This window comes from Perognathus longimembris, chromosome 25 (assembly GCF_023159225.1).
Source record: "Perognathus longimembris pacificus isolate PPM17 chromosome 25, ASM2315922v1, whole genome shotgun sequence".
Taxonomy (NCBI): domain Eukaryota; kingdom Metazoa; phylum Chordata; class Mammalia; order Rodentia; family Heteromyidae; genus Perognathus; species Perognathus longimembris.
In genome coordinates this window covers 4,634,577-4,888,536 of record NC_063185.1, presented here as the reverse complement: position 1 = coordinate 4,888,536, position 253,960 = coordinate 4,634,577, and the positions used below count along the sequence as shown (strand labels likewise).

Here is a 253,960-nt window from a genome sequence, read left to right as displayed (position 1 = left end):
CCTGCCCGTGATCCTCAGATCTCAATCTCCTGAACAGCTAGAATTACAAGCATGAGCCACTGGTGCCTGGCTAGCCTAGATGATTTTAATTGATGATTCATGCAGGCCTCTCCTGCCCTCCTCTCACAGAATGAAGAGGCTAGCTAGAAGTTATCTCACTTTAACTCTCTGTGAAAGAAGGCCACAGCCAGCCCACCCCACCCCTCACGCCCGCACACCAATCCCACAAACTGTTCTGAATGCACTTTTGCTACTATCCATCCAATAGAGTGCCTCCCTTTGAATATAGGTGGGCCCATAGTCTCCACTCAGTTAAAAGAATGTGACCCTGTATAACTTCTGAGGCAACACAGCATCCTAATCTTTTGCTGGAGGATTTGCATTGAAGCCCCAAACCACAACCTATGCAGACAACTGTCCAGCAACAGCCTTGCTACTATGAAGCTCAATCTAACTTGCCCAGAGAAGCCCTGATAGTGCCTACATGCCAAATTTACTCCAGTGCCTAGTGTCTTTTTTTTTTTTTTCTTGAAGACTGTGGGGCTTAAACTCAGAGCCTAGGCTGTCCCTAAATTCTTTTCCTCAAGGCTAGTACTCTACTACTTTAAGCCAGGGTTCCACTTCCAGTTTTTGAGTGATTAATTGGAGATAAGAGTCTCCCAGGGGGGCTGGGGATATAGCCTAGTGGCAAGAGTGCCTGCCTCGGATACACGAGGCCCTAGGTTCGATTCCCCAGCACCACATATACAGAAAACGGCCAGAAGCGGCGCTGTGGCTCAAGTGGCAGAGTGCTAGCCTTGAGCGGGAAGAAGCCAGGGACAGTGCTCAGGCCCGGAGTCCAAGGCCCAGGACTGGCCAAAAAAAAAAAGAGTCTCCCAGGGGCTTTTCTGCCAGCACTGGCTGGCTTTGAACTGTGATCCTCAGATCTCAGCCTCCTGAATAGCTAGGATTACAAGTGTCAACCACCAGCACCCAGTGTCTTAAAACAGGAGCCACTATTTCACACTAGCTGTATGAGTCAGGAATTCACGAGTGGCTTCGTGAGGTGGCTCTGGCTCAGCAATTCCATGCGGTTGCAATCAAGCTAGCTGGGAGCACACACAAGCAGCTGCATACCCCCAGAAACTGCAACATAAGCACTGTAGCCCTTCTATGAAAAACTCCCTCGGTTTAACAGGGAAGATGAGACTAAACCAGAAGATTACAGAAGATGGTCCAAACATACGAGGTAACAACTGAAGGACTTTAGGTACTTTGGGGAATAACAGTCTAAGTTATGCAGTACTGACATTGCAAATGGTGTATGGTCAGTAAACAGGTGACAAAAGAATCCAACTAAAAAACAGTTCAAAGCAGCACATGAAAAACCCCATGGATATCATTTAAGAGAATAAATGGCATGAGAAGGATGTGAGGAAACAGCAGTGAACACATTACTATAGGATTCCTCCTCATACTAGGGTAAGAGCAGTTTGGTCCTCAAAATGAGAAGAGAAACTAAAGAGAAAAAGAGATGCTGTTATAAGAAATGGAAGACAAAGCCAGGCACTGGTAGCTCAGGCTTTGTAATTGTAACAACTCAGGAGCTGAGATCTGAAGATCATGGTTCAAAGCCAGGGTAACAAAGTCAAAGACTCTCCCTGCAATGAACCACCAAAAAGCTACAAACAGAGCTCGGGCTCAAATGGCAGAGCACCAGCCTTGAACAAAAATGCCAAGCAAGGGAGCCCATAGCTCTGAGTTCCAGCCCTAGTACTGGGCACAAAATGAGGAAGGAAAAGTAAATATAAAAAAGAGAGTCCCAGGCTGGGAATATGGCCCAGTGCTCGCTTCATATGCATGAAGCCATGGGTTCGATTTCTCAGTACCACATATATAGAAAAAGCCGCAAGTGGCGCTATGGCTCATGTAATAGAGTGCTAGCCTTGAGCAAAAAGAAGTCAGGGACAGCAGTGCTCAGGCCCTGAGTTTAAGCCCCAGAACTGACCGAAAAAAAAAAAAGAGTCCCTAAACAATTTAAATATTTTATTTTATTTTTTTATTTTTTTGGCCAGTCCTGGGGCTTGGACTCAGGGCCTGAGCACTGTCCCTGGCTTCTTTTTGCTCAAGGCTAGCACTCTGCCACTTGAGCCACAGCGCCCCTTCTGGCCATTTTCTGTTTATGTGGTGCTGGGGAATCGAACCCAGGGCCTCATGTATATGAAGCAAGCGCTCTTGCCACTAGGCCATATCCCCAGCCCAATTTAAATATTTTAAAAACCAAGGAAGGGGGTTAGGAATATGGCCTAGTGGTAGAGTGTTTGCCTTGTATACATGAAGCCCTAGGTTCGATTCTTCAGCACCACATATATAGAAAAGGCCAGAAGTGGAGCTGTGGAGCACTCAAGCTGGCAGAGTGCTGGCCTTGAGCAAAAAGAAGCCAGGGACAGTGCTAAGGCCCTGGAGTTCAAGCCCCAGTACTGGCAAAAAAAGAAAAAAAAAAAAAAAGGAATAAGAGACAAAGGACGACAGTAGGCCATACATCTTTTTTTACAACTTGAAATTTCTCTGTCATGAAGTTCTCAACATTAAAAAAAACACTGCATTGGAGGCCTTGCTCAAGTGACAGACACAAACCAGAACGAGAGAGCCCACTGAGAACATGAAGTTGTGAGATCTAGCCCCAGTACTATCTCAATAAAGTATGAGCCAAGTGTATTTGAATTGTTAAGCCAGAGAGGTCATGCTGAAATTCAGCTTTAGTAGACTATTAGCCTACAATATGTGTCTTTAATAATGGAAATAAAACACATTTGTAAGGATCTGAACTTATAAATACTTAACTATTTAGGGGAGGGGGGGTATACGGTGCTAAAACTCCAGGAAAAATACACAACAATCATAGAAGTTTACTATGAACTATTTTCTTACTCCAAAAATATGTTAAAAATAAAGTAAACTAGCGGACACTGCTAGCTAGCTCACACCAACAATCCTAGGTACTCAGGAGGCTGAGATCACGGTTCAATGCCAGCCAGGGAGAGAGTATGAGAGACTTTTTTTTTCCTTTATTGTCAAAGTGAAGTAAAGAGGGGTTACAGTTTGAGAGACTCTTATATCCAATAAACTACCCAGAAAAAGCTGGAAGTGGCTCTGTGGCTCAAGTGGTAGAGTGCTAGCCTTGAGCAGAGAGAGACTCAGGGATGGTGCCCAGGCCCTTAGTTCAAGCCCCAGGACCAGCAAAAACGTGTGTGTGTGTGTGTAGTAAACAGATGACTGGTTTTAAAGTAATGACTTTATTAATAAATATACATCCATATGATGATGTAGATACAAATCATGAACACTACTCCATTCCCATACACATAATTGCACACGAGTAGCTCAGGTTCATGGACATTAAAACATACACAGTATCTATTCAGACTTTTTACAGCAGAGGACAACGTGCTTATTAGCAGTTAACTGGTCATTATTTTCTTTATAATTAGCTCTGGAAAAAGGAAACTGAAAACAGAACCAAGTAGTCTGATTAAATCACACACTTGTTTTACTATAAGCATTTGAAATTTCCAAAAATGTATACATGGTACATGAGAACTGACATGTCTACTTGGTAAGGACAGGGAAAGGCAAAGGAAATATTGCCATACCTCCCAGAGTGGAAGAGCAAAAATCTTTGTTACAATGAAAACAAACAGATAATAGCTTCTAAACTTCTTATGTCCAAGGAAAAAAAATTGTTTTGAACAACTGCTGTGAATTCTTGTATTTGATGATAAAGGGACTGCAAAATCTCCCTGCATATAAATAGTGACTGTCAGAGTAGCATTTATCATCAATATCCCCTGAATTGCTCTCTTAAAGCTTCTTACAATATAAAGAAGTTTACTTTTTAACTCACACACTGTGATAATTCTTACGCTGGGTGAATCACCCTTTACCTAATAAATGGATTCATATGTGGTTTTCTTTTTGTCTCCCTTAACTCAAAAAAACTACTGCCTCATGGAAATACACATGCAAATTCACACCAACATCAGCTTGGAATGAGTACATATTATTTTGACAGACATTTCTCTTAAAAAGTAAATAAAAATCATGAATTTTCAGTCTAATTGAAACACAGGTTTAAAAAATGCCCCCAATATTAAAAATTAAACCAGATACTGTTTTTGCCAATACACTGTGCCAGTAATTTTTTAGTATCCAGTTCAAAACTCCAAAGATAGTATCAAAACCATCCCATATTAAAGATTACTCAAGGTTATATCTGTCAAAAAGTGGAAATTTATCCATATTAGCTCCTTATTGGTTATAGTAATAGTAATAAATAAGGCATGTCAAAGTATTTTTAAAAGAAAAAAAAAGCAAACTTACTTGAGTAGAAGATCATTTCTGACCGACAGTTTTAATATATAACAGTGAAACCTATTTTGTGAAAAACAGAATTACACAGTATAAAATTAGCAATTTACCTTTCAAGGAAGAATGGAGGGAGGAAAAGGCCAGTTTTCCTCCACTGATTATAGTAAAGTATAGGCAACTGTTTAACATGCTATTTCAGTGTTTATCATGACAAGACACAGTGTTACAAAAGATGCACATTGTAGTCTTTAGATTATGTAGAAGTAGAACTATTTTATACTTTAAGACTTCATGTAATCACTTAGATGTCTTTCTCTTCAGCATGGCACCAGTAAACTGTTCACAAGGAAACAAGGAAGTGGAATCAGGAGATGCGCAGCAGTGTAGGGGTCTAATATTTCAGTAACTGCTCACATGAACAGTAAATCCAGATTTTTAAACGATGTTATCCATTCCCAACTGTAGCCATTCGTTCCTTTTTCCTGGGACAGCTTCTGATAATAAACACTATTATGAACACGCCTCCTTTAGTTGATTTCGTCATCTCATTAACAAGTATACAAAATCCATCATACAACAGTACACCTGTGTTAACTTCTGACACACAGCACAGCACCAGAGTAGATGTGCTGAAGGATTGGGGAGTGGAATGAACATAGGAAAGGATAGAGCGTGTGTTTAACAGAATCAGGAATGAAAATAGGCTGGAAGAGCAATGTTAAATGGACTTACTGTAAAACACAATGTGCAACCCAATTCCTGACAGTGGTGTAAATTAGTCTCCATAGAACATTGAATTAAACACCTGTCTAAGGAACTAGCTTGAAAGACCACTGCTAAGCAGCCAAGTACTGCACATTAGCTTGAAAAATAGCTCAAGGACAGACACAGAAGGAAAGTGAACAGACAAATGCATGAGTAAAAATGCAACATTTGTATGTGCCAGAAGTTATATTGTTCTGAGAAAATTATTACAAGTTTTATATTCTAAGCTTCTGCAAGAAGAAATTCTTGTGTAGCAATTTAGCTGCCAGAATGTTACAACCGGTTATGTAGTCATCCCACATTGCTCTATGGTTTGTGCAAAGCTGTTGTGTTGAGGTCACTGTCTTTTAAGATGCCAGTGCACACAGTCCCCACATACAATACAACCCCTCTTACTGTAAAGAGCAGCATAAAGTCCAGCTCATTGTGTCAGGCATCGCTGGAACACCTGAAGGCTTGCTGCTTTTTTCCTGATAAGAAAGTATGAAATATGACATCCATTTTCAATCAAGAGTCTGCATGAACTAAGAGCAAGCCCATCCAACACAATATGTGCCCTTTTATATTTTTAGTTATTTTTTAAAGCTTTTGGATTCTGCAAAGCTACAGTTTAATCTCAATGGCATTTAAAATTACAACCAATACAAATATTCTAACTTTAAAGTTCAGTGGAATTTTTTCAAATCTGAAGTTTATCATTTTAATTTAGAACAAACTCAAAATGTGTATTAACAAGGACTACATTAAAAAGGAGGGAAGAGCCAGGCTCCAGTGGCTCACACCTGTAATCTTAGCTACTCTGGAGACTGAGATCTGAGGATCCCAGTTTAATGCCACCCAGGGCAGGAAAGTCAATGAGACTCTTTATCTCCTATTAACCATCCAAAAAGCTGAAAGTGGAGCTATAACTCAAGCGATAGAGTGCTAGCCTTGAGGGAAAAAAAAAAAAATAGCTCAGCACCTAGGCCCTGAGTTCAAGCCCCAGGACTAGCACGCGCGCACACACACACACAGATTAGAGAAACTTCCCTCTGTCCTTAACTCTATCTGCATGCCCCATACTTTATTCTGCTTCTTCTCTTGCTTCTAAAGCAAACATTATTGGGGAAAATAAATTGCTTTCGGATGGAAGTGGTCTCAATGGAGCCAGAGTAAGATCTTTAATCACATTAACCAGTATTTTTTTTTTTTTACACATTTCATGCATAGATGGGATTCCTATACTTCTGAGTGTCTGGGCTCTGATGGTCAGGAAATTGCATTCTGTTATACTAGTTTTATAGTCTACCACTCAGTTTGTGTCCTTTGGTAGATAGAAACCTGAAAACACAGTTAAGTGCTAATGCAACAGGTCAATTCTCAGGAAAAGATAAAACAACATTCCAAATAAATGAAAAACATCAATACATGTTTTTAAATATAAAACTTTAAAACTAAGTGTATAGGAAAGGCAAAATAGAGTGACTATAGCTATGTGAAGACTTTAAGAATGTCTCATTTCCTACTAAATATGCTATTCTCAGAATGCACTGCATTTCACCAAAAAATGTTGTGTGCTGTTTTCATAAAATAGTTTTTTGTAAATATGAATTATTTGTAGTGTTTGGTATATATGCTCTTAGACAATTAAAAAATACAACTTATCATTGCTAAAAGCAAATATGAAGTGTTCTTTTAGGAATAATGGTTAAATCAACTAATACAACGTACATCAATAAATTAGAAGCTGCTTAAACTTAGAATACACACACATACACACACGCACTCACACAAAAGTTTTAAATTTCAAACCATACAAATAGCTATGTCCTGTCTCAAGAAAGTAAATGTTAGAGTTACACAGCCATCACCTCAAGAAATCCAAAATCACTACAATACCCTTTTGCTCCAGCAGCTAAAAAAGCCTTAAGATACTATGTCTACTATACTGTAGGCTTGCTTCAAACTAGTAGGTGCAATGGTTTCAGGTGTTTAGCACACAATGCATCGGCCCAAGAGCTGTGAGGAAACCTAAGATGCAACCCTAACTCTGAAGAAAGAGCAGATGATGAAGGGTTGTCTTGTTGAACCTATGTACAAATACAACGCCACACTGCTCATGCCCTGAGTGCATTTGTCAGCTAGTGGCAGCTTCTGAGCAACAGCGGGAGGAAATCAAATAGAGAAACATAACTGTAAAGAAAGCCCAGGCCATGAATTTATGCATGTCAAAATGAAACCAAGAAGCTTTGGGATTCTTCACCCTCTCCTCCTGAGCCAAGCCCTCCTCTCCTCATTCACTCATTGGGCGGTTTGACCTCGCTGCTGGTTTCCTCTACCCCATGAACTGCTCTACCATGCATCATCGGGTAAGGAAAAGCAGCAGTGCCGCAGCCATAACCTAGATCAGCAAGACGAGATAGAGCTTTAATGCTACCTGGAGGTCTCCCTGGGCTGACTTTGTATCCTGCTGCCTTAGTTGTACCCAAAGGTCTGCCTGGACTTGTCTTAAATCCAGCTGCTTTGGTCGTTCCCAGGGGTCTGCCTGTGCTGGTCCGGTATCCTGCTGATTTGGTGGTTCCTGAAGGCCGGCCACGCTTACCAGATCGATTGAGATTTTTCTTTTTCTTTAGTTCGTCTTTTATCTCTATGCTTCTGCCACTTGTAGTCTGCAAATGTGTTTCATTTAATGGGTCTTGCCTCTGACAAACCATTGGTTTGTGGCTGACTGTGTGGCTGTATTTGCTCTGCTGGGAGGCATATATGTCAAACTGATCAGCCGTTCTCATGGCATCTTCACTGAGGCAGGAAGGTTTGCCAGGCCCACAGAATACTGGATTACTGCTGGCAACAGGATGCATCATTTTCTACCAAAAATAAAGACAAATATGCATAAGTATACACAAATATATACTTTTATGACAGCATTCTTCAGGAAGAAAGTCTTCTAACAACTAGGCAGATTACATAAAATTAGGCCAATAGGTATGACTCCAAATTGTTTATAAACAAAAACACAAACCAAATCCCTCTGTACATCACTTGTATAATAACAATTTTAAAAATATGTTTCTAAAAAACACCACCACCAGGGCTGGGGATATGGCCTAGTGGCAAGAGTACTTGCCTTATATGCATGAAGCCCTGGGTTCAATTCCCCAGCACCACATATATAGAAAATGGCCAGAAGTGGCGCTGTGGCTCAAGTGGCAGAGTGCTAGCCTTGAGCAAAAAGAAGCCAGGGACAGTGCTCAGGCTCAGGCCCTGAGTCCAAGCCCCAGGACTGGCAAAAAAAAAAAAAAAAAAAAAAAAACACCACAAACCAGCAGATTCAAGGGTCTCTTGTTTTCTCAGTTTAATTATGGGTAGGGAAAAACATAATATTACTCAAATGTAAAACTAATTTAGTGACCATAATCTTCTCTGATTAGAAAATAGCTTAAGTAGCCGGGCACTGGTGGCACACACCTGTAATCCTAGCTACTCAGGAGGGTAAGATCTGAGAATCACAGTTAGAAGCCAACCCAGGCAGAAAACTCTGTGAGACTCTCATCTCCAAATAAAATACTCAAAAAAGCCAGAAGTGGAGTCATAGCTCAAGTGATAGAGCTATCACTTGAGCAAAAGAAGCTCAGGGATAGTGCCTAGACTGGAGCTCAAGGCACAGGACAGGCATGGAGAAAATGAATGTTAATTTTGCAGACTTTTTTCCTTTTAAATCATTAAACTCCAAAAGGATAACAATAAGAACAAGAACTCTCATTGTCATGATTCTTTTTTCCCGCTTATATACAATTTCTTAGACTGTCTCCATTTGCCTTCTGTATTTCTCGCACATTTACATACACTTCTAACCAGTTTCCACAAAACAGAAACTCCATCATTACTGCAATGCATTATTTATACAGAACCCTGAGTTTATGTTACACTTTACAAAAGCCAGAATGTGCCAAGCAAAGAACACAATCTCTTGCCCAAAGATGCCGACTCCCTTCAAATACTCTTTCCAAATAGAAGGTAATATCAACATGGGCAAAGATTCCTATTACCTAAAATGAGTGAACACCTAAATACTAATGACATACTACAAAACATGATAACAACCATACTAATTAATATTCCTTCCTTCCTTCCTTCCTTCCTTCCTTCCTTCCTTCCTTCCTTCCTTCCTTCCTTCCTTTCTTCCTTCCGTTCCTTTTGTTTGGTGCTGTCCTGGATACTGTCCCTTAGTTTTTTCACTCAAGTCTGGCACTCTAGCATTTGAGCCACAGCTTCACTTCCATCTGCTTGGCAGTTAACTGAAGATAAGAATCTCATGGACTTCCCCTCCTGAGCTTCTTTGAACAGTGATCCTGAGATCTTACCCTACCTGATTACAGGCATGAACCACTGGTGTCCAGTAGTTCTTTTTGCTGCTTGTAAATGAGTTTATAAATTTAGAAAGCAGCGGGGCTGGGGATATGGCCTAGTGGCAAGAGTGCTTGCCTCGTATACATGAGGCCCTGGGTTCAATTCCCCAGCACCACATATACAGAAAACGGCCAGAAGTGGCGCTGTGGCTCAAGTGGCAGAGTGCTAGCCTTAAGCAAAAAGAAGCCAGGGACAGTGCTCAGGCCCTGAGTCCAAGCCCCAGGACTGGCAAAAAAAGAAAAACTAAGTTATTAATAATCACTTCACTAACTGTGATCCTAATTTCGACAAAAAAAAGACACACACAAAATAAGCTCCAAACATAACAGTAGCCTAAAGTTAGTTTCTGAGCATTTCTATTTGCAAGCAATACATTTGGCACTTTACATATTATCTAATTTCAGCCTTGATACATACCTAAAAGAATGCCATGCTATTAGCTCTTTGATACATGTGATTTATTTCTACACTAGCAGAAACTAACTAGGCCCGCTCTAATTTAATAGGAGAATCTAAACTTGTTTCAGAGAAAGACACTGACTTTTAACAACTTACCAGCCAGGCACTGGTGACTCACACCTGTAATCCTAGCTACTCAGAAGGCTGAGATCTGAGGATTGTGGTTTGAAGCCAGCCTGGGCAGGAAAGTCTGTGAGATTCCTGTCTACAATAAACTATTCAGAAAAAGCCAGAAATGGCACTGTGGCTCAAGTGGTAGAGTGCTAACTTTGAGCAAAAGAACCTCAGGAACAATTTCCAGGCAGAGTTCAAGCCCCAGGACCAAAACAACAACAAAAATTCCTAAAAAACTTGCCAGGGCCAGAAACTAGGAAATGGCAAAGCCAAATATGACTACAGGTAATCTGAATTCAGAACTAACAATTTACAATGCACTGTACACCTATACCAGGGATAACCATGTGGGCGTTTGTATAGTATACCGAACACCTGTATCGGGGATAACACTGTACTATACACATATACCAGGGAAAGAAACTGAAGACACCAGGAAGTGGAAGGACCTCCCATGTTCATGGACTGGCAGAATAGCATGAAAATGGCACTGTCTACAGTGGTCATACTGTCTATAAACTCAATGCAATACCCATCAAGATTCCAATGTCAACTGGATGTCACTGGCTCAGTTAGAACTGAGTAGCTCTAACTACTCAGGACTGAAGATCACAGTACAAAGCCAGTCCAAGTCCATGAGACTCTTATTTCCAATTAACTACCAAAAAAAAAAAAAAAAAACCAAAAGCCAGAAATGGAGCTGCAGCTCAAGTGGCACCAACCTTGGGCACAACAGCTCAGAGTCAGTGCCTAGGTCCTGAGTTCAAGTCCTAGGACCAGCACAAGAAAATAAAAAGGCATAGTTGAGTGTTGTGTGGCTCATGCCTGAAACCTCAGCATGCAGTTCAAGGAAGGAGGACCAAGAGTTGGAAGCCAGCCTGGGCTACAGAGCAAGACCCAATATCAAAAAGTAAATAAAACAAAGGCACCCATTTCCAATTCCTTTAACCTCCAGAAATTTATGCTTTGGGTTTGCACTGAATTTTTAGGTTAACTTACTCTTGGCACTGTTCATATTTATTGAGGCCCAACTCTATGTAAGACACTATTCTAAGCAATAGGACACAAAATGGACAAGAATAAAGTTGTGTAGGCCAACAGGCAGACAAGACTTATATAGAACAAGCCCAGACTGTGGGCATTCTACAGGCTTCACATTTCCCCTCCATGACAAGCAGAGTATCCTGCTTATTCAGTAATGGATTAACAGAAGAAACAGGTAATTTTCTGTGACAATTACTATGTAAACAGGTAATACAAGGAAACTAATAAACCTTTCCTACTTTCAACCTTTTGTTGTGTTTGTGCCAGTCAGTACAGGGCCTTGCACTCTAGCTTAGCTTTTCATTCAAGTCTAGTGTTCTAAGGCGTGAGCTACATCTCCACTTCTGGCTTTTACTAATTGAGATGAGTCTCTCAGGTGTGACTACCAGGCTAGCATCAAACCTTGATCCTTATATCTCAGCCATCTGAGTAGCTGCAATTATAAGCAAAAGCCACCAACATTTGGCTTTCCAGTTCTAAAATAGGAAATAGGCACTATTAGACCCGTAGGTACATTATTATCCTATATTTATATGCATTATTTATTTTTCAGTATTTACATAATACATAAGCATTAACACTGTGCTTTATAATGCTTCCTCTACATCTCCAGGGGTTGCCAGCTATTTATTTTTTTCTACGTAGCCCAGATTGACTTCTCTCATCAGCCTTGCTAATAGCTGCAATTATAGGCATGTGCCACCACACTCAGCTACAAAGCTCACTGGAAGTATTTAGGCCAAATTTCTTAAGGATGTTAGAATGTAGCCAGGCACCAGTGGCTCAAGGTTTGAAGCTAGCCTGGCAGGCAAACCTGAGGGAATCATCTCAATAACAACTTAGGAAGCTGAGAGCTAATAATCACAATTTCAAGCCAGCCTGAGCAGGAAAGTTTGAGTTTCTTATCTCCAATTAACCAGGAAAAAGCTGGAAGGGGAGCTATAGTTTTTTGGTTTTTTTTTTTTTTTTTGGCCAGTCCTGGGCCTTGGACTCAGGGCCTGAGCACTGTCCCTGGCTTCTTTTTGCTTAAGGCTAGCACTCTGCCACTTGAGCCACAGCGCCGCTTCTGGCCGTTTTCTGTATGTGTGGTGCTGGGGAATCAAACCTAGGGCCTCGTGTATCCGAGGCAGGCACTCTTGCCACTAGGCTATATCCCCAGGCCCTAGGGAGCTATAGTTTAAACTTCATTCTTGAGCGAATAAGCTAAGGAACAGTGCATAGGACCTGAATTCAAGCCCCAATACCAACACATACACACAAAATTATCTTTTAAGTTAGGTAACAGTGCTACCTGTAATTTTAATTATTGAGGAGGCTGAGATCTGAAGATTGTGGTTCAAAGCAAGCCAAGGTAGAAAAGCCCATGATACTCTTATCTCCAATTAACCACCAAAAACCAGAAGTGGAGCTGATGCTCAAGGGGTAGAGCACCATTCTTGAATGACAAAGAAGGAAGCGTACCCTGGTATCAACAGGGTCCTAGTACATCAAGCCTTATAGCATGTGCCTGCCACACACACACACACACACACACACACACACACACACACACCAAGAACTCAAAAGTGTTGAGTTCAAACCTTGCACACAAAAAAAATAATAATCCTTTAAAATGGCTAACTGTAGCCAGGCCCGATGGTACAAGCTACCCAGAGACATGAGGATTACAGTTTAAGTCCAGCCTAGACAAAACTTAACTCCACCCCTCCAACTCAGGAAACAAGGACATGGTGCAGCAGTTCTGTAATTCGGCTCTCCAGACATGTAGTTAATAGGTGATGTTGGTGCCATCTAAGCAAAAATCAAAACAAACAAAAAACCAAACTAGCCCAAAAGTAAAGCTGAAAAAGACTGGGAGTTGTATATGGCACAAGTGGTAGAGCACCTGTTTAGAAAGGTGGAGACAGAGTTCAACCCTCAGTACCACAATCACTAAAAGCTGAAAGTAGTTTACTAAAAATTTCCATATATTTTTAAATGTGTGGTGTGTGTCTGTGTATCTGGGGCTTGAACTTAGGGTGTAGGTGTTGTCCCTGAGCTTTTGTGCTCAAGGATAGTAGCTCTAGCACTGGAGCCACAGCTCCCCTTCCAGCTGGTTTTGGTGCTTAACTGGAGATGAGTCTCACCGTCTTGACTGCCCTGGTTGGCTTCAAACAGTACTCCTCAGATCTCAGCCTCCTGAATAGCCAGGATTACAGGTGTGAGCCGCCGGAGCTGTGCTATTTTTAAGTTTTAAAGCAAATATTAAAAGTTGCCCTCCCTGTAAGTTGTTTTAATTGTGCGCGTGAAGTTCTGAAGTCTTTTCAGTGTGCTGTTCTTTATGCAGTAATTTGTTTCTCCTCATCTTTTAGTTAATTTCTGTTTAGCAGTAGTGAAGTTTGGACTGGTTTCCTAATGCTAGGCAGGCGCTCTACCACTTGAGTCAAGCACCCAGCCCTCTCTCCTCTTCGTTTTTCTTTTTGGTTGTGGGGCTTGAACTCTGTCGCTACCTCTGAGCTCTAAAGCTCAAGGCTGGTGCTCTACCACATGAGCCACAGCGCCACTTCCGGTTTTCTGGAAGTTAATTGTCGGTAAGAGTCTCACGGACTTTCCTGCCCCAGCTGGCTTTGAGAGCTGGCTGGGAGCCGTGATCCTCAGATCTCGGCCTCCTGATTAGCCAGGATTACAGGCGTGAGCCACCAGGGGCGCGGCTCTTCCCTTATCTTGACTATCATCACTGCCAAGAGAAAGAACTACTTTTAGTAACTTCTCTCAGGAAGCCCGTGAACCTAAGGAAAACCTCTGAGAAACTCAAGCGCCAAGCATCGCTCAGTTCGCAGAGTCCCATCAAGACACTGGCCGAAACGACTGTGTATTACACGATATCACAATGCTCAATTATTAAGTGTCCGATGGCGACCCACCTGAATCTCTCTGCAAGTCTAGCTAGCCCAGGCCACCGAAGTTCGGACTGCAGACGGAACAAAAATAACGGCTTCCTTTGTCTGGCGGCCCCAGCTGTGCCTCCAGCCCCCGCCCCGCTTCCTCATAACCTAAGACTTTCCCAAAGCTCCATTACCTGCGGTGCGGCGGAAAAGCCGCTGGCGCCCCACGGGCAGCAGCAAGTTTGCAGAAGCAGCGCGCGCTCACGCCGGGGAGGAGGCGCACGCTCCCGCCCCGCGCCGAGACCCGGACCCGCCCGCGCCGAGCCCGTCGGCCCCCAGACCCGAGCCCCGGCGAGGAAACCAGCAGCAGATATAAAAAAGAAAAGGAGTCCTCCTCCATGATGGCCGGCCCCGGGCACCGCGCTGTCCCCGGCCAGCAGGCGGGATCCGCGCCACCCCCCCCCACACCCCCCACCCCTTCCTCGTGCCCGGGCCCCGGCCTCACAGCCTCCCCACCGGGCGCCGACGCAGCCACCCCGCCCCGGCCCGCCCCGGCGGCCCCGCGCGCGCCCACCTCGGCCGCTCGTCGCCCGGCCCCTCAGCGCGTCCAGCGGCGGCCCATCGGCTGGGAAGCCCCGGTACGGCCGCCTCCGCTCGGGGGGTAACCGCTCAGAGCAGAAGGGCAGGAAGCGGAGGGCGGCGGCGAGGCCCACGCCGGTGTCCAGCTCCGGTCGCAGTCACGGCGCGTCCGCCGGGCCTGGCCGCAGGAGGAAGAGACCAGCGCGGCCCGTAGGGGCGAGAAGCGGCGTGCGCGAGCTCGCGAGGGCCGCGCACGCACACGCACGCATGTCCCACTCATCGCGAGATCGCGTCACGCCCACGGGACCAGTTCCCGCGCTTTGGTGGCAGCTGCGCCTGCGCGGCCTTTGCCGAGACTCGGGTCCTGCAGTGTAGTCTATCCGCAGATCCGTCCCCGCCTCCCCCTAGGCTTGAGATGTTGGAAACTGTTCACCCCATTTCTCAGAATACCGATTTAATAATGGAGTCGAGACTTGAACTCTGCGATCTTGTTTACAAAAGCATTATTCATGATCTAGGCGATTTTCAACATAAAGGGGCCCAAGCGCCCCTCTGGTTCATGGTTGGTTGTGAAACTGGTTTCAGGATCCAGACCCAAATTCCCCAGACTCCACATGTCTGGTCCGGTCACTCGCCCCTCACTTAATAAAGAGCAATTAATGGTGAGGACAGAGAAAGGTGTACTGAACAGCCTGGGAAGACAGCACTTCCGTTCTTCTGCTTTAGACACAAGAATTGAGACAGGGAGGAAAAGGTGTGCAGTTATGCGGCCCCAGTGGTCAACCTGTTGTGAGGGAAGACGGTTATTCTCATCTCCTGAGGGGCAACCTAGTGCCCATCAGATGATCTCTACTGATCCGGTTGTAAGCCTTACCGTTATAGGCAATCACCCTCATTTGGAAGGGAGAAGGGAGGCATTGTCTTTAAAGGCTCTATTGTTTTGTTCTAGGAATGTATAACATCTATTTGATGGCTTTTTCTTTATTGTCAAAGTGTGATACAGAGGGGTTACAGATTCATATGGAAGGCAGTGAGTACATTTCCTGTTGTACTTGTTACCTCTTCCCTCATTTCCTCCCTTCCCCCTTCTCTCCCCCCAAGAGTTGTGCAGTTGGTTTACACCAAATGGTTTTGTAAGTGTTGCTTTCTGAATGGTTTGTCTTTTTGTTCTTTGTCTCTGGATTTTGGTATCCCCTCTCCCTCCCTCAGTTCTATTACCCGAATAAACAGTATCCAGGGTACTTGGATGTAATACAGTAGTAGCGAGGGTACATCCACAGGAAGGGAGTACAAGAGAAGCAAAACTGGGACTGGGGATATGGCCTAGTGGCAAGAGTGCTTGCCTCGTATACATGAAGCCCTGGGTTCGATTCCCCAGCACCACATACATAGAAAACGGCCAGAAGTGGTGCTGTGGTTCAAGTGGCAGAGTGCTAGCCTTGAGCAAAAAGAAGCCAGGGACAGTGCTCAGGCCCTGAGTCCAAGGCCCAGGACTGGCAAAAAAAAAAAAAAAAAGAGAGAGAGAGAGAGAAGCAAAACTAAACAAGCCACTCAAACAGACAAGGAGAGAAAAAAAGTAATGACAAGTTCACATGCCATGTTGAGAATAATTACAACAGTGGTATAACTCTTGTTTCCGTAACGTGTTCATTTCACTTGGCATCTTCTTATGTGGCCATATGGGTGTAGCTATTGGGGTATTTTGGTCTTCTATCATGACTGGCCTAATCCTATACTAGCTATTCCCTATGAGGGACACCATAGGGTTTATGTTTCTTTGGGTCTGGGTCACTTCACTTAGTATGATTTTTTCCAAAACAATCAAAGAACCAACAGCCCTCTCAACAAATGGGCTAAAGACCTAAAAAGAGACTTCTCTGAAGAGGAAATAAGAATAGCCAAGAGTCACATGATAAAGTGCTCTACATCACTAGCCATAAAAGAAATACAAATCAAAACAACACTGAGATTCCACCTCACCCCAGTAAGAATGTCTATTATCAGGAAATCTAATAACAACAAATGCTGGAGAGGATGTGGCCAAAAGGGAACTCTACTACATTGTTGGGGGGAATGCAAACTTGTTCAACCCCTCTGGAAAGTAGTGTGGAGGTTCCTAAGAAGGTTAAACATAGAGCCCCCCTATGACCCAGCAGCCCCACTTTTGGGCATCTACCCAAAAGACTACAAGCAAGACCACACTAAAGCCACGAGCACAACTATGTTCACCGCAGCACAACTGGTCATCGCTAAAACATGGAACCAACCTAGATGCCCCTCAGTAGATGAGTGGATCAGGAAAATGTGGTACATATACACAATGGAATTCTATGCCTCCATCAGAAGGAATGACATTGCCTCATTCATAAGGAAATGGAAGGACTTGGAAAAAATCATACTAAGTGACCCAGAATCAAAGAATCATAAACCCTATGGTGTCCCTCTGTTTCTTAGTAGTTTTAGTCCCTTGTCACAAAGATGTAATTCAGTCCTATCCTCCTGGAACCCAAAGGTGATCACAAAGTAACTGGGGAAAGGACTTAATACAAAATGAGGCAGGTATCGATACCCAAGCTTCCTTCCCCCTTTTAGTTACTATGTGAGCCTAAGTAAGGAGTCAGTGCTGTTCAACTAAAAGGTGGTGTTTTTGCTGGTCCTGGGGCTTGAACTCAAGGCTTGTGCATTGTTCATGAGCCTTTCTGCTCAGGGATAATACTCTACCACTTGAGCCACAGTCCCTTTTCTGACTTTTTGCTGGTCAAACTGGAGACAAGGGTCTCATGGACTTTCCTCCCTGTGTTGGATTCAAATCAACCTTCAGATTGCAGCCTCCTGAATAGCTAGGATTAAAAACAAGCTACCATTGGCACCAGGCAGAATATTTTTTAAGCACTTGTTATAATTAGGTTGAAATTTTCTACCTGCAAATGAGAATTATTCAAATATAATTTGGATTCTGAGGACTCAAGACCTAAGTTCATGTACTAAAAAGCCTTGCTGTGGGACACCCAAGTTAAAATGTTTTATATCTTATGTCTTCTTCAGTCACCGTTCTCGTTCTGCAGGAGCCAGTCACAGGTCTAAACTCCATTTTGTTCCTCTGACAAACAAGTCCACTCATACCCAACAAGTATCAATTGGCTTCACTTAGCTTTCTTGAAGCAATCCTGAAATAAAGATCCTGAGACCAAGGCCCGACCAAGATTACTTGCTGTCAGTTTTATAAATCCCTTCCCTTTTCTCTATGCAGAAACCCAACCCATTCCTTGTTCCCACTTTCTTTAAAATTTCAAAGGTCCTATCAGCTCCTGGGAGACATATCTAGGATTGCTGAACCTCTTCATCTGTTCTTCCCTATGTGTCTACATTAATTAAAACTCCTTTCCTACCCAAATTACTGCTCCTGTCTGACTGGCAGGCATATTGGGAGAAGTGGCCATGCCTAGTCCCTTAAGACTGAGCTGGGTCTCATGCTCTAAACTCCATTAACAACTCCAGCTTCCAGGAATGGAATGCATGTAACAGCAATTTGTTTAAACTGTTCATTTTAAGAATTACTAAGATTTCTGGTTATTATGCACCAGATATAAATCCACTTGGCAGAAAGGGTTAAATTCTGCAGTCCTTCCTCCTATAAATGTCAAGATGTCAAAGGGGAGGTTCCCAGAAGTACTACAGATAATGACTGACAAGACACTTTACTAAGCAATGGGAAGGTGCAAGGGATTGCTTGTCCAACCCCATGCAATTAGGACTCAGAGGAGATAACACAGGATTGAGCTCTACTGTGAGCATGACCCTCTGGCCAAGAAACAGACAAACCCATTCATTCACCCTCCTGATAGCCAGCAATTCAACATCAGCCATATGGTCTGTCAATACATGCTCAGCCTCCAATAGATACTCTGGAACCAAGGCTCATGTGTGCATCACTGGCTGAGATGGCAGGATTCTTTGACAGAGAGCATTTAATAACACCATTTAAAATATTATCTCTATAAAATACTAGGGGGAAAAAAACCTGATTGTGCTGGGCTCTGGTGACTCATGCCTGTAATCCTAGCTACTCAGGAAGCTGAGATGTGAGGATCACATTTCAAAGACAGCCCAGGCAGGAGTCTGTGAGATTCTTATATCCAATTCACCACCAGAAAACCAGAAGTGGGCAAGCGCTAGCCTTGAATGAAAAAAGCTCAGGGAAAGTGTTCAGACCCCAAGTTCTAGCCTAACAACCGACACCCCCCTCCCAAAAAAAAAACACCTGATTATGCAAGCACTGCTCATATGTAAAAGTGAAATGTCAAAGAAACTATCAGTGTGAGTAACTTACCTTCTTCCCCCAAAATAAACACATTTTCTCTTCTTTCTTGACTTCTTCCTCTCTCTTCCTTCTTTGGAGGGTTTGACAGGTCCTTTGCCTTGGAAGTCATGACTCCAGCCCTTTTTGCTTGTCTAATTTTCCTAATAAGACCTTGTTTTTTTCCTAAGCTGGCTTAAACAACAATCCTATTTACACCTCCCAGAGCTGGGATGACAGAGGCATATTACTACACCCAGCTTTTACTGGTTGAGACACAATCTTGCAAACATTTTCCCCGGGTTGATTGAAACTGCAATCCTCAGGATCTCAGCCTTCCAAGTAGATAGGATTATAGGTATGAGCCACTATACCCAGCTGAGAAAATCCTAATTTTTAAATTCTTCCCTGCCTCATCCAAGCAATTGACTATGTTGTCAGACTACAGTTAAATGAATGACACTCTTGCAACAGTCTTTTAAACTAACTGGGATTTCAGGGGTTCACAAGCATGCCTGGCTTGCTATCTCACTTTTTTGGGAGAGAGGGACTGGGTCTCACTATATAACCCAAGCTGGCCTAGAATTCACCATCTAGCCCACCTATATTTGGACCCTCCAGCCTTCTGCCTCATCTTCAAAACTGCTGGAATTATACCAACACAACAGGCAGCTTTTTCTTACTCTTGAAGTGAATTGTGTGGGTGCATCACAGCACACCTAACACATCATGACTACTCAACATCTACAACTCAACTATTACCTGAAACGGCATTTGTACAGGAAAACACTTTTTGGATGTGCCTGGACATTGTCACTTAGCATTTTTGCTCAGAGCCAGCATTCTAACTCGAGTATATGTCTACTTCCGGCTTTTTGGTAGTTATTGGAGACAGAGTCTCACAAAGTTTCCTGCCCAAACTGACTTCAAACTGTGATCCTCAGATTTCAGGCTCTTGAGTAGATAGGATTACAAGCCTAAGCCACCATCATCTAGTTAAAAATATTCCATTCTTTAAAATTCCAGACCTAGGGTTTTTAAAGACATCATAATAATATATGAGTAACTCTGGTTCCCCCAACAGGTTAAACTTTCCTTTTTACTAAGTGGTTCTTGTCCCCCTCTACAAAAAAGCAGGACTTTTTAAGAAGTTTGAATTTCCTCTTGACAGCTTGTGTTTCAAAAGCAGGGACGCGGGGCTGGGAATATGTTGCCTAATGGCAACAGTGCTTAACTTGTAAACACAGAGCCATGGGTTCGATTCCTCAGCACCACATATATAGAAAACGGCCAGAAGTGGCGCTGTGGCTCAAATGGCAGAGTGCTAGCCTTGAGCAAAGAGAAGCCAGGGACAGTGCTCAGGCTCTGAATCCAAGGCCCAAGACTGACCAAAAAAAGCAGGGACTCTTTGTATGTAGATGCTATATATGGAAGAAGCTAAAAAAAAAAAGAAAAAGAAAAATAACCCAAAGTAAATTCCTGCACAGGCCCTGAATCCAATCCCTAGTAATTAGGGGGCTCGTGAGGGAGTTGATTCTTCATCGTGAAGTGATGTCATTTGGCATTAGGCACTCATACATCCCAGTTATGTACTGCACCTACAAAACCACAGGAATTATCCAGGAACCAGGGGTTCACACCTGTAATGGGGAAGCTGGGATCTAAGGATCACAGTTCAAAGCCACACTGGGCAAGAAAGTCTATGAGACTCCCATCTCCAACTGACCACCAGAAAACCAAAAGTGGTGCTGTAGTTCAAGTTGTAGAGCACTAGCCTTGAACAAAAAAAAAAAAAAAAAAACAGCACACAGGCCCTGAGTTCAAGCCTCACAAGTGGCCAAAAAAAAAGAAAAGAAATCACCCACCAGATTTTGTGAGGAATGTTTGTTAATACTTCATCATATTGCTACTTGGATTTATACCTGAGGAAACTATAGACTGACATCGAAAACAATGGTAAATGTCAACATATATGGGAACTGTGACCTGGTAATGGAAAGTTAGCTGCTTTTACACCGACAGAGCTGGCTTATGAGAGCAGACATTTCATCAAGCAGTAGTTAAGAAGCTCTTGCTAAGCCAGGAGCTCCTGCCTGTAATTCCAGCTACTCAGGAGGCTGAGATCTGAAGATCTTGGTTCAAAGCCAGCCCAGGCAGGAAAGGCCATGAGACTTTTTTTTTTTGGGGGGGGGGGCAGTCCTAGGGCTTGGACTCAGGGCCTGAGCACTGTCCCTGGTTTCTTTTTGCTCAAGGCTAGCACTCTGCCACTTGAGCCACAGCACCACTTCTGGCTGTTTTCTGTATATATGTGGTGCTGAGGAATTGAACCCAGGGCCTCATGTATACGAGTCAAACACTCTTGCCACTAGGCCATATCCCCAGCCCCGGCCATGAGACTCTTATCTCCAACTAACCACAAGAAAACTGGAAGTGGCACTGTGGCTCACACTAGCCTTGTGCTGAAGAGCTCAAGGACAGCGCCCAAGCCCAGAATTCAAGTCCCATGACTAACCCCTCCCCCCCCCCCAAAAAAAAAGATCTTGTTATATTCAGGTCACATGTTCCATTGCAGATACTGGTCTTTAAGGTTCTCTGATGGTTACCACTATCACACAATAAATACTCTGTACCAAAATGTAAAGAACTGGTGGCTCCAGACTTGGATCAATTGACTGACTGGGACAGGATTTCACTATGTTAGCCAGGCTGGTTTTTAACTCATGGGTTCAGGCAACCCTTCCTCAACCCTGCCTCCCAAGAAGATGGACTACAGGAGAACACCTGCTACATGGAAGAGTATTGTACTGGGCAGAAACACCACTCAGAATCCTGACCTACTCTAAGAACTTCTTTCTTTTTTGTTAGTCATGGGGCTTGAACCTGAGGCCCAGGCACTGTCCCTGAGTTGTTTTTTTTTTTGTTGGAGATTAGTTAGTGCTCTACACTTTGAGCCACAGTGCCACTTCCATTTTCCTGGCAGTTAATTGGAAATAAGAATTTCATGGACTTTCCTGACCGGACTGGCTTTGAACCATGATTCTCAGATCTCAGCATCCTGAATAGCTAGCTAGGACTACAGGTGTGAACTCGGAGCCTGGGTGCTGTCCCTGGGCTTTTTTTCACTCAGGCTAGAGCTTTGCCACTCTGAGCCACAACACCTCTTCCAATTTACTGGTGGCTAACTGGGGTAAGAGTCTCACAAATTTTCCTACCCAGGCTGGCATCAAGACATGATCCTCAGATCTCAGCCTCCTGAGTAATTTAGGATTGCTGTCATAAGCTACCAACGCCCAGCAATTTGTTTTGTGTTGTTGTTGTTTGGAGGCCAGTCCTGGGGCTTGAACTCAGGGTCTGGGCACTATCCCTGAGCTTGTTTTGCTCAAGGCTAGCACTCTACCACTTGAGCCACAGCACCATTCCTGGCTTTTTCTGTTTATGTGGTACTAAGAAATCAAAGCCAGGGCTTCACGCATGCTAGGGAAGCACTCTACTACTACGCCACATTCCCATCCCCCCTGCAAATTTTTAAAAGATATATAGAGAACAGTTTTTCATTTAACTGTCTACAAATATAAACAAAGCTATAGAAACTCTAGAAAGCAGTTGACCAAAGATAATTTTAGAAAAATGTAGATTGAATTAACTTTATTTTATGAAGAATTTAGAAAACATGAGCAAATCATTGATACTGTACTTAAAAAAAACAAGTAAAGTCTATACATCATTCAAATAGAAACCAGTATGACATTTTTAAAAATGTACTAACAGCAATGTTTCACCTTAGACAAAATACCATTGGCAGCTCATCACAATTCGACATACACATGAAGGAAATGCAAGAATAATCTAAATCTCTGGATCTCCAAGTAACCCAGTGAGCTGGAAGCAGCACCATTGTCACACCCATGTGGGACTGCCACCCATCCTATCAAAGAAAACAGACTCAACTCTTGGTGAGTGAGATAAGTAAATAAACCAGGGTAAAAACAAAAGATTCCACCACTGGAACTGGAGTACATGGTTTGTTCTGCTGTTGCATGTGTTTTGCCTGCTTCCTGGTCAATCATGTATATGGATGTTTGAGGATGCTAAGGGTATGTCCTACTTATAGTTCACTTTTCCACTATAGTAACTTTATATTGAATAATGACTAGTAGTCCCTTGTCACTTTAACTGTAACATTAAAACGATCATTTTGATAACTAGAGAATTCTTTACTTCATTTTTAAAAAACTAACTGAAGGATATTTCAAGAACTTTTCCTCTCAATTTAGTAAACCTATCTAATTGGGTCCTGCCCTCCCTCCCACATACAGTATATACAGTAATAGCCACTTAAACATTCAGGAATCAGATCTTGAGAGCCCTAAGATATAGTTGATTTCTTGTGTATTAAATTGCACTGAGAGATGATAGTCTGAAACTTGGGTACTCGTATATTTTGTTACTATTTATTTTTTGATAGTACTAGAGTTTAAACTCAGAACTACTCCTGAGCCACATCTCTAACCATCCCCACAAAATGTTTTATGATTTTGTTTTCCAGGACAGAATCTCACTTTGTAGCCCAGGTGGACTTGAATTCATAATCCTCCTGCAAAAGCCTCCTCATGCTGGGATTACAGGCTTGCAGCATTACACCTCATTTTCAAGTGTGTGTGTGTGTGTGTGTGTGCGCACACGCATGTTACACATGCGTACACACGAGTACTAGGGCTTGAACTCAGGGCCTGTGCTGTTGCTTGGCTGGCCTGCTCACACCTCGCATTCTATTACTTGAGCCATGCCTCCAATCTGGCATTTTACTGGTTAATCATAGATGGAATCTTTCAGACTTTTCTGCCTAGCCTCACTTCAAAGCATCATTCTTCAGATCTCAGCCTCTTGAGTAGCTAGGATTACAGGTAAGAACCACTAGCATACAACTAATTTTTATGTTCTTTTTGGTGACATTGGGGCTTGAACCTAGGGCATCAACTTTGCTAGGTAAGTACTACTACTTGAACCTTACCCTCAGCCAAACAAATTAAGAAAAAAGATTCATAGCATAAACAACCCTGAAGGAAAAATCAGATTAAAAGTAGTAGGGTGTTTGTATACATATCATATGTACAGATATCTAAACAAACACTTCCAGTGAGAAAAGGAAATCATTTAATACTTACAGGCTACAGTCACTTTTCTTCTAAAGAAGATGAAAAAATAATTAATACCTAAGGATAGAGCCAGAGGTTTTAAGGAGAACTTGAAAACAGTTAAATACTAAAATTCTTTGCAGCGTAAAGGAATGGAGGGAAAAAAATCTTTAATTTTACCCAAACCAAAAGTAGACCAACTATTGTCAATTAAAGATGATAAAATGAAAAGAAAAACTCAGCCTAATTTGTAAAATTTCTATTACAAAATTCTCAAATCCAGCCCATATGTTCCGAGAATTAATATTTAAGTTCAAGGTTAAGTGAACAGTATAGAACGAAGAATTTTACCTTTTCTCAGGAGATGATCACAATTTCTTTGAAAGTGGATAATGGAGTAGCCCCTTAGTGACTCAGAGACTTTATTACTTTCAATACAAAGTCTAAATGTATCCATTTTTAAACCAGGGGAATAGTATCCAAATGTTTAAAATATTAGTATTTAAGTTTTACATTAAAGGACATGATTGCACTCTGAAAACAGGCTGATTTAGATATAACTATTGGGGGGTACTTACTGTCAGAAGATTTCTTTAGCAAATACTGGTTTCTTGTATTTAAAAAATCAGCAAGACAGAATTTTAAAAGTCTTAATTTACAATATATTGTAAACTTCAGACAACGGCCACACGTATCACAGAATAGGATAGGTAAAAAATATTTACTAGATGTTCATAAGACTTTATATCTTCCTTTATTTGTTGGTTGGTATGAATTTTGCTGTGACAGAAAACAAAAGATACACGGTCAGAAAACAAGCAAAACAAGAAAGCATTAAGATTACTTCCTTACTATTGTCATTAATTAACATTACGACATCTGACATAGTTCCCACATAGTGAGAACGTTTCATTGGCTAATCATTTCTCTCTCTGTTCAGTGCTCCTGGCCAACTATGTTCTGAATCAACTTCATGGGGCAGAACCTACAAGCATAAGTTTGTTTTTTTTCTATTGCTCCTATACTTCTATTACTCCTAAGTCAAACAATCTTAAGTCCTTGACTTAAAGGCTACTTTGCTCTTGTGAGTCTTTTTAAAAAATAATAATAATAATCTCATTTCCACTCCATGATGATTCTGAAAGTAGAATTCTAGAAAACTATCAAATACACATTTTTTTAAAAAGAAAGGAAGATTTCTCTTCAAAGTACCTTCATCCCAATTCATCTGTTGGAGGGAGAACTTAAGAACTTCAACTAGCACAGAAGATTCAAGGATATTTCTGCCTCCTTTGGAAAGCCTGTCTGGAAGAGCTAGTTTTTCCAAAACCAAATTAACTTGTTGCCTAAGTTTAAAAACACTGACAGGGCTGAGGGAACAGCTCAAGTGGCGGAGCACTTGCCTAGCATGTATAAGGGCCTGGGTTTAATCCTCATTAAGGCATATAAATAAGTAAAAATAAACTAATAATAAAAACTCGAGGAAGCCTATGTGTTGGTAAAGACTGGGATAACTGGATTTTTTTTCCTTTTACTTCAATTTAATGTCATAAAGAAGGTTTTTATATACAATAAATCAGTGTGCACTGTAACCGTTTACATTAAAAAGTCAATAGTTTATCTAAAATGTTTTTTGGGGTTTTTTTGCCAGTCCTGGACCTTGAACTCAGGGCCTGAGCACTGTCCCTGGCTTCCTTTTGCTCAAGGCTAGCACTCTGCCACTTGAGCCACAGCACCACTTCTGGCCATTTTCTATATTTGTGGTGCTGAGGAATCGAACCTAGGACTTCTTGTATATGAGGCAAGCACTCTTGCCACTAGGCCATATTCCCAGCCCTATCTAAAATGTTAATCTGGCTGCATAGCACATTTAACATTTCCCAGATGAAAAGAGAAAACAATGCATTCATCATCACTTTGGACTATTTTGAATTTTGAAAGTGATAACTGGAATTTTTATAAACTGCAATGAGTATCAATTGGTTTAAAACTCTTTTGGAAAATTAAAAGTTAACCTAGGGCTGGGATAGTAGCTTAGTGGTAGAGTGCTTGCCTAGCATGTATGAAGCCCTGGGTTCGATTCCACAGTACCACACACACAGAAAGGCTGGAAGTGGCACTGTAGCTCAAGTGGTAGAGTGGAAACTTGAGCAAAAGAAGCACAGGGACAGTGGCCAGGCCCTGAGTTCAGGACCCAGGACTGGCAAAAAAAAAAAAAAAAAAAGTTAACCTATACATATTTTATAAATAATTCCACTCCTAGGTATATATCCAAGAAAAAACAGTGATGTGTAGTAAAAGGACATGGAAGAATACTAGAAATCATTATATATAAAAGCCAAAATCTGGGGCTGGGAATATGGCCTAGTGGTAAAGTGTTCATCTCATATACACGAAGCCCTGGGCTCGATTCCTCAGCACCACATATATAGAAAAAGCCAGAAGTGGCGCTGTGGCTCAAGTGGTAGAGTGCTAGCCTTGAGCAAAAAGAAGCCAGGGACAGTGCTCAAGCCCTGAGTTCAAGCCCCAGGACTGGCAAAAAAACAAAACCAACCTACCAAACAAACAACAACCAAAAAAAAACCACAAAAGCCAAAATCTAGAATAACATGGTTATTCTAGATCAAAGACCAGTATGTGTATTACTTGTATTCACACACTAAATATTACACAATCATGAAAATGAATGGATTACTGCTACCTGCAACAACAAAGATTGATCTCTTTAAAATGATGTTGAGATACAAAAACAAAAGTAGCATGTAAGTTCACTTATATGGAGTTCAAAAACAGACAAAACTAATCTATGATTTTGAATCACACATTTTTTTTGCATTTGATAGATCAGTAGTGACAAGAAGGGTGGTGATGTTCTCTATTTTCTTGATCTGAACAGTGATTACATGGATATCTGTCTCCTTAATGATCTATGCACACACATGTCTGCGTTTAATTAAAGTTCAATTAAAAAAAAAATCAGTCCTTGAGGTTTGTACTCACCAGTCGGATCAGTTCTTCTTTTATGAGCCTGGTGATTTCTGCCTTTGCTTTCTGCACAGCCAGTTCATTGGCACCTGGTGAATGAGTAGAAAATAGTTAATTACTAGAATTACACTGGATGTTTATCCATGTCATGGAGGTCTAGGAATAAACACTGTAGGTAACTTTTAGAAAAACACCGCCTGCCAAAAAAAAAATACCAAAGAAACTGTTCACTGCTCACTGTTCACTGAGAATATCACCCATATTAACAAAGGACTGTTTATTATTTTCGAGTTTCAAATGTGACCAGTGGAACTTGTGTGACTGAGTCTTAACAGTCCTGGTGATGTCAGGCCAAAGGTATGGAGTCCAGTGAAAGACTATCTGCCTAGCAAGCGCCAGGCCCTAAATTCAAACCCTATGAGCACAGGCATACAAGTAGTTCTGGTATATTGATTAAAAAGAGCAAAGAAAAGATTAGCAATCTGTCCATAAGAGAGTAGGAAAGGGCTAAATGGAAATACAACTTCTTTGATTTATTTTACTTTACAAGTATTTATTAAATATTTATTGTGTTTTCTTAAGTCTGAAAGTATGTGAAAAAGACACCATGTGAATATGCTAAAGATGAATGGAAGAGTGTCCAAGTTTTTGAGGGAAGCTGACAAAAAGAGGATACTGCAAAAAGGAACCATATGTGCAATGGTACAGGATTAATAAAAGAATGTTTGGTCAAGTGTAGTGGTTCACAACTGCAATCCCAGCCCATGCAAATGAGGCAGAAGGATAGCAAGTTTGAGGCCATCCTGGATTACTTGGGGAGATTATCTCAAAAAAACAAAACACCAAAAGGAAAACATGCTTAATTACTGAAGAGTAGGTAGGAGAAAGGTAGCATGGCTAAGGAAAAAAGTATAAAAGAACAGATTGCTAACAGGACAAGGTAGGCTGGAAACATACATGTCATTATTAATTCCAGAAACACTAAGCACCTACCAGGTATGATATACTATGAGAGATTTTTTTTTTTTTTTGGCAAGTTTTTGGGCTTGAACTCAGGGCCTGGGCGCTGTACCTAAGCCTCTCTGTGCTCAAGGCTAGCACTCTACCACTTGAGCCACAGCGTACTTTCAACTTTTTCTGAGTAGTTTAGTCAAGGTAAGTGTTTCACAGAGTTTCCTGTCTGGGCTGGCATGGAACTATAATCCTCAGATGGCAGCCAGGTCCTGAGTAGCTAGGTTTACAGGCATGAGCCACTGGTGTCTGGCTGAGAGATTTTCTCTTTTATTCATTTATTTTTTTGTCAGTCATGGGGCTTGAACTCTGGGCCTGGGTACTGTCCCTGAGCTCTTCAGCTCAAGACTAGCACTCTACCACTTGAGCCACAGTACCACTTCTGGTTTTCTGGTGGTTAGTTGGAAATCCGACTTTCCTGACCGGGTTGGCTTTGAACCATGATCTGATGAGATCCTCAAGATCTCAGACTCTTAAGTAGCTAGGATTACAGGCAGGAGCCACCGGCGCCTGGCCTGGCTGAGAGATTTTAATACATAAGGAATTTATACTCTTTAAGATTGCATAGACCAGACAGACACCAGTGGCTCACTCCTGCAATCCTATTCAGGAAACTGTGATCTGAGGATTGCAGTTCAAAGCCAGTCTCAGCAGGAAAGTTCCTGACTCTTATCTCCAATAAACTACTCAGAAAAAGCCAGGCACTGTGTCTTAAAAGAGTGCTACCCTTGGGCACAAAGAGACTCAGGAACAGTGCCCAGGCTGTGAGTTCAAGCCTAAGGATCGGCAAAAAGATAGCACAGACCTTTAGAAAAGAAAACTTATAAAACCATTACAAGAGAAGCAGTTTACCAGGTATCTAGCTAGCTAGCTGTGTCTTATTTTCCTATCATTTATCCAGCTCTTATTTGTCATTTCTATATGTACATATTATCTATCATCCTATCTGTGGTTCAAGAGGAAAAAACCCAGAGTCTCACACATGCTAGACAAGCATTCTACCATTAAGCAACACCTCCAGCAGTAAACAAATTTCAAAAATCACATTTAAGATGCTTCCCATGGACTCTCCATGTAGGGTAATTGTTTCCCCTTGGTGTACGCACAGTACTGTATTCACAATATCACAAAAACATATTTCTGGGGTCAAATCAACACTTTTGCTGATGGGAAATGTTAATCAAAAATTTCAGAGATGAGGATTTGGGAACCAAAGATAGGCAGAGTGGGATGTGAGGTTGAGGGCAACAAGAGGCAGTGTGTAAGTACAGTTATGCTACATGAGGCACACTCATAAGAGGAAAGGAGCTGGACCAAAGTAGACAAGAGACTGAAATGTCAGAGAATAACAGGAAGCTGGGTTGCACTTGCAGAGAGCTAGAACTGAATCAATATTTACATACAAATATAAACTAATGAGGAAAAGAACTGACAAGAAATGAGGGAAATTTTCCTCCTCACTAGAGGTGACTAACCTTTTCAGTGAGGGAGAAGGGGAGATAACTACTTGCTTGATTGACTTGAGTGACTGACAAAGGGGAAGAAAGAAGGAAGATGAGCAGGCAGAAACAGCTTAGCAGGAAGGAAAAGACTGAGGGCATGGCTATGAAATCATAACAATATATTTTAATTCTAAACTTCCATCAACAACTGTCAAAAACATTTAAAGGTATGTAGGGAAGTTGAGTGTTGGAAGAAAAGTGGATAAAAGGAAAGAGGGCAAATACAAGAGACTATTCAGTCTGGAAATTACAGGCAAGTAAACACAACTGAAAATGAAAATTGGTAGGAAAATACGCTGCTAGACAAGAGTTGGTATAAAACTGCCAGGTGGAATGGTTCATAAACATTTAGCTGCTTAGGAGGTAGAAACTGGAGAATCGCCATTCAAGGATAACCTGGGCATACAAGTTGGTAAGGCTCCATCTCTCTCATGGCTGATGAATTGATGCCATGCCTATCTCCACTACAGGGGAAGCACAATGGCTGGGCTCAGTGTCACTAGCTACCATCACACTCAGTGACCAGAAACACAAGTAAGAAGACCCAGGCATAAAGCAAGGTTCTACCTAGAAAATAACCGAGGCAAAAGGGGCTGGAGGCACTGCTCAAGTGGTAGAGCACCTACCTAGAAAGCATGAGACCTTGAGATTTGATATCACAAAAAAAATGTTAAGATCCTTGATATTTGTACTATTTTAAAATGAAGAAAAGCCATACTCTCACATAACCCTTCTTTAGCGAGAGCTTGACCATTTGAACCAGCTTAACTTTTTGACTAATGTAATTTCTTTACGTAATAGGTTACACATGTTTCTAGGTAGTCATGAAAAAGGGGCATTTCCCTTCGTTGGTCCTAAAATAACTCTGGCTGCTTTTGGATTCTCCACTAGTAAAAAGAGAGGGCCACAGAACAAGCTATATAAATTATACAGGCTGCCTTAGGCATGTAAGTCCTTCCTGTTCTCCTTCCCTCTGCCTGGTGGGAGGCCTGGAGTACTGAGCCACACAGATCCTTCCAGGAGCCAGGCAGTTGGGGTCCCTTCAATTACAGAACTAGAAACAGATGACATTGGGCTCCTTCCACACTAGCAAGACCTGCTTTCATCCTGTTAGTATTCAGCTGAACCGGATGGGATTCTAAAATTAAACAATCCCTTAAAGAATCCCATCTCCCAAAATTCTATAGTCTTTCTCTCATTTTAATTATCATCTCTAGCTCTTAGAAGTGTTATGTCTTCAGAATACTTCTCCTTAAGGCTTGTTTTCAACAAGTTAACCTTTTACGGAGGGGGAAGGGGAAGGCTTGCTTGGATTACTATAAAAGCTACATGCTGTTCCCTAAGAGCAACTGACAGTGGAGGAAAGTAATCAGCAACATGGTCTGTGGAAGGAAACTGGACAAGTGCCTTACTGCATGTCACCGGGTGACACACATGTGGTCTCACAGTTGTATAGAAACTTCATATGAACTTTGACATATGAGTAAGTACTATCCCACACAGCATTAAATTCCAAAAAGATCCTTTTTCAAAGGAAAGAATTGTCTCTCATTTACCTCTACATGTAGACTCTTAAAATATAGATTTTGCTTAATATAGCTAGGATAGTCAAGCAGAGAACTAAAGTCTAGCTCTATGTATAGCCACAGTTTTATCACCATATTCTTTTGCACATCTTGTATCCTCATTCTATATAGTCTAATGAACACAGCAGCAAAGAAATATACAGTTAATGAGCAGAACGATGCTAATTTTCTCTGGAGATTCAGGTGCCAGCCACCCCCACTGAAATACATAGTAAGGACGTATGATATAGAAACAGAGGGCTTCAAACTGAACCAAGAAGAAATAAATCAACTAAATAAACCAATAACTTACGGTGAGATACAGGAGGTAATCAAGAACCTCCCTACTAAGAAAAGCCCAAGCCCAGATGGATTCACCAACGAATTCTACAAAACCTTTAGTGAGGAGCTAATTCCAATACTCCTCAAACTCTTCTGCGAAATAGAAATGGAGGGAGAAATCCCAAACTCATTCTACGAAGCTAATATCATACTCATTCCCAAACCAGGCAAAGACCCAACAAAAAAAGAGAACTACAGACCAATATCACTAATGAACACAGATGCAAAGCTCCTCAATAAAATATTAGCTAACAGGATCCAGAAACTGATCAAGAATATCATACATCATGACCAAGTAGGCTTCATCCCTCAGTCACAAGGATGGTTCAACATCCGTAAATCAATCAACGTAATTCACCACATAAACAGAACTAAAATCAAGAATCACATTGTTATCTCAGTCGATGCCCAAAAAGCCTTTGACAAAATACAACATCCATACCTATTAAAAGCTTTGGAGAGGGGCTGGGGATATGGCCTAGTGGCAAGAGTGCTTGCCTCGTATACATGAGGCCCTGGGTTCAATTCCCCAGCACCACATATACAGAAAACGGCCAGAAGTGGCGCTGTGGCTCAAGTGGCAGAGTGCTAGCCTTGAGCAAAAAAAAGAAGCCAGGGACAGTGCTCAGGCCCTGAGTCCAAGCCCCAGGACTGGCCAAAAAATAAATAAAGAAATAAAGAAGGAGAAAAAAAAAAGCTTTGGAGAGAACAGGAATAGATGGAACATTCCTCAAAACAATAAAAGCCATATACAACAGACCAACTGCTAATATCATATTAAATGGAGAGAAACTTAAATCATTCCCCCTAAACTCAGGAACAAGACAAGGATGCCCACTCTCCCCACTTCTGTTCAACATAGTGCTGGAATCCCTAGCCATAGCAATAAGGCAAGAGGAGGACATCAAAGGGATCCACGTCGGCAAGGAAGAAATCAAGTTATCCCTATTCGCAGACGACATGATCTTATATCTGAAGGACCCAAAAAACTCAGTACCCAAACTCCTACACCTAATAAACCAATTTGGCAAAGTAGCAGGATACAAAATCAATCCACAAAAGTCAGCAGCTTTTCTGTACACCAGCAATAGACAAACAGAAAAGGAAATTATGGAAACAATTCCATTTACAGTAGCCATAAAAAGAATAAAGTACCTAGGGATCAACTTAACCAAGGACGTGACGGACCTATTCAATGAAAACTACAAAAATCTAATAAGGGAAATCAAAGAAGACACAAGGAGATGGAAAGACCTCCCATGCTCATGGGTAGGCAGAATCAATATAGTGAAAATGGCCATATTGCCCAAATTGTTATACAAATTCAATGCAATACCTATCAAAATCCCAGCCACATTCTTCACTGAAATAGAGAAACCAATCCATAAATTCATATGGAACAGCAAAAAACCTAGAATAGCCAAAGCAATTCTAGGCAAAAAAAATAGTGCAGGAGGTATTACCATACCAGACTTCAAGCTCTACTACAAGGCCATCATAACAAAAACAGCATGGTATTGGTATAAAAACAGATCGGAAAACCAGTGGATTAGAATTGAAGACCCAGAAATAAAACCACACTCTTACAGCCAACTGATATTCGACAAAGGAGCTAAAGACATACAATGGAATAAACATAGCCTCTTCAACTACTGGTGCTGGGAGAACTGGGCAGCCATATGCAGAAAACTCAAAGTAGACCCAAGCCTATCACCATGCACCAAGATCAACTCAAAATGGATCAAGAACCTCAATATCAGACCTGAATCCTTGAATCTACTGAAGGACAGAGTAGGAAAGACACTAGAACTTATAGGCACAGGAAGGAACTTCCTGAATAGAGTCCCAGGGGCACAACAAATAGGGGAAAGACTCAACAAATGGGACTACTACAAATTAAAAAGTTTCTGCACAGCTAAGGTCATAGCCACCAACATAGAAAGACAGCCAACAATATGGGAAAGGATATTTACCAGCACAGCAACAGACAAAGGCCTGATATCTGTCATCTACAGAGAACTCAAAAAACTAAGCCCCTCCAAGCCCAATAAACCTATTAGGAAATGGGCAAAAGAGCTAAAGAGAGACTTCACAAGAGAAGATATAAAAATGGCAAAGAAACACATGAGGAAATGCTCAACATCCCTGCTAGTAAAGGAAATGCAAATAAAAACAACCCTGAGATACCACCTCACCCCAGTTAGAATGGCCTATACTCTGAACTCAGGAAACAACAAATGCTGGAGGGGCTGTGGGGAAAGAGGAACCCTTCTCCATTGTTGGTGGGAGTGCAAATTAGTACAACCACTTTGGAGAACAGTATGGAGGTTTCTCAAAAAGCTCAATATAGACCTACCCTATGACCCAGCCATACTACTCCCTAGGCATCTATCCTAAACAGCAAACCCCAAGATATCAAAAGGACATTTGTACTTCCATGTTTATCGCGGCACAATTCACAATAGCCAAAATTTGGAAACAACCCAGATGCCCCTCCACAGACGAATGGATCCAAAAAATATGGTACTTATACACAATGGAATACTACACAGCGATTAGGAATGGTGAAATATTGTTATTCGCAGGGAAATGGTCAGAACTCGAACAAATAATGTTGAGTGAGACAAGCCTAGAACACAGAAAACAAAGGGGCATGATCTCCCTGATATATGACTGTTAACAAAGGGAGACGGAGAGACAGTAGAGACCAAGTCTGTGAACACTGTATATGTGCTTGATACATTGTATATTGCATATGGGTCTACCTGACCTAGACAAGGGATGGAAAAACAGGTTATAAGATATCACAAGAAATGTACACACTGCCCTACTATGTAACTGCACCCTCTTTGCACAACACCTTGTAAAAAAATTTATGTTCAATTAATAATAATAATTTTAAAAAAAAGAAACAGAGGGCTTGGGTGCTCAGTGGTTGAGTGCCAGCTAAGTATGCAAAAACCTCTGGGTTTGTTTGCCTGAACTGCCTCCCTAAAATAGAAAACAAAACAAAAATAAACAAGCTGGGCACTGGTGGCTCATGCCTATAATCCTAGCAACTCAGGAGGCTGAGATATGAGGAACACAGTTCAAAGCCAACACAGGAAGGAAAGTCTGTGAGACTCTTTATCTCCAATAAACTAGTCAGGAAAAGCTGGAAGTGGTCCTGTGGCTCAAGTGCTAGAGTGCTAGCCTTGAACACAAAGAAGCTTAGGGACAGCACCCAGGCCCCAAATTCAAGCCCCAGGATTAGCAAATGTATACATACAACAGAAAAAAAATACTGAGTCACTAACAGACCAAAATTCTTTCAGGATGTATGAAAGGATCCCATCTTAAAACTTGACTTGAGGGCTGGGAATATGATCTAGTGGTCAAGTACTTGCCTCATATACATGAAGCCCCAGGTTCAATTCCTCAGCACCACATATATTAAAAAAAAGCCAGAAGTGGCACTGTGGCTCAAGTGGCAGAGTGCTAGCCTTGAGCAAAAAGAAGCCAGGGACAGTGCTCAGGCCCTGAGTCCAAGCCCCAGGACTGGCCAAAAAAAAAAAAAAAAGAAGCCAGGGACAGTGCTCAAGCCCTGAGTTCAAGCCTCAAGACTGGCAAAAAGGAAAGAAAAAAAAAAACTTGACTTGAGGCCAGGCACCAGTGGCTCACACACCTTATAATCCTAGCCACTCAGGACCCTGCTGTGAAGCTAGCCAGCAGGAAAGATACTTATCTCCAATTACTCAACAAAAGCCATAAGTGGAGCTGTAACTCAAGTGGTAGAGCACTAGCCTTGAGCACAAAAACCTTAGGGACAAGCCCAGGCCCAGAGTTCAAGCCCCAGGACTGGCCAAAAAAAACCAAAATCCTGACTTGAGACAGGTATCAGTTTCTTAGACACAAATGTAAACAGCAACAACAAAAAAGCAATTTGCTTAGTTCTAAACGCAGATCCTTGGAGCACATTTAAAAATATTTCTAAGACAGGGTTGGGATATGACTCACTGGTATAGTGTCTGCCTAGAAAGAATGAAGCCCTGGGTTCGATCCTAGGTACTGATAAAAATAAATTCAGCAACAGTAATGGCAAAACACATGGAAGACAGGGACCACATGGGGGGGTTTCCCATCACAATCCACCACTGATTAAAAAACTGTAATACTGACAACAAAAATGGCACAGCAGGAAACTCCACAAAACAGGGAATAAATGTGCAATACCTGTCAAAAACTAACTTTTACTGAGCTAGGGGGAAAAAAAAAAGAACACAAATTTTGAGGCAACCAGGCAAACACTCAAGAAAAAAACAAACAAAAAACACAACCAGACAAATCTCAGTAAGAGCTTTCCATTGTTTTACCCTGACTCTTCCCCTCCAACTTCACTCACAGCCTTAAGATAGCCTACACTCCATGTACCAGGAAGAACATATATTTAGGTCTAAGAGCTAAGTCAAAATAAAAATATGAGAGAGGCCAGACACTGCTGGCTCTCATCTGTAATCCCAGCTATTCAAGCTATTCAGGAAGCTGAGATCTGAGGGTCCTGGTTTAAAACCAGCCCAGGCAGACAAAACAGTGAAATGCTTATCTCTGAATAATCAAAAAAATACCAGAAGCAGAGTTATGTCTCAAGAGGAGAGCATTAGCTGAGAGCAAAAAAGCCATACAAGAGAACAAAGCCTTGAGTTCAAACCCCAGTATGAACACCAAAAAAAAGGGGGGGAGGGCTGGGAATATGGCCTAGTGGCAATAGTGCTTGCCTCGCATACATGAAGCCCTGGTTCAATTCCCCAGCACCACATATATAGGAAATGGCCAGAAGTGGCGCTGTGGCTCAAGTGGCAGAGTGCTAGCCTTGAGCAAAAAGAAGCCAGGGACAGTGCTCAGGCCACTAGTCCAAGGCCCAGGACTTGCAAAAAAAAAAAAAAAAAAAAAAGACAGAAATTACATTATCTATATCCTTTAGGTTAAGTTCACTTATTGTCAAAGATATGAATGAACTTCACTGGACATAATTTCAGAGGCCAGATCTGCTTAAGCATTCATTAAATGGACTACTAGAGTTGATTTAGTATCTAAGCTAAACTTTGGCCAGACTATTTCACTTAATAGGTGAAGCACAGTTGGGCTGGACCTTAAAATTCATACTTTCAGAGTGATTTTCAAATGTAAGTCCCACAAACAGGCCCCACCATTTTGTATATTTACTGAACTGCTAAATATAGAACCTATGCTTTTTTTCAAGGTATTGCTTATTTTTGGTCATTCCTAGAATGGCCTTCACACTCACTCGGTACCTATTACATCCACCATCAACTGATTCGACTCAAGCCTGAAACAGAACAAGAGTGCGTACTTTCGATTGCCAGGTAAATTTTCCGCTCTCCTTCCTTGGGCTCCTTGCCAGGAGGGAAATATGTGCCTCGGATTGTGATTGCAGCTTCAGAATATTCACTGATTCTCTGTAGAGCTTCCTTAGAGGTGACTTTCCACCGAGCAGTCTAAAAGAGGATGGGAGAAAAAAATCACTTCATAAAATAAACAAGCGTGCTGACAAAGGGGCTGGCTTACTGTATTAAGTCAATATTAAGAGCATAATTAGCACATACCTACATTGTCAGTTCATTTAGATCTTAATAATATATCTAGAACATATTCATAAATACTGAATTTGTTAACTTTCCTATATAGGTTAAAAAAAAAATGAAGCGGGCTGGGGATATAGACTAGTGGCAAGAGTGCCTGCCTCGGATACACGAGGCCCTAGGTTCGATTCCCCAGCACCACATATGCAGAAAACGGCCAGAAGCGGCGCTGTGGCTCAAGTGGCAGAGTGCTAGCCTTGAGCGGGAAGAAGCCAGGGACAGTGCTCAGGCCCTGAGTCCAAGGCCCAGGACTGGCCAAAAAAAAAAAAAAAAAAATGAAGCAGTTAGCCAGGTGTTGGTGACTCGTGCCTATAATCCTAGCTACTCAGGAGGCTAGGATCTGAGGATCACAGTTCAAAGGCCATCTTGGACAGGAAAGTCCATGAAACTCTTATCTCCAACTAACCAACAAAAAGCCAAAAGTGGAGCTGAGATAGAACACTAGTTTTAAGGAAGAAAAAAGGGACAATGCCCAGGCCCTGAGTTTAATGCCCAGGAAAGGCAGATACACACAAAAAAAGCAGCAGCTAAGGCTCATGTAGACTAGGGGTGTGGCTTTTGACTGGCAAGCAAAAAGCCCTAAATTGAGCCCATATTACTGCCAAAAAAACTAAAATAAAAATAATATGTTTATGGATGAGCATGTAACTCAGTGGTAAAGCCTGGCCTCCCATCAAGCCTTAGTTTGACCCTCAGCATTGCAAAAGTAAATAAATAAGCACAATTAACTGTTCCTATGTTTTAAAGAAACTATTTTTGTTCCCAAAGAAACAACAGGTTTTAGCTGAGTGCTGGCGGCTCACATCTATAATCCAGCTACTGAGGAGGCTGACATCTGAGGATCGAGGTTCAAAGTCAGCCCAGGCAGGAAAGTCCATGAGACTCTTATCTCCAATGAACAACCAAAACGCCAGAAGTGGTGATGTGGCTCAAAGTGGTAACTAGCCTTAAGCAAAAGAGCTCAGGGACAGTGCCCAAGCCCTGAGTTCAAGCCCCATGATCAAAAAAATAAAAGAGTTTAAATCTGTTACTTGCCTGTGGGAAGTCATTGATCTCTAATTCTTCCTCATATCTCTTAAAAGATTCATTCTGTCCTCCATCCTGCCGCTCTTCTTCTTGTTTCTCCAAAGGCACATAATTGAGCTTGGCATTGATCTTCTCAGCAAGTTGCTCTGCGATGGTTTTTGCGGACACAGTGGGAGCCAGGATGGTGCCACCTCTGAGGATTGCATTGGTGGCCTGTTGCATCACATCCTGTAGTTAAAGATTGACAGTCAAATCTCAAATGAAAGCAGAGATAGGGCCAAGGACCTAACCACAGATTATTCACGCATTCTATTTACTTAATTATGTTTAAATGAAAAGCCTCTTTCCAATGTAGAGATTACACACTTCTACAATGTATAATTTAGCAGTATATGTTTGTATTTAATAGTTCAATAGATCTTTATTCTAAATAAAAAAACTGAAGAACATTCAAATAACCTATTAAATATTCTACCAGAGCACTGATACACCCTTGACTATCTCTTGCTATCATGTACAGTGCAGTATTTCTAAAGCCATTTATATAGTTTGTGACTCCCAGAAGTTTCCTCTAAATTAAAATCTCTGTACGACTGATTTTACTGCCCAACCCAACAATCAATAAAATATAGTAAATGACTTACTCAAAATCTTCAAATTACTGTTGAAATTACAAAGCCATTCTTTAAGGATGCTATGAAAATTCACTCTTAGTTAAAAGTTAATAGAAAAGCTTTCACAAAAAAGACATGCCATGTAAAGCAGTTAAAGAACATAATGCTCCAATGTTTAACACATTAATTTGAGTAAGAACCAAGTGTCCATCCATCTAGGAAACTGGCTCTGTGCTCAATAACTGACCAATAAGAGCAGATTATGAAAACCAAAGAGAATTTCCTCTTCAGATTTTGGTAAGACAAATCAGAGTACAGTACAGGCTGAATTACCTATTATTCATAAATTGGGAACACAAAGTACTTCAGATTTTACTCTGCTGAGCTTTAGAGTATTTGTATAGGGTTTTACTGACTGGATATCTTTAATAGAAAATCCCAAATGCTATAAAATCTTGAACCTTTTGAGTATCACACACCAATCACAACATTTCAGACTTCATAGTATTTTAGATTTTCATGTTCGGAATGCTTAGCTGCCCTATAAGAACTATCTATGGCTATCCCACCTACAAAGCATTCCAGAAGAGGCATGCAGCCCTCAGCAAACAACACTAGTGCAAGAATCAAAGAATCCCCAAAACTTGTTGACTTAGGCATAATATAATTCAGGGGAAAATTAGAAGTTATGACTGAGACGTGGAACAAATTACTTAATACCTGAGACTCGATGCCCAAATTCTTCTGAGCATTGATTCTAAGAGCCAGTCTCTTAGCGATTTCCAGTTTCTCAGCATTTCCTGCAGTTGGAGCAGGAACACTGGATGTGCCAGGAGCAGCCATATCTTTAACTCTCTTCTTTGAATTAAACATGCTTTCTATTTGTTCATCAATCTAGAAAAATCAAGGATTAGTAAAACTGAAGTATAATTATTAACTTATTGTCTACAAAAATAAGAAATTACTCCACCAGAAGACTAGAATCAGCAGATAGTTATATGTATGTAAATTAAACTGTGTGCTCATGCCTATAATCTTCCTTTCTCAGGAGGCTGATATATGAGGATCAGTTCAAAGCCAGCCCAAGCAGGTAAGTCTGTAAGACTCTTATCTCCAATTAACCACCAGAAAATTGGAAGTGGCATTGTAGCTTCAAGTGGTAGAGCACTAGCCTTGTGCAAAAAAAGCTGAGGGACAGAGCCCAGGCCCCAAGTTCAAGGCCAATGACCAATCCAAAAAAAATTGTTTTTTCTGTGAGACTCAGACTTCCAATTAACCACCAAAAAGCCAGAAGTAGAGCTTTGGCTCAAGTGCTAGAGCAGTCTTTAGCTAAAAATAAAAAGCTCAGGGACAGAACCCAGGCCCAAAGCAAGTCCCAGTAACAACCCAAGGTATGCAAGCAAATAAAATAAAACTCCTAGATAAGGGATCTGAGAAGAGTCTTAAAAACTCTCAATGTAAAAATGACTTGCGTGTCCTATAAATTTAAGAACAAGTTGTAAAGATTTGAACTTGTGATTTTCAGTTCATGTATACTTGCCCCAAATTGTAGTATTTGGAGTCATGTGCATTGCATGTTGGATGAGCCAGGGAAAGTATTAGATTAACAAATAAGTATTTTATGTGTATGTAGTGGTTGCTTTGTACTGAGAGAAAACTTAAAACTTTGAGGTTTAATTAAATAGTAAACTGATTTTATTTGGGAGAAACAGGGAAAAAGGTACACTTAATCTATAGCAGGTTTTTTTCCCAGCTTTTACCCCTAAATTATCATTTCAGAATGTTTAGACATACTGCATATTGTGTTGGTTTGTTTCCCCTGATATTATGGTTTATTCTTTAATGCCTTTTACATTGGACATATAGCTATGCTTTTAGGATTTTGTTGCTATCTTGCCAAAATAAGTGTTACTGTGTTTTAAGCTTGATTTCCCTCCCCCGCTCCCCCCCAAAAAAAGTCTCAGCAAAAGTTGAAATCATACTTCTCAGTCAAACTCTGTATTTCGGTGTGTGACTTGGGATATTTTTTACTTCACATTGACCATGTCTGGACACCTGAGAAGTCTGGGTGGTGGGTAGTGGGATAGCTTACCTAGGTACTGGAAAACCCATGCAGGCTCTTAGACATAACTAGAAGAATTTTTTTTTTTTACTTTTTTTTTTTTGGCCAGTCCTGGGGCTTGGACTCAGGGCCTGAGCACTGTTCTTGGCTTCTTTTTGCTGAAGGCTAGCACTCCGCCACTTGAGCCACAGCGCCACTTCTGGCCATTTTCTGTATGTGTGGTGCTGGGGAATTGAACCCAGGGCCTCATGTATACGAGGCAAGCACTCTTGCCACTAGGCCATATCCCCAGCCCCTAGAAGAATTCTTTATTAGCTGATGTTAACTCATTTGATAAGCGTTCTAACTATACCATCTTAAAGGTAAAAACTTACCACAAAAAGTACATTCTGAGACTTTTGAAGGGTCCATGTGTTTAATTTTGTGTTAGGCACTGGCTCATATTATTCACTTATTCCTTTGTCTCCCATCTCACAGATTGAGACTTAATAGTAAATGTATATAAAATTTTTTCACATTGAAATTATACAAACATTTGATAAAAAAATAAAAACCTTGTTAGCTTGATACTTAACAGGAATTAAAACCTAGCAATCTTGTTGGAGAAAGAATTATCTTCATCTGCCTTGAGATAGTCTGTGGAGAGCTTGGAGCAGGAACCATATATAAACCCAGAGAGAATATGCTATGGCACAGCAAAAAAGGAAGTTTTGCAAACTCACATACCTCTAGGCTTGAAATTCTTTGCAGCAGGGCCTGTTTGCTATAGGAAGGGGTTTGGGGTTCAACTAGTGTTAAGTCTGGTGCCAAATTTCAGTGGAAATTCAAATTCACACAATCGGGATTTTATTTAGAGGTTCTCCTAATAAAGTAATCCTTCGTTTTGCTCTATTGTCTTAAAATTTCTGTTTCAAACAGCTACATTACTTGATTAAAACAATGTTAAAATGGAAAAAAAAACTCTCAATGTGCTAGAAACATGGTATCTGATAAGAATATACTGAAAAATACCAGTTTGATCCTTCACCTGTAAAACAACCACATAATGAAATACGTAGCCATACAGTTAGTGTGAATTTACTAAATGGAAAGACTTTTTATACACTGTTGTAAAAAAATTGCAAACTAGTAAACACATACATGAATGAACCTATGAGCACATTCACACACATAAAAATGCTGGAATCAGTATACAACAAGGTTTCCCATGACCATGTCAACAACCCTGTAGACAAGACCTGCAGTAAAGAAAGAATGGACGGAAGTCGGATACACTTACATCAACCGCAGCATCCTCATCGTCTGAATCCTGCAGACCAAGAGCTGCTTTCTGCAACTTCTTCCTCTCATTCGCCAAAGCTTGTTCTGTTTCATCAAACTTGAATCCCTTACCAGAGAACCCACTACTCTTTTTAATTATTTTTCCTTCCTTTCAAGGAAAAATAAAAAAGAAAAACATTAATTTCAGAGTAAAAATACAGTATTTTTAAGGGAGCATATGCCAATGTAACAAAAAAAAAATACTTCCCCTTGAATACAATAAAAATACAAGAGCTCGGGGGCTGGGGATATGGCCTAGTGGCAAGAGTGCCTGCCTCATATACATGAGGCCCTGGGTTCGATTCCCCAGCACCACATATACAAAAAATGGTCAGAAGTGGCGCTGTGGCTCAAGTGGCAGAGCGCTAGCCTTGAGCAAAAAGAAGCCAGGGACAGTGCTCAGGCCCTGAGTCCAAGCCCCAGGACTGGCCAAAAAAAAAAAAAAAATACAAGAGCTCTATGTAATTTCACAAAATATTAAGTCCAAGCATAAAAGAAGACCCTAAATATTCAAGTATAAAGAGTGACATTGATGAATTTTGAATGAAAGAAACAAGCATTTAAAAACTCACAGCTTTCTGCTGATCTTTGAAATCACTCCAAAGTTTCTCTAGATCAGGAGGCACTACAGTCCCAGATAGTTCAAGAGCTTTAATTATGTCACCAGCATAGCGAGCTTGGTCTTCTGTGATAAACGTATATGCATAGCCCTAATGAATAAGGAAAATGTGGAACTGTCAGACACCAAGATAAATTCAACTTACAATCAGAGCCTAAAATATAAACCAGGTAATAAAGTCTCTACAATGGGGCTGGGGATATGGCCTAGTGGCAAGAGAGCTTGCCTCGTATACATGAGGCCCTGGGTTCGATTACCCAGCACCACATATACAGAAAACGGCCAGAAGTGGCACTGTGGCTCAAGTGGCAGAGTGCTAGCCTTGAGCAAAAGGAAGCCAGGGACAGTGCTTAGGCCCTGAGTCCAAGGCCCAGGACTGGCCAAAAAATAAATAAAATAAATAAATAAATAAATAAATATAAAGTCTCTACAATGGATGTTATTGCTAAAGAATTATGCTTCAAGTAATTCCAAGAAAAATATGTTTAATATTTAAAACGAGGGGGGCTGGGGCTGGAGCTGTGGCAGAGCACTTGCTGAGTATGTGCCAGTACCCTGGATTCAACCTCCAGCACTGCAAAATAGGACTTACATCATCGTGTGCATAAATACTGTCTTTTTGCTTATCTGTGGGACACTGGGATCTATACTGAGGGCCTTAACACTTGCTAAGTAGGCACTCTACCATTTGAGCCCCCATTTTTTTTCTTTCCAAGTATTTTTCTCTAGGATCAACCTCCATCAGTGATCCTCCTACATAAGGCTTCCCACATGGTTGGGACCATAGGTTCACACCAGAATGCCCAGCTCATTCATTCATTCAGCTCACTCATTTATATAGTAAATATTGGGGGTGGGGTGAACTCAGGACCTACCACTTGCTAAGGCAGGTTCTCTACTCCTCGAGCCATACCTCTAGCCTACTGGTTTATTGACTGAGATGGGGGTGGTCTCATTGAATTTTTGCCAGGGACAGGCTGGAACTGAAATCCTCCCAATCTCTACCTTCTCAAAGCTACTAATAACCAATGTGAGCCACTGTGAGTGGCTTTTATTGGTTTCTTCTTTCTCTTTTTAGCTTGCATCTCACATTACATATTCACTTCTTAGCATGTACCTTTGGGTATTTTTTCTTTAAGATTAAAAAATAACATGGGGGGGCTGGGGATATAGCCTAGTGGCAAGAGTGCCTGCCTCGGATACATGAGGCCCTAGGTTCGATTCCCCAGCACCACATATACAGAAAACGGCCAGAAGCGGCGCTGTGGCTCAAGTGGCAGAGTGCTAGCCTTGAGCGGGAAGAAGCCAGGGACAGTGCTCAGGCCCTGAGTCCAAGGCCCAGGACTGGCCAAAAAAAATAACATGGGGCTGGGGATATGGCCTAGTGGCAAGAGTGCTTGCCTCGTATACATGAGGCCCTGGGTTCAATTCCCCAGCACCACATATACAGAAAATGGCCAGAAGTGGCACTGTGGCTCAAGTGACAGAGTGCTAGCCTTGAGCAAAAAGAAGCCAGGGACAGTGCTCAGGCCCTGAGTTCAAGCCCAGGACTGGCCAAAAAATAAAAAAAATAATAACATATTGGGGCTAGGAATGTGGCTTAGTGGTAGAGTGCTTGCCTAGCATGCATGAAGCCCTGGGTTCAATTCTTCAGCACCACATAAACAGAAAAAGCCGGAAGTGGCACTGTGGCTCAAGAGGTAGAGTGCTAGCCTTGAGCACAGAGAAGCTCAAGGACAGTGCCCAGGCAGGCCCTGAGTCCAAGCCCAGCACTGGCAAAAATAAAATAAAATAAAATAATAATAATGTGTGGCCAGGCACTGGTAGCTCATGCCTATAATCCTGGCTACTCTGAAGGCTGAGATCTGAGGATTGTAATTCAAAGTCAGCATGGGCAGGAAAGTCTGTGAGACTCCTATCTCCAATTAACCACCAGAAAACCAAAAGTGGCACTGTGGCTCAAGTGGTAGAGCACTAGTCTTGAGCTGAAGAGCTCAAGGGCAGTGCCCAGGCCCAGAGTCAAGCCCACAACCCACAAAAATAATAATGCACGCATGCACATGTATTTAGTCACATACACAAATAAGCTGTTGGGCTGGGAATATGGCCTAGTGGTAAAAGTGCTTGCCTTGTATACACAAGTAAGCTGTTTATGTTTATATTTGCATTTGCAACTATTTTGCAAGAGTGAGCTTCATCAACTTCCTGGGATTTCCCTAGATGTCAGACTTTCACACACCGCAGTAACTTAGGATACAGTTAAGAGAGATGCAGTGAAAGCACAATGGTAAAAAAAACACACTCAGATATCTGACTTTACAAAACACCCTACCTGTAACAATAAACTGTTTTAAGTTTCAAAACATGGCTTAAGAGTTTTCTTCAGTAATATCTAGATAGTCACCACATTTGACCCTTACATATATAGCCTGAGGCCACACAGTGCATGCTATCCATGAGCTAAAAATATTTACATTTTTATATGGTTAAAAACCCACACAGGCTGAGAATATGGCCTAGCGGTAGATTGCTTGCCTTGCATATATGAAGCCCTGGGTTCGATTCCTGGGCACATAAACAGAAAAAGCTGGAAGTGGTGCTGCGGCTCAGGACGTAGAGGGCTAGCCTTGAGCAAATGAAGCTCAGAGACAATGCTCAGGCCCAGAGTGCAAGCCCCAGAAATGGCAAAATCAAAGTGGATTAATATGTATCTCAAAAGGAAGTTATAAGGATGAAACGTGATACATGTAATCAAAAACAGAACAGTGGATGCCAGACAACAAGTACACTATAAATGTAAACTATTACTAGTAATATATTATGCAATACATAAAATCAGAAAAAAACAAAGATATTAATATTAGTATCTCTTAACAGCAGAATTTTCTGCTGCCTTCAATAAATTACTGGCTAGGCATGAAGATCAGGGGCAAAGTACGAGTCTAGCAAGTGCAAGGCCCTTAGTTCCATCCCCAGCACAGCCAAAACTAACAACAAGAAAGAATGACTTTGCCTCTTAGCTGGTGTAGTCCCAGGACTTTGACAGGCAGAGACAGGAAGTTCACTTAAGACCCAGAGTTGAGGCTAGGCTGGGGAGTACAGCAAGATTTTGCCTCCAAACACAAACATTAAAAAAAAAAAAGAAAGACTTAGAGCTAGAGTTACCAGAATAACTGAGTCAAAAAGACCAGTGCAGTGTGTGTGTGTGTGTGTGTGTGTGTGAGAGAGAGAGAGAGAGAGAAAGACAAAGAGAGAGAGAGAGACAAAGAGAGAGACAGAAAGAGAAACTAACACCATCCATTCCCTATGCCTCGTTGGTTAAGAATTTTCAAAATACAGCCTTAACTATATTATATATTAATCTATTCACAAAAGTAGATCAAAAGAAACACATCTATATCAATATATTAAAGGAAAAAATTATTTTAAAATTTCTTTTACTTTGTTGCCTGCTCTCCCAGTCCGTCCTGCTCTGTGCACATAATCCTCATAATGGTTGGGGCAACTGTAATTGACCACAAGAATCAGATGTTTCACATCCAGACCTCGGGCAGCAACAGAAGTGGCTACAAGAAGCTTGCAGGTTCCATTCTTAAAGTCATTTATGATGCTATCTCTGTCATATTGATCGATCCCTGTGAGTAAATTAAAGATACTTGTTAGAATTTTTCATTTCCTCTAACAGAAAAAAAATCTAAACATAGAATAAAAAACTCACACTTTCAAGTTTTGCAATCTAGCAAAATAAAAGGCTAAAATTGCTGAGGCCCCAATTTCAGAATCACCAATTTAAACCTGTTTCAAGAACAAAGAGTGGGGTAAAAAGGCAAGAACCTTCAACCCACATTAAAAGGACTTAGGGGCTGAGAATGTAGCTTTAGTGGTAGAGTGCCTGCCTAGCATGCAGGAAGCCTTGAGTCTGATTCCTCAGCACCATATAAACACAAAAAGCAGGAAGTGGTGCTGTGGCTCAAGAGGTAGAGTGCTTAGCCTTGAGCAAAAAGAAGCCAGGAACAATGCTCAGGCCCTGAGTCCAAGCCTCAGAACTGGCAAAAATAAAAATAAAAAGGACTCAGGGCTGAGAATATGGCCTAGTGGCAAGAGTGCTTGCCTCCCATACATGAAGCCCTGGATTCAATTCCCCAGCACCACATATATAGAAAATGGCCAGAAGTGGCGCTGTGGCTCAAGTGGCAGAGTGGTAGCCTTGATCAAAAAGAAGCCAGAGACAGTGCTCAGGCCCTGAGTCCAAGCTCCAGGACTGGCCGCCCCACCCCCCCCCCCACCAAAAAAGGAAAAAAAAGCCCTCAGCCCCTTCTTTCCTTCTTGTTATTTTAAAGTGCTGATACTCACTGAGAAATGCAAAATACCAGGTCCCTCCCTAGATTACTGAATCAGAATCTACATTTAACAAGATTCTTAAATGACTACCACATATACAGAACAGTCTGAGGAGCACTACTTTAAAAATATCTAATGGGGGGCTGGGCGTATGGCCTAGTGGCAAGAGTGCCTGCCTCATATACATGAGGCCCTGGGTTCGATTCCCCAGCACCACATATATGGAAAACGCCAGAAGGGGCACTGTGGCTCAGGTGGCAGAGTGCTAGCCTTGAGCAAGAAGAGGCCAGGGACAGTGCTCAGGCCCTGAGTCCAAGGTCCAGGACTGGCAAAAAAAAAAAAAAAAACCTAATTGGATCTCTCAAAGAATGTAACCCAAGAGTCTCAGGATAAGTAACAAAGCAGTACACATACAGCATACCAAAATGTTAGATCACAAAAAGCCCAGGTATCTCTGCTAGTACAGAATGGAATAGGATAAATTCACAAGCCTAAAAATGCATGTTTACAACAGATTTAACATACACACAGAAGAATCATTAGCACCTCCTTTCCTTCCTTCCTTCCTTTCTTTCTTGTGGTGCTGGAGACCAGACCCAGGGCCCTGTGCATGCTGGACCAACCCAGCCTAAACATCTAAGTACTTATTAATATTCACTTGTTTCCTAATTTTAAACATACCCTTCACAGACTGATATTTAAATAAATTACTTAAATCTATGACAAAAAACTGGGACCTAATATTAGACCAAAATTTTTCATAGGAAAAATTGATGAAACCAATATCAATATACATTTATACGTGAAAGTTAAAAATAACAAAACTTAGCCAGGTGTTGATGGCTCATGTTGGTAATCCTAGATACTCAGGAGGCTGAGATCTGACCATCTCAGTTCAAGGTCAGCCTAGGCAGAAAAATCTGTGAGACACTTTTTTATTTTTTTGGTCGTTGTGGAACTTGAACTCTGAGCCTGGGTGCCTGCCCATCTGTGAGACCCTTATCTAATTAACTAGCAAAAAATGTGAAGGTGGAGGTTTGGTTCAAGTGGCAGAGCACTGGCCTTAAGCAAAAACAACTAAGGGACTAGGCCCAGGCCCTGAGTTCAAGCACCAGCACTGAAAAAAAAAAAAAAAGAAAGAAAGAAAAAAATGTGTGTGTGTGTGTGTGTGTGTGTGTGTCAAAGTACCTATATCAACAATGACCAAGGACGAGTATGTATATGCACGCACATGTGTTTGTGCCAGTAATGAGGGCCACCTTGCACTCTTGCTCCATTGAATGAAAAACAGAATGAACCAATTGTTCAGAACACAGGAGAGTTCACGTCAAGTTCATGAAAGGCATTTCATGTGAGAAAGAAATTAAACCTTACCTCCATGAAGAGACATGCAAGGATAAGATGCTCTCATTAAATCCTTCAGAAGACCATCAGCATGTTCCTGCTTATCCACAAATATAATGACAGATCCTGATTCTTGATAATGACCTAGAAGCTCAAGTAACTTCAAGAATTTCTTTTCTTCTTCAATCACAATCTGAAAGTGCCAAATTGCATCAAGGTAATGAGTAAAAAATACAAATGTGTCCCTTGACCAGAAATATTTCAATTGTGAATAAATAAAAGATAATGTCCTAATTTTGGAACGGCAGGGCTGGGAATATGGCCTAGTTGCAAGAGTGCTTGCCTCATATACATGAAGCCCTAGGTTCGATTCCTCAGTACCACATATACAGAAAAAGCAAGAAGTGGAGCTGTGGCTCAAGTTGACAGAATGCTAGCCTTGAGCAAAAAGAAACCAGGGACAGTGCTCAGGCCCTGAGTTCAAGCCCCAGGACTGGCAAAAAACAAACTAACTAATTTTGGAAGGGCAAGAAAAATGTCTTTTTTTTTTGCCAGTCACAGGGCTCAAACTCAGGGCCTGGGCTCTGTCCCTGAGCCTCTCTGTGTTCAAGGCTAGTGCTCTACCACTTGAACCACAGGCTACTTCCGGCTTTTCTGAATAGTTTATTGGGCGCTTGTGGCTCATGTCTATAATCCTAGCTACTCAGGAGGCTAAGATCTGATCAAGGTTCAAAACAAACCCAGGCAGGAAAGGCTGTGAGACTCTTATCTCCAATTTACCTCCAGAAAACTGGAAGTGGTGCTGTGGCTCAAGCCTTGAACAAAAGAGCTCAGGGACAGCTCCCAGACCCTGAGTTCAAGCACCACAACCAACAGAGAAAAAAGTTTCTTTCCATCCTGGGCTAGCTTTGAACCATGAGCCTTAGATCTCAGCCTCCTGAGTAATTAGGATTACAGGTATGAGCCACCAATCCCCAGTTAATTTTTTTTTTTAATGATAAGCCAACTATTAGGAAAAAAACTGCAAACTTTCAGAGAATGAAACATTATAAAAGTGGACAAATGAACATTGGTCCATTAATTTCATATGGGAGTATCCAAAGATTATGACCAATGTGTACCTTTTTTGTCAGCATCCCAATTCTGGTGGGACAAACACCTAAAGAGCATTTTAAATCCTGTTAGTTCCACTGACAACACATCCAGTGTAGCTGGCAATATTCTGAACACTGTGGTTGGTACACACTTACTTAATTTTAGAAATTATCTACCCAGATCACAAACACTGATACCACAAGGATCACTTCTACTGCCTTACCACCCCAGCAATTTCCCTAAAGTACTCACCACTTGTTGTTCCACATCCGAACAAACCACACTTCGACCCCCAACCTGTACTTCAATGGGTTTACTCAGTATTCTGCGGGCCAAGGCCTCCATAGCCCTGGGAAAAGTAGCTGAAAACATAACTGTCTGTCGATCAGGACGGACATTGTCCACAATGCGCATGACCTAAGAAAACAATCGAGATCCACGTAGTTGTCTCCCAAACTTACGCCATGTTAAAATTAAGTAGAAGGAATTTTTGAGAATAACTACTTCAGTTACTTTAATCTTGTTACCATAGAATATCAGGACTTACTTTATACCCCTAGTTCACTATCAAGAAATGACAACTCGGGCTGGGGATATGGCCTAGTGGCAAGAGTGCTTGCCTCGTATATATGAGGCCCTGGGTTCAATTCCCCAGCACCACATATACAGAAAATGGCCAGAAGTGGCGCTGTGGCTCAAGTGGCAGAGTGCTAGCCTTGAGCAAAAAGAAGCCAGGGATGGTGCTCAGGCCCTGAGTCCAAGCCCCAGGACTGGCCAAAAAAAAAAAAAAAATGACAACTCCACTGTATATGATTTTGGTACACTGGATATTGTATATATGCTTATCTGAGCTAGGGAAGGGAAAGAAAAATGAGGGAGGGTGTAACAAATATGACAAGAAATGTACTACCTCAGTATGTAACTGTAACCCCCCCCTTTTTTTACAGTTTCATACATTAGGCCATGGGTACATTTCTTTTACTATTTGTTACCTCCTCCCTCATCCCCCCTCCCCCTTCCCCTTTCCCTCTTTCCCCCCTCCCCTTCCCCTCCCCCTCCCCCTTTCCCTCTCCCCCCATGAGTTATTCAGTTGGTTTACACCAAATGGTTTTGGCCACTTCTGGCCTTTTCTATATATGTGGTGCTGAGGAATTGAACCCAGGGCCTCATGTATACAAGGCAAGCACTCTTGCCACTAGGCCATATTCCCAGCCCCAACTGTAATGCCTCTGTACATCACCTTGACAATAAAATTTAATTTAAAAAAAAGACAACTCCACAAATATAGGCCCAAAGTCAAGATGCCATCTTTTACTAACCTGTCACTCATTTCATAGTCCATCAACAAGCTTAGTAGTTTCTGTCTTCAAACTTTACCTAGGATACAACTGTCTACTTCTAACACTGCTTACTTTCCTTTACTCAACACATTTTTATTGGGCACTCACTACAAGCCAGCCACTGTTAAGTATAAAAAGGGGGGGCTATGAATATGGCCTAGTGGTAGAGCACCTGCCTCATATACATGAAGCCCTGGGTTCAATTCCTCAGCACCACATACAGAGAAAAAGCCATAAGTGGTGCTGCGGCTAAAGTGGTAAAGTGCTAGCCTTGAGCAAAAAGAAGCCAGGGACAATGCTCATGCCCTGAGTTCAAGCCCCAGGACTAGCAAAAACAAGCAAAAAAAAAGGAAAAGGGTGACTGTGGAAAGGCAGTAGAGTTGGAAGCATCAGGAATCTGTCTGAAATAGCAGATTCTGCCTGATGTAACTATTTTGGAACCCTGGAACCTATTACAACTACTAGAGGAAGGAGTAGAAGGTAAACTGTGTTTACTTCCACCAATTTGAGCCATTAGCACAGCAGCAACGACCCATGTGGTGCCATCTGTCCTGCCACAGCAGGGAAAACAGCATATGTTCCAATAGCAGGCTGCAAAAGCCTGCTTCAAAGAGCCAGGGTAGGCAAACTGAACCATGAATGACCTGTACTGTCATACTGTCTACTACTTCTCATCACTGAGGTGCAGACAGAGACAGGGTCACTGTGTTTGTAATCCATCTCAAAACTGCTATAAAGACACAGTTGAACTAGCTTCCAAAAGTTAAATAGCAGTGCCTCTGTTTTGTTCTCTTTTTGGGGAACAAGTCATTAAAGACCAGAACATTAAAAAAATAATAATAGTAACTAGATAGCTGGGCATCAGTAGCTCACACCTGTAATCCTAGCTACTCAAGAAGCTGAGATTTGAGGATCATAGTTTAAAGCCAGCCCAGAAAGGAAAGTCCTTGAGACTCTTATATCCAATAAGCTACTCAAAAAAAACAGCATGAGGTGCAGCTGTTGCTGAAGAGAAAAAGAAAAAAAAAAAGCTCAGGGATTGCACCCAGGCCCCGAGTTCAAGCCCCAGAGCCAGCACCAAAAATAAAAATAAATAACAGACACCGATCAAGCAATAGAATACCTGCCTATAAGCATAAAGCTGAATTCAAACCCCAGTACCACTAAAAACAAAACAAAAAACTGAGCCAAGTGCCAGTGGCTCATGCCTATAACTCTAGCTCCTGAGGAAGTTAAAATATGAGGATCACAGTTCAAAGCCAGCCCAGCAGGAAAGTCCATGAGACATACCTCCAACAACCAAGAATTAACTAGCAAAAAGCCAAGCTAGACTCATGGTGGCTCAAGGAAGTAGAAATATGGCTCAAGTGGTGGATGACTAACTACCCTTGATCAAAAAAGCCAAGCAACAACACAATTTTCTGACTTCAAGCTCTAGTAACACCCCCCCCCCAAAAAAAAAAAACCTGCCACCGAGGTGTTGTATAAACCCCAGTGATGTGAGAGGCTGAGGCAGGAGGATAACTTGACTCCAAAGTTGGAGGCCAGCTTTAAAAACAGTGAGACCCCCACCTCCAAATTCATAATAAAAAGGAGAAATAAGGGAGCAATTTCTCATGGAAAAAGCATTGTTAATATTTTCATGGTGCTACTTTAAGTATTCTGATGCTGCAACAAAGGAATCCTAGTGCACTCTCCCAGTGCATTTGATTGTAAACATACTTCTTTAAAGACCATGAGTTTGCAGACAAGTTAGGCTTCACTGCAAAGCAAGGCCATATAGTGAGACCCTGTCCCAAGAAACAATTAAACAAAACAAAATCTTAAGAAATGTATTGCTTACCTGCGGTTCAAAGCCCATGTCAAACATTCTATCTGCTTCATCTAAAACAACGTACGTCACTCTTCGAAGATTCGTGACCCGACCTAAGATGAGAAGAAAAAAAAAAAAAAAAGACAAAAAAAAACCCTAAAAATCAAACACAATTCATTTTGACTACCAAGAACTTTAAAATACCGTAAGGGAACTAAAATGCCTGACTGGTAACCACAGGGGTAGGTTAGGTATCTTTAAGCAGTGAAAAGAAATTTTGGTCTACAATATCTTAATCTAGTGGCAATACTGACAATGGGTACATGAGGCCCTTTATTGTGTCAAACTCGTCTCTTGCATACCATCATAGGGCCTGAAGAACCTGTAAAATTCAGAAAACAGCCCTCTCCAAAACACATCATAAAACTAAGACTGAGATGAAGCATCGAGCCACATCAGCCATTATCTGACAGCATCACCTAGAAAAAAACATATTAGAGATTACAGCGTATGTGTGGAAAGCAGTTCCAGCACTAAACTACTTCCGACGCAGAAAATGTCTCTCTGATATTACTTCCTAGCATACTTCCATAAAGTTCCTTAGAAGTTCCTTAAGTAGTATGTCAAACCATTCAATATATTAGGTAACTAACAGAGTACACAAAAACTTCACAATGTCAAATGCATTATAAGTAAGCACATTTTCTGTGCAAACATACACATTTAAGTGCTCCCATTGATTTAAATAAATATTTCCAGCTTCTTAATCAGTGAAAACTTAAATATAGAAAAACGCTTTCTAATGGATTAATATAAGCATTGGTATACATGTTGAATCAATCACCTGGCAAAAATTTGTACAAAGTAAGTTATTAAACCAAAAGGAAAAAGGTAACATTAATTATGAATTTCAGGAGATTTAATCAATGAAGCATCGAGAAAAAAACAAGGGATTATATTTAACCAGCATTCATCCCAAACATTCTTTGTAATAACCAAGCACAATCACTTAGCAAACAACTTCAGTATTACTTTGCCAGCTTCTTGAAGAATTAGATTTCAATCTATACAGAAATTCAAGCACAATGCCATTTAAGAACATGCATTACTCTATTTTTAATAGTCTGTTACTTATATATTGGATACTGCAATGAAAACTTTCTTAAAAGCATTTTTCTAAAAAAAAAAAAAAGAAAGAAAGAAAAAGAAAGAAAAGAAATGAGCCAAAATGAGTACTTCCTAACAGCTAAGTATTCCACACTAACATGTGCAGCCCCATTAGCTTTGCAAGGTCGGGAACAGCATTAAATTGACCTACCTTTGATGGTTTAAGTCTCGGAAGCCCAGTTCTATAAATCTTGAAGGGCCTTTCTCCACAGAAGTTAAATAATGTCAACAGTTTAGTAACAGTTTTCATAGGAATCATTGAACAAAGCATAACATTTGAGCTAAAAACATGCAGTATTTACCAAAGACAAAATTTCTTGAAGCTGCAATACCTTAATTTATCTAGTATTGTAAAATATTAGCTCATGAGGAGAAAGATTCTAAATTTTACAATAAAGAAAAGAGTAGGCAAGGGATATAGCTCAGTGGTAGAGTGCTTACCTGGGCCTTGAATTCTGTATCTAGCACCAAGGGGGGGAGGAAAGACTAGAACACCGCCCTTGAAAAAACAAGCTAAGCAAAAATCAAAAAAAAAAAACCATGCTAAAAAGATCAAACAGCATTAACTCTGAAAAGAAATTGTCAATTGAATTGCAAAGCAATTAATGCTTTTGACAATAAACTTGTTACAATACAAATCTTAAGATATTACAGCTTTAAGAAGAAATCTTTGTTGGTTTCTTGCATCTGCTTTAACAAAAAAAAAAAAATGTATAAGAGGACAAAAATAAAAGAGGACAAAAAAATTACCCGACTTACCACTGTTAGCTGCTAGCATGTCAATCATTCGACCAGGTGTGCAAACAATAATTTCAGCACCTCTTTTCAGCTCAGCAATCTAATAAAAAAGATGAAACTTTATAGTCTATTCACCAGAAACGCTTCAACAGATTTAAACATAGTACATGTGGCCCTTGCAAGGCTCCATCAGGCAAAATGAAGTGTAAGGAGAAGGCGTCAAGCCCCTGCTCAGTTCTGTGGAATGCCACAGCACCACTACTAGAATAAATAACAGCAGCACCACCACATGGAGCCATAGAGGAAACCAAAGAAACTGGTTACCAAACTTAACTGGCCACCGTCCCACCAAACTGAGAAAGGAAGGTGAGAGTAGTAAAATGTTATATAGAGAAATCAATGCTTTGCCGATTTAGGGTTGTAACCATTAGTACTCATGAAATCGACTTCACAGATGATCACAACCAATATTTCTTAAATGAAACACAATGAAAAATACCATAGTGCTCTAGAGATAAAACTTTTATCTGACCTCTACATAAATAATATGCAGGTATGTAATATGTAGGTACATAGCAGGATATTCTGTAAACATATTGTTTGGCTTTGTTGGTTTTCTTAATTTTAAAAACTGATCACTTGCCGGGCACTGGGGGCTCATGCCAGGAGTCCTAGCTACTCAGGAGGTTGAGATCTGAGGACACTGTTTCAAAGCTTGTCCAAGCAACAAAGTCCATGAAACTCTCATCTCCAATTAAGCTCCCTTAAAAAAGCCAGAGGTAGAGCTATAGCTCAAGGGGTTGAGGGCCAGCCTTGAAAAAAGCTAAAGGAAAGCATACAAGCCCTAAATTCAAACCCCAGGACCAGCACCCAAAATAAATAAATAAATAAAACCAAGGTTTATTTAAATAATTCTTGTTGAAATCACTAAAGAATAAAGAGGAAACTTTGGGGCTGGGGATATGGCCTAGTGGCAAGAGTGCCTGCCTCGGATACACGAGGCCCTAGGTTCGATTCCCCAGCACCACATATACAGAAAACGGCCAGAAGCGGCGCTGTGGCTCAAGTGGCAGAGTGCTAGCCTTGAGCGGGAAGAAGCCAGGGACAGTGCTCAGGCCCTGAGTCCAAGGCCCAGGACTGGCAAAATAAATAAATAAATAAATAAATAAAGAGGAAACTTTATTATATATAGCTGTATTATGCATTGCAACCTTTTAAGGGCCTGAGCATGCATTAAAGACAATAAACACAGGACTGGGAACCAGAGTTAGGCTTGGTTAAACTCCAGCTCTTATTAACCTAATTGGTTAATTTTATGCATCTTTCTGAACATTTTCTCATTTACAAAATGGAAAAAAGCCAGGTGACAATGGCTCAATCCTGTAATCCTAGCTACTCAGGATTCTGAGATCTGAGGATTACAATTTGGAGTCAGCTCAGGCAGAAAAAAACCCAAGAAACTCCATCTCCAATTAACAACAAAAATGCTGGACTGGAGAGGTAGCTCAAGAAGTAGAGAGGGAGGGCTGGGAATATGCCCTAGTGGCAAGAGTGCTTGCCTCGTATACATGAAGCCCTGGGTTCGATTCCTCAGCACCACATATATAGAAAATGGCCAGAAGTGACGCTGTGGCTTAAGTGGCAGAGTGCTAGCCTTGAGCAAAAAAGAAGCCAGGGACAGTGCTCAGGCCCTGAGTTCACGACCTAGGACTGGCCAAAAAAAAAAAAAAAAGAAGTAGAGAGGGGGGAGATCCTTGTGCTTTAAGTCTCCCAAGTGCTAGAATTATAGGCACAACCAGTACTTTTTTTTTTTTTTTTGGCCAGTCCTGGGGCTTGATCTCAGGGCTTGGGCACTGTCTCTGAGTTTCTTTTGCTCAAGGCTAGTACTCTACCACTTGAGCCACAGTGCTACCTCCAGCTTTATGTTTATGTGGTACTGAGGAATCGAACCCAGGGCTTCATGCATGCCAGGCAAGCACTCTACCATCAAGCCAGCCTTAATTTCTTGAAATTATTTTCACACCTAATATGGCTTGGCAATAGTTACCTTTGTAAAATAGGAAAATGAAAAATTGCTTCTCTACTTAATCAATTTGAAAAAAGCTAGAAAAATGGGATGCTTGTTCTGTAATTACCTGCTCACTGATTCCTGTTCCTCCATAAACACAGACCACTCTAAGTCCTAAAGTCTTGGAGAACTTCTTACATTCCTTAGTAATTTGTAAAGCCAGTTCTCGAGTTGGAGTCATGATGACAGCTGAAAAGATAAATATGTCAAAAGTCTAACCATCAAAATTCTCAAGAGTTATTGCTTTAAAATGTTAACATTAACCTTTGCAATTATGTTTGGATTTTTTTCTCTTAAACATAACTGAAAAATTCTATTTCAAAAGCTTTTTAACAGCAGATTGTGGTGAGAGGCATGCTCCAGGAAAATAAACCAGGGTTAAACGACACACTCAACACTCAGAAAGAATACTTAACAGTGCTCAACTGCAAATCTCATAACAAAGAAAATCAAGGGACTCACTGTGCTGCAGAAGCCATACCACTGCTTCCCGGAACAACCTTGGGCTGAGGGACACAGACACACTGTGCCCTGCATTTCCAAGAAGAGCTGAACAAAGTTCCAAAACCCTACTCAAATTCGCAGATGATCTCTGCCAACATGAATCAAGAAATCTGAATCTGAACACCTAATCCTGCATGAAATGCTGGCATAATAGCCTTAAAAGGCTAAAAACAGCCTAGGGGAAGAATCCATTTCCCTGTTTTTATGTTGAGTTTATAAATCTAACAATATTGGACTGAGAACAACCTCAACATAAAAAAAAAAATAGTAATAACAAAAAAAATCAGATAGATGCATGAGGGGGTCTACCTGCCAGGTCAGAGTATAAAAACTGAGCTGGGTCAGGAGAAGCTGTTTTTTGTGCTTCTGAGATGTCACTCCAGAGGTCTGAAAATTGTCACTCCACCTGCTGGTAAGGGGAAATCAGCCCCAAAGTGCCAAATTGATCAAGGAAATGTATAAATGCATCTTTAGTGTCAGATCTTTAGTCTCAGATCTTTCTGATTAACTAAGCCAAGTAGATCTTGAAAAAATAATATAGTGAGAAGAATTGTACCTATTGGTCCCTCTCCTTCTTCTAATGACCTCTGATCCATGATGTGTCTGAACATGGGCAAGAGAAAAGCAATGGTCTTTCCACTTCCTGTCTTGGCAATGCCAATCAAATCTCGTCCAGACATTATAGCAGGAATTGCTTGGGTCTGAATTGGTGTTGGCTTTTCATAGCCATGCCTTAAAAGAAATAAAAGAAAGACAAGGTAAGAACTGAAATCTCTGAACCTCTCAGAGTACCATAAAAACAAACACTTCCAAAATGTGACATAACCACAGAATAAAATATTATCTGGCAATACAAGGACGTACTAAGAGTATAATAAAAGCACTGCCATTATACCAAGTAAAAAGAAATTCAATTTTTGCACAATACCTTGTCAAAAAAATTTGTGTTCAATTAATAAGTAAATTAAATTAAAAAAAAAAAAGAAATTCAAGCCAGGGTGCTGGTGGCTCATGCCTATAATATCAGCTACTCAGAAGTGTAGATAGAAAACCTTCAAGGACTCCATCTCCCTTTCACTAGCAAAAACTCAAGCTGATGGCATAGCCCAAGTGGCATTGTGCCTGCAATGAACAAAAAAGCTGAGCAAGAGCTGGAGGGCCTTAGTTCCAGTCGCCATATCAGCGCACGCATGCACGCATGCATACCTAGACACACGTATAGAATCAGAAAAAGAATGTACATATTGTACAATCCCACTTATATGATGTGCCCAGTAGAGTCAACCCTGTAGAGATTTGACTAATAGACATAGGTTTCTTTTTGTAATCTGAAAATGTTCTAAAATTAGATGGCTGCACAACTCCACAAACATACCATTAAATTGCATACTTGATATGGTAAACAAACTATATGTTTAAATTACATCTAAATAAAGCCATTTAAGGAAAAAATAGAAAGACCAGGAAGAGTGACTTAGTCCAATCATAGATTGCTTCCCTATTAAAGCCTTAGATTGGATCACCAACATCACAAGAAAAAAAATTCTTAAAAAGAAGTTTTGTGTTTTGTGTAACCCAGAGAAGTATCTGTGTAAAATGTAATTTTGAATAGGAAGACAGGGGAAAATATGGACAACCACTTACTTTTTCAGGGAATTTAAGATCTTCATGGAAATCCCACACTGGACCCAGGATTTAATTGGTTTGGGGCAACCTTTTCCTTTAACTGTAATGCCTTCCATTTCCAATCGAAATACATTCACCTCTACAAAACAAAACTTAGATTTAAAACTCTTAAATAGTGTTCTGCTGGTTACTCCTATATTCTTTATTTTTTGTGGTCCTATCAGAGATAACTTCACAGGAGAACTCTAGAATAAAGCATCAAGTAGCTCAGAGACATTAAGAACAATAGTGTTCCAATCAACAGAGAATACCTAGCATCCCTCTTTTTTTAATTGCTGTGAGAGTAGAAGTAATTGACAAATTGTTATAAATGACTGACAAGTAATGCAACCACTTATTCTAGCATGAGTTCTGCAAATTACCTTTATTCAACTAACACCCAGGTGGACAGTGGTTAACTCTGAAATACCAGTAAAGGGCTATATGACAAATGCTTCACATCCCACTTCAATCATAAAACACCAACTACATGAGCTAATTATTTTTTGTTCGTTTATGTGGTAATGAGGAATTGAACCCAGGGCCTCATGCATGCTAGGCAAGTATTCTACCACCAAGCCACATTCCTAGCCTTATTTTTTTTTTAATACTTGATAAAGCATTCCCTAATCATAGGCCTCTCCATACTTTCCCCAGGCAAAGTAAAATATATCCTATTCTGATTCCACTATAACCAGTAAAGGAATAAGACAAATTTACCTTCTTGGGACATTTTTGCTAGTTCTGGAACTTCAACATAAAAGTTTTTCCTGAATGGCTCATATTCAATTTTTCCATGATCAACTGGTTCCAGAAGTTTTCTCTGTTTTGTCTGATAACCTGTAAGGGCCGTCTGAAGATCAACTTCTTCCTCTTCTGAAGAATACTTGAGTGAAAAAAGAAAAAGCAAAAAATTTTATTTCCACTATGGGAAGCAATAGTCTCAAACGTTCAAATACCTAGAAACAACTCTTCAGCATATTTTTCAAAACATTTTAAATAGACTATTTGACCCAAAATTTATTTGCTACTCTAAGATTCAAAATCCTATAATTTAAAAATCCCCTAGGATGCCCATGATTCTGAACAGAAACACATCATCAGCTCCTAAGAACTTAAATTTCTTTTTTCTCTGCCTTTACCAGTAAAAAGCTAAAATAATTCTGATAGTATAAAATTTTGCTGCTGTTCTCACTATATAAATCTTCATAAAACATGCTCAAGGAAAGGAATTTAATTCATTCTGACACATTTCTCCATTGGTCTTGAGAGTAGGGAAGAGAAGGATGAGGATGAGAAGGAGATGATGATGAAAACAATATGGGCATAAGCAAGCGATTTAAGAGGCCAGAAAGGTCGACCAGCAAGATACATAGCTCTAATACTTTTCTGCACTATTACACGTAGAAAGGGCCTCCAAATAGCACTGTGCAAAACTAAAATGTCATCTCCATGAATACTCTGTAGTACACACTTGTTGGTTGAGTAGTATTGTGAACAAAGTGAAGATTAACAATCACCTCCATGGCATCCTGGTCATTCTCCATCAATTCACCTTTCTTCTTATCTGAATCGGCAACTGCTTTTTTGGTTGTTACAACAGTGACCACTTTTGTGACTGTTGGCCCAGACTTCTAAAATTAAAAGAAAAAAAATGGAAGAGAATATAAAATATTTTGCCAAAGTGAAACAAAAATTAGATGAAAAAAATGAAGCACAATATTGGGAGCACCATATTGTCTCAATTTATAACTAAACCTAACTCAAAAAAAGACTTAGAAAAAAATCAGCCAGGCATCAGTGATTTGTGTCTCTAACTAGCTACTAGGAGGCTGGGATCTGAAGATGGTAGTTTGACACTAGCCCAGGCAGGAAAAGTTGAAGAAGAGATTCTTATCTCTATCAAAAAGCCAAAAGTGGAGCTGTGGCTCAAGTGGCAAAGTGTCAGCCTTGAGCTGAAAAAGGGAGACTGCTCAGGCCCTGAGTTCAAGCCCCAGGACCAGCACACACACACACTGAGTTAAGAGAAAAACAAAAAACATTAACTTCATATAAATGCCATCAATACAAAGCAATGACAAATTCAAGCTGAGAAACAACAGAAATCTTTAAAATAAAAGAAAAGGCCCTACCTTTTCATTCCCTCCCCCACCTTTCACACTTCTCATGTTGAATTTTTTTACTTCCTCTTTCACTTCTTCCATGTAAGCATCTAATGGATCTAACTCCTCATCCTCCATCTCAGTGCCTTCCTTTTCAGCTTCAGCGGGATCATCTTCATCATCTAAAACAACAGAACATACTTCCTCTGTACAGATACTTTAAGAGTAAATACCCTACACAGACCACACACTGCCCAGACAGCTCCCTTCCAATTACTCCAGCCCAGCTGGGCTACAGCTCAAGTGCTTCTATTTGGAAGTTTTTACATTTTCAAAATTTATGTTTAACTGTGGAATAACAATGAGACAAGAAATGCTAAAGAGTGGGGACAGGACATGTGATAGAGGTGTGAGGTTGATTGAAATTCAACCACTGGCCTGGCTCAATCTACTTTCTCTTTTCTTTTTTTTTTTTTCTTGCTAGTCCTGGTACTTGGACTCAGGGCCTGAGCACTGTCCCTGGCTCCTTTTTGATCAAGGCTACCACTCTGCCACTTAAGCCACAGTGCCTCTTCTGGCCTTTTCTATATATGTGGTGCTGAGGAATCGAACCCAGGGCTTCATATACACAAGGCAAGCACTCTACCACTAGGTCATATTCTCAGCCCTACTTTTTTTCTTTTTAAGTAACTAATACACACTTCTGTTTAAATAATTATTTTCACACAAAAAATTAAATTTTTTCTACAAAATCCCACTATCTTCACCTTTACTAAAAGTTCACAAGTCAAAATGAAAGTAGCCAGGTGCTGGTAGCTCACACCTGTAATCCTAACTACTCAAGAGGCTGAGATATGAGGATTGCAGTTCAAAGCCAGCCTGGCAGAAAAATCCCCATTAAGACTCTTTATCTCCAATTAGCCACTCAAAAAACACAAGTAGGACTGTGGCTCAAATGGTAGAGCACTAGTCTTGAGCACAATGAGGGACAGAACTCAGGCTGAGTTCAAGGGCCACAACTGAAAAAAAAAAAACCACATGAAAGCCAAACAGTGAGCCACCTGAGACATGGCTCAGTGGTAGATGCCAGCTCTGTGGCAAGACCCCAGCACCATAATAAACATAAAAAGACTGGGAATGTGGCTTAGGAGTAGAGCCATAAGTGGCACTGTGGCTCAAGTTGTAGAGTGCTAGCCTTGAGCAAAAAAGAAGCTCAGGGACAGTGCCCAGGCCCTGAGTTCAAGCCCAGGACTGACAAAAAAAAAAAGCAAAGAGGGAAATGTTTTTTACTAAATTTTATTTGTTTTGGGGTTTTTTTTTTTGCCAGTCCTGGGCCTTGGACTCAGGGCCTGAGCACTGTCCCTGGCCTCTTCTTGCTCAAGGCTAGCACTCTGCCACTTGAGCCACAGCGCCATTTCTGGCTGTTTTCTATATATGTGGTGCTGGGGAATCGAACCCAGGGCTTCATGTATACAAGGCAAGCACTCTTGCCACTAAGCCATATCCCCAGCCCTTTTTACTAAATTTTAAAAAATCAGAAATTTAAAATCATGCTCTTCATTACTTTCCTTACCAGCACAACCAGCACAAACACACTGATGGTAAAAAAGTGCAGAGCTGTATACAAAGTTTATAAGCACTTTACCACCTGCTCTTTTAAAAGTAAAATCAGTGATTCTCACTAGTCTTCAACTGACACATTACCAGCAACACCAAAGGACATGCTTCCTATTTACTCTGCGGCTGAGATACAGATGACCAGTTTGAGGCCATCCCATGCAAATCAAAGTTTTTGAGACCTCTTCTCACATAATGCAGAAGGCCCTGGCCCATAGAAAAGGAAAAAGGTTAAAATGGGAAATACTACATTAAATATATATATATATATATACATATACACATACACACTCCATACTAAAAAACCCTCCCCAAATCCCAAGATAAAGTAGTACTAATAACTTTAGAATATTCTACATGAACTGTTATATGTTGTCAGGCTAACAAAGATACCATCATCATCTTCTAAACTCCACTTTTTCCCTTGTTTCATCTCTTCGATCTCCTTTTTAAGTTCCCCGATGTTTTCCATGGCCTTTTTCCGCTGTTCTTCTCTCCATTTTTCAACTCTTTCCTTTCGCTTTCTCATTTCTTCTTCCAGCTTATTCTGGTCAAAATTCTTGGGGAAGGAAGAGGAGGACATAGAAAGACATGAAAAAATAAAATAAATATTGTCAATTTTACTCCCAACATACCAAATAAGTTCTCCAATGTGTAAGCAGAAAAAAATAAGTGAATATACAAATTCTTAAATGTAAAACATAGTTCCTTTTTTTTTTTTGGTTGGTTGTAGCACTTGAACTCAGGGCCTGGGCACTGTCCCTGAGCCTCTCTGTGCTCAAGGCTAGCGCTCTACCACTGGAACCAGAGTGCCACTTCCCATTTTTGAGTGGTTAATTGAAAGTAAGAGTCGCATGGGACTTTTCTGCCTGGGCTGGCTCCAAACAGTGATCCTGAGAACTCAGCCTCCGAAGTGGCTAGGATTATAGGCTTGAGCCACCAGCACCCAGCATTTATTCCAGTTTTTAATCCTCCATAAACAGCATTTTTATATTATAAATTAGAATGTTTTTATTTTGGTCAGTTAAGGGGCCTGAACTCAGGACCCAGGCCCTATCACTGAGCTCTTTTGCTCAAAGATAGAACTCTAGCACTTGAACTACATACTCAGTTTTCTGGTGGTTAATTGGAGTTAAGAGTCTCACTGACTTTGCTGCCTGGACTGGCTTTGAACTGAGATTCCTAGATCTCAGCCTCTTGAGTGGCTAGGATTACAGGCCTGAACCACTGACACCAGCTCTATGACAAATTAGTTGGTAAATGAAAGCTATAAATCCACATGATTGGGGTTATGTTTGTTTTTCTTTTAGGCTTTAGGTCATTTTTGTAGAAGAAGCCATTCTGGAGCCTTCCTTGAGATTATCCATAGACAAAGCCAGAAGTGGCACTGTGGTTTAAGTGGTAGAATACTAGTAGCCTTGTGCAAAAAGAAGCCAGGGACAGTGCTCAGTCCCTTAGTTCAAGCCCCAGGACTCGCAAAATAAATAAATAAAATGAAATAAAATCAGCCATGCACCTGTGTCTATGAGAAGCTGAGACTGGGAAGGTCTCAGATCCAGCCTAGCCTAGACAGAAAAGTCCTAGTTTCTCAGTAGGCTGAGAACTAAGGATCATAGTTTGAAGACAGCCTGGGCAAAAAAGTCCCCATGAGACTCAGGAGGCAACAACATGAGGTCCACAGCTCAAAGCTAGCCTTTGAGAAAGTCCCATCACCCAGAAGCTCAAAGTGGAAGCCAGGCACCCGTGGGTCACTCAGAAGGCTGAGACCTAAGGATCACAGTCCAAAGCCAGCCCAGGCAATAAAGTCTTATCTCCAATTAACCAACAAAAAACTGAAAGTGGCACTGTGGTTTAAAGTGGTAGAATGCTAGCCTTGAGTGAAAGAGCTTGGATACAGCACTTAAGCCCTGAGTTCAAGCCCCAGGACCAACAACAACAAAAATCAGTTACTGCCTGTTAAATTTTTGTGCCGCTCTATTGGTAAGAATGCAATGAAACAGACGCATGTAGTACACGTATATAGTAAAATCTTAACTTAAAATTTACACGGGTTTTTTGTAGGTCAGTTTGGTAACATTAAAGTTTGATCACATTTTCTAAGTAAAAAATGTGTGTAAATATACAACTGTTTTCATAAAAAAAAAAAAAAAGCTGGAGATATGGCCTAGTGACAAGAGTGCTTGCCTCGTATACAACAGTTTTCAGTAAAAAAACTGACTAGTGGGCTGGGAATGTGGCTTAGCAGTAGAGTGCTTGCCTAGCATGCATGAAGCCCTGGGTTCAATTCCTCAGTACCACATACACAGAAAAGGCCAGAAGTGGCACTGTGGTTCAAGTGGTAGAGTACTAGCCTTGCAAAAGAAGCTCAGGGACAGTGCCCAAGCCCTGAGTTCAAGCCCCAGGACTGGCAAAAAAAAAAAAAAACCACACACACAAAAAAAACCTGACTTGTAAAGACTATGATATTGCCATTTATTTTATATATGCTGTTTACACAGCACATATCATTAAACAAATAATTTACTATAACAGAAACCAGACAGCTATGTTAAGTAAGTAAACATACACCAGCATCTTTTTCCTTTTCATCCTCCTTGTCATCTTTTTTCTTCTCTTTCGAACTCTCTCCACCTTCTGTTTTCTCTTTGGATCTAGACCTACAAAAACAGAGACATAGAAATCACCCATTTGTTCATGAAAATACTTTCAGGGCCGGGAGTTTGACCTTGTGGTAGAGTGCTTGCCTAGCATGCACGAAGCCCTGCGTTCCATTCCTCAGCACCACATATACAGAAAAAGCAGGAAGTGGTACTGTGGCTCAAGAGGTAGAGTGCTAGCCTTGAGCAAAAAGAAGGCAGGGATAGTGCTCAGGCCCTGAATCCCAAGGCCCAGGACTGGCAAAAAAATAAAAACAAGTCTATACCAGCACAGAAAAAAAGAAAAAAAACACATACCGAATGTTGCTTACATCTCAAGAAACATACACATTTAACTTACCAATCCTAAATAGCAACTCAGCAATGTATATGAGTCTAGAAAGTCATCTGTCAACACATACTAGAAATATAATGTAAAAAAACAATTTCAAAAGAAGAAACACTGAAACTGGAGGTATGGCTCAGTGGTAGTTCTTGCATATATGCAGAAAGTCTAGGGTTCCATACCCAACATTGCCATAAAAATTAATTAATTCCTGGGCTGGGAATATGGCCTAGTGGTAAAGTGCTCGCCTCATATACATGAAGCCCTAGGTTCAATTCCTCAGCACTACATGTATAGAAAAAGCCGGAAGTGGTGCTGTGACTCAACAGGTAGAGTGCTATCCTCGAGCAAAAAGAAGCCAGTGACAGTGCTCAGGCCCTGAGTCAAAGCCCCAGGACTAGCAAAAAAAAAAATTTAATTAATTCCCATAAAGATATCTACCAAATCCACTTGTCAGTACTAGTGGTGCATATTAAATAAGAGTGCAATGCATTCCACCAACAGTTCACACAGTAAAGCCAAATTCAGTAATTCTTATATGGACAAATTTAAAGCATGGGATGTGGGGAACACATAGGGGAGGTAGCTCTCACCCCGCACAAGGGTCCATCTATAACATTACCTGTTTTCAGCTTTCTTGCTTTTATTGCCAGGACTGGAGGACCGAGATCGCCGACCCCGGCTTCTGCTTCTTGACCGTCTCCTATCTCGGCTTCTAGATCTTCTTCTTTCTCGGCTTCTGTCTCTCTCTCTACTTCTGGAACGCCTGAAAGGGGCACATGTTTCATTGAGATCTGAGGATTGAAGCTAGCCCAAGCAGTAAAGTCAGTGAGACTCCTATCTCCACTTAACCACCAAAAATTATGCAATAGTACTGTGCCTCAAAGTGGTAAGAGTACTAGCCTTGAGACTAGCCTTGAGCATAAAAAAAGCTCAGGGATAGTGTGCAGGCCGTAAGTTCAAGCCCTAGCACCAGCACAAAAAAAATTTGAGTCTCTTCATAAGCTAATCATTCTGGGTCTCATGGAAAAATGGGAATAAAACAGAGAATCCAGTAAACACACACACACACACACACACACACACACACACTTTTGGAGAACTACAAATTAGCTGACAACACTCAATTGATCGCTGTTTCTTCAGACTCATCTTACCTCAGACGCTTCCTGTCCCTGTCCCTTGACCGAGATCTTCGTTTATCCCTGCTCCGAGACCTCTCTCTCCTTCTATCTCTATCTCTGCTTCTAGACCGTCTGTCATCTCCACGTTTACTTCTTTTGTCTGAGGGCGAACGACTTCTAGATCGACTTCCAGAGCGACCTCGTGATGCTGATCGTTTTCGATAGTGGCTAGAATCATGTTAATACAAAGATTAAATTTAGTGTGTAGATAAATACTTGTCAGTGTGACTGAACCGAGTCACCTTAGGTGAGGAAAGCACACTGAGACTATCCAAGAGTGAAAGTGACTGCAAAGATGACTACATCTCAACGACCCAGACCTAAAGCATGGATTCATTCCTTGATAAGATCCACAGTACAAGGCATTCTGGGGAGGTGTAAAAAGTAGGAGGTAGGGCCTAAATGAAGATTGGTTACTGGGGGATCTCTTTGGAGGCTGTATCTTTCCTGGTCCCAGACTCTCGCTGCTTCCTGGCTGACATGAAGTAAATGTTTTTGCTCCAGCACCCCCCTCCCCACCAGTCATGATAGCCTGATATCTCTGAGTAACAAGTAAGTAAATTTATCCTCCTTTAAATTGTTTCTGGGGCTGGGAATGTGGCTTAGTGGTAGAGTGCTTGCCTAGCATGCATGAAACCCTGGGTTCAATTCCTCAGCACCACATAAACAGAAAAAGCCAGAAATGGTGCTATGGCCCAAGAAGTAAGAGTGCTAGCCTTGAGTAAAAAAAGGAGAGGGACAGTACTCAGGCCCTGAGTTCAAGCCCCAGGACTGGCCAAAAAAAAAAAGCTATAAACTGGATAAGACCACTAGAGAATAGCACTACTGAACATCCTTCTAGTGCCTCAAAATCAGACCAAAAGTTGTTACCTTTCCCTCCCCAAACTATTTATCACCTCCCAATGGGCTTGAAACTAATCATCAATACTGTTCTTTAGCTCATTCTACACAACCAGTAAAACACTAATCTTCACCAATTGTACCTTTGTAATTCCTTTCATACTATACCACCTCTAGGTTTCCACAGTCCACATCAGACCTATCTGCTTTGGACATTTTTGACTCTGGGTCTCCCTTTTCCCCTTTAATGTCTTAGCTGCTAGGGTAACTTTCCCAAAGTACAACTCAAATTCTACTACATGACTCTTATACAATTATCATCAAAGACAGTTTTCTGCAAAATTCAATCAACAACCCACACTTTCTGAGCCCCTTTCAGGCCCTAAAATCCTTCCACTTCACTCCTTCATGAAAACTGTATATGTAGGCAAACTGGACTCTAGAGCTGTTTCTCTAACATTTGCTTTTCCCCACCTCTGGTCATTTCATTGTTCCCTCAAAAAAGCACCAGCCAAGCATGGCACAAAGCCATGGGAGAGACTAAAGAAATGGAATGAACCTTCTTGTGGAAGACCTTGAAGGCTGACTTGGAAACAACAGGAATCAATGGAGACCAATGTCTGGGGAGAGCAGCAATCTTATCTTTATTTCAGAAGTGTCATTTAGACCCCAGTAAGAGGTACCTAATGATTAGAAAGAATAGCAATTTGAGAAATGTGTAGGAGTTTGGACAATAAATGATGGGGGTTTCATTTAAGTCAGGAAGGGGGAGAATGAGTGCAGAATCTAAGTGGAAGTCCACAGTAACAGAGAAGAGTAAAATAATGATCTTCAGATTTTTGGTCTAGTGGACAGATAAGAGTGCCTTTAGGGTAATTTAAAAGACCTTCACAGAAAATTTCAATAATTAAGGAAAAATTCTTTATCCAGAGGATGCTTACATGATTTGTATGTTTGCTAAACTTCATCAGGGTCTACTATTATCTTACACTAAGTTCATTCCCAAGAACCATTATACCTCAATAAAGTCTGTTACAATTTTTTTTTTTTTTTTTGGTTAGTCATGGGGCTTGAACTCTGGGCCTGGGTGCTGTCCCTCTCAGCTCTTCAGCTCAAGGACAGCATTCTACCACTTGAGCTACAGTGCCACTTCCAGTTTTCTGAGGGTTAATCAGAGATAAAGAATTTCACAGGGCTGGGAATGTGGCATAGTGGTAGAGTGCTTGCCTAGAATGCATGAATCCAAACAGATAAAGCCAGGAATAACACAGCGGCTCAAGAGATAGAGTGCTAGCCTCAAGCAAAAAGAAGCCAGGGACAGTGCTCAGGCCCTGAGTCCAAGCCCCAGGACTGGCCAAAAAAAAAAAAAATCTCAAGGACTGTCCTGCCTTGGCTGGCTTTGAACTGCGATCCTGGGATCTCAGCCTCCTGAGAAGCTAGGATTACAGGCGTGAGCCACTGGCAGCTGACTGTTCGTATTTTAAACAAAGCAAAAAGTTGGGTGCCAGAGCTTCAGGCCTATAATCCTAGCTACTCAGACATCTGAGGCTAGGGGCTGGGAATATGGCCTAATGGCAAGATTGCTTGCTTGCCTCGTATACATGAAGCCCTGGGTTCGATTCCTCAGCACCACATATATAAAAAAGGCCCGAAGTGTCACTGTGGCATAAGTGGCAGAGTGCTAGCCTTGAGCAAAAAGAAGCCAGGGACAATGCTCAGGCCCTGAGTCCAAGCCCCAAGACTGGAGAGAGAGAGAGAGAGAGAGAGAGAGAGAGAGAGAGAGAGAGAGAGAGAGAGAGAGAGAGAGAGAGAGAGAAAGAGAGAGAGAGATCTGAGGCTAAAAATTCAGAGCCAGCCCCCAAAGACAAATCCTGGAGAGTCCACTTAACCAGCAAAAAGCTAGAGATGGAGATGTGGCTCAACTAGTAGAATGCCCATCTTAAGCAAAAAATCACAAGGCCCTGTGGTCAAGCCCCAGAACTAGCACAAAAATAATAGTAATAAATGATAATAAAGCAAAATCTTAACTGTCCCTTGAAAGTATCTCAAAATATCTTTTAGACACCACTAAATACATTTTTAAGATAGGAAATCGCAAAGTCTGTTCCCAGTTATCAAACTAAAGTTTTGAAGAAACTTTATCATTCCAAAAAGGCCTCCATTGCAGTTTTAAAAAGATAGAAAGCATGTTGAAAATAAACCATACGACCTGTGGGTGGGGATGGGAAGGAAAAACTGGAAGAAACCAAGGGAAGGGATGACACTGTCCAAAAAGAAATGTACCTGACTTATGTAACTGTAATCCGCTTGTATATCACCTTTATGTTAACAATTTAATTGCTTTGGTTTTTTTAAGATAGAAAGCAGGTAACCAAGAGATAGACCTATTTGTGAAGTAAATGACTGCTCATCAAATATTTATTGTAGTCCAATAAAGGCCAAGTAGGGTGCGGCGCTGTTTAGGTTTAAAAAAAAAAGAAAAAAAAAAGTCTACGCAAAGCCGGGTGCTGCTGGCTCACTCCTGTAATCCCAGCTACTCAAGAGGCTGAGATCTGAGAATCGTGGTCAAAGTCAGGAAGGGCAGAAAAGCTCGTGAGACTCAACTCCAATCAACCTGTAAAAAGCCAGAAGGGAGCGAGCTGTGGATCGAATGATCTAGTCCTGAACAAAAAAATAAAAAAAGCTCAAAGACAGCAGCGCCCAAGTCCTGAGTTCAAACCCCACGACTGACATGAAATAAAATTTAAAGAAAAAGGAAAAATCTGCTTCACAGTGTTTCGTTATACTTGGGAAGGACCACAAGTGCGCCAAAAAGTGAAATCAGAGCCTGGAGCTGAGAAACGCTGCAAACGCCAGGAAGGAAGAGATAGTCAGGGAGGGCTTCCAGGCGATGACGGGAGATCAAGGCGGGGACTCTGGCGCTGGCCTCCGGGGAGGAGGCGCTGGCGGTGCCCGGTGGTCACAGGGAGGGCCCTGGCGGTCCCGTAACGTCCCGGAGCTTTGCTCCCGCCGCCGCCGCCGCAAGGGCGCGAACGGCAGAGGCTATGGGGAAGGGACGTCGGGGCGCCAAGTCCGGGCGTCGGGTGCGTCGCCGGTCACACTGAGGGGCCGTTCCCCTCCGGGCGTCCCAGGCGGCCACCTGCGGACAGACCCGCTGCACGTGGGGCCGGGCCCGGCCCGCCGCCGCCTCAACTCCCGCCTCCCCTCCTACCCGCTGACTTCCCGCCGGACTCACCGCGACTCCCGACCCATGATGCCAGTACCCGGGGGCAGAGCACACGAACTGCAGGACGAACGCGGGAACAGCCGCGCTGCCGAGGGCGCCGAGCGACACCGGCCCTAAGACGCCTCGGATGCCACAGAGGAGGCCGCCATAGCGGAGACCGCCGTCCCAGCGCGGCCAACGAAAACAGGAAGTGCCGGTGCCGGCCGCCCGCCCGCCCACCGGAAGCCGGAAACATACGACCGGAAGCCGTCACCTCCCTACAGCGTCGCCTATCGGCCGGAGTCCGCGCTGCCTCACCGCAGCGCAGTCACCGAGCAGCGCTGCCTATTGGTAGGAGGCCACGTTGCATCCCCGCGGCGCTGTGGAGGCCGCGCATAAAAAGGGAAGCCAAGACCGAGCAAAGGCCAGTAGGAGGCTGACTGGCTGGTACCAAGGAGGGCATGTCAGCCTGGTTTTCCCTGCAAGAATCTCTGCTACAGCGGCCTGTCGCTGCTGTCCCAGAGCAGGAGCTCATATCTTCCTTAATCTGCACTAAATCACACTACCTACCTAGACTTCTCTGCTCACGTACTCTAATCGGGTGTGCATTACCTCGTGCCAGGCACACGCCAGCTCCTGAGGAGAGTGCTTAGTCTAGTAGGGGACTCAAAGCGGGCAGATGGCCTTCCCTTGAGGAGAATCCACACTGGAGAGGGCCCAGCTCCCACAGAGGGAAGTCATCTTGCATCTTTAAGGCAGCAGTCCACCCAGGTAGGAAAGACCATGAGATTCTTATCTCCAATAAACCACCAAAAAGCCAGACATGGATCTGTGGTTCAAGTGGTAGGACACAAGCCTTACACAAAAAAGCTCAGGGACAGTGGCCAGGCTCTGAGTTCAAGCCCCAAGACCAGCATGTGGGCACACACACACACACACACACACACACACACTGAGGAGTTAACCTGGCAATGACCACAAAGAGCTAAAAGTAACTGTTCTCAACTTGGCCTGCACAGGGAAGGCTCAGGGAGAAAAATACAGATGCTGTAATTTCTCTCAGGATCTCCTTTCACTACCATGAAACTTAAAGCCTTGCAGTGATTGTAAAATACAGTCAGGATTGAGAGTGCTCTCCTGCAATATGCATGCCATAACGCAACACTCATTTGTACCTCTTAGTTTTTCCAAAAATAAAGGCTAGTGCTATACAACGTGGGCCACAGCTTCACTTCTGGCTTTTTTTTTTTTTGTCAGCTGTGGGGCTTGAACACTGTTCCCTGAGCTCTTCAGTGCAAGGCTAGTGCTCTACCACTTGAGCCACAGCACCATTTCCAGTTTTCTGGTGGTTAATTGGAGATAAAAGTCTCAGGGCTTTTCCTGCCTGAACTGGCTTTGAAATGAGATCCTGAGAATTCAGCCTCCTGAATAGGTAGTATTATAGGCATGAGCCACTGGCACCTGGCAGACTTCTGGCTTTTTTGGTGGTAATTAGTAATCAGAGACTCATGGACTTTCCTGCTTTGGCTGGCTTTCAAACATAATCCTCGGATCTCAACATCCTGAGTAGCTAGGGTTACAGGCTGAGCCACTGCAGTCCATCTGTCTAGTTTTAATACATGTACATTTTTAAACACTAAAAAAAACTATATGATTTTATGTTATTCAACACATTGAAGGAAATAACTAAGGAGATACCAAATAGAGGGGAAATATGGCACCGATAGAAACTGATATGGATCATTTCTTCAACATATAAATTTGGCTATGCGGGGCTGGGAGTATGGCCTAGTGGCAAGAGTGCTTGCCTTCTACACATGAAGCTCACAGTTCGATTCCCCAGCACCACATATATGGAAAACGGCCAGAGGGGGCGCTGTGGCTCAAGTGGCAGAGTGCTAGCCTTGAGCAAGAAGAGGCCAGGGACAGTGCTCAGGCCCTGAGTGAGTCCAAGGCCCAGGACTGGCCAAAAAAAAAAAAAAAAATGGCTATGCTCTCTGATTACTAAAACTTTGTCATTAAATGAGACTTTTCTTGAGAATAAGAGTGGTGAACATGCAATTCAAGACAACTGGTATACCCAGGACTTTAGGGAGGAATGACAACTCTAAACATGCATTAGTTATGAAATTGGGAAATGTGTTTGCTGGTGATCTGAATCCCAAATCAAAAGAATAGACTTACTGGGTCAATGGCTCAACAGCTGTCATCCTAGCTACCTAGGAGGCCGATAGGGAGGGTCATGGTGTGAGGCCAGGCCAAGGGAGAGGGAATAATTAGCACTCTTCTCAACCAATAGCTAGATGAGGTTGCAGGAGCCTAGCTACATAGGACACTGAGATCAGGACTAGCCTGGGCTGAAAAGTACACAAGATTCCATTGCAAAGGAAAGCTGGGTGAGGTGGGATGCACCTGCCAGCTACAGTAGGAAGTGATTCACATCAAAGCATACACCAGGTAGGAAGTATGGAAAAAGAACTAAAGGGCCCATGGCTCAGACCTGTAATCCTATGTACTCAGGAGGCTAAGATCTGAGGATCACAGTTTGAAGCCAACCCAGGCAGAAAAGTCACCCCTAAGAAACTCATCTCCAATTAACCACTCAAAAACCAGAAGTGGAGTTGTGGGTCAAATTGGTAGAGTGCTAGCCTTCAGCAAAAGAGCTCGGGGACAGCACCCAGGTCCTGAGTTCAAGCCCCACAATCAACCAAAAATAAACAGTGTTTTTGACAGATTAACCAAATAGACCATACAAAAATCTGTAAGAATTTAACAAGCCATGTGACACTTCAGTTTTATCCTGTTTTCATTGTTGTTGTTATTTTGTTGGTCCTGGAGCTTGAACTTGGAGCCTGGGCACTGTCCTTGATCTCTTTTGCTCAAAGCTAGCACTCTACTATTTAAGCCACTGCACCATTTCTGGTTTTCTGGTGGTTCATTTGAGTTAAGAGTCTCATGGATTTTTCTGCCTGGGGTAGCTTTAAGCCAAGATCCTCAGATCTCAATCTCCTGAGTAGCTAGGATGACAGGTATGAGCCACCAGTACCCAGCTACTATCCTGTTATAAATGTAGCTTAATGGAAGAGCACTTCTCTACCTACACAGGAACCTACATACATTAGATATCAGCAGAGAAAAAAAATGCAAACAATATCCCATATTGTGACATATGAAAAAAGAGAAAATTTCCAATTCTAAGTGTGGAAAACAGTAGATTAAAAACTTCATAAATACATTGTAACTTCACATGCATTATCCCCCCCGCTCCCCCCACCCTTTCCTAGCCACCTCCACCCCAGGGTTCTGGGAATTCAACACAGGCCTCATGCATGCTACTGACCTATACTATCAGCCCACCTGTATGAATGTTAACCATTTCTTCCATTAAATATTTAAATAAAAACTAAGATACTATGCTGGGCATTTGTAATCCTAGCTACTCAGGAGACTGAGATCTGAGGATTACTGTTTGAAGCCAGCCAAGGCAGGAAAGTCTGTGAGACTCCTATCTCCAATGAACCACCAGAAAGTGGCGCTGTGGCTCAAGTGGCAGAGCACTAGCCTTGAACTGAAGAGCTCAGAGACAGAGCCCCAGGCCCAGAGTTCAAGCCCCAAAACAATTTTTAAAAAAACTAAGATAATAACACCCAAAAAAAAGGGGCTGGGGATATGGCCTAGTGGCAAGAGAGCTTGCCTTGTATACATAAGGCCATGGGTACAATTCCCCAGCACCACATATACAGAAAACGGCCAGAAGTGGCGCTGTAGCTCAAGTGGCAGAGTGCTAGCCTTGAGCAAAAGGAAGCCAGAGACAGTGCTCAGGCCCTGAGTCCAAGGACCTGGACTGGCCAAAAAAAAAAAGACAAATAACATATGTAGCCCTTATGTGAAAATGAACAGGCTTAAAATCAGACAGTTCAATTTCTTTCATTTTATTTTTAAAATGGTTTTCATTTCTCAAGGCAGAACAACACAAATACAAGAAGCAGTCCTTAGGGCTGGCTGATACCTTGCATATCTGCTCCCCTAAAAGCTCATGTCCAAAAGAGGAATTACAAATCTGAGAAGTCAGGGGAAAGGTTTAGACTAGGGATTCTAATTAAATAAGAGAAATCAGTAATGACATTGTTATTCTATTCTTCATATCAGTACTAACTCAAACTCACCCCTTTGAAATCAGGGAATCAGTCCTAGAGACCCTAAACAAATGGTTTTACAATTCCTGTAAAGAGAATTAAAGGTGTAAACCAATTTGCTTCCTTTAGAGGCATAGCAATAGGGAAGATTCATTGTGTTTTGTTTTGAGAGCTTCCCCCCTATGGGCCTCAGGGTACTTCAGAGCCCCAGTAACCAAGCAATTCATGACAAAAGATGAATGTAAAGAAGTAGACACAGAGATCTGTGAAGACCTCTCCCATTTTGCTGTAGGTATCCATAGATCGATTTATCACTTCAGCAGGAATTCCAGATAACAGAAGGGCAGCAGTTAGTACAGTGGTCTTTATCTTCTTTTCACCCTGCAGAGAGAAAAAGTCAAATGAATTGTTCAGCTCTCAGAAGACTATACAAGCCCTATTTAAAACATGATCAAGGAGCTGGGGATATGGCCTAGTGGCAAGAGTGCTTGCCTCGTATACATGAAGCCCTGGGTTCGATTCCCCAGCACCACATATACAGAAAATGGCCAGAAGTGGCGCTGTGACTCAAGTGGCAGAGTGCTAGCCTTGAGCAAAAAAAGAAGCCAGGGACAATGAGCCAAAAAAAAAAATAAAAAAAAAGGTTTTTACCTCCAATTAACTACCAGAAAATCAGGAAGTGGCCCTGTAACTCAAAGTGAGAGAGTGCTACCCTTGAGCAAAAAAGAGAGAGGAGACAAGTGTCCCAAGGACACTGTCAAGCCTCAGGACAAGAAAAAAATAAAAAAAGGCCAGTCCCTAGTGACTCACACCTGTAACTCCTAGCTACACAGGAGGCTGAGATCCAAAATCAATGTTCAAAGCCAGTCTGGACAGGAAAGTCCATGAGACTCTTATCTCCAATTTACTACAAACAGCTGGAAGTGGAGCTGTGGCTCCTCTGAGCACAAAAGCTCAGAAATAGCTCACAAGCCCAGAGTTCAAGCCCCAGGACCTGCACAAAAACAAATATGATCAGCCCAGTATACACACAAAGTCACATACAAATATGATCAAAAAGCAAACAGACAATGGGCCATTTTTTCAAGGAAAATGTAAACAAAAACTTGATCCCATGCTGTGTATAGTAGTATACTCCCAAAACCCTAGCATTCTGGAGGCTGAGGCAGGAGGATCATGAATTCCAGACCAACTGGGCTACCTACTCTACTCTCACTCGATCATACAAGTAAGGTTACCACTTTTTGTTTGTCTTACTTTTTGTTTTTTGACAGCATCTCACTATACAACCAAGCTGGCCTTGAACTTCTAATCTTTCTGCCTCTCCTTTCTGAGGGATTAATACCTTGCCTGGCCAACAAATAGAATTCTTTTTTTTTAAGTTTCTATTCTTAGAATTAGCTAGTCAAATCAATCTAAATATAAAATGAGTTAGGAAAGAATTTTCATTTACCTTGGGAAAATATTTGTACAGTCCCATGTACGCAAGTTGCAAAGTAAGAAATGGAGCAAATATGGACTGTGAAAACAGAAGACAGGATTAAAATTTTCCAACAGAATCATTCAAGTCACAATGTGCCAGCCTAACAAAAGCTACAAAATTTCAAGTGAGACACTACAGGAAAATGCTTAATTTAGCAGCTGAAAGTGAAGAAAGGGAAGAGTTGGCAATCCCTAACCATAAAACACGTTTCTCAGGTCAACAATTCTTTCAATGTCCCCAAGATGTTTGTTCCATAAAAACTTACCTTATTTTTTATTTAGGGGAGGATTTATTTTAATTTTATTGTCAAGATGATGTATAGACATATGTAAGGTAGTGAGTACATTTCTTGTCAAACTTGTTACTCCCTCCCTCATTTTTCTCCCACCTTCCCTCCTCCCCAATCCCTCCCCCTTTGGGAGGATTCTAGTATGGTTATTGTTGTTTAGCACAGGATCTTACTACCTAGCCAAGGCTGGCCTTGAACTCATGACCTCCTCTGCTGCTTCCTGAGTGCTGGGATTACAGGTGTACTACCGTATTCATACAAAACCTCTCTTTTAAATCAGGTGATAGATGTGTGTAATACATCATGCAGTGACATTCCTCTCCAACCTAGAGGGCTCTGACAACCTCAAGCACACATAAAGGCCCAGGACTCATTTGGGGAAAGACTTAACTCGTATAGCTGCTCTCATAGGCCCTCAAATGATAAGCTGCTCTACTACTGATAAAATGGGTTGTTGCCAAGAGCTGTGGCTCCTGACTGTAAGCCTAGTTACTGAGGAGGCTGAGATCTGAGGACCACAATTCAAAGCCAGCCCGGGCAGGAAAGACTGTGAGGGTCTTATCTCCAATGAACCACCAGAAAACCAGATGTAGTGCTGTGGCTCAAGTGGTAGAGCACTAGCCTTGAACTGAAGAGCTCAGGGACAGTGTCCAAGCCCTGAATTCAATACCTAGGACTGGCACATGCTCACACAAGCACGCACACACAGTCTTGTCAAGGTATAGACTCTAGACTCTACCTCAAGAAACATGTAAAGCAAAAAGGGCGACACGTATGGCAAGTGCAAGACCCTGAGTTCAAACTTGACAGGAGACTTCAAATACTACAAGTACAAAAATAAATAAAAATTAAAATAGGGCTGGGGATATGGCCTAGTGGCAAGAGTGCTTGCCTTGTATATATGAGGCCCTGGGTTCGATTCCCCAGCACCACATATACAGAAAACAGCCAGAATGGCGCTGTGGCTCAAGTGGCAGAGTGCTAGCCTTGAGCAAAAAGAAGCCAGGGACAGTGCTCAGGCCCTGAGTTCAAGGCCCAGGACTGGCCAAAAAAATAATAAAAATTAAAAATTAAAATATCATTCTACTTAATGATATAAACATCAACTCTCTGGAAAATTTTATGTGTGCCCAGCACAAGGTTGGTATTTTTTCCTTTTTTGGGGGTGGGGGGGGGCTTGAACTCAGGGCTTGAGCACTGTCCCAGGCTTCTTTTCACTCAAGGCAAACACTCTACCACTTGAACTACAGCACCACTTCTGGCTTTTTCTGTATATGTGGTACTGAGGAATCGAACTCAGGGCTTCATGCATGCAAGGCAAGCACTCTACTGCTAAGCCACATTCCTAGCCTGGTTAGTATTCGTAAAATGTCTACTTTGAAGAGCAAAACAGCCAACCGTGGGCTATGCTTTTCTGCACTCTTCCAAATAATGTGAAACAGCAGGACCATGTTGTGGCACAGCAAACAGATGATGCAGCCGCATTGTAAAATGCTGTAAAACCTTTCAGAAGCTGTGTTTTCAGGCTTCAAACTATGTGAAAAAAAAAATATATTAGCCAGGCACTGGTGGCTCACGCTTGTAATCCTAGTGACTCAGGAAGCTAAGATCTGAGGTCCGCAGTTCAAAGCCAACCTGGGCAGGAAGTCTGTGAGACTCCAATTAACCACCAGAAAGCTAGAAGTGGAGCTGCGGCTCAAAGTGATAAGAGTGCTAGCCTTGAGTGAAAGAACTCAAGGACAGTGTCCAGGCCCTGAGTTCAAGCCCCACTACAGACTAGAAAAAAAGAAAAGTATAAGTATATATAAATGTATAAATATATAATGTCACTTAGTTGCTGAGTGACATTGGGCAAATGACTTAGCCTCTCTGAGTCATCACTCCCTTATAGGTTCAAGTGATACCTAGTTCATCAGGATGGGCATTAAATGAATAGATATAAGCAAAGCCCTTAAACAGTAGCTACATATATAGCAAGACATTAGTAGTAGTAGTAGCAAGACATCATTAGTAGTAGTAGGCTTGCATTCTATAACTATGATGAATCATCAAGTTGATAAACGTCCAAGAGAGCTGGTAGATATTAATATCTGCAATAAATTCTATGGATTAAAAGTACCTGTTAGTATAAACAATTTGTATTTTCCAAGTAAGTGTAACAGGTAACCGCTCTTTTCTTACCAAATATTTGCAAACAAAAGCTCTGACCCCAAGGGCAAGAAGAGCACAGCCCACCAATCTAAATATTCGGAAAGAGTCAAATTCCTCTGTGGTGTTTCCATCCTCTTGATGAGGCTTTTCGCTGATTAGCTGTTTCCGAAGCTTCATGACTTCTTCGAATCTGGACAGGTACTGTTCCAGGCCATGGTGGGAAGCCCGCTGGACAGTGTCTCCTGTCACATCCCCTCTGTTCCGCTGGGGGAGTTCACGATTGGCATCATTACTGCACTCAGGGGGTTTAATGAATGAGTCCAATTTTTCTCCCATCTGGGCACCCTTAGCTTCCATAATAAGACCGTGCTCATCAGTTGCTCCTGAACCGACCGAATCACCCAGCACTATTCGCTTTGAAACCGAAGGAATGCTGAGGGAGTTCAATTTGTCACTGTCCTGCTGCTTTGATTTTGCTTGAGTGTCTTCTTCTAAGGAAAAATAAATAAATAAATAAATGCAAACAGAGCTCTTGTACACTTGTATATTATATACTCACAAACATCTCACTGTGTGTGTGTGTGTGTGTGTGTGTGTGTGTGAACTCAGGGCCCAGGTGCTATCCCTAAGCTCTTTTGCTCAAAGCTAGTGCTCTACTGTGTAAGCCACAGCTCCACTTCTGGCTTCTTTTGATGGTTTATTGGCGATAAGAGTCTCACAGACTTTCCTGCCTGGCCTGATTTGGAACCATAATCCTCACATCTTAGTCTCCTGAGTAGCTAGAATTACAGGCGTAAGCCACTGGCACCCGGCTTCATCTTACATATTAATATTTAAAAATCTGCAACTAGAACATGGCAGTATCTTGCATAAAATAGCAACAACAAAAAATAAAACCTGGGACTACACCCTCCAAATAAAGCACCCCAAAAAAGTATTCTCACAGAAGAAATAATCCAAACTTAATGAGTAGGTGCTAAGAGTAATGAGCAGACTGGGAAAGATATTAGGGATGAGCAATCATCAGGAAAATAGCGTTTCACAAATACATTCCAGCAGTATGATTTCACTTTTTGCACTAGCTTATTTGATTGAAAATGTAAACACATTAAAGCTTTTTAAGAACCAGCATTTTAGAATTAAATTCCTGAATCTGGACCTCACAGTACATAGGGTGTGGCATAGCTGCCATAGTTTATGTAGTCAGGCTGCCATTAATAGGCACTTAGGCAGTTTTTGGATGTTGTAGAGTTTAAAAAATAAAAATAAAATAACAAACAGCCAGGCACCAGTAGCTCACACGTTATCCTAGCTACTCAGGAGGCTGAGATCTGAGGATTATGGTTTAAAGCCAGTCTAGGTAGCAAAGTGTGAGGCTCCTAGCTCCAATTAACCACCAAAAGCCAGAAGTGGAGCTGTGGCTCAAGTGGAAGAGCACTAGCCTTGAGCAAACAATCTCAGGGACAGCGCCCTGGCCCACAGTTCAGACCCCAGGACCAGCGAGCGCGCGCGCGCACACACATACACACACACACACACACACACACACACTTCACTCATCCTTCAACTATGTATCTACGTATCGATCCCTCTCTGTATCTATCATCTATCTAGTATCTATCCTTGTGGAAGATCCACAGGTCTCAGGGTTGCGGCGGCCTCGGGCACACCCAGCTAGGGGTTCCCGATCCACCTAGGACGGGGTGGCCGGCTCTTCAGGGAAGACAAGTGGTGTAGACGGACAGAGTGAGAAGGTAAAAGGCAAGAGGTGGACTCCCAAGGAAGGTGATGGGAAGAAATGCGTTTGGAACTAAGGAAAGAAAATCAATCTCCTTGAGGGCTCAGGGGCCCAGTAAGTCGGAGGATGGAAGTCGGTGTCTGCTCCCGCAGACACCAGGCCGACACGGGGAGGAGGGGCCCGGGGGCCGGGCAACGCTCGGGACCGGGGCGGGGGCGACCTCGGGGCGAGGTTCCGGGAAAGAAGGAGGGACGTGCTGGGGGGGAGGCTGGGGTCCGCGGGGCATCACGGAGGGGGGCGGGAGAGGCCAGAAGAGGGGTCAGGGAGGCCAAGGGTCAGGTGTCGAGGTCAAAGGTCGGAGGAGGGGCGAGGGACGAATGACCCCGGGGAAAGCCGAAGCTCTCACCCGAAGCGCTCCCGGGCCGGTGGAAGCCCATGATCCGGTTGATGCGCTGCTCGGAGTTCATGAGCAGCTTTCTCCGCCGCAGCTCCGCCCGACGCTGGGAAGCCGACAGGCCTGAGCCTGCGGGGACCCCAGGCCTGTCCCCGCCGTTGGAGGCCACAGTCACCGGCTCCATCCTCCTCTCCACAATCGGGAAAAGGCGGCGGTGGCTGTGGCGGTGGCGACGCTGATGACGTAAGGCCCGGGCGCCGAGCGCGCGTCCTCATCCACGGTAGCCACGCCCCCCAGGCTGAGCGTCGAGAGCGCGCGCCACTCCCGGAGCGTGGCGCGCGCTCCTGGCTCTGTCCGCCATCATTGATGAGGGCAGCGCTGCACACCTGTTCCCTCCCTACCCGGATTGGTTCTCACTGTTCCGATCTTATGATGCAGGGTCTCCTCTGCCGTCCTCTTGGAAGTGAAAAATATCGATCTCATCCCTAACGAGTGGTAAAACGATGCCAGTTAGGAGGGTTCATCGTGTATTGGTGCCAGGAAGTAAAATGGAGATCGCGGCGACAGGCGCTGGCCTTCCGTAATTTCGGCGGCTTCGGTTATTGGCCAAGGGAAGTACGTCACTGCGCGGCGACGCTTTTTAGGGCGCTTGGAGCTAGGGACTCGGTGTCGCCGTTGGCTCCCAGGCTGACTTGCAACTCCCGTTGAGTCCGCGGGTTTTCCCAGGCTTTCTTTGCATTCTTGCTCTAAGGAGATTTTCCCAGTGGATCCTTCCCTAACCCTTCTATCTAAATTGAAAACACGATTCCTTTCCCTTATTTTTGTCCGTGCTATTTTCTTGCCTCTAGGTTAAACGCAAGCTCCATGGAAGCAAGCCCTGTGTTTTTGTTCATGGCTGCCATTCCTAGAAGAACACGGGTTAACCACGGGTCTGAAGAAAACCAGGCCAGGAAAGGAACATGTAGCCTCAAGTGCACAGAACTAAAATGGTGGCCTGCCATAAAATGGCATTACTTTGGTTAGAATTAAAGACTGTCCTCCCTGTGCCCGGCCCCACCCTTCCCTCCACTCCACATTTGATGGCCGCTCCCTGAGCCCAGGAGGGAATTTAAAGGGTTGCCTCCTCATGTACAGGGCTGAGCCAATGAACCACTGTGTCACAGCAATAAAAGATGCTTACAACACAAAACACCAGAGTCCAAGGCTCACCATCTTAAGATTCTGGGATTTCGTGGGGATAGCTCTGTATCTTAGAGTGTTTTTCAGACTTGATGTTGAAAAGTAAAGACAAGTATTGTTAGTGGCTCAGGCTTGTAATCCTAGCTACTCAGGAGGCTGAGATTGTTGTGCCAAGTCGCGAGACCATCACCAAGAAGACCACCGAGACACAGACATTCCAAAATGCAATAGCAAGGCAAGACTTTATTCAAATGGGGCCACGGTCCGGGCCTTGTCCTACCCACTGGCACAGCGGACGTTAGAAGGCAGCCTCGAGCTATGATTACACAGGGTTTATAAAGGCAAAAAACAAAGTTACAACAATCAGGTGTTCAAGCAGGCAAGACTAGGACACAGGTACAAATCTGATTGGCTCAGGGTTCGAGGCACCCCAGGGGTGGTCAGAGTTAAGCATTCCCAGCGGTTAGAGTTCTAGACCAACTGGGCCCTAATGGGCTTATCCTGGGTCTGCTCACAGGGCCTGCTTATCTCAGGTTCAAGTGGTAAAGCGGGGTTCACGTGGTAAAGTGGGGCCTGACTTCAAAGTCTGGCACTTCATTTCCTCCTTTTTCTTTTTGGTACCTTGGGAGCCAATCATGGCTCCATTCTGTCCATTTCAATGGCTTGCATGTCTAGGGGATGATATAGAGATAAGGCATGGGCCAATAGGGCCCAAAGTAGTAACCAAAGGGCCTGTTACCATTTCTCACAAGTACAGTCTCTGTACCTCTGTTTTGCATGCCTCTAGTTTATCCTGCCTCATCTTCCCAAAAACAACTCTGGTCCCTCGGTTTTAAAGGGGGGCTGATGGGTGAAGATCATCCATCTTCTGTAACTTCTTCAGGCTGACTCAGGGGCGTTGACCTTACCTAGTCTACTTTACCAAGAGACTGCAGGATTACTGCAAACTGAAAATTAACTTTCAGCTATACAGACTTACCATTAGCTGTATAGTGTTTAGTATCCAAATGTAAGCAACAAAATAATACATAAACTTCTCAGCTGTGCTCTAAGGGTTGGGTAGCTATACCCATATTCCTGAGCAAGCCCAAAACTACCTAAAATAAGGGAGTGAGCTGCCAAAATAATATCAACATTAGCCTGGGTAGCAAGGAAAGAAGACAAAAAGAAAATTATAACAATATTCAGTCTAACTTTCTTTTCTTGAGACGAAGGCGAAGCGGCTGAGTCAGGTGCTTGGAGACCTCCCATCCACCATGGTAGTTGTCGTCCAGGGCAAAAGGGTCAGCTGGCCTGCAGTGGGACAATGGATCCAAGTGGCGATGCCGTCTACCTTAAGGGCGGTGGTGGTAGTCAGTAGCACCACATAGGGTCCCTTCCACCCTGGTTCTAAGGATTTGGGGTTATGCCTCCGGACAAACACCCAATCCCCTGGTCTGAATAAATGGGGGGGTAGGGACAGAAGTGGAATCATATAATGCCTTAAGTTGGGGCCACATTTTCCTGTGCACTAGCTGCAAATAATCAAGTTTACACAAAAATTCAGTATCATCCAAATCAGCAAGCAATTCAGTCTGAAGGCTAGGGATAATGGGTGGGGGGTACCCATACATTATTTCAAAAGGAGTAAAGCCAAGCTGATAGGGAGAATTTCTTACTCTAAGCAGAGCAAAAGGAAGGAGTGACACCCAGTCTGCGCCAGTCTCTAAGGCCAATTTAGTTAAGGTCTCTTTTAGAGTCCGATTCATTCTCTCTACCTGTCCTGAACTCTGGGGTCTATAAGCACAATGCAATTTCCAATCCGTCCCCAGTGCAGCAGCTATTCCCTGACTTACTTTTGAGATGAAGGCCGGTCCGTTGTCCAACCCATTGGTGGATGGGAAGACATACCTGGGTAGGATTTCTTCCAGGATCTTCTTAGCCACTACATTCACGGTCTCATGCTTTGTTGGATAGGCTTCAACCCATCCTGAAAAGGTGTCTACAAAAACTAGCAAATATTTGTATCCAAATTTTCCAGTTTTAAATCTACTTCCCAATACACACCTGGCCTATCCCCACAGAGGCGAGCTCCTTTAGTAATCTGTTGATTGGGGGCATTGGTAAGCTGACAGGCCTTGCAATTTTTTTTTTTTTTTTTTGGCCAGTCCTGGGCCTTGGACTCAGGGCCTGAGCACTGTCCCTGGCTTATTTTTGCTCAAGGCAAGCACTCTGCCACTTGAGCCACAGCATCACTTCTGGCCATTTTCTATATATGTGGTGCTGGGGAATTGAACCCAGGGCTTCATGTATACGAGGCAAGCGCTCTTGCCGCTAGGCCATATCCCCAGCCCAGGCCTTGAAATTTTTAACAATATCTTCAATAAGTTGATCTCCTTGTCTAATTCTCACTTTGGAGTGTTGGAACATGTCCTGCATTTTTCAGGTTCCCATGTGAGAAGCTCAGTGGATTCTCTTAAGGATCCCCTTACCCAGCCCTTATTGGCAAGATAAGTTTCCCTTCACAAGTTTTCCACCAGTCATTGTTTCCTTCTCCGTTCGGGGTTTTGTGGGCCATGGGATTTTTCTTTATCCACTCCAAGTCTTCTTGGGAATACTGGGGCATAGGAGGCAAAGCTCGTGGCCCTGGATCTACTAAAGTCTGTTCCCAGGAAATCTGACTTGTCTGGCTGACTTAGGCACAGGGATTTTCAGCACAGTCTACGTGCATCTGACAGCCAATGCTTGCTCTCTTTTAATATGAAGCCCAGATGGGTGACTTCAGGTTTACAAATTTGTGCCTTTTAACATTCTAGTTTGTAAAAGCTTTTTCCTGACTGGCTGGGGCACTGATCTCTGATGACCTTTGCAGGCCTTTAACAGATCTCAATAAGGACACAATCTCACGTCTACAAGCTTTCTTTCCTGAACAGATGTATCAGCTTAAAATTCTCACTGCCAGTCAGAGCTTTGAGTAGATGCGGGGGGTTGGGATTTTAAACTCTCCTCTCATTTGACAAACTTACCCTTACTACCCACTATTACAGATGACTGGCAAGTTCCTGCCCAGTAGACAGACATGGGCATTGGGAAGGCATGCTTATGAACTATTCTTCTAGGACTTCCCGGCTTTGATTAACTTTTGAAAGGCCAAACAGGAGTGACTCTAGGATCTGACACCGTCTCTGCCATCCAAGCAGTGGCTTACTGCCTCTGGATGCTCTATCACTTTTGTCCCAGGAGTGACTTTACTTGGACTCGGGGCCTGAGCGCTGTCCCCCAGCTCTCCAGCTCAAGACTAGCACCCTACCACTTTGAGCTCCACACAACTCTGTTCCCAGCACTCTGCTGGCTGATTAGAGACAAGTCTCTCACAGGGACCTTTCTTTGCCCGGACTGGCTTCGAACCGCAGATTTCAGATCAGTGAGTCTTACAAGGGGCCACTTTACTCCAATTAAAAGCAACAAGGTGGTCCACACAGAAGTAGGTTTTTTTTTTTTTTGGCCAGTCCTGGGCCTTGGACTCAGGGCCTGAGCACCATCCCTGGCTTCTTCCCGCTCAAGGTTAGTACTCTGCCACCTGAGCCACAGCGCCCCTTCTGGCCATTTTCCATATATGTGGTGCTGGGGAATCGAACCAAGAGCTTCATGTGTAGGAGGCAAGCACTCTTGCCACTAGGCCATATTCCCAGCCCAGAAGTAGTTTTTAAGCATGCTCTCTTACCTGGAACTTATTAAGGGCCAGTATTAGATCTTGACAAACTTGTAGGAATCACCTGTGCTTCTCTGTGGGCCTGCTGGAAACTGTTACAAAAAACCTACAAAGAAGCTGGAATGGCAATTAAACATTTGGTAGCCATAATTCTCCTTTTCTCACTTTGCAATAATCATTTAGGACAATTTTCCATAGCCTTTTTACTAACCTCTGCTTTAACACTAGCAACACTTTAGCTTTTATCTGCATTGGAAAAACTGAAGCTCACAGGCATTCTGAAACCAGGTGCTGCCCTTTGCCTATGGGCTGCTTGTTTCAAAAGAGCCTCTTTTTTTTCTTCAGTCCCAGTTACTGCATGGCATGAAGACCTTTGAATTTTTCCTTAATGCAAGAATTACAATTAGAAATACTTATCCATTCAGCTTTCCAATATATTAGTGAGAAACATTGGCCCATTTTGCCATTTCTTCCTACATACATAGAGTTAATGAGAGTTTACTTCTATCCCCATTAGTTTTGTATATATATATATATATATATATATCCTTTTAAATCCAAATTTCTGACACTTAGCTCTGATTTTTTTTTTAATTTTAATTAAAGAACCCTGAAAAATCCTTTTTTAACTCTAGTTCCTCTTTAAAATAATGCAATAATACCTTTAAAGCATTTGGTAATGCCCAAACTTGATGACCATTTGAATTTAAACTTAAACTTAGTTTTGCATCATACTGCAGTCTTTTTTTTTTTTTTTTTTTTTTTTGGTCAGTCCTGGGCCTTGGACTCAGGGCCTGAGCACCATCCCTGGCTTCTTCCTGCTCAAGGCTAGCACTCTGCCACCTAAGCCACAGCGCCCCTGCTGGCCGTTTTCCATATATGTGGTGCTGGGGAATCAAACCGAGAGCTTCATGTGTAGAAGGCAAGCGCTCTTGCCACTAGGCCATATTCCCAGCCCCCATACTGCAGTCTTGAACATGTTTACACTCACACATGCACACACCACACACACATACATTTTCAAAAGATCTTAAAGCGCGCTGAATAAGCATCGGCTGTACATTTTAAGACAAAAACCTTTAACAAATGATTTTAGCATTCTCCAGCCTCATTTTCCAGGGCTTGATAGTTTTAGTAAAACATTTTAGCACACCAAACAATTTTCTGCTTAAGAAGGCTGGGTGGGGGGTCCCCCTAGAGTTCTTTTTTGTGGACACTCTCACTGATTGACTGATTGTGGGCTGTCACCTGTACATCTTTCCAGTGAGCTAAAGTCAAGTCCAGGGGAGTGGAAGGAACGTTCCCCATCATCCGTTGGTCAGTCAGGCACAGCGCAAGAAAGAAACACACAAAAATAATCACAGGCACAAAGACCAGACAACACTTACAGACTTAGGGAGCCGCGGCTTACAGGTTTGACTGTGTCTCTCCTGCCCCTGTGAGGGGGCAGACCACACAGTCTCAATGTGTCTCTCCTGCCCCTGTGAGGGGGCAGACCACACAGTCTTGAGGCTCTCTCTCTCCTGTTCCTGTGTAGGAGGGGACCAGACAACCCCGAATATAGAGTGGACTGGACAGGCACCCGTTAGAAGGGCCTCCCGGTCAAGTCCTTCAGGTTCAGGGTGGTAGTGGGAAGCCTGAGCCCCCTGTGGAGGGCTTAAGGTATTCCCCAAGTCCTCCAGGACTGCCCATAGAGCGTGTCCACTCCGGCTGGTCCTTCACTACCTACAGGTTCAGATTCAGGCAGCTGGCCAAAACAGAAAACAAAACTACAAATCACACAGACACAGACACAGACACACAGAATGAACAGCGCTATTTTCTTACCTTCGGAGTCTGGGGTCTTGGGGGTCTCTGGGGCCATCCCGGATGAAGCCCCATATGTTGTGCCAAGTTGCGAGACCATCACCAAGAAGACCACCGAGACTCAGACATTCCAAAATGCAACAGCAAGGCAAGACTTTATTCAAACGGGGCCGCGGCCCGGGCCTTGTCCTACCCACCGACACAGCGGACGTTAGGAGGCAGCCTTGAGCTATGATTACACAGGGCTTATAAAGGCAAAAAACAAAGTTACAACAATCAGGTGTTCAAGCAGGCAAGATTAGGACACAGGTACAAATCTGATTGGCTCAGGGTTCGAGGTACCCCAGGGGTGGTCAGAGTTAAGCATTCCCAGCGGTTAGAGTTCTAGACCAACTGGGCCCTAATGGGCTTATCCTGGGTCTGCTCACAGGGCCTGCTTATCTCATGTGGTAAAGTGGGGTTCATGTGGTAAAGTGGGGCCTGACTTCAAAGTCTGGCACTTCAAGATTTGAGGATGGCAGTTGGAAGCCAGCCCAGGCAGAAAAGTCCCCATGAGACTCTTATCTCCAACCCTACAACTGACAAAAAAAAAAAAAAAATGCTGAGATGCTGAGATTACAGTTCAAAAACAGCCTGGGAAGGAAAGTCCATAGTCCTTTTTTTATTATTATTGCCAGTCCTGAAGCTTGAACTCAGGGCCTGAGCACTGTCCCTGAGCTGCTGCTGATTCTCCTCCCCCCTCCCTCCCTCCCCTCCGCCCCCTCCTCCTCCTCCTCCTTCTTCCTCTTCTTCTTTGGCCAGTCATGGGGCTTGAACTCAGGGCCTGAGCACTTTTTGCTCAAGGCTACAACTCTACCCCTTGAGCCACAGAAACACTTCCAGATTTTTCTGCTTATATGGTGCTGAGGAATCGAACCCAGGGCTTCGTTCATGCTAGGTAAGCACTCTACTGCTAAGCCATATTCCCAGCCCTCCATGGGACTCTTATCTCCAATTCATCAGGAAAAGGCTGGAAGTGGAGGTCTGGCCCCAGTGGTAGAACACTAGCCTTGAGAAAAGAAACTAGTAGCCCAGGCCTTGAGTTCAAGCCCCAGGAAGAGCACACACAAATACAAAAGTCTGCACATGTTCAATACTAATGAAAATGTCCCCAAATACCTATCACTCAGGACTGAGGTGCAGAGCAGACAGATGGGGGAGGAGGAGAGTCTTAACTCATTTGAGCACCTACTAAATTTATTAGGTACTTCATAGCTACAATCATGTAATTTACCTTTACAAAGGAAGGGAAAGTAAGTTTGTTACATAGTAACACAGGGCCAGATTTCTCAGACTCAGGGTTTAGCATCATTTCTGGCATGTCTCCACTAGATGGCAGTAGCATCCCCTCTATTACAATACCAGACATGGCTTCAGATATTGCCAAGAGTCCCCAACTAGAGAAGATACAGCAGGATCCTCAGCAGGTAGCTGAAGTGCTTTTCTGGGGGACTAAAAGGAGGATTCCTCTAAGGAAAGTCATGCCGATGATCTTCTATCTTCTAGAAGGTGAAGGTAAAGAGCACTTCAGGGAAATCCCTTCTTTCAGTAAATTGTGAGTATGGGGTGTGGAGGTGTATGTGTACCAGTCCTGGGGCTTCAACTCAGGGCCTGGGCACTGTCCCTAAGATTTTTTGCTCAAAGGTAGCTCTCTACCACTTTGAGGCACAAGTGCAATTCCAACATGTTTGTTTTGTTTTGTTGGTCAGTCATGGGGCTTGATCTCAGGGCCTGAGTCTCTGAGCTCTTTTGCTCAAGGCTAGTGCTTTATCACTTGAGCCACAGCAATTTCCTGCCTAGGCTGGCTTCAAACTGCAATCCTCAGATCTCAGCCTCCTGAGTAGCTAGGATTGCAGGTGTGAGCCATCGACACCCAGCTTGGGAACCTAACTCACAACACACCAAAGCCCATCCATGCCATATCCAAATAATAGTAAGCACTTTCAGCTTGGTAACTGCTTGGAACTGAGTTTTCACACCTGACCTCCTGCCCTATAGATGCTAAGCATTTCTGAGTTGCTCCAGGCTTGTCCTGGGAAAGGGTGATTGCCAAGGAATACCTACCAGTGGACCTGTGATCTGGGCTCTACTCCAGGGAGTTCCTGGCGAGAAGGAAATTGCCATTTGGAGAATGGCTCATCTACTCTGCACTCTGCTCATTAGGAAGTGGGAAATGAGCCGCCCAGAACAGGTGCTGCTTCCTCGGGGGTTGTTCTGACAAAGGGAACTGGTGCAAATGAGCTTAAATGAGGCAGATTAAAGGCTGGCAGGTAGCATGGCAGCTACTGGCAGGCAGAAAACAGACAGAAATGAACCTGGAGATTTAGAACCAATGCCCATACGTCAAGTCCAGCCACTTACCCCTATCCCACAAATAGACACAGGAAGGGCAGAGAATGGGGATTCATTACGTGGCATGGGTAACCAGAGAAAGACAGCATTTGGGTAAATCAGCCATCTTTAGGGTACATCTAGAAGTTGGTTTTGGGTGTTTTTCTTTTTTTCCATCCTACTTCATGTTCTCTAAATTTCCTAGACTCAATTTTGTGTCGCTTATTAATGTGTGTGTACACCACACGAATGTGTGTTGGTCCTCAGGACCTTGGCACTGTCCTTGATCTTTTGTGCTCAAGGCAAGCGCTCTACCACTTGAGCCACAGCTCCACTTTCCACTTTAGGGTGTTAACTGGAGATAAGATTCTCCCAGACTTTTCCTGCCATGACTACCTTTGAACCATGAACCTCAGATCTCATCCTCCTGAGTAGCTAGGATTACAGATGTGAGCCACCAACACCTGGCTCTGTTTGTTCTTTCTATGTGGGCACTGGAGTTTGAACTCAGGGGCCCGGCCCTTTCTAGGCAGGTGTTCTACCACTTGAGCTATACCCCAGAATTTATTTCTAGCATCTCCTGTGATGCTTAAGTTTCCATCTGCTTTTTGCCCATATGTTCTTGTGTGTTTTCTACTTTTTCCATACCAGCTCTTAGCATATTAGTCATAGTTATTTTAAATTTCCTGATAATTCCAAAATTGGTATCATAACTGAACTTAGTTCTGACGTTTGCTTTCCTTCTTCAGTCTGTTTTCTTCTTTGCTTCTCAGCATTCTTTTTTCTTCTCCTTTTTTTCAAGTGCCAGGCCTATATAGGCTTGAACTTAGGGCCTGGGTATTGTCCCTGGGCTGTTTTGCTCAAGGCCAGTGCTCTACCACTTGAGGAACAATCCCACTTCCAACTTTTCTGGTGTTTATATATATATTAAATAAACATGCTAGAACATGTTTTTTTTTGTTTTTGTTTTTTTTTCGGCCAGTCCTGGGCCTTGGACGCAGGGCCTGAGCACTGTCCCTGGCTTCTTTTTGCTCAAGGCTAGCACTCTGCCACTTGAGCCACAGTGCCACTTCTGGCCATTTTCTGTATATGTGGTGCTGAGGAATTGAACCCAGGGCCTCACGTATATGAGGCAAGCACTCTTGCCACTAGGCCATATCCCCAGCCCCACATGTTTATTTTTGTTTTTTATTTTTGTTTTTGTTTCTGTGGCACTGAGGAATTAAACCCAGGGCTTTGTGTGTGCTAGACAAGCACTCTACCACTAAGCCACATTCCCAGCCCCCTAGGGCATATTTTTAAATGCTTGCTTCCCCATTCCCTTTGCCAAAATCAGGAGGGGAATTTGTCTTGAATCTTTTATCACAAGCACACACTCAACCTCTATCGTTTGTCAAAACTATCATTTAAATATGGCTGAGGATGTGACTCCCGCATGGGGTTGGAGAGTTTGCCCTTCCAGCACATTTTCCAGTGGATCAAGGTAAATCATTGCTTTGAAATCTAGTTTTGTTCTGTTTCATCTTGTTTTCTTGCCTCAGTTGTAAGCAAAGGAACATTGATTTCCAAACTTTGTATATTGTTGCCTGGACCAGACATTGCTCCCCAATCCCAGCTTTCAACACTCTCAAGGCATGGAGGCTGGGATGGCAAAATGGCTGTGTACATCCATTTGGCCTCTGGCAGAACAATCTGCAGGAAAGCCAATTCTTTGTGAAGGTCTACAGGCACAACTGGTTCTGGCCCTTCCTGGTCAGGAGCCAAGAGTTCTACAGTCTCTGGGGGTTCCACAGTTCTCTCCATTTCCATGCTTTCCAATTTTATTTTTGGAGTAGGACCCCCCTTTTCAGAGTCCATCCTACAGTCCATCCTTAGTCTTACCTTCAAAAATAATGACGCTGTCAGGGGCAGGTGGCTCACACCTATAATCCTAGCTACTCAGGAGGCTGAGATCTGAGGATTGTGGTTCAAAGGCAGCCTGGGCAGAAAAGCCCCCAAGACTCTTATCTCCAATTAACTACCAAAAAAAAAAAAAAAAAGCTGGGAGCTGGGAATGTGGCCTAGTGGTAGAGTGCTTGCCTTGCATGCATGAAGCCCTGGGTTTGAGTCCTCAGCACCACATATATAGAAAAGGCCAAAAGTGGCGCTGTGGCTCAAGTGGTAGAGTGTTCTGTGAGCAAAAAAAGAAGCAAGGGACAGTGCTCAGGCCCTGAGTTCAAGCCCTGGGATTGGCAAAAAAAAAAAAAAAAAGCTGGAAGTAGAGCTCTGGGTGACATGATAGAACACTAGCCTTGAGCAAAAACCTGAGACAGCACCGAGGCCCTGAGTTCAAGCCTCAGGACTGGCCAAAACACAAGACCAAAACAAACAGCTTTTAGGTAGAGGCTTCTGTAAGTAATGAAATGTGGAGAATGTTGCTTGTGACACAAGCTCAATAAGCAGTAGTTGTCATAACAACACCATGGTTGCGAAGATCACAGCAAATCCCATATTCTGGTGTTTTATCCATACCCAAGCCAGCAAGGCAGGGAGGAAGTCAGCCCTCTACTCCTTCCCCTGGCCTGCCATGGTTCAGCCCTTTACTATTTTGTTGATAGAGGTCCCGTCCCAATGCGGGGTGGTGGTGGTGGTGGTGGTGGTGGTGGTGGTGGTGGTGTGTGTCTGTGTGTTGGTCCCAGGCCTTGAATAGCAAGCTTAGGCACTCTCCCTGAGCTTTTGTGCTCAAGCTACAACTTCACTTCTGGCTTTCTGGTGGTTGATTAGGGATAAAGATTCTCATGGACTTTCCTGACTAGGCTTGGCTTTAAACCAGGGTCCTCAGATCTCAGTCTCCTGAGTCACTAGGATTAGAGATGTGAGCCACTGGGGCGTGCCTGATGATGGGGCTTTCTCCTGTTTATCTTGTTTCCCTAGTGTAGGTAGAAAAGAAGAATGCCCCTTCATTAAGTCTTCCCAAATGTCAGGTAGAAAGGCAATGGCATCCATGTTCACCCAGAAGCAGTTCAGGAGTTACTGCGTGTCCCGTGAGGGCAGGAGCCTGGCCCCTCACTGTCATAAACCTGCTTATTCCTCCCTACGCAGGTGAGGTCAAATCACCTAGCAATGTTTTTTGTTCATTTTTTTCCTGCCTTGGCTGTCTTCAAACCATAATCCTCAGATCTCAGCCTCCTGAGTAGCTAGGATTACAGATGTGAGCCACCATTGCCCTGCGGTTTTACTCTTCTAAACTCTGCACTTCAGGTGTCCAAGGGTTTCAATCACCTCTGGCTTTGGTCTCAATACTGTGACCGTGAAACATTTAAAGGAGCGCCATGCCTTGTAGAGCTCTCACCTTCACTCAGCCCAGGCTTCTGTCCTTTGCCTCTCTCAACCAGGGTCTTTGGAGATGGCTGGAAATCTCCCCTCAAGCTGTGAAAACACTACAGGAATTCGCCTTTTCTATCTTCTTTCTCCATCTCAGAAACATGGTCTTTCTTCTTCAGGCCTCAACCTGAGGCCTGGCAGCCTGCCCCTGGCTAGCCTAACTCCAGGATGTGTTTGGGTCTTGGTGAGGCAGGACAAAGCACAGCTTCCAGTCAGAACTCCACTCACAAGGCGGTCAGACTGCCCAGTGGGCACCTGGATGCCTTGGGGAGGGGGCAGGGCAGTGGCTCAGCGACCTTGTGCCTGTGGTGTCTATTCCCACTCGGACCTGCTATATCCAACCTATTCCTCCCCTCTCCTTGCCAGTTGTCTTTTGTTTGCCCCCCCTTCTCCCCTCAGCCAAAGGAGAGAAACCAGTGGTCTGCATAACACCTGTTAAGCCTGCTACCATTGTTGTCAAAGTTTCCATGAGTTGCTATCATTTAAAAAAAAAAAAAAGTGGGGGGGGAGGGTTGGGAATATGGCCTAGTGGCAAGAGTGCTTGCCTGGTGTACATGAAGCCCTGGGTTCGACTCCCCAGCACCACATATAGAGAAAATGGCCAGAGGTGGCATTGTGGCTCAAGCAGCAGAGTGCTAACCTTGAGCAAAAAGAAGCCAGGACAGTGCTCAGGCCCTGATTCCAAGGTCCAGAACTGGCAAAACAACAAAAACAAAATAAACTAGCCAAAAAAAAGAAAAAGAAAAAGAAAACAAAACACACAAACCCCAAAAAACCTGGAAGTGGACCCATGGCTCAAGTGGTAGAGTTCTAGCCTTGAGCAAAAGAAGCTCAGATACAGCACCTGAGTGCAAGCCCCAAGACCAGCACCAAATAAATAAATGAGAACACTTAAAAATCCAGCATTCTTATTTCTTTTGCAAAATCAGAACATCTAGTGATAGCCAGCCCACAGTCCTGTGTGGTGACCCCCAGGATCTGCTGGTCAGCTGCTCCTTTCTGTGGGGCTTGTAAGCTTCTCACACCGCCAGCTCTCAGCCACATGTCTGAACTGTCACTGCATGTCCTGTTCAAGGCTCCCCAGTGCCGATGGGCCTTGACGTGTGAAGGCAGGCAGGAAGGCCGGTGGACACGGCCAAGCCTAAGTCCCTTTCCAGCCTCCCTCTGGTCACTGTCCACTGCCAGCAGTATCCCCAGCACACCAGGTGTCTGTCATGACTGTAGTCTGCCTCTGTGGGCAGGCCGGGCATCTGTAAATTCAGAGCTCTTTCTTCAGGCCATTCAACATCCTTCTGGGCCTAGCTGGGCCCACGGCCTGAGGTTTGCTCCTGAGCCTGAGCAGCAGTGTGGTCTATAGGCGGGCACTTTCCTACCATCTAGCCAATCAGCCAAACGTACACCAAGGAGTGGCAGCCTTGTCACAGTCCAATATGATGTTGAGAACAGTGCAGGGGGCCCCGCCCACCGACAGGGCGGTGCGGGAGTCCACCCGGTACTTCACAGTGCTCAGGCCCCCTTCGCGGTCCACCTTGAATTGCTCCTGGAAAGAAAGCCAGGAGCATGGGCTCAGGATTCACGATGCTGCCTGCTGTCTATTCACCTCGTGTGACTCTTGTCAATGGAGGTGCTGTGATCACCCCCACTAAGAGAGGAGGACCCCAAAGCCCAGCAGAATCAAGTCTCTGGGCTGAGGCTGTGCCCCACTGGTGGGCAAGAGAGCAGGTGCTTCTGCGAAGGGCAGGGGACCCTGCTCCAGGTCTCACTGGGGTTCTCCCTGCCCCCACCCTGCAGCCTGCGTGGACCCTGAGGCCTGCACTGACCCGCGGTGCCCAGAGTGCACATGGCAGCCACCAAGAGCAGGCAGTGCTCATCCACTGACCTGGGCCCAGCTGGGCGGCCGGGGCCATGGGGGCCCAAGAAGGACTTGGTGACATGAGCGGGCCTGTTGCTCCCCCACATCACCACCTAGGCAGCCCTGGTGGGGAGAGCAGCCAGCACCTGTTTTTGAGCTGCAATGCGCTTCTGGTCCCTCTTCCGCCAGGCTGGGTCATGCAGATGGTGAAACGTCTTGTACCCCGTTGTGATTCCCGAGGGGCGGAAAAGCTACGAAGACCAAAGGAAGTGGTGGTCAGGATGCCCTCTTGGGGCCTCCTCGGCCTCACCACTAGGCTCTTCTGAGGTTCCTCTCCCTGCCTGAAGGCCAAAGGCAGGGGTGTAGATGCGAATCCTGAAGAAGAGGAGCTTGAGGCTGAGGGGAAAACACTGCAGATGGGGTCAGGGGGAGGAGTTAGAGCCAGAGAGGACATTGCCAAACCCCAACTTTGCAGGTAGTACGATGGTTTAAGAGGTGGCGGGGCCCTTGGGTAAGACTTACCTGAAGTCCAGCTCCTTTGATGCGCCGGTAGAATTCATCATCCTCACGGCCCCAGCCCCAGAAGCGGTTGGACATCCCATTGCACTGACAGAGAGAGATAGGTGGCATCCGTCACCCACCCACTCCTCCCACAGCTGCCGCTTGTGAGAATGCCACATGAGTGGGACAAGCCAGGCTGCCCTTTCCTCCTGGCTGTTCCCAGTGAACCACGAGGTGCTTGCAAGTCTGGGGGACCTTGAAATTGTGACAATTCCCATCTCAAAAACGCCAATGGCTCACACCTGTCATCCTAGCTACTCAGGAGGTTGAGATCTGAGGTTCCTGGTTCAAAGCCAGCCCAGGCAGGAAAATCCATGACACCCTTACCCCTAATTAACCAAAGCCAGAAGTGGAACTATAGCTGAAGTGATAGAGCACTAGCCTGGAGCATAAAAGCTCATGGACAGTGCCCAGAAGCTGAGTAAAGCCCTAGGACTAGCAGAAGAAAAAAAAAAGTGAGTGGCCACAGGGACCTCCCTGAGGGACAGGGAGAAAAAGTACCCATTGATACTGGCTTCTGCCTTCCTCTCTGCTCTCATTTGTGCTAATGTGGCTCTGCCCTGGGCTCTCCTGTGCAAGAGTGAGAGGGCCGGCTGGGCTCTGGGACAATTTCTGCTTTTGCATGTGCCTCAATGGCTCTTATCCATAAAGGAGCTTTGTCCTCTATAAAACAGAATAGGAGCTCTGGGCCTAGGCCACTTCATACCTCTAAGCTTCAAGTAACTGACTTAGGGGGAGACCCATCAGGAGCCGGTAGGCTTCGTTCTAGGACTCCTGTATGGATAGTTGGGGAAGGAAGACTCCATCTTCCCCTGGACTGGGACTGAGTTATGCTGGCTGGAGCTGTGATGACCTCTTTGTAGAATTGCACATCTGAAAATCAAGGTGCAAGGTACACCTGAGGCTATGCCTTCCCCCATTTCTACTTCGCAATTTTTGTGTGTGTGTTCCAGTCCTGGAACTTGAACTCAAGGCCTGAGTGCTGTCTCTGAGCTTTTGCTCCAGGCTAGCACTCTACCACTTGAGCCACAACTCCACTTCCAGCTTTTGGGGGTTTAATAGGAGACGGAGTGTCTCATGGACTTTTCCTGCCTGGGCTGGCTTTGAACCACAATCCTCAAGATCTCAACCTCCTGAGTGGTACTTACAGGCATGAGCCAGGAGCATCGGACTCACATCCCATTCTGCAGCTTGTGGGCAGCTGAGTCCTGCCAACTTGCTCAGTCCTGCCCCCTTGCTCAGTCCTGCCCCTCTCTCCTGTCTCTGTGTGCTGTTGGGTTCCCAGGTAGGCAGGGTGGGACTTCATCTGCTAGGTCCCTGGTGGGGCTGCTCTGTCCTGCCAGCTGCCTTCCCTGGGCCTGGGGAGCAGCCTGCTCTGAGCAGCACAGGGCGGGCTGGGCCTCACCAGCTGGTAGTGCTGTTTGGAAAGCAGCAGGATGCCCCCAACGTAGGTCTTGTAGTGGTAGAGCGGGTGGAGCTCCGGGGAAGCCACGTGGAAGGGGCCCGCCTCAGGGAAGCCATAGTCCAGCTCCTCATTGAGAGGGAGCAGATCCACGTCGTGCATGGCTATGTAGTCCGTGCTGTTGCTGCTCTCCAGGAAACCCACGTTGATAAGTGCTGCCCGGTTGAACCTGTGCAGGGTAGGTGAAGCTCAATAAAGGGCAACGAGTCTGTTCACCACCAGGGTGTGCCCGCAGCCCCACGCGATGGCTTCTACATGGGGGCCAGAGGAGCAGGCCAGTAATCCTAGCATCTCAGGAAGCTGAGATCGGAGGATTGTGGTTCAAAGCCAGCCTGAGTAGGAAAATCCAATGAGCCATCCCCCCAAAAAACTGAAGTGGAGCCATGGCTCAAATGGGAGAGTACCCAGCCTTCATTGAAAACTCTAAAAGGACAGAACTCAGACCCCAAGTTCAAGCACACACATAGACACCCTAAAGTTGTTTCTTTGCCCATACTGGGGGGCTCGATGGCCCCCCAACCCAGCACTGACTTCACTGCACAGGGCCCTTCCCTCCCACTTGCCAAACAAGGGTCTATGAAGAGCCTACTATGTGCCAGAAAAAGCGAAGAGCTGCACCGGATGATGTGTGAGAAAACAAAGCCCTGCCCTCAGCCTAAAACCATCAGGCAGGGTGCGGAGGTGAAACTGCCAGGGGCAGGGGAGCTGTTCTCTTAGCCAGCACTGTCAGGGTTTAGGTGAACACTAAACTGGAAAACTCAAGGGCCCTCCCTTTCCCAACTCCCCCAGCCATCACCAGCAAGAACCATCAGCACTTCCTCCATGGCGCTTCTCTGACTCCTCTCTCATGATGGCTCCATGGCCTCCAATGACCATGGTGACCACTCAACCAGTATCCACACTTCACCCATTATCTTGATAGAATGTGTGTGTGTGCGCGTGTGCACACGTGCATGTGTTGGTACTAGTGCTTGAACTCAGGACTTGGGCACTGTCAATGAGCTTTACTCAAGGGTAGCGCTCTACCACTTGAGCCACAGCTCCACTTCTGGATTTTTGGCAGTTAATGAGAGATATGAGTCTCACAGACTTTCCTGCTTGAGTTGGCTTTGAACTGAGCTCCTCAGATCTCTGCCTCCTTGAGTCTCAAGGATGACAGGTATGAGCTACTGGCACCTGGGTATTCTGGTATCATTTTTTTTTTTTTTTTTTTGCCAGTCCTGGGCCTTGGACTCAGGGCCTGAGCACTGTCCCTGGCTTCTTCCCGCTCAAGGCTAGCACTCTGCCACTTGAGCCACAGCGCCGCTTCTGGCCGTTTTCTGTATATGTGGTGCTGGGGAATCGAACCTAGGGCCTCGTGTATCTGAGGCAGGCACTCTTGCCACTAGGCTATATCCCCAGCCCCTTCTGGTATCATTTAATCCACACAGAGAAGCCAAAGAAATCTTTCTAGAATGGAAAGCAGATCAGATCCCACCCCAAAGACAAGACTCGCATCATCCCCACCCACCTCCCTGTCTTCCCCTGCCCAATGACCTGGCTCTGAGCGCTGGGGGCTGGTGCAGGGACTAAGGGCCTGGCTCTGGGCACTGGGGGCCGGTGCAGGGACGGTCCCTACCGGAGGTGATCCACCTGGTTGAGCACGTAGATGTGGTGCTGGATCTTCTTCCTGCTCAGGAAGCGGTGCATGTGGGGCACGAACACCAGCAGCTCCTCAAAGCGTTCACGGAAGGGTACAAGCACAGCCAGGCGGTGGGGACCCCAGGATGCATCTTCTTCCCAGTGCTCAAGGGGTGGTTCTGGAGGACAGGCCCGGGGTGGCGCCAGAGTCTCCTGCCCTTGTCCCTTGGCTGGCTGGGCCACATCACCAGAGCAGCTGAGCTGCAGCCAGAGCAGGGAGAAGAAGCCCAGGAAAAGACAGGCAACGAAGAGGTGGAAGACAGAGCATTTCCGGGGAAATCCACCAGGAAGCAACCTGGACCTGGGGTGAGGGCAGGGATGGGGTCCAGTCAGAAGATCATGGCCAAGTTGGGGTCTTCTAACAGCCCACCTCTCTGGCATCCCCACACATAGGACACCCGGGACTAGGCCGCCCCAAGCACTTGGCAATTAGTGTGCAGCAACTTTGTTTTCTCTCATGCTACCACCATCCATCAGACTCCTACGTATGCCCCTCTCCCCTTTCCCTTCTCCCCTCTCTCATCTCCTCTTCACTCTTTCTCTTCTACTGCCATTCCTGGGGGCTTAAATTCAGGGCCTGAGCACTGTCCCTGAGTTCTTTTGCTCAAGACTAGCATTCTACCACTTAAACCACAGCCCCACTTCTGGCTTTTTGATGGTTAACTGAAAATAAAGAGTCCCAAAGACTTTCCTACCCAGGCTGGCTTTGAATTGCAGTCCTCAGATCTCAGCCTCCTGTGTAGCTAGGATGACAGGCTTAAGCCACCAGCACCTAGCTGAGGCTGTTTTGCTTCTAACTGAATCCTGCTCAGACAATGAGCTGCTCAGAGGACCGGGTTGAGGCTTCTTGCATCTTGTACTTGCCCCTCCTTGAAACAGAGGCTCAATGTCTTGAACCAATGGCAGGAGCCCCACTCTAGAGAAATGTCACCTACTACCTTCCAGACTTGTTCCCCAGGAGGCTGACACACGCAACAACCTTGACTTCATTGTATTCCTAGGCTAACTAGAAAATCTCCTCAAGACAGGGGTGTGTGCTAGCATAGGCTCCAGGTCAAACAATCAATATTCACTCTGGGAAGCTCAGACCTGCCCCTAAAGCAATGCTAAGCCCAAACGAGCAGTGACAATTTGCTGGGTCATCTCAAACCTTCAGTTTCAGAGGTAGCCCATGAGACCAGGGATGAGAGACAGAAGAAGAGAAAAAGAAGACACCAGTACAAGGTGTAGCAGCCAGGCTCATTTCAGAAACTAGACAAACTACTGAATACCTTATATACTGGGGCAATGCTGCTCTTTAGACTACCAAGTATGAGAAACAGGTTAAGGACCAGGCATGGTGGTACATGCTTGTAATCCCAACACTTTGGAGGCTAAGGCAAGAGGACTGAGTGTTTGAAGATAGCTTGAGCTATACAGCTTCAAAAATAGAGAAAGAAACAAGTTGGGCACTGGTGGTTCATGACTGTTATCTTCTTAGGAGGCTGAGAATCACGGTTCAAAGCCAGCCCAGTTAACCACCAAAAAACCAGAAGTGGACCTGTGGCTCTAAGTGGCAGAGCACTATCCTTGAGCAAAAGAGTTCAGGGACAATGCCCAGGCCTCTGAGTTTAAGCCCCACAACCAACAAAAACAAGAGGAAGAAAGAAACAAGTGGAATTCTTTTTCTCCTTCTCTGGAAGTTCCTGAATGTGTGGGAAAAGGATCTAGAAAAGCTTTCTCTATAATCATCTATGAGGCAGAGATTTGCTACCAGGTCTTATAGACTCTTCTTCCTAAGTGCCCAAGTGACCTTTATTTACGCACTTGCTCCTTGCCCCACTCTGACCACTTCAATATTACAGAGGATCCTCCTCTCTCTACCAGAAGGAAAGCCAGACTCTTGGTCCTGATGCTTAAAGCCCTCTGTGTCTTCATCAAATATTTCGGTTCTTACAACCATTCCCTCGCCCTGGGAAGCCAGGACTTCTCCCCTTCCACATTTCCCCCTATGGTAGCCCTTCTCACCCAGGCTGTTCCAACTGCCTGACATGCCCTGCTTTATTTGACCTGCCTGGAAGGCCCCCACTGGTCCTTCAGAGCCACACTCCAAAGCCACAGCTACCACTGTCCCCCTCCCTCTCACCATGTTCCCTCCTTTGTGTTTCCGTGCCATCTGGCACTTCCTCTTTAAAGCACTTACTTGAGATGGCCCATGTGACCCTGCCTCTCAGACCATGTCAGACTCCCATTTTTGGCCCCAGCCCAGGTCAGACAACAAAGGGGTGTGTGGAGTCAGTAAAAGGAAGTGTTAAAGCAGGCCAGGCATGCTTTAAGCCACACACTAAAGCCAGACCATGCCTATACCTTGCTCTAGAGATACAACTGCCACTTTAGAAGCCAGCAGCCCTGAAGCCAGGCCCAGGTTTCCATACAGAGCTGAGAGGTGGTGACACTCTCACAGGGCTTGACTTACCCCCTATGGTCCTGTGGTGGTGGCTTTCGCTGGGGGAGGGCGGAGCCCAGTTCTGCAAGTGGCCTAGGAAGGCTGGGACCTCTACAGACTCTCTCTCGAGCTCTGGGCACTTTCTGGGGGCAGGGTAGAGAATGGGATGACAGACCCAGGGTAACATCCCTCCTTCAGGGGAAGAAACACTGACCATTATCTAGGGTACGGATAGCCAAGGACTGTCCAATCTAATGCTTTTCCCCCCTGCTGTTCCTTCCAACCTGCTTGCCCTTCCAATCAGTGTATATCTCCACATATCACTCTCATCCTGTGCTCTCTGTAAAGGCCTACACTACTGGGTCTCAATCCTTCGGGACAGTGGACACTAAAAACAACTGTTCTTGGTGCCACCTGGCGGCATGCTTCCAGACTGCAGTCCCAGATGCTCTCAAAAACTCTGGCTACTATGACTCAGTGGGAGCAATCTAGAGGGTTTTCTGGCCTTCAGCAATCACTGCCCACGGCTAGTAAGAAGCAGCTTCAACTCTAAGCAGGCAGTACTCAATTACTACACTAACCTGCACTTACTGCATGGATCTTTGTATTCCTACATGAAAACCATAGATGGGCATCAGGACATTCTTTTCTGAGAATCCAGTTATCCAAAAGAATCAGAAGGGCTGGGAATGTGGCTTAGCAGTAGAGTGCTTGCCTAGCATGCATGAAGCCCTGGGTTTGATTCCTCAGAACCACATAAACAGAAAAAGCCAGGAATGGCACTGTGGCTCAAGTGGTAGAGTGCGAGCCTTGAGGAAAAGAAGCTTCAGAGACAGGGCCCAAGCCTTGAGTTCAAGCCCCAGGACTGGCAAAAAATAAAAAGTAAAAAAAAAATTAGGACATGGCAATCTCCATTTCCTTTCTGTTCTTCTCTCATACAAACTTTAATGGTACTAACAAGGTTTGAAGGCTCAGGTTTGGCTACTGCACCTCAAAACTGCAAAGGCAACTGGAAGATGACTGTTACCTCCTCTGGGCCAGGCATAGTGCCAGAGGTCTTACAGATGTAATCTTTTTTTTTTTTAAATTTTGTCAGTCTTGAGGTCTGACTCCATCTCCATTTCTACCTTCCTCCCTTTTTTGGCTCTACAACTTAAGCCACATCTCCAGAGATAAGAGTCTCTTAAGATTTGTCAGCTCCTCCCGCTCCAAACCAACAATTCTTAGATCTCAGCCTCTTGAATAGCTAGAATTACAGGCATACGCCACTGGAGATATTTACCTTTGCATTTCTTTCTTTCTTGTTCTTTTTTGTGGTCAATTGTAGGGCTTGAACTTTGGGCCTTGGTGCTGTCCCTGAGCTCTTCAGCTCAAGGCTAGTGCTCTACCACTTGAGCCATAGCTTCACTTCCGGTTTTCCTGCCTGGGCTGGCTTTGGACTGGGATCCTCAGATCTCAGTCTCCTGATTACAGGATTACAGGCTTGAGCCACCAGGGCCGCCCAGCTTTTGTCTTTGCATCCCAGAATCCCAGAATCTTAAGATGTAAAACCAACTTAAGAGATAAAATAAATGACGTGCACTCACTGGGCTAAAGAACTACTATCATGTGACCTCTAGGTAGAGTTTGGACCCTGAAAACATCTCAAAACTGAAGTGTGGGTGTCCTCCCAAACCTAGGCATTAAAAGATTTTTTCCTTTATATTCCAGTACTGGGGGCTTGAACTCGGGGACTGGGCACGGTCTCTTAGCTTTCTTCGATCAATGCTGGTGCACTACCACTCCATTTCCAGCTTTTTGCTGGTTAACTGTAGATAAGCCTCTCTCTGGTTTTCCTTCCCGAGCTGGCTTCAAACCATCATCCTCAGATTTCAGTCTCCTGAGTAGCTAGGATTACTGGCGTGAGCCACCAGCGCCCAGCCTTCCCTCATTCTTCCCTAGCAGAAAACATTCTTACCTCAGGCCTGGCTCACTCCTATACCCACACAACAGGCCCCAGGGAAAGGGCAGCTCCACAGGAAATGAACTAATGGGTGTTTATGGAAGGTGGGGTACAAGCTAGATGGTGGTGGACAACCAGACGGGGCAGGGGCATAGGAAGCTTCGGTCTGGTGTGTTTTTTGGGGTCAGAGGCTAAGTAGGAAAAGCGTACTCTAAGGAAAAAGGTACAGGGTTCGAGGACACCTGGTTGTGACGAGGGGGTGGGAGAACTGAGACGAGAGAAACTGAGATCTGCGCGAAAAAGGAGCAAAACAGACTCAAAAAAATAAAAAATAAAAAGACGGCAATGAGAAGCACAGAGACACAAAAGAAGGTCCGGGGGGAAAGGATGGGGTAACCCCGGTGGAGACCGACGGCTGTTCCCCACGGAGCAACAGTGACCGACCAGGGCCTGCGGAGACGGCGACGCGGCCGCCAGGGGCTCCCGCCCTCCACGGGGTGGCCGGCGGAGGAGCTGCCCGAGAGGAGCGGGCCCGGGCCGGCCGCCGCCGCCGCTCACCTGCCGTCCTCCCAGGGCAGCTGCGCCGCTTTCCTCCGCGACGGGAACATCGTGGGGGCCTCGGCGGCGGCGCATGAGGCCCGAGCTGCAGCCCGGCGGGCCCGGCCTCCGGGGCCTACGCGGCGTCCCCGCCTCCCGCTGCCCGCCCCGCCCTCTGGTCCGTCGGCCTTCGGGTCCGCCCTCAGGTCCGTCGGTCCTGCGGTCCGGCCACGCCGCGCAGCCGCCGACGCCAAGGTTCCGCGTGCGGAGGGGCACGTAGGCGCTCCGGCCGCCGCGGCGCCGAGTTCCCACGGCCACCAAGAGTCGGGGTGGGGCTGGATGTGGACTCGCAGCCCTCTGGGGACGATGGCATCGTTCTCCCCTTCCCGGGGACCGTCAGGGAGGCGCGGCTCCCCCGCCGTCGGCCCAGGCGGTGCATTCTTCCTCCACATTCGATCTGGAACGCCCGGACCCACACGGCTTAGAGCTAGTGCTGGGGTCGGAGTTAAGAGCCCAGTTCTTTAGATGGGTTGGGTTTGAAATCTGGTTCTACAATTGGACTAGTGTGTGGTGAGGATGAGGATCAGAGGAGAAAATGCAAACAGCGCCCAACACAGTCACTGCTATGTCAATGACAGCTGGACACATTTTTGGAATTGGGAGGTGAAAACAGAAGACGGCAATGACTGTTCCATCTCTGCCCTCTCATCTTGGAAATTTAGCCATTTCCTTACCCTGCCCTGACCCTCCAGCCAGCCTTCCACCTGGGAAAAGTGGCAGACTTATTAACTTATTTTTGCTCTTTCAGGCAAAGTTTTAGTTTCTTAACAGATATCTAACATCTACCAAGTTCTACTTTGTGCCAGTCATTGTTCTAAATTTTTCTACCTTTTTTAATTTTTTTCCCCAAAAACAGTGAACTGAGGCACTCAGATGCCAAATCATTCCCAGTAGCTTTCCCTTAAACTCTGAAGCACACAACCCACCCCTTCTCCATCTTGTTGACTCTTCCAGGTTGTCACCTCCTAAATCAAAATCTAGCACAACCATCTGACGCCTGCCAAGACCAGACAGGAAAGGCCACAGATGGAAGCAAGGATGTGAGACCATGTTATCTGGGGGAGCTGAAGCCACCTAAAAGGGAGAGGCAACGGATAAAAGTCCCACTGGTATCAGATCTTACTACCTTATGAAACTATATTTCACATAAAAATCCAAATCAACTCATTTTGAGATGTGGCATCTGACTAGGTGCTGGTGAGCACATACCTCTCTAATTCTAGCTGTTCAGGAGGCTGAGATCTGAGGAGCATGGTTCAAAACCAGCCCAGGCAGAAAAGTCCATGTTATCTCCAATTAACCACTAAAAAAAGCCGGAAGTGAAGCTGTGACTCAAGTGATAGAATGCTAGCCTTGGGTAACAAAGACAGCACCCAGGGACTGAGTTCAAACCCCAGAACCAACACAAAAAAAAAAATCCTTCCCCCATGGTCCTTGCAGAAGTCGCTCAATTAAGGATACTAATGAAGAGGTAAAGTAAACCCCATTTTCAGGCAGCCCCCGTTTTGTTGTCTGTTTAAACTATGAGTAACCCAGGCCACCAATTATCCCGGCTAGCAGGACAAGCTTATTAGGGCCCAGCAGGTCTAGAACTCTAACCACCCCCAGAATGCCTCAAGCCCTGAGCCAATCAGATTTGTACCCGTGTCCTAATCTTGCTTTCTTGAACACCTGATTGCTGTAACTTTGTTTTTTGTCTTGCTTGAACACCTGATGGCTGTAACTTTGTTTTTTGCCTTTATAAGCCTTGAGCAATCACAGCTCGGGGCTTCCTCCTAACCTCCGCTGTGTCGGTGGGTAGGACGAGGCCCGAGTTGCAGCTTGCCTGAATAAAGCCTTGCTTTTGCATTTTGGAACATCTGAGTCTCGGTGGCCATCTTTGTGGTCTTCTCGGGACCTGGCATAACACTAATATGCTGTTTCCACCAGACCAGACCAGGAACTCTTTCTTTTTGTTGTTGTTGCCAGTCGTGGGGCTTGAACTCAGGGCCTGTGCACTGTGTCCCTGAGCTTCTTTTGCTCAAGGCTAGCAGTCTACCACTTGGGTCACAGTCCACTTCTGGCTTTTTCTCTTTACATGGTACTGAGGAATGGAACCCAGGGCTCCATGCATGCTAGGCAAGCACTCTACCACTAAGCCACATTCCAAGCCCCAGGAACTCTGCTTTCCACATGTGTAACACTCCTCCTCGCTGGAATGCCAACCACATCCTTTTGCAGCACCTATGAAAATTTTGCCCATCTATTCTGGAAAGGTAGGGAAGTTGGCAGAGAAGATCAGAGTCCCCTTGAGTCCTCACCTCACAATTTGCTGTCTGGATGGTCTAAGACAAATTCACTATCCCCTGCTATAAGAAGGCACTGAGAGGCTGAGAATGTGGCTTAGTGGTAGAGTGCTTGCCTAGCATGCATGAAGCCCTGAGTTCAATTCTTCAGCACCACATACACAGAAGAAGCTGGAAATGGCGCTGTGGCTCAAGTGGTAGAGCACTAGCCTTGAGCACAGAGAGGTTCAAGGACAGTGCCCAGGCCCTGAGTTCAAGCCACAGGAATGGGGGGAAAGGAACAAAGAAAAAAAAGAAGGCAGCATTGAGAAGATGCAGGGGATGCAGTTCCTAGGTGAGGATCTGTAGTGGAATGTCAAGTATTTTGCCCACTGGAAGAACTGCCATTCTCTGAAGTACCACACAGTGTCATGCCCACGGAAAGGAACTTTACACTGGACAAATCAGTTTTTTCTTTTTAATTGGGAAACCAATGTAACAAACTTAGACTCATTGAAAATGAAATCAGTAACTAAGACTGCAGGCCCCATCCCCAGCCAGCACCACGGCCTCTGTTTGGCCTGACCCCAGTTCCTCAAGCCCCAGAAACCAGGGTCAACCTTGGGGCCCCTTCCCTGCACTGCAACCCCCTCCACCCTCCCCTTACCTGACACACATACTCTGGATCAGCAGGCAGGGTCTGGGTCAAAGGAGAGAATCGCGAGGTTCCTAGGGCTGCAAGGAACCACAGCCACATGCCACCCTGCTTGAAATCCCATATTAGCAAAGGAAGACAGAAAAAAATTTTGGTTTGCTCACCCACCCACTCCCCCCCAACATCCACCCCAGATGGCCGGCAGCCTTATATCCCCTAATCAGTAACAGTGAGACTCTAAGGTGCCAATGGGGCTCCTAGTGGTGTCACCAAATCAAGAGATTACTGCAAAAGCTTCAGAGGGCAGGGGAAGGAGAGGGCTGGTGCTTGCCCCTCCCCCACCTGTTCAGCCACTGCTCTCAGCTTGTGTGTGTGTAGGGGGGGGGGTCCTTGAAGCCCCTCTCCCCATCAGATCGTCTATGGCTGAGAATCAGTCCTCCTGCCAGAGAAGAATCAGTTCCAGGAGGTCCTTTTTCTCCCAAGCCTGGGAAGGAAGATGATCTGTGAGGCCTGGGACAGCTACACCAGCTTCTTGGCTTCAAAGAAGCTCTTGAGGTGCCGCATCTGCCAGACACCAATGGCCACGAGGATGAGGGTCTGCAGAATGGACCACCACAGGACCCGCTGGTTTGTGCTCTCACTGGTTTGCCGGAAGCGCTCTTCTCTCCACTGTGAGGGAGAATAGCAAGTGTGAGTTGGCCGGGATTCAGGCTGCTGGGCTCCCAGTCACACAGATGCCCTAGCCCTGGCCAGGCTGCTCTGCTCAGATTCCAGCCAAGTGTCTGCAAAGATGACCTGGGCACAGTCTTCCTCCTCAACAGCCAGATGATATCACCACTGGTCAGCGCTGCCCTGGAGCACTCAGAAGAGGGCTGGCATTAAGCCCTTGTCCATGTTCTAAGATCATGGGCATGGGGTGCCAACTGGTGGCTTGGAGCCTTACCTTTACCTTTAGCTCTTCTTGAATTCCCACCCCACCTGAGAGTCTAATGAATCTGCAATATACCTCTTGGCTGAGGCTGGGGGCAGCGTCCAGGAAGAAGCACTCCCCACTACCCACCTCGCCTGAGTACTCACCCGCTGATAGTTCTGTTCTTTTTGGATCTGTTCTACTTGTTCCACCAGCTGTCGCACTCGTAACTGTAACTCACTCAGCTTGTCTTTAGCAGCAATTTCTGCATAGTCGTTGGCATGTTCTCCCACCTGGATGTCTAGGTGAACTCTCTGGGGACAAGAAAAGGGAGTCATAAGAATCAGGTAGCCATGTTTCATCTCCCTGCTAAAGACTGACAGGTAATTTTTCCACTTCCTTTCATGTGCTCACTTAGGCAATAGATTGAGGCCTCCTCAGTATCCAGCCCTATGGGGCCCTGGGCAAATAAGCAGGGACAAGACTGGTTGACATTCTGCCTGATGCACATACACTGCTCTCTAGTCTGTGGGTTCCACACCCACCATACTCAACCAACTGCAAACCAAACATATGTGTGTACATATATACATACATGTATATATGTATATATATACATATACACACGTATATATTCATGAATACGCATTTATATATAAAGTCCTGTGTCTGTATTGAACATATACAGAAAACTTTTGGTCATCACTCCCTAAACACTGCAGTACAACTACTTACACAGCTTTTACATGTTATTAGGATTATAAGTCATCTAGAGATGACCTGGAAAATACATGGCAGGAATGTATTGATCATATGAAAATACTCTACCACTGTACCTGAGAAACTTGGGCATCTAGAGTGTGATACCTGGGGGGAATCCTGGAACTTTTCCAAAGATCTCAGTCATTGTGCCTGGGATGTTCACTGGAAATTCAGTGGTCTTAGAAGGTACAACATCCAGTATATTTACCTCATGCCACAGGACCAATAGTCCCCAGTCCTGACCTGGAGAGAGAGGTCGAAGGCTTCAAGTTTCACATGGGTCCACTTACCAGCATGCCTCCAGCAAAGAGGGAGAACTTGGTGGAATTGGAGTGAAGACAGATCTGGTGCTCACCAGGGGTGTGAGAGGTGAAGGTGAACCGGCCCTCAGAGCCATACTGCCGTGCCAGGATAACCTGGAGACAGGAGAGAGGCATCACCCAATATTACTGTGGGATGCTTAAGGGTCTAAGTACCACAAAAGTTGACAGAAGAGCCTTAGGTACCTCACAACACTAGAAAATACAAACTTACAAAAATGCTAATGCTTCATGAGAACTCTTAGGAGCAGAAATGAGGCTGACAAGTGACCACTCTCAGGAAGGGCTTTCAACTTTTTTGATGTGATTTATTTCAGAAATGAGATAAGGGGCTGGGGATATGGCCTAGTGGTAGAGTCCTTGCCTCACATACATGAAGCCCTGGGTTCGATTCCTCAGCACCGCATATATATATATAGAAAAAGCCAGAAGGAGCGCTGTGGCTCAAGTGGAAGATCGCTAGCCTTGAGCAAAAAGCCAGGGACAGTGCTCAGGCCCTGAGTCCACACCACAGGACTGGCAAAAAAAAAAAAAAAGGAAATGAGATGGGTGGCTCCCAGAGGCTGAGACCTGAGGATAGAGGTTAAAGCCATTTGGGATAGAAAAATCAGTGACACTCTTAGCTCCCACTAGCAGAAAGCTAGAACGGGAGTCTGGAGCTCCACCCCATCCATGATGAAAAGGTGGCAGAAGGTGAGAGCAAAGGCTTTTGTGTTTCCTTTTACTATCTTTATTTGTTAAAAACATAAGCTACTCATTCTTTTCGGGAAGTGGTCTGATTTGCCACACCACAGCTTTCGAGTTGGCTAGAAAAACTATAGATTTCCACCTCAATTAATCAACCCATTATAGTATTATACCCAGGGATATGGTTTAGGGAAAGTAACTGCCTCGGTTGGAGTCGTCCCCTAGCAGTGGGCGGGAGGCCGGGAGGAGCCAGCAACACGTTTGGCCTGCACTGAAAATCCGGAATCACCCCACACTACCACAGACAAGAGTGTTTGGCACTTCCGCAGACACGGCGGAAGTACCGAGGCTCGCTGGCGACGCGCTCAGCCGGGCCGAGGCCGGGCTCACCTTGTCCTCGGGGTCCTTCACCTCCACGAACATGCCGAGACCCGGGGTGGCCGGCTGATACTCCTCGCGTTGCTTGTCGTATAGCTGCGTCCGGTAGTTCCCTAGGGCGAGGCAGGAGGAAGCTCGGATCAGAGGTAGCTCTGGTTGCCCGGCGGGCGGACACAGAACGGAGAGCCGGTTCTCCCGACTCCCGAGAGCCGCCAGCCCCGCGCCCCCACCCGGGACCCCCGATCCCCGTCCGTCCCGAACTCTACCCTTCGCCTGCGTACCTATGACCATGGTTTCGTCCGGAATCTCCTCGATAAAGCACTTCTTCTCCGTCTCCCCGATGTGGAAGTACAGTGCGTTCCCGCGGGCCGCAAACCAGAGCAGCAGCGTGAGGGCCCGCATCAGTTTGCCCAGCCCAGTGCTCGGTCGGGTCTCGGCGACCCGCACACCTTCCTCGGCAGCCATCTTGCCCCCTCCACCTGCCCGCGCATGAGCAGCCGGCCGAGCCACGTAGCCCAGTCGCCGCCGCCGCCGCTGTGCCTGCCGGGAACACGAGTTCTAGCGGGTGGACTACAAATCCCAAGATACCCCGCGGCCACGCGCGTCAGTACCTGATTGGGGCCCGACTTCCATCTGGCACCAAACTGGGGGCCATTGAAATGGGAAGTGTCTTTCCTTTGTCAGATAGCCGGCCACTGAGGGTGGGTTGCCAGATTGGTGAAACTGAGGCAGAATGTCTGAGGTGGCAGAGTAGTCTGGACATCTCTCAGAATAGCATCTCCCATTCATGGTTACCAGTGTTTCCTTTTGGCAGGACCAATCAATGTTGGCTAATCAGGCCTCGTTTTTTTGCACTGGTTCTTTTGGAGATAGTCTTCCTTCTCTCTCTGACACTTGGCAATCCTCTTATTTTTCTGGTTCTCAGGGTAGCTGGGGTGACACCACACCCAGATGCTTCTATTGGGATAGATTTTTCTGCCCAGGCTGGCCTCAAAATAAGATCCTCCCAATCTCAATCTCCCAAGTAGCTAGGATTACATGTGAGCCACCACCAACACTGGGCAGCAGACAGTTTAAGACCAAACAAAACCCTCTAATAACCGTGTGGCACAGATTCAAAGAGCCAAGGCTTTCTTTTACCATTTAATTGTTCCCCAAATCCATACACTTGTAAATCTATTCTCCCAAGAAGGCCACAGACGTCAGCATGTACTACTCCACTCTCAGATCGCCACCATAGCAGTTTGTTTCTGACTGAGGTCCAGTGCCCCAGTAGCCCCATTCAAAACATTTTGGATGTCGACATATGGTCTAATATCGACATTACATTTAAAGCCCTAGGCGAACTTTCTTGGGCGTGGCCATGTGGCTACTGTATATGTTCTTGATACATTGTATATTGTATATATGTCTACCTGACCTAGAGAAGAGATAGAAAAACAGGGTGTAAGATATCACAAGAAATGTACACACTGCCCTACTATGTAACTGTACCCTTTTTGCACAACACCTTGTCAAAAAATTTGTGTTCAATTAATAAATAAATAAATAAATTTCTACCAAAAAAAAAAAAACATTTTGGAGCTTGAGGTAGTCAATCTAGACTTGGACAACTCAGCATATGCATAGAATCAGGAGGAGTCTGGGTCTGCCTGTCTTCACTTTCCTGAATTTAATTCAAATTGGAGTGTGTTTTGGCAATTCATGGGAATTCATGCTTTATGGTTTTTGATCATAAAGAAAGGAGACTTAGGAGCTGGGAATGTGGCCTAATGATAGAGTGCTTGCCTCGCATACATGAAGCCCTGGGTTTGAGTCCTCAGCACCATATATATAGAAAAAAGCCAGAAGTGGCGCTGTGGCTCAAGTGGTAGAGTACTAGCCTTGAGCAAAAAGAAGCCAAGGACAGTGCTCAGGCCCTGCATCCAATCCCCAGGACTGGCAAAAAAGAAAGAAAGAAAGAAAGAAAGAAGACTTAGAGGTTGGAGGTATGGCTCAGATGGTAGAGCACTAACCAATGAGCAAAAGAGCAGGTACTGAGTTTGAGTACTGGTTCTGGACCTACAAAAAAAGAAAGAAAAGAAGAAAGGAGATGGAGGCCTTTTCTTCTTCCTCCACCGCCTCCTCCTCCTTCTCTCCTCCTCCTCCTCCACCTCCTCCTCCTCCTCCTCCTCCAACAACAACTTCTTCTTCTTCTTCTTCTTCTTCTTCTTCTTCTTCTTCTTCTTCTTCTTCTTCATTTTTGATCCTCTTTGTTTTCATTTGGCCCTAAGATGGGAAGTTTAATAGAAATGTCTTATTTTGGCCTTCAACCGGAAAATTTTTCCTTTTTTTTGGCCAGTCCTGGGCCTTGGACTCAGGGCCTGAGCACCATCCCTAGCTTCTTCTTGCTCAAGGCTAGCACTCTGCCACCTGAGCCACAGCGCCCCTTCTGGCCGTTTTACATATATGTGGTGCTGGGGAATCGAACCAAGAGCTTCATGTGTAGGAGGCAAGCACTCTTGCCACTAGGCCATATTCCCAGCCCTCCTTCCCTTTTTTTATTTTGTGCTGGTCCTGGGGTTTGAACTCAGGGATTCAGCACTACCTTTGAGCTTTTGTGCTCAAGGCTAGCACTCTACCTCTTTGAGCCACAGCTCCATTCTAGTTTCTGAGTGGTTGGTTGGAGATGAGAGTCTCACAGGGATTCTGGTTGGGCTGACTTTGAACGGTGATCTTCAGCTGTCAGCCTCCTGAGTAGCTAGGATTACAGGCATGAGCCACTGGTGCCTGGCTTCAACCCTTTTACTTTTTATAAAATAAAATAAGCATTGAAAAATTTTATTTCATCATCCCTTTAGTTTGTAGTTATTTGGTTTCTAAGTGACTTGTTTATTTATTTATTGCTAGTATTGAACCTTGAGCCTTGAGCTCTCTAAAGCAACCTGGTTCTTTTTTTTTTTTTCCCCAATCCTGGGGCTTGAACTCAGGGCTTGGGCGTTGTCCTTGAGCTTCTTTTGCTCAAGGCTAGCACTCTACCACTTGAGCCACAGTGCCACTTCTGGTTTTCTGGTGGTTAGTTGGAGATAAGAATCTCACAGCCTTTCCTGCCCAGGCTGGCTTTGGACCATGATCCTCCTCAGCCTCCTCAGTAGCTAGGATGACAGGCGTGAGCCACCAGCACCTGGCTTTCTAAACTTTTACTATTGAGAGATTGATTTAAATACAGGTATAATAAGTAATGCAGGAAAAAAGGAAAGAAAGAATGCAGAGAGGCCAGGCATTGGTGGCTCACTCCTGTCATCCTAGCTACTCAGAAGTTTGAGACCAGCCCAGCCATGAGATGATGATGATGGTGATGATGGTGGTGGTGGTGATGATGATGATTAGTGGTGATCGTGAGGGTTGAACTCAGGGCCAAGGCCCTGTCTCTGAGCCTCCTTGTGCTCAAGGCTAGCATTCTACCACTTGAGTCACAGTGCCACTTCTGGCTTTTGAATGGTTAATTGGAGATAAGAGACCCACAGGGACTTTTCTGCCGGGGCTGGCCTTGAATTGGGATCCTCAGATCTCAGCCTCCTGAATAGCTAGGATTACAGGTGTGAACCAGAGGCACCTAGCTGAAAGTAGAGTTGTGGCTCAGGTGCAGTATTGGCAAGAAAAACAGCAAAGAGGACTGGGAATGTGGCTTAGCAGTAGAGTGCTTGCCTAGCATGCATGAAGCCCTGGGTTCGATTCCTCAGCATCACATACTCAGAAAAAGCTGGAAGTGGCACTATGGCTCAAGTGGTAGAGTGTTAGCCTTGAGCAAAAGAAGGGCAGAGACAGTGCTCAGGCCCTGAGTTCAAGTCCCAGGACTGGCAAAAAGGAAGAGGAGGAGGAAGAGGAGGAGGAGGAGGAGGAGGAGGAGGAGGGAGGAGGAGGAGGAGGGAGGAGGAGGAAACAAAGAGGAGATACTACAGGGGCTGGGGATATAGCCTAGTGGCAAGAGTGCCTGCCTCGGATACACGAGGCCCTAGGTTCGATTCCCCAGCACCACATATACAGAAAACGGCCAGAAGCGGCGCTGTGGCTCAAGTGGCAGAGTGCTAGCCTTGAGCAGGAAGAAGCCAGGGACAGTGCTCAGGCCCTGAGTCCAAGGCCCAGGACTGGCCAAAAAAAAAAAAAAAAGGAGATACTACAGAGATCCAGGGTTCCCATTGCCAGGTATTCCCCAATGATAAGATCCTCAGATTGATACATCCTCAGATTGATACAATGTAGACAGACTGTTTCCAATCATCAAGAATACATATGTTGTTCTTTTGTAGCCATGCCTGCTTTCTTATGCCCCACCTCAATGCCCCACCTCTATGCACCCCCTCTTAACTCCAGGCAGCCTTCCGTGTTCTCCTTTCCAAGTGTTGTCCTTTCAACCATGTTGCATAAATGGAAAAGCTATAATATGTAACCTTAAGGATTAGGGTTTTTTCCCCATCCAGTAGATCTTTAGATTTATTCTGGGTGTTTCTTGCATCAATAGTTGGTTTTTGCTGTTGTTTGGTTTTTGTTTTGTTTTGTTTCATTTGTTAGTTGCTGGTCCTGAGGCTTGAACTCAGGGTCTGGGAGCTGTTTTGGGATGGGGTCGGGGGTGTTCAAGACTGCTGTTCTGGGCTGGGAATGTGGCTCAAGTGGTACAGTTCTAGCCTTGAGCAAAAAGAAGCCAGGGACAGTGCCCAGGCCATGAGTTCAAACCCCAGGACTGGCAAAGAAAAAAAAATAGGCTACTGTTCTACCAATTGAGCCACAGCTCAGATCTCAGCCTCCTAAGTAGCTAGAATTACAGGCTTAAACCACCAGCCTCCTGCTAACAGTTCCTTTTTCTTTTTTTGTAGTTGTTGTTGTTGTTAATGGTAAGTAGCAACTTTGTACAAAGTGCATAGAAGTGTAATTTTGTAACAGCAACTAGTAAAGGGTATGAGGCCAGAGCTATTAAAGGAGCAATTTTTGTTGTTGTTATTAGAGATATAAAGTGTAACAATTTCTAATTACAGTGTGATAACTTTAGAATGTTAAATGTAATTCTCATGGTAACCAGAGGAAATAGCTGATAAATACACAGAAAAGGAAATGAGGAAGCCATTTAAAGCTTTCACAATAATAGTAATAATAATAATAAAAACTAAGCCTGTTGGCTCATATCTAAGGTTGTAGCTACTTAGGAGGCTGAGATTTGAGAATAGATCTCCTCAGATGTCAGCCTCCTGAATAGCTCAGTATATAGGCATGACCTACCAGCACCTGGTCAGTTGTCTTTTTAACACTACAATTAAATATCTGAGGAATAACTACACAAACATTATGAAATGATAACCTCTATAAAACACCTGAATAGCAAAAATAATTTTTTTTCATGTCAGACGGGTAATGTTCCCATAACACGGTTGAGAGGGAGGCATATATCACGCAAGTGTGTGAGAACCCAGTCATCACACTTATGAACTGGAAAAGGATCAATAAAATTATTTTTTATAAAAAGTAATTAAACAAGCAGGCACTGGTGGCTCACTCCTGTAATCCTGCTAACTCAGGAAGCTGAGATCTCAGGATCACAATTCAAAGCCAGCCTAGGCAGAAATGTCTGTGAGACTCTTACCTCCAATTAACCACCAAAGCGGCTCAAAGCGGTAGCCTTGAGTAAAAAAGCTCAGGGACAGTGCGCAGGGCCTGAGTTCAAAGCCCCATGACCAACAAAAATAAATAAAATATATACAGATAAGTACAAACATTTGTATTTCTATGAATTATTAAACACAGGCTCCACTTGTGTAACCAACACCAGATGTCCTAAATTTGTTTAATAGAGCCACTGTCCCAACATCTATTTTTAGATCTAATATCAGTTATTTGAAACCCAGTTGTATCTTGTCACCTTTGGCATAATTAGAATATCTCCTCCCTGGTTGCTGGTGATACAGTTTGCTTATTCCCCATCCCTCTGATCCAAACTGCAATATCTCCCATGATAAAAGCTGCCAGTCAGTTCTCTCATAGCTTGCAGCTGTCTTGGTAGGAATAAACAGAACACAGGGTCAGATAAGAGCCATGAAGGCATCTGCCAGAATAAACAAGTTCCTGAGAAGGACAACTGGTCAGGACATGGGCACTTGGTATAAAGTCTTGTGCCAAGATATGGCAGTATCCCATGAAAGACACACTGTAGATGCCTCTCCTGACTTCCTTCAGGGTGAGGCTCAAATTACTGCCACTCTGCAGAGGGTGAGCTCCATACCAAATGAGAGGAAAGCCTGACACCACATCAAAAGAGTGTGGTAGGAGCTGAGTGCTGGTGGCTTATGCCTGTAATCCCAGCTACTCAAGGGGCTGAGATCTGAGGATTGTGGTTTGAAGCCAACCTGGGCAGACAAAACCAAGAAAGTTTATGCCCAATTCATCACCAAAATGCTAGAAAATGAGCTGTGGCTCAAGTGTTGGAGTGCAAACTTTGAGTGATAACGCTAAGGAAGAGCCTTGATTTTAAGTCCTTTCATTACAGGCCCTAAGCATTTGCTATTTTTGTCCATTTAGAGGATTCTTGTGGGAATCTGACCACTGGTACATGGAATAGTGCAGAACATAGTGAAGTGTGTATGAACATCTGAAATAAATACAGCAATTGAAAGCTGGGAGCTGGTGGCTTATGCCTATAATCATAACTACTCAGGAAGCTTATATGTGAGGGCCTTGGTTCAAAGCCATCCTCAGCAGGAAAATCTATGAGACACTTATCTCCAATTAACCAGAAAAAAGCTGGAAGTGGAGCTGTACCTCAAATAGTAAAGGGCCAGCCTTGAGTGGAAAGCTGAGTATCTAGACTCTGAGTCAATCTCAAAAAAAGCAAACAAGAAAAAAAGAACGAAAACAAACAAACAAACAGCTGGGTACTGGTGGCACACACCTGTAATCCTAGTTACTCAGGAAGCTGAGATCTGAGGATGGTAGGTCAAAGCCAGCAGGGCTGGAAAGTCTGTGAGACTCATCTCCAATGAACCACCAGAAAACCAGTTTGGCGCTGTGGATCAAAGTGGTAGAGCACTAACCTTGAGCAAAAGAGCTTAGGGACAGCGATCAGACTCTGAGTTCAAGCCCTACGATCCACAAAAACAGAAAAGACAAGAAAAAAAGAACAAAAAGAATGGGCTGGGGATATAGCCTAGTGGCAAGAGTGCCTGCCTCGGATACACGAGGCCCTAGGTTCGATTCCCCAGCACCACATATACAGAAAACGGCCAGAAGCGGCGCTGTGGCTCAAGTGGCAGAGTGCTAGCCTTGAGCGGGAAGAAGCCAGGGACAGTGCTCAGGCCCTGAGTCCAAGGCCCACGACTGGCCAAAAAAAAAAAAAAAAAAAAAGAATGAATGTTAAAAAAAATTCACGATAACTTTTTAGGAACATAGAGAAAATTGACATATGACACAGACGCTCAATTTCATTTGTACATGTTTCACAGAACTATTGGTTCACAAAGACAAATATATTGAGCACCTCAACAACAGCAATAGCAGAAACAACAACAACACAGAGTTGTTTACGGTAGTTTATAGAACTATAACTACAATTCAGGACCAAGGACAGCAACTTCCTCTCAACTCATGTCATGACTTTTGACTTTGGTCTGCAATCTAGTGAAGAACTTCCAGGTGAAATCCTAACCCTCAAAAATGAATGGAAGCTTGTTTTAAACAACCATTCTAAAGTCGCTCTCTCTATATCTATATCTATATATGTATATATATCTTGATGTATTAAGAGTGTGACAGGGTCTTGCTGTATAGCCCAAATTTGCAATCCTCCTGCCTCAGCCTCCTGAGTGCTAGGGTTATAGGAATGCAGCACCACACTTGGCTCCATGCCAGGCCAAAGCTTTTGACTTGTGAATATGTGAATCTGTCCTTGCTGCTTTAATAGAAATCATTTCCAGGGCTGGACATATGGCTCAAGTCCTTGCCTACCAAGTGTGAGGCCCTAAATTGAGACACTTAAACCACCCCCCAAAAATCATTTCCACTGATGGACTTGTTTTTTTTTTTTTTTTTTTTACAATTTTAATGGGTTTATTCTGCTATTTTGCATACACATATATAATGTACTCGCTTTTTTCTTTGAGGGTCTCACTGGGTGGCCTCTTAAATCCTGGGATCAAATAATCCACCTGCTTCAGTCTCTCGAGTATCTGGGACTATGGGTATGTGCCACTATATCTGTTTGCTTGTTTGTTTCCTAGTACTGGAGCTGAAGTGGGAGGTACAGCTCAAGTGGTAGAGCTGCTAGTCTTGAGTGAAACGGCTGAGAGCTTGACCCCTGTAAAATCTTTTTTATGTGTTTGTACATGCGTGTGTACTAGGGCTTGAACTCAGGCCCTGGGTGCGGTCCCTTAGCTTTTTTATTGTTTTATTTTATTTTTGCTTCAGGCTGCTGCTCTACCACTTTGACTACAGCTCCACTTCCAACTTTTTGCTGGCTAATTGGAAATAAGAGTCTCGTGTGGTCTTCCTACCCACGCTGGCTTTGAACCTCCATCCTCAGATCTCAGCCTCCTGAATAGCTAGGGTTACAGGCATGAGCCACGGGCACCGGCTATTACTGTCATTATTATCTCTTTTAATGTCTTTTGTGTACCTGTCAAAATCCTCTCCTGCACATGAATCATTTTTGGAAACACTAACGTAGTCCGTGCCTCGGATACCACCGGGTCACCCAAACTGGATTGCATTATGGATGTGTCAACCTTTACCACCAGACCGACCCCTGGCACCCAGAAGATCCCTTGCTGACTTTCGCCTCGGGCCGCTGGAGGACGTCGAGCCTCCTTTCCCGGCCCTTCTGCCTCCATGACCTTTCTCACTACTGGGTTGCACAAAGAGATGGGTCCCTACCTGCTTCCAGGTTGCTACTGGGAGGTGCTAGGGGTTGTGTCAAAGTACTCTAGCGGAAAGAGACTCACTCACCCGGTTCACAGGCTTTTATTAAGCTCCTAGGACCGCGGCCACAGCATTCCACACGCTCCTCTGGGAGGTCGCAGCCCTTCCAGACCCAGGAGTGTCGGGTAGGGCGTCTCCCCACCGAGCTGGCGCCCTCCCCACACCCAGGACTCTCAGGGAAATGCCCTCATGAAAAATGGCGCCGACAGCTTCCGAGGCTAGTGCGTCGGCGCGGACTCCGCGTGCCCTTTGACCTGCTGGCAGCGGGCAGAGGGGCGCCGGGCGCCGCCATATTGGCTGTTGTCCTGTAAGGGGAGCGGCGGCGGCGGCAGCGGCGGCGGCGCGAGTGAAGCGAGTGAAGCGGGACCGGGAGCGGCGAGTGCGGTCGGCGGCATGACTCGGAGGCGGAGTAGGCCTAGCGGCGGGGCGAGCCGGCGCGAGAGGGCGCGGACCGCGGGGCTGCAAAAGCCCCAGGCGCCCGAACCCCAGCCGCCGCCGAGCTTGGACGCGGGCGCGGGCGCTGGGCCCCCCGAGGCGCCGATGGAGCCGGATCGCGACGGGCCCCGGGAGGAGGACGAGCTCAAGCCGGCGCCCGGCACGCAGGTAGGAGTGAGCGAGGCAGCTCCGCCAGCCCGGGCGCCCTCCCATCCCTGGAGCGGGGCGGGGCTGGGCAGGGATCGTCCAGTTCGGCCCGGGACGGAGCTGGAGCCCCAGAGGCCGGGACCGAGGCCTTCACCCCGGCCGGCGGGCGGAGGCCGGAGCTCCCTCCACGTCCGAGGCTAGCCCACCTCCCCGACGCCAGGCCGGGGAGTCCGGATGCCAGGCTGGGGGAGCCCGGAGCGCCCTCCACGTCCGAGGCTCCCCGATGCCAGGCTGGGGATGCCCGGAGCGCCCTCCACCCCCGAGATAGCCCACCTCCCCGATTACAGGCAGGGGCAAAAGCCCATCGCGGCTGGCCATCCACCCAATGGGACTGGGCTTTGGTTCTGGGGCCACGGCTCAGATCCCTACCTTCCGCCTTGTTTGGACCCCATCTGGTACCCCACCCACAGAGGCACAGAAGCCTCCAGTTCTCTCCAGCCCCCGGGAGCCGCTTGCCCCCCCACCTCCCCGTGCTGCCATGTCCCAGGCGTTTGTCTCCTGGGACTTAGTCCTCTCCCAGCCACGCAGAGCAGTTGGAGCTGACAGGCAGCTCCCTCCCATTCCCTCCCCCCACCCCCCAAAAAAGAAACAACCCTGTTTGTTAGGGGTCCTCCACGGAGAAGGAAACTCAGACAAACTTGCTCTAAATTTTCCCTGTCCACTCTCGACCCACAAGGCGCCTCCCTTCCCCCCTCATTCCCCCAGATCCCTGGTTTGGCGAATCCTGCTGTGAGTGAGCAGTAGAATTCTAGAAAGCTTCCAGCTTGCCACCTGGAAGAAGGTCACTTTCTTTTGAGCGAAAGGAAATCTTAGGAGGTACCCCTGCCAGTGTTCGCTGAGAGGCGGGGGTGGCACGAGCCACAGTTGCTCTGGGAGGGTTGTGGCCCCCCCGGGGTTGGGTGGCTCGCCCTAAGATTACTCTGACAAAAGAGTTTTGAGTTGGTTTTTTGGCTGAGCCTGCCCAGGAAGGCAGGCCCCTGCAGGAGTCTTGGAGGGTCGGAGGCAGCGCCCGGATGAGGATGAGGCGTGGCGGAAGATGCGTTTGGCTCTGCAGACACTGCAACGGGCAGCAGGGGACTCTGGGAGGCTGGTGCAGCCTGAAGGCATGGCTCTTGACAGCCTTCTAGTAGAATCTCTGGAATTGTGCATGTGAGTGGGGATGCTATTTGGGGTGTCATTCCCGGAAAGCCTTTCCTGACCTCCCCCAAGTTGGGCCTGGTACCCCCTCTGTGCCCACAGCCCTCTGTGCTTCCCTACAGTAGCTCCCCCCCTCTTTCTGTGATGAAATGTCATGTTGATCTGTGTGTTCCCCTGCACTGGACTGTGAACTGCACAGGGACCCAGACTGTGTCGCCTAGCGGGTCCTCCACACTTAGCCAGATTGAGCTGAGCTAAGTAGGTGTAAGAGAATGAGTCAGGCCACTTTTGGTGCTGATCTCCTTTGTGTTTCAGAGGACAATACATTTTTTTTTAATTAATGAAAATGTTACTGCTTGTGTCAGTAGACCTACCTTCACCCCTACCTCCCATCCTATAGGCTGACAGTAATTCTAGAAGTGACTCTCTAGGCTGACCCTCATCCCTGTCAGGTCTGGCTTCCTCCTCCCTCCCCAATCTACTTGGATCTCCCCTGGGAGCACTATTTTTGCGTGTGTATGTGCCAGTCCTGGGGCTTGAACTCAGGACCTGGGCTCTATCCATGAGCTGCTTTTGCTCAAGGCTAGCACTCTACCACTTGAGCCCCAGTACCACTTCCAGCTTTTTCTGCTTATGTGATACTGAAGAACCAAACTCAGGGCTTCATGCATGCTAGTCAAGCAAATACTGGTCCCCCTGTGGGCACTATAAATCCTACAGGGACAGGAGGTGAAAGGGGAGAAATACAACTATCTGATCTACTATCTCCTTCCCATTCTGACCTTACAATACTTAAGGGTTCCTGTGTGCCAAAAAGCTTCCCTGGTGTCTTCAATTGAATTTTGAGAACACAACTTTCATGAGAGTTACTGCCTTCACTAACTCCTCTGCTCCACAGCTTGACCTACCAATTCATTTATTCACACTAGGCACTTGACATGCCTTACTAGTGCATTCTCTGTTCTCTCTTTCTCTTTTTTTTCTCTCTCTCTCTCTCCCTCCCTCGCCCTCTCCCTCGCTCTCTCCCTCTCCTCCCTCTCTCCCTCAGCACTGGAGTTTGAGCTCAGAGCTTCTGACTTGCTAGGTAGAAGCTCTGCCACTGAGCCATGCCCCCAGTAGACAGGCCTTCTAATCTTCCCACCTTCTCTGTATTTCTCCTATCTATCAGGAATATACCGAGTTAACTATTAAACTCTGAGAGTGCCAGCAGAAACATGGCAGTCACCATCATACCCCTATGCCTGGTGGTTAACAAATGTTCCTGAAAATCTGAAGGATATAAAGCTGGTTAGTCTGCTTTTCAGACGAACAAACAGAAATACTTAGAATACTTATAGTAATTAATATTTTCCCAAGTTATTCCCATTACAGATATGAAACAAAAAAAGACTCATATATTGTGGGAAGTTTGTAACTAGCCACAAAACGAAAACTCTCTTCTAATTATACTCTACTTGTTTGCTGGAGTAGAGACTGGATTTGAGAATCAGGCTTTTGTGCCCTTATAAGAAGTTCCTGGTGACAGAGTAGGGGTTCGTCATTGCTCTGCCAGTGGAGAGGATCTCTTGTTCCCACTGCCAATTGGCTCTTACAGACATAGATCAGATAAAAGAGGTGAAACTTTGTGTCATATGTCTACCTAAAGCAAAAGAGGCGAATGAGACTTTCAGTCTACATTCTTGTTCTGAGATGTTCTGTTTCTGTTTTTATCTTAATGTGTGCCAATATCTTAAAAAGAAAAAAACACAAAAGGTTTGCCACAGATCTATATTTGTGCTTCTTCAGTCTCTAAAGAAGCAGGGCCAGTGGCTCATGCCTGTAATTCTAGCTATTTAGGAGACTGAGATCTGAGGATCGCAGTTCAAAGCCAGCTCAGGCAGGAAAGTCCATGAGACTCTTAACTCCAGTTAACTACAAGAAAACTGGAAGTGGTAGAGTGCCAACCTTGATCTGAAGAGCTCAGGGACAGCACCCAGGCCCAGAGTTTGTCTCACAACCGACATTTAAAAAAAAAAAAAAGAAAGAAAAAAGAACTCTATAAAGATCTGGTGACATTAGGCCTCCATCTCCACAAGGTAATCTCTGAGTAGCAGCTGCCGCTTTTAGATAGAGTGTGCTCCTTATGCCCTGAAGTTTTGGTTTTGTCTAGGCCCATTCCATCATTTGCATCACTTGTACACATTTAAAAGTGGGACCCAAAATCCTAGTTCTAGGCCACGAAACCTTGTGTTTTTGCTAGAACCCCAAATCTCTTTTACTTGAAGAGGAAAAAAAAAAATATAAACTTAATAGCAGTGGAAGGAAGCTCTGGGAACAGTATTGACTGACTTGAATTAAATACCCAGGGCTGCCTTCTGCTCTGTGCCTCTTTCCCTTTTAACCAGCAGCCTTCCAAGAGAACGCAAAGCAACCTGCACAGCATCTTGTACATAGAGAGTCTTCTGAGGTGACCTGAGCCGAGCTGGGTGGCCAGACAAAGCCTTCCCTGCCAGCTCTCCTAAACTGCTTTGCTGGCAAGCCAGGTGTGCACTCTGCCCCAGGAGACTGGCCAGAATGTAAAGGTGGGGAAGCATGAGCTCATCCTATCCCTCCCTAGCTCCTGTTTCTCTCATCTCTTCAGCACCCCCTGGGACTGCCCAGTTTAGTTTAAAGGGACTCTAGAGACCTGTTTCTTTCACTGCTCAGAATAAATCTGTTCCCTTAAGGAACGGGAGCAGATAATCAATCAGTTTCTTTAGTAAAAACTTTTTATTACATTTAATTCACTGGAGCAAGCTTCAAAATCACCTCTGAGCCAGGCCTTTGTTAGGGATGCACAGAGGAACCAGGTGGTCCCTTTCCTCAGGGATCTCTTAGAGTCCCTGCCTACCCAGGTACTACTTCTACTTCCCCAGGCACCACTCTCACACCCAGCAGGAGGAAGTGATTATGAGGGCAGCTCTACTATGGTTCTTTGTGAAGCAGGAGAGATTCACTATGTAAAAAGGCCAAGAGTCCTTGAAGATAAGATTTATGTGTTCAGGGTTTAAAAATTTTAATTTCCTTGTAGTGTCCCAGAGGACAGGCTTAATGTCTGATATTAGATGAATGAATTAGGATCCTAATACTTTTGCCTACTGTGCCTAGAATTTTTGAAAGCAGGGAGTGTTTCAATTAAGTTGTCTTTGAGTTGTGTAATGTGTGTGGTCTTTACATACTTCATACATAGCTGTTAAACAAAATGATCATTGAAAAGCTAGTTTTCTACCACTTTGCTCCTACCTGCCACCCTTACTGGGCCAGGTTGGCAGACATCCATGTATTCATTTAGCCCAGCTATGGCACAGATGCTATGGTGCCCAGTCATCTTCACGCCTGGCACTTATTCTACAGACACTAACTGACCCTTTTTCTGTGCCAGGCCCTGGACTAGCTGTAAGGGCGGAAGTGAATGAGACATGCTTCCTAGCCACAAGGAATTCATGGTCTAACAAATGTGTATGTAGTAATTACAGTGGTGCCAGAAGAAAGCATAGCATCATATCTGAATAAAGGTGTAAATGTTACTTTCTTTGGTTTTTAAATTAGCAGTTAGTTGTACAGGGAGAGTTTCATTGTGACATTTCCACATGTATGCAGTGTATCCTGAGTAGCCTTCTCCCTGTCACTCTCTGCTACTCCCCTTTCTTTAAGCAATCTCAACAGGTTTCATTGTTCTGTCAAATCCTACATTTTGATCAGTAGCTTTTAGATGTGTTTCAGCTTCTTGCTTTGTTTTCTCCTGAAAAATACCAGTGAGTTCAAGCTCATATGACATTAGGTCTCAGCAAGTTCTGTCCATCAAGCACTTAGCACAAGCAGGTGCTTAGTGCTCAGAATGCCAGCACGTTGTAATACAGAGAAGACTGGGTCAGAAAAGGCTTCTCAGAGCCTGGTCTCCAAGGTCGAGCAGTTCTCCTTCAGGAAAGCAAGGTGAGAGGAAGTGGGCTAAGAAAGGAAGCGCTATACAAAGAGCCAGAAACAAGATGGACTCAGTTGGAGAGCAGAAGAAATCAGACTGCAAAGGCTAGCCGGCTCTTGTTCCACCATACCGAGTGGTTGGGTAGTGATGAATCAATGGAAGACTTGAAGTGGGAAGGTGAATGTGATGTGTGTTGGTAAATCCTCTGGTAGCCCGTAAGGAAATAGACTTAGTGGGAAAGGCAGCTGTGATGGCTCCATCTCACAGCACCCTCTCCCCAGTTGACTAATCATCTGATCCCCTGCATTTTGCTGGACCACATCCCAGACCTACAGAACTATGGTTTCCAGGTCTGGAGCCCAGGAATCCCATGTTGTTGGATTACCCTAGGTGACCGAATGTGGCTGGGTCTGCTGAATTGAAGAGGCCTAGGGTTTTGTTCAAAGAATGAGGCTACTGGGCTGGGAATATGGCCTGGTGGCAAGGGTGCTTGCCTCCTACACATGAAGCTCTCAGTTTGATTCCCCAGCACCACATATATGGAAAACGGCCAGAAGGGGCACTGTGGCTCAGGTGGCAGAGTGCTAGCCTTGAGCGGGAAGAAGCCAGGGATTGTGCTCAGGCCCTGAGTCCAAGGCCCAAGACTGGCCAAAAAAAAAAAAGAAAAAGAATGAGGCTACTCAGGGAGGAATTTTTCCATAAGCAGGACTAGGAACAATTTTTGAAAAGTGAGGAGAGGTAGCCAGGAATATCGCTTAGTTATAGAGCACTGTCTAGCACGTGTGAGGTCTCGGTTTTATCCAACCTTTTTCCTCCCTGGACCAAAAAAAATGAAGCCTTCCACCACTTCTCTGGTTGTTGCCTAGTTAATAATATTCAACCACTAACTTTCTATTGCAGGGGGCAGGGAACCTCTCACAAGAGGTCATTGGTACAGATGGGACACACAGGCTTATATGCTTCTCTGAGGCTATTGCCTAGATTGCTAGTTTTCTACAGTCCTTGAATATTATAAATATCCAATGGCCCTGGGCAAAACAAAGGAAAAGTTCCCTATCCCTATCATGCTTACCCGTGTCTATACTTGAATTCAGTGGCTCTTGGGGACCTGGGTCTTGTTCTTGGAAAGTTCACAATATCATCGAGAAGACAAATTTTAAACACTAGAGTATATGTGATAGCAGATATTTTAGGGAAACACAAAAAGCAAACCCAGTTTATTCTGTCTGGATTTATGAGGATGTGAACCTCCAGAACTGAACCTCAAGAGGAGAAAGAGACAAGCCAGCAGGAAAGGAATGTTTAGTGTTCTTTCATGGCAGGATATGCAAAAGCAGAAAAGGACCAACGAAAGGCATGTCCCAGCAAGGGGTCCGAGAGTGTCTGCCCTGCTACCCTCACCCTCCAAACTAAGTGGCTTCCAGCTGAGTAGTGAGAGGAAACTTGCTTTTATTTCCACATATCCCCTCTATTCCCAGTTGGCTCCCTTTTGATTCTCCTCTCCTTGTGACACAAGATCTCTGCTCGGAAAAGTGATATAGGGAACCTAAGGCAGAAAGAAGAGGCTGGAGAAATTGTCAGCCCTGAAGGTTCTTTTTAGGAAATGATAGCCATGTGATATAATGTAGACTTGGGGGTTCTAAGAGGCCTTGAAGGTCACTTGTCTGGTCCTCTGTCCTGTGCTTCAAATGATAAATTTGGTTTGGGCAAGTCTCACTTAGTAAGTTTCCCTGTCATTTCTTCCAGGGCAGAAGAGGAAAGAAACTAACGGGTATTGAGCACCTACTGTGTGCCAGGCCCAGGCCAGGTACTTTATATAATTTATTTCCTTCTGTCCTCACAACTCTGTGAAGTATGGTGTTATTCCCATTTCATAAATTGAGGAACCTGAGGTTCAAAACATTGAGTGATCATTCCAAGATCATACTGAAAATGACAGAACAAGAATTTGAGCTCACAACTGTTTCTCTGAAGTTCATGCTTCTTTTTTTTCCCCTCATGAGAAACCTGTGCTATGGTTATAATAGAAGAGCACAGTTAGCCCAAGGTTCCAAGTAAATGAGCAGCTTGGGCCTTTTTTGTGACTACTTGCACCTAACATGCAGGTTCAATGGATGGGTTAGGTCTGCAGTGGCAGAGGGTCACTAGGGTCAGCCAGCCTCACTGCCCTGTCCTTGACTCAGCTTGTACCGCCACAGAAGATTCTCTGCCAACTGGTCTTAGGCTGTGAAGCAGTTGTCTACTTTCTGAAAGGACCAGGGAGTTTGGGTAGAAGTTTCAGGCCACTGAGGTGTAATTGAGCCCTGAAGAGTTCATGCAGTTCTGGATGTCAGCATTGTTCCCGTGTGAGACTCTTTGCTCTGATCACCTTCTTATAGCTGCAGTGACACAGCCAGGCCTTCTGTCTGGCATGTTGGGAAAGGAGCTGGTTTGGCTGTGTTCTAAAGTATGTCCTTTCTGTGGAGAAGCTGAGACGTGAGCCAGAAGGGCTTTAAGTGTTCATTTACTCAATGAATGCCTGCTATGTGACAGGCCCAAGCCACACCTTGATTCCTGGGAGTATGTAAATGGCCAAGATCTATTCTTCGACCCCAGAGACCTCCCATCCTACCAGGGACTTGGGGACAGACAACGATTACATCTGTACACTGCGTGATAGCGCCCACAGTCCAGCAAAAGCTTCCTTGACCTTTGACTATGGTCTTCAGTGATGATGGTTGGCATGAATGAGGTCAGAGCTGTGAGTACTTGTTGAATGAGGGAATGGGTAGATGAATGGAGGAGTGAGTGGTGATTACTCGCCTGGCGAGTTTTTCTAGGCTGAGGAAAAGAGAATTCGCAAAGAGAATTTTAGTTCGTGCTGTTGTCCTGTGCTTCAGTGGTGACAGGGAGGCTCTTGGAGTTCAGAGCCTCAAGAAGAGAATGCTCTCTTGGGTCATTTCAGAATAGAATTTGGAACCTATTGCAGGGCAGGTGGTTGGATACAGCATGTGTCTTGGGGAAATCCAGTGCAAACACACAAGCTCTTGGGACTGGAAGGAACCCCTGTGAGGAATGAGGCTAGGTTGAGTGTTGGAAATTTCATCCAAGGTAGTCCTTGGCATCTGCCTGGTCTGGTGACCAGGAATATTCCCCAACATGTGCCAAATTGTGGACAGAAAGGCCAAGGTGGAAAATTGAGTCACACTCAAAGACCTGTACAGATCTGGTGCAAACTATCATTATGAATAGCCACTGTGTTCTCATGGGCACCCACTGTGTGACTGGCTGGCACTCCTAGAGGCTCTACATCAGCGATCTCCAAAATGTTTGAGGCCCAAGACAGTCCCCAAATTATTAAGAACCTCAAAGTTTTTGTTTCTGTTGATTGAATCTACTGATTTTTTTTTTTTTTTTTTTTTGCCAGTCCTGGGCCTTGGACTCAGGGCCTGAGCACTGTCCCTGGCTTCTTTTTGCTCAAGGCTAGCACTCTACCACTTGAGCCACAGCGCCACTTCTGGCCGTTTTCTGCATATGTGGTGCTGGGGAATCATATATACGAGGCAAACACTCTTGCCACTAGGCCATATTCCCAGCCCCGAATCTACTGATTTTTACCAAACTAAGTATTAAAATTGAGAAAGTATAAGTTCATTTACGGCAACACAGACTAGAAGGTAACAGTGATAGAGCAATTGCTTAGTATGCAACAGGCTCTGTGTTCAGTTTCAGGAAGGAAGTATGGATGGAAGAGAAGAAAAACACATCATGTGTTAGTATAAAAGTTTTATTTATTCATTTATTTTTGTGTTGGTTCTTGGGCTTGAACTCAGGGCCTGGTCATTGCCTCTGAGTTTTTGTGCTCAAAGCTAGTGCTCTACCCCTTTGAGTCACAGAGCTATTTCAAACTTTTTGTTTGTTTTGTTTTGTATTTTTTTGCCAGTCCTAGGGCTTGAACTCAGGGCCTGAGCACTGTCCCTGGCTTCTTTTTGCTCAAGGCTAGCACTCTACCACTTGAGCCACAGCGCCACTTCTGGCTTTTTCTATATATGTATTGCTGAGGAATTGAACCCAAGGTTTCATGTATACAAGGTAAATACTTTACCACTAGCCCATATTCCCAGCCCTATTTCCAACTTTTTGGTAGTTGGAAATAAGCATATCATAAACTTTCTTGCTCAAGCTGGCAGCCTTTGAGTAGTTAGGATTACAGGTATGAGCCACCAATGCTCAGCAAAAGTTTTGTTAAAATTTTTTTCCGGGCTAGGAATAGTGGTAGAGTGCTTTCCTTGTATACATGAAGCCCTGGGTTCAATTCCTCAGCACCACATAAATAGAAAAGGCCAGAAGTGGCGCTGTCGCTCAAGAGGTAGAGTGCTAACCTTGAGGAAAAAGAAGCCAGGGACAGTGCTCAGGCCCTGAGCCCAAGCCCCAGGACTAGCCAAAAAACAAAACAAAACAAAACTTTTTTTTAGTTTTGCAAGCTGCTTTCATAAAATTAACCTGAATTCTCATCTGCTTCTGTAGTCAGTGGTTACAATATGTTTTGGTAGAAGTACATAAAAGCAATCCAGCCTCACACAGATTTGTAGTTGGAAAAGCAGGAAGCATTTTAATGAGTGTAGATATTCTTCCCAAAATAGGACTTGAGAACATCATTGATGAAGTCTTCATTCTTACATTAAAATCCATTGTCCATCTAGCCCTTTGAGTGGATCTTTTGCCAATGTATAATTCTGTTACATTTTTCTTTGGTCGTTTGGAAAATAGATTCTCCTAAATATTTTCCTTCTACACTTATAAATACCAAAGTTTAGTATTTACAGTCAAGTTCATGGTGATGGATACAATTTTTCCAAATTCTAACCTTTTTTCTGGAAAGCTTGATTTTTGCATTAGTCACAAATAATCTCAGTTGTTTGCTTGAAGTGACTGACTTACTGTGTCCTTTTGTTCATTTTTGGGAATATCTGCCACTACCTAGTATTCAGTGCCCTGAATAATAACTCATTCGTTTCAGTAAAAATGGTGCCACTACCTAGTATTCAGTACCCTGAATAACAACTCAGTCATTCCTTCCAGTAAAAATGGTGCTTGGTTTAAAAAAAAAAAAAAAGAGGTGACTTTCCTTTTAATGTTGTAATTTACCCAGAAAGAATTGGATTGCCCTCACTTCATGCTTCTCAGGCTGAGGTAAAAAAAAATCTTGGGCCTGGTCACATAAAGAAGAAAAGACACTGGTTTTCTAGTTTCTGTGCTTGTCCTGGGGCTTGAACTCAGGACCTGGGTGCTGTCCCTGAGCTTATTTTTGCTGAAGGCTAGACTTCTCACTTGAGCCACAGCTCTACTTTTGGCTTTTTTGGTAGTTAACTGGAGATCAGTGTTTCATGGACTTTCCTGCCTGGGCTGGCTACGAAGCATGATCCACAGATGTTGGCCTCCTGAGTAGAGGATTATAAGCATGAATCACCAGTGCCCAGCTGATCCACTGATTTTATTTTATTTTTGCCAGTCCTAGGGTTTGTTTTTTTGGTTTTTTTTTCTTTCTTTTTTTTTTTTTGGCCAGTCCTGGGCCTTGAACTCAGGGCCTGAGCACTGTCCCTGGCTTCTTTTTGTTCAAGGCTAGCACTCTGCCACTTGAGCCACAGCGCCACTTCTAGCCGTTTTCTGTGTATGTGGTGCTGAGGAATCAAACCCAGAACTTCATGCATGCTAGGCAAGCCACATTCCTAGCCCCCATACACTGTTTTTGGCTACAAACTGTAGTGTCCTGAATCCAAGCAACTTCAATTTGGACTTCACCTGGCTCCTTGGCTACTTTTGGGGATGAGCATGCCACTACTTGGATCCTCTGCTGATATTGCCACTCTTCTTTGAAGATGCTGGCTGCATCTTCAATATCTTGGAATCTTTTTGAGCAGATCCCAAATCAACATAACCCCTAGAACTTTTTTCTCTTCTTTCTCCATCTTTTGCTTAAGACTAAACCTGTGACTTCAGAGGTTCTGAAACTTAATCTGAAGTGAGCAGGCACAATTTGTTGTTGCCTATGGCTGCTGGGCATAAGAATAAGAATCAGTTCTGTCAGCCTTTGAGATGAAGAAAAAAATTGCTGAATGTTCTCACTTATTTGATGAACATTTACTGACTGTGTTCTTTGTGTGTGAATACTCTGCCAGGTGTTCAGAAATACAGCAGAGAACAATGAGTTGAAAGCCTGGGTTGACTAACTCTTCAATGCATGAGAGCCCATAATTGTCAGAGATTGGAAAATGGCAAGACATTGCAGTTAGGAGTTGGAGGTGGGGCTCTGCTGGTGGAGCACTAGCCAGTGAGTGAAAGCAGCAGGTATGAAGTTTGAGTTCTGGTCTTGGACCAGAAAAGAAAAGAGATTGCAGTAATAGAGAACTCTGATCCTGGAGTCTCTTTCTTCCAAGCCACAAATCTGGAGGAACAGTGCTTTACCAACTAAATATAGCATCACCAGGGCTTAGTATTCTCACCACCCTCTGGCAATTAAGCAAAGATGAAAATGTCAGAAAGAAAACCAGGTGTGGTGCTGTGTAATCCCAGCATTCAGGAGGCTGAGACAGAAGGATTGCAACTTTGACACCAGCTTGGGCTACTGAGACTCAATCTAAAAAAAGGGTGGGGGGGGGCGGGAGAAAAGCAAAGCAAAGGATGAAGCACGGGCTATGGTGCACACACTGAGAATCCCAGCTGCTTAGAAGGCAGATATAGAACCAAGATTTGAGGGCAGCTCAGCCAAAAGTTAATGAGACCCTGTCAAAAATAACCAGGCTGGGCACTGGTGGTTCATGCCTGTAATTCTAGCTACTCAGGAGGCTGAGATCTGAGGATTGTGGAGGCAGGAAAGCCTCCAATTAACCATCAGAAAACTGGAAGTAGAATTGTGGCTTAAAGTGGTAGAGCCTTGAGAAAAAGAGTTTAGGGATAGTACCCACAACCTACAAAAGCCGCATGCTGGGTTCTGATGGCTTACTTGTGTGGCTGAGATCTGGGGATCAAGGTTCAGAGTTCAAAGTTCAAAGTCAGTCCAGTCAAACAAGAGAGACTTGTATCTCCAAGTAATCAGGAAAAAGTCAAGTGGAGGCATGCCTCAGTGGGAGAGTGCTTGCTGTGAGTGAAAAAGCCTAAGTTCAAGCCACAGTACCAGCACACACACAGCCAGACACGTTTGTTTGTTTTTTAAAGTATGTCTATAATTCCAGCTACTCAGGAGGTAGAGGTAGGAGGATCTTGGTCTGAGGCCAGACCTAGCAAAAGTGCTAGACCCTTATCTGGGAAACAAACTAAAAACAAAAATGTTTGAAGATGTGGTTCAACTATGTCCTAAGTTCAATCACCAGTACCAACAACAGAAAAGCCAGAATGCTGGTTGCTCATGCCTATAATCCTAGCTACTCAGGAGGCTGGGACCTAAGGGTCATGGTTAAAAGTCAGCATGAGCAGGAAAGTTTGTGAGACTCCCATCTCCAATTAACTACCAAAAAGCTAAAAGTGGAGCTGTGGCTCAAGTGGTAGAGCATTAGCTTTGAGAAAAAAAAACAAAACAAAAAACACCTCCAAGCCTTAAGTTCAAGGCGCAGGACTGTTAGTTAGGAAGGAAGGAATGAATGAAGGAAGGGAGAAAAGAGGAGAGCATGGAAGAGGGAGGGACGGGAAAAAGGTAGGGGAAAGATAGACGAGGGAGAAAAGTTTCCTGCTATACAGCACATTGAATCTGGAGGAAGCATCAAGATCTAGGGGTTAAGATATAAGTTTTAAGGGTGCTTCCTGAATGAGCATGAAAAAAAGAGTTATGTTTAAAACTCAAAGAAGATAGTGGATAAGCCCATGTCCAGTGTAGATTTGTTATGGGTGTAGCAGCCCATCAGGCCTAGATAAGAGATTGATCACCTTCTCCCAGATGTATTAAGCTTGAGAGCTTTGTCTCTATTGTCACTAGTCCTCTGGGCAACTTTGTGCAGTGGAGATAGTACTACTGCTTCACTTACAGCTTAAGTTGCTTTGTAAGTCTTACTCTCTCTACCCTGGAAAATAGGTGTACTATAAAGTGATTTTCATTGGGTAGCACATCACTTATTTTGTGTACCAGTTTGGCTCATTATTTCCATTAACTGAAGGATATTGCATCATCCCTAAAGAATGTAGCCGTCCCCTTTTCCACTATAGCAATTGGAACCATGCAGGGGCAAGTACAGTGGGGAGATGAGGGTTTTTCTCCATAAGGAGCAGTAATTTCAAGTACACCAAGCTGTCTCTACCCTCCATGTTGCCATGGGGGCATCCCAAATCCACTTTAGCGACCATATGCCCAGCTGAGCCTGTGCCTGAGCCAGGCTTTGTGCTTCCTAGAGGATCCAGACTGGAATAAGACCTGGTGCCTGTGCCTAGTAGAAGGAACAGAAGAATAGATAAATAATTGAGATGGAAGGTACAAATGCTGTGACCAAGGCCCAGTGTGCTTGGTGAATATAGGAGAGTGAAGGTGAATTGGAACAGAGTCTCTCTAGGAATGCCTAGAGAAGTCTTTGTTTATGCTGGGCCTTTAGCCCCATTCAGCTGAGGTATGGAAGTAGAGAATACAACCATTTGACTTCATGGAATTGAGGGCAAAGATTGAGGTATCCAACAAGTCACCATGCATTCATTACCTGTGAAAGATTCTTGTGTTCTTATAAAACACTGATCATTTATTGTTTCCCTTTGTTCCTGTTCATGTTAATTAGTGTCATGCCAACCAAAATATTATATGCCTAGCACTGGATTGATGCTTTATTGAATTTAACTTGACCCTACAAATTAGGACTTGATCCATTTTATAGATGAGTAAACAGGGTAAGTCAAACTTGACTGGTACCATACAAATGATAAATTACAGTAGCCTAGGATAAATAGAACCTGGCCAGTACCATTCAGTTTTAAATGGTGGTAGCCCAGAGTTAATATCCAAGCCAAGTGTACCCGAGTGCTTCCCAAGTACTTTCATACTAAGTACAATCACATTGGTCAGACACTTACTAATTGTATGTTTGTTTGTGTGTGTGTGTACATGTACGTGTACATGCGTGCATGCACTGTTCCTGGGGCTTGAACTCAGGGCCTGGGCACTGTTCTTGAGCTTTTGTGCTCAAGGCCAGTGCTCTACCACTTTGAGCTACAGCATAATTTCCAGATTTTTGATAGTTAATTGGAGGTAATCATTTTGTGGACCTTCTTGCTCTGGTTGGCTCTGAACTCAATCCTCAGGTCTCAGCCTCCTGAGTAGCTAGGTGTGAGCCACTGATCGCCTGGCTTGTATGTTTTCTTTATCTTTTGCCAGTCCTGGGGCTTGCACTTAGGGCCTGAGCACTGTCCCTGGCTTCTTTTTGCTCAAGGCAAGCACTCTACTACTTGAGCCACAGCGCTACTTCTGGCTTTTTCTGTTTAGGTAGTGCTGAGGAATCAAAACCAGGGCTTCATGCATGCTAGGCAAGCACTCTACCACTGAGCCACATTCCCAGCCCATATATTTGTTTTTAAAAGAAAACAAAAGCAGTTTTGTACAATGCTTTATGCATTATTCAATTCAATACGTGTGTATATATATATATATAAAATATCATTCATGCAAGATATTCATCCTATGTAATGACTTGAGAACCCAAGAAACACACAACTATTGTGGTAAAATTTGTATCTTTGAGTTTGCCTTAATAGTGTTACTCTCATAGTTGGAAAGAGACTTTTAGTGGCCTCCCGTCCTCCATTGAGAGCCAATATCGCACTTTACAGCTATGGAAAATTTCCTGAATACAGTTCTGGAAAAGGCCTCCTTTGCTTTCGTGACTGTGAACACCATCTTTGTCTGCCTCCTACCCTTCTGTGAGATGCTCGCCACAGTGGCTTCCTCTTGCACTTTATATGAACTGCCTTGTTTAATAAGACATTCCCTTGGCAGGACCTGTATCTGTGGTACTCTTGTTCAAATACTGAGTACTACCCCAAAATCTTTTATTATATTCATAGTTACACTATTGAGTTTCTTTTTTCTTTTTGTTTAGGAACTGGGGAGACCCAGATCAATGTCATTGTAACATTGGAGATTCAAGGATAGCCTGATGCCAGCTCTCTGTGGAGTTGATTTCACAAAGCAGATGATGGCACCTGCTACAAACATATATTACCCAGTGAGGGTTAACTTGGGAAGATTACAGGAGTTGGCTGTTGCAGAACAGACTGCCCAAGGAACTAGTGGCTTAAAACCATTTGCTATTCCTTGAGAATGCTGCCTGATCTGGGCAGGCCTTTTTTTTTTTTTTTTTTTTTTAAATCTCAGCTGGGCCCCCTCAGATATCTCTGATCAGCTGGCCAATTAGCCCGCCTGGCCATGCCTTCATGGCATGGCAGAGGCACAAGAGTGAGCAAGCCCAGCTATGCGAGGAAACAAGGGAAATGTATACACTGTTTTCAAGCTTATGCCTGCAGCACATCTACTAAAATTCTGTTGGCCAAAGAGTGATAAGATCATGCGCAGGGCCAGTGGGAGGGGACTACAGAATTGTAGGAGAAGCCAGTAATTAGGGGGCATTAAATACAAATATGATTAGTTTCCCAGTCAGGACCCCTCAGTCTAAAAGAAAGCCTTCAGACTTATATTTCTGGGTTTTATTTGTCCTAGGAGGGAAATAAACAGAACAAGTACTGACAGCATGCACAGGGCTAGGCACTTCACCTGCTTTTGCAGCAACCCTCACAACAGCTCTGCAAGGTAGGTAGGTACCTCCATCAAAGTTAAATAACTTGCTCAAGGTCATCTGGCTGGTAGTGGTCAAGCAGAGATTAGAATTCATGACTACACCATTCCTACTGCCTCTGAAGAGCCTGGTGCACCTTTCCACCAATTTTCAATTGAATTGATGTGTATATATGTATATATGTAAATATGTAATATAGAAAAATCCAGAACTGGTGCTGTGGCTCAAGTGGTAGAGTGCTAGCCTTGAGCAAAAAGAAGCCAGGGACAGTGCTCAGACCCTGAGTTCAAGCCCCAGAACTGGCTAAAAACTAAAATTAAAAAAAAATATATATATATATATATAGAGAGAGAGAGAGAGAGAGTGCGTGTGCGTATGTTGGGTGGCTCATACCTGTATTCCTAGCTGGTCAGATGGCTGAGATCTGAGAATTGTGGTTCAAAGCAGTTCAAAGATTGCAGGGGCAGGAAAGTCCATGAGTTGAAGCAGTTTGAAGCTTGCAGGGGCAGGAAAGTCCATGAGAGTCTTATCTACAACAAACCACTTAGGAGAACAAAAAACAAAAAAACTAGAAGTGGTGCTGTGGCTCAAGTGGTAGAGTGCTAGTGTTGAGCAAAAGAAGTTAGGAGACAGTGCCAAGGCCCTGAGTCAAGCCCTACAGGGAGGGGGAAATAAATAAATACACACACACATACTCTCTCTCTCTCTCTCTCTTATTATTTCTCTGAGCTTCTTCTAAACATTTCTGTAATTTTACAGGAACTATGCAGCTCTCTATAAAACCCACACATTCTCCAAAACTCTCCATTGACTCAGGCATCCTTTCCTCCCACAGGGGCTTGACCTTTCCAAGACATGCCAGACAGGAAAGAGCCATCTTGTCTTTTTCCTTTGAGGCCTGGGGATATGTGTGCATTAGGATATCTGAGCATGAGCTTTGGAGTCAGACTCAATAAGGTTCAGCCACTCGCCAGCTCTGTAACCTTGAGCAACTCATTTAACATTTTGAAATCTTTCTTCATCTAAAGATAAAGAAAAATGGAAGTAAGAACACCTTGTTTTGCAGAGCTGTTACAAGGACTCAAACTAAATTGTGTTTATAAAGTGCCTAACCTAGTGCCTGGCACATAATAAGTGTTCCTAACACCATTGGCATTTCTCTAAGGAGAACCTTTTCCCCCCCTGGGAAACCCCGTGTCTGTCTGTTGAACAGGTTCCCCCCACCTCCAGCCAGTCTGTGCAGACTTGCTGCCTGCTGTGTCATCGAGAACGAAAAGGCTGGGAAGAAGGGCCTTCACAAAACGGACTGGTGTTGCAAGGTGAAAAGCTGCCCCCTGATTTCATGCCAAAGCTCGTCAAGAACCTCCTAGGCGAGATGCCTCTGTGGGTCTGCCAGAGTTGCCGGAAGAGCATGGAAGAAGATGAAAGGCAGACAGGTCGAGAACATGCCGTGGCGGTAGGTAACCGCTGGTGAGGGGTCCCTCCGTGCACGGCTGCGTGGACCCAGCTTTTGCAGCTTTGGTTCCAATGAGGGGAAGAAGAAACCCCTCAGCACAAGATGGGGCCCTCCTCGTAGGTACCCATAGACTGCCATCCTGCCCCCCTGTGACCTGGCCACCTGCAAGTCTGTGACTGTTTGAAAGGCAACCAGTATCAGCCAGAGAGCAAAGGTGAAGAGTTGGAAATGTACTCCAGTCAGAAGGCATCTAATAGCTGGGAGCTCGGAAGTCTGCCGTCCCATGAATTGTGGCGAGGCCCTCATTCCCCTGCAGAGACTCTTGCCAAGGACTGTTTTGTTTATTTAGTGCCCAACCTAGGCACTGTCCCTTCACTCTTTTGCTTAAGGTTGGCACTCCTTATCACTTGAACCACAGTGCCACTTTTGGCTTTTTGGAGGTTAATTGGAAATAAGAGTCTCACAGACTTTTCCTGCCTGGGTTGGCTTGGAACTTTGATCCTCAGATCTCAGCCTCCAGAGTAGCTAGGATTATAGGCATGAGCCACTGATGTCAACCCCAGAATCATTTTACCTTCAAGACTCTTGGTTTAAAGACACTGTTCTTGTTATTCCCACTCCCCAGAGGCCCACATTCACAGGCAGGCTCTGCCTTAGTGGAGGCCCTTTCTGTATGTCCATGTAAATAACTGAGTTCACCACAACCTCTTCCTGCACAGGCCTGACTCTTGCTGAACTTCAGCTTGAGTTGTTCCATTTGTGCTTTGGCAATACCACAAGAGCCTGGAGGAGAGGGCGCACTTTGGGGGTAAACTGAGGCAGCAAAGGGTCAGGTTCACTATTTGACGAGTCTTTTTCTTCCTCCTTTCCAGATCTCCTTGTCACATACATCTTGCAAGTCACAGTCTTGTGGGGGTGACTCTCATTCTTCCTCGTCCTCCTCTTCATCATCCTCATCTTCCTCCTCCTCCTGCCATGGGAACTCAGGGGATTGGGATCCCAGCTCGTTCCTGTCGGCACATAAGCTCTCAGGGCTGTGGAACTCCCCGCACTCAGCTGGGGCTATACCAGGCAGCTCACTTGGGAGTCCCGCCATCCCCGGTGAGTCTCTAAGCTTCTGAGACAGGTGACTTCTCAATGTAGGGAGCTGTATAGCAGGGAAGCCTATATGTTGACTCTCAGTGAAACAACTTCCCTGAACTGTGAAGTTAAGTAGTGCTTATAGGGAAAAGTTTGCCTAGACTTCTTTGGCTATCATAGTGGGAGGACCCATAGGGAAGGAAGTAGGACTTAGGTCACTAACACTTGCTCTACAGCATGATGGACAACCTCAGGCCCCTGTCTCATTTTCTCCACCTGAGGGATGATAAAGCACTAAATCTACCTCCACAAGAGACTGGCAATGCCAGCTTGCCATGGTTATTAGAGAGCTGGAAGCTATTGAAGCCTTTTTTGGACTCTAGGCTGTTCCTCAGAGACCCAGAGAAAAATCCCTTGAGTTATCAATTTATGCCATGAATATGATTTACTGTCATAACTCTAAATGGAGAGGCAGAGTTTTTCAAAATGATTTTGGCCCCAGAATTAGATGAGTTGAGCAATCTGTAATTCCAGCTACTTTGGTCCATGAGCCAGAGAGTCATCAGAACCATTTCCCAGTTCCCCTCTGAAATCTTGGGCTTTCTGAGAGTCAAGTATCTACTGGCTTCGGGTCTATGTGTCCCAGAAGCAGAGCCGTGGCCTGCTACAGCGACTGTCCCAGGCCTGAGACCTGCCTGTGAACAATCAGGTCCTCGGCCGATACAGAGAACAGAGAACATGTACATTTGCTCTTTGTGCTATCGCAGAGGCATATGGCCCTACTTGGGGCCAGCATTCCCAGTGTCTTAGGCCTGGGCTCCTCAAACCTGTCCAGCTAAGCTGCTGCCTGCAGTGATTCCAGGGCTGAATCTGTGTACTCCAGTCACACTAAGCAAAACCCTATGGTAGGGAGCCCATGGGCTTCTCAGGTTTGACCTCTCTCTTTCCACTCCACCCACAGGTGAGGCTTTTCCCATCTCGGAGCACCACCAGCATTCAGACCTCACTGCTCCCCCTAACAGTCCCACCGGCCACCCCCCACAGCCAGCATCTCTGATCCCTTCTCATCCTGGCTCCTTTGGCTCACCACCCCACCCGCACCTGCTCCCCAACACCCCAGTGACATCTTTCCCTGCCCAGGCTTCAGAGTGCCCTGTGTCTGCTGCCACTGCCCCCCACACCCCAGGGCCATGTCAAAGCCCCCACTTACCTTCCACCAGCATGCCCCTCCTGAAGATGCCTCCACCATTCTCGGGGTGCAGCCACCCCTGCAGCGGGCACTGCAGTGGGCACTGCAGCGGGCCTCTCCTCCCACCACCGAGCTCTCAGCCACTCCCTAGCACTCACAGGTAAGTGAAAGGTGTGGAAGGCACCAGGCCACTACAACTTAGGAGTTTTGGAAAATGTTGACAATGGTACCTTTGGGGTAAAAGTTAAAAAGTAGATTGGGCTAGGATGAAGTTTAATGGTAGAGCACATATTTAGCATGTACAGGGACTTTGGTTCAATCTCTAGCACCAAAAACTAGGTAAAGGATTACATTTTTCTCTTAACCACCTAAGCCACACCTCCAGCTTTTTTTTTTTTTTTTTTTTTTTTTTTTTTGCCAGTCCTAGGCCTTTGGACTCAGGGCCTGAGCACTGTCCCTGGCTTCTTTTTGCTCAAGGCTAGCACTCTGCCACTTGAGCCACAGCGCCACCTCTGGCCATTTTCTATATATGTGGTGCTGGGGAATTGAACCCAGGGCTTCATGTATATGAGGCAAGCACTCTTGCCACTAGGCCATATTCCCAGCCCCACCTCCAGCTTTTTTTGATTAATGGGAGATAGGAGTCTTAAGGACTTTCTTGCCCCTGCTGTGCTGTCCTCAAACTGCGATCCTCAGATCTTAGCCTCCTAATTAGCTAGAATTTACAGGTGTGAGCCACCAGGGCCTGGATTGTGGTCTAGTTATTTTTTTAGGCAGATTCTGTGTATAAATGACATACTTCAATCTATATTTGATCAATTTTCTATGTGTGTATAGCAATTCTTTTGTTTTGAGGTAGTCTTGCTATTAAGCCTAAGTGGTCATGAATGATCCTCCTACCTTAGCCTCCTGAGTGCTAAGGTTGCAGGTAATCCCTACCTTCCTCTCCTATCCTTGCCAACTGCTTTAGAAATTATCTTTAAACACATTGTGATCATCTCCCCAGCAAAAACGTGTCAAAAATTTTTTCAGTGGCTGTGAAACATCTACCATATAGCTCTGTCCTAATTTATTTATTTTCTCCCACCTCTGGACATTTAGTCATATCCAGATATTGTGTGTGTGTGTGTGTGTGTGTGTGTGTGTGTGTGTGTCTTTGTGTGTCTTTGTGTGTCTTTGTGTGTCTGTGTCTATCTCTCTGTATGCCAGTCCTGGGGCTTCTTTTGTCCCAGGTTAGCACTCTACTACTTGAGCCACAGCCCACTTCCAGCTTCTTTTGCTGAGTAGATTATTGGCGATAAGAGTCACATGAACTTTTTTGCCCAGTTTGGCTTTGAACTTTGATTCTCAGATTTCAGCCTCCTGAGTAGTTAGGATTACAGGTATGAGCCACTGGTGCCCACTTTTTTTTTGGGCCCGTCCTAGGCTTTGGACTCAGGGCCTGAGCACTGTCCCTTAGCTTCTTTATGCTCAAGGCTGCCACAGTGCCACTTGTGGCTGTTTTCTGTATATGTGGTGCTGGGGAATTGAACGCAGGGCTTCATGTATATGAGGCAAGCACTCTTGCCAATAGGCCATATTCCCAGCCCCTGGTGCCCACATTTTTAACCAAGAGAAATATGGCCACAGTAAGAATATTAAGTCTGTTTGTCATTTAGGAGATTTCTAGAAGTAACTATGGGCTAAGAAAGGCTATGTTAGTGTATATTTGGAAGTAAATTCATCGGAGAAGACGTGCTTTTCTAACTCAGATCTAGGATTATTAGGCATCTGTTTTCCCCATTTGAAACCCCCCTACTCAGCAGCCACTGCTCCTGGGCATTTTCCTCTCATCAGTCTTTCACATGGTGTTGATGGCATCTGCTCAAAATTGTGTCTTCTAGTTTTCACCTCACACTGCCTCACCAGCATACTGTGTTCCTGTGTAGTGTTCTTAGACCTCTACATTCAAAACTGGAGAATATTAACTGTAGTTCTCCAATTGTAACACTGTAGTCCTCTAGTTGTAACATTATAAATAATGTCCCTAAAAATGTCTTAGCCTAAAGCATTTTTCCCTCTTTTGTATTTTTCTCTTTGGAATAGACTCCTCAAAATGAAAACATTCTCAATTAAAGAGTGTTTGGGTTTTGGGGTGGTTTGTTTTTTTTTTCATCGTTTCGTGAGGGGCTTCTTGTAAAACTTTTTTTTTTTTTTTTCCCTAACCAAGTGGGGTGGTAATCCCAGCACTCAAAAGCACACAGGCAGGAAGATCAAGAGTTTGAGGCTATCTTGAACTGCATATAGCTAATCCAAGGCCAGCCTGGGTGACATAGCAGGATCCTGTCCCCAAAAAAGCCAAGGGCTGGGGATGTAGATTAATGGTAGAACACTTAGCTAGTGTGTGCAAGGTCCTGATTTCAGTCCTTAGCACTGGAAAAGAGAGCAAGAGAAGAGAAGAAGAGAGAAAAGGCTGTTTCCCAAAGATCTCTCCAAATTTATTTATCTTGCAATAATGAGGCTGGGTATTTTAAATTTTCTGAAAGTAGGTTTGCTAATGTAATAGTTAAGGAATGGATGATTGGAATAAGCTTCTGTAAGTTTCTCTCTCTCTCTCATTTTCTCTTTGTGGGGCTTGAACACTGGGTCTGGGCACTGTGTTTTGTTTTGTTTTGTTGGTAGTCTTGGGGCTTGGACTCAGGACCTGAGCACTGTCCCTGGCTTCTTTTTGCTCAAGACTAGCGCTCTGCCACTTGAGTCAAAGTGTCACTTCCAGCTTTCTCTGTTTATGTGCTCTCTGTGCATGCTACTTAAGCACTGTACCACTAAGCTACATTCCCAGCCCCTCTCTGTTTTTTTTAATGGGAAAGATGTTTTGTCTTTTAGTTGTACACAAGGATTTCAAGTCAACATGCTGTTTGTGTGTACACTGCATGGTGATCAGTGTCACTCCTTCCATCATTGTACTCCCACTCCATCTCTTCCATCCCTAGCTATCCCTTCAAGTTTCCTTCTTCCATTTCCACATGTGAAGTATTATGGCCATATTCAAGTATATGACTGTATTTGAATATTATGACTATTCACCCACCATTCCTCTTTCCATTCATTCACACACCCGCAACCCCATTTTCCTCAGACAAGACATGTTTCAGTTTCCTGGTGTTCATTTTGTTGAACTGTCAGTTAATCGTTCAAAGGAGTTAAACCATGGGAATCCACCCCTGTGTATGAACATATTTTATTCAATATGATCATCCATTTCTTTTCTTTTTACTTTCTTTTTTGGTTGTGTGGCTTGAACTTGGCCTATGTGCTGTCACTGAGCTCTACAGTTGAAGGCCAGCACTTTACCACTTTGGATCCATAGTACCACTTCTGGTTTTCTGATGGTTAATTGGAGATAAGAGTTTCATACACTTTTCTGCCTGGGCTGGGTTTGAACTGTGATCCTCAGATCTCAGCCCCCTGAGTAGGTAGGATTACAAGTATGAATCACCAGTACCCGGCCCATTTCTTTTTCATTTATTTATTTATTTATTTATTTATTTATCTATCTATCTATCTATTTATTTATTTATTTATTTTGCTTGAACTCAGGGCCTGAGCACTATCCCTGGCTTCTTTTTGCTTAAGGCTACCACTCTGCCACTTGAGCCACAGTACCCCTTCTGGCATTTTCAATATATGTGGTGCTGAGGAATTGAATCCAGGGCTTCCTGTATACGAGGCAAGCACTCTACCATTAGGCCATATTCTCAGTCTCCATTTCATTTTTTGAAACCCTGCCATGTCCTTTCTGTCCTTTGTAGCAGAAGAGGGGTGACATTGGCCTGCCCTGAGAACTCGGTCTACACATGGCCTCTTATTCCTGTGTTCCTCCACCCAAGCCTCAGCCCCATCTTGCAGCAGCCCTTCAGCTGCTGCTGGCCCCTAGGGCTCTAGTTCTTTCCAGCTCCAGTTCTGGGACCTGTCAGCCTGTGTCTCATATACTGAGAAAACCCCTAGTGCTTTCTAGAATCCAGAGGTAGGACAGTGAAAGGGAGAGAGCTAGAGCTCTGCATGCAGACACAGGCTGGCATCCTGCACCTGTTGACCAAGCTGGGTTCCTCAGTCTCTACCACTGCAAAACAGGGAGGAAAACACCTATTTTTGCAGGACTTGTACTTGCTGAGTACGGAACTGGCACAGGAACTGGCACTCTTACAGTCTCTGGGCCATGAGACATACTGGATCTGTTTATTTATTTACAGTTAGGGTCAGCCTAGGCTGGTTGTGAACTCTCAATCTCCCACCTTGCTTCTAAGTCCTGGAATCACAGGCTTTTTGCTGACTCGTATTTGTTTGTTTGTTTCTCAATTTAGAACCCCTGGTTAAGGATGTTCTACCTGCTGGTACTGAAGCCTCACTCAGGTCATTAGGACCTTAGAAAGTAGACGCAAACACTGTCCTCATTAATATCACCTGCTTGTGTCCCAGGGGCACCGTCAGCCTGCTGATGTGTTTGGACACCTACTTACTAAGCAACTGTTGTGTTCAAGATTGTCTAAGTACAGTGACCCCCCCAAATAGAAGTGGTTCAGCCTCTGTCCTTGGAGGGTACAATCTAGTGATGAATGGCAAACAGACCATTAACTCATGAGGTGTCTATACAATGCTCTACTACTATTAGTAGGTACTGGGAAAGGAGTCATAAGAAACCTTTAAGAGGGGGCCCTGAGGGGATGGGGAGGTTGTTGCCCTGGGTGTTGTGAGAGGCGCTGGTGGGGGGTGGGGGAATGCTTCCACGGGCTCCTGAGCACTCACCCTCACCTCTGGGCCTGGGTCTTCTTCCCCTACAGCAGGGACCCCGGGTGCAAGGGGCACAAATTTGCACACAGTGGCCTAGCTTGCCAGCTGCCCCAGCCGTGTGAGGCAGATGAGGGGCTGGGTGAGGAAGAGGATAGCAGCTCCGAGCGAAGCTCCTGCACCTCGTCCTCTACCCACCAGAGAGATGGAAAGTTCTGCGACTGCTGCTACTGTGAGTTCTTCGGCCACAATGCGGTGAGTGAGCCTCTCCGGGCCAGCGCGGGCTGGGGACCAGCCCAGGTGAGCCAAGAAGCCCCACACTCCCCCCAGAGACCCCTCACTCCTGCCGATCGCCACTGCTGGGCCCTGAGAGCCCTCACACCTGCGTCCGCTTGCTCGAGCCTCACGGCTCCTTTGTAAGATCTGGGGATTTAAACGTTTTGCTGCCTTTGCTCTTCTCGTGGTTTCTCTTCAGATTGACTTTTTCTCCTTAGGCAAAAGGAAAGGAAGTGGCAGAGAGAAAGCTATGGTTCTGATGAGTATGTATACGTGTGTAATCCCAGAGAAGTGAACACCTGTGCGTGATGAAGGCAGAGTGGAAGCACAAAGGCTCTCAGGTCCCCAAGTGTGACAGCCAGCCAAGGGACAGGCCGTGAGCAGACGGCGCCAGGAAGGAGGCTCAGATCAGAGTACTTGCTGCCTCTGGACAGGGGAAAAGCAATTCAGAAGTCTCCTAAGGTGAAGAGGAAAGAAAGGGCTGCTGGTCAGGGCAGAGCAGTAGAGGATAGGAGAAATGGAAGTCGTTTGTTCCTCGTCACCTTTGAGCTAGGCATTATTATCCTCATTTTAGAGATGACAAAATTGAGGCTCACAAAGCCTCGGTGACTCGCCCAAGGTCATACAGCTTCTGAGTGACGAAAGCCAGACTCAAACCGGCTTCCCTGGCTCCCCGGTCCGTGTTCACCCAGCCATGCCCTGTACCCCCATTCCTTTCACTCACAGCGGCCTCAGCTTGAGCCTGCTGAGGGTGAGGCCATTTGGCCTTGGCTGAGGTAGAGAGAATGGCTGTCCGGCTCCTCGCCACATCGTGGTGCCAGCGGGTGGGAGTGCTGCAGGCCTCCCAGCCTCGGGTGTAATGTCAGCGCCTCCCCCTCCCCCAGCCACCCGCTGCCCCGACGAGTCGGAATTATACCGAGATCCGGGAGAAGCTCCGCTCGAGGCTGACCAGGCGGAAAGAGGAGCTGCCCATGAAGGGGGGCGCCCTGGGCGGGATCCCTGGGGAGCCCGCCGTGGACCACCGAGATGTGGATGAGCTGCTGGAATTCATCAACAGCACGGAGCCCAAAGTCCCCAACAGCGCCAGGGCCGCCAAGCGGGCCCGGCACAAGCTGAAAAAGAAGGTGGGTGTGGGGGGGAGCTCAGCTCTACCGCCTCTCCTCCCTGAGGAACCCCGAGCCCTGAGCCGTCTGGGGCATGGATGGTGATGGCTGCCAAAAGGCCTTGCGGTGTCTCACTGCTGTGGGAAGGTCTGGATGAGTTTGGGAGGCAGCAGGGGCAGGGAACCTGGGGCAAGTCATTGGAGGAAAAGTCTCTGAGCCTCAAGCTACTTGCTGGACTCCTCCAAACCTGGGACTTGAGTCAGCACATACTTCTACAAGCCCTGGGAGCCAGAGTGTGATGCACTTAAGTCCTCACCTGGGAGAAGCTGAATCCAGTGAGGAGACTGGCACAGCAATGGACAAGCCCATTAGCACGTGTGGAGTCCCAGGCTGAGGGGAGCCCCATGAGTTGACTTTACAAGAGGCCGGCTCAAAGTGAGTTGTGGGGTGTAAGGACAGATCGACCAGGTGGGTGCTGCTGGCAGCAGGCATAGTGTGCCCCACAGCAGCTTGAAAAAGGCAAAGATGAAAACAGCAGAGGTAGGATGGACAGTGGGAACAAGGGACAGACAGCATGAGGCAAGGGGGAGCTCAAGTTTGATACCTCAGGCAGGAAGTGATGTGAGCCAAGGGAGACCTGGTTGAGGGAGGGCTGCAGCAGAAGAGTGACATGCAGAGAGCACAAGTGACAGGCATGGGGGAGCTGATGGCAAGGCAGGGCGATGGAAGCAGGGACATCTCCTGGGTGATGGCAAGGAAGATGGTGGTACCTTTGACTGAGCAGAAGACTGGATACAGTCGGGGCACGGTGACTCGGAGGTTCCCATGAGATGAGCAAGTGGAGATGGAGGTGCGGGACTAGGAGTTACCAGCGCAGAGATGTAATTGAAGCCATGGGAATGAAGCAGTCCTCAGCACTGAGGATTGAACCCAGGCAGCCTTGCTGGATGGGCCCCAAGGGCTAGAGCGCTCGTCCCTGCGGCTTCATTACCTCTTCGCCTGCCTACCCCCAACTACGTCTGCACAGTGCCACACTCAGGAGCCCAGCATCTGAAGAGATTTGGGGTTGACAGCCAGCTAGTTCCAGTTTCTGGATGGTCAAACAGCCCTAGTGATCCCGAAGGCAAGAAGTGATTCTCCATCTCTTTCCAGCCCGGAGGACAACCAGGATCCTTCTGCAGCCTGAAGTAGTGAGCCAGAGTCAGCCCTTTCTTGCTCTTATCCAGGGTTGCCATCCAGAGGTGTTTGCTCATTGTGCCTTGGTGGTCTCTGGCCTCTTGGGATGGTACTGCTTAGCTAAGTCCCCAGAGAGCACTCTCAGCAGTTCACAGCCCTCCTCCTTTACCTGTCATGCTGCCCTCTTGTCTCTTCTTGACAGGCTCTCACTCCAAGCTTAGCTCACACGTTTCCAGTGAAGCATCCTCAGGCAATTCTGCCATACTCCAGCCACACCCTGCATCTCTCTCTAGATTTTTCTTCCTCGTTCCAAGGCTCTCTGCATAGCCACTGTGTGCCAGGCCTACCCTAGATGCTCAGACTAACCAAGCAGACCTTCCTTGCCACATACAGACCTGGAGCTACATGCAGGAACAGCACACAAGAGCAGTCACAGTGTTAGGTCAGTCATAGTTAGTGTCATTATCTTTTTTTTTTTTTTTTTAATCAGTCATGGGGCTTGAACTCAGGGACTAGGCATTGTCCCTAAGCTCTTTTGCTCAAAGCTAATGTTCTACCACTGTGAGCCACAGCACTACTTCTGACTGTTGAGTGGTTAATTGGAGATAAGAGTCTCATGGGGACTTTTCTGCCTGGGCTGGCTTCAAACTGTGATCTTCAGATCTCAGCCTCCTGATTAGCTAGGATGACAAGCATGAAGCACTGGTGCCCAGCTGTTTTCTGTTTAGATAGTAGCCCCCTGCACCTCCTGAGCTTACCTGCAGTTGCCTGTCCACCCAAACCCAGCTTCCAGTAGCCATGTAGTAACAGGTCACCCCAGGAGAGGGGTAAAGTTTTAAGTGTGCTACTGCTCCTGCTCTCGTTTCCAGCCATCACTCTTGCCTTTGTGTCCTAACTCCTGATCCATTGAGGCTATACCCTGGCCATTCCTCTTTGCATACTAAATACTGCCATCTACCCTTTTCTCTTCCCAGGGTGATCCAGCACTCGCTTATTTAAATTGAGTATTGATATAAGAACAAGCAAAAATGGATCCATCATTCAGTCACTGTCTTACCACCTTTCTCAGTTCCTTGCCCTGTTACTTTTCTTTCATACCTACACTGCAAAACAAAAAAAAAAAAAAACAGCCCCAGGTGCCCTGAGGGCGCCTCTCCCCTCCTGTAGCTGGAGTATAACATGGCTGGGTCAAGCTGAGCACCCTGTGGGGTGTTTGTCCACTTTCCTGAGCTCCCGTGTTGCTTGGGTAGCTCCTTATCACACACATTCATATGACCCTTTGGTCAGACCTCTGTTCTCCAACTTCAGGGTCTTCTCCAGATCCCCTTATTTTTTCCTATTTCAATGAGGAAAGGCCCTAATCACCCCACCTGTACATCGTTCCTCATCTTGTCACACAAGAAGGTGAGAAGGGCCCAGAGGAGCTGAGGTCTGTGTGACAGTTCCCATCGCATGCCAACTGTCCTACCTGCTCCATTTCAGCAGCGGACAGTTCTTGTAATCTGTCCTACCCCCAGTCCATTTGCTCACATCACAGCTACAGTCCTTGTCAGCCTTCCACATTCTTCTCCATCCCATCCAGAGAATACTATCCTGTTCTCATTGTGTTTGTATACTCAGTGATGACCCTTGTCATTACTTTGTGGGTTATTTCTTTTCCAGCTTGTCTTTGGCTCCTCTACCCTCAGCCAAGCAGGGCCAGAAATAAGGGCAGTGGGACCACCATCTTCTCGAGATTTCTCACCTGTCTCTAACCTCTTTCTGTCTCCTTTGTGATCTCCTGTGATCACCCTCTTTAAGGAAAGGAAGATGTAGGTAGTATTTTCTCCCTGCATTTCACCCTAGTGCCTAACCCTGCCGCTGAGCTCCTCTTCGGGGACTCCCCTCAGGTACCTCTGACTCACCATAGCTAAAACTAAGTTCATTATCTTCCTCCAAAAAGGCCTGCCTTTTCTTCTCCATTGGTTTGTCTAGTCAGGGGCACCGCCGTCTGCCCTGCTGCCTGCCCCAGTCCCCGGGTACCGTCCTGGGGGGGTGCATCATGGTGACCCAGAACAGCGGGCCTGGGAATCGGACCTCAATTTGAAGCTTGGCTCTGCCACACTTGCTGTATGACCTTCGGCAAATCACTTCGCCTCCAAGCCTCAGTTTCTGCATCCATAAAATGAGAATAACAGGAACCAACGTCATAGATGGTTGTGAGAATGGAATAACACATGGGAAGCCTGGCAGAGCGCCTGGCACCTGGGAACGCTCAGTCCATGGAGACTTCTAAAGCAGCCATAGTGATTGGCAGTATTCTCAGGACGGGCTTCATTCTCTTCCCACCCAAAACAAAAGTCCTGACTGTAGTACTTCCTTTGGGAAACAGTGCAAGCTAGGCTACCTCTCCACCTACTGCTTATACTTCAAAAGGCTTCAGTGGCTCAGCGTCAGCTCAGGCCCAAACCCACACTCTTCAGGATCCATCCACTGTTAGCTTGCCAGACTCTCTCTGCCTCCCCTTTCCTACCTGCCTTCCCCTGCCCCCACCCCACCCCAGCCAGGCTGTAAGGAATGCTTTCCATTCTCAGATGGTATGCCTTCCCCCTTCCCAGCCTTTACACCTGTACTTCCTGTGGCCTCTCCCTTCTCCAGGATCACTCCACCTGCCTGTACGAGTGCTCCCTCCTTCCTGGGTAGCACTCTCTCTGTTACTCTGAATTAAACACCCTGTTTTCATGGCTGCCTCCTCAACAAACAAAAGCCAGGGAGACAAGAGACTGTGGCTCATGCCGTGCAGCACTCCCAGAACACAGCCCCCTACCTCACAGTCAATAAATAGGCAGTGGAAGGTTGGCAAACAAAATTGAACACCATGAGCACTTCTTTTTTTATTTATTTTGTTGTTGTTGGTCATGGGGCTTGAACTCTGGGCCTGGGTGCTGTCCCTGAGCTCTTTAGCTCAAGGCTGGCGCTCTACCACTTGAGCCACAGTGCCACTTCTGGTTTTCTGGTGGTTCATTGGCGATAAGAGTTTCACAGAGTTTCCTGCCTAGGCTAGCTTTGAACCTCGATTCTCAAATCTCGGCCTCCTGAGCAGCTAGGATTACAGGTGTGAGCCACTGGTACCCAACTGACACTTCTATTATTAGTGGGTTGTCCTGACTTTGCCACTTAGCAGCCAAGTATTCTTGACCCTGTTCCATACTCTCCCTAAAGGCAAGCAAGGTTCCTCATCTGTCGTATAGCAAGGACTGGAACAAATTACAGAGGGAGCCAGGCTCTTGGTATGGAACAAATGTGGTTTCTGTACATTCTCCTTTCTTGGCTCTCAGTGTATATGGTGTGACAGTACTCACTTAGAGTGTGTGTGTGTGTGTGTGTGTGTGTGTGTGTGTGTGCAGAGAGAGAGAGAGACAGTCCTTAGATGCTGCCCCTGAGCTTTTGTGCTCAAAGCTAGTGTACTACCACTTGAGCCACAGCTCCACTTCCAGCTTTTTTGGTGGTCAATGGGAAGTAAATCTTTACAGATTTTCCTGCTAGGGCTGGATTTGAACTGTTATCCTCAGATCTCAGGCTCCTGAGAAGCTAGGATTATATGTGTGAGCCACTGGTGCCCAGCATCCCTTAGACTTTGTGATTGAGCAGTGAACTGTGGGACTCCCTTACCCCACCCCATGTATAATAGGCACAAAGCCAGGCTGGTGCGGGTGAAGGCCTATCCCCACTGCCTCCAGCACCCTCCTCCCATGCTGGCAGTGCTCCAGGCCATGCTGCTGCTTACGTGAGTCCCCACCTTGGCACAGCCTTGGCACTGGGGAAAGGGAGCTTGGAATGGAACCTCCTGGCTGTCCTCAGAGCACACTTGTGAGGTACAGGTGCTCTTTTTCCCTAAGTTATAAACTGGGAAGTTAAGGTTCAAAGAGAATAAGTGATTTGTCCAAAATCCCCCCAAAAATAGTCATGAAACTAGTGTTCCAAAGAGACAATAGAATAAATACCTGCCCTCTTTAAGTGGACTCTGAAGTGGGGGCAAGAGGTGTCTTCTCTTTTCCCCCTCCATTTCCAAGTAGACCCAAAATAGGTGATCTGATGCTGTTCTAACACCAAGATTTCTAGCATTTGTCTCCTGTTACAACGGTGGGGTGACCCAGCCATAGACTAAGTTGCATTCTCATGCAGGAGTATAAAAGCTGATTGGCTGGCATGGTCAGGCCATAGAGCCTCCTTGAGCTCAGAGATTGTGTTGTTGTTTCTGAGGGTCACATTTTTAAGTGAGGACTTGATTGCCTGAAGTCTATTTAAAGGCAGGGGCCCCGCTGAAGGACCCAGCCACTGCATGGGGAGGTTGTGTGTATTTGTGTGTATCTTACCTACTGTGAGAGTCTTTTCCAGAAGACAGTCTCATTTGGCCTTTCTCCTGCACCACAGTGTTAGAAAGACTGCTTCTTCAGCAGCCAGATTCTTCGACCCCATTTTTATCTTTTTTTTTTTTTTTTGCCAGTCCTGGGACTTGAACTCAGGGCCTGAGCACTATCCTTGGGCTTCTTCTGCTCAAGGCTAGCACTCTACCACTTGGGCCACAGCATCACTTCTGGCTTTTTCTGTTTACGTGGTACTGACGAATCGAACCCAGGGTTTCATGCATACTAGGCAAGCACTCTATCACTAAGCCACATTCCCAGCCCCCCATTTTTATCTTCACTCCAAAATCATTGTCCCCATTTTGTAGCTGAGTCCACTGGGTGCCAGCTGAGACCCAGGGATTTGCTCAAGCTCTCACTCCACGTTTGTAAGGCAAATGCTGTCCCTTTGAGTCCTGACGTTAGCCCTTAGACTTTAGGACTCATGTAGGCTCTAGATAAACAAGATATGAAAACCTTAGCCACTGGGGGCATTCTTGCACTCAACCCCCCAAGATTGGAACTTGTCTGAGTGCAGTTCACCTTCATTCTTGCTGGGTGGGGAAGCAATCCAAGGTGATAAAGCTGCCTTCAGCAAATGATTGGCAGAGCCAGGCCCTGGGCTGATGGGTCAGGCATCACATTAAGCCCAGCAGTTGGCAGACCCCTGCTGACACTGCTTCTTGTATTAGCAGGAAAAAGAGAAGGCCCGGTTGGCAGCAGAAAGTCTGAAGCAGGCGAATCGTGTTTCTGGGAGCCAGGAGCCAAGGCCTGCCAAAGAGAGGCTCTTAGAGTGGCCTGATCGGGAGCTGGACCGGGTCAACAGCTTCCTGAGCAGCCGCCTGCAGGAGATGAAGAGCACTGTGAAGGACTCTCTCTGTGCCAGCTTCAGCGTGTGTGAGCTCAGCATGGACAGCAGTGGCTTCATCAAGGAGGGGGCCGAGGAGTCCCAGCCCCCAAATCCAGTCCCCTCAGACCTCAATGGCTCCTCAGACCAGCAGCCTGACATCAACCTTGACCTGTCCCCCTTGACTCTGGGATCCTCCCAGAACCACACGTTACAAGCTCCAGGCAAGCCAGCCCCACCATGGGCAGAAATGAGAGGCCCCCACCCACCATGGACAGAGGTGAGGGGCCCCCCACCTGGTATTGTCCCTGAGAATGGCCTGGTGAGGAGACTCAACACCGTGCCCAACCTGTCCCGGGTGATCTGGGTCAAGACGCCCAAGCCAGGCAACCCCAGCTCTGAGGAGCCCAGTTCCAAGGAGGCCCCCAGTAGCAAACAGGAACTGTTGGAGCCTGTAGCCACTGTAGGGAAGCCAAAGAAGGGCAAGAGACAGGGCAGTCAGGCCAAGAAGAGTGAGGTGAGCCCAGCCCCCCCGCCTCCAGCCAACCTAGAGGCTCCTAGTGCCAAGAGCCAAGTGCCTGGCCTCAAGCAGCTGGCCAGGGCCTCAGAGCCTCTCAAAGGGGGCAGCTGTGCCGACACTGCAGAGGGCAGCCGGGGCCGGTCAGGACCAGGTTGGGCAGACGGCCCCAAAGCTGCGAAGGAGAAGGGCAGCTCCTGGCAGAACTGGCCCAGTGAGGCCAAGGCACGGCCTCCAGAGCAGGAGTCTGTGCTCCCCTCAGGCCCAGCAAGGCCTCAGAGTTTGCCCCAGGGCAAGGGCCGCAGCAGGAGGAGCCGCCACAAACAGGAGAAGTCCGCTTCCTCGCTGGGTGAGTGCACCAGGAGCCGAGTGGCTGACCCCTCACCCCAACCCGGCCACGGGGTGGAGGGCAGCGCTGCCCCAAGCATGACCCCATAGGCCTGGCTGCAGGCACTGAGCCCTCCTGGCTGTGTCTTCCTAGACGACGTGTTCCTGCCCAAGGACATGGATGGGGCGGAGATGGATGAGACTGACCGGGAGGTGGAGTACTTCAAGAGGTAGGTGTGGCCTCCTGCCCTCCACTTCCTGAGGGAGCACATGCCCAGGTCTCGAGTCTCAGAAGAGTCTGCTCCTCTGCCCCCACCCCTTGGTGGAAGGCTCACCGTCCCTCCAGACCCTGTCATCTGGCCCTTCTGCTGGAGCCCACAGAGCCCCTGAGCAGGGGGTAACCATGTATGGGGAGAAGGACGCATCAGAGCCCAAGAACCAGGCCTTTCCCGGCTTGGTCCACTTGTAACATTGTCTGCTCTGCATGGTTTGGGCTCTGGGAACAGTGTAGACTGGAAGAGATCCAGGAATCCACAGCCTAGTGACCAGTTCCACTGGAGTGTGCGGACATGATGGGATGGTGTGGTAGGAGGCTTGATGGGTGCTTCCAAGCCAAGCTGTGGGGCAGGGGCAGGCCAGGAGGCCTTCCTGGAAGAGGGGATACCAAGAGGAAATCTAAAGACTCAGTCGGAGCTGGCCAGATAAAGTTGAGGTGTTTGTGTATAAAGGGCCAAGGGTGAAAGAACCACAACATATTTAGGGGAATAGAAACCAGTCCAGTCCAGTGCAAGAAGATGGAGGGAGCTTGTAGTTCAGGGCAGCCTCACTGTCTTCCTGCACTTTTCCCTCTTGCCAAGCCAGCAAAGTCACCCCTCTTACCGGACCCCAACACCTGGGAGTCACTGGCTGTGCAGAGCCAGCCGACTTCTCAGCAGCATACACCATATTGACCAGGGGGTTTGGTTTGGAAGGAGGGGACCTCTCACTGTGCTTCTCCCGTGGCTCCCAAACCCTATAGATTCTGTTTGGATTCTGCAAAGCAAACCCGTCAGAAAGTTGCTGTGAACTGGACCAACTTCAGCCTCAAGAAGACCACGCCCAGCACAGCGCAGTGAGGTAGAGACCTCTGTCGTCTGTCGCTCCTCCCTGGACAGGCCCTCCCTAGGCCCTGTTGCCTGTGCTCCTCAAGGATCTTCCTGGACTGCCATCCCGGGTGGTCACCACCAGCTCAGCTGCTCAACCAGCTGCCCCCTAAGCCTAGATGATCAGGCCTTGAGCTTAGCAGGGTTCCCCAAGACAGATGCCCAGGGTACCTCTCATAGGAGCAATTTGAGAAACGAGCTCTGACTCTGGGAATGTGGCTTAGCGGTAGTGTGCTTGCCTAGCATGAATGAAGCCCTGAGTTGGATTCCTCAGTACCACATAAACAGAAAAGGCTGGATATGGTGCTGTGGTTTAATTGGTAGAGTGCTAGCCTTGAGCACAGGGAGGCTCATGGATAGAGCCCAGGCTCAGAGTTCAAGCCCCAGGACTGGCAATCAATCGATGAGTAACAAAAAATAAAAAAAGAAAAGAAACAAGCCCTGAGGGTTCAGTGAGGAAACAGATGAGCTAGAGCCAAGGCCTTGATAAGCCATTTAAACCTGGAGGTGCTCCCCGAACAGTACTCCCTTCACTGAACTGAAAGCCAAACCGTCTCATGGAACTGGAGACCGGTACCCACCTGCAAAGGACCTTGTGTCCACTAATGGCATATTGGAGGATGTTTGTGGACTGAGAACTTTAGTGCAGAAGGGAAGGGTGAGAAGCAGACAGGTTTTAGTGCTGGGCAGCAACCTTGGGACCAGGCCTTTTCAGGCTAGCAACTGCACAGCTCCTGCAGGCAATGAGGCTGAGACAGGTGGGCCTGGAAAGTCCTCTTACACCACCATTCTCTTTGGAGAGCCCCTCTGGACTAAAGTTGTGGACTTAATAGAGCTCAAGCTCCTCGTGGTGCTTTTATCCCTCCCCCAGGTTGGGACTCTCTTCAGACTCCCCCAGCTATCCTCTGCTCTCAGTAGCAGAACTCTGATCCTTGTCAGACCAAGATGTCCATACCACAGGAGCATCTTCCAGGACCAAGGTGCCCTTCTGCCTCTCATCTACCTCCACAGGAACCAGCAGTAGCAGAGACCCCACTCACCTTATCTTCCGTGCCTACTAAGAGAAAGGGGGTCACCTCTTCTTCCACAGCCCAATTCCATCGTCACCTGGGAAACTAAATCCAGCCACTTGGCTGATACCTTCCTCCCTCCTACATGCTGTCCTTTGACTCTCCTCACTGTCCACCAAGGCAGGGCCAGGAGCCCCAGCAGACGAGTAAGCACTGCTGAGTCCCTGGAGCCGAGGCAGGGGTTTGAATGCAGGGCCTGCCTCCTCCTCCACCCGCCAGTGGGAAAGCAGACATCAGTGCTGGGCACATATTCAGCCCTGATCTGCAAGGCTGTGCTGCTGCATAAGGACCCTGAGCTCTTCAAGGATTGTCCCACATTGCTCTAGAACCCCAGGACTGGGCTCTGTCCCCTAGTAGAGCCTTTACTTACTCTTGGATTACTGGGGGTTGAACCCAGGCCCTTGTACTTGCTACGCAAGCATTCTACCCCTTGAGCCATCTACAGTGTTCACCCTCAGCTTCTTCTAGATTTGATGTAGTGAATCCACTCCATGTTTTTGGGCCAGAAGCTGCCTGTTCACACCTCCACAGGAACCCATGGGGAGGCTGGGACACAGGCCTCCTCTCTCACCATGATCCTGCTTTTTTCTTCTCTCTGCCCAGGCTGAGCTTCTGCAAGTCATTTTGAGGCCTCAAGTACAAGCTGAAAGTCTCCAGTTTCTCCCTCTATGTGCCCTGCCCACCTGCCCTGACCCTCCCTGCTCCCACTGTCCCGGACCAACCAAAAGCTGAACGGATGCCATGCTGTGCTGGGTCCCCAGGACCTCAGCAGAGCTGCTTCCTGGTGCTACGCAGCCTCCACACTCAGATCCCAGGGACAGGGCTGGCCTGAGGGCCAGGGGTTGAGGGTACTGCTGGCCCAACACTGCTCTCTTTGTGTTTGTTTTTTTTTGTTTGTTTTGTTTTTTTGTTATTTTTTTTTCAATTCTTTACTTTTGATACTGTGAACATCTTTCATGCTGAAAGATAAAAGCAACATTTGGACACAGAGTTGGTGTGTTGGTGATTTGCTGCCTGGGTAGGGACTGGAAGGGATGTGCTCAAGCACAAGCCCTGCCCAAATCATGAACCTTAGGGAACAGGTACTGTGTGTCAGCGCAGATTGCATTCAAACTTTAGGCCTTCTCAAAGCAATCTTAAGTGGGACTCTTAACCCATTTTACAGATGAGAAACTAAGGAGAGAGTCTAGTGACTCAAGTCTGCTCAACTAGGGCTTAACAGGCTCACATGACACTGACATTTGTGTTTCGTTCCTCTCTTACTGGCAAAACTTGTGTATGAGCCTAAAGCAGATTTTAACCAGCTTTGTGTGTTTCCCCTTTGCAAGATGGGTGAGAGGTGGTTTAGCCTGTCACCTCTGGGCATGTAGATGTGGGAAGGGGTCTAGAAGTCCTAAAGCCTTTACAGATCATACACCTGTATCTTGCCAAATTGAGGCTTCTCAACCTGACGTGATGAGGGCAGTTGGAAGCAAATTCAGTTTCTTAAGTAAGATATGATGTCTCAGTTGGGAGTGTACCTGAATACTTGAGAGTAAAACGGTGACAAATATGTCAGTGAGCCCAAGCAATTGACCTCCCTGACTTGATGCAGGTTTGTAAATTCCAGTAGGGATACTGTAAGTTTACCAAAAAATATGCCTGCTATGCACTTAAGTCTCAACTCCCAAATTAGTTTTCTGTACACTTTATTTGGTTGGTTGTGGGGCTTGAACCCAGTACCCGGGCACTGTCCCTGAACCTTTTCCGCTCAAGGCTGGCACTCTGAGCACCACTTCCAGTTTTCTGGTGGTTCATTGGAAAGAAGACTCTCACGGACTTCCCTGCCCGGATAGAGCTCAGCCTCCTGAGTACTTGGATTACAAGTACTTGGTGTGAACTACCAGCGCTCAGTGTTGTGCTTTTATTTTTTTTCTTCAGTACGAGGCGTTGAAACTGAACCACTTGAGTCATACTCCCAAGCTCTATTGGCTTTCGTTGTTTTTCTTGCCTCTAGAAGGCTCCAATTCATTGGGTTTACTCACTCCTTTGCAAGCACTGGGCCCGGGCTCCCTTCCCAGCCTTAGTTCTGGCAACACACACACACCAGCTGTGTCGCTACCACCACCAGCTGTGTGTGGCAATCTCTTGTTTCCTGAAGAACTTCAGCACACACACAAACAGCCCTTTGTCTCTGCCACTTTCCCTCCGCCTCCTTCCCTGCGCTGCGATCCCCACGCTGCCGCTGCAGCTCGGACCCACTGTCTCCCCCAACCATTCTGAGTTCTAGTATAATAATAGCTTTGCAGTCGCCATTGGCATAGGGGCCGGGCCTCCGTCTTTTAAAAACTCAGCATTTGGGGATTTCGGCAGTCTGTCGAGTCATTTGTTCTACGAGCCCCACCCTACCCCGCTATCCGCCGGTACCAAGGGGGTGGAGACGCCCTCGGAATCCCAGCTCCCGGCCCCGGGAGGGCGGGGCAGCCGCCACTGGGAGCAGCCGCGCACCGACTCGCACGCAGAAATGCCGCTTCGGGGGAAGTTTGTCCCTCGGCGCGACCCGGCGCTCCGCGTTGTTGCTAAGCGCCGACGCCCATTTCTTCTCATCTGATTGGTTCTCGTCTAGGGACGGGGCGTGTCCTCCGGAGCGCGCATGCGTGCTCAAAGGATGGAGGAGTCGGAACCCGAGCGCAAGGTGGGAGAGAGGCCGGGGCCCGCGCGCGTCGAGAGTAGGGAGTGGGTCGCGGGCCGGAGTTGGAGGCCCGTGTGTGGGGAGCAGGGAGCGGGTCGCGGGCCCGAATCGGAGGCCCGTGTGTGGGGAGCAGGGAGCGGGTCACGGGCCCGAGTCGGAGGCCCGTGTGTGGGGAGCAGTGTAGAAGGTTGTGGGCCTGACTTGGGAGTATCCACAGCGGGCCCGCCCTGACGAGGCCACTACCGGAGGGAGCCGCTCCGAAGATGAGGACGGGGACGACGAAGAGTACGTGCCCTATGTGCCGCTGCGACAGCGCCGGCAGCTCCTGGTGAGGGGCACTGGTGGGAGGGGAGCAGGGTAAGACCATCGGATCCACTTGCAGCCCTGATGGGAGGGGAGCGGGTTAGGACTGTCGGGTCTCTAGGGTGGTGGGTGACCCTGGCCTTCGAGGGGAGCGATCCGAGGTGATGTAGTACACGGCAGCTTGTACACCTTGGGGCACATGAGCCCCCGCCCCTCCCGGGATGTCCCCTCTTTTCCTCTTGTCTCCGGCTTTGCCCTGAGAGGAACTGGTGGAACTCCAGCTTCAGAAGCTGCTGCAACGCAGACGCAAAGGAGCTGCAGAGGAGGAGCAGCAGGACAGTGGCAGCGAGCCCCGGGGAGATGAAGACGACATCCCACTGGGCCCTCAGTCCAATGTCAGCCTCCTGGATCAGCACCAGCACCTCAAAGAGAAGGCTGAAGGTGGGCTGGGGCAGCACTGCCTGGCAGGGCCAGAGGAGAGCAGCTAAGCCTGGCCGCTTGTGTTGGTATCTCTGTCATCCTTGACTTCCTTTCTCAGCCCGCAAGGAGTCTGCAAAGGAGAAGCAGCTTAAGGAAGAGGAGAAGATTCTGGAGAGTGTAGCGGAAGGCCGAGGTATTGTGCCAGTCAGGGCAAAGGGGAGTCAGACTCAGTTACCTCCCCTCTAGCCTTAGGCATGCATGTTATATTTGGAGGGGTCTTACCTACTGGGAAGCAAGAGCCAACCCTGAGCAATGTCTTGTCTCCTCAGCCCTGATGTCAGTGAAGGAGATGGCCAAGGGCATCACATACGATGACCCTATCAAAACCAGGTACATCTTTGCAGTCTATGCAGTTCCCCTTAGCTAGGATGGTGTGTGGCAGAACCTGGCAGAGATACCGAGGCGTGCTGTGCTCAGATCCTGTATTGACCATGACTGTTGACCCTCAGTTGGACTCCCCCCCGTTATGTCCTGAACATGTCTGAAGAGAGGCATGAACGAGTACGGAAGAAGTACCATATCCTGGTGGAGGGAGATGGTATCCCACCACCCATCAAGAGCTTCAAGGAAATGAAGTTTCCTGCAGGTACATAAGAACAGAGAGGCCATGCTGTGTGTGCAGTACTGGGGCCTGAACTTGGAGCCAGGGTTTCTCCCTTACCTTTTCACTCAAGGCCAATGCTCTACCACTTGAGCCACACCTCTGCTTCTTGTTCCATTTAATTTGAGATAAAAGTGATGGACATTTCTGCCTGGGCCGACTTCAAAATTTGAATATCTGATCCAAGTCTTCTAAGTACCTGGGCTTACAGGCATGAACCACCAGTGCCTAGCCACCATCTCTACTTTTATAACCAAGCCTCTTTGTGAGTCTGCTCCAGCCCCACTGAGCCCGACAATGGGGATGGAGAGATGTAAGAAGGCACTTCTTTCAAGTTATTTCTCAGATGTCTCACTTTAATGTTTCAAAGATTTGGTAGGTGATATTGGGCTTAGACCTGGGTGGGAATCCTGGCTCCAGGAAGCCAGTGGACATTGACAAAGAAATGTCTCTCCCTTACTTTGTGAGCAGTGAGGAAGTGCTCATTTTACCTGCTCTAGGAACGCCCAGTGAAGCCCCTATAATTTTTCACAGCAATTCTTCGAGGCCTGAAGAAGAAAGGCATCCTTCACCCAACACCCATTCAGATCCAGGGCATACCCACCATGTGAGTGCACACTGTGGACTTGGGGTTCCAGAGGAAGGAAGTGGGGGGGGGCAGTGTTGGACTGGAGAAGTAGCCACTGTCTTCTGCCAGGCCCAGCTGCAATCTGTCCTCTCTCTTAAACAGTCTGTCGGGCCGGGACATGATTGGCATTGCCTTCACTGGGTCAGGCAAGACACTGGTGTTTACCCTGCCTGTCATCATGTTTTGCCTGGAACAAGAGAAGCGGTTGCCTTTCTCCAAGCGTGAGGGGCCCTACGGACTCATCATCTGCCCTTCGGTAAGATAGACACGGGGGTTGGAGGCAGGTGAAGAGACTGCAGCCGACTTCGGGTACCAACCTCATCCCTGTGCCTGCAGCGGGAGCTGGCTCGGCAGACACATGGCATCCTAGAGTATTACTGTCGCCTGCTGCAAGAGGATAGCTCGCCACTCCTGCGCTGTGCGCTCTGCATCGGAGGCATGTCTGTCAAAGAGCAAATGGAGACCATCCGACAGTGAGTACAGGCGCTCCTGCCCCCAAAGCTTCCTCAGAGTCTCCAGAGCAGCAGAGGGACCCTTTAGTTCAGCTACTGCACAGGCCCTCCTGGCGGCCCCTGAGAGACCCAGAACCTAAGGGGAGGAGGTGGTTTGGAGTGGGACAGGGGATATTGTGGGAATATATGGAGTGCCTGGAAGTATCTGAGAGGGAAGAAGACCGGGGCAACTTTACAGGGAAGGTACAGGCGAGAGCCTGCAACATCCAGAAAAGCCAGACTTGTTCAGTGTGGCTAGCCCAATGATGCTAAGGCACTGGGACAGACCGGATGCCAGTGGCACCCGTTCATGTCCTTTCCACACAGTACAATTCCCAGCAGACATTGCCCAATGCCCTGGATTATATCTTCGGCTCTGAGGTGGGCAAGACTCTGCCCCTGTTTCAGAGGCATTCCCAGGCTCAGGGAAGATGAAGTTGATGTACCAGGAACGAGAACCCAGCAAGACCTATGAAGGAACTGAGAACCTGGGGTTGTCTTCTTCAGAGGCTCACACAGCAGACCCCCTCCAGAGGGACAAGAGATACCACCAGAAGGGTGTGGCCCTTCTGAGAGAGGCATGCCCTACCTAGGGCAGGATGAGGGGAGTAATGAGGAGACAAGAAAGAATTAGTCAGGCACCCTCGCACCTGTGATCCTAGCTACTCAGGAGGCTGAGATCTGAGAATCATGGTTCAAAGCCAGCCCAGGCTGATCAATGAGACTCTTATCTCCAGTGAACTACCAAAGAACTGAAAGTGAAATGGTGGCTCAAGTGGTAGAGTAGTAGCCTTAATCAAGTCCCAATACCAATATAAAAACAACAAAAAAGAATTTTTAGAGCAGAGCAAAAGATGGAGTGTGGCCTCTCATTTTGCCTATGTGACAGGCTTTTTCTTTGTCCCTTAGCGGTGTGCACATGATGGTGGCCACCCCTGGGCGCCTCATGGATTTGCTACAGAAGAAAATGGTCAGCCTAGATATCTGTCGCTACCTGGCCCTGGATGAGGCCGACCGCATGATTGACATGGGCTTTGAGGGAGACATCCGCACCATCTTCTCCTACTTCAAGGTGCCCGACCTCGGCATTCCTGCTCCCTTCCCCAAGCCCATGAGTGTTCTGTCCAACTACAGTGCCCCCTTCTCCACTGCTGCTTCAGGATCTCAGCCTCCTCAGCCCCTGTCCCATGAATGCCCTCCGCCCAACCCTTCACACCCTCTACCCTGTGACCCACCATTCCTCCAGGGCCAGCGGCAGACTCTACTCTTCAGTGCCACCATGCCGAAGAAGATACAGAACTTTGCCAAGAGTGCCCTGGTGAAACCTGTCACCATCAATGTGGGGCGTGCCGGAGCCGCCAGCCTGGATGTCATCCAGGTAGGCAAATCTGTGATGCTCCCCCAAAACTGATGGGAGCAACAAAAAAAAAAATTCACCCTGGGGCTGGGAATATGGCCCAGTGGTAGAGTGCTTGCCTGGTATACATGAAGCCCTGGGTTCGATTCCTCAGCACCACATATGTAGGAAAAGAAGTGGCACTGTGGCTCAAGTGGTAAGAGTGCCAGCCTTGAGCAAAAAGAAGTTCAGGGACAGTGCTTAAGCCCTGAGTCCCAAGCCCTAGGAGTGGGAGTGGAGGAGGGGAATCAACCTTATGTGGCCAGGAAGTTCCACTGAACCCCCCTAGCCTTTAGCCATGGCCATTCTTAGGGTGCTCAGCCTTTGGTGGCAAGAAGCTGCTAGCCAGGTGCCTGTGGCTCACGCCTGTCATCCTAGTTACTCAGAAGGCTGAGTTCTGAGATTCATGGTTTGAAGCCAGCCTGGGCAGGAAAGTCCCTGAGACTTTTATCTCCAATAAACTATTCAGAAAAAGCCTGCAGTGGCACTGTGACTCAAGTGGTAGAGCGCTAGCCCTGCACACAGAGAGACTCAGGGACAGAGCCCAGGCTCTGAGTTCAAGCCCCAGGACCAGCAAAAAGAGAGACTGTTGGTCGCCTGTCTTATATTAGAGGCCCAGCCTGTTGTGGTAGGGCCATGACTGGATTGCCTAAGGCCAGGATCACCTGATCTGGTTCCTTTGGTGGCAGGAGGTGGAATACGTGAAGGAAGAGGCCAAGATGGTGTACCTGCTTGAGTGCCTGCAGAAGACACCCCCGCCTGTGAGTACGGGTAGGCTGGCTGGTGCCATGTGCCAGCATGAGAAGAGGGTGGTACAGAGAAGCTAGCAGTCGCTGTCTGACTGGACTGATGCTTTCCTGGGCAGGTGCTCATCTTTGCAGAGAAGAAAGCAGATGTGGATGCCATCCACGAATACCTGCTGCTCAAAGGGGTTGAGGCTGTGGCCATCCACGGAGGCAAAGGTCAGGGTGGTGCACACATTGGCATGGGCCCCACTAGCATGGCAGCCCCTTGCCTTCCTCCCCCCACCCCCCCAGCGTGCCCCACTGCTTCCAAAACTCCTACCATCATCCTGACAACTTCTGCCTGACCTTCCCTAGACCAGGAAGAACGAACCAAGGCAATCGAGGCCTTCCGGGAGGGCAAGAAAGATGTCCTAGTGGCCACAGATGTGGCTTCCAAGGGCCTGGACTTCCCTGCCATCCAGCACGTCATTAATTACGACATGCCTGAGGAAATTGAGAACTACGGTGGGGAGCTTGGGGTGCTGGGGTGGGGGGGGATGGGGGGGGCAACATGCAAGAAGAAGCAGGCAAGCCTGCCAGTGGCTGGGCAGCGAGCCAGAGCTGGTTCCTCTCTCTCTGTCTCCAGTGCACCGGATTGGCCGCACTGGGCGCTCAGGAAATACCGGCATCGCCACCACCTTCATCAACAAGGCCTGTGGTGAGTCCATGGCCAGAGCCACCTTGTGTACATGTGGCCTCCCAGGGTGAGGCCTGACCTTCCCCTCCTCCCCTCCAGATGAGTCGGTGCTCATGGACCTAAAGGCCTTGCTGCTGGAAGCCAAGCAGAAGGTGCCGCCTGTGTTGCAAGTCCTGCACTGCGGGGATGAGTCCATGCTGGACATTGGAGGTAAATGGCGGGTGGGAGTACCAGTGGGGTGGGGGGAGGGGAAGGGGCGTGAATGGAGAGCCAGAGCACCAGTGTCCAGAGGCAGGCTGGAACAGTGTGAAATGCAGCCATTCTTTCATAACACTGGGACTTCATAATAGAGGGCCTTGATCTCGCCCTGTGACCTTACTCCTGTCCCCCCATAGGAGAGCGTGGCTGTGCCTTCTGTGGGGGCCTGGGCCATCGCATCACTGACTGCCCCAAGCTGGAAGCTATGCAGACCAAGCAAGTCAGCAACATTGGCCGCAAGGATTACCTGGCCCACAGCTCCATGGACTTCTGAGGTGTCTCTCTCCTCTCCTCTCCATGAGGCCGCAGTCTCAGGACTGCACCACACACACACATACCCCAGCCTGCTGGACAGCCACCATCCTTGGCCCAGCTGGCCTGGGCATTCCTTGCACCCCCAGAATAACTATTTTTGTTTCCCCTCCCTGTCCTCTAGTTGCTATTAAAGCACAAGCCCCACCCTGCCTCTGTGTTTATCGCCTTCTGCCTTGGGTTCTGGGTTTGGCTGCTTGGTGACCCAGCCTGCTGGAACATGACTATAGAAAGAGCTGCCTATCCAGTGCCCTTTCCCAGGGGCTCAGAGCACCTCCTCATGTGCCCTGCTAAAGGTATAGGAAGCTAGACTTAAGGAGGGACCACAGTGGGGGGCTAAGGGGAAATGGTTGGGTGTCTGTCTCTCTTCGGGTGGAGCTCTGGGACTTGTAGAGCCCCTTGGGAGGCCTCTTCCTGCCCCAGGTTCCTGCCCACTGCCCCTCTGTGCCTATTCCCAGCTCCTTTCATGGAAGAGGTGGCAGATGCCACAAGATTCCCACCCCCCCCAGCCCCTCTATGTGCCCAGTTCAGGCTGGGCTTCCAGGACTTGGGGAGCCCCAGGTAAGCGGGAGGCTCAGATATGAATCCAGGGGCTGGGGACATGGCCTAGTGGAAAGAGTGCTTGTCTCGTATACATGAGGCCCTGGGTTCAATTCCCCAGCACCACATATATAGAAAATGGCCAGGAGTGGCGCTGTGGCTCAAGTGGTAGGGTGCTAGCCTTGAGCAAAAAGAAGCCAGGGACAGTGCTCAGGCCCTGAGTCCAAGCCCCAGGACTGGCCAAAAAAACAAACAAACAGATATGAGTCCAGTGACCATCACAAGACTGCCGGCAGATCAAGATTTCAGCACCTGGGGCTGGGGATATGGCCTAGTGGCAAGAGTGTTCTCCTTGTATACATGAAGCTCTGGGTTCATGTACCACATATATGGAAAATGGCCAGAAGTGGCACTGTGGCTCAAGTGACAGAGTGCTTGCTAGCCTTGAGCAAAAAGAAGCCAGGGACAGTGCTCAGGCCCTTAGTCCAAGGCCCACGACTGGCAAAAAAAAAGATTTCAGCACCTGGCCAGGCACTGGTGCTTTTGCCTCTGAGGATCCTCATTCATTTCTCAAGCAGGAAAGCATGAGACTCATCTCTAATTAATCACCAAAAAGCCAGAAGTGGAACTAGCCAATAAATAAAGCACTGGCATTGAGCATTAAAGCTCAGGGACTGTGCCCAGGCCTCTGAGTTCAAACCCCAGGAACAGAATCTGGCAAGAGGTGGGCAGAGAAGTGCCAGGGAAGCCCATGGCTCAGTTCCTCACATGCCTATCCCAGCAGGACAGCCGTTGCCCAAGCCATGTGTGTCACTGTGTGGCCTTGGGCAGGTTGCTTAACTTTTCTAAGCCTCAATTTCCTCATCATTGAAAAGGCAAGGAGGATGCAGAGGACCGAGAAGATGAGGTGATGTGGGGGGGGGGGGCCTTCAGGGGCTCAGGGCCCCTTGGACCTCAGTGGGCACTAAGCCAAGGTCAGGCCCCTCATGGGTGGCCCCAGGTGCACCTCAGGCTGGTTAGTGAGGCTCCACAGAGGTGTCAGTGATGAGTACCAGCATTTCCCACAATCAGTACAGTGGCCCCCAACACTGGCCTCTAGCAAAGCAAGGAGTTAAAAGAGAGCCCTCAACAGGAAGCAAGGGTTTATAAACACATGTGGCCTCTGGGGCGCCCACTGGGGACCTGCCGCCCACATACACGTGGTAGTGGCCCGTTGGGGGCTGTGAATCTCACATGAATGGCTGCCTGATGTGCATCAGCATCTAGGAGTGGTCAGGGAAGGCTTCTCAGAGGAAGTGTCAACCCTCCCCCTAGCCCCCCGGCTGATCAACACTGAGGTAAGGGGGCCCCGGGAGAAGCTGATGCTTGGGGAAATTACTGAGGACACAGAGGCCAGAACACAGGCCAAGAGACCGAGGCTAGACCCCAGATGAAAAAGATGCGATTGAGGCTGGGAATATGGCCTAGTGGGAAGAGAGCTTGCCTCATATACATGAAGCCCTGGGTTCGATTCCCCAGCACCACATGTGTAGGAAATGGCCTGAAGTGGCACTGTGGCTCAAGTGGCAGAGTGCTATCCTTGAGCAAAAGGAAGCCAGGGACAGTGCTCAGGCCCTGAGTTCAAGGCCCAGGACTGGCAAAAGAACTACTGATTTGGGGGCTGAGAATATGGCCTAGTGGTGAAGTGCTCACCTCGTATACATGAAGCCCTGGGTTCAATTTCTCAGCACCACATATATAGAAAAAAGCTGGCAGTGGAGCTGTGGCTCAAGAGGTAGAGTGGTAGCCTTGAGCAAAAAGAAGCCAGGGACAGTGCTCAGGCCCTGAGTCCACGCCCCAGGACTGGCAACAAAAACAAAACAAAACAAAAAAGATGGGATTGATTTGGTGGAGACAGCCAGGCTTGACATAAGGTGGAGTTGGGGGGCCACGTACATCCTATTTTAGATGATACCTAGTGTGTGCAAGGCCCTGAGTTTAATCCCCCAGGATTGCTAGCAAGCTTAATGGCACAAACCCAGGGGACTCATGAGGTGGAGGACCAGATTGCCTGGCCAGAGGAGGGTCTGGGGGCAGGGCGGCACAACAGCACAACTAAGATTATGGGGCACAACGATTCAAGGCGGGGGTGGGGGGGGACTGCTCAGAGCTTATGACTCAAGACAGCCAGCCTGTGGTCAAATGCTCATGTCCAGCTGACTTGGTGCAGATGAAGAGATTTGCTCTCCTCGGGAGACTCCAACCAACCAGGTAGGTGCGTTGGCGCTTTGAGCTGGCCAGGACTCCAAAGAAGAACTATGTCCTGTCCCCGATCCTTTAACTGAAGCCTGTGCTGTGCTCCCCTCCCCCACCCTCTGTGGATGAAGGGAGGGGGAAGTGGCCAGAAGGGGAAGTGGGAGAAGTTCCTTCCCAACCTGCCACCACTCACCCCTCTTCTTACTTAGGTCTTCGGAACAGCTGAGCCCATGGAGTCACAGGAGACCCCTGTCAAAGATGGCATCCTCTACCAACAGCAGGTCAAGTTTGGCAAGGTGGGGTTTCCTGGCTGCCAGGCAGCCGCCAAGGGCCAGCGGGAGGCAGAGAAAGCAACCTCTGCCCCGGCACTACCCAGCCTACCCACTGGGACGCTGGGAGGACTGTGAAGGAGTCTGGGTCAGGGGGTGGGTAGGTGTAGGGGGGTCGGGGGGTGGAGTCCAGCAATTCAGGAGCAGAAAAGAGCAGGTTCTGTCTGGGCCTGAAAGGATTGGGGTTAAAAACAAGCTTTTGTAAGACCTGGTCTCCTTTAGAGATGTGGAAACTAAGATCAAGGAAGGGTCTAAGAATTACAACCTCTGCTAAGAAGCACTAGTGGCTCACACATGTAATGTTTAGCTACTCAGGAGGCGAGACCTGGAGGATCATGGTTTGAGGCCAGCAGAAAAGTCCACAAGACTCCATGAACCAGCACAAATGCTTGACTGGAAGTGTGGCTTACATGGTAGAGCAGCAGCCTTGAACAAGCAAGCAAGCAGAGGGAGAGCTACAAGCCAGACAGAGCCTTCTGTCTTCTGATCCATGTGATAGGGGCACAGAGACACCCCCCCCCCAAGAGGGCCAGGGGTGGACCAGTACCCTCAAGGCAGGCAGGGCCCCTGGGTCTGTCATGGGCTGGGAGGAGGTGGGGAATTCACCTGTCCCTGAGCAGTAGCAAAGGCTTTTCACTCTCATAACAAGGCTGCGGCGGCTGCCCAGGGGGATAAAACTGCCTGTTTCCTTTATTAGAGGCAATTTGCATGTTTCCTTCCTTGCCTGCAAGAGGCAGAGCTTCATTCCTACTCACCCCACTAAGTGTCCTTCTTTTAGGGGGGTAGGGGGGATCCAACATATTGTCAGATGGGTCACTCCAACACTAGAAACATAGCCTGGCACTGGTGGCTCACACCTGTAATCCAAGCTACTCAGGATCAAGGTTTGAAGCCAGCCTGGACAGGAAAGTCCCTGAAACTCTTATCTAAAAACTGGAAGTGGAACTCTGCTTCAAAGTGGCTGAGTGCTAACTTTGAGCAAAAAAAAAAACACAAAAAACTCAGAGATAGCACCCAGGCCCTGGGTTCAAGCCCCACAACCAACCAAAAGAAAAAGAGGCTAAGATCTGAGGATCATGGTTTGAAGCCAGCCGGCCTGGGCAAAGAAAGTCCATGAGACTCTTAGCTCCAGGGAACCACCAAAAAAGTCGAAAGTAGAGGTCTAGCTCAAAAGTTAGAGCACCAGACTGGGCAGGAAAGCCAAACAAGAGTAGGAGAGGCCCTGAGTTCAAGCCCTAGTACTGACACCAAGAAAAAGGGAGGAAAAAGGATATATACATATTTGCATAGATTATACGTAGAGATTTCAGGAGTCTTCATGGCCCTTTTGAAGACTAGGATGCTGGCTTTTCTGAGATCACAAGAAATTGTAGTGTGGTATTTGAACCTGGAGCTGACTGGCAGCAGACACAGACATTTTCCTCCCTGCCTGGCCCAGCTGTGGTACCCTAAGGACTTGGATGGATCAGTTTCTTGACAGCTTGTGCTGGCCTACGTGACCCGAACAATCCGCCACCCATGGGTCTCCCTGTCCCCCCACAGAAGTCCTGGCGGAAGGTGTGGGCCCTGCTGTATGCAGGAGGCCCGTCTGGCGTGGCACGGCTGGAGAGCTGGGACATGCGCGATGGCGGACCAGCGAGTGACAGACCTGCAGGGACTGGGCGGCGCGGGGAACGCAAGGTCATCCGCCTGGCTGACTGCGTATCTGTGCTGCCTGCGGACCACGAGAGCTGCCCCCGGGACACTGGTGCCTTCCTGCTCACCACCACGGAGCGAAGCCACCTGCTGGCTGCCCAGCACCGCCAGTCATGGATGGGGCCCATTTGCCAGCTGGCCTTCCCAGTGAGTGCAGTGGGAAAAGGGTGGGGGTGGGGGCAGGCCTGGGAGTGACATCACCCCATGCATGTTCACTCACATCCTGTCACTTGCTGAATGTTGCCAACCACCTGCGAGGCTGGGAAACCGCCCAGAAAGTCATAGGACAAATCCCACAGGGCTGCGCATGCTAGAGAGGAAATGAAACCCAGGAATGAGACTGGAGGGAATAGGCAGATATTAGTCAAAAGGAGGCCTCTCTGAGGAAGGGACCATGGGCCTGAGTCCTGAATGACACACACAGGAACCCACTAGGGCACTGGGAATGAGGCTTGGTGGCAGAGTGCTTGCCTAGCATGCATAAAGCCCTGGGTTCCATTCCTCAGTACCAAATAAACAGGAAAAAGCCACAAGTGGAGCTGTGGCTCAAGTGGTAGAGTGCTAACTTTGAGCAGAAGTTCAGAGACAGTGCTCAGGTCCTGAGTTCAAGCCCCAGGACAAGTTAAAAAAAAAAAGTCTGAGAAAAATAGATCCCAGCCACTAAGGACCCAGGGACAGAGAAAAGTATGATGTGTTCAAACACCAGAAAAACCAGCCCAGCCCAGGGGCTCATGCCTGTATTCCCAGCTGTTCAGTAGGATCTTTGGATTACTGTTTGATGCCAGCCTGGGACAGGAAAGTGAAACTATGCTGGAAGAAGTATAGTTTAAGTGGTAGAGAGCTGGCCTTAAGGATAAAAGCTCAGGGAGAGTGTGAAGCCCTGATTTCAAGCCCCAGTACTAAGAAAAAGAGAGAAAGAGGAAGTAGGGAGGGAGGGAGGGAGGGAGGGAGGGAGGAATAGCTTGGCCAACGAGCAAGAAAACAGTGCAGGAGAGGAATGTGCAGAAGGCCCTGAAGTTGAGGGATCTGGTAGGAGCCAGCTGAGACCGCCCTAGGCCGTGGGTGGAGTGGGGAATTTTATTCTGAGTCAGAGGAGAAGCCTTTGGAGTGTTTAAAGCTAGATGCTGATGGTTGTAAAAATCTCTCAGGGTCTATGATGGATCAAACAAGTTTGGTGGTTCCTCAAAACGATAAACTACCATAGGACCCAGCGATTCAACTGCTTGGTTTATACCCCGAAGAATCCAAACCCATGTTCACATGACGCCTGGACATTAACTGCTATTGACAGTTACCAAACTGTTCATATCTACCGCCGATGAATGGATAACCAAAACACAATCTCCTCCATACACACTCAGCCGTAAAAAAGCAAGGCATCACAGACACGTTGTTACATGGATGAACCTTGAACATGTCTGTTGTAGAAGAAGCCACACACAGGAAGGTTCTTGTGTGATTCTGTTTGTGTGAGACAAATCCATAAAAATAGAAGCAGAGGGCTTGGGAATGTGGCTCAGTGGTAGAGTATTTGCCTGGCATGCATGATTCCTCAGTACCACATAAACAAAAAGCTAGAAGTGGCGCTGTGGCTTAAGTGGTGAGTGCTAGCCTTGAGCAAAAGAAGCTCAGGGACAGTGTCCAGGCCCTGAGATCAAGCCCCAGGACTGGCAAAAAAAAAAAAAAAAAAGAGGCAGATTAGTTGTGGCCACAGCTATAAGAGAGGGTAAAAATGGGAAGTGCTGATGGACACAGAGTTTCCATTTGGGGTGATAAGCAAGATCTGGAACTAGGTAGTGGTGATTGCCGTATTGCCTCTTCAACACACACACACACACACACACACTGAATTGTACTGTCAGACACCAGCAGGCACTGCTCTCTCCAAAGCCCATCCCCCTGGAGATCGCTGCTCCATCATGCCTACAAGGGGACCCCCAGAATCCAGAAGGTGCCAGGCTCGGAGGTGCCTGGAGTGCTGGCCCCGTGGGACTGGTCCAGAATGGGGAGCTGGTATAGTCTAACCTCTGACTTGAACCTGACCGCTAACCTCAAGCCTGTTCCCTAGGGCACAGGAGGGTGTTCATCCAGGCCAGCAGAGGCTCAGTCTCCCCCGCAGGGCATTGTTCCCATGGAAGACAACGCCATCTACTCTTCCTGGCAGGAAGGTGAGTCCGGGGATAAGAGGTAGGCCCAGACAGCCTCTATCCCAACCCTCAGAATCAAGATCTATGGGGGCTGACGGGGTACCCTCCCTGCCTGCCTGCAGGGGGTGAGTTTCCAGTAGTTGTACAAAGGAATGAGAGTGCTGTGCGCTGCCAGCTGAAGGGGCCCTACCTCCTGGTGCTGGGCCCTGATGCCATCCAGCTGAGAGACACATCCAGCTCCCAGGCCCTCTACACCTGGCCCTACCACTTCTTACGAAAGTTTGGCTCTGACAAGGTGAGATGCTGGACCAACCCCCTTTACCTCCCTTGCAGGCCCCTGCGGGCAGGGGACCCCCTCAAGTACTGACCCTCAGCCCGGTACTGGTGGCTCACACTTGTAATCTCAACTACTCAGGAAGCTGAGATCAGACGATCATGGTTGAGACAGCGCCCAGGCCCTGAGTTCAAGCCCCAGGACTGGCCAAATAATAAAAAGTACTGACCTAGCCTTGTATTGCCTGTCTGCAGGATGTGTTCTCCTTCGAGGCTGGCCGGCGCTGTGTGTCAGGCGAGGGCCTCTTTGCCTTCTGCAGCCCACAAGCCCCTGACATGTGTGGAACTGTGGCCGCTGCCATCGCCCGCCAGCAGGCACGGCTGCAAGTGCTGGCAATGCCCTGTCAGCCCTGTCCTCTGGCTCGGGCCCTCTCCCTGCCCTCCCTGGACCCCCCTGGAGAGCTTCGGGACATACCACTGGGTGGGCCCCAACAACCCACCTCCAGGAGGGCACCTATGGCTGAACCTGGGCCCCAGAGCCTGCCGCTCCTGCTGGGCCCCACACTTGAAGAGCCAGCCTCCTGCCTCTATGCCTCGGTGTCTAAGCGGAGCAGTGGGCCTCCAGCCTCTGCTGAGCACCTCTATGAGAACCTGGGCAGCCCGGGGTTGCCTCTGGGGGCTCCCAAGCCTCAAGAAGGCTCTCCTGCTAGCCACAGCCCCTTGGCCAGCCCCATCTATCATAATAGTGAAGATCTAAGCTGGCCTGGCCCAGCCCAGGACAGCAGCCTGGAGGCGCAGTACCGGCGGCTGCTAGAACTGGAGCTGGATGAGGCCGAGAGTGGGGGCCGTCCTGAGACTCAGGTGGGTTTCAGGGCCAAGCTGGTGACCCTGCTGAGCCGGGAACGGAAGAAAGGCCCTGTCCCCTGTGATCGGCCCTGAAAGCAAGGCCCGTCACGTGACAGACAACAGGACCACTGCAGGGCTGTCCCCCTGGGTGAACATCTGCCGGGCAGGCAGCCCAGGAGTGGGGGAGGAGGGGGGAGGGACCTGTATTCTCGCCTTCCTCGCCAGAATGCCTAGATGTACAGTGTACAGATTTTCTCCTAATAAAGCCTTCCGTTTCCCTCTTGAATCTGCCTGTGGTCACTTTAGCTCCTAGCAGTACCATTCAGGATCCTTACAGACACAGATGACCTGGGCCTGACTCCAGCCATTCGTGGCTTCAGTCCATGGGAGCAGGGGGGCAGGGTCTAGGCAGTCTGGTCACCATGTTGGGTCTCTGTACAGCAGGAATGGCACACAAGCAGAGAGCGGCAAGAGGCATGCTGCTGGCAGAGGGCTCCCAGCAGGTGGTAGTCAAAGTCCTGAGGGAGCAATGGGAAGACCAAACCTAAGGGACCAAAATTGTGGGGCAGGCAGGAGACCCAAACTGGGGTCACAGAGGGTCAGGGAAGTGATGGGAAAGGTGAAAAGGTTTGAAAGATATGCACATCATGCCTGTCATTCCAACTACTCAAGAGGCTGAGATCTGAGGAACAGGGTTTGAAGCCAGCCTGGGCAGGAAAAGTCCATGAGACTCTTATCTCCAATGAATCACTCTAAAAAGCCAGAAGGGAAGCTGGAGTTGTGGCTCAAGTGGTAGAATGGTAGTTTTGAGAAAAAGGAGCTCAGGGATAGTGCCCAGACCCAGAGTTCAAGCCCCAGTACACACACACACACACACACACACACACACACACACACACACACACAGATCATTAATTTTATTTCCGCTACCCACATTTTTTTGTAGAACCAGAATTTTGGCTTCATGCTTGCTAAGTAGGGGCACTACCACTTGAGCCTTGCCCCCAGCCCCACATTTTTTGGTGCCAGTACTAGGGCTTAAATTCAAGGCCTGGGCTCTGCCCCTTAGCTTTGTCAAACCACAGCTGGTGCCCTCCTACTAGAGCCACAGCTCCATCTCCAGTTTTTGGTTAATTGGAGGTAGGAGTCTCACAGACTTTTCTGCCTGAGTTGGCTTTGAACCATGATCCTTACATCTCAGCCTCCTGACTAGGATTAGAGGCATGAGCCACCAGCACCTAAATACAGGTACTTGCTATATAGCCCAGGCTGGTCTAGAATTCTTGAGCCTCATGCATGAGCCTCCCAAGTCCTGAGATTAGTCATGTAACCAACACTTTCTGTTTGCCCACACTTTGGGCACATCCCAAACCTTGTCTCTATGACAGTAATGTACCAATCTTGGTTTCTAGTGCCGTCTGGCCATCTCCTCTTCTCATACTTCACTTCTGCTAGCATAGCCTACACTTCTTCTCCCATTCGACTGACCTACAGTGAATCCTCGCTGTCCTCTAGGCCTTGGTCCACTTCATTTCTGTCCCCCACAATGTGACTTCAATGTAGCGTTACCTCTCTGTGCGTATGTGCCAGTACTGGGCTTGAACTCAGGACCTCACACTTTCTCAGGTTTTTCAATCAAGGATGGTATTCTCCACTTTGGGTTTTCTGCTGGATTCTTGGAAATAAGAGTCTCATAGACTTCCCTGCTCAGGCTGGACAGAAAATACAATCCTCAGATCTCAGATCCTCAGACATCAGCCTCCAGAGTAGCTAGGATCACAGGTGGGAGCCATGGTGCTCAGCTGTAATTTCACGTGTTAAGATTCCCTCCCTTGACCTCACACTCCCCTTCAGCCACACATACCCCCCATTTCCATGTTCTGCTTTGTGAGGAAACTCCTCAAAAGAGTTGATTACTCTCGTTTCCTCTTTCTCACCCCTCAATCTTCCTTTAACTGTCTTCCCTTTCTCCACTACTCCATTACATGGCCTAACTTATTACAGTCACACCAACTGCCTTACTCCTCAAAATAAAAGTATCCTGGAGTGTTGGGAAGCTGGCTTAGTGGTAGAGTGCTTACATAGCATGCATGAAACCACGGGCTCCATTTCACATAAACAGAAAAAGCCGGAAGTGGTTCTGTGGCTGAAATGGTAGAGTGCTAGCCTTGAGCAAAAAGAAGCTCAGGGACAGAGCTCAGGCCCTGAGTTCAAGCCCCAGGACTGGCAAAAAAAATAAAATAAATTCTGAACTCTCTCGGCTTTTTAGCAACATCCTAGCATCCTATACTTTCTTCCTTTCCCTCCCTCCCTCCCCTTTTTTCTTTCTTCCTTCCTTCTTTCCTTCCTCCCTCCCTCCCTCCCTCCCTCCCTTCCTCCCTCCCTTCCTTCCTTCCTTCCTTCCTTCCTTCCTTCCTTCCTTCCTTCCTTCCTTCCTTCCTTCCTCTTTCTCATCCCTCCCCTCTCTTTCTTTCCTTCCTTCCTTCCTTCTCTTTCCCCTTGTATTGTTCCCCTGGATGCAGTTTTTTTTTTTTTTTTGCCAGTCCTGGGCCTTGGACTCAGGGCCTGAGCACTGTCCCTGGCTTCTTCCCGCTCAAGGCTAGCATTCTGCCACTTGAGCCACAGCACCACTTCTGGCCATTTTCTGTATATGTGGTGCTGGGGAATCGAACCCAGGGCCTCGTGTATCCGAGGCAGGCACTCTTGCCACTAGGCCATATCCCCAGCCCCTGGATGCAGTTTTAATAAGGTAAAAAAAAAATTCTTAATGTAGCTAAGTGCCAACGGTGGTTCATGCCTGTAACCCTAGCTACTCGGGAACATCTGTGAGGCTCTTCTGTTCAATTAACTGCCTTAAGCTGGAAGTGGGGCTGTAGTTCAAGTGGTAGAGCGCTAGCCTTGAGCAAAAATCTCAGGGACAGTGCCCAGGCCCTGAGTTTAAGCCCCACAAAAAAAGAAAGAAAGAAAAAAGAGAGAAAGAAAAAAAAAAAGCAGCCAGGCGTTGGTGGTTCACACTACTCAGGAAGCTGAAATGTGAGGATCACAGCTCAAAACCAGCCCAGGCAGGAAAGTCTGTGAGCTTATTATCTCCAATTAACCACCAAAAAACTGGAAATGGCTCTATGGCTGAAAGAGGTAGAGTAGAGCGCTACCCTGAGCAAAAAGAGCTCAGGGACAGCATCTAGGGCCCCAGTTTAAACCCCATGACTGACAAAAAGAAAAAAAAATAAGAAAGAAATAAAATGGAGTAAAGGAAGCCTCTTTGTCTCATAGTGAATTTTGCCCTTGGAAATCTCCAGGGCTCTAGAGACTCCCCCGGGGAGCTTCTGGAGCCCTGGCCGCTAGGGGGCGCTGTGCCCCAGTCCAGGCCCTGTTCTTCCCCCAAGGACTGCCTGGCTGGGACCACTGGCTGCCCCACCCAGACCTAGCCCCTCACTGGCCCAGGGAAGGGATCCACGGTGTCACTTCTGTTGTTCACTGGCTGTTTCATTTTGCAATTGTTTCTTCCTTTCTCTGTTCCTTCACATCCGGCATGTTCAGGGCCCACAGAGGAGACAATCTTCTGCTCTTATGGAATGATAGAGGAACAATACAAGGACCTGTAATCTCAGCTACTTGGTAGGATCATAATTTGAGGTCAGCCCAAGCAAAGAGAGAGACCTCATCTCCACCAAAGTTAAAACTGGGCCTGTTGGTCTGAACCTGTCACCCTAGCTCCAGGGTAAGCAGAGGTGGGAAAATCATGGTGCAGGCTGGCCTAGACAAACATAAAAGACCACCTGAATACTAGCTAAAGCAGAAAGGGTTCAAGGGTTAGTGGTGCCTGCTTTAGCAAATGTGAACTCCTAAGTTCAAGCCCCAGTACAGAAAGGGGGGGGGGAGAGAAACTGTGTTGTTTAGGGGGATGAGGGGAAACAGAGAGGGAAAAGAAAGATGAAGAGTAAATAATTTCAGCCAGGTTCTAGTAGCCCATGCCTGAAATTCTAGCTACTCAGGAAGCTGAGATCTAAGGATCATGGTTCAAAGCCTGCTCAGGCAGGACCATCTGTGAGGCTCTTATCTCCAATTAGCCATCAGAAAACCAGAAGTGATGCTGTGGCTTAAAGTGGTAGAGCTCTATCCTTGACCAAAAGAGCTCAGAGATAACAACCAGGCCCTGAGTTCAAGTCCCACAACTGACAAAAAAAAGTAAATATTTTCAACAGTGTATGAGAATAGCATAGGAGGGCTGAGAATATGGCCTAGTGCTAGAGTGCTTGCCTCATATACATGAAGCCCTGGGTTCGATTCCTCAGCACCACATATATATAGAAAAAGCCGGAAGTGGCACTGTGGCTCAAGTGGTAGAGTGCTAGCTAGCCTTGAGCAAAAAGAAGCCAGGGATAGTGCTCAGGCCCTGAGTTCAAGCCCCAGGACTGGCAAAAAACAAAACAAAATAAAACCCCTCTTGATCTATCCTTTTTTTTTTTCAGGCTTGATTCACTTTATTGTTCTTGTATAAAAATCCTATGTTGTAGCCACAGCTGGAGCCTGGGTCCTCTGCACGGAGACTCTGGTGTGGGTTTTCACAAGATGGTCAGTGAATTCCTGATAAGGAGATTTGGTGAACACGGTCTCTTTCCAGAGATCAGGGGTCAGGTAACCGTAGGTCTTGGAGATGGCATCAAAAGTGGCCTTGGCAAAGTTGCCCAAAGTAGCAGTACAGCCCCTGGCTGGGATGTAGCAGTCATCAATACCAGCCATCATCAACAGCTTCTTGGGGACAGGAGCTGAAACAATCCCAGTTCCTCTGGGGGCGGGGATGAAGAGTACCAGCACAGATCCACAGCGGCCTGTCACCTTGCACGGGACGGTGTGAGGCTTGCCAATCTTGTTCCCCAAGTAGCCTCTCCGCACAGGGACAATGGAGAGCTTCGCCAAGATGATGGCTCCTTGGATGGCAGTGGCAACCTCCTTGGGCACTTAACACCCAAACCCACATGGCCATTGTAGTCACCAATGGCTACAAATGCCTTGAACCTGGTGTGTTGGCCAGCTTGGGTTTGCTTCTGCAGGGGCATGATCTTCAACACCTCATCCTTGAGGGACGCCCCCAGGAAAAAGTCAATAATCTCAGACTCCTTGATGGGCAGGGAGAAAAGGTAGATTTCCTCCAAAGACTTGATCTTCATGTCCTTAACCAGGCGGCCTAGTTTGGTGACGGGGATCCATTCCTTGTCTTCGGCCTTGCCTCCACGAGCCCCGCGGCCACGACCCCGGCCTCTGCCACGGCCACGACCTCGACCCCGAAGGCCGCTACCGAAGCCTCCTCGGAAGCCGCCACTGCCTCTCAAAGCCTGGGCCTCCAGGGCCTCCGGGCCCTCCCGCTGCACCGGCGTCATCCGGCATTTGGTGTTTTCCCGAGAAGAAGCAGCTTGATCTATCCTTATATTACACAAAAATCAGAAAGTAGCACAGGAATCTAAGGAATCGCAATGAAAGCTGCTAATAAATAGAGGGTTGGAGGCAGGGAGAGAGAAGGCAATAGAGTGGATTATTCATGTGCACACACACGCACATGCACTCACGCATGTATAACAGAACTGAGCTTAAACTCATGGCCTTTGCTCAAGGCTGGGGCTCTACCACTTGAAACACACCTCTACTTCTGGCTTTTTTTCTAATTGAAGAGACTTTTTTCCTGCCCAGGATGGCTTTGAACTATGATCCTCAGAGTAGCTAGGATTAGGGCGTGAACTACTAGCACCCATCTGGAATACATTGCTTACATGCTTGAAAAGATTACAATGAAATTTGTACAAATAATTTGTGCTAATATTTTTTTCTTAAAAATTAAAATAGGAGGGGCTGGGGATATAGCCTAGTGGCAAGAGTGCCTGCCTCGGATACACGAGGCCCTAGGTTCGATTCCCCAGCACCACATATACAGAAAACGGCCAGAAGCGGCGCTGTGGCTCAAGTGGCAGAGTGCTAGCCTTGAGCGGGAAGAAGCCAGGGACAGTGCTCAGGCCCTGAGTCCAAGGCCCAGGACTGGCCAAAAAAAAAAAAAAAAAAAATTAAAATAGGAGGGCTGGGGATATGGCCTAGTGGCAAGAGAGCTTGCCTCGTATACATGAGGCCCTGGGTTCGATTCCCCAGCACCACATATACAGAAAATGGCCAGAAGTGGCGCTGTGGCTCAAGTGGCAGAGTGCTAGCCTTGAGCTAAAAGGAACCCAGGGACAGTGCTCCGGCCCTGAGTCCAAGGCCCAGGACTGGCCAAAAACAAAAACAAAAAAAATTAAAAAATAAAAAAAAAATTAAAATAGGAGGGCTGGGTATGTGGCTTAGTGGTAGTAGGGCTTGCCTAGCATGCATGAAACCCTGGGTTTGATTCCACAGTACCACATAAACAGAAAAAGCAGGAAGTGGCGCTGTGGCTTAAATGGTAGAGTGCTAGCCTTGAGCAAAAAGAAGCCAGGGACAGTGCTCAGGCCCTGAGTTCAAGCCCCAGGACTGGCAAAATAAAATAAAATAGGAGTGAGCCTGTAATCCTACCTACTCAGGAAGAAGAGATCTGAGGATCTTGGTTCAAAGCATCACCAGTTAACCATCAAAAGCCAGACATGGAGTTGGGACTCAAGTGGTAGAGTACCAGCCTTGAGCAAAAGCAGCTCAGGGACAGCACCCAGGCCCTGAGATCAAGCCCCAGGACTGGCACCAAAACAAATAAGTACAATGTATAATGTCAGTAGGTGCTATGAAGAAAATAATGAAACTGGATCAGAAACTGGTATGAAATACAGATGAGTGTTGGGATTGCTGGTGATCAGGGAAGGAAGAGTGTCTGACAAAAATGAGAAAGCCTTCTGCTAAGCTTTTGCACTTAAGGCTGGCACTCTACCACTTGAGGCACAGCGCCACTTCTGGCCTTTTTGGAGTAGTTAATTGGAGATAAGAGTCTCACAGACTTTCCTGCCCGGGTTGGCTTTGAACTGTGATTCTCAGATCTCAGCCTCCTGAGTGGCTAGGATTATAGGCATGAGCAACTAGTGGAGATGTGCAGAGGCCCTGGGGAAGGAATATCTTGTCATATTGGAGGAAGAGTGAAGTGTCCGGAGTGAGTCAAATGAAGCATGCAAGTAGTGGGAGGTTGACCCAGTTTCTTAAATGTTGTGTCGTCTTAAGGAATTTAGTTTTATTTTAAGTTCAGTATGAGCCCACTGGAATGCTAAAATTGAAGTGTGATTTCTGCTTTAAAAATATCATGGTTGGGAGCTGGGTGCTAATGGCTCCTTGCCTATAATCCCAAATTACTCAGGAGGCTGAGATCTGACTATCACAGTTTGAAGCCAGGCAGGGCAGGAAAGTCTGTGAGACTCTTACCTCCAATGAACCACTCAAAAGCCAGAAGTGAGATGTGGTTCTAGTAGTAGAATCCCTGCCTTGAGCAAAAAAAGCTAAGTGACAGCACCCAGGCCCAGAGTTCAAGTGCCAGTATTGGTATACACACACACATACACAAAAGGGTATCAACTGCTATAGGAATTTGAGTAATGGGGGTGTGTGTGGAATGATGGTGGACAGGGGAGAATATCAGAGACCATGTCCTAGAAAGAGCTGGAAGGGTGGAACCACCTAGTGAGAGGATGGTGGGTGGGTACCTGGTCACTCACCCGCACAAACAAACTCATATGTTCCCCTCTGCCATAGCAGCCATAGCAGAGGCTGGAGAGGAAAATGGGACTCTGAGCTCACCCCCTACAGGAGCCCCCATCCATCCCCACTGAAGAGTTGTCTGCTCTGGAGTGGGTCCATTCGGACAGTGTATTCTGGGGGCTGCTGGAGTGCGGATCAGGGAGGCAGTGGGGCCTTGGCCCACGTTGTCAGGCTCAACACACAGCCAACTCTATTGGCTCTTGTTCATTTGTTTTGTTTGTTTTTCTACTTTCAGTAAGAGTGTTTTGCAGCCCAGCCCTGGTGGCTCACGCCTGTCATCCTAGCTATTCAGGAGGCTGAGATCTGAGGATGGAGATTTGAAGCCAGTGTGGGAAGGAAAGTCCACGAGACTCTTACCTCCAATGAACCATCCCAAAACCAAAAATGGCTCTGTAGCTTAATGTGGTAGAGCACTAGCCTTGAGTGAAAAAGCTCAAGGACAGCACTCAGACCCTGAGTTCAAGCCCCATAACATTCACAACCAACAACACAACGAGTGTTTTTGTAATCCTAATTTTGTTTTCCGTTCTATTACTGAGGCTTAAACTCAGGGCCTAGTGCTTTCTCTTGACTTTGTCACTCAGGGCTGGCACTTTACTACTTGAGCTACACGTCTACTTCCAGCTATTTTGCTGGTTAATTGGATGTGAGTCTCACAGATTTTCCTGACCCAGGATGGCTTTGAACCTGGATCCTCGGATCTCAGCTGCCTGAGCAGCTAGTTTTATAGGTGTGAGCCACCAGCTGCGGAGCAACTTTTTTTTTTTTTAAACATTTTCTTGGTTGGTATGGCTGCTGGGGGTTGAATTGGAGCCTCCCACATGTTAAACTGGCCCTCTACCACCAAGCTACACACCTAGCCCCTGGAAACAATCCTGCCACCCTTTCCCACTCACTCCAGCCAGAATGGCTCCTGTCATACTTGACCCTTACAGAAGAGTATTATTGTCCCATTTTTCCAAGGTGGGTTTCAAAGTCTGGGTATCTAAAGGTCTGCTTTCCAAAGGCTGTTTTTGTTTGTTTTTGCCAGTTGTGGGGCTTGAATACCGGTCCCTGAGTTCCTTTTGCTCAAAGCTCGCACTCTACCACTTGAGCCTCAGCGCCACTCCTGGCTTTCTCTGTTTATGTGGTACTGAGGAATCGAACCCAGGGCTTCATGCATGCTAGGCGAGCACTACTACCACTAAGCCATCTTCCCTGCCCACAAAGGCTGTTTTCTTCCACTCCGCCAGTGGGAGGCGCCAGGGGTTGGGTGAGCCTCGAGAAGGGCGCTGTCAGCACGAGCCACAGCTCTGGCCCCGCCCCGCCCTGCCCCGGACCCGCCCTTCTCTGGACGACTGGGTAGGGGGCAGCGCCTAACAACTCAAAGACATATGGGATTTTGTGATTGGGTAAGACGGGAGCGTGGGCGGGGCTTCCCGGCGTCCAAGCGGCCGCCCGAGGGCGTGGTCTCTGATGGGCGTGGTCGTTTGGCCACGCCCCTCCCGCGGACTCATAGCGGGCGGCGGCGGCGGAGGCGGGGTCAGAGCTCGGGCGGAGGATCTCAGCGCGGCGCCTCGGAGCCCGCCGCGGAACGGCGGCCCGGCGGGGCAGAGCAGGTACCTGCGCGCGCGCGGGGTGTCGGGCTGGCCTGTGCTCGCAGCCACGGAGGAAACCGAGGGGTCGCGGCCCGCGCCGCGCTTCCTCCCGTCCCCGCCCCCGCCTTTCCGCCGCGAAGCCAGTCGTGGCGGGGCTGGTCGGCGCCTGCGCCGCTTCCTGTGGCCGGGACCTGTGGCCACGCTGGGGGGGGGGGACCCGACCCGGGGGGCTAGGGGGAAACTGAGTCACGCCGGAGTGGGGAACAGTCCTGCGTGTGTGGCACTACGCCCGCGGGGTTGCACGATGGGTCTCCGTGGTGGCCGCGCTGTGGGGTCCCGGCCCCCAGCGCCCTCAGCCCGGGGCAGCGCCCGCGGGGCCCGCCCGACGCTCCGCAGCTCCCCCCCCCCCCCGCTCCCCGGCTCCCCGCAGCCCCGCCGGGCCCCGGAACGGTCGGGCCCCTGCTCCGGACCCGCTCTGGCCGCCGCCTTACCCTCCCATCCCCCTCGCCGAGCCCCCGGAGCTCCCTCCGCCGGCTCGCGGCAGTGTCAGCTTACACGCCTTATATAGTCCGAGCGGCTCCAGCCGCGGCCTGCCTGCCGGGACCTGGGGGTGGGGAGGCGAGGGCTGGCCCCTGACTCACCCCGCCGCCCCGGGCTCCGGGCTGGACCAGGGAGAAAGCCGTGCTAGGTTAGTCCCGTTGCCCACCCCTAGTTGAGAAGAACCTGGAGTCTAAATGAGGTTCTTCGCCCCCACCCCCCGCCCTGCTCCTCACAGCCTCCCCACCCAGGAGTAGAGGGTGGTGGCTGCCGTTGTCTTTACAAATGAGGTGTGCCCGCCAACAGTCCAGCCAAGCCTGACAAGATAGCCGTGTCTTGGCTGTGCACAGTGCCTACCCGTGCCTATTTTGGCACCTTGTCCAAGCTACTGGCCGACCAGAGCTGAACCTGCCCGCCTGTCTGTCATAGTGCCCACTTCTCTTCTCCCTCTTCTCTCAGGAGCAGATACCATGGATTCCTTCAAGGTGGTCCTGGAAGGCCCAGCACCTTGGGGCTTTCGGCTACAAGGGGGCAAAGACTTCAATGTGCCTCTCTCCATCTCCCGGGTGAGCCTAGATTGAGCACTGGACTCCACAGGGGTCATTGGGTGCTCAGGTTTCTTAGTGGGTGATTGGGGGAAATCAGAGCAGGAACAATTGGGAGGGGGGTGTCAAAAAGCGGGAAGTGCCTGACTCTAGCCTGTAATCCTAGCTACACAGGGGGCTGAGATCTAAGGATCACAATCGAAAGCCAGCCTGCCAGCCTCTGCAGGAAGGCCCATGAGATTCTTATCTTCAGTAAACTACCAAAAACACTGGAAGTGGAGCTTTGGCTCAAGTGATAGAGCATTAAGTCCTCTCCCCCAGTATCCACCAACTATGGACACATTTCTGGGTGTATATCCCTTCTGGCTTTTTTTGAGGGGTGCCAGTCCTTGGGCTTGGACTCCCCAAACTTCTCTACATTCAGTGTACTCAGTGCCCTCCCACCGATCTCCTGTGGCCTCTACTGAGGGCCAATGACAGGCCCTTTCAGCGGGATGGGAGCCCATGACCTCTAGGCTCCCATGCCTGACTCTATGTGAGTAGTATGGAGCCAAGCCCCAGGCAGGGGCACTTTGACACACGATCTTACTTTAACTTCACTACCCAAGGAATAGCAGTTGTCATGTTTTTCCAAGTGAGACATGTCCATGGCAGAGCACGGATCTGGACTGAGGCACAAACTGGCCTCACTTTCTGTGTTTAAGAAGGGGGTCTCCTCTGGTAGCTCATACCTGTAATCCTAGCTACTCAGGAGTTGGAGATCTGAGGATTACAGTCAGAAGCTGGCCTGGGCAGAAAAGTCCAGCAAAAGGCCAGAAGTGGAGGGGGTAGCACAAGCAATAGAGCACCAGCCATGAGTGGAAAAGCTAAATGAAAACATGAGGCCCTAACCCAGTGCTTGTGGCTCACACCTGTAATCCTAGCAACTTAGAAGGCTGAGACCTGGAGGATTTCAGTTCAAAGCCAATCGAGGCAGGAAAGTCTTTTAAGACCTATCCCAATTAGCCAGCAAAATGCTGGACTGGTGGTATGGCCCAAGTGATGGAGTTCACCAGCCACTGAGCAAGAAGGCTGAGCGAGAGCTCTAGGTCCTGAGTTTAAGCCCCACCGCAGGTACAAGAAAGGAAGGAAAGGAAGAATCCCCATCCACTTGTCCCATTCACAGTATAATGGTAAGGCTAGGCTATATGGCTGGCAGTCCAATTCCTGAGCAGCCCTCCTGTGTGGAGGCGGTTGGGGGGGGTAGGACTGGCCCCTCCCTGTGGCTGGGGGGATTGCCTTATAAGCCCAAGAATGCAGCCCTTGTGGAATAGCCAACAGTAGCTAGCGTCTACATCACCTAAAAGGGTTGGCCTAGGCCTGGACCCCTGAACCCTACTGGTGGGCCTCCTACCTGGTCATCAACAGTGGAGTCCACTCCTGGGACTCAGAACAGACTGCTGCTCAGAGTGGGTGAGGCCAGCCTGGGCTTGGTGTCTCCCACTGTGGCTTGGGGGTCAGAAAGGGGCCGGAACTTCCTGCCCTTATGTCTGCCTGCCCAGAAGGGCCCACCCAGCTACCCTGTGGGCAGGCAGCTATTGGCAGGAAGCCCAGAGGGGGCCAGAGGGTTGTCCAGGCGAGCCTTCCCAGGGCAGAGTCAGTCTGTGGGAGTTATGGTAGGCAGGGCAGGCAGGCAGGCAGCACTTTTCCCAGGGGTTCTTCTAGAGGGTTATTCTGGAAACCTGCCCTATCCGCAGGATAAAGATGGTGGTCCCCTTCCTACACATAGACCCCTCCAAACACAAGCCCATACTCCCATCCTGATGACCCTCTCTGGAAAAGTACTGGCCTTTCCCGGGGTCTCCACTTCCTGTTCACAGAGGACATGGTCTCTCAGGTATGGCCTCTTGGGGGCACTCTGGGTTCCCTAGTCAGCAGTCCTCCAGTGGGTGCCCCCCACCCCCACAGCTCAGCCTTGCCCTGGTGTTGGATCTAGGCCTAGATGGGTGGATGGGTGGGGTGGTCTTTCTGAGCTGGGCCAGCCCCCTACCCCTCCCCTGACCCCACAGTGGAGAGAGAAGGGAGGGGTTAGGGCTGGCTGTAGGCCCAGGCCTGGGAGATGAGGTAATGTCTGGGACTAGGGGGCTGGGCTGCTCTGCAGAGTCCTCAGACTGACTCACTCCCACCCCTACGCTGTCCAGCCCCCTGACTTTTCCCCTTCTTAATCCCTGCGTCTCCTCTGGCCTCAATTCCTCCCTGCACTCATCTCTCCCAGAATGTTCTCTTTCCTCCACCTCTGACCTCTGCCCTTCCCCCTCAAGTGCTTCTTGCCTTCCTTACTTCAGAAAAGAAAAAGTTCCCCGCCCCCCCCCCCGCCTTCATGTTCTAGGAGCCAGCTTTTCCCCACCCCAAGACCCTCACCAGGAGAATACCCCCCCTCCCCAATACCTGGCCCATGAAGGCAAGGAGTGGCTGAACCAGGTTTCCCTTCTGACTCATTGTGACCCTAAGCAAGTCACTTCCCTTCCCACCAGGGTATCACTTCCCTATGCCAACCTTAAGGATTTAGGTTGAACCATAGGTGAGATAGGGGATCCATACCCTCAGACCCAGCCAGAGAGCCAGGAATGTTTATTTCTTCCAGACAGACTCTTGCTATGTAGCCCCAGCCTTCCTAGTGCTGGGCTTGCAGTGTGTGTCCCCACACCAGCTTGCAGGTGTCTTTCTAAGCATGCTGGCCCCTCAGATGGTATCCCCCACTCAGCAAGAGGACCTAAAGTGGTAGAGCCTTTCAGCCAGGGTCAGAGCTGGCCAACTTGAGGCAGTGTATAAGAATTGAGTCTTCAAGCCAGTCATCTTGACTACTCAGGAGGCTGAGATCTGAGGATCATGGTGTGAAGGGAATCTGGGCAAAGTCTGTGAGACTTATCCACAATGAACCCCAAAAACCCCAAAGAGGAGCTTGGCTCCAGTGGTAGAATTCTAGCCTTAGGCAGGAAAGGGTAAGTAAGGGACAACACTCAAGTCCTGAGTTAGGCTTCAAATCTGACGAGGGGAGGGGGCTGGGGGAGAATTCTGGCTGGGTGTCAGCTTACACTTGTAATCCTAGCTATTTAGGAGGCTGAGATCTTAGGATCACAGTTCGAAGTCAGTCCAGGCAGGAAAGTCTGTGAGACTCTTACCTCTAATGAACCACCAGAAAACCAGAAGTGGCAGTGTGGCTCAAAGTGGTAGAGCGCTAGCCTTGAGCAAAAAAGGTCAGGGACGGTGTCCAGGCCCTGAGTTCAAGTCCTACATTTGACCAATAAACAACTGTTTTCCTGTGTATAAAAAGTATGATCTGGTGGGCTGAAAATGTGGCTTAGTAGTAGAGTGCTTGTCTAGCATGCATTAAGCTCTGGGTTTGATTCCTCAGTACCACATACACAGAAAAAGCCAGAAGTGGTGCTGTGTATCAAGTGGTAGAGTGCTAGCCTTAAGCAAAAAGAAGCCAGAGACAGTGTTCAGGCCCCAGAGCTGGCAAAAACCACAACAACAACAAAAAAAAAAAACGGGTATGATCTCTCAGACTTCCACAGGCTTGTTGCAGGATTCAGTGGAAGTACTAGGTGCTCAGTCAAATAAGCCCTTTACCATTTGTTCTGTGTCAGGGAAGGGAATTCTACACCCTCGTTCTACTTTTTTTCTAAGTTCACTAAACATGAAACAGAGCCATCAAAACCAGCTCTCTTTTTTATCCTAATGCTGGCTTCTGTTCCCTCCGCTCCCTGGGAGCTCTGCCTCACATCTCTCTCCTCCCTCTCTTCTCCCTGTCTCAGTACAGTCTATACATCAGCCAATCTGAGGCGTCTCCTGGGTCTTGGGCAGCCTTCCAAGTTCCACTACCACCTGTGAAGTATAAAATTAAGTAAATTAAACCTGTGCAATGCAGTGCCAGGTCCCCTGCCAGAAAGGTGGGCTGGCTGTGGACAGCCACCTGCCTGCGCTGTGGGGACTGGACTAGAACTGCCCAGGTGGGTTTGTCAAGGTCACCTCTGTAAGTCCTGGGAAGTAGGCTTGGCAACTTCTAATAGACAGCGAGTCTTGTCCCTTCACCAGACACAGACTGTCCGACCAGGGTAGCAGGCACCTTCTACCAAGGCCCACACTTTCCCAGCATCACCAGCTGTTGGTGGTCACCAGGCCTCCAAGCTTACACTGTCTTCTCCTTTGTCACATAAATCAGGGATTCCCAACTCAGCCCAAAAGATTAGGGTGATACTTGTTTTTTTTTTTTTTTTTTTGTGTGTGTGTGTGTGTGTGTGTGTGTGTGTGTGTGTGTGTGTGCCAGTATTGGGACTCTTGCTTCACTTTTTTGCGCAAGTCTGGTGCTTTACCATTTGAGCCACACCTCCTCTTTGGACGTTTTGCTAGTTAGTTGGAGATTACAGTGTCTTGGATTTGTCTCCCTGGGCTGTTTTTGCATCATGATCCTCAAGGTCTCAGCCTCCTGAGTAGCTAAGGATGACAGGCGTGAGCCACCAGCACCCAGTAACACCTTGTGCCCCATTCAGGGCAGTGTGCACAGGGGACCTGGCAATGCCAGGGCCTGTTCCTGGCTCTAAATGCAGACCCTGGGGAAGGGCCCTTGAACAGGATGCTGGTCAATGAGCACACCAGCATGGCCAGGGAGACTGCCAATGCACAGGCCAGAGGGTGGAACAGCCCAGGCAGGCAGCCAATTGGGACCTTGGAAGGCCATAGTCATAGCCCAGAGGTTGGAGGTTTAGCCTGAGAGTGGTGGTTGGTGTCACTCCAGAATTGGCTGGTACAAAGGGTCACACAGGTGAATCAATAGCTGCTCAAAAGAATGTGCAGCTTGAGTAAGCTCTGCCACCTCCAAGGTCACCTTTTATTCCCCCCTGTGCTGGTCCTAGGGCTTGAACTCAGGGCCTTGAGTGCTGTCCTTGAGCTTCTTTGCTCAAAGCTAGCATTCTATCACTTGAGCCCCAGCTCCATTTCTGGCTTTTTGATGCTTTGTTGGAGAAAAGAGTCTCAAGGATATTCCTGTCTAGGGCTGACTTTGAACTCTGATCAATCCTCAGATCTCAGCCTCCTAAATAGCTACTGATGTCCAGAAAAAAATGTTGATGAAAGAGGGCTTGAGATCCAGAAACAGGGCTGCTGACCACAGGTTGGCCGACACAGGCAGTCCTGGGCCCTCTGTGACCTCCCCCCTCCCCCATCTCTCCACAGCTCACCCCTGGAGGCAAAGCTGCCCAAGCTGGCGTGGCTGTCGGTGACTGGGTTTTGAGCATTGATGGGGAAAATGCAGGGAGCCTCACACACATTGAAGCCCAGAACAAGATCCGTGCCTGCGGGGAGCACCTCAGCCTGGGTCTCAGCAGGTGGGGGTTCTGGCTGGCCGTCTGGGTGGGTGAGTGCCTGTGCCCGGCCAGCCCATGATCCCTCCTTTCACTTCTCTTCTAGGGCCCAGCCAGCTCAGGGCAAGCCGCAGAAGGTAGGCCGTTGTTCTTCCAGAGGGCGGCCAGTGAGATACCTGGCCTAGCCACTGGGAGGGGTAGAGGAGAGGGGCATGCAGTGCAGATGCCAGGAGGACAGGGGCGTGCAGGGCAGATGTGTGGAGGGCAGGGGTGTGCAGGGCAGATGTGTGGAGGGCAGGTGCATGCAGGCCAGATGCCAGGAGGGCAGGGGCGTGCAGGGCAGATGCCAGGAGGGCAGGGGCGTGCAGGGCAGATGCCAGGAGGGCAGGGGCGTGCAGGGCAGATGCCAGGAGGGCAGGGGCGTGCAGGGCAAATGTGTGGAGGGCAGGGGCATGCAGGGCAGATGTGTGTAGGGCAGGGGCGTGCAGGGCAGATGCCAGGAGGGCAGGGGCGCAGGGCAGATGCCAGAAGGGCAGGGGCGCAGGGCAGATGCCAGGAGGGCAGGGCAGGGCAGGGCTGCCGCACGGTCCACACGCCTGCCTGCCTGCCTGCCTGCCTGCCTGTCTTATGTTCGTCTGCATCCATGGCCTGCGCTCTGGGCTCTACTCGTGCCACGCCTGTCCTCCCCATCGTCCTTCCCGTGGTCCCCTGGAACAGGGCCCCCCTTCCCGAGAGCCCCTGCCACCTGTGCCCCTCGGGGGGCGCCCCACCTCTTCCCGAGCCCCGCCCCGCCTGCCCGGCTCTGTCTCTGCCCAGGCCCCGGCCCCCGCCGCGGACCCCCCGCGGTACACGTTCGCGCCCACCACCTCCCTCAACAAGACGGCCCGGCCCTTCGGGGCGCCCCTGCCCGCCGACAGCACCCCGCTGCAGAACGGGTACGTCCGCCCCCGACGTCCCCTGGGCCCCCGCCGCCGCCCCCCAATGTGCCTCCGTCCCCCATGTGCCCCCATCCCTGCCATTATCCCCTACCACCGCCCCCATGTGCCCTGTCCCCGCCACCATCCCCTGCCACCGCCCCCCATGTGCTCCCATCCCCCGCCGCGGCCCCCATGCGCCACCGTCACCCGCCACCGCTCGCTGTGCCGCCCCACGGGGACCGTGCGGCAGCGCCCCCTGCAGGCCAGGCGGGCTGCAGGCGCTCCACCCCTTGGTGGCCAGACTTCCTAGGGGGCTCTAGCCTAAGCAGTGGGTGGGGTGGGGTGGGGTGCTGGGCCAGATGAACCCCTCTCCATGCTGCCTTACTCCCAGCTGCTCTGACCCCTCCCCATCTCTCTTCCTCTCCCTGTGTCTGTCTGTCCCTTTATCTGTCCGTCTGTCTTATCTCCTCCACAGGTGCAGCCCCCTGACAAGTCAGTGAGCCCCCTCTGCCTGTCCCTTCTCTTCCTTCCTTGGGGCACTCCGGGTGGTGGCCCCTCCTGCCCAGCAGGCCCTTGGTCTCACCTTCCCCTCATAACCCATGCACACCCATTTGTGGGGAGGGTACCCTATCCTGGGTGGAAGGTTCAGAGCCGCTCCCTCCCCACAGACAACCCCTCCGCCCATCCATGCCGGATGCCAGCAAGCAGCGGCTGATGGAGAACACGGAGGACTGGCGGCCGCGGCCAGGGACAGGCCAGTCGCGATCTTTCCGCATCCTTGCCCACCTCACAGGCACCGAGTTCAGTAAGTGCCAGCCTGAGGCAGGTTGGACACATCCAGGCCCCAGCTCAGGCTTGACCCCTCGCTGCTAGGGTCAAGGTTCAGGTGACCCTCATTTCTCTGGGTCATTATTTCTTCTACCTTCCTAGTGCAAGACCCGGATGAGGAACACCAGAAGAAATCGAGGTAAAAAGCTGGGAGTCAGCGTCTCCCTCCCACCTCCCGCCTCTTCTGATCCGGTCACCACTCCTGTGTCTCCCCTGGGCGGGATTCTGTTTCCTTCCTTCCTTTTTTCCTTTCTTCTGTCCATCTTCCCTCCCTCCCTCCCTTCCATCTCTTCCTTCCACTTTCTCCTCCTCCTCTCTCTGCCCCTCAGGGAAAAGTATGTTCTGGAACTACAGAGCCCACGCTACACTCGCCTCCGGGACTGGCATCACCAGCGCTCTGCCCACGTGCTCAACGTGCAGTCGTAGCCAGGCCTCTCCAGCCCGCTGCCTTCTCTGCCTGTCTCTGTCCTTCCTGCCCCGGGCACCCCCCTCGGTGCCTCCAGCTTCTGCCTACCTCACCCACCCCTTCCTGCCCCTGATCTGAACCTCCTGCCGGCTGGGCCCCAGCAGCCCAGCTGGCTGGCCCAGGGCCTCCTGGCTTCATCTGACATTGCCTTCCCTCTTCACCCTGTGGTACTGCCGTCTGCCAGGTCTGCATTGCTGCTTTGGGCATGGAAATAAATATTCTTAGCTCTGCTTTCTCTGCCTCTGTCTTCTGTCCTTGTGGGCCTGGTTCCCATTTTGGGGGTGGAGGGGTTTGTGATGTGTGGGCCCTGCCAGCCTGTGGGGGGGGGGTCCTAGTCCCTAAGCAATGAACACCCTATGTAGTAGCTCCCTGGTATCAGGGGACCCCCCAAGAGTTGCTTCTCAGCTTTATGCCATAGATCAGTGTGGGGGAATCTGGCCAGAAGCAGCCACCGCCTCCCACCCTACGCTGGAGGGTCCCAGAGTGTAGCCATCAACTCTCATGTACCCCAGCCATCTTTTATGGGGGCAGCAGAACCCAGATTGGGGGGCAAGGCCATGCCAAGGCCTTGAATGGCAGATCTTGCAGCCAGGTGCCCAGGACAGAAGCCCCAGCCCCAACCTCAGCTACACCCCAGGAACCCTGGCCTGGTAAGAGGGGGCATGGGCCTGGGGAAGGGTGGGAAGTTTCCAGGGACTTGGTGACGGGCTCTTCTGAGGTGCCCCAGGCTCTACCCTCTATCCTTTGGGGTCCCCTGGGCACCCTCTGGAGCCACTCTTCTCGGCCCTGGCAGGCCCTCCTGCCCCCAGCCCCACCAGCCGCCCACCATGGGCAGTGGACCCGGCATTTGCTGAACGATATGCCCCGGACAAAACAAGTACGGTGCTGACCCGGCACAGCCAGCCAGCCACGCCCACGCCTCTCCAGAACCGCACTTCCATCGTGCAGGCTGCCACCGGAGGGGGCAGCACCAATGGCAAGACGCCTGTGTGCCACCAGTGCCACAAGGTCATCCGGTGGGTGGCCCTGTTCCTTTCCTGCCCTGGCCTCTCCTGTTCCAAAGCCTGACTCTGGCCTGTCTGCCCTCCCTTGCTTCACCCGCTAACTGATGAAGGATTCGGTTCCTAGCCTGGTGTTCAGATCCCCACCCTGGAGCAGTGCTTTCCTGGGAAATGCAGAAAGGTGCCCGTGACACCCTCTAGGTGCCCCCTGGACTCACCACTCTGGGCAAAAAGGGACCTGCGCCCCCCCCCCCCCCAGCCCTGTTGCTCCTCTCCTTAGTCTCTACCTACCCCCTGCTCTTGAGCACATAGGCCAGTGGCTCCTCCCTCTGTGCCCTTCTCCTGGGGTCACAGTCCCTCCTGTTGGTGTGTCAGGTTCTAGAATCTTCCTATTTGGAGTTCTGGCCCTGGTCTGCCCTTATTTCCCATTAGCTCTTACTTGGTTTTGTTGGTTTTATTTATTTTTGTGCCAGTCCTGGGGCATGAACTCAGGGCCTGGGCACTGTCCTGGAGTTTTGGGGTTTTTTTTGTGTGTGTGTTGTTATTGAAGGCAAAAACCACAGCTCCACTTCTGGCTTTTAGTGGTTCATTGGAGATAAGAGTTTTATGGACTTTCCTGCATGGGCTGGCTTCAAACTGAGATCCTTAGATCACAACTTCCTGAGTAACTAGTATTACAGTTGTGAGCTCCAGGATTCAGGCATGTTTTTGGTTGTTGTTTTTTTGTTGTGGTTTTTTGTTTTGTTTTGTTTTTTCTTCAGTACCAGGGCATAAATTCAATGGGGTCCTGAACTGGGAGTCCTGTGCTTGTTTGTTTTTTTTTGTTCAAGGATGATATTCTGCCACTTGAGCCATACTTCCACTTTCAGCTTTTTGCTGGTTAATTGGAGATAAGAATCACAGACTTTCCTACCTGAGCTGCCTTCAAACCACAGCCCTCAGATCTCAGCTAGGATTTACAGACATGGGCCACCAGCTCCCTGCCATGCCCCTGAGCTTTTTTGCCCAAGGCTAATGCCTCAGCCTCCTTGACTAGCTAAGGTCACAGGCTTGAGCCACCCAGCACCTGGCTTCTCATCATTAGCTTTTACGCAGAAACTCTGCAAAGTACCCAGTCCTTCTGATGTAACTTTATATAGTAAAATGCCTACTCCTCCCCAGTCCAGGTGGAACAGACAAACAGGACAGGTTGGGCACAGGGTCTGCTCAGGGGCTCGTTAGCCATAGGCCAGGACACCAGTTACTCAGAGGTGTCTTATTAGACTGAAGCCATCAGCTCGTGCCCTGCTGATCTCTCCTACCGTAAGACAGGGACCGCACTGGCTCCTTTCAGGCTTCTTCATTCTCACTGATTTTGAACAAGTCGCTTCCCAAGCCTGTCTTCTGCTCTGTTTAGAAGAATGAACTAACCCGCCTGGAAGCCCCTAGTCCATTTGCATATATTCCCTTGCCCCACCCCACATCATTTGCATGGGTCCCATCACCCTGCCTACTTCCTTTGCCAGATTCCTCAACCCGCCTCCATGCCTCCCTGCAGGGGTCGATACCTAGTGGCACTCGGCCATGCATACCACCCCGAGGAATTTTGTGTGCAGCCAGTGTGGGAAGGTCCTGGAGGAAGGTGGCTTCTTCGAAGAGAAAGGGGCCATCTTTTGTCCCCCCTGCTATGATGTGCGCTACGCGCCCAGCTGTGCCAAATGCAAAAAGAAAATCACAGGCGTGAGTGGGTCTGATGGGTGGGCAGGGGAGGTAAATTCCCACTCTGAGGGTAGCAGTGTTACTGGGTGATTGCCTGTCTGCACACATGCAGCCTAGAAAGGCTGAGAACATGGTACAGAATGGAGCACTTGCCTAGTAGGCACAAGGCTCTGGGTCCAACCCCAGGACAGAGGGAAGGAAATGGAGGGGAGAGGAGAGGGAAAGGAACCAGGCTAACCAAGCATGTATGTGTGTAGTCCTAGCATGCACAGGCTGAAGGATTTTGAGTTCAAAGCAAGTCTGCATTATAAAGACCCTGTTTCAAAAAACAACAACAAAGGCCAGGCAGCTGTATTCACGATACTCAGGAGGACTGGGGTTTAAACTCATAACCTGGGTGCTATCTGACTTTTTCACTCAAGGCTAGTGCTGTACCACTTGCACCACAGCTCCACTTTTGGCTTTTTTTGGTGGTTAACTAGAGATGAATGTCAAGAACTTTCTTGCCCAGGCCAATTCTGAATCTCGATCCTCAGGTCTCAGCCCCCTCCTGGGAAGTTAGAGTGACAGGCGTGAGCCACCAGCACCTTGCCATAGCATAAGATACTGTTTGGAAAAAAAGAAATCAGTACATGTTCAGTGCAGGTTCAGTATTTCTTCCCTTCCATTTTTTTTCTGGTATCAGGGCTTGAACTCAGGGCTTTGAGCTCTCTCTTGCTCAACTTTTTCACTCACAACTGGTGCTCTACCACTTGATACACACTTCCAGTCCAGCATTGTGCTGGTTAAGTAGACTTTTGAAGAAATGGAGTCTCTTGAGCAGTGGGAATCTCATATCTCAGCCTCCTGAATAGCCAGGATTACAGGTATGGGCCACTGTTGCCCAGCTTCCTCAATTTTTTTTTTTTTTTTTTTTTTTTGCTGGTCCTGGGGCTTGAACTCAGCGCCTGGGCGCTGTCCCTGAGCCTCTCTGTGCTCAAGGCTAACGCTGTACTACTTGAGCCACAGCACCACTTCTAGCTTTTTCTGTTTATGTGATACTGAGGATTGGAACCCAGGGCTTCATGCATGCTAGACAAGCACTCTACCCCTAAGCCACATTCCCAGCCCTCAATTTTTTTGAACCATGGTTGTCTGAGTCACTGGGGCTGATCTCCCGGATACTGAGAGCCAATTGTACATTAGCTCTCCAGCCTCAGTGATGGAGGGTGGCAGGCGTGATGGGCTTGTGAAAAGCTGGTGAGAGATTAGTCTAGCATCCACTGCTGCTAAATGCATGAGCTCTGGAAGATACCTTGTCAGGCTTTGAGCACACAGGACTCACTATTGAGTAGCAAAGAGAGATATACAGACTTGAAAGCATGTGATACAAAAATCCTGCTTTTAGCCAGGCAATGGTAGCTCACGCCTGTCATCCTAGCTTCTCAGGAAGCTGAGCTCTGAGGATCAGGGTTCAAAGCCAGCCTGGACAGAAAAGTCCTTGAGAGAGTCTACTCTCTAGTTAGCCACACACAAAAAAAAGCTGGAAATGGAGATTTTTTTCAAGTCTTAGAGTGCCAGCCTTGAGACAAAAAGCTCAGAGACAATGCCCAGGTCCTGAGTTTGACTGGCTGGCGCACACACACACACACACACACACACACACACACACACAAATCCTGCTCTTCCCTCAGATGCTAAATGCAGAGTAGGTTGACCAGGGTTACTCAGAGCTGGGCTTCAAGGTTCATGAAGAGTTTAGAGCAGGGCTGGGGGTGTAGTTCAGAACACCTGCTTCTAAGCGCTAAGCCCTGACTTCAAACCCCAGTACTGCCAAAAAAAGGAGCTTAGAGCATCCTCACCCACTTATTCTACTAATGTGGATGGTACATCAGGTGATGTATTTCATGCTGATGACACACCGAACAAGACAGATGTGGGCCCTGCCGCTCAGGGGCTCACCCTGGGGGAGGGGACCTTGCAAGGTATCATGGGCAGATAGCTCTTCCCCCCCCCCCCCCGTCCCTCCTTCCCTCCTTCTCTCCCTCCCTCCCTCCCTCCCTCCCTTCCTCCCTCCCTCCCTCCCTCCCTCCCTCCCTCCCTCCCTCCCTCCCTCCCTCCCTCTTTCCTTCCCTCACTTCCTCCCTTCCTTCCTCTTTCTTTCTCTCTCTCTCTCTTTCTTGCCAGCTCTGGAGCTTGAACTCAGGGTCTGGGCACTTTTTGCTCAAAGCTAGCACTCTACCACTGAGTCACAGTGCCACTTCCAGCTTTTTCTGTTTATGTGGTATCAAGGAATCGAACCCAGGGCTTCATGATGCTAGGCAAGCACTCTACTGCTAAGCCACATTCTTAGCCCCCTCCCTCCCTCCCTCCTTCCCTCTCTCCTTCCCTCCCTCCCTCCCTCCCTTCTTTCCTTCCTTCCTTCCTTCTTTCCTTCCTTGTGCTGGTTCTGGGGCTTGAACTCAGGACTCAGGTTCTGTCCTTTAACTTTTTTACTCAAGGCTGCCATTTGAACCACACCTTCATTTCCAGCTTTTTAGTGGAGTCTCACAGACTTACCCAGGCTGGCTTTGAACCTGCAATCCTCAGATCCCCATTTCCTCTTGAGTAGCTAGGATTACTGGCATGAGTCACTGGTGGCTGGCTTGGGACCCTTTTTACCTCATTCCTTCCTCGCCTGGGACTCACCTATCACTTTTCAGGAACATCTTTCCTGGCATCTACCCTCTCCAGCCCCAGGTCAGGCTAGCCGCGCCACCCCCCTCCCCCGCCCAGTTTGCTTGTAACACAGCAGCCTTTTATTTTTGTTCTTGTCCTGAGGCTTGAACTCACAGCCTAGGTGCTGTCCCTGAGCTCTTTTGCTCAAGGCTAGCGTTCTACCATTTGAGCCACAACACCACTTCTGGCTTTTTTGGGTGCTTAATTGGGAGAAGAGTCTCATGGGCTTTCTTGCGGGGCTGGCTTGGAACCATGATCCTCAGAACTCAGCCTCCTGAGTAGTCAGGATTGTAGGTGTGAGCCACCAGTGCCTTGCTCTCCCCACTTTTGTCCTGCCTCACTTCTCCAGGTGTGAAGTGCACAGGCTGAGAGCAGGGCTGATTGTGTTAAGCATTGTGACCTGTACGCGGAAGGTGATCAGTAAACACTTGCCAAGTGGATGGAAGTGGCTTCTAAGACCAAATTAAACACGGCAGGCGCTCACCTGGAGAAAGCTCTGGCAGAGGGAAAAGCTGTGTTACAAGCTGTGAGAAGGGGTCTGGATCTGGGCACAGAGGTCAGTCTGGCCCCAGAAAGCATCGTTAGGGGCAGACTGGAGTTTACTGGGGTCCAGGCCGGGTAGTAGTGATGCCAGAGGCAGACGTAACACATCCTAGGAAGAAGTAGAAATGGAACACTGGAGCCAAGTGCCCACCTGTCATCCTAACTACTCAGGAGACTGAGATCTGAGGACCTACTTTCAAAGCCACCCTGGGCAGGAAAGTCTATGAGACTCTTTGTCTCTATGTTGTTTTTGTTTGTTTGTTTGTTTGTTTTTGCCAGTCCTGGGGCTTGAATTCAGGACCTGGGCACTGTCCCTGGCTTCTTTTTGCTCAAGGCTAGCATTCTGCCACTTGAGTCACAGCTCCACCTCTGGCCGTTTTCTGTATATGTGGTACTGGGGAATTGAACCCAGGGCTTTATGTATAAGAGGCAAGCACTCTTGCCACTAGGCCATATCCCCAGCCCCTCAGCCTGACTCTTTAATTAACCAAAAAGGCCTGAGTTCAAGCCTCAGTACCAGCGCGCATGTTCATGCGTACACACACACACACACACACACACACACACACATACACACAATCACTAGCCCACAGCCCTGAAGAGCTCCTTCTCCCACCAGCTAAAAGCCCTGTTTTCTTCTTTGTTCTGGGCTCCCTAAAACAAGGCTGCACCTTGTAGTTGGAGGAGCCAGCCAAACGTAGACACAAAATCCATTCCTGCCCTCTGCAGGCCAACCCACTTGTTCAGGGCCTCTCTTGAGGAGATAACAGGAGCTCCTAACCCATGAGGTTTCTAGGTACTACAAGATGCCATACAGCCAGGCTCATGCTTGTCATCCCAGCTACTCAGAGGGCTGAGAGCTGAGGATCACAGTTCAAAGCCAGCCAGTGCTGGAAATTCTGTGAGATACTTGTTTCCAATAATCAACCAAAAAGCTAGGCCTGGTGGGTCTGTGGGTCCCAAGGATGCCCCCAGCTCATCTATGAGCCTTTGCTTCCTCTCATCACGTGGGGAGCTAAGTTAGTTCCACACAAATTTAGTTAGGGCTCAGAATAGTGATCCTCCGATCTCAGCCTCTGCATTACAGGTATTAATCACCAGTGCCCCGCTTGTCCCTGAGCTTTCTTTCTCAAGGCTAGCAATCTATCACTTGAGCCACAGCCTTTTTGGTGGTTCATTAGAGATAAGAATCTCATGGACAACAGGTGCTGGCTCACATCTGTAATTCAAGCTACTCAGGAGGCTGAGATCAGAGAGTCATGATTCAAAACCAGCCCAGGCAGGAAAGTCATGAGACTCTTATTTCCAATTAACCACTCAAAAACCGGAAGTGGCGCTGTGGCTCAAGTGGTAGAGCGATAGCCTTGATCTAAACAGCTCAGGGCCAATACCCAGGCCCAGGATTCAAACCCCACAACCAAAAAAGAGTCTCATGGACTACATGGGCTGGCTTTGAACCCTGATCCTCAGATTTCTGCCTTCTGAGTAGCTAGGATTACAGGCCTCAACCCGTGAACCACTGATGTCTGGCTTGTGGGTGTAATTTTTACCATGAGAAGGACAAGGGCCCAGTGTCAGCCTTCCTGTGCTCTGGAGGGAGGAACGGAGCCTGACTCAGTGTCTGTGGCTTCCAGGAGATCATGCACGCCCTGAAGATGACCTGGCACGTGCATTGCTTCACCTGTGCCGCCTGCAAGACCCCCATCCGCAACAGGGCCTTCTACATGGAGGAAGGGGCACCCTACTGCGAGCGAGGTACGGGGTGGCCTAGGGTGGTCAGAGAAGTGCAGGCTATGGGGCTCACCCTGGTAAAGCCAGGCTTCTTTCGTGTCTGCCTCTATCCCCAGACTATGAGAAGATGTTTGGCACCAAATGCAGAGGCTGTGACTTCAAGATTGATGCGGGAGATCGCTTCCTGGAGGCCCTGGGCTTCAGCTGGCATGACACATGCTTTGTGTGTGCGGTAAGGGCCCCGCCTGCCCCACCCCCACCCCACCCTATCCTAGGGCACTTGTGTGCCCCCTCTCAGTCTCCTGCTGTTGTCCCCTATGTGACTGGACCTTTGCTCTCCTCAGATATGTCAGATCAACCTGGAAGGAAAGACCTTCTACTCCAAGAAGGACAAGCCCCTGTGCAAAAGCCATGCTTTCTCTCACGTGTGAACCCCACCCTCTGTGGCCACCTAGCCAGAGGGGGGAGGGGCCTGGGGCCCAACAGCCTCCATGCCCCCCAGTACCGGTGGGCAGGGCCGGCCATGGTGGCCCCATCCCCAACTCCTGGACCCCATCCCGTCCCCTTCACCTCCCCCCACACATCCTCCCCACCCGCACACACACAGGGTGCTGCCACACCAGCCCTGTCCACTCCAGTGCCACAATAAACTTGTATCCAGCTGTGCGACGTGGGCCTTCTCTTGAGTATCAGGAATGAGGAGCAGTGGGTGTTCAAGTGTTTGTGTTTTTGTATTTTGTTATGGGGCTTGAACTCAGGGCCTAGGCTCTGTGCCTGAGCTCTTTTGCATAAGGCTAATGCTCTACCACAGCGCCACTTCCAGTTTTCTGGTGGTTCACTGGAGATAAGAGTCCCATGGACTTTTCTGCCTGGCTGACTCTGAACCGTGATCCTCAGATCTCAGCCTCCTAAGGAGCTAGGAAGACAGGTGTGAGCTACCAGGGCGTGGTGTTCAAGTGGTTTTCTTTCCTTTTTCTTCATTTTTGTGCCAGTCCTGGCTTGAATTCAGGTCCTGGAGCTGTCTTTGATCTTCTTCAGCTCAAGGCTAGCACTCTACCATTTGAGCTACAGAGCCACTTTGAGTGTTTTCTGTTTATGTGGTACTAAGGAGTCGAACCTGGGACTTCATACGTGCTAGGCAAGGACTTTACCACTAAGCCACATTCCCAGCCCTCCTTGAGCTTTCCTGCTCAAAGCTAGTTAATGCTCTATCATGTGAGCCACAGTGCCACTTCTGGTTTTCTGGTGGTTAATTGGAGATAAGAGTCTCACAGATGTTCTTAGAACAGTGCCTAGCATATACAGTAAGGGGATGCTCAATAAATGTTATTTTGAAGGAGGTCCCGGTAGGATATTTACAAAGACAAACCCAGGAAGCAGTTGAAGATTGAAGTCTAGATTCACTCAGATTGAATTTAAGAGTAGATTAGGGTCAGTCTGGGCATTCCCCCGAATGCTTGTAATTGATGCCTGGGGACAGGTGGGGTACAGTCATGGTGGGTACCTCAGGAGGAAAGCAGGTCCACATGGCTGTCTCAACCCCAACACACTGGGCACATTGAGTACCATGTACCCCACTTCACAAGGAAATGGACTCTCCTCCCTCTCTTGAACCACAAACCCTCTCAGTGCAGTCTGTTTCCATGGAAACAAGCGAGCACATGCATTGAGCATGTTGGTAGCTGGTTGGCAGGTAGTGGTCCCTGGTCCTGTGGCCCCAGCCAAGGGCTTCTGGGTGAACACAGCTGTTGGTCTACCACCCGTGAAAGAGGCTTGGATTTTATGTGACACTGGCTTTTTTTGTGTGTGTGTCTGTTGTGGGCCTTGAACTCAGGGCATGGGTGCTGTCCCAGAGTTCTTTTGCTCAAGGCTAGTGCTCTATCACTATATGAGCCACAGTTTCACTTCAGTTTCTGAGTAGTTAATTGGAGGTAAGAGTCTCACAGGGACCTTTCTACCCTGGCTGGCTTTGAACTGCGATCCTCAGATCTCAGCCTCCTGAATATCTAAGATGACAGGCGTGAGCCAGGGTGGAGTTTGGCTCTATCTTTCAATCCTATTAAAAAAACCTGGAGCCAGTGACTCATGCTTGTAATTCTAGCTACTCAGGAGGCTGAGATTTTAGGATAATAGTTCAAAGCCAGCCTAGGCAGGAAACTTTGAGATTCATAAGAATCTCAGTAAACCACCAAGGAGCTGTGGCTCAAGTAGTAGAGTAACAGCCTGGAGCACAAAAGCTAAGGGACAACAACCAGGCCCTGAGTTCAAGGCCCAGTACTGTCACATGTGTGCACACATGTGCGCGCACACACACACTTCTGATTTTAGAAAAGTAATAAATACAGGCCGTATTCAGTGTGAGGACAGTGAAGGGCCTTTATGATAAAGAACTGACCAGAAACCTGGAACATGAGCATTGTAGCACTGGGCAGAGAAAGTAGAGGCCACAGCCAGAGATGGAGGATTACGGTCTCCAGGGAGCTCCTGGCAGGAAGCCAGGCCAGGGCAAGAGTGTTTCCAGAACTTGCCAACAATGTCAACTAGACAGATAAGGCGGGGTGTCCCCGTGGTATTTTGCAACAAGGTGACATTGCCAGATCAGTTTAGCTGAGTGCTAGGGTTAAAGAGGAACAAACTGGGAAGAGAGTGAGGATGTTGAAAGAGTGGGTGACGACAGCTCTCCTGAGAGGCTGGGCTGGGCCTGGATTGGGGGTGGGGGTGGTGATTACTGTCCAGGGCTGCTAAGCACCAAGAGAGAGGCCAAGGGAGGACACTGGGAGGTGGCTGCCATAGGCAAGAAAAGATTGGATTAAGCCAGGAGCAGGTGGCTCATGCCTATCATCCTAGCTCCTCAGGAGGCTGAGAGCTGAGGGTCACAGTTCAAAGCCAGCCCAGGCAGGAAAGTCTGCCAGACTCCTAACTCCAATAAACCACTCAGAAAAGGCTGGAAGTGGTGCTGTGGCTCACGTGGTAGAACACTAGCCTTGAGTGAGAAATATAAGGGACAATACCCAGGCTCCGAGTTCAAGCCAGGGGACCAGTACACACACACACACACACACACACACACACACTTCAGATGTTTAACTGAGATACAGGCAGAGATGATGTCCACTCACCTAGCTGGTGTGAGCAGGCACTAAAGGTCTGAGCTCCCCAGCCGTTGCTGGGCCTTCCTCTCCCCCTCCTCCCCTCAACTGTAGGGAGTGCTGTAGGGAGTGCTGCCAGCATCGCGAGATGTTCCTAAGCTGGGGTGACAGGCTGTGAGGGTGGAAGGCTGTGGAGACCCAGTGAATGGATGTCCTTAGGCCAGGCAGGGGAGGCCATTAGCATCCTTGGAGAGTGCAGAGTCCCCAGCTGAGGGGGCAGAACCCATGGAAGGGGGCTAAGTGGGCAACTAGAGAGGCCTTGGGCAAGGGAGGGGCTTTTTCCAGTTCCTGGAGGCTCCAGCTCATTGGAGAATCAGCAGGGAGAGAGGGGGTACCAGGGCAAGGAACCATTTCTCCAGAACTGATGATTCTGTAGCTGCCTCCTCCTGCTGGGACCCCACGTGGCCTTGGCACACACAGAACACACATTCAATCCATGCCAATCCCAGAAACCTTGCCATGGAAGGGAGCTGGGAGTTAAAGGGCCTGCTGGCAGTCCCCCCACAGATGGGCTGGGACTTGAACTTAAATTGGCCTGAATTCAAAGCCACCCCTGGAAATAGAAGGAGGGCCCTCCCAGTGGGCGGCAGAAAATGGGTTTGAGTTCTGGGAGTTCATGGGGAGTTATATACATGTTTGAGAGAGTGTGTGGGGGTACTTACTTAGGGTGGTGAGGGAACACCCCAAAATCACACTGAATCCCTTGGCTCAGAGGTGGAGGAACAAGAAGGTCAACTCAGGTTTCTCCCATGTCCTTTTGCCACTGACAAAAAAAAAAAAAAAAAAGACCAGTATCTGTAGATAAAGATGGACTGCCACTGCAATCCGCATCAATTTAGAAAAACAAGGGGGATAATTTACCTGAAACAATTGATGGCTTCAGGCACGGCTGGATCCAGGTAACTACTATGTCTCTGTCTCTGTCTCCATGCCTGGGCACTGCTGCCCCCCGGACTGGCTTTATCCTCAGAAGGTGCTTCCCCCACTGCGGGTGAACACAGCCTCAAAGTTCCTACCTCCGGTGGGCTCTGGCAGCTCCAGTGGCCGGCCAGAGCCTTGCTTAATGGTTCCAGTGGAAGTCTCAGAGTTGATGCCCATTGAGCTCATAGAGGCAGTGACCCCATCTGGAGTCACTGGGTCCGGCCCACCGTGCGTGGATCCTGTGCTCTCCTATGGAGTTTGGGCCGGAAGAACCAGCCAGAAGACTGGCAGGTATGCTGTGCGGGCCTGATGGCTAATGTCCACTCCACTTCCCTTCTAGGCTGGGTGCTCCTCACCTCCCTGCCTAGCCTCAGGAAGGACGTGTGTGTGTGTGTGTGTGTGTGTGTGTGTGTGTGTGTGTGTGTGTGTGTATACCAGAACTGGGGCTGGACCTCAGAGCCCAGGTGCTGTCCTTGAGCTTTTTTTTTTTTTTTTCCCCTCAAAACTAGCTCTGTAACACTTGAGTCACAGCCCTACTTCTGGCTTTTTGGTAGTTAATTGAAGATAAGAGATGCATGGAGCCAGTGGTCAATGATTTATGCATGTAAACCTCAATCATCAGGAGGCTGAGGTCTGAGGATCACAGTACAAAGCCAGCCCAGGCAGGAAAGGAAGTCCATGATTTTTTTTTTTTTGGCTGGTTCTGAAGCTTGAACTCAGGGCCTGGGCACTGTTCCTGAGCCTTGTTGTGCTCAAGGTTAGCACTCTCTACCACTTGAGCCAAAGTGCCACTTCTGGCTTTTTCTGACTAGTTTTTTGGAGATAAGAGTCTTACAGACTTTCCTGCTCCAGCTGGCTTTGAACTGCAATCTGAAGATCTCAGTCCCCTGAGTAGCTAGGATTACAGGCGTGAGCCATAGGCACATGGCTCACCAGACTCCTATCTCAAATGAACTACCATCCCAAAAGGCTGGAAGAGGAGCTTTGGCTCAAGTGGTTAGAGTACTAGACTTGAACAAATGAGCTCATCTGCCCTATTTGGAACCTCAATTTCCCCATCTATAATAAGGTGACAGGAGCTAAGATATCCACAGTACCTACTATAGGGGCTGGGAGACTTAGTGGTAGTGCTTACCTAGCATGCATGCATGAAGCCCTGGGGTCCATTCCTCGGCACCACATAAACAGAAAAAGCCAGAAGTGGCGCTGTGGCTCAAGTGGTAGAGCAAAAGAAGCTCAGGGACAGTGGCTCAAGTGGTAGAGCAAAAGAAGCTCAGGGACAGGTCCTGAGTTCAAGCCCCATGGCTGGCAGAAAACAAAACAAAACAAAACACAAAGTATGTACTCTATTCTGGTATTACTTCACATACTTTCTTTTGTGTGTTTGAGTACCAGTATGGGGATTTGAACTCAGGGCCTGGATGATTGCTGTCCCTTAGCTTTTTCACTCAAGGCTAGCACTCTACCACTTGAGCCACAGCTCCACTTCCAACTTTTTGATAGTTCAATGAAGATAAAGAGCCTCAGGAACTTCCTGCCATGGGCTGGCTTACAACCATGAGCTTCAGAGCTCAGCCTCCTGAGTAGCTAGCATGATAGGTGTGAGCCACCGAGCCCAGCTTTAGATACTTTTAAGTCATCAAACTAGTCTAAGGTCATACTATTAGTGGGGCACTGCAGGAATCTGGGCTTGTTGGGAGCGGAGCTAACATGAAGGGAAAACAGTTGGCACCATGCCACAAGCGGATGCCCAGGAAATGCAGGGAGCTCTGTAATGATGAGGGCGCACTTTTGAAGGTGTGCTTTGTAGAATCTTGCAGAGACAGGATGAGGCCAGAGATGGCTCTGCCAGCAGATACTGAAAGTGCCCAGTCCCACCTACTCCCCTCCCTCGGGCTGGAGGGGGGAGGGCATAAGCCAGAAGTGGAAGTGGGTAGCGGGCAAGACTGCCAGGAGGCAGGCACAGGGTTACCCTGTTCTAAGTCTCTTTCCAGTCCCATTTTGTCCTCACAACAGGTTCTCAAAAGGAAACTCAGAGCCAGGTGATAGCAGCTCACACTTGTCATTCTAGCTATTCAGGAGGCTGAGATCTGAGGATCAGGGTTGGAAGCCAGGCTGGGCTGAAAAGTCCCTGTGAGGTGTTTTTTGTTTGTTTTTGTCGGTGGTGGAATTTGAACTCAGGGCCTGGGCACTGTCTCTTAGCTTATCTGCTCATAAGTGGTACTCTACCACTTGGGCTACAGCTCCATTTCCTGTTTTCTGGCAGCTAATTGGAAGTAAAAGTCTCATGGACTTTCCTGCCCAGGCTGACTTTGAACCATGATCCTCAGATCTCAGCCTCCTGAGTAGCTAGGATTATAAGCGTGAGCCACCACCGCCCAGATCCCAAACTGTTCTTATATAGAAAGTTTATTAAGAACCATAAACGATGACCAGGCACCAGTGGTTCATACCTGTGATCTTCGCTGCTCGGATGGCTGAGATCTCAGGGGCACAGTTCAAAATCGGCCTGGGGAAGGAAAGTCCATGAGACTCTTTTCTCCAATGAACTACCAAAAATGCTGGAAGCCTAGAAGAGCGCTAGCCTTGGGTGAAAAAGCTAAGGGCAGCACCTAGGCCCTGAGTTCAAGGCCCATTACCAGCACATACATACACCAAAGAAACACAGATGCCAGGAGGTGAAAGGAGAAAGTGGGTAGATGGCTGAGTGGTTAGGTTGCAGAGTCTGAGGACAGGAGAACTCCAGGGTGTACGCGGGATCTCTGGTTTGGAATAAAGTAGAGGAGGAGGCCAGAGGGAGAGATAGGAGGAGCTATGAGCTAGGACAAGTCAAAGTTAGGAAGGGCGGAGGCCAGAGATACAGATGGCTTAGCATCTGCTTCCCCTCCTCCCAGGCTCCCATCAGCCTTTGCTACAGTGGCTCCCTCCCCTGAGTCAGGGGCCGAGGCCCAAGCCCTGCTCCGTCCTCCCCATGGCTGGGATGGCTCCTCACTTTCTCTTCACCTCAGCCAACTTCACACCTTGTCTTTTGCCATCTTCATTGTATTTCAACGCATCCACTGGCCAGGGCAAAGGGGCTAGGGTGACCATACCAGTGGCTGAGGATAAACAGGAGGGGTTGGGGAGACTGCCAGAGTTAGGGGATCTGTGACAAGAGTGGGAAGGGGCTGGTCAAAGTACTTTGAGGTGTGTGTGTGTGTGTGTGTGTGTGTTGCTATTGGAATTTGCTCTCAGGGCCTTGTATTCTTGCTTAGCTTTTTCTGCTCAAGGCTGGTGCTCTACCACTTGAGACACCACTTCTGGCCTTTGGGTAGTTAGTTGGAGATAAGGATCTTACAGACTTTTGTGCCCTGGGCTGGCTTCAAACCAGCCTTCTGAATAGCTAGGATGAGCCTCCAGGCCTGTCTGAGTTCTAAAGATGTGCTGGAGGAAGTGAAAGTGCTTCTCTCCTTCTGGTATCACCCACTGTCCAGTTCACCCAAGTAAGCACCCGGCAGGTCCATCTTCTCCTCCCTGCAGGTGGGTGAAGGGGAAGTGTGCTGGGGTTCTTGTTACCTCCTTGGAAAAGCTGGGTGACACCAAGGGTTTCAGGTCCTTGGGGGGGGGGGCTGGCAGTCATTTCTACTTCCCTCCAGGGGACTTCTCTGGGCCCCTTCTTTGTGCAGACCTTTGGGAAATTAAGGTGAAAGGAAGCTGGCTAAGGTGCTCCTCCAGCTGCCTCCAGGGTGCACTTAGGGTTCCTCTGGGAGGGGAGAGGCTTGGGAGAGAAGATAAAAGAATTTCCTAGCCGGGCTCCAATGGCTCATCGGGCCTGTAAATCCTAGCTATTCAGGAGGCTGAGATTTAGAGGATGGGGTTCGAAGCCAGGCCAGGCGGGAAAGTCTATGAGACTCATCTCCAACGAAGGACTCAGAAAAAGCTTCAGTGGTGCTGTGGCCTAGTGGTAGAGAGGCTCAAGGTTGGTACAGGCTGAGGCAGGGGTGCTGTGTGCAGGGGGTGTGTCCCCCCTCCATGTGGGGGAGGGAGCGGGCAGGAGAGGGACTGGCTGCCGGCTGGGCTGGGTGGCCATGGGGGCGGGCGGGGTCTGACCAGGGAAATGGGTTTAACCTGGAGTTGTTGGGGGGGGGGGGTCCTGGGGAGTGAATGAAGCCAGGCCTGGGGAGGGGGCTGGGTGGAGCCGGGGAGGGGACGCCCCGGGGCAGGCTGGGAAGTGAGGGGGCGGACCTCGTTTCCCGCCCCCCCCCGGGCGGGGGCGGCGCTAGGACCGAGCAGAGGGCGGAGGGAGCGGGAGGGAGCCGGGCGGAGCCTGCGCCCCCCGCCCCCCGCCGGCCGGCGCCTACCCACCCTCCCTCCCTCCCTCCCCTCCCCCGGCCGCGGCGCTCGGCTCGCGGCGCTGCAGAGGCTCCGAGGCGGCGGCGGCGAAGGCGGCGGCTCTCTCCTCCCTCCCCGCCCGCCCGCCCGCCCGTCGGTCTGTCCGTCCGTCCGTGCGGCCACCGTCCCGGCCCGAGCATGGCCGGCGTCAGCTTCAGCGGCCACCGCTTGGAGCTGTTGGCGGCTTACGAGGAGGTGATCCGGGAGGAGAGCGCGGCCGACTGGTGAGACCCGCACGGACCCCCGGGTCCCGGGCCCCCGAGTCCCCGGACCCCGGATCCCCGGACCCCGGACCCCCGATCCCCGCCCAGCCCCTTTGTCCTCGCGCCGCCGCCGCCTTCTTTGTCTCCATCCAGCCTCGCGGGGGGGGGGACCCCGAAATGGTGCATCGGGGCCGAGGCCGGGAGGGGCCGCCTTTGTGCGCGCCGGGGAGGGGCGGGCGGGCGGGCGCCGCGGGTCCCCGAGCGCCCCGGGGTCGCGGGCAGGAGCGACGCGGGGTCCAGCTGTGCGGCCGGGGTCCGCGTGGCCCGAGCCCATCCCCCCTCCCCCTCCCCCTCCCCCTCCCCCTCCTGCTCGCGCCCTCCCCGCGCCCGGGACCGGTGTGCACCGGCCGGCCAAGGGCACCTTCTCCACCTCCAGGCGGGCGAGGGCCGGGCGGGGCCGGGGCGGAGGGGGCCGGAGCGGACCGACCCGGGCGGCGGGGGGGGGGGGGGGCCCTCGGGCTCGGGGACCCGGGGTCCCGGCCCGGCCCAGCCAGGCCCGGCCGCAGCACAAAGGAAAGCCGGGGCGGGGGAGGAGCGGCGGGGCCGGGGGCCGGCGCCCCGCCCACCGCGGTCTCCGTGGAGTGGTCGGTCCCCCACCCGGGTCGGGGTGAGGGTGGGAGGGTCCCTGCCACATGGCCACCGCGGGGTTGGGGAGGAGGGGGGACAGGGCCTGAGGGTATTGCTGGAACAGGGTGACCAGGCTTGGGGGGCGACCCAGAGGACCCCGCTGCTTGTCTGGGGGGCCCACCGGGAGGAAGTGTGAAGGGAGCCCCGAAGAGGGCTGAATGGAAGCACCAGGCCCCCAGCAACAAGGAACACTCAGCCCTGCCCAGGGAGGGGTTGCCTCTCCCCCTCCCCAGCTGTTGCCTCCCCCAGGGCGGGGGGAGGGGATGGACCACCTGCTCTTGGCAGCAAAACCAAGGGGGTTCCACCATGCTCCCCCAATCCTGGACTCCTCACTATCTCCCCTTCCCCAAGTACTCTTCCAGGGAAGGTGCCTATTCCGTGCCCAGGCCCCTGCCCACTCTGGCAGTCAAGAAATAGGCTTTTCTCCAGGAAACTGAGGCAGAGTGAGCACAGGGCTGAGGGACCCTAGTTGGGCTGGGCTCACTCTCACCCCAGGTAGGGACACTGACCCTGGGGGCCTGGAGACTGGGACAAGATAGCCAGGCATCCATGCTCTGGTACTGCAGTACTGGACACCAGCCAGGCCCAGAGGGATGGACTCGAGACAGGCTCTTGCGTGCTGCAGGTCAGTGGCAGGAGAGGCCAGCATAAGCTAAGCCCGAGTTAGCTGAGCTAGCTGAGCGGGCAGTCAGCCCACCATTGTCCCAGCCCTGCCCCTTGGGGGGGGGGGCACTGAGGTCATGAAGATGCTCTGGGCCAAGCCTTGGGCCTTGGCCCGGCCTGAGGAGAGGCACAGCCCACTCCTGAGCAATTCCCTTGTCCTCCAGCCTGAGGAACAGTCTCTCTCTACACCTCTCGCTGCCCTGTCCTCCCCAAAGCAGAGTTTTGGCAGCCTAGAGCTGGGGCCATGCAATCACTGCTGTCCCACATTCTGCCCAATAGAGGCCTGGGTCCCACCACCCAGGAGCGTCCACGTGGCCTAAGGCAGTTATTCATGCCTGACATGCGTCAGCCCCCATCTGGGTGGTGTGTGGGACACACACAGATGTATGCATGCACCCTCGCAGAGGCACACATTTGTTCACAACCAAGGGCCCAGATTGCATTTGGTTAGCAAGGTGTGATAGTCATGTCCTGCAAAAGAGTCCACCAGTTCCAAGCATGGCTGGGGGTGGGGTGGGGTGGGGTGAGACCTCAAGACTCAGGACAGAGCCTGGCAGCTCACACCTGTCATCCTCACTACTTAGCAGGCCGATTCTGAGGATTGTAGTTCAAAGCCAGCCCGGGCAGGAAAGTCTGTAAGACCCTTACCTTCAATGAACCAGCAAAAAGCTGGAAGTGGAGCCATGGCTCAACTGATAGAGTACCAGCCTTGATAGAGACAGTGCCTAGGCCTGGAGTTCAAGCCCTAGTACACACACACATACACACACACACACACACATATACACACAAGAGAGTCTCAGGATAGACCTGCACGCACAGGCCAGGTGTCCTGGGTAAGATTGCTGGGGCGTGGGGGGTATATTCCTCTCTGGTGCTCTTGAGGAGACGGGGCATAATCACTGCCAGGGTGCTCATGGACTTTCCAGTTTGGGCATCCTGAGACTATGGGCAGTTGTGAGGCATGCCAGTCTCCTACTTCTAGGTGACCCCTGAGACCCTAGACCTCCCAGTCAGGCCCCTGCCTCACCTTAGTCCAGTTTCTGTGCTCTGAAAGGTTTCTAAGAGTTTGGGTCGCCGGGCACTGGTGGCTCATGCCACCAATAGGCTGAGATCTGTGGATTGCAGTTCGAAGCCAGCCCAGGCAAAGAAATCCATGAGATTCTTAGCACCAGTTACCCAGCCAAATGCCGGAAGTGGCTCAAATGGTAGAGTGCCAGCCTTGAGTGAAAAAGTTAAGGCACAGTGCCCAAGTCTTGAGTTTAAGCCCCTTTGCCCTCACATACACAAAGAGTTTGGGTTAACATCACATGTTCTGTGGTGCTGCTCTGGGCCCGAGAGGAGTATGTGTTCACCGAGTTAACAGCCAGTGCTTTCACAGAGACTCACAGTCTTGAGGTAGTGATGGTGTGCCAGGCTTTAAGCTGGGGAGATGTGTAGGTTCTAGGTCCCTCCTGTTCATTCCCCAGCTCCCACCAGCCTAAGCCTCAGGTGCCTCTGATGGGTGGGTTCAAGATCACTGGTCCATGGAAGTTGGGGGATGGGGTGGGGGGGAGGTCAGATGCCTCTTCCAGCCAGGCTCCAGGGGCAGAAGTTTCCAGAAGCCCGTTTGAGATCAGGGAGCCATGCAGTGTGGCCCCAGTGGGTGGTCAGATCCTACACCAGTCTGTAGGCTGGGCAGGGCTGAGAGGTGAAAGCTAGCTGATCCTGTCAAGTGCTAGGGGTGCACAGAAGGGTCCGCAGAGAACATGGGGGTGAGGCTGAGACAAGGAGGCATGGTATCTCGAGGAGTACTTGGGAGCCAGGATCCTTGTGCCTTGCCTCAGTTTCTCATCTGTGGACAGATGAGAAGTAGGGGTCCACCCCCCTTCTCTGAGGCCTCTTTGTTCCCAGCCATAGGTTCAGGGCAGCCGGACAGGTGGTGAGGCAGCTGGGCTGACAAAGCAGCTGCCAGGGCAGTGGCTAGGGCAACAGTTGGAGCCCCCTCCCCCTCCCCCCTTCCCGCAGCCCACCTGTGCCCCTTTTTTGGAGGAGGGGGCTAGAAGCCATTTGGCCCTGGCAACAACTTCTGCCAACCTCTTGGAGCTGGGGCCGGACCCTTCCTCTTTCCTTCCCAGCTATTCTCCACTCTTTCTTCTCGCCTTTCTTCTTTTCCTCCCTCTCCTTGCCTTCCTCCTCTCTCTCCCCCTTTCCCTCTGTCCTTCCTCTCCTTTTCATCCCTTGTCTGTCCTCTCTCTCCCAGTGACTCCCCCTCGTCTCCCCCTCTCTTTCCTTCCTCCATGTCCTCCTGCCTCCTCCTCTGCTCACCCCCCGCCCCCCAGCCTCCTGCCTCAGCAGTGAGAGAATGGGAGTCTGAGCCCTTGTGAATCTCAGGGCTCTCTCTAGCGTTTCCTTCCGTGAAATGGATGCAGTGTGACCTAAGGGAGAAGGATGGGGGGAGGGCGGAAGGGCTGGGGGGGGGGGAGGAAGAGGACGGAGGAAGGCTGCAGGGTCAGCTTTCTGGCCAGCTTGAAAGGCCAACAAGTCCCAGGAGGCCTCAGCTAGGGCAATCGCCGCCCAAGGGCTGAAAGGCTAAGAAAGCAAAGCCATCTGGGGGCCAGAATCTGGGAGGTGGAGGGGGTGACCGAAGGAGTGACCTCATCCCCATTTCAGAGAGGTGGAGATTGAGTCTGAGGGCGGGTCTCCGGGGTCCTTTGTGTTCCAGGAGACTGCAGCTCTGGTGGGCCAGTGTCTGTGCCAATTGCTGGGTTGCCATGGTTACCCGGGGATGCCCAGCACTGAGCATCAGCTTCTCCTCCTCCTCCCTCCCCGTAGGGGGAGGGGCAGCGGGTACCAAGGCACGCGCCAGGTAGATTCTTGGCGCTGGCCAATGAGGGATGAGAATCGTGGTCGCCAGGAAACGGTAACCAAGGAACGGTTGCCTTGGAATCTCCATCGCACACCCGCTTCGCTGGGTTGTGGGCTGCCAGGGCCATGGCTGGCCGGGCAGAGCCAGCCGAGCTGACTAGGCAGGGATTTCTTTCCCCATTCCCTGCTCTCACTGGTTGACCCAGGCCTGCCAGGCCTGCCAGGCTTTGCAGGATGCCCCCTGCTGGGCTGCCGCTGGAAATCATGCCAGACTCTCCCTCTTCCGACCCCCATGGGCTCCTCTCCCACTCCAAATTGGCTGCCTGGGTCCTGATGGCTTGGCTCCCCACCCCTCCCTTTCCCCAGGGCTCTCTACACTTACGAAGATGGCTCAGATGACCTCAAGCTCGCAGCCTCAGGAGGTAGGAATTCCAGCCATTCCAGCCCTTTCACCACCAGCCACCGACCCCCTTTGTGGTTTCCTTCCCCACCCCGCTGGCTCCTCGCCACCCTCTAGTCTACTTGTCTGGCGCCTGTCCTTCCTTCTAGTCATCCCTGCTGTCCTGGGGTTGAAGAGGGGAGGGGTCCTCATGTTTTGTTTGATTGCTGAGTAGGCTCAGAACAGGATGTAGCAGCCAGTTAGAGAAGGGGCCCTAGCTGGGTGACCCAGATCAGTCCCCTTTTCTCCAGGGCCGGAAGACTTTATTAAGGAAAGCTTCTTTTTAACCTTGCTGGGCACCTGGTGAAGTGTGCAGAGAGAGAAATGAGGATGTGTGAAAAACAACACCTGCTCAGTCCTTTCCAAAATCAGGCCCTGGAGGATTGAGAGGCAGAGCTAGAGCCCCTCCCCCCCTCCCCCCATCGCCACACCTCACCCCAATGGCATAAAACACCAGAACCTCCAGATGTCAGGAGTTAAGAAGTTCCCCAGCCCTCTGGGGGATATGGGTTGAGATTGAGAATCCTGACATCCTCCTGATCTCGCCCCTGGCCTTTCTCCCCAGAAGGGGGCTTGCAAGAACTTTCCGGCCACTTCGAGAACCAGAAAGTGATGTACGGTTTCTGTAGCGTCAAAGACTCCAAGGCTGCCCTGCCGAAATATGTGCTTATCAACTGGGTATGTAGCTGTGCCATGGGGACTGTCCTGCCCTCAAGCTCCTGCCCCCTCTTGGGTCTCTCTTTCCTTTTTTTTTTTTAATTCGATTGTGGGTCTTGAACCCAGGGCCTGACACTGTCCCTGAGCTTTTTCGCTCAAGGCTAGTGCTCTACCACTTTGAGCCCACAGTGCCACTTCCAGTTTTCTGGTGGTTCATTAGAGATAAGAATCTCACGCACTTTCATACTTGGGCTGGCTTCGAACAGCAATCCTCAGATTTCAGCCTCCTGAGTAGCTAGGATGACAGGCATGAGCCACCAGCACCCAGCTCTTGGGTCCTTTTCTTTTTTGCCAGTCTCAGGGCTTGAACTCAGGGCCTGGGCACTGTCCATGAGCTTCTTTTGCTCAAGACTAGCACTCTATCATTGAGCCACAGCGCCACTTCTGGCTTTTTTTATGTGGTGCCGAGAAATCGACCCCAGGGCTTCATGTGTGCTAGACAAGCACTACCACTAAACCACATTCCCAGCCCTTCTTGGGTCTTTTTCTAATCTTCTCTTTACTGGGAACTTTGCAGGTTGGTGAAGACGTGCCTGATGCCCGGAAGTGTGCTTGTGCCAGCCATGTGGCTAAGGTGGCTGAGTTCTTTCAGGTGTGTATGGAGGGGTGGGGGGTGCCTAGACTCCTTTGTGTGCAGGGGGCGGGGGAGGGAGGGAAGTGATAACGAGAGGCAGCATAGATGCCCCCTGAACCCTGCTTTCTCATGGAAGGGCGTGGACGTAATCGTGAACGCCAGCAGCGTGGAAGACATCGATGCCGGTGCCATTGGACAGCGGCTCTCCAACGGGCTGGCCCGGCTCTCCAGCCCTGTGCTACACCGCCTGCGGCTTCGGGAGGATGAGAATGCTGAGCCTGTGGTCAGTGTGTGCCGGGGGCAGGCTGGCCCCTGAGACCGAGGGGGGGCGGGCATCTTCACTACCAGGTCTGTCTGCGCAGGGGAGCCCTGGAGCGTTCAGTTCTCAATGCCAGGCTGACTCCTTCGCAGGGCACCACCTACCAGAAGACTGATGCCGCCGTGGAAATGAAGCGGATTAACCGGGAGCAGTTCTGGGAGCAAGCCAAGGTGTGGGACCCCCACCCTAGCTTTTGAGTCTGGTTCCCATCGGGTATAGTCCCAAATCCCCCCCAACAGTGTGTCTCATCCACATGCTCCTTTAATCCTTTAGGCCTCCTGTGTAAAAGGGCTCCTCATGCCCAAATTTCCAAAATAGTCCCCCCCACCCTGCTTCCCCCAATCCTGAGCAAAGGATAGGATGGAAGGGCAGAGCCATCCCTGGGGCTCAGGGCCTGCACTTCTCTGGCGAGGGGGTTGCAGAAGGAGGAAGAGCTGAGGAAGGAGGAGGAGCGGAAGAAGGCCCTGGATGCCAGGCTCAGGTTCGAGCAGGAACGCATGGAGCAGGAGCGGCAGGAGCAGGAAGAGCGAGAGCGGCGCTACCGTGAGAGAGAGCAGCAGATCGAGGAGCATAGGTGAGGCCCGCCCGGCCCACAGGCAGGGAGAACGCCTCCCAAGCCCCCCACCCACCCTGACAGGCATGCCACCACTGCTTGTCCTTGCAGGAGGAAGCAGCAGACCCTAGAAGCTGAAGAGGCCAAGAGGCGGTTGAAGGAGCAGTCGATCTTTGTAAGTTCTTCCCCAGGGTTTCTGGACCCTGGTCAGGGACACCAGGATGGGCTCCGTGTTTCTGGGCCTTGTGGGGACATCAGAGGCTTAGAGATAAGGCTGGGTGTTCTGGGGACCAGCATAGACATGGTGGTTGTGTAATACCAGACTTCCTCTTAGAGCTAGGCTCCAGTGGCTCACATCCTAGCTACTCGAGGCTGACATCTGAGGATCACGGTTCAAAGCCAGCCCAGGCAGGAAAGTCTTTGAGATTCTTAACATCAATTAAGCACTAAAAATGTCACAGGAGTGGAGCTGTGGCTCAACTGGTAGAGTGCCAGCCTTGTGCAAAAGAAAACGAAGGAACAGCACTCAGGCCCTTAGTTCAAATTCTAGAACACACAAAAAATTTGCAGAGCTATGTGAATGAATGGGGGCCTGTGTTTTGAAGAGCTGTCCCTACCCACATCTGTGGACACTGGGAATGAACCCATGATCTGTGGACGGCACCTTGACAAATCACAGCCCACTCACATCTTTCTCCTTTGTTTATGCAGAGGTAGGGATTGAGCTCAAGGCCTCACACAATGTACACATGGATTTACTGTTTGCTAGTTCAGAGATCCCCAAAGACACTCAGATTTGAGCAGGATGTGTAGTTCAACGAGGGTGAGACTCAGCAGATATGGGCCAGGGTGACTGAGAAACCCACCGTCTCAGCCACAGAAGGATGGGAGGGAGGGGTCAACACATTTTTGCTAGGACTGGCACCAAATGGCTGCCAAAGTCACTCTAGTCACATCTGTCCCTGGAGATACTGTGTAGTTGGTAAACTCCAGCCTTAATTGTTCATCCAGGTACCAAGTGTCTTCTTGTAAATTAATTCATGCTCCCGTGAGATTATGTGTGTGTGTGTGTGTGTGTGTGTGTACGTGCACGTGCACGTGCACGTGCACCTGTGTGTGTTAGGTATGTGTGTGTGCATACCAGTCCTGGGGCTTGCACTCAAAGCCTAGGTGCTGTCCTTTAGCTTTTTTTGTTGTTGTTCAAGGAGATTTCTACCATTTGAGCCATAGCTCCCCTTCTGCATTTTTGCTGGTTCATTGGAGATAAGAATCTCATGGACTTTCATTCCTGGGCTGTCTTTGAACCACTATGCTCAGATCTCAGCCTCCTGAGGAGCTGGGATGACAGGTGTGAGCCATGCCAGTTTGGCCAGACATCCTGTTTCTTTACCACTTCATCTTCTACCACCTCCATTTCCCCTGTGAGCAGCAGGGGACTGAACAAGAGACCTTTGGTCTAGTTAGTTCATGAGTAAATGAGATCACAGCATGTGCTGGCACATATGGACTTGTGTTGCTCACAGGGTGGGGGAGGTGACCCTGGGAACAGGAAATGATGGCCCAGTGTCATCTGTGGTGAATGCTAGGAACTCAGTGTAGGAACCAGGGAAGGAAATGATCTGGATGACTGAGGACTTCTTTGTGTGTATGTGGGCCAGTCCTGAGGCTTGAATTTAAGGCCTGAGTACTGCCCCTGAACTTTTCTGGTCAAAGCTGGTGCTCTGTCACTTTGAGCCACAGCAATCATTTCCAGCTTTTTTTTTTTTTTTTTTTTTTTTTTGTAGTTCACTAGAGATAGGAGTCTTTCCTGCCTGGGCTGGTTTTGAACTGTGATCCTTAGAACACAGCCTTCTGAGTAGCTAGAGTGACAGGTGTGAGCCAGTGATGCCTAGCTCCACTGAGGACCTTCTTCCTGAGAGACAGTACTCAAGCTGAGGCCAAGAACCAAAAGGGCTGGACGTGGTAGGGCTCAGGCATTGGAAATAATGGGCTCATCACCTATGCCAAGGCACAGTGGCGGGAAATGATGCTGTGATTTGTGATGAAGCATTTATGTCAGTTTCTCAGACTACACCTGGCATAGTCCATGGTCCATGAGACGCCTATCTCCAATGAGCCACCTGAAAACTGGCAATGGAGCTGTGGCTCAAAGTGGTAGAGCCCTGTTCTCAAGCACAAAGTCTTAGGGACAGGGCTTAGGACCCGAGTTCAAGCCTTACAACCCCCCCTCCCCCCCCAAAAAAAGAGCTAGAAGTGGTGCTCAAGTGGTAGCCATAAACAAAAAGGCTCAGGGACAGCACCCTGACCCTGAGTTCAAGCCCCAGGACCAGCACAAATCAATACATTTGAATAAAATAAAATCTCAGCCTTGGTGGGCAAGTTGGGTGAGGATAGGCCATGATGCAGGAACCATTGCAGCTGTCGTTAGGTAAGAGGAGGGTGGTGTGATCAAGCAGGAGCCTGTCTATACATCTGGGTTGCCTCTTAAGACATAACAATGCCAGATACAGTGATTCAAGCCTGTAATCTAGCTACTTGGCGGGTAGAGATCAGGGGATCATGGTTTCAGGCCAGCTCAGGCATATAAGTTTGTGAGACTCCATCTCAACCAATAATTGGGTGCAGTGTTACACACTGTCATTATCCTCAGGGACATTGGGAGTCACAAGTAGGAGGGTCACAGTCCCGGCTGGCCTGCCATAATGTAAGACCTTAGCTTGAAAGTAACCAATGCAGAAAGGAGCTACCGGCATGGTAGAGCACCTGTCTAGCAAGTTCCAGGTCCTAAACTCAGTCCCTAGTAGCACATGCACCCACACCACACACACACACACACACACACACACACACACACACACACACACACGAAGTAGAGCGGAGTGCCAGTGGCTCAAACCTATAATCCTAGCTACTCAAGAGGCTGAGATCTGAGAATTGTAGTTTGAACCCAGCCCAAGCAGAAAGTCCACATGAGACTCTTACCTCCAATCAGCTACAAAAAAAAAAGTAGCTCAAGTGGTAAAGCCTTGAGCTCAGTACCCAGGCCTTGAGTTCAAGTCCCAGGACTGGCACTAAACAAAACAGCTAAGATAAGAGACTATAGAGGCGAGTGCCCAAGACATTTGCTTTGCTTTCCAGGGTGACCAGCGGGATGAGGAGGAGGAAGAGACCCAGATGAAAAAGTCTGAATCGGAGGTGGAGGTGAGAGTGTGTGGGGGAGAGTGGGGTGGGGTGAGGGGGGTAAACCCATGAGATTGTCAGGTCTGGCCCAGCTCTAACTCTTTCTTGTGCTCTCAGGAGGCGGCCGCCATCATTGCCCAGCGTCCTGACAACCCACGGGAGTTCTTTAAACAGCAAGAACGAGTTGCCTCGGCCTCAGGCAGCAGCTGTGATGCACCCACACCCTTCAACCACCGACCAGGTAGTCCCCGGCCCCCTGCCCCTACCTGTCCCTCCTCCTCAGGTTATGTATGGCCCTGAGCCTCTGTGGGACTCTTTCTTGGAAGAGAAGCCTTGCCCAAGGATCTCTTGGAAAAGGCAAGACCCCTCCCCCGCACCCCCCTCCCCCCAGTGTGCCTCCACCCGTGGCTTTCTGGATGGCAGCGCCCTCCAGAGGGTGGAGGTGGTAGTGTTTCATGTGTCCATGTTGGAAGTCTTGGCTGGGCAGCTCAGGTGTGGGTGCAAAGCACACTGCTGGCTGCCAGGAGCGGCTTTGGCTGGGTAGCTAGGTCTGGCCTTGGGTGCATGTAGGCCACGCTCTTGCCCTGACCTTGAGCTTGAGCACCCTGGAGCCCAGTGTCTCCTGTTTGTCTTGCTTTTCCCCTTGCAGTTTCTACCTCCCTCTGAAGTGCCCTTCCACACCCCGTCTGCTGGTCTGACTGTTTGCTTGGTCCTGTGTTGGTTTCCCCGGGGTGGGACAAGCTGTGTCCATTGTGCTTTTGGCTCCGAGCAGTGGGCTGGCGGAGATTGTGGCGGGCTCCTGGCTGTGTGTGTGTGTCTGGTGCTCGTGGCTAGCATCCGATGGCTTGAACCTGTGGCCCTGCTTGGCTGAATGTGTGTCCTGGCTGGAGGTGGCTTTGGATGTCTAGGATTGCCCTGGGGGTGGGTGAGGCCTTGGGGCAGGGAGGGCTAGGGGAGACTGACCCTCTCTTGTCCTCTGTCTCTTTCTCTGTCTGTCTCTCTCGGCAGGTCGTCCGTACTGCCCTTTCATAAAGGCATCGGACAGTGGGCCTTCCTCCTCCTCCTCTTCCTCCTCTTCCCCTCCACGGACTCCCTTTCCCTATATCACCTGTCACCGCACCCCAAACCTCTCTTCCTCCCTCCCATGTAGGTAGCAGCCCCAGGCCTCGGCGGGGGGTAAGGAGGGCCCCGCTTCCCAGCAGCCCCCTGGCCCTTGCTCCCCCAGCCTGACTGCTGACCTCTGCTGTTTGTCCCCAGAGCAGGTACTGCCTGCCTCTTGCCCCTGGCCCTGTGGGCCACTGGCCCCCAGGGGCCTGGTTTACAGGGTCTGAAGCTGTGGTCTGGCCCCTGGTGGGGGGGCCTGGGGTGCTCCCAGCCCCCACCCAGACTCCAGAGATGAGGTGGTGAACAGTCCTGCTCCCAGCTGGCTCCCCAACCCGCACTGACCCAGCCTGGGCTTTTGTTCTTCAGGCAGTCACCTGGACAGCCACCGCAGGATGGCGCCCACCCCCATCCCCACCCGGAGCCCCTCTGACTCCAGTACGGCCTCCACCCCTGTCACTGAGCAGATCGAACGGGCCCTGGACGAGGTCACATCTTCTCAGCCTCCACCACTGCCTCCACCGCCCCCACCAGCTCAGGGTGAGAGAGGGGGGCTCCCACCAGTCCTTAGGCTGCAAACTCTAGGTTGCCATAGTAACAACTCCCCAGGGACCTGGACCAGCCATCACCAAGACAGTCCCACCCCGGAAGTAGATGTGGCAAGGTGGAGCCTTGGCTTTGCCCTTCCTGCACCTCAGCCTCATCTCTGACGTGGGTAGGAGGGTTTCCTGGGTCTGCCCAGTGGCTTGAAGACACCAGATAAAGGGACAGCAGTTGGCACTCTGTGCAGAAGTCCTAGTGCAGGCTTGCTTTTCCAGAAGTCATTATTCTTCTTACTCAGTGGGTAGACGGGGTATTGGAGAGTGGGCTGCCCACGGTTTCCATCCTTCTCCACGGGGGCCGATCACATTGTTTCCTCCATCTGTGCAGTGACAGATACCCAGGAGCCCAGCCCTAGCCTGGACCATGAAGAGACCAGCAAGGAGGCCAGAGCAGCAGCAGCAGCAGCTGCCACAGCCCCACAGGCCTGGGCTGGCCCTGTGGAGGAGCCCCCTCAGGCACAGGAGCCTCCCCCAGGGCAAGGAAGCCCCTTGGAGGACTTGATGTTCTCTGAGTCTCCAGAGCCCGCTGTCCTGGCTGCCCCCGAGGAGCCTGTTCCTGCCGACACCACTGCGGCTGACACCTATACAGCTGACACCATTGAAACCGACACTGCCACCACTGTTGCCAACAACATCACCCCCGTCACCACCAGTCTCATTGACCTATGGCCTGGCAATGGGGAGGAGGCTTCAGCACCCCAAGCTGAGCCTAGGGCCCCCACACCGCCCTCGGGTGCTAAGGTCACCCTGGCTGAGGTGCCTCTGCTGGACGAGGTGGCTCAGGAGCCACTGCCACCAGCCAATGAAGGCTGTGCCAACCTTCTCAATTTTGATGAGCTGCCTGAGCCGCCAGCCACCTTCTGTGACCCAGAGGAAGAAGTAGAAGGGGAGCCCCTGGCTGCTCCCCAGACCCCAGCTCTGCCCTCATCTCTAGAGGAGGTGGTGGATCAGGAGGCTGAGCAGGAGGAACAGGAGCTGGAGACGGAACCTCACCTGCTGACCAATGGCGAGACCACCCAGAAGGAGGGGACACAGGTGGGGGGTAGGGGCAGCCTGGTGGGAGGGGGTGGTAGTCAGGGTCCCAGCTGCAGCTTGTAGCTTAACTGGGACCCAGGCTGTTGGAACCTGCATTCCGCCCCCCCCCCCTCCTGCTTCTGTTCCCAAGGCAGGCATCCGTGTTTCCCTGGCAACTACTGATGGACTCATTGGTTGCAAGGAAACGAGAGCCTCAAGTCCTGATTGGCCAGCCCCAATCCTGGTGGGTGGGGCCTACTGACCTGCCTCCTTTCTCTTCCCTCTTCCCCCCCCCCCCCATCCACACCCTAGCAGGCCAGTGAAGGGTACTTCAGTCAGTCACAGGAGGAGGAATTTGCCCAATCAGAAGAGCTGTGTGCGAAGGCACCGCCCCCTGTGTTTTACAACAAGCCTCCAGGTAGTACTCCCTGGGTAGACAGGGGAGGGATTCCCGAGAGGGGGTGGGGTCTGAATGTGGGCCACAACAGGAGGGACATCATCGTGGACCTGCTAGGCTCATCTTAACTCATCTCCCCTCCCCCTGTAGAAATCGACATCACCTGCTGGGATGCAGACCCAGTACAGGAAGAGGAGGAAGGCTTCGAGGGTGGCGATTAGTGGTGGCGCCTGCCCTCTGGCTGCCCTTGCCAAGGCCGCCCACCTGCGCCGGCCTCCGGCCAGACGGCCCCCGGCCAGACGGCCCGCAGCGCCTGCGTTCGCAGCAGCTCCGCCTGGCACCCACTCTGAATTCCGGCCCCGGCCGGGGGACTTGTCCGCTTCCCTACCCACAGGGCCTGACTTTTACAGCTTTTCTCTCTCTTTTTTTTAAAGTTGATAGACTTGTACAGTTGATTGGTTTTTCTCCCGTTGGTAGTTGAGACGCTGTTGCCAATTCCACCCCCTTCCCGCCCGGTCCAGATTGTAGCTTAGTCCTCCCTCCCGCTCAGCTGGCGGGGGGGTGGGGGCCTCACCCTGTTTGGGGCCTGGTATGGGGGGGTGGAGAGCTCTGGTGGGAAAATGTCCCCCCACCTCTTTTCTTAGTTTTATGTTTCTTGGAAAAATATCACTTTGTATTCTCTGTCCAGGGCTTCAGAAATTTTGCACGAATTTTAAAACATGGCAATAAATGGCTCGTGGCTCTGGCTTCCCTGGGACCCTCCCCACCCTTCTCTTTGACCTCCTCTCTGCCTGGCACAAAGGAATTGGCAGGCCCAGCTGGGGCTCCTGGGCTTCCCGCCCTCTCCTGCCGGGCAGGTCCCAGGCCGGAGGCCCTAGGCGTGATTCGGGTCAGGGCTATGGAAGGGGCCCAGGAGTTTGGGTGGCCCCTCTCCAACTCATTCCTCTTTGCTTGGGTTCCTTTTTCACGTTCAGTAACTGTTTTTTTGGAAAGCACAAACTTCTGTAACGGGTCGTGCTGATGTCTGTTAATAAAGAAATCCAGATCCCTTCGGGCCTGCTGCTGTGGGCCTCCAGGTGCTGATCTGGCTGGGCCCCCGCTCCTCCCGCGTCGGGGGGGTGCCCTAACTGATCTCAAGAGCAGGCCAGGTGGGGAGAGAACCGGCCCCTGGTGTCCGAAGTGGGCAGGCAGGCAAGGCCCGAGGTTCATTTCTGCACCCCTGGACCACCGTGTAGGTCCCCCCCTCTCCTGCAGCCCCGTGGGCGCGAGCAGCGGGGGGCTCCCTCCGCTTGTACCAAAGCAGATCACACACCTTTATTATCCTCAAAATGTAACAAACGGGTTAAGAAATCCCGCCCTCCCCCCACCCCCCTGCCCTTCCCCGCAGTCCGAGGGAAGCATTTAAAAAGCCCCGCAGTCAGGCCAGGAGTCCGCCGGTGGGGCCCCGGACGCCGGGCGCCCCTCTATACGGCTGTAGTCCTCCCGAACAAAGGGATGGAGACCGGCAGGCGCCAGGCCCCGTGCTCCAGGGGCTCGCGGCCGCCGAGCTCCGAGTCGGTCCAGCTGGGGAAGACGCGGCGGCCGCGGTCGGCCTGCAGGCAGAGCGCCGCGGGGCAGGGCGCGGCGGGCCGCGGCGCGCTGGGCAGGTGCAGCGCCGAGCTGTAGCCCCGGTCCAGGAAGAGCGGCTTGTAGCTGGGCGGCTGCTCCTGCTTCTCGGCGCTGTCGCGGCGGCTCAGGAAGGGCGTGACGATCTTGCGGTAGAGGCCGCGCGTGTCGGTGAGCACCTCGCTGTAGGGCGGCGGCGGCTCGGCCATCAGCACCGCCTCTTCGTAGCACGGCGGCTTGGACATGTCCGACTCGGCTGCGGGACGGGGGTGAGGGGGGGGAGCGGGGGGAGGGGGGACGGGCGGCGCCGTGAGGCCTCGGCTCTCCCCGGCCCCTTCCCGCTTCCCCGGCGTCCGCGACGGAAGCCCGCCCCGCCCCGCCCCGGGTCGGCCCCCGGCCGGGGCGCGTGCTTACCTTGGCGCGGGTAGCTCCAGGGCCGGGGCGGCACGGAGAGGTGCGGCGGCGGCGGCGGCGGCGGGTGCGGCAGCGCGTGGTGGTGCGGGTGCGCGTGCGCGTGCGGCGGCGCGGGCCCGTGGTGCAGCAGCGGGTGCGCGTGCGCGTGCGCGTGCGGCGGCGCCTCCAGGCGGCCGCGGTGCGGCGGCGGCGGCGGCGCCAGGCCCGGCGGGCTCCCGGCCAGGCTGCCCTCCAGCTCCAGGGGCTCCAGCTCCAGGGCGCGCAGGTGCTGCTCGCGCAGCCGCTCCTCCTGGCGCCGCTTGAGGCGGCGGCGCAGGAAGCTGCAGAAGCAGCAGAGCAGGACGATGAGCCCCCAGATGAGCCAGAAGCCCGCGAAGCACGTGAGGAACGTGTAGGTGCCCTGGGACATCACCATGGCGGCGGCGCGGGCGGCGGGCGCTCGGCGGCTTCACTGGACGCTGGGCTGCTCCCCCTCTGCGTGGCCCCGGGCCCGCGCCCCGCTCCCGGGCGCCGCCGCCGTCACTCGGGGACCCGAGGCCGGGGGCTGCCTGCGGCGGGGTTCCGGTCGCGCGCGTGCCGGCGGGGCGCAGCTGCGGTGCCCGCTCCTTCCCATGGCGCCGGCCGGCCGGCGCGGGCGGCCTCACTCGGGGCCGCGGGCGACCTGCGGGGCAGACATAGTGAGGGTAGGGCGGCCGCGGCCCCGACGACCTCCCTCCCGGCCTGCGCCCGCGCCGCCCCGGGGAAGCCGCCCCGACGGGAACCCCGCGCTCCCCGGGGGCCTGGTGACGTCACCGCAGCCGGTGACGTCACGCCGGAGGTTCCCCGGGCAGGGCTTCCCCGAGCTCCGGCCGCGGCCGCCGGCCCCGGTGCAGACGGGCCCCACGCGGGCCGGCAGGGGGCGCGCGAAGGCCGGGCTCCGCCGCCGAGCCCGAGCCGGCGACCCGCCACCCCGGGCCAGAAATGGCTGCGGAGGCCCGCGGACCCCAGGGCGCTGCGGCAGCCTCGGAGCCCCACGAGCGCCCAGTGAGCCCCGGCCTCGGCCCCGCGCGGCGGCCTCCTGGTCTTCCCGGGGCCTACACAGGACTGCAGCGGGAGGCTCCTCCCCTGTCGCCCCGCGCCGGGGTCCCTGCCTTTATCTGGTCGCGCGGGGCGCGGGCCGGGCCGCCCTCCTCTCTTCTAGGCGCTTGGGCCTGCCAGACTGCAGCCCCAGCTCGGCTTCCCCTTGCCTTCTACCTGGGGCAGCCCCACTGGGCTCTGGGCTGCCTCCCCTTCCCCACCCTCAATTTCTTTCCTTGGACCCAGGGGAGGAAAACTAGATGCCCGGCCCTTCACTCACTCCAGTCATCTCCAGTTACACCTCCTCCTCTCACCTCCTGAGAGATATGTAGGAAGGCGCTCTGACAGCGGAGAGGGTGGCAGGTGACAGGTCACCACCCCCACGGAGCCGAAGGGAGCCCTTCTGGGATGCCCTCTACCAGGAGCCTTAACACACACCCTTAGGGTTGACTGGATGATTCCTATTTCACAGATTGGGGGAGGGGAGGGACAGCTGTGTAATTTGAACCCAGGACTGGCCACAGGGCCCTAGCCTGAGTGGGTGGGGAGTGCTGCTACTTGAACTTCCTTTTGGGTCTCTTCCAGGAGCTCCAGGGACCCACTTGTTCCTGGAATACACCCAGAGTACATGCACTAACTCTGGTATGGAGCCCACAGTCAGCCGCAGTCCCAGGCTGGGAGGACACCAGGCCACCACCACCCCAGCTTCTCCCCAGATGGCTTCTGTCTGACTTCCATGACTGCCTTCAGCCATGTGCCACTTGGTGCCCGTGCCAGTCCTTTTTCCCTGGGCTTGCGTTCCAGAACAGACAATGGCAGGAACAATGGCTCTGCCCGCCCCCTCGACAACCCCACCATGAGGCTGCCATGGCGACGAAGCCCAGATAAAAACACGATGCTGCCAGTCACTGGGAGTTAATTAAATCTGTTCTCCTTTTCCTGAGCCCTTGGGAACAGGAATGTTTTGAGGAAGCTGGTGCTAACTAGAGTTCCCCCAGTTCACAGAGCAGAAAAGGTACTTCTGTGGCTGCAGCTGAGGTATAGCTAAATTAGAAATATCCGTCAGGACCCAGACATGGTGGCACACACTGGCTGGCTGGCCCAGCTAACTCAGGAGGCCAGGGCGGGAGGATGGCTTGAGCCAGGAGGTTTGGACCAGCCTGGGCAGCATAATGAGACATCATTTGTAAGGATTAAAAAAAATACACAGACATGCCATGTGCCAGTGGCTCATCCCTACACCCCTATAACCTTAGCTACTCAGGAGGCAATCAAGACTTGTTCCTTCTCTTTCCATGCAGAATCTTCTAAATTGTCAATGCCACCTCGTCAGTGGTGGTTTTGCCCATTTAACAAATGAGACGCTCAGAAAGGGAAATGGTTTGTACCTTGTCACACAGTTCCTAAGTGACAGTAGCCCCATCCCTCTCCTATGTAACTGACAATGTGTGATTGGAAAGCTTGGCATTTGTGGGCACTCAGTATATGACTTGGCAGCCCTGCAGGCACTGGGCAGTCTGGCCAGCTAGCAGCAAAAATACACACTCCTTTTCCTTCCTGTTCCTTCCCATTAAGACTCTAGGGTGCCTGGCCACCAGCCCATAGCTGTTGTGAGCTAGCTCAGGGTAGGGAAGGGCTACAAGTTGTTGGGGGGCAGAATGGCAGCTCCTGGGCCCTGAGGGTGCCCAGCTCAGCCAACTGGGCAGTAGGCAAGACTAGGGTGGGCCAAATTGGAAAATCTGGGTGCTGTTCACCCCTTAGCTGGTAGGTAAGAACTGTCACATTCAGACTAGGCAACTAGGTGGGAGAAACTAAGTGGAGGTCTTACAGCTGAGTTGGCCCTCAGACCCAAGCCTGTCTCTGACACCCAGTTTGAGGGTCCAGTGGTCTGATGCTAAGTACTCTTTCCTCCTGGGCCTACAGCAGGCTTAGAGGGCTGGAGTTTCATCTGAGACAGGCTCTGGGCTGCTCAGTATATCCAGACCATTACAGATTCTCAATACCTAAGCATGGAGAGATTCAGACCTTTCAAAATGCTCTGACTTCTGCAAGCTACCTCAAAGCCTGGGCTTTTCATGGCCCCTGGCCTCTGAGCACACTACAGGCCTCACTGGGAAGCCATCCGACTTGCACCCAGATTCCCCAGCCTTCCAGGCTGGCATCAAGTACCCACTGCCTGTCCAGCCCCACTGCCGGGAGCCCTGCCCTTCATACAGACTGGTCCTTATGTCCACCATCTTAGTTTTTTTTTGCTGCTCCTCTTTGAACATCCCTTAGGATGCCATCTTTATTTGTCTATTTGAAGCAGGTCAGCATTCTCCCCATTTGAGAGGTGAGAATCCCTGGCTTGAAGACAAGGAGAACCAATGGCTACAATATTCCTGTGTTCTAGGGCCTGGCTACATTGCTGTGGGCATCCATTGTATTGACCCTCAATCCCGGAGATCTACTACGCTGGGAGCCTGTACCTCAGCAATGGGCCTGTTCACTCCACAGCCACCAAACTGTTGTTCTCATCCTCAGCGCACAGCTAGGACGTCTTCCATGTCCGAGCTTCCGGTGAGGGCCTTGCCCTGGCCACTGTCACTTCTTGCCCTGGCTCCCATGCCAGGACTCCGCCTGCCTTTCATCCCCTGCTCCTCCAGAACCCACAGCACCTTTCCTGCCTCACAGGCAGTCCTGCCCTTAGCGTGGTCAGTGCCTCTCAAGTTTGGGGGAGCACCTGACCTACACAGAGCTCTATTTCCAGCATATGGGTCCTTAGGTCTGGGGCGAGGCCCAGAGTTTACATTTCTAACAAAATGGATGATCTAGAATGTTACCCATATGCTGAGCAGCACCCTAGATTGTGGCCTTTGGCACAAGCTCCTGCCAGGGCCTCCCAGGTCATTTCCTACCCCAGGGCTGCATAAGAACAACGCCCAGGGATTTCTAAGTGTTTGGCAGTGGCCTGTGTCCAACACCAAAGGCTCCTCTGCCTTGGTCACCTGGCACAGTAGCTCAAAAACCACTTGTTGGAGGAGCAGCTGGAGGTGTCCAGTTACCTGTTTGGTCTTTTAGCTGTAGGAGAGAGGACACCTCAGGAGCTGGGTCTGCATCCAGTTCATTCCTGGGCAATGTCGGCCATTCACCAAAATGTCACTGAGAAAGAAGCCATCACCCAGCTCTCGACCCTCGCAGGGTGGATTATAAGCAAACCAAGAGCCCACACATCTATGAATAAAAGGAAAAGACGACATGGAGGCACCCACCAGGGGCTCTGGTGTGGAAAGAGAGAAGCCCAGGTCCCGGCCAGCAGGGGCTGTGAATGACAAGATGGAGCCTTGGACAGGAGGCCAGAGCTATGGGTTCTCGGAACTGAGAACTGAGGGGGGACAGAGGCTGGCCGAGTATGGGGGGGGAGGCAGGCTAGAGGAAGAAGGTGCCGGCACCTGTCCTGCCTGCCTGGCACATGTCTCTGGCCTCTGCAATCATCCACTCTAGGGCAAGAATTCAGGCTCAGCAAGGCACTGGACCAGGCCAGGAGCATGGAGTCTGGGGGTTATGAGGCCTGGAGACTGCAAAGTCCACTGTCTTGGCGGCACAGACATTTCAGGGAGGCATGGGTGGCAATTCTATGCCTTTCCCACACAGAGAGATGAGCAGGCTGGAGGAAAGTCAGGACTTGGGTCCTAAAACCAGCCCGGTACAGAGCTGGCCACAACCTCACTTCCAGCAAGGCCAAGGTCCCAACTGGTTTGGCCCCTGGCCTGTTGGGAGCATCTCCTGACCTGCCCCTGCCCCTGCCCCCTGCCTTACAATCTAGAGCTTGGGGATCTGTGAACAAGAGGCTGGCCAGGGGGCTTACAGGCAGAAAAGCCTTGCCAAGCTGCCCTTGGCGCTCAGCTCTGGCCTTCCTAGGGGGGAGACATTCAAACTCAGCCTCTTCCACTAAAACCTCATTCCTGTGCCTTCAACCTTCCCCAAGCATGGGGATAATTATACTCTCTACTGCCCACACTGGGGGAGGATGCCTCACCCATTTGCTGAGGACCAATGTGGTATACAGAGGAGAGGCCTTGGGTTCAAAGCCCAGTTTTGCTCTAACTGAAACCATGTGACCTGTGCCCATGGTAAAGTTTCTTCACCTGAAGGATAAGACCTGCTTGGCAGCGCCAAGGGCAAAGTACAACCATTGAGCCTGCTGTACAAAGCAGCATGAGAGCAGCCAAACGCCAGTGCCCTGCAGGCAGGAGAACCTCCAGTGTGCCTGTGGCACTCCTGTGCTCAGCCTCACTATCAAGGGACCAGCAGCCTGACATGGGACCCTCAGCCTAGATGCAGCTCATGGATGTGTTCTGATGGCCCAGCAATCTATTTTTCACCCCAATGTTCTGATTGGTTTCCAATAGGCAAAACAAGGCAAAATTTACATAAAGGCCTGGCTTATCTAAATTATAATAATAAAAAAGGACAATCTGGTTGTACCAAGTCTCACACAGTGGCATCCATTAGAGCTGAGCTGCTCCCAGGTCCACCTTACTTGTTTCCAATGGAAACATTTCATTATCTAGCCTCTGTGCTAGACTGGGTACCCCCAGAACCCATCTGTCCACAACCATCTTTGCTGCCTTCTCTCACAGCTAGGACCACAAGCTGTGCTTCAGACTAAGGGTTCTCAGAGGGGCTGCAGCAGCCCCTACTGCTTAGTCTCAGCCAGAGAGAGAAAATGGAGGGAGGAAGCCAGCCAGCACAGCAGGAACACAGTATGTATGCATATATATATGTATGCATATATATGCACACACACATATATACACATATATATGCATGTGCATACACACACATGTCTGGGACAGCAAGAATCTGGCTGACTTGGAAGAAGGAAAACTACACTAAGGCTTTTTAAAAGACCAACAGAATGTGGGGGTAGTTTCAGAATGGACCTCTGGAAGGCTCTAGGGTTCTTTTCTGCCTGGGTCCCATGAGAGAGGGGTAGCAGGCTTAGGGGCTTTGCCAACCACTTGTGGTGATTTGACCTTGGGCAAGTCAAGTCACCTCCCTGAGCCTCAGAGTTTTCCCCCTCTACAATGGGGGTAATAAGCTTACCTTACAAAATTGCTGCACGAATTAGGAGATCATGACCACGGAACACTCAATACAGGTTCCTCACAGAGCAGGAAAAGACTGAAAGGAGCTTGTGAACAATCCCCCCCCCCCCCCCATCTGCCTCCTCACGCAACACCCATCTCGGGGCATTGGATGCCAAAGCCTCAAATACCCCAGATTACTGGTCCTGCCGGGCGCTCAGGTCGCCTCCCTGGATGGAAAAGGCACCCAGGGTGGTTGTGGTGGTGGGGATGCCGGATCTGAAGCCTGTGGTCGGGGTTGGCATCTGCTGAGTCAGGCTCTGGAGAGTTGACAAGGGGGCCATTTCTCTCTCCAGCACACTGTCCTCTGAAGGGAGGCTGGGCGGGGAGTCAGGGGATCATTTCCTCTGACTCCAGAGGCCATTTGCCTCCCAGAGGAGTTCCCGTGGAGGACCCAGCACCTCCATGTGGCACTGGCCTGCCAGCCAACCTGCACGACGCCCGGCACAGTCGGGGCATTGTGCACAGACAAGAAAGGGGCGCTTGTGGTCCAGACAATGGGCTGGGTCGCTCCCATTCGGCCCGGGTCAGCAGTGTCCTCCTGCCCACTCGGCTTCCACCCCTCCTGGCGCTGGGAACACGGAGCGGAGACCCACCGCCGGCCCAGGGGGGCGGCCGGGCACCTGCGCGGGGCCACGGGGAGGAGGTGGAGGGACGCAGGGCTCCCTCTCCCCTCTGCCTGCCCGGGAACGTGGAGCACCCCTCGGGGAGGCCTCGGCGGCGGGACCCCGGCCTCGGCGCCTCCCGGTCGGCAGGTCCGGGTCTGGGCCGCCTCCACGTTCGCAGCCACCCCGGGAGCCCCGCGGCGCCGAGCGCGGCCACGTGGGAGCCAGCTCGTGCCCACGGAGCCGCCCGTCCCCGCCCCCACCCGCGACAGGCCGGGGAGGAGGGCGCCCCCGGCGGGCCCCCCCCCCCGCGCCCCCGGCCCCGCGTGGGTGGGGGCGTCCGCCGCCCGCCGCCGCGTTGCCGGGGAGCGCAACCCCGTTGCCGTGGCAACGGTTTCCAAGCGAACCGGTGGCGGCTCGCGCCCGGCTCCGGCTCCCCGGATCCCGGGCGCCCGCTCGTCCCTCCCTCCCGCCCTCCTCCCCGAGCTGGGCGAGCTGGGGAGGGGGCCGCTCCCCGAAGAGGGTCCGCGCGGCGACCCCAGGCCGGGCCGCAGAGCCGCCCGCAGGGAGGGGCCGGCCCCAGGACCGGCGTCCGCCCGCGCTCCGCACCCACCCGGCTCCCGCCGCCGAGGTACTCACGGGCCCCGGCATCCTCCGTGAGCTCGCCTCGCTGCCTCGGGGCGGGCGGCCTGGCGGACGGAACCCCCGGCCGGAGGGAGGCGGCGGCGGCCCCGGGAGCAGACGGCGGCGGCGAGAGCCGCTCCGAGCGCTGGGCTGGAGGCGCGGGGCGCGCGCACGGGCGCGTTCACGGCGCGTGCCGAGGCGGCGTGCGCGCGCGCGGCCGCCCATCCCCCGCCCGCCACGCGCTGCGGGGAGCGCACGCCGCGGGGAGGGAGGGAGGGAAGGAGGGGGGGGGGCGGCCGGCTCGGGGCTCACCCGCCGCCCCAGGCCCGGCGCGCTTGGCCCTCGGGGCGCCCTGCACCGGGGACACCCACTGTCACATCGCTGCCGGCAACAGGCAGGCTGCGGAGCTGGGCCGCGGTCGCGAACGCCCTGCCAGCCCCAGGGCACCGGGCGCCTCGGCTCGGCCACACCCAGGCAGGCGCTGCGGCTGGGGGCTCCGGCAGGCAGGGACCCCCGTGCATCTCCCTCCCCACTCGGGGATCCCACCCGCGGTGTCCCCTGGGGTGGATGGCCACAGGCCTGCTGAAGAAGCACAGAGGGGCTGGGAACGTGGCTTAGCGGTAGAGCGCTTGCCTAGCATGCAAGAAGCTCTGGGTTCGATTCCTCAGCCTCACCTGGAGGACTGAGCCCATCAATGACCCAAGGGCATACCTCCCAAGAGAGCAGAGGTGACCCCACCCTGAGGTCCCCTTAGGGAGCCCCTTGGGACCTGGCTGCCATGACCTTTGAACTGAGTGTGTTTCCATACCAAGCCCTCTCTCTATGGCACGCACACGCCATCAACCTGTCAGCGGGGATATTTTGGCTTGCCAGACACAGAACCCTAAAATAAAGAAGCTTGAGCCCACAGGGTCTGGCTCGAAGAACTGGCAAACCCAGAGTTAGCTTCTAGCTGTGGTCACAGTTGGATTCGGTTGTCTGGGAAATAGCACCAGGCCTGTAAATCTGCTTCTTTCCATACTTCCATTCTTCATACTCAGGCAAGGGATCCCCAAATGGTGGCAAGGATGGCCTCGCACAGCTCCAGCCTCTGTTCCACCATCCTGGAAGAGCATCCTCCCAGTCCCAGTCATTCTAGCAAAAACCCAAACCAACAACAACAAAAAGCCCACAGATGATTATTCTTGGGCTTGGCCAACCAAGTGTACAATTGTCAAACAGCTCTGCTGTGGAATAGAAGACATGTTTTAAGTGGACAGAGTATCTACTCTCTCTCCTTGGAGGGCTGGCACCCAGATTGCATAGGGGTGAATAGGAATCACTGTCCATGTATGTTGTTATGGTGGGCCACTAGACATGTTTTCTGCTGCCTTAAAGTGTACTGGGCACAGTTCCAGTTTGGCCACGGGATTCTCCTTGGGTTTGGTGTTAGGGTTCAGAATGCCAAGACACGCCAGGTACCAGTGGCTCACAACCGTAATCCTAGCTACTCAGGAGGCTGAGAGCTGAGGATTAATCTGGAGCCAGCCTGGGCAGGAAAGTCTATGAGGCACTTATCTCTTAATTCACCAGGAAAAAGCCAGAAGAACTGTGGCTCCAGTGATAGAGCAACAGCCTTGAGTGAAAAAACTAAGGGACAGTGCTCAGGCTCTGAGTTCAAAACCCAGTACTAGCAGAAGGAAGGAAGGGCAAGACACAAATGGCTATAGCATCTTACACCCCTGAACCCTTTTGGTCTAAACACCTTTATGTCATCTGTTTCTTATTGTAAGTCTGGGGGTCAAAGTTGGGGCTTCATACATTCTTGGCAAGCTTGGGACTACGTTTTTCAAGGCCCTTTTTTTTGTCCTTTTAACACCAAATTAGGTAGAAGATGCTGTAATAGCCTAGCTACCTGGGTGTTAGTAGTGTAATGTGTATAAATGGGGTATAAATCCAGCACCAACTAAACCAGATGGAGAGGGATGAAGGGCTCCCCAAAGGAAACTTAGGAGACTTTTGTAAATGTTGGGAAAGAAACCTCCACACAACTGGTTAGGGCTCCCCGTCTCTGGCTGAAGCTTAAGCCCCAAACATAGCTCTTCATACCCTCTCTCACCAACCTCAGCTACAGCCACACATTTCTTTCCACCTCTGTTCCCCCCTCATAGCAGCCGGCCCCCCTTAGAGCACTAGAGGCCTTATACCATCCTTCAGAACCATCTGCCTGGCACCTTTGTGGCCCTCTCTGCATGCTGTCCCCCAACCCTCAGCCAAAGCACCCTACAATCCTGTGCCACAGTTCAGATCACTCCAGGTGCCACAGAGCCCTCATCTTGATGCTTATTATACTGAGCACCAAGCTACCAGAGCTCTTGGTTCCATCCGGGTCCTTAGATCCCACCACAGAGCCGGGTAGGGAGCTGAAGAGGAGGTGTGTTTGGAAGATGAATTCTGGAAGCTCATCTGCTCAGGATTAAAGTGAGGTTCATCCTGGCCAAGAAGGTCCCTAGATGTCACCCTACTCCCCCAAACAGAAAGCTGGACAGGAGGGTCTGGGTCCAGTGGCAGGCAGAGGAATTCAGAACCGCACATTCTCCTGGTACTCATCCAGTCTTATGTACCTGCCCATGGCTGGGCTTTGGACTCTGCAAAGTAATACCTAGCCAGGCCACCTGAAATCTAGAGGAGGGGGACAAGGCACCTCAGCTTCCAACCTCAGGGCCAGGAAGGTTCACATCTCTACCCTGCGATGGCCACTTGCCCTTGGAAGTCCTTGTGTGTCCCTCACCTCCTTACTGCCTTCGGGTTAATGGGAGAGGCCCTGAGCACATCACACGCCAAGAGGCCCCTCTGCTGAGTTGGTGCTGGGCACCTTCTAGTTGTTCTTAAAATAGCTGCTCAGCTTGGCACCCAACACCCACTCCCCCAGCAGCTAAGAGTCCTGCCAGTCACCTAGGGACTGGGGAAGCTCGATGGCTTATTCAGTAGATTTTCATAGAATTCCCACACCCATCTTCCTAGACAAAGGGAAGGGCTTGTGTAAAACCAGCTTGACAAGCCATCATGCTGGGACTTGAACCTGTAATGGCAAAGCTCCCATTCTATGTTCCTTGCTTGTGTAAGCAAGAATAAACTTCTGTGGTGGCTACAGGGCATCCTTTTTTTTTTGGATGGGCTGGTCCCTGGGCTTGAACTCAGGGCCTGAGCACTGTCCCTTAGCATTTTTTGTTCAAGGCTAGTGCTCTGACACCTGAGCTACAGCTCTGCTTCCCGCTTGTTGGTGGTTAATTGGGGTAAGTCTCATGGACTTTCCTGCCCCACCTAGGTTTGAACTATGATCCTCAGATCTCAGCCTCCCCAGTAAGTAGGATTACAGGCGTGAGCCACCAATGCCCAACTAAGGACATTCTTGGGTAGCTGGAGATACTGGAAGACTCTGAATAAAGAGTTTACAAAGTCTGAGGGCTGGGAATATGGCCTAGTGGTAGAGTGCTCACCTGGTATACATGAAGCCCTAGGTTTGACTTCCCCAGCACCCCATATATAGAAAAGGCCAGAAGTGGCCTACGCTGTGGCTCAAGTTGGCAGAGTGCTAGCCTTGAGCAAAAAGAAGCCAGGGACAGTGCTCAGACCGAGTTCAAGCCCCAGGACTTGTAAAAAAAAAAAAAAAGCTAGGTGTGTAGCTGTCATCCAGCTATATGAGAGGCATAAATACTCTGAGGATCATGGTCTAGGCTGGCCCAAGCATAAATGTGAGATACTAATTTGAAATGGAAGGACAAAGGATCAGTGGCGTGGTTCATGTGGTAGAATATCTGCTTGGCAAGTACAAAGCCAAGAGTTTCAGCCCCAGGCTGTCTTTGAAACAAAACACATACAAAAAGAATCTGACTTTTTTGATACTTGGGTAGCTGGTCCCTTCCTGCCTCTGCTGTCTTCTCTCCTGTGTCAACATTCCCTAGTTCACACTCATCCACACTGAGTGTTTGAAGGGCAAAATAGTGATGGATCTTATGCAAGAACAGGGTCAGGCACATGGCAGGGGTCAAACTACCCCAGGTTTACATGTGGCCACTAGGCCAAGGTTTCCTTCCACAGTCACATCCTGCTTAGAAAATGGTGAAACCCACCAGGTAAAGCCCATAGGCAAACCAGAGCTGGCTGCCTGGCAAGTATACCCCAAAGGAGTCATCTCGAGTCCTGGGCCATGGCAGGGCCATCCCTCACCCCATCTTTAAACATTTCCCACTTCCTCTGGACCAGGGATGGAGGAAGACCCACCCCCTGGAACACCAGAAGTAAGAAACAGGCAGGCAGGGGCAGCGGGCCAGGTTTGTGCTCAGCCTGTATTCACACAGAGACATGTGGCAGCTCACATTGAACAAAATGAGTAATAAAAATTGGCTTTAAATACGGAAAAACCAGGGCCCGGTCATCCCATGCTACCCTAACACTGGGACCAGGGTGGTTATCACAGTCTGAGAAGGGCCAGGGCTGGGGCCTGGGGCCAGGTACAGCCTTACCCTACCCCCCTTACACACACACACACACACACACACACACACACACACACGCAGGCATCCACCCACCCACACACACTTGCCACAAGCACACATAGGGAGGGAAGGATTATTGCTGGGCACGTGTCTCTACTGTTATGAGGGAGTATTCTGGAATGTTGGAGCATGGGCCAGGGATACCCCTATCCCCTCAGATGGCCTGGACCAGGACATTACTGAACGATGTCTTCGGGACAAGGCCCAGGCTGAGGGACAGGGTGTCCTGGGAGTTGAAAGGCAGAGGGACAGCTTGGGCAGTGGTCCGATGGGTCCTACAGTCCACCTGATCTCTTGCTTTAGCACAGGCATAAGAGACACAGACACCTTAACTCCAGCTCTGACAAGTGTGGAGCACTGGGCCCCAGAAGGTGGCCTAAGCCCAAGGCAGCAAGGGCAGGCGTGCGTCTCGAGGTCAGTCCTGGCCAGTGCAATGCTGTGTCCTGGCTAAGCCTCAGTTCATCCAGGCTGGGCCTGAGAAACCTCAGGTTTGGCAGTGGCTCTTGCCCCAGCTCCAGCTCTCCCAGCAAAGGCTGGCTGTCCCAGGGAGCTGAGGCCAGGGTGCCAACTTCCTGTTGGGAGTTCAGAACGTTCTGGTTGCTATATACATTCGTACAAATACATAAATACAGAAAGCCCCGCACTCCGCAGAGGAGAGCTGAAGGGACGCACCTTTGTCCCAGGGATGACCCACACCTTGCCAAACTCAGCCAGGCCATGGGCTGAGGGGCAGAGGACGCAGGACAGCTCCGGCTACGTTCCCCGGCCACAACTCGAGTGGGCGATGGGGGAGACCACTGTGCAAAATTGTAAACAGCACTGGAAAGAGCTGCTACCGCCAACCGCCGGTGGGGGCCTCGGCCTGGGGACTAGAGGCGGGTGGGGAGCTCTTCCTCGCTGTCGCTGCAGTTCCCACAGCAATCCTAGAGGGATGGGAAGACATGGAGGGAGAGAGGCAGAGCAGGTGCCGTTAGCCACCAGCAACATCACACACAGCGGTGCCATCACAGGGAGCGATGATGTCACACTGAACAATGCCGTAACAGCCCAGTGATAGCATCCGCGCAACATCATGCAGTGATGTCATCCGGCACAGCATCACAGGGTGATGATGTCACGTGGGATGATGTCACTGCTCTGCCAGGGTAGGCTGGGCACTTGCCAGCATCGTGCTCTGGGAAGGAGCCTCCCACGAGGGCCTGGAGCAGTGGCTCAGGCCATACATGGGTGGCCACAGGGCGGGAGATTTTTTTTTTTTTGGCAACAGCATGGGGTGAGGGGGGAGGGAGTTCCCAGGGCAAGGCTTCGGTCCAGTCCGTGGACAGAGGCCGGGCACAGGGAGACAGATGGCTCTGCAATGCCAGCAGCCTGAAGGGGCCAGGACGCAGGGAACCTCAGCAGCAGAGAGGGGGCCGGGGGGAAGCGGGCACCAGACTTCTTTCTCCCACATCTCTCCTCTGCCATGGAAGGGCTGCCTGGGGGGGCTCCCCAAGGCCAGACAGCAAGGCCAACCCTTGGGGAGCCCACACTGCTCACCTCTGGAAAGAGAAAAGAGGCCATGAGCCCAGCCAGGGGCAGGGGACAGAGGGAATGAGGCCAGAGACTCTGGGCATTGGCTCTGCCTCCTATCCACCCCTCCCGCACTCCCCCAAAGCCAAGCTGGAGTCCAGAGGAGACACTGCCGGGCTCACCTGGCGACTGAAGAGTCTCTGTAGCAGTCCCTTCTTAGGGGGTGCAGGTGGCTGGCCCTTCCAGTCCAGGTCAGGGGGAACTGAGCCATCAAGCCCGAAGACATTCAGCTCTTGGAAGCACTCAGTCTCCACCATCTACCAAGAGCACCGACTTAGCTGTGTGAGCTGCGCCTGGGGCGCCCTGTCCCTTGCCCACCTGCCACACAGGCCTCACCTCATTCTGCCAGGGAATGGGCACGCTGCCGGTGGCAAACTTCTGGTAGAAATCCTGGTCCGTGGGCTCCAGCTCCACCCCTTTCACTGTGGAGAACTGTTCAATATCTAGAACATCCTTGCAATAAATAGCCTGGGGCTGGAAGACAGAGGCAGCAGTCAGACAAGACACACACTCATACACACATACACACACACACACACACACAACAAGTTTTTTTTTTTGTGTGTGTGTGTGTGTGTACCAGTACTGGGGCTTGAACTCAGGGTCTGGGCACTATCCCTTAGCTATTTCACTCGAGGCTGGTGCTCTACCACTTGAGTCATAGCTCCACCTCTAGGTTTTTTTTTGTTTTGTTTTTTGGCCAGTCCTAGGCCATGAACTCAGGGCCTGAGCACTGTCCCTGGCTTCTTTTTTGCTCAAGGCTAGCACTCTGCCACTTGAGCCACAGCGCCCCTTCTGGCCATTTTCTGTATATGTGGTGCTGAGGAATCGAACCCAGGTCCTCATGTATACTCTTGCCACTAGGCCATATTCCCAGCCCCACACCTCTAGGTTTTTGATGGTTAATCAGAAATAAGAGTCTCATGGACTTCCCTGCCTGGGCTGGCTGTTTTCTCTCTCCTAAGTAGCTTGGATCACGCGTGAGCCACTGACACCTGGTAAGCATTCATAATTTTACGCTTCAATAGAAATCAAAAGAAATTATATCTGTCCACATTAAAACTTAGTACCAAAATGTTCACAGAAGCCAGGCGTGGTGCCGGCTGCCAGTGGCTCACACCTGTAACCCTAGCTACTCAGGAGGCTGAGATCTGAGAATCTGGGTTCAAAGCAAAAAGCCTAGGGATAGCAGCTAGGACCTGAATTCAAGCTCCATGACTTAAAAGAAAAAAAAAAATTCAAATATGACAGCAAGCACCTGTAGTCTCAGCTACTTGGGAAGCTGAGGCAGGAGGAACACTTGAACCCATGAGTTCAAGACCAGTCTGGGTATGACATCAAGACTCAAGGAGGGCTGGGAATATGGCCTAGTGGCAAGAGTGCTTGCCTCCTACACCTGAATCTCTCGGTTTGATTCCCCAGCACCACATATATGGAAAACGGCCAGAGGGGGCGCTGTGGCTCAGGTGGCAGAGTGCTAGCCTTGAGCGGGAAGGAGCCAGGGACAGTGCTCAGGCCCTGAGTCCAAGGCCCAGGACTGGCCAAAAAAAAAAGACTCAAGGAAAAAAAAGTCCACAGCAGTATAATTCATTATAGATCAAATACCTGGAAATACTTAATGTGTATGAACTGAAGAATGAATACATAAAATGTACTATCTGTATAATGGAATATTACCCAGCCTTAAATAGAAATAAATTATCAATCTATGCTAGAACACAGAAGAGCTTTAAAAACATGCTAAAAGGAGCCAGTCATAAAGAACAGTATTGACTGATTACATCTGCAGATACAAAATGTCCAGTCTAGGTAAATACATAGAACGACTAGTGATTGCTAGGAACAGAGATGGGGAAGAATGGGGAAGACTGCTAGTGAAAAAATTCTAAAACTTATTGTCGTGACAGTTGAACAGTTCTTTATCCTTTTTTTTGTTGGTCATGGGGCTTGAACTCTGGGCCTGGATGCTCTCTCCACACTCTTCAAGACTAGTGCTCTACATGTTTGAAGCATAGTGCCACTTCTGGTTTTCTAGTGGTTTATTGGAGATAAGAATCTCACAGGGGGCTGGGAATATGGCCTAGTGGCAAGAGTGCTTGCCTTGTATACATGAGGTCCTGGGTTCAATTCCCCAGCACGAAATATACAGAAAATGGCCAGAAGTGGCGCTGTGGCTCAAGTAGCAGGGTGCTAGCCTTGAGCAAAAAAGAAGCCAGGGACAGTGCTCAGGCCCTGAGTTGACAGCCCAGGACTGGGCAAAAAAAAAAAGAATCTCACAGGGGCTGGGAATGTGGCTTAGTGGTAAAGTGCTTGCCTTGGATACATGGAGCCCTGGGTTCCATTCCTCCGCACCACATAAACAGAAAAAGCGGAAAGTGGTGCTGTGGCTCAAGAGGTAGAGTGCTAGCCTTGAGCAAAATGAAGCCAGGGACAGTGCTCAGGTCCTGAGTCCCCAAGCCCCAGAACTCAGGAAAAAAAAAAAAAAGTTTCACAAACTTTTCTGCCTGGGCTGGCTTCGAACTTCGATCCTCAGATCTCAGCCTCCTAAGTAACTAGGATTACAGGCATGAGCCACCGGCACCCAGCTGAACAATTCCTTTTCTTTGGAGGTCACAGGGCTTGAACTCAAGGCTTGGGTGCTGCCCCTCAGGTTTTTTTTTTTTTTTTTTTTTTTTTTTTCTGTTCAAAGCTAATGCTCTACCACTTGGAGCCACAGTGTCACTTCTAGTTTTCTGGTGGCTCATCGGAGATAAGTGTCTTATGGACTTTCTTGCCTGGGCTGGCTTTGAACTGAGATCCTCAGGTCTTAGCCTCCTGAGTAGCTAGGATTACAGGTATGAACCACAGATGCCTGGCTAAATGATTCTAGAAACTAGAAACTAGATTCTAGTAAACTAGAAAACAATGAATTACTTTTTGTTTTGTTTTTGGTGCTGGTCCTGGAACTTGATTTCAAGGCCTGGGCACTGTCCCTGAGCTTTTGTGCTCAAGGATAGTGCTCTACCATTTGGAGTCACACTGCCATTTCTGGCTTTTTGGTAGTTAATTGGAGCCAAGAGTCTCAGGGATTTTCCTGCCTGGGCTGGCTTTTAATTGTGAGGCTCAGTTCTCAGCAGCTGGGATGACAGCTAGGATGAGCCACTGATCCCCAGCTTGAACTGTACATTTTGAATGGATAAACTATATGCTGCGTGACTCTTGCTAAAGCTTTTCCTCTAGTGCTTCTACAAAGTCAAACTCTGAGGCACTGATTTGATCTCTCAACCTGCAGATTCAGAAATATATCTGAGGGGCTGGGGATATGGCCTAGTGGCAAGAGTGCCTGCCTCATATACATGAGGCCCTGGGTTCGATTCCCCAGCACCACATATACACAAAATGGCCAGAAGTGGCGCTGTGGCTCAAGTGGCAGAGTGCTAGCCTTGAGCAAAACGAAGCCAGGGACAGTGCTCAGGCCCAGAGTCCAAGCCCCAGGACTGGCCAAAAAAAAAAAAAAAAAAAAAAAGAAATATATCTGAGCAATAGTATCAACCTCAGAGTCAGGCTGATGCAATCAGGCCTGCTTGGTCCAGGCAACCCCATGGCCAAGCCCGCACGCCAGGGCAACCTTAGGAACCCCTCCTTACATCCACTCCTGCCCTAAGCCACCCCACATTCCCGCTGAACCCCCAAAGGTCCCCCAACATGCTCTGAATGGCACTCCATCTTCCCCATACATACTTGGCTCTAGCCACATGAGTGCCACGGGGCCCTGTCCCAGGATTCTTGTCTGTTCCTTTGGTCTGGAATGCTCAACCCCTCCCCAAATCTGGATCATATTTTGTTTCTGCCTAAACAACTTCAGAGCTCACCCTTTTTGGGACTATTAAGGCTCCCTCCATCATTGTTTTCTTAACCTGCTCTATTTCTCTTTGTCAGCGTTAGCATTACCTGAAATTCTATTGGTTTATTTTGGTGTTCTCTCCACAGAAGCTAAGGACAAAGCGGGGCCCTGTGGACCTCATTATATCTGGGTTCTGGCATATGTGGGCACTCAGATATTTGTCAAATGAATACACAAACACATGTGGATGACAGCCATCAATCTGGCCCACCTGTGATCACCTGAGGCCTCCCCAAGTGACCCTCCATTGTGACCCAACCCCCCTAGACCCAAGAAGGGGGCAAACACATGACCTGCTCCTGGCCAATCAAAATTTCCCTGTGGCATTACACAGGTGGCCTGGGTTTGGGAGGAGACACATGATCCACAGGTTAGAGCAGAGTCAAGGGACAGATGGACAATGCTGGCAACAAAGCATGAAACCCTGAGGTTGGTCCTATGCTGAGATTTTTTGGACAAACCAAATTAACACACTGCATGCTGAGCTTAAGGAAGTTGGAGCTAGATTCTGATGATTGCAGAGTGCCTGGCCTGCAAGATACTCGATAAATGGATGAGTGTCCTGCTGAATGAAAGGCAGTCAACCGGGCACTGTGGCTCAAGAGGCAGAGCACTAGCCTTGAGTACAGAGAGGCTCAGGGAAACATCCCAGTCCCTGAGTTCAAACCCCAAGAACGGCCAAAAAAGAAGAAAGGCAGTCAATCCACTAACTGTCTCCCCTTCTGGCAGCAGAACTTTGGTTTTCCTCCCTGTTTAGAATATTCTTTCTTTCCCCTCCTTTCAGATACCAGTGTTCAAATTCAGAACCTTATACTCTTGCTTGGCTGGCACCCTATCCATTGAGCCATGCTTCCAGCCCAGCTTTTTGCTGATTCTTTTGGAGATGGGAGTCTCATGGACTTTTCTGGCCTGGGCTAGCTGGGAACCTTGAGACCTTCAGATCTCAGCCTCATGAATAGTTATGAATGCATGGCACAAGCCACCAGAGCCCAGCTGGGATTTATTTTGAAACCAGGCACGGGTTATTCTGTCTCCAAAGATGGCTGAGCTGTGAAGACTATATAATCAACAACCCAGTGCAGAGGAATGGGAGAAAATGCAAATTCCCTCCACTACTAGAGCAAGCCTTGCTTCTTCCCCTCTCTGTCCCATCCAGGTATACCAAAACCCAGACCGACCTTGAGCTTTTCAATTTCATGTACCTAATGTATTCACCTACACACACACACACACACACACACACACACACACATTTTCCCTAAGGCATGAGACAGCAATGCTTGCAACTAAAAGCAGACACAAACTACTACTCCAAGGCCCCGCCCACCCAGGCCCCTCCCACAGGCCCGGGCCCCGCCCACCATACGTGGCTGCACTCACATCTGGCTTAAAGGGGGGCTCCAGCATGCCAGCTCCCAGCCTCTTGAAGTTCAGTTTCTTGAAAAGGGGGTGCTCCTTCACTTCCCGGGCGCCACCCCCACGGCACCCCAGGCGCTCGGCGGGGTCTTTGCTGAGGAGCTGCGGCAGGGCAGGGGGTGGGCAGGTGGGTGGTGCGCTCCCGGGCTCCAGCCCAGGCCCGCCAGGCCTCCCGCTGATCGATCGCTGATCGATCAGATCATCGATCGCACTACCTGAGAGCAGAGTGAGCGGGCTTGTGGGGAGAAGCGCTCGGAATACTCCTCGGGCACCTCCTTGACCAGCCTCTCCACTTCCTCCCGCTTGATCTTCTTCTTCCTCTGCTGGAAGGGCGACTGGCCGGCGATCATCTCATACAGCAGGCAGCCCAGAGCCCACCAGTCGGGGCTGAACGTGTAACGCTCGTTCTTCACCACCTCTGGAGCTGGGCAGGAGGCACAGGAGGTAGAGCTGGGTGGGGACCCTTGGGGCCGGGGCTCAGCACATGTGAAGTCAGAGGACTGACTCAAACACCCCTGGTGAAGCAGGCATAATGTGGGCTAGGTGGGGACCTCTGACAGTGTAGGGACCCAGTGTGGCTCTGAGAAGGTCACACCTGGTGTCCCCAGGTCTACTGGTTTTTGTTTGTGTCCATCAGGGAGCCTGGGTGCTATCCCTGAGCTCTTTTTGCTCAAGGCTGGCGCTCTACCACTAGAGCTACAGCTCCACTTCTGGTTTTCTGGTGGTTCACTGGAGATAAGAGTCTCAGGGACTTTCCTACCTGGGCTGGCTTTGAGCAGGCTCTGAAAAGATCTGGGAGCTAAGAGCTCAGGCCTGTAATCTTAGCTACCCAGGAGGCTGAGATCTGAGGATCACCATTCAAAGATAGCCTAGGCAGAAGAGTCTGTGAGACATATAGGGCCAATTAGCCGGGGGGGGGGGGGGAAGGAAGGAAGGAAGGAAAAAAAGTAGAGGTATGGCTCAAGTGGCAGCGAGTCAGCACTGAGGGGGAAAAAGCTGGGACTGGGTCACTGAGTCCAGTGTGGCACACACACACACAAAGAATAAATAAAATTCCTAATGGAGAGGCCACGTGGTAGAAACCCCAACTGGCTGAAACTTCCTGCCTTCCAGGAAGATACCTGGCGAGTTTTCCTCACTTGACTATCTCCTTTAGGCTAAAAGGCAGCTGTGGTGTTGTTTTTCAAACTAGAGTAGGGGGGTGGGGGAGTGGAATGCCTAGCCTAGGGCCACCCAACAGGCTGCAGGGAGACCCTGTACATTGGGGACCTTTGAAGTCATTTGCTTCTTCAATGCTTCTCATCAGCTGCCCATGACTGTCTGCCTGTATTAACATATATATATATACAGATATATATACACATATATAAATACATGTATGTATGTATTTTTTAAGTAGTTGTACAAAGGAGTTTCAATTCAGTCATTCTGATTATGAGTACAATGCATTTTGGTCAATATCATTCCTTCCATTTTTTTCCCCTTTGTCTCCCAATCCCACCCATACCTATATTAATTTCACACAGCCCATAAATGATATCATAAATACCGACTGGACCCTTGGTAGTCAAAAGGTTCCCCAATCTTGTTAGAATGGAAACGACTATGTCACAGGGTCCCATAAGGGACAGTGTGGTCACACCTCAGCCCTTCTACCTGCCTGGACCTCAAATGGGCCCACCTACTCTGAGTACTCTGGGAATGAGCAGCTTAGGAGAGGATGTAGTTAGAGCCAGGGAAAAGCTTGCTCTCGCCTATAATCCTAGCTACTTGGGAGTTGAGATCAGCGGTTCATCAAAACCACCTTGGGCAAGGAAGTCAGAGACCCTTATGTCCAATTAGTCAACAAAAAGCTGGAAGTGGAGCTGTTGCTCAAGTGCTGTGTGCTAGCCTTGAGCAAAAAAACAAAGAAAAAAAAAAAAAACAAAAAACAGGCACTGGTGGCTCACGCCTGTAATCCTAGCTACTCAGGAGGCTGAGATTTGAGGATCACATTTCCAAGCCAGCCAGGGCAGGAAAGTCCATGAGACTCTTATTTCCAATGAACCACCAGAAAACCAGAAGTGGTGCTGTGCTCAAGTGATAGAGCGTTAGCCTTGAGCTGAAGAGCTCAGCGACAGCAGCCAGGCCCAGAGTTCAAGCCTAGTCCCAGCACAAAAAAAAAAAAAAAAAAAAAGGAAAAATTTAATTCCCTTTTCCAAACCCTGGTGGCCACCTCCATCACAAGTTCAAAAGGCATTTAGTGAATGTATGCTGTTGTGAATCCGGGTTAGGTCTTGGTTTCTTCATCTTTGCAACTGTACCAATATGGACCCTGGTATCTACTCTGAGGAGTAGACACCCACCCCTGTCCATTTCTGTGAGGTCTCTCTGGACAGGAGACCTCCATACAGTAGTGGGAGTACAGGGCCCAGGCCAGTGAGAGGGCCCAGGAGACAGTGGGTTGAGCGAGAGGAAGACACTCACCCATGTAGCCCACGGTGCCCACACGACCCTTGATAGTCTGGCCCTCAGGCACATGCACAGCCAGTCCCAGGTCAGAGATGCGAATGTGACCTGAAGGGAGATGAAGCAGGTTAGGGGCTGAGAACTCCTCTCTTATCCGCCCCCACCTGAGGCCCCTCCACCCACCGTGGTCATCCAGCAGGATGTTCTCCGGCTTCAGGTCCCTGGAGGAGAGAAGAGCAGGGTCAGCCAGCACTCAGGGTGGCAGGCAGCCAGACAGGCCCTCCCTGCCTGCCCACTGGAGGCCTACATGGTGAAGGCCTACATGGTGAAGGGCCCCTTGGCTGCCAGCAAGACAGGCAGCTCTGCATTCCCAGGGCAGCAGATCTATGGGACAAGAACTCCTAGGAACTTTCGAGGCATGTAAAAGGGGGCTCCAACCCTGAGGGACACCCCTCCCAGACATCACCAGAGGCCTGTTCACTCAATACCAAGGAATCCCCTCTCGTTTTGTAGCTGGCTACTGTTCCTCTACAAAATAGGGCTCCTCTCCTGACCCTCTGGAAGCTTCTATGAAGCTAAGTTGAAATCACCAGTAGCTCTCCAAACCAGAATACTCCACTGAGTCAACCACACAAAAATTAGAAAGGATAATTTCAGCTTCCCAGAAAAGGAAAGGGAGTGGGGAGCAGGGTAATAAAATCAGAATTCATGGCTAGATGCAGATGGCTCATGCCTGTCATCCTAGCTACTCAGAAGGCTGAGATCTGAGGATCTCGGTTCATAGCCAGTCTGGGCAGGAAAGTGTGTGTGCCATATCTCCAATGAACCACCAGAAAGCCAGAAGTGAAGCTTCTGGCCAGAAGCCAGAAGTGGCTCAAAGTGGTAGAGCAAAAAGTGGTTGAGCAAAGACTCAGGGATAGCACCCAGGCCCTGTGTTGAAGCCCTAGGACCAGCACAAAATCAATCAATCAAATAAAATAAAAATTCACACCTGGGTGAACCAGAACCCCCCCCCCCCCCCAAAGCCTTGGTCTGAAGCTCTCAGGTCTGCCTACTGTAGGGGATTGTTGGGCCTGGACCCCTTTGTTGTTTCTGGGCACAATATCCTTTCACGGTCCCATTCCCTAGCAGGGCGGGGCCAGGCACAGGCCGCTCCCCCGCACCTGTAGACAATGCGCTCCCGATGCAGGTCCTCCAGGCCGCAGCAGATCTCAGCGGCATAAAAGACAGCCCGTGCTTCAGGGAAGCCAGCCTGGCCCATGTGGTAGATGTGGAACTTGAGGTCCCCTCCGTTCATCAGCGTCAGCACCAGGCACAATGCGTCCTTGGTCTCATAAGCGTAGGCTAAGCTCACCTGTGATCAGGGGACCCCAGCCCTCAGGCAGGGGGCCCTGGGGCTGCGGCTGATGCCTTCTAGATTGCCGCCTTTCCCAAGCCTGGCATCCACACCCCCATCCCAGCCTTCCTGGCCATTGTCCTGGGTACAGAGGGGGGCAGGGTAAGCAGGGCTGTGCTTCTGATGGTGGTAGGCAGAGACTTCAGCCTGGCCAGGAGGGGGAGGAAAGCAGGAGCCAGCATTGGCCCTGGGGAAAGGACAAAGCTTTCTGTACTTACTACAAATCTACTGTTCACTTTCTCCAAGATCTGCTTCTCGTTGAGTGCCATGGCCTCCCCTTTCCGCTTCTTGATCCGCTTCTTCTCCAGCTTCTTACAGGCATACATCTTGCCTGTTGCCCGCACCTGGCAGGCGCACACCTGTGGCCAGGGTAGATGGGGCAAATGGGAGCCGGCCCTTCCCTGCCTGGGGGTGAAGAGGCTGGTCCAAGCCCGCCTGACACTACCCTGGGCACACTGCATGGCAGGGCCTGGCCACTCACCTCCCCAAAGCCACCTTTGCCCAGGACTCGGTACTGCCTGAAGGTGTTTTTGGTCACTGGCTGCCTGTAGACAAAAAGGAACAAGCAAATGTTGGCTGAGCTGGGGGTTCAATACCCCTGAACAAAGCCAGGCCTGTAATCCTAGCTATTGAGGAGGCTGAGATCTGAGGATCATGGTTCAAAGTCAACCTGGGGCAGTTAAACCCAAGACTTTTATCTCCAACTAACCAACAAAAAGCCAGAAGTGGGCCAGGCTGATGCCTGTAATCTTAGCTACTCAGGGCTGAGATCTGAGGATTGTGAGGTTCAAAGCCAGCCTAGGAAGAAAAGTCTGTGACATTTCCAATGAATCATCAAAAAGCCAGAAGTGGCTCAAGTGATAGAGCTCCAGCCCTGAGCAAACAAGCTAAGGAATAGTACACAGAATTCAAGTCCTAGTACTGGGCACATGCATGTGTGCACGTGTATACACACACACACACACACACACACACACACACAGACACACAGAGCCCCAGTGACCTGGCCTCTCCTAGTCAGCCTGGGAGGACCTCACCTTTCCAGCCATTTCCACTGCAGAAAACGATTGAAGTAGATGCTATCGAGGTAGTCGGCAAAAGGGGCCACGCTTAGGTACTCATGGGTCAGCCTGGTGAAGGAAGGACCAGCTGCAGGTCAGCCACCGGCACTCGGTGCTCAGCGAGGTGAGTCAGGCCCCGTTGATGTGCATGCTCAACCCATAAACCCTCCCGCTAAGGCACTGGGTGGGAGTGGCAGGCATCCTGGGCTGCGGTGAAGATGCCTGGGAACCCTGGGACACTGTCAAGGTCAAAAGCAGGGCCAAGACCAAGGCTTGCCGAAGCCCCTTTACCCAGCATAGCTCTAAGCTGGTGGGCAGGAGGGCTTACCGGGTCAGCTCCTGGAAGAGGTCTTTGCAAGGCCCCTGCTCCAGCCGCTGGGCACAGTTAGTGACCAGCTGCCGAGGGACTTCGGGGATGAGGTCAGGACCCTGGGGACAAAGCAAAGACAGGTCAATGCCTGGAGCCCCCATGGATGGCTGCTTCCTCTCATGGCAGGGTTGCCAGATATGTTGGTGAGTGCCAGGGGTGGGGGTGGCTCAGCTGGCTGTCTGGCCTGTGCCAACCCCCACCCCCCACCCCGGGCTCTGGGCCTGTAGCCCTGCTTGCAGCTGTCCATCTCCATCATCGCTCACTCACCGTGTGGCTCAGAAAATTCTGCATGAGCCTCCGCCCACATGCCTTCCTCTTCTCATCAGGGGTCACTTCATACTCAGCCTGCAGGAGAGGAGGTAGAGGAGCTGGAGGACCAGGCAGAGCCACAGGTGTGTTTCTGGGGGGCCAGGGGGGACATGGGGTGTGGTGTCGGGGACCTCGGCCTGGCCTCACTGCTGGGCTGGACCACAGGACAGGTTGTACTCACCACCCCATCCAGAAAGGCAGTGCAGCGGGTCAGCTCAGGCCTTGTGGCACAGAACTCTCGGAAAAGCAGGCGCCCAATGGGCTGCCGTTCACACAGGTTGTGGTAGTCTCGCTCTGCAGGTAGAGATGGGGGTCAGAGACCTGAAGCTCCCTGGCAGGGCCTTCCTGCCCACACCAACAACAGCCCCTGGGCCCCAACAACTGCCAGCCCAGTAGTGTGGCAACCATCACTCCCTGGAGAACCCTCGCCACACTCCCGAGGTGGGCACTATGATTATTATTCCCAATTTAGCTCAGGAGTCTAAAGCCCAGAGAGGTTAATAAATATGTTCCAGGTCACCCAGCCAGGAGTTTAGGCTCCAGGGCTCAGGCCTTCCTTCCCTTGTTGTCTCTCAGTTCTGGCGACTTGCAGATGTCACAGACCTGGGGTTTGGGTGCGGTCTGGGAGGTTCCGGCCCTGCCTGGGCTAGGCCAGGCCCACCCACACCTGTTGCCTGCCTGGCGAAAGTGGGAGAGGAAGCTGTGGCTTCCGTTGCTGGTGGCTGGGCCTCCCTCCCAGGCCGTGGAAGCGGCCTCTGGTACATTCTGCCCACATGCTGGCCCTCAGAGGAGGCTGGGTCACCCTACATAGTGCCCAGACATGGGGCCTCTGCCAAGATAGCAAGAACTGGGGTCTGGGGCCCATCTGTCCCCACTCAGAAGTCACCCACTCACCCTTCCCAAGGTGGGTGCTCCCAAGGTGGGAGACCCAACGCTCATGCTAGGGGCTTCTCCTCCAAACTCATGGGTCCAGCTGGCTTCAACTCCTCAGCTTCTCTCAGACAGTCCCTAACCTGGCCCTGCCCTTGCCCGGTGCCCACTCCCCTTGTCCATCTCCGCTTGCTTGCTGTCCTTCACCTTCCCAGGCCTAGGAAGTGAAACTGAGCCAGGTGGAGTCCCTCTATCTTCCCAATCAAACGGCCCCTTTAGTGCCCTCCAGGGCAAGGGTAAGGAGGGGAAAAGGTACCCCTAACATCACAAGTCACCCCACCCCTGGCATCGGGAGCTCCCCCAAATCTTCACCCAGACTCACCAAGGTTGAGCCGTAGCTCCTCACACTGGCTGATGTGGGGGAACTGGAGCATCTGCCGCCATTTCTTGCTCTTGCCTTTGCGATTGCCACCACCGCCTGCAGAATCAACCAGGCATTCACGGGCGTCCCGCACATGCGCACTTCCACCATGCCGCCCGCCGAAGCCCAGAATGGTCCAGAGGCTGTCAGGGCCCAATCAAGACACACCCTGCCAAGGGGGATACCCCAGGCCCCTTCATCTGCTTGTTCCAGCATGGTCACGTGGTCCTTCCAGGCTCCTCTTCTGGTGGGGAGGACCTTGGGCAGGGAGCGTAAACAAGGGAGAGCGAAGCCATTGGGCAGCACCATTGCTTTCAACTGCTTAGTCAAGGCCCACCAGGGACAGCTCAAGGACCTCTGGCATGTGCCTGAACGATGCCAGGGGCAGAGGTCAGCTACCCCAGGAGGCTTCTACCACCGGGCTGCTCATCAATGCAATCTCCCTTTGCCTCTCTCTGCCCACAAGCAAGGTAGGCTGGCACTCAGGACCTTCCATCTCCTGTCCTGTCCACAGGGCTTTCCTAGCCCTGACACCAGCCTTGTTTCACCTGGCTGACACCCATTTGCAGCTGTGGGTAAATGTGGAACAGATGAAAGACAACGGAGGAGGTGAGGAGTGTGGCAAAGTAGACTGGGGAAAGCCCCTCCCAACAGCGGAAGTACAACACAATTCCAACTGATTTCCCAGTGGCTGATCGGCAGGGTCACTGGCTCCGTGGGCCAGCTCTTCTGAGTTTTCAAAAGTCAGTTGAAAATTTGATTTAAGAAATAAACCTACTGCAGGCAAATATATAAAGCATGTCAAGGAACTGACTAGTGCATAGGCCATGAAAAGGGGAAGGAACCAGAAGCATTGGGCCTCATAGACCCAAGGCTTATGGCCTGCCTCCTATAGCCCTCAACTTTTCCATGTGTTCTGGGGTGCACAGCCATCTCCACAGGCTTTATGAGGGGGCTGGGAGGGGCTGTAGCCAGCAATTAGTGGCTCATGCCTGTCATCCTGGCAACTCAGGTGAGATCAAATCTCAGACTGAAGCCAACCCAGGTAGGATAGTCCATAAGACTATTTTTTTTTTTTTTTTGCTAGTCCTGGGGCTTGAACTTATGGCCTGGGTGCTGTCCCTGAACTCTTTTGCTCAAGGATATCACTCTAACACTTTGAGCCACGGCAGAATTTCTGGTTTTCTGGTGATTCATTGCAGATGAGTCTCGCGACTTTCCTGCTCAGGAGGGCTTTGAACCATGATTCTCAGATCTCAGACTCCTGAGTAGCTATGATTACAAGCATAAGCCACTGGCACCTGGCCCATGAGACTCTCAATTGGAGACCTGTATCTCCAAATGTGGCAAAAAGCCAGAAATGGAGGTGTGGCTCAAGTGGTAGAGCACTAGCCTTAAGTAAAAAAGCCAAGTAAAACTGAGAGGCCCTGAGTTCAAGTCCTAGTACTGGTACATACGCACACACACACACGTGCACGCGCACACACACACACACACACACACACAGAGGTAAGCCCCAGCTCAAAGAACTCAGTTATAAAGCTGGGCTCTGGTAGCTCATGCCTGTAATCCTAACTACTCAGGAGGCTGAGATCTGAGGATCACAGTTCAAAGCCAGCCCAAACAGGCAGGAAAGTCCATGAGACTTTTATCTCCAATTAAACACACACACACACACACAAAGCCAGAAGTGGTGCTGTGGCTCAAGTGGTAGAGTGCTATAGTCTTGAAGCCAAAGACTTGAGGCTCAGGGATAGTGCCCAGGCCCTGAGTTCAAGCCCAAGGACCAGAACAACAACAAAAAAGAACTCAGTTATAGCCTTAGGGAACCACTTTCTCTTGCCTGGCCTCAGTTTCCATCTAGTCTGGGTCCCGGTGCTTCAGTGGGCTCCCCAAGGAAGCTGTCCAGAGGAGGAAGTGTTGCAGGGTTCCCTTGAGAAACTTGCTGGCTGCCCTGGGGCACCCTGTACCCCATGTGCACAGGTCATTGCTTCACAGACAGCAACAGATTTCCACCCCCTAACCCCAGGGCAAGGCCTTCCCAGAAGGGGAACTCCTCCCACCCTCTACCCCAGCCCTCCTCATCTCTTACCCAGACTTCCATCCGCCTCCTGCCCCCAAGTTACTTCCTTCCCCCGCTCCCCCCCCCCCCAGCCACATCAAGACAAAAAAACGAAGTCACATGCAAATATCCTCTCAACTGGCTACCAGTCTGTGGGGCTTCTCTATACCCTCCCTTCCCCACAGACCCTCTTGAAGCCACTCCCCCACTTAACTCTCACAGTGATTCTACTAGATTGGGCCCAAGTTCATGAGAAAACTGACGCTCTGATGGAGGAGTCATCTTCCCGCAAGATCATGGAAGAGGAGCAGAATTTGAACCCAGCTCTCACAACTCAAGCTCCTCTCGGACTTCAAACAAACCCAGCATCTACCAAGGGCCAAATCTATGTTCACACCAAGGGTTATCAAACCACACAGGGCCTCAGATCACTTCAACCGTTAGCCATCAGTCAGCTTTTGATGTGATTTCGACAGAGCCAATTCATGAGTCTGAGTTAAAAAAAAAAAAAAAAGAGGACAATGTAGTTGGGCACCGATGACTCCAGTAATTCTAATTACTCAAGAGGCTGAGATCTGAGAATCTCAGTTTAAAGTCAGCCCAGGCAGGAAAGTCCAGAACAATCTTATCTCCAAGTATCTACAAAAAAAACCAAACATGTAGCTTAGCAGTAGAGTGCTTGCCTAGCATGCTGAAGCTCTGGGTTCGATTCCTCAGTGCCACATAAACAGAAAAAGCCGGAAATGGCACTGTGGCTCAAGTGGTAGAGTGCTAGCCTTGAGCAAAAAGAAGGCAGGGACAGTGCTCAGGCCCTGAGTCCAAGCCTCAGGACTGGCAGGAAAAAAAAAAAGCCGGAAGTAGACCTGTGGCTCCAACCTTGAATGAAAAGGCTAAGGCATCGAGCCCAGGCCCTGAGTTCAAGCCCCAGTACCAAACCATACATAAACACATTTGTCTAAAGCTACACAGGTGCAAGGGCAGCGCCAGGTGGGGTAAAGTGGGCGCACCAGTCCTCAGCCTGGCCACACCATCCAGCACTTGACCACAACTCAACAAAGCTTGTTCAAAGATGATCCTACTGTCTGGCCAGGCAAAGCAGTGCCCTCCACAGGCCTGAGGCCCCAACAGGCTGTAGCCTTAGGAGAGGAGGCCCAGGCGGCCAGGCTCTCCCCACCCCTCCTCCCTGGCTAGCTGGATGACGAGGCAGAACAGAATCAGCAGATGCCCCCAGAGGCTGAGAGGAAGGCCCAACCCCTGGGCTCGATAAGGGACTGGAGATAAGACCGCTTCCCTGAGCACTAGAGCCTGCCATGCTGATTTCCAGACAGCCCCTCCCTGAGGTAACAAGCATTGGGTGGGCAGAGGGCACCAGGCGCTGTGCCTAGCTGGGGAAGGGGGCCTTCTATGGGCTGCCTACAGACTGGCATGGACATCCCACATCCTACGCCTGGCTTCATCACCATCTCACTAGGTAACCTGAGATTAGTCTCTGGTCAGAGCCTGCAATAAGAGGCAGACAGGTGAAGCAGATGAGTTAGGCTGAGTTACAGCACAAAAGTGGAAAATTCTCAGGTTCTCCCTGAGTTCCCTCAAGAGAAGGGTCCTGTCAGCATCTCCCCTGCACCCTGGACAGAGTGGGCACCTCGTGGATGTCTAGTGGTTAAGGTCACTGAGGTGGGTTGTGGCAGGTGAAGGGCACAGTGACCACAGGGCAGTCAGGAATGGGTCTGGTCCTGTGTCCTCTGGTCTCCTGTCCCTCCCCAGATGTTTATCAGGCACCTGCTCCCTGAGGAGCCACACACACTCACACATGCATGTGCGTACACACACGTACACACAGACACACTGGGACCACCAGACTGGTTCTCCAGACAAGCCTTTAACTGTAAAGCGCTAGCAACAGCCCAGTATATATCTGGGGCTTCCTGAGAGCAAAAATCGTTACCAACACAGCCCCGTCTTCAATATCCTGGGGCTTTAAGCAAGGGGCAGTACTGTTGGTGGCAGGTGTGACCAGAAGTTTCCCCAAACCGAGTGGATTACGGTTGCAAAAACATTCATTCATTCATTCTCCAGCCTTTACCTAATCACTAACTTTGTGCTGTCCAACGGGTCTGGGCCCAGGCAGGGCACGTGGGGCATCTTCTCTCCTCTCACCTGGAGGAGGCCTCTGGGACCCTCCTCGGGTTCAGGGCCCACACTCCCCTCTCCTTTCCCCCCTCCCTCCACCTTCTCCTTCCCCTCACCCCCTCCCCGGTGCCAGGGCGGCGGTCTGACGACCCCCCCCCCCCCCCGCCCCTTCCTGGGCCTCGCTTCGGCAGACGGGCAGGTGCAGAGCAGGAGGCGGACAGGCCGGAAGGGCTCGTGCCTGCGTGGGGTCCGGGCCGCAGAACCGGCGCTTCAAGGGCATCGGGGGCCTGGGGTGCCCCGAGGGGTTCGGGGGCCGCGAGCCCCCGAGTGCCCGCACCCGGGCCCGGCCGCCGTGTCCGGCTTGCCTCACCTTCCCGGGCCTTGAGTAGCACCGTATTCGCTACGATGTTCTCGAGCTCCATGAGCTGCAGTGCTGCCGGGCCCGCCGGGCCGCGCCCCCGGCCGGAAGAGCCTGCGAGAGCCGGGGACCTACGGCGATCGGCGCGGCTCGGCTCGCAGTGACCGCACCGCGGCCTCTGGGCCTCCCCGGCCGCCGCCGCCCGCCGCGCACTCTCCGCCCCCTCCGGGGGCCACCGGGGCGCTGGCCCGCCCCGCCCCGCCCTCTATTTACTTTACTGGACCAATAACAGAGCGGATGCTCCCCGCGCCGTCTCCCTATTAGTCTGCCTCTCCATCTTACCCCGCCCACCGAGCCGTCGATTGGATTAAAGAAGAAGGGGACGGGACCAATAACGTAAGCTCGTCCTGGTTGGCCGGAGGGCGGGGTTAGGCCGCTATGTTCGAATTTCTAGGCCTTCGTAGGATACCGAACTGCCAATTAGGGCCGAGCCCTCGCTGGGGAAACGGAGGTGGGACCTTTGGGCCACGCCCATGAGGTCGGAGGTGTGATTGAATGAAGAAGGCGTCTGTCATTCGCGGAAGTGCAATCCGATTGGGCTATATCATATGGGGGTCTGGCCCGAGTGACGCTCTCACGAGTGGCTTTTGTAGGGTTTTGTTGCCGCCACGCTCTGCGGCTCCGGGGCTTCTGCTGGGTAGACAAGAGCAGGCTGGGGATTTGTGTCCCGTCCTAACGCCTTGGGCTCTGCTTGTTCTGGACAGCGCATATGGGAAACTGAGGCAGGACGACCCGGGGTGGGGGTGGGGGCTGCTGGACCCTCTCCCGTCGCCTCCAGTCCCGCAGCGGCCCACACCCGCGCCCCGCCCCGCTGCGCCTGCAGCGGATGTTGTGATTTCTCCCCACACACCCGGCCTCGCCCTCCCTCGGCCTCCGCTGCCTTATAAGGCAGTGCTACCCCTCCTGGAGGTTGGGGTGAGCTCACACCCCTCGCACAGGTGTGGGGCCGCGGAGGGCAGAGCCCCACTTCCTCCACCCCCACTTCACACGACAGGAAGCTCGGCGAGGGAGGTCGCAGCCGAGGCTTCCACCCATTTACTCAATTCTCTCCCTGATCCATCCATTCCAAACGCCACCGCTTTGTCCCAGTCGCCCGCAGCCGGCCGGACGGCTCAAGAGCCAGGGGTGTGAGCAAGCTAGCCCGGCTCGGAACTCCCCTGCTGGGAGACAGGGAGGAAGGTGACCGTCCCGCAGAGAAATGAATGAATGGATGGTTTCTGGGAGTGTTAATGATGTTAAGACTAGCAGCTACTGTCAGGGTGTGGCAACCTAGGTTTCCTGAGGTGGGGTCGGAAGGAAATACTCTTAAGGGTGTGCAGCTTTTGTGTGTGTGTGTGTGTGTGTGTGTGTGTGTGTGTGTGTGTGTGTGTGTGCTGGTACTGGGCCTTGAGCTCCTGGCCTGGGCACTGTTGCTTAGCTTTTTTCGTTAAGCTCTTGTTTTTGTTTTTGTACCAGTCCTGGAGCAGACTCAGGGCCTGAGCTCGGTCTCTGGCTTCTTTTTGCTTAAGGCTAGCTCTTGAGCCACGGCACTACTTCTGGATTCCACTGTTTATGTGGTGCTGAGGAATCGAACCCAGGGCTTCATGCATGCTAGGCAAGCACTCTACTGCTAAGCCACATTCCTAGCTCCTAAACTCTCCCCCCCACACACACACCTACACACTACCACTTAAACCACATAGCTTCACTTCTGGCTATTTTGCTAGTTATTGGAGATAAGAGCCCTGCCCAAGATCTCAGCCTCCTACAGGTAGCGAAGATGACAGGTGTGAGCCACATCCAGCCCAAGGTGTAACTTTCGAGAAGACCTAAGCAGAGGTAGCAGCAAGTACAAAGACTTTTTGCCAGTCCTGGGGCTTGAACTCAGGGCCCGAGCACTATACCCCGCTTCTTTCTGCTCAAGGCTAGCACTCTACCACTTGAGCCATGGTACCACTTCTGGCTTTTTTCTATATATGTGATGCTGAGGAATCAAACCCAGGGCTTCATGTATAATAGGCAAGCACTTTACCACTAGGCCATATTCCCAGCCCCAGGACAAAGACTTTTGAGCCTAGAGGAAGTATGCAGCCTCTGAAAGCCAAGAAGCCTGGGAAGAAGTAGGAAGAGGGAAGGCTGGATGGGCTAGATCATGGAGATAGGGAGAGCTTTGTTTTCCTAAGAGAAATGTGAAGTCCTTCAAAGGATGATTTATACTTGAAAATGATCACTAATAACCTACTACCAAGAGTGACAGCTGGTTGGAGGCTACAGAATCAGGCTGGTCCTGGGTTGAACTAGGGTGGTAGATAGAGACAAGTGGGTGTAACTAGGATACATTTGGGAGTTAAGGAAAACTCTTCATGGCCTATAGGACAAAGGGTAGGTACCTCATCCAGCAAAGCCTGTTGTGTTCAAGTGAGATCCCAGGGTTCCATGAGAATGTACCTATTTCAGGGTTAATGGGGTGTGGATTGGAAGAGCCTTCTGGGTAAAGAGCTGGATGGATGTTCAATGATCTATAGAAAGCTGGCTGTCACTGACTCATACCTATGTCCCTAGCTATTTTGGAGGCTGAGATCTAAGGATGGTGGTTCAAAGCTAGCCTGGGCAGGAAAGTCCTTGATACTCTTAACCACCAAAAGGCCAAAAGTAGAAATGTGGCTCAAGAGGTAGAGTGGCAGCCTCGAGGAGAAAAAGCTAAGGGACAGCACCCACACCCTGAGATCAAGCCCCAGTACCAGCACCTACACACACACACACACACACACACACACACACACACACACACACACAGATTTATGCATTCAATATCCTACTACAGCTTCCCACTAGCGTTTAAACAAGCACTTTGGGGTGGGAAAGGGAAGATAAGGAGGCCCAGGACTCCATCACCGAGGAGGCCTGTGATCTAAGTTTTTTCCCCTAAGGCTGACACTATGGGGATGGGTGGAGGGTGGGGGCAGGGTGCTGGATTGATGGACACCTGTTTTTTTGGTGCTCACAGTCAGAATATCCTCCCATTTGGAAGGAATTTTATGAGGTGTAGAGCCCTACCATGCTTCCCACTAAGGAGGTGAAAGAGGTGATACAGTGTTTCCTCAGAACCCTGGGAACTTAGTAGCACATTTTCCATGTCACCAACCAGGTCTTTGAAGCCAAGTAAGCAATCAGCACTTGACATCAGGGAATCCTTTAGGATTCA

At 49.0% G+C, this 253,960-nt stretch overlaps 12 protein-coding genes, 1 non-coding gene and 1 pseudogene across 31 annotated transcripts; 5 read left to right on the top strand and 9 right to left on the bottom strand.

Annotated features, from left to right (window-relative positions):
- Positions 1-3,867: 3,867 nt before the first annotated feature.
- C25H5orf24 (chromosome 25 C5orf24 homolog) lies at positions 3,868-14,743 on the bottom strand. Of its 3 annotated transcripts, XM_048334402.1 has the most exons (3): positions 14,557-14,743; positions 7,529-7,958; positions 3,868-5,582 (listed from the first exon to the last, which is right to left on the bottom strand). In XM_048334402.1, exons 2-3 carry the CDS (start codon positions 7,953-7,955, stop codon positions 5,542-5,544), a joined length of 468 nt encoding a protein of 155 aa, XP_048190359.1. In that variant the 5' UTR covers positions 7,956-7,958; positions 14,557-14,743; the 3' UTR covers positions 3,868-5,541. The 3 variants fall into 3 exon arrangements, with proteins under 3 accessions (XP_048190359.1, XP_048190357.1, XP_048190358.1); XM_048334400.1 differs by lacking the exon at positions 3,868-5,582 and having other exon boundaries at positions 6,250-7,958; positions 14,557-14,741; XM_048334401.1 differs by lacking the exons at positions 3,868-5,582; positions 14,557-14,743 and adding an exon at positions 12,740-13,095 and having other exon boundaries at positions 6,250-7,958.
- Positions 14,744-24,146: 9,403 nt separating this feature from the next.
- On the bottom strand, positions 24,147-70,868 carry Ddx46 (DEAD-box helicase 46). Its single transcript, XM_048333988.1, has 23 exons — positions 70,714-70,868; positions 66,612-66,806; positions 66,077-66,220; positions 65,039-65,129; positions 62,866-63,031; positions 60,886-61,037; positions 60,274-60,387; positions 59,474-59,639; positions 58,733-58,853; positions 57,645-57,820; positions 56,652-56,773; positions 54,538-54,616; positions 52,642-52,724; positions 49,711-49,875; positions 48,394-48,556; positions 46,120-46,313; positions 42,632-42,769; positions 42,019-42,168; positions 39,398-39,571; positions 38,073-38,291; positions 36,749-36,893; positions 26,994-27,067; positions 24,147-24,773 (listed from the first exon to the last, which is right to left on the bottom strand). The coding sequence occupies exons 1-23, from the start codon at positions 70,728-70,730 to the stop codon at positions 24,726-24,728; spliced, it is 3,096 nt and encodes a 1,031-aa protein (XP_048189945.1). The 5' UTR covers positions 70,731-70,868; the 3' UTR covers positions 24,147-24,725.
- Positions 70,869-74,594: 3,726 nt separating this feature from the next.
- Camlg (calcium modulating ligand) lies at positions 74,595-81,095 on the bottom strand. 2 transcript variants are annotated; one of them, XM_048334253.1, is made up of 4 exons: positions 80,887-81,095; positions 78,773-79,233; positions 76,273-76,338; positions 74,595-75,200 (listed from the first exon to the last, which is right to left on the bottom strand). In XM_048334253.1, the coding sequence occupies exons 1-4, from the start codon at positions 81,056-81,058 to the stop codon at positions 75,009-75,011; spliced, it is 891 nt and encodes a 296-aa protein (XP_048190210.1). In that variant the 5' UTR covers positions 81,059-81,095; the 3' UTR covers positions 74,595-75,008. The 2 variants fall into 2 exon arrangements, with proteins under 2 accessions (XP_048190210.1, XP_048190211.1); XM_048334254.1 differs by having other exon boundaries at positions 78,773-79,230.
- A 13,094-nt stretch (positions 81,096-94,189) lies between these two features.
- B4galt7 (beta-1,4-galactosyltransferase 7) lies at positions 94,190-103,905 on the bottom strand. 2 transcript variants are annotated; one of them, XM_048334205.1, is made up of 6 exons: positions 103,764-103,905; positions 98,777-99,139; positions 97,102-97,327; positions 95,658-95,741; positions 95,282-95,386; positions 94,190-94,823 (listed from the first exon to the last, which is right to left on the bottom strand). In XM_048334205.1, exons 1-6 carry the CDS (start codon positions 103,811-103,813, stop codon positions 94,668-94,670), a joined length of 984 nt encoding a protein of 327 aa, XP_048190162.1. In that variant the 5' UTR covers positions 103,814-103,905; the 3' UTR covers positions 94,190-94,667. The 2 variants fall into 2 exon arrangements, 1 of the variants encoding a protein (XP_048190162.1); XR_007209138.1 differs by having other exon boundaries at positions 94,685-94,823; positions 95,163-95,386.
- Positions 103,906-106,524: 2,619 nt separating this feature from the next.
- Positions 106,525-110,286, bottom strand: Tmed9 (transmembrane p24 trafficking protein 9). Its single transcript, XM_048334183.1, has 5 exons — positions 110,060-110,286; positions 109,791-109,891; positions 108,684-108,809; positions 107,799-107,945; positions 106,525-107,390 (listed from the first exon to the last, which is right to left on the bottom strand). The coding sequence occupies exons 1-5, from the start codon at positions 110,241-110,243 to the stop codon at positions 107,241-107,243; spliced, it is 708 nt and encodes a 235-aa protein (XP_048190140.1). The 5' UTR covers positions 110,244-110,286; the 3' UTR covers positions 106,525-107,240.
- Positions 110,287-115,150: 4,864 nt separating this feature from the next.
- On the bottom strand, positions 115,151-115,250 carry LOC125342263. The gene has a single exon (XR_007209199.1). It is a non-coding gene; the product is annotated as a small nucleolar RNA U13 (small nucleolar RNA).
- Positions 115,251-119,240: 3,990 nt separating this feature from the next.
- Positions 119,241-155,498, top strand: Fam193b (family with sequence similarity 193 member B). Of its 10 annotated transcripts, none has more exons than XM_048333966.1 (12): positions 119,241-119,318; positions 120,323-120,506; positions 126,181-126,241; positions 136,387-136,629; positions 137,502-137,730; positions 138,671-139,058; positions 143,719-143,920; positions 144,826-145,065; positions 151,298-152,318; positions 152,451-152,526; positions 153,315-153,412; positions 155,112-155,498. In XM_048333966.1, the coding sequence occupies exons 4-11, from the start codon at positions 136,516-136,518 to the stop codon at positions 153,409-153,411; spliced, it is 2,367 nt and encodes a 788-aa protein (XP_048189923.1). In that variant the 5' UTR covers positions 119,241-119,318; positions 120,323-120,506; positions 126,181-126,241; positions 136,387-136,515; the 3' UTR covers position 153,412; positions 155,112-155,498. The 10 variants fall into 10 exon arrangements, with proteins under 10 accessions (XP_048189923.1, XP_048189915.1, XP_048189916.1 ...); XM_048333963.1 differs by lacking the exon at positions 119,241-119,318 and adding an exon at positions 135,098-135,187 and having other exon boundaries at positions 119,877-120,506; XM_048333965.1 differs by lacking the exons at positions 119,241-119,318; positions 126,181-126,241 and adding an exon at positions 135,098-135,187 and having other exon boundaries at positions 119,877-120,506.
- A 1,554-nt stretch (positions 155,499-157,052) lies between these two features.
- Positions 157,053-163,216, top strand: Ddx41 (DEAD-box helicase 41). The gene is made up of 17 exons (XM_048334208.1): positions 157,053-157,182; positions 157,397-157,507; positions 157,764-157,923; positions 158,021-158,095; positions 158,232-158,292; positions 158,412-158,548; positions 159,098-159,170; positions 159,294-159,447; positions 159,528-159,664; positions 160,592-160,754; positions 160,929-161,060; positions 161,768-161,839; positions 161,944-162,040; positions 162,179-162,328; positions 162,450-162,521; positions 162,600-162,710; positions 162,896-163,216. Exons 1-17 carry the CDS (start codon positions 157,141-157,143, stop codon positions 163,030-163,032), a joined length of 1,884 nt encoding a protein of 627 aa, XP_048190165.1. The 5' UTR covers positions 157,053-157,140; the 3' UTR covers positions 163,033-163,216.
- Positions 163,217-166,027: 2,811 nt separating this feature from the next.
- Dok3 (docking protein 3) lies at positions 166,028-171,360 on the top strand. The gene is made up of 5 exons (XM_048334057.1): positions 166,028-166,141; positions 167,717-168,016; positions 169,938-170,037; positions 170,139-170,311; positions 170,545-171,360. Exons 1-5 carry the CDS (start codon positions 166,076-166,078, stop codon positions 171,226-171,228), a joined length of 1,323 nt encoding a protein of 440 aa, XP_048190014.1. The 5' UTR covers positions 166,028-166,075; the 3' UTR covers positions 171,229-171,360.
- A 4,233-nt stretch (positions 171,361-175,593) lies between these two features.
- On the bottom strand, positions 175,594-176,523 carry LOC125341938 (annotated as a pseudogene).
- Positions 176,524-180,349: 3,826 nt separating this feature from the next.
- Positions 180,350-197,366, top strand: Pdlim7 (PDZ and LIM domain 7). The gene is given in 14 exon segments (XM_048334213.1): positions 180,350-180,431; positions 181,407-181,513; positions 186,707-186,858; positions 186,941-186,971; positions 187,651-187,769; positions 188,420-188,556; positions 188,682-188,718; positions 189,634-189,695; positions 189,839-190,061; positions 191,584-191,629; positions 191,631-191,765; positions 196,619-196,739; positions 196,832-196,947; positions 197,060-197,366. Coding segments are annotated over 13 exon segments (1,362 nt in total). The 5' UTR covers positions 180,350-180,431; positions 181,407-181,417; the 3' UTR covers positions 197,147-197,366.
- A 7,875-nt stretch (positions 197,367-205,241) lies between these two features.
- Dbn1 (drebrin 1) lies at positions 205,242-219,207 on the top strand. Of its 4 annotated transcripts, XM_048334230.1 has the most exons (15): positions 205,242-205,380; positions 209,923-209,978; positions 210,561-210,673; positions 211,230-211,304; positions 211,423-211,569; positions 211,698-211,775; positions 212,028-212,179; positions 212,270-212,333; positions 215,297-215,359; positions 215,456-215,579; positions 216,347-216,484; positions 216,809-216,979; positions 217,370-218,076; positions 218,371-218,473; positions 218,603-219,207. In XM_048334230.1, exons 1-15 carry the CDS (start codon positions 205,295-205,297, stop codon positions 218,671-218,673), a joined length of 2,148 nt encoding a protein of 715 aa, XP_048190187.1. In that variant the 5' UTR covers positions 205,242-205,294; the 3' UTR covers positions 218,674-219,207. The 4 variants fall into 4 exon arrangements, with proteins under 4 accessions (XP_048190187.1, XP_048190186.1, XP_048190188.1 ...); XM_048334229.1 differs by lacking the exon at positions 216,347-216,484 and having other exon boundaries at positions 210,564-210,673; positions 218,368-218,473; XM_048334231.1 differs by lacking the exon at positions 216,347-216,484.
- A 536-nt stretch (positions 219,208-219,743) lies between these two features.
- Prr7 (proline rich 7, synaptic) lies at positions 219,744-221,753 on the bottom strand. The gene is made up of 3 exons (XM_048334175.1): positions 221,705-221,753; positions 220,472-221,132; positions 219,744-220,313 (listed from the first exon to the last, which is right to left on the bottom strand). The coding sequence occupies exons 2-3, from the start codon at positions 220,884-220,886 to the stop codon at positions 219,916-219,918; spliced, it is 813 nt and encodes a 270-aa protein (XP_048190132.1). The 5' UTR covers positions 220,887-221,132; positions 221,705-221,753; the 3' UTR covers positions 219,744-219,915.
- Positions 221,754-232,432: 10,679 nt separating this feature from the next.
- Grk6 (G protein-coupled receptor kinase 6) lies at positions 232,433-250,919 on the bottom strand. 3 transcript variants are annotated; one of them, XR_007209120.1, is made up of 17 exons: positions 250,729-250,919; positions 246,128-246,223; positions 245,057-245,169; positions 244,834-244,911; positions 244,525-244,625; positions 244,173-244,265; positions 243,617-243,680; positions 243,354-243,494; positions 242,903-243,093; positions 241,923-241,960; positions 241,758-241,847; positions 239,507-239,715; positions 239,256-239,393; positions 234,329-234,466; positions 234,115-234,249; positions 233,096-233,348; positions 232,433-232,995 (listed from the first exon to the last, which is right to left on the bottom strand). XR_007209120.1 is itself a non-coding variant. In XM_048334126.1 (16 exons), the coding sequence occupies exons 1-16, from the start codon at positions 250,778-250,780 to the stop codon at positions 233,293-233,295; spliced, it is 1,731 nt and encodes a 576-aa protein (XP_048190083.1). In that variant the 5' UTR covers positions 250,781-250,919; the 3' UTR covers positions 232,433-233,292. The 3 variants fall into 3 exon arrangements, 2 of the variants coding, with proteins under 2 accessions (XP_048190083.1, XP_048190084.1); XM_048334126.1 differs by having other exon boundaries at positions 232,433-233,346; XM_048334127.1 differs by lacking the exons at positions 246,128-246,223; positions 250,729-250,919 and having other exon boundaries at positions 232,433-233,348; positions 245,057-245,223.
- Between the last annotated feature and the right edge of the window lie 3,041 nt (positions 250,920-253,960).

What these genes read in the sequence shown, in the direction of transcription:
- C25H5orf24 (XM_048334400.1), bottom strand. Translation starts at nt 7,955, where the DNA reads ATGATGCATCCTGTTGCCAGCAGTAATCCAGTATTCTGTGGGCCTGGC.
- Ddx46 (XM_048333988.1), bottom strand. An exon ending in AGAAGGAGAGGGACCAATAG is followed by an intron (nt 56,774 to 57,644) that starts GTACAATTCTTC and finishes TTATCTTTTCAG; the next exon opens with CTGTCATCATGACTCCAACT. An exon ending in ATTTGGGCATCGAGTCTCAG is followed by an intron (nt 38,292 to 39,397) that starts GTATTAAGTAAT and finishes CTTTAACTACAG; the next exon opens with GATGTGATGCAACAGGCCAC.
- Camlg (XM_048334253.1), bottom strand. Translation starts at nt 81,058, where the DNA reads ATGGAGCCGGTGACTGTGGCCTCCAACGGCGGGGACAGGCCTGGGGTC. An exon ending in CCGGCCCGGGAGCGCTTCGG is followed by an intron (nt 79,234 to 80,886) that starts GTGAGAGCTTCG and finishes ATTTTTCCTTAG; the next exon opens with AAGAAGACACTCAAGCAAAA. An exon ending in CTTTTGTTTGCAAATATTTG is followed by an intron (nt 76,339 to 78,772) that starts GTAAGAAAAGAG and finishes CTGTTTTCACAG; the next exon opens with TCCATATTTGCTCCATTTCT.
- B4galt7 (XM_048334205.1), bottom strand. Translation starts at nt 103,813, where the DNA reads ATGTTCCCGTCGCGGAGGAAAGCGGCGCAGCTGCCCTGGGAGGACGGC. An exon ending in CCAAACAGCACTACCAGCTG is followed by an intron (nt 95,742 to 97,101) that starts GTGAGGCCCAGC and finishes TCTCTCTGTCAG; the next exon opens with TGCAATGGGATGTCCAACCG. An exon ending in TCAAAGGAGCTGGACTTCAG is followed by an intron (nt 95,387 to 95,657) that starts GTAAGTCTTACC and finishes TGGTCTTCGTAG; the next exon opens with CTTTTCCGCCCCTCGGGAAT.
- Tmed9 (XM_048334183.1), bottom strand. Translation starts at nt 110,243, where the DNA reads ATGGCTGCCGAGGAAGGTGTGCGGGTCGCCGAGACCCGACCGAGCACT. An exon ending in GGACGAAACCATGGTCATAG is followed by an intron (nt 109,892 to 110,059) that starts GTACGCAGGCGA and finishes GCCTCGCCCTAG; the next exon opens with GGAACTACCGGACGCAGCTA. An exon ending in AAGAACAGAACTATCAGCGG is followed by an intron (nt 107,391 to 107,798) that starts GTGAGTACTCAG and finishes TCTCCCTCACAG; the next exon opens with TGGAGAGAAGAGCGCTTCCG.
- Fam193b (XM_048333958.1), top strand. Translation starts at nt 119,256, where the DNA reads ATGGAGCCGGATCGCGACGGGCCCCGGGAGGAGGACGAGCTCAAGCCG. An exon ending in TGGGAGTCCCGCCATCCCCG is followed by an intron (nt 137,731 to 138,670) that starts GTGAGTCTCTAA and finishes CTCCACCCACAG; the next exon opens with GTGAGGCTTTTCCCATCTCG. An exon ending in GAGGTGGAGTACTTCAAGAG is followed by an intron (nt 152,527 to 153,314) that starts GTAGGTGTGGCC and finishes CAAACCCTATAG; the next exon opens with ATTCTGTTTGGATTCTGCAA.
- Ddx41 (XM_048334208.1), top strand. Translation starts at nt 157,141, where the DNA reads ATGCGTGCTCAAAGGATGGAGGAGTCGGAACCCGAGCGCAAG. An exon ending in GATGACCCTATCAAAACCAG is followed by an intron (nt 158,293 to 158,411) that starts GTACATCTTTGC and finishes GTTGACCCTCAG; the next exon opens with TTGGACTCCCCCCCGTTATG. An exon ending in CAAATGGAGACCATCCGACA is followed by an intron (nt 159,665 to 160,591) that starts GTGAGTACAGGC and finishes TTTGTCCCTTAG; the next exon opens with CGGTGTGCACATGATGGTGG.
- Dok3 (XM_048334057.1), top strand. Translation starts at nt 166,076, where the DNA reads ATGGAGTCACAGGAGACCCCTGTCAAAGATGGCATCCTCTACCAACAG. An exon ending in TTTGCCAGCTGGCCTTCCCA is followed by an intron (nt 168,017 to 169,937) that starts GTGAGTGCAGTG and finishes CCTGTTCCCTAG; the next exon opens with GGCACAGGAGGGTGTTCATC. An exon ending in CTACTCTTCCTGGCAGGAAG is followed by an intron (nt 170,038 to 170,138) that starts GTGAGTCCGGGG and finishes GCCTGCCTGCAG; the next exon opens with GGGGTGAGTTTCCAGTAGTT.
- Dbn1 (XM_048334230.1), top strand. Translation starts at nt 205,295, where the DNA reads ATGGCCGGCGTCAGCTTCAGCGGCCACCGCTTGGAGCTGTTGGCGGCT. An exon ending in AGTCTGAATCGGAGGTGGAG is followed by an intron (nt 215,360 to 215,455) that starts GTGAGAGTGTGT and finishes TTGTGCTCTCAG; the next exon opens with GAGGCGGCCGCCATCATTGC. An exon ending in ACCGCCCCCACCAGCTCAGG is followed by an intron (nt 216,980 to 217,369) that starts GTGAGAGAGGGG and finishes CCATCTGTGCAG; the next exon opens with TGACAGATACCCAGGAGCCC.
- Prr7 (XM_048334175.1), bottom strand. Translation starts at nt 220,886, where the DNA reads ATGGTGATGTCCCAGGGCACCTACACGTTCCTCACGTGCTTCGCGGGC. An exon ending in CTGGAGCTACCCGCGCCAAG is followed by an intron (nt 220,314 to 220,471) that starts GTAAGCACGCGC and finishes CCCGTCCCGCAG; the next exon opens with CCGAGTCGGACATGTCCAAG.
- Grk6 (XM_048334126.1), bottom strand. Translation starts at nt 250,780, where the DNA reads ATGGAGCTCGAGAACATCGTAGCGAATACGGTGCTACTCAAGGCCCGG. An exon ending in CTCTTCCAGGAGCTGACCCG is followed by an intron (nt 244,266 to 244,524) that starts GTAAGCCCTCCT and finishes TTCCTTCACCAG; the next exon opens with GCTGACCCATGAGTACCTAA. An exon ending in CAGTGGAAATGGCTGGAAAG is followed by an intron (nt 243,681 to 244,172) that starts GTGAGGTCCTCC and finishes TTTTGTCTACAG; the next exon opens with GCAGCCAGTGACCAAAAACA.